Source organism: Carettochelys insculpta, chromosome 5 (assembly GCF_033958435.1).
Source record: "Carettochelys insculpta isolate YL-2023 chromosome 5, ASM3395843v1, whole genome shotgun sequence".
Classification (NCBI taxonomy): domain Eukaryota; kingdom Metazoa; phylum Chordata; order Testudines; family Carettochelyidae; genus Carettochelys; species Carettochelys insculpta.
The window spans coordinates 56,184,996-56,473,353 of record NC_134141.1 but is presented as its reverse complement, the minus strand read 5'-3'; the positions used below and the strand labels follow the sequence as shown (position 1 = coordinate 56,473,353).

At 45.0% G+C, this 288,358-nt stretch overlaps 1 protein-coding gene, 1 non-coding gene and 1 pseudogene across 10 annotated transcripts; 1 reads left to right on the top strand and 2 right to left on the bottom strand.

Moving 5' to 3' along the window:
- Positions 1 to 57,985: 57,985 nt before the first annotated feature.
- On the top strand, positions 57,986 to 285,833 carry ERCC6L2 (ERCC excision repair 6 like 2). Of its 9 annotated transcripts, none has more exons than XR_012645705.1 (25): positions 57,986 to 58,638; positions 69,308 to 69,732; positions 84,339 to 84,458; positions 85,272 to 85,465; positions 87,765 to 87,926; positions 90,431 to 90,638; positions 92,090 to 92,230; positions 102,429 to 102,542; positions 104,822 to 104,941; positions 134,985 to 135,056; positions 136,751 to 136,896; positions 153,277 to 153,372; positions 154,524 to 154,623; positions 157,182 to 157,334; positions 158,780 to 158,860; positions 164,576 to 165,746; positions 167,345 to 167,499; positions 189,263 to 189,444; positions 205,290 to 206,214; positions 225,026 to 225,075; positions 229,229 to 229,349; positions 265,379 to 265,593; positions 277,763 to 277,979; positions 279,755 to 279,828; positions 285,446 to 285,833. XR_012645705.1 is itself a non-coding variant. In XM_074995116.1 (20 exons), the coding sequence occupies exons 2-20, from the start codon at positions 69,376 to 69,378 to the stop codon at positions 216,615 to 216,617; spliced, it is 4,590 nt and encodes a 1,529-aa protein (XP_074851217.1). In that variant the 5' UTR covers positions 57,986 to 58,638; positions 69,308 to 69,375; the 3' UTR covers positions 216,618 to 218,964. The 9 variants fall into 9 exon arrangements, 5 of the variants coding, with proteins under 5 accessions (XP_074851217.1, XP_074851222.1, XP_074851220.1 ...); XR_012645706.1 differs by lacking the exon at positions 279,755 to 279,828 and adding an exon at positions 271,687 to 271,740; XR_012645704.1 differs by lacking the exon at positions 279,755 to 279,828.
- LOC142013974 (U5 spliceosomal RNA) lies at positions 136,032 to 136,146 on the bottom strand. The gene has a single exon (XR_012645846.1). It is a non-coding gene; the product is annotated as a U5 spliceosomal RNA (small nuclear RNA).
- Positions 197,657 to 197,796, bottom strand: LOC142013965 (U6atac minor spliceosomal RNA; annotated as a pseudogene).
- Positions 285,834 to 288,358: the final 2,525 nt, after the last annotated feature.

The window sequence follows — 288,358 nt, the reverse complement described above, 5'->3', positions numbered from 1 at the left end:
ACAATCCTATCATGGTAGCTAGGGCACTCTAGACCAGCTCTGTCCCAGCATAAGATCCACCTACACTATTTCATAGCTGGTTAAGATTCCTTAGGGCCCTATTGTGCCCGTGGTGGCACAAAATGTCACCCTTCAGGCAAAGACTGAAGCCACTGTTTTTAACTGTACAAAACATAGCTTCAAGCTTTCAATGCCTCCTGTATCTCAAGTCACTGGAACTCCAGCTTATTACAAAAAATCTCCCTGGTACTGTTCCTGTACTTTTACCCCTTGGTTACTACCTACCTACACATTGGGTTTGCCAGATGCATTACACATTATGGAAGTAGTCAAACTTGCTTCTAACGTATTCTGGGAGTTACTGACTGCACTGCCTACTTGTTCCCATTGTGTTATCCTCCAGTACTGAGAAGTACTGGAGCAGGAAGCATTGTTCAGTATGAACAGATTTTGAGAAGGCAGGAACATTGCTACTGAAGTTTTTGCCAAGTTATCCTGGTTCCATTCATGACACACACATCATTCAGATACATGCCTGCAACCTGATGTTTAAGTCATGGCCATCCAATTCTGATTTGCCCCTAGCTATATATGATGTAACTATTGGATTAATTTATAATGGTTTAATTATATTAACAGCATTTGTCAATAATTTGACTAAGCAATAAAATACACCACAAAAAGATCTCCTTAAAATCATGAACAACCATGTTCTTTGAATAAAAGGTATTTGGAATCCTTAAAATAACAGTGCGTTCCTGCAGAGCTCAGGAGGCATGATCCGGCACACCGCTTGGAAAGTCCTGCTACAAGCTGTTTGTACAAAATCTGGGATGTATTGTAGAACAGTGAAGTTTTGAAGATCCCATTTTTCATGAGCGACAAAACTTGCATAATGATCAGTTCTGGTAATTACAGGTCTCCTTGCACTTTGTGAAGGAGTTGGGCTAACCTCCTAGGCTTCCAGATAAAATCCAGTAAAAAGTATTTAATAATAATATATCTACTTACATTTCTGGCCTTGAAAAAGTGTTCTTTAGTTCCTGTCCTGAGGGAGTTCACCAGATACAGTTTAAGAGGAGAATGTGTAAAAGTGGCTTTGGGTCTCTGACGATCCAGGGCTGGTTCCCTGAAAAGAGCTGCAAGGAGCTGGTTGCAAGGGGCAGGTACAGCAGCTGTGAATCAGCAGAGAATGAGGAAGTCTGCCCCCTTTCTCCAGCCATTCGCCCATCCTGGAAATAGGGAAATGAATGACCTAAGTAGCTTGTGTACATTGTGGCAATCTTTCTGTGGCCAGCTATGCGCTGTTTATAGCCAAACTCTTGGGAGCAGTGCCTCACAAAGCAACTGCACTACACCCAGGGATCTGGATCCCTTCCTCTAAGATAATGAACTGGGTTAATCGTGAAATTAAAATATTTACCAAAGTAGTGGCTGGATTGCAGTGGTGGACAAAGTAGTTCTTGTATTGTTTTACTTCTATCAAGAACTTAGCAACTTGGACAAGGCAATATATGGATTAATAAAAGTATTAGTGCAGACCCCTCTTAAAAAAAAGCACATGTAAGGAAAAAATCAGAGAAGCAGTGGCTGAAATGGAAAGTCTGTAGAATAGCATAGGTAGATTTTTTTTCTCTGATTTTCAGAGGAAGCCAAAAGGGAATGTGGAATCTGAATAATGAGGTGGTTGAATTTTCTGCTTGTATTTCCTCTTCATATTCAAATGAGCCATATTTTAAAATATAAACAATGTGGGAGTTCCCTCATTTTTTAGAAAAAGAAATGTAAACCCATGACAATATATTCACAACCCAGGCACCTCTACATCATTTCCTCTACTGTGGTACACAGCTTCCTTTTCAGCTATTGCCTCTTTAGATTCATCCCTATTTTCATCATTCTTCTCTTGTGCTGTGCTCTTCTCATAATTTTATTATTTATATGGTACCTTTCTCAAGTTTCAGTGTTTTACAGAATGAAAGGACTATGCAATAGAGTGGATTGACTGAAGTTCCATTGGAGATTGACAGGATTTAGCTCTCTAATCATTTTATATTCCCATGCCAATTCACTGGGACTAGGATATTTCCTTTTTGATGCAAAGCTTGTGCTTGAGATGGCTCTTGCTCCAAAGGGGTGTAGGAAAACTGACTGCTGTCTAGAAGAAGCAGTCATCTCAAACTGAAGTTAAGCAGTTGCTCGACAAAAAAACAGAAAGGGACACAGAATCAGATGTGCACATTCTCTCTGGTGGTTCTAGCTAAATGGGGAGCTGCTGTTTCCTCTCACTCAGCACCTAAGTTGTCAGCCCAGTTATTGGTGTTACATGTTTGGCAAGTGCAGAGTGATTTGTTTTGGCTGCTGACTAGGATTCTTCCGGAGGCTGTGTAGTTTGGGATCTATAAGAGTCTTTCTTTGTAGAAATAAAACTGTCTGGTTGTAAAGTTCCAGATCTAAAAACATAGCAATAATTACCTGAAATCTGTCTGTTGTTTTACGTAATTGTCAGTTTATGTAGCCATACAGACTCTATCAGTTGGCTTTCCTTGGGAACCGCAGTTCTAGATCCTGATGAGATACTTGATGATGTGCTAAGAGATGTTAGGGCCTTGTCCAAAGTCCTTTGAAGTGAATGGGAATCTGCCCAATGATTACAATGGCCTGTGCATCAGAGCTTTAGAATCTGCTCTTTTGGGCTATTGCAGAAGTTAAGGGAGGATGAAGCAAATCTGACACCAGCTTGGCACTGAATCAGCTGGTTTCCAACAATTAGCAGCACTTCTCGAGCTAACTGTTATTAATGTTGTTCATGGGTTTTTTATACTCCAGTAGAACATGGGATCTTCAGCCCTATTGTGCTAGGTACTCTACACACACAACAAAAAAGACTGCCCAGCCCCAAACAGCCTACCGTCTGAATATGAGATACGGGAGTAGAGGCAGATACATCAAACAGACAGGGTGAGCCCAAAGTAACAACGAGACAGTTATCATTAACTGATTAAGCAAATCTCATAGAACAATGGCTGTCCAGACAGGTTCTGTGCTACTGGACAAGTATTTCGCAGGCATCACAGAAATGGTGAGTTTTATGGAGAGATTTGAGTGAGGACAATGTGGTGGCATTGCAGGCATTTGCAAGGCACTCCAGTGTAGAAGGGGTGACATGGAAGAGGCGACATTGGCGCTTGTCAGTGCTGTGGGTGATTGCAGAGTGTCTTCATGAAGACCGCTCTTGAAATTGCACAAGATGAGTGACTTTTAAAGGACATATCCCAAGTATAATTTGTACCTCTCAATTACGTTCAAACATTTTCTCAATAAACTGAGTTATACTGCAAAATAAAGACCATATTTCAACATTACTGTATTTGCATCCATTTAATTATCATCTATCATTCATCCTGTAGCAAGAGAGATTTCAAACATATACGTGCAGTACATGTGTCTAGATTTTTCCATCCTGCAGTTTGCTTTTGTGCTAATAGCTCCATTTAATGGTATGAGTAGCTAATGTTCCTGTGTACATTAAGGAACATGAAAACAACCATACTGGGTCAGACCAAAGGTTTAGCATGTGCAATCATCAAGTGATCCTTTTCCTGTTGCCCATTCCCAGCTTCTGGCCACCAGAGACTAGAGACATTCCCTTCTGGGGAGCACCTAACAGAAGATGGAATAAGATGCTGCTAAACCACATTCCTATCCGTCACCTCCTCCCTAGATTACTGCTGTTTTCCCAGCTGTAGTCTGCATGCTCAGGAAAAGATTCTTCAGGTGATATGAACATTCTTCTGCTCAGCTGCCTACCCTCAGGGAGGACTACAGACTCTGCACTTCAGGGCCTGCAGCCTGTCACCGCTAATCCCCATCTTTCATTGGCCTTTCTAAGAAATGCTTCTAGAAAGACACAAATTCTAGTCTAAATGGCCATTATGTGGCAAATTGTCAAGCAAATTATTTAGTTGCCAAGAGTGGCACTTTATAATGTGATGGGCATTTGGATGAAAACCTGCCTTATAATCTGGGAATTATACATCAGCAAGAACGGGCCAGATTCTACCCTTCCACTACAACAGTTTCAAACCCATGGACATCATTGCTGTTGCTTTGGGATAAAAGAGACGAGAATGTGAATGTTACACATTGCACAAGTCATCTTACTATATATTTTAGAAATGTGCATCTGTCCTCCACCTGTGAATCTGTTTGTTTGAGAACACCTCCCATACAGTAAGGGCTAGCACCACCCACTTCAGTACACAGCTTCCTCTTGTCATAACTTCAAGCAAGGTTAGGGTTAGGTTGTGTCAAGATAATGGGATGTGTGTGGAATGCAATTGTTTTGTATCAAACAGAAAGGAAGGGCTGTGAGAGCAGGGACAGTCATACTCAAGCATGACCGCAGGCAGGCATCAAGCGCTCCAGTGAGCAGATGCTAGCTGTCAGCAGGGCTCCTGCCACCCCAGTTTGCCACAAAGAGCATCTGCTGGTTGCCGTGTGGCCACCCTAGGCTGGCCCCAGGGGAGTGCCACTGAGTGGAAAGTGTGGCTTCACCCCCCTCTTGTCCCAGGGAGAAGCCACCGGGCAGGGTGCAATGCCCCACCCCCAGCCCTGGGGAGAAGCCACAGAGTGGAGTGTGCAGCCCCTCCCTGCCCCACGGAATAGCCAGATGCCACCCCTCCCTTGAGCTCCCCTGTCCCAGGGAGAAGCTGGCAGCCACCCCAGCCCCTACCCCAGCTTCTACACCTTCATCCCTGCCCCGTGCACCTCTTCACCCTCTGACTCCTGTACTCCCCACCTCCTGCCCTGAGCTCCTCTCAACCCCCACCCTTATTTTTGCACTCCCCACACATGCCCAGCAATGCCAGCCATGTCTTCTAGTAACATACATAATATATAAAGATTTGAAACAAAACCAAAGGTAGATAAGTAGAAAATCATTACACTCAGTGCAGAAATCACTGAAACTGCATTTGAATTATGCTGTGCTCTTGGGATAGCAAATGTATTCCAGGTCCATTCCATTTCTAAGTAGAAGTTCAAGAATTCAATCCCCCAAATTCCACACAAAACATGTTTGCATTTTGTTCTACTAGGGATCCAGAGAGAGGAAGCTGTACTTATTTATTTAGGTGTGGTCATGGCATGACACTGCAGAGAGATATAAGCCCACTTTAGTGTTCAAGAGGAGTATGAGCAAAAAGTAAAATTGGGCCATGTAAGGCAATGTCACTGACTTTTGTTTCAGTGCTTTGTGGTACACTCAGTCCAGAGGTACTGGAGCATTCATGATTTTGGGAACATGATTAGGAACCTTTAACCAGTCGGTGGTCAATTTGAGTCTCATGCAAATTGATAATCACAGAAGTTATTACCAGCTAATAGTTGATAAATATCCTATAGAAATGAGATGCCGACTTTGTATCACTTTCTAGAGAAGGAGCACAATGAACTAATTCACTTAAGCTAGGCAAGTTATTTAGGTCACCGCAGTTGTTCACCAGAATAAAATTTGGCAGGATCGGGCTCTTTATCTGTGTTTTTGTGAGGTCTCTGTCCATGGTGCCAACTGATTTATGCTCTTATCCACTGTCTGTGCATGTTGGATAGGTAACGCAAGCACAACACTGGAAATGTTGAATCATTCCAGAAAAGAGACTGACAATTACAATTAACTGATTTTTCTCAGAAAATGAAAGTGAATAATTTGATGTTTTCCACTTGACAGCTAATTGTTCATTCCGTGGAACACAGGTACCTTAAACTAATTTACTCTCTATTTGTCTAATGCTGCATGTGTGGAGAAGGGCCCTGGCCCCAAAATCATTTCATCTAAACACATGAGCTGCAGAGCAAAGATGGGGGAAGGGATGAAAAAAAAACAAAATGAATAAGTGGTGAAACAGGGCACGTGTCTTCTTCACCATATGAGTCTGACAGAGCTTTATTCCCTCCTTATAGATTAGTTGTCACACATTTGAGGGAAGGATTAGGCTCAGGGAGTTAGTGCTAAATCAGAAGAAAATGCAATTCAAACCCCGAAAGCCATTTTCCTGTGGTAAATAAAATGTGAACAGGCAGCAGTTGTACCTTTTTGTTTTAACACCTCCCTAGAATATATTTATTAAAATAAAACTAAACTAGACTAAAGAACATAAGACAAGGAATGTTATCACAAAATCCCTTTGGAAGGCTTCACTTCTCTTTGCTGTGAAAGATTCTGAAGTCAATCTGTACCAACTGCATTCTAGCTCCATCTATAGGAAGACACACAATTTCACAAGTCAGTGGATCTATATGAGGCTACATTCACATCTGCAATCTATTTTGCCTCCTCTTTTCTGGAAGTGTGAAGTCCATGCCTGAACTCTCCAGTTCCTCACTCACACTAAATCTTCTACCTCAAGCTAAAAAGAAGGAAAAGAGAGAGTCACAAGAAGGATGATATCTATGAATCTCTTCACTGTTTTCAGCTATGTTTTATGAAACAAAAAAGCAGTCCGGTAGTACCTTTAAGACTAGCAATATAATTTATAGGAGATGAGATTTCGTGGGACAGGCCCACTTCTTCAGATACGGAGAAGGTTTTGTGAAGGCACAGACTAACACAGCTACCTCTCTGAAGCCGTGTCTACACGTGCACGCTACTTCGAAGTAGCGGCACTAACTTCGAAATAGCGCCCGTCACGGCTACACGTGTCGGGCGCTATTTCAGTGTTAACATTGACGTTAGGCGGCGAGACATCGAAGCCGCTAACCCCATGAGGGGATGGGAATAGCGCCCTACTTCGACGTTGAACATCGAAGTAGGGACCGTGTAGTCGTTGCGCGTCCTGCAACATCGAAATTGTGGGGTCCTCCATGGCGGCCATCAGCTGAGAGGTTGAGAGACGCTCTCTCCAGCCCCTCAGCTCAATGGTGGACGCGTGGAGCGGCCCCTTAAAGGTCCCCACCCCCTCCCTTCCTGTGCAGGAAGCTGAGAGAACGTGCAGGAAGCAGCCCAGACACGCGGCCAGCCTGCACATTCCTCAGCCAGCACAGACAGCCACCCCAGCTGCGATGGCCGCCCGGCAGCCCCCCCAGCGCCCCCAGGGGACCCCCTCCAAGGGGAGTCAGGGCAGCCAGGGCTCTCAGGCTGGCAGCCAGGGCGGTAAGCGGCAGCGGGGCCCCTCCTGGACGGAGGCCGAGCTTCAGGACCTGCTGGGGCTCTGGAGCGAGGAGGAGGTGCTCCAGGTAATGGGGAGCAAGAGGCAGAATGCGGATGCGTTCGCTTGGCTGGCCGAGGGCCTGGCCGCCCGGGGTCACCCTGCCCGCACTCATGTCCGGAGTAAAGTCAAGGAGCTGCGGCAGGGTTATGCCCGGGCCCAGGATGTGGCCGGCCGATCTGGGGCTGCCCCCGTCACTTGCCCCTTTTACAGGGAGCTCAGGGACATCCTGGGCCCCCGGCATACCTCCTCCCCTCCGGCCACTCTTGATACCTCAGCTGAGGAGCCCCAGCAGGACCCAGAGCCAGAGTCTGCCCTGGAGGTAAGCCCCGCACCCCGGGGCGCCCCCCCTGGAGCCCTCCCCCGGGGCACTGGAGCAGGAGGAGGAGGAGGAGGAGGAGGGGGACTCCTCCTCCACCGACACCGGCCTGCACATCCTCCTGCCATCGAGGAGCAGCAGCCGGGCGTCGGCCCCCCGGGTGTCCCCCGACCATGGGAGTGGACCCACAGGTATGTACCCCCCCGGTGTACACCCCTGGGGTTGAGGGGCGGGGGTAATAGATATGTGGCCAGGGCCCTCCACATGCCCACATGGCCATGGCCCCAAGGACAGCAGTGTCATGTCCCTCACAGGAGTGCATCAGCCCCTGCCCCCACTCCCCCAGCACGACAGTGCCATGCCCATCCCCGGGGCTGGGGGGAGCGGAACCTCTAGGGTCCCCCGGGAGGAGGGGGTGGGACACCCCGCAGCAGCCGCAGCAGCAGCAGCATGTGATGGAGTGGGGGGAGTGCAAATGCGAGTCTCAGGCTAGATATGAGCAACCAGCTGAATAGCTCCCAGTGGCTAAGGATGATCCTGGGGCTACAACTGGCAGGTTACACCTCTGCCCTGAACAAAGAGGAGGGAGGAGCCGAGCTGGGTTTGAATCGGGGGCCGCAGTTAGAGGCTAGGGGAAGGGAGAGCTGGAAGGCAGCCAGCCTGAGGAGGGGGAAAGCTACACCCCAGAGGGGCACCCCTTGCGGTCTTCTCCCCAGGACGGGTTGGAAGGACTGTCTCTGACTGCTGTACTGTCACTTCTGGGAGAAACTGGACATCTGTTGCCTAAGAAACCTCTCCTGTCAGACCCTGCTGAGTGAAGTGAGTGTCACTCCCGCCAGGGGACGGGATGCAGTGCAGGGGGACCCTTGAACCCCATCACAGCAGCATTTCCTGGGGACGGGGATGGGGAACCCGCAGCACAGGGGTGGGGGGACAAGGGCCATGGCTCGGGGCCCACACTAACGCCTGTCTCCACTCTTTTTCCCCCCCTCCTGTGTTCCACAGCTGCACCATCAGAAGGACCGGAGAGCGCCGGCGAGGCGTCAGTGATCCCAGAACCCCCTCCGGGGCCATCGCTCCAGGCCAGCCCCTCAGCGGAGGACCGACCGGCCCCATGGCGGGCAAGACGGCGGACCCAGCACCACCACCCGACGGCGACGGACCTTTAACCGCATAGCAGACTACCTGGCCCCCCATGCCGCGCTGGCCGCTGCTGCGCCTGCCCTGACTGCTCTACCCGCCGCGCCACCCGCTGCTCCTCTTGTCGCCGCGCCGTCCGCCGTTGCCCTGCCACCCGCCACCGAGGGCTGTTCCGCCGAGGGAGACCTGGGGCCAACTGACACTCGCCAGCCATATCTGCCGGTCCGCCCGGCCCCCAGCCAGCCCTGGACAGGGCTGCGGCTGAGGCGGGGCTCCCGGCCGCCCACCCCCAGTGCTGGACTATAGGGGCGTGGGGCCCAGGACGTACCCCCCCCTTGTATATATTCCCCCCACTGTTTTGTTCTTTGCATTGTATATAGTTTGTATTTATTTATTTGTGCCCCCCGTTTGCCCAGTCTGATCCTTCCCCCCCCATGTAAATAGTTCTCCCCTTCCTTGTTATCCCTGTTTTTTTTGTTAATATATACATACACTTTTCATATTTAAGTTAGTTAGAAGTTCCTGTATATAGTTAGTATTAGTTAGAACAGAGTTCAAAGTAAACAAGTTTGATTTCACAAACAAGTGTCTGCTTTTATTTGTCCAGGAAAAGTGTGTGGGGGGTGTGCTGTTGGGTGCTCTGTGGTGTGGGCGTAGGGGCAGGGAGTGTTGTGGAGGATGTGGGGGCAGTGGGGGGCCTGCCAGCGTTCACCCCGTGGCCTCATCGAAGTGGGCCCACAGGGCCTCCCGGACCCGGGTCCCTTCAGGGTCCACCTGGCGACTGGGGGCAGCGGGTGGCTGCACATTGGCCCTGCCGGCCTCCACAGCCCAGCCCTGAAAGAAGGCCTCCCCCTTGCTCTCCACCAGATTGCGTAGGGCGCTGCACACACCCACAATCTGGGGGATGTTGGTGGGGCCCGCATCCAGGCGGGTGAGGAGACATCTCCAGTGCCCTTTGAGGCAGCCAAATGAGCGCTCCACCACCTGGCGCGCGTGGTTCAGGCGCTGGTTGAAACGCTCCTGGCTGGCAGAGAGATGGCCCGTGTACGGGTGCATGAGCCAGGGCCGGAGGGGGTATGCCGTATCTGTGATGACGCAGAGGGGCACGGTGGTGTCCCCCACAGGGCTCTCCTGCTGGGGGATGTAGGTCCCCACCTCCAGCTGGCGGCACAGGCCTGAGTTCCGGAAAACCTGGGGGTCGTGAGTGCTGCCAGGCCAGCCCACATAAATGTCCTGGAAATGGCCCCGGCTGTCCACCAAGGCCTGGAGGACCACTGAGTGGTAGCCCTTCTGGTTTATGTAGCGTCCTCCACTGTGCACCGGGGCGCGGATGGGGATGTGAGTCCCATCCAGAGCCCTGAAGCAATTTGGGAAGCCCAGGGTGGCAAAGCCCGCGATGGTGGCATCTGGGTCCCCCAGCCTCACGAGCCTGTGGAGGAGCATGGTGTTGATGGCGCGCACGACCCACAGGGGAAGCACATGGCAGAGCACCAATGAGGGGTGAGCCGGGTGCGTGTGGCCCTCCCCTGCCCTGCCCGGGCCCCCCTGCCCTCCCCTGCCCTGCCCTCCCCTCCCCTGCCAGGGCCCCCCTGCCCTGCCAGGGCTGCCTCCCTCCTCTCCCCCCATGGGTCCTCTTACCTCCATGAGGACAGCCCCAACGGTGGCCTTGCCGACGCCAAACTGCTGTCCCATGGATCGGTAGCTGTCTGGAGTGGCCAGCTTCCAGACAGCGATGCCGACCCGTTTCTCCACTGGGAGGGCACGCTGCATGGCGGTGTCCTGGTGCCTGAGTGCGGGGGTGAGCCACTGGCATAGCTCCAGAAATGTCTGCCGGCTCATCCTAAAGTTCCTGAGCTTGCGGTCGTCGTCCCACTCCCCAAGCACCAGCCACTCCCACCAGTCGGTGCTGGTGGGGTAGCTCTACAGCCGGTGGCGTGTGAGGCAGGGGGGCGGTCAGGGTGCTGCAGGGTTGGGGGTTGAGTCCTCCTCCCCTGCGGGCCGCTCCTTCTGTGTGGCAAGGAGGTGCTCAGCTGGTGCTGCTGCTGCTGCTGGGGGTCCATGACTGCCTGTGGCTCTGCAGACCGCATGCTGTGCAGGTTGAGTGTGTCTGGGAGGGGCCCTTTAAGGGAGCGGCTAGCTATTGTCCCGGAAGCGCTAGCCCGCCCTGTGACCCTGTCTGCAGCTGTGCCTGGCATCCCTATTTTGATGTGTGCTACTTTGGCGTGTAGACGTTCCCTCGCAGCGCCTATTTCGATGTGGTGCTGCGCCACGTCGATGTTGAACATCGACGTTGCCAGCCCTGGAGGACGTGTAGACGTTATTCATCGAAATAGCCTATTTCGATGTCTCCACATCGAAATAGGCTACTTCGAAGTAGGCTTCACGTGTAGACGTAGCTTGAGACTATTAACTGTGTTTTATGTTTAAAATGAGTAAAAATAAATTCTGCTCTAAATCAGCCTCCCCTGAGATTAATCTGATGTTTTCCATTTGTACCAGTGAGGCTGTAATAAAGGAGCTAAAAGATTCTCGACGTTAGAGACTGAACCCATACTCGCACCTCTTTCCCCCTCAGTTAATTTTCTCCTGATTTTTGAGGAAATGCACTCAAATGGTAGCCAGCAGAAACCAGGCTGGAACTCAGCTCTGTCACAATAGGCGCACTTGCTCAGAAATTGTCAGTTCTGAGAAACAAAATTATTAAAATGAGGTTTTCTGGAGGCCTCCCACACTTCCATATTTCTTTATTACAGCCTGAATGCCTCTGCTTTGATTGATTGATTGGGGCCATGCCAATGATGTGCAGAACATGTGAACATGCCCAGCAGGATCGCTTAACATAAAGACTAGTCTGGAAAGTGTGCAGGTATAACTAACTATAAAGGCAGACCCTCTGGGAGTTGGTGCAGTATGTACTGTCTGCTTCTCCCAACTTCTAAGAAGTTAAAAACAATAACCAAAACTCTTTTCTTTTTTACCTTTTAAACTAATTCTTGATAAAATGTCAAGAAAACCACACAATTTAAGCATATTTTTCTCTTTAGAATTCTTTTGTTATTTCCTGTAGAGATGCTTTTTTTTTTATTTTAGCTTTTGAGAAGGAATTCAAGGTAGTGAGATCTTTTGCTTTGCCAGTGCATTTGACACTACATTGTTGTGCACTCTGATCCTTCAGTATATTAACGTATCAGACCTAACATGCAGGAATTGCCCTCTGGTGAGTAAGGTGAAAGCATTTCATTTCATTTCTTAGGAACCTTAATTCTTGGACTTTTAAAAAGCCTACATAGGACCAATATGCCCAATATGATAACTGATACAGATTACAGTTCATGAGTGCGACTTGGCTGATTTATTTGCTTAGAACCTTTAAAAGACCTCTGATTACAATTAACTGTATTTGTGGTGGTGAGAGCCGAATGATGGTTCAGAGTTGAAAGACTAGTGACATTCATTGAACTGTGCTGACCTTTCCTTTATTTTATGTTGCCTGGATTATGGATTGAATATCCTTCCATGCAAGCAAAATTAGTCTTCCATGTTACCTTACAAATTGACCAATTACAAGTATCTTTGCATTAGTGATAAATTTCATACACTCACAAACTTAAATCAGGCTTGAGTTTGTAATTTTAGTTTACTCACTCAAGGAACAGAGTTTTATTAAACAAAGTGCAGCTTCAAGGACAAATACAATACAAGAAACATACACAAGCTAGCTCATACTGAAGAGTTTTAATAGTCTATCTCTATCAAATTAACCTGTAAATTACAGGATGAACCTCCCTAACCCAGCACTCTCTCATCTGATGTCTGTAATCTGGCATGAATTCAGTTAGCCAGATACCTGCTCAGCAAGGGTTTGGCCATCTTTCCCATGAGCCCATGAAGTTTGTTTACAGCCACTAGTCCTGGTTCTCAGTGTTCTGTGCTGTTATTTCGCTGTAATTTGCCCCTAAGTGTCTTCTAAGAGCTCAGTAAGCAGTGGATATGTTTGCAATGCTGCTAGACAATATTGACCTCTTGTGGTTTGGCAAATTCTCTTCTTCTGCCTGGTCAGGTCCCAAGGATGCCGGACTAGAGAGGTTCAACGTTTATTAAATTTTAGTTAAATTAAATTTCAGTTTATTTCTAAAGGCCAGTTTGTACCTCAGATATTCATGCATGCATTTTCGGTGAATTTGGGACCTGCTCTTGCAATACTAATTCATGTATGTAGCCCTTACATGAGGGACACATGATATGCTATAGAATGAACTGCCAACATTTGACTGGGGTATAGACTGCAGAGAACTGTCAGCAAAAGATACCTAAATCTTATGCATATCTTTTGCTGACAATTCTGTTAAGAGAAACTTCCCTGACGTTTGACCCATCCACAGTCTTTTGAGAGCTACAATATAGCTGAGGTCACACTTATATTCAAGGTCCATATATTCCATGCCAAAGTGATCCAAATTCTGTAGTAAGACTCTGTATTCCATAGCACATAAGCTTCATATTTTATTTTAAAAATTAAGATGTTTATTTAACTGAATATGAATACAATATCTTTCCTTAATTTAATTTAATATTTTATTCAGTTTTATACTGTTCTTACATCTTGAATTGTTCATGTCCTATGGTATTATGGCCTGTACAATGATACTATGGCCCCTTTTCATCTCAAGAGACGGTGGTTAGCAGCCAAAGTGAGGGTCTATGGGCAGTGTTTGGGTCTTAAGTTCTCTTGTGGCTTATCCGTCCAATATTGAATTTGCACAGTCGATTGCAATAACCGCATGTCAGTCTATTTCCGAATTCTTGAGTCTGAGCTTTTTCCCTTCTAAGCTGAAGTTCTTTTGCATGTGTTGTCCACATACTATCGAAGGATGTTGTGCCCTGCCATAGCAATCGCCGCCAGGTATTTCGATCTGATGACATAGATTCCCAGGATTTTGGATCAAAGTTGAATTTTCTTCATGGTGTTTTCACAGGTATCCTTGAATCTTAGCTTTGGTCTTCCTTGTTCTCAACCCACATGACAGTTTACTGAAGAGAATTTCTTTGGAAAGACGTTTGTCACCCATTCTTCTCACATGACCAAATATGGAAATGCATAACTGCATTATAGCATAGCCAGGGAGAAGCTGGAGTTATTGATAACTAGGGCTACAGTTGGGGCTTTTTGCACCTAGGAAGATGTGAAAAAAACACATTTTGACCCTGAAATTTACATAGCTAATTTTGAATTTAATTCTGCCTTCCACTGACACTTCTAAAAGGCAGAAAATTAATCTCTACTCTAGTCAATTTGAATAAAAATCGTATAATCCATTCTTATTACAGCTTAAAGGTTAGAAACTTGTGGACCTCTCTGAGGCTGCAACCTCAGTCCCCCAATGGACAGCACACCACAGCCCCGACACGTGGAGGGGCTACACAGGGAGACAGTCACAGGCTCACACCAAACCCCACCCCCACAGCAGGCCAGCCACAAGGCCATACCCTGACCCCAGGGGTCCCACTCAGCAGTGCCGCCCCAGCACATGACCCACCTGCACGCAACAGCCAGCAGCCCCATCTACAAACATGGCCAGAGGGAGTGTCTCGGGAATGGACCAGTCACACATGGCCCACACATCACCCACGTGAGGACCCTCGTGTCCAGGCAACCACCCCACCACCACTCATTTCCCCCACACCCAGCCATCCGAATATGTCGCCCTATGTGGCCAGCCATACAATCTGAGGACCAGGGAGGACCCACCCACCCCACTGCTGGAGGGACTGCTATCCCCTCAAACCCTACAGAAGCCCAGGGTGCACCCTGTGCAGGAACCCCCCACCCACAGAACTGTATCTCCATCCCTGTCCCATACCACCCCCAATGTAGACAGGGCACCCGTGTCCAAATATGGTGCACCTGCTTCAGCATGATCATTTATTTTATACAAAGAGGGCTCTAAGTCTGCTACAGAACTCTGAGACATGAAAGAGCCATAAGAGCAATATATGTAGATCCTGCTCAAGAAGCCAGCACCCTCGTATCGCTGGTGTGTAGGGACAGTGGGATAGGCAGAGGGGAGAATGGGCAGGTGGGTCTGGCGGGCCTGAGGTAGCGCAACACCCAGCGTCCATGAGGAACCAGCTCCAGCCACCTGCGGATTGCTCACGGGGCCTCGTGGATGAACTCCAGCCACTGGGCACCTGAATGCGGAGCACCACAAGGTCATCCTCAGGCCCAAAAGCCACCTCAGGCTCCTCATCGACAGGTACAGCGTCGTCCAGCCAGGCCTGGGGGAAGGAGCACCCCTGCGCGCAATGAGGTTCAAGGACACAGCAGGCCAATAGGACTTTCAGGATGTCCAGCACCCCACATTCATGAATGTTAGGTGGCTCTGAAAGCACACCCGCAAGCAGGCAAAGGCACACTCCATGGGGGCAAGTACTCTGGCCAGGTGCCCACTGAGGAACCCATGGGAGGGCTGAGGGAGCCCAGTGTAGGGCTGCATCAGCTCTGGCATATGGGGCAGGCTCACGCTCCCGACCAGGTGCTCACGCTGCAGGATGAAGGACCCAGCCTCCATCCTGTGGTACAGGCTGGAGGTCCAGAACATGCACCCCTCATGGGCCAGACTCAGGCTGCGCACACAGATGTCCACAAAGAGCCCATGCAGACGGTTCACCAGCACTTGCAGCATGACAGAGTGATAGCCCATGTGATTCACATAGAAGTCGGGGCCCCAGTCCAGGACAGGGATGGGGATGTGCATCGTGTGCCACACAACAAAGCAGTGCGGAAAGCCGAGGCCTGCAAACCCTGTGACCACTTCATCCAGGTCCCCAACGCACACCAGCCTCTGCAGCAGCAGATGGGTGATGGCTCCTGTCACCCGCCAGGGATGGAGTGCTGCCCCTGCCACCCATGGGCCCTGCAGGGAAACCCTCCCTCCCAGCAAGGAAGCTGCTCTGGCAGCTGGCCCGACTCTGGCTGGGACAGCAATGTGGTGCCTGGGGTCAGGCCTCCTCTCCCCCACCATTCTGGTGCCAGGGCTGCAAGCAGGGCAGGCCTTACCAGGTGGAAAGCAGTGCCTACGGTCGCCTTGCTCCCCCTGAGCAGCCACCACATGGCCCAGTAGCTGTGTGTGGTGGCAAGTCTCCAGATGGCGATGGCCATCCACTTCTGCGTGGTCACCACGGGCTGCACACAGGTGTCCCGGCAACTGAGGCTCAGGGTGAGACACCTGCAGAGTTCCATGAAGGTGTCCCTCCTCATGCAGAAAGCCCGTCGCCAGCACGCACCATCCCACTTGTGGAGGACCACCTGGTCCCACCAGGCAGGGCCAGCCATGGGGCCATGACTGTGGCTGTCAGGCCTGGAGGGGGCCCAGCAGGGGATGGGGTGCTGGCCTGAGGGGGAACCAGAACATTCACTGGCACCCAGAACACATACACGATGGTGGTCAGGAAGGAGGCCAGCAGACAGGTTGGAGTATACAGGTGGGCATGGGGAGGTCGGGGGTACATGCCTCTGAGTCACAGGGCTCAGCCTTGTGCAATACCTTTCTTTCCCTGCACCAGGCAGACAGCTTCATTGGCCTCCCTTGGAATGCACACATGAGCCCATGGGGTCCTTGGCATGCACAGAGGCTGATAACGCCAGGGGGCCCTGCATGGGTTCACATGGCATGTTCCCCCCCAGAAGGGCTTGCTGGCCACGTGACTCCAGGTGTGTGTACAGCTGCTGTGACCCCAGTTCCCTGGGGCGTGGGACTGAGAGCATGCAGATGGTCCAGGCCATGGGCTACTGTACACCACACCCTCACAGCCAGCTGCTCGCACCAAACATGGCCAGTGGTCAGGCAGCTGCCACCACAGCACCAGCCAGGCCAAGCACAGAAATGCTTTGGCTGGTACCTGCAGGGCCCTCTGGTCCCCGCATCCCACCACTTTAAATGCTGCAATGACCCAGAACCCCCATGGAAGGAAGCTGAGTTAATAAACATGCGGACAAGGGGCACCCAGTGGACATAATATACCTAGATTTCCAGAAAGCCTTTGACACGGTCTCACACCAAAGGCTTTTATGTAAATTAGGTGGTCATGGGGTAGGAGGAAAGATCCTTTCATGGATCGGGAATTGGTTAAAAGACAGAAAACAAAGGGTGGGAATAAATGGTAAATTTTCACAATGGAGGAGGGTAACTAGTGGTGTTCCCCGGGGTCAGTCCTGGGACCGATCCTGTTCAACTTGTTCATCAATGATCTAGAAAATGAGGTAAGCAGTGAGGTGGCAAAGTTTGCAGATGACACCAAGTTGTTCAGGACAGTCAAAACCAAAACAGATTGTGAAGAACTACAAAAAGATCTCAGCAAACTGAGTGATCGGGCAGCAAAATGGCAAATGAAATTTAATGTGGGTAAGTGTCAGGTAATGCACGTTGGAAAAAATAACCCAAATTACACGTACTACGTGATGGGGTCAAATTTAGCTATGACAGATCAGGAAAGGGATCTTGGAGTTATAGTGGATAGTTCTCTGAAGACATCCACGTAGTGTGCAGCGGCAGTTAGTAAAGCAAATAGGATGTTAGGAATTATTAAAAAAGGGATCGATAATAAGACAAAAGATATCATACTTCCCCTATATAAAACTATGGTACGCCCACATCTTGAGTACTGCGTGCAGATGTGGTCTCCTCACCTCAAAAAAGATATATTGGCATTAGAAAAGGTTCAGAAAAGGGCGACTAAGATGATTAGGGGCTTGGAACGGGTCCCATATGGGGAGAGGCTAGAGAGACTGGGACTTTTCAGTTTGGAAAAGAGGCGATTGAGGGGCGATATGATAGAGGTATATAAAATCATGAATGGTGTGGAGGAAGTGAATATAGAAAAATTATTTACCTTTTCCCATAATACAAGAACTAGGGGACACCAAATGAAATTGATGGGTAGTAGGTTCAAAACTAATAAAAGGAAATTTTTCTTCACACAGCGCACAGTCAACCTGTGGAACTTCTTGCCGGAGGAGGCTGTGAAGGCCAGGACTCTATTAGGGTTTAAAAAAGAGCTTGATAAATTTTTGCAGGTTAGGTCCATAAATGGCTATTAGCCAGGGGTAAAGTATGGTGCCCTAGCCTTCAGAACAAGGGCAGGAGATGGATGGCAGGAGATAAATCACTTGATCATTGTCTTCTGTTCTCCTTCTCTGGGGCACCTGGCATTGGCCACCGTCGGCAGATGGGATGCTGGGCTGGATGGACCTTTGGTCTGACCCAGTATGGCCATTCTTATGTTCTTATGTTATGTTCTTATGCTGAGAGAGTGGAGACTGTGAGCACATGCAGCCCTGCCAGATGCACCGCATAGGCACACAAGAGGCTCCATAGCCAGCAGCCAGCCACCCTGGGGCAAGAAAGGCCACCCCCGCAGGGAGCTGGCAGAGGGCAGGCAGGAGGCCAGATGGGGCACCAAGTGCAGGGCCCCCTGCGGCTCTGGAAGAAGGAGGAGAGCCTGCGGGACCCCACTGGCCACTGCCACAATGCCCCCGCGTTCACCCACCTGGCCACTGGACGCAGCCCTAGACCACCCTGACCAGACCGCTGAACAGGTCCACTGCACAGTAAGAGAACTGTGGCAGGGGTATGTGCCTGCCTGGGACAGCCAGCTGCCCCTATTACGGGGAGCTGCAGGAGCTCCTCGCAGCTAAGGACAGCTCCCCACACAGCAGCCCCATTGACATTGCAGCCCCAGCGCCCCTGTCTGCCACAGAAGGGGAGACAGGTGCCAGCAAGGAACAGGGTGGACTTTCTGGCCAGGACAGTGACCCGGAGCCACAGGTCCCATCCAAGGACAAATTGTCCAAGGGGTCCCTGGTGATTGAGGTCCCCTCCGCCTCCTCCAGCTGGGCCACCTCGGGCCAGACATGCCCCGACCTATTTGCACAGCACATCGTATCCCCTGGTGGGTGGGGGCACACTGGCACACAGATGATGGCCCACCCCAGGGCATGCCCTTGTCCAACAGGAGCGCCTGCAGGTGTCATCTATCACCCAACCCTCCTGGGCAGCACCCCTAGCTACTTGCATTCACTGGGGTGGACCCAGGGGCATGATCACACCCAGCCCTTCTGCCAGCTGGCAGAAGGGACCCCATATCTGCTCACCCCCCTTGCTAGCCATATCGCTAGGTGGGGCCTGATGGAACCCAACATAGCCACCACCATCCCCAGGGTGTGGCGTGGCCCATGCATGGCATGGGCCACAGGACAGAGACACCCTGCCCCCACCCCAAGGCCCTGCATATCCCTTTGGTCACAGGCAGGGCACATGGGCATGGTGGGCCTGGGGCACAGCCTCCTGGGCCACTACAGGGGACTGACCCCCTTTCACCCTCTTCTCTGTTATAGCTGTGGCATCTGAGGGTCGGGGGTTTGCCCTGGCACACCTCATGAGCCTGCTGACCCCATCCAGTCTAGAGGGGCTCCAGATCCCAGAGCAGTGGCTGGCCCTGCCCCACTTCCTGCACCCTGGTGAGCCCCTGCCCAGAGGCATTGATGCCACAGCTGGAACAAGGAGATTTTGGCCTCTACAGATGCTGTCTCCCACCAGAACACCCTGGCAGAGTGGTGGCTGGCCCTGGATGAGGCCGAGCTGGCCTGGCAGTGGGAGATATGGACAGAGCTGCTGGGCCTGCTGCACGCTGTGTGCATGTGCCTGCTTGAGCAGCCGGCCCAGCATATGGCTGCCCTGCATCAGCTCCCCCTGCCCCAGGTCCCCCACACCTGACGCCCTGCACTGTCCCCCCTGCCACGGCCTCCCCTGCTGCCTACACCCCCTGCCATTCTTGCTGCCTTAGGGGCCCTCACTGGTCAAGTCCTAGGTGACATGATGCCAGCCATATTCCAGGGCCTCACGGCATGGCTCCTGGCCATGGCAGGGCTGGTTGAGGCCGGCCACATGCTGAGGCTGGGCCAATGGTCCCCCACAGCCCTACTTCTCCATGCTCCCTGCCCCCTCCATGCCCCAATGGACACCGCAGGCATGGGGTGGAAGGGGCTTTTGTGGCCTCTGGGCCTTGTGGCCCTCCACCCCCTCCCTGTATTAGTGTCCCCCCTTTCCCAGCCCCTTTCCCCCATCCCAGTTTAAAGGCCCCCCGTGGTTATAGCCCCCCAGTGCCTAAGTACCCCCAGCACCTACAGAGAAAGAATCTGCTCTTTAATGTTGTTATTTTCAGATGTTTATTAACGCAGCTTTGGTTTTTTGGGAGCACCTCCATGTCCCCGGTGTAAAGGGGAAGATGCCTGCGTGGGGTGCCTGTCTGTTCTGGAAGGCCTCCTGAAGGGCTTCCTGGATGCATACTCTGTCACAGTTGAGCTGTTGGTCGGGGGCTGCAGCAGGCTGCTCGTAGGTAGTTCTGGCTTCAGCCATCCAGCCCTGGGAGATGGCCCCTCCCTAGCCTCAACCAGGTTGTGGAGGGTGCAGCAGGCCACCACAATTCAGGAAACATTCCCCACCCCAACACAGAGGCACATGAAGAGGCACCTGAACTTCAACTTCAGGCATCCGAATGCACACTCGACAGGGCAGCAGGCCTGTGCCAGGCATGCATTGAAAACCTCCTGGGAGGCGGTAAGGTGGCCTGTGTAGGGCTGCGTGAGTCAGAGGTGAAGTAGGTATTCTGGATCCCCTATCATGCAGGGGGCAATGCGATGTCCCTGATGGTGCACTCCCACTGGGTGTTGTAGGTACCAGCCTCCATCCTCAGGTCCAGGACAGAGTTTCTGAAAATGTACACTTTGTGCACCCACCCTGGCCAGTCCACAAAAATGTCCATGAAGTGTCCCCGGTGATCCACCAGGGCCTGGAACATTATGTTAACCCCTTCCTGTTAACAAATTGGCTGCCACTGTGTGCCTGGGCACAGATGGTGATACACATGCCATTAATTGCCCCAGAGCAGTGGGGAAGCTGAGGGTGGCTAACCCAGCGACAGCCGCATCCAGGTCCCTGATGCGCATCAGCCTACAGAGGATCATGCTGTCGATGGCTTGGATGATCTGCAGGGAATGGAGAGTGGGTGGGCTTGCGGGTGTGACTGAGGTCCCCTGTCCCCTCTCTATGCTCCCTCCAGAGCTCCCTCCTCCAGCCCCCTCCTCCAGCCCCTTCCAGGGTCCCCACCAATGGGCCCCCTCCCTAGGTCCCCTCCAGGGCCCATTTGCTTCCCCACTCCCTGGGCTCTCTGGGTACCCCTCTCCCCACATGGCATCCCCTCTGGCAGAGGTCCTGTGTGCGGGTGGGGCATCCTGGTTCTCCTGGCACTGGGCCTCCCCTCCTCCCAACCTACCTCCTCATACCCCTGGTCCCCAGGGCTCCTGCTGGCCTGGCAGCCCCCTTCCCACTCCCCATGCCATGCGGGGCCATGGAACATACCTTACCTGGAGGATGATGACTCTGATGGTTGCCTTGCCCACCTCGAAGTGATTCCCAATGGAGCAGTAGCCGTCTGGGGTGGATAACTTCCACAAGGCACTGGCCATGTGCTTCTCCACGGAGAGGGTGGGGTGCATGCAGGTGTCCTGGCATCGGAGGACAGGGGGAGAGCCAGGTGCAGAGCTCTGTGAAGGTGTCCCTCCTCACATGGAAGTTCTGCAACCAGCGTGTGTTGTCCTACTCGGTCAGGACCACCAGTCAGAGCTGACAGGGTCCAGACCTGCTGGATGGGCCTGGGAGGCCTCAGGAGGTGCAGTAGGGGTTCAGGGCCCCACAGGTGGAGGAGGTCTTCCAGGAAGGTGGCCAGTCTGTGCAGCTGGGTCATCCTGGGGGTCTGCAACTGCTGTGGGTTCATGTCTCTCGCAAGTGAAGGTGAGAACCAGGCACAGGCTCAACTTCACTCTAAACAACTCAGTAGTCTCAGCAGCATGTTCAGGGAGTGGGTGTTTGGGTGGGGCCCTTTAAGGTCCCGCATGGCCGTTGCTCCCAGTAGCGCTTTCCAGCCATGCAACCCCATCCAGGGCATTTTCTGGCCTGTTCTTTTGGAAGAGGGCACACAGAAGCACTCTTCCAAAGGGATGGGCAGCTCTTTCGGGCCACATTTTTGGTGTAGACACGAACTTCTGGAAGATGATCTTTTGGAAGACAGCTTCTGGAAGACAGACTTACAAAGGATTGCTGTAGTGTAAATGTGGCCTCTGAGTGTGGGAGACACATTTTGAGGAAGATGTGGATAAATGGAAGAGTCGAGAGGAGAGTAACAAAAAGGATGAAATGTGCAGAGAATCTGACCCTGAGGAAAGAATGAAAAAACTTGGCCTGTTTAATCTTGAGAAGACTAGTTAAATTCTGGAGCAGGCATCCAAAGAAGATTGTAGAATCCCTTGTCATTGCAGGTTTTTAAGAACAGACTGGATAAAATCCTGTCAGTGATAGTCTAGATTTACTGGGCCCTGTGTCAGTGAAGGGGATTGGACTTGACCTTTGTTGAGCCTTCAAGCCCTACATTTCTATGACTGATAAAATTCTTTGATATAGTGCAAATCATCAAGAGATGAAATCAGCGAATGTAGACTTCTGCTCACATGAGGTGCACTAATAGAGCTAAAACAAATGCTTGAGGACAAAGCAAGGGGATAAGATAATTGTTTCACAGCCTGATTTTAACCATTCTAAGACTGTGCACGTAAATGAAAAAAAGTCTACCATGCCACAAATACATCTGTTTGTACAATTAAAGGCTTAGATTTGAACCACTAGGCTAAATCAGTCAGACATCAGTGTGGTAACTCTGCTATCTGCATATCCATATGGGGTTCAGTAATACTGAACAATCCATCTTCAGTGTAAATTTTTGAGACAAAGGCTACGTCTACACGTGCAGCCAACATCGAAATAGTCTATTTCGATGAATAACGTCTACATGTCCTCCAGGGCCGGCAACGTCGATGTTCAACTTCGACGTTGCTCAGCCCAACATCGAAATAGGCGCAGCAAGGGAACGTCTACACGTCAAAGTAGCACACATCGAAATAGGGATGCCAGGCACAGCTGCAGACAGGGTCAACGGGCGGACTAGCGCTTCCGGGGCAACAGCTAGCCGCTCCCTTAAAGGGCCCCTCCCACATACACTCAGCCTGCACAGCACGCGGTCTGAGGAGCCATATAGACACACAGACCCCGGGCGCTGCAGTCATGGACCCCCAGCAGCAGCAGCAGCAGCTAGAGGTCCACCCAGCCCTTCCGGCAGGAGCAGGGCTTGCCCTGGCTCATGCCATGTGGGAGGCAGCTGACTACCTTCTTGCCCCAGGGGAGGAGATGCCCCCGGGGCAGCAGGGCTCAACCCCTACCCCTGCAGCACCCCGCTCCACCCCCCGCCTCACACGCCGGCGGCTGTGGAGCTACCCCACCAGCACCGACTGGTGGGAGCGGCTGGTGCTTGGGGAGTGGGACGATGACCACTGGCTCAGGAACTTCAGGATGACCCCCCAGACATTCTTGGGGCTGTGCCAGTGGCTCACCCCCGCACTCAGGCACCGGGACACTGCCATGCGGCGTGCCCTCCCTGTGGAGAAACGGGTCGGCATCGCTGTCTGGAAGCTGGCCACTCCGGACAGCTACCGATCCGTGGGCCAGCAGTTTGGTGTCGGAAAGGCCACCGTCGGGGCTGTCTTCATGGAGGTAAGAGAACCCACAGGGGGAGGCCAGGGCAGGGCAGGGGGGCCAGGGCAGGGCAGGGCAGGGCAGGGCAGGGCAGGGCAGAGCAGGGGGGCCAGGGCAGAGCAGGGGGGCCAGGGCAGGGCAGGGCAGGGCAGGGCAGGGCAAAGCAGGGGGGCCAGGGCAGGGCAGGGGAGGGCCAGGGGGGCCAGGGCAGGGCAGGGGGGCCAGGGCAGGGCAGGGCAGGGCAGGGCAGCCAGGGCAGGGCAGCCAGGGCAGGGCAGGGCCACGCACACCCTGCTCACCCCTCATTGGGGCTGTCCCATGTGCTTTCTCTGCAGGTCGTGCATGCCATCAACGCCATGCTCCTGCACAGGCTCGTGAGGCTGGGGGACCCACATGCCACTGTCGCCACCTTTGCCACCCTGGGCTTCCCCAACTGCTTCGGGGCTCTGGATGGGACTCACATCCCCATCCGCGCCCCGCACCACAGTGGAGGACAATACCTCAATCGGAAGGGCTACCATTCAGTCGTCCTGCAGGCCTTGGTGGACAGCCGGGGACGTTTCCAGGACATTTACGTGGGCTGGCCTGGCAGCACCCACGACGCCCGGGTTTTCCGGAACTCGGGCCTGTGCCGCCGTCTGGAGGCGGGGACCTACATCCCCCAGCGGGAGATCCCTCTGGGGGACACCACCATGCCCTTCTGCGTCATCGCAGATGCGACCTACCCCCTCCGGCCGTGGCTCATGCACCCCTACACGGGCCACCTCTCCGCTAGCCAGGAGCACTTCAACGAGCGCCTGAACCGTGCGCGCCAGGTGGTGGAGCGCTCATTTGGCCGCCTCAAGGGACGCTGGCGATGTCTCCTGACCCACCTGGATGCCAGCCCCAACAACATCCCCCAGATTGTGGGTGTCTGCTGCGCCCTGCACAACCTCGTGGAGAGCAAGGGGGAGACCTTTCTTCAGGGCTGGGCCGTGGAGGCCGGCAGGGCACACGTGCAGCCACCTGCTGCCCCCAGTCAGCAGGTGGACCCAGAGGGGACCCGGGTCCGGGAGGCCCTGCGGGCCCACTTCGACCAACAGGCCGCGGGGTGAACTCTGCCCAGGCCCCCTACTGCCCGCCCCTTCCTCCCCCACACTCCTGCCCCAACGCCCACAACATGGAGCACCCCACCGCACCCCCCCACTTGTCCTGGAGAAATGACATCACGAACTTGTGGGTGAACGTAAATGTTTTTTTTGTCTTAACGAATTTTTTTTTTTTTGGTAAATAAATAAATATGTGACACACAAACCAAAAAGGAGGGACAAACGTTCAACCAATTCAGGATGGGTACAAATAAAACAATACAACCAGAAAGCAAATCAGTGTGCGCCATCAACAAAAAAGAAAAGCAGGGAGGAGAACGGGGAGAATTATTTACAGGGGGGGACGGGGCAAACGGGGGCACCAAAATAAACCAGTCCAAACTATGTACAACAAGGGGGGGGGCCACGTCCCGGGCCCCTCGCCCCTACAGCCCAGCACTGGGCGTGCCCGGCCGGGAGCTCCGCCGTGCCTGCAGTCTGGTCCGCGGCTGGGTGGGAGCGGGCTGCACCAGAAGGTATCGGTGCCAGCGAGTTTCGGGTGGCTCCAGGGGTCCCTCGGCGCGGTGGCCCTCGCGGGGAGGTGGTGGGGCGACGGCGGACGGCCCGGAGACAGCTGGAGCAGCTGGTGGTGGGGCTGCAGTAGCGGGCATGGCGGGCGATGGCTCGGCCGGCGCAGCATGGGGGGCCAGGTAGTCAACCAGCCGGTTGAATGTCTGCCTATAGGCCCCCCATGCCTCCTTGCGCCAGGCCAGCGCCTGCTCCTGCAGCCGGAGGTGCTGCTCCGACACCTCCAGCTGCCGGCGGAGGATGGCCAGCAGCTGGGGGTCTGTTGCCGCCGCCGGTAGCAGGCGCGGGGTCCGCCATCTTGCCCTCCGCGGGGCCGGTCGTTCCTCCACCGAGGGGCTGCTCTGGAGCGAGGGTCCCGGAGGGCTCTCCGGGACAACCGAGGCCTCGCCGGCGCTGTCTTCCGGTTCTTCGGATGGTGCAGGTGCAGGTGCAGGACACAGGAGAGGAGGGGGGAAAGAAGAATGGAGACAGGCGTTAGTGTGGGCCCCGAGCCGTGGCCTTTGTCCCCCCCGCCCTGTGCTGCAGGTTCCCCATCCCCGTCCCTGGGAGATGCTGCTGTGATGGATGGGGTTCAGGGGTCCCCCTGCCCTGCACCCCGTCCCCTGGTGGGAGCGACTCTCACTTCACCCCACAGGGTCTGAGAGCAGGAGAGGTTTCTTAGGCCACAGATGCCCAGTTTCTCCCAGGAGTGACAGCACCAGCTGTCGGAAGAGACAGTCCTTCCAACCCGTCGTGGGGAGAAGACCCCAAGGGGGGCCCCTCTGGGATGCAGCTTTCCCCCTCCTCTGGCTGGCTGCCTACCAGCTCTCCCTTCCCCTAGCTTCTACCTGTGGCCCCCGCCCTCGCCCCCCAATTCCAAGCCAGCTCGGCTCCTCCCTCCTGTTTGCTCAGGGCAGAGGTGTCACCTGCCAGCTGTAGCGCCAGGATCCTCCTTTGGCCCTGGGAGCTCCTCGGCTCTGGTGGCTCATATGTAGCCTGAGTCTCCCTTTGGCACTCCCCCCACTCCATCACATGCTGCTGCTGCAGGGTGTCCCACCCCCTCCACCCGGGGGCCCCTCAAGGTTCCGCTCCCCCCTGGCCCGGGGATGGGGCATGGCACTGTCATGCAGGGTGGGAGGGGCAGGGGTTGATGGCTGCAGTGCTGTGAGGGCCATGGCCCTGGTGTCCTTGGGGCCATGGCCATGTGAGCGTGTGGGGGGCCCTGGACACATCTCTGTTACCCCCGCCCCTCAAGCCCCGGGGTGTCCACCAGAGAGGGGTACCTACCTGTGGGTCCGCTCCCACGGTCCAGAGATCCCCGGGGGTCGGAGGCCCTGCTGCTGCTCCGGGATGGCAGGAGGAGGATCTGCAGGCTGGATTCTGTGGAGGAGGAGCCCCCCTCCTCCTCCTCCTCCTCCTCCTGCCGCGATGTCCCGGGGATGGCCTCCGGGGGGGGCCCCCGGGGTGCGGGGCTTGCCTCCGGGTCGGACTCCGGCTGCAGGGCCTGCTGGGGCTCGTCAGCCGAGGTGTCAAGGGTGGCCGGAGGGGAGGAGGTGTGCCGGGAGCCCAGGATGTCCCTGAGCTCCCTGTAAAAGGGGCAAGTGACGGGGGTGGCCCCAGATCGGCTGGCCGCATCCCGGGCCCGGGCATAACCCTGCCGCCGCTCCTTCACCTTACTCCGGACATGGTCCGGAGTGCGGGCAGGGTGACCCCGGGCAGCCAGGCCGTCAGCCAGCCGAGCGAACGCATCCGTGCTCCGCCTCTTGCTCCCCATTACCTGGAGCACCTCCTCCTCGCTCCAGAGCCCCAGCAGGTCCCGCAGCTCGGCCTCCGTCCAAGAGGGGCCCCGCTGCTGCTTCCCAGACTGGCTGGTCCTCTGGCTGCCCTGGCTGCTCTGGCTCCCCTTGGGGGGGGTCCCCTGGGGGCGCTGGGGGGGCTGCTGGGCAGCCGTCGCCGCTGTCAGGGGCTGAGGGCTCGGCAGGCTGCCCGCGTGTGCAGGCTGCAGCCTGCAAGTTGCCTCAGCTTCCTGCAGTCAGGGCGGGGGAGGGGACCTTTAAGGGGCCGCTCCACGCGGCCACCAGTGAGCTGAGGGGCTGGAGAGAGCGTCTCTCAACCCCCCAGCTGATGGCCGCCATGGAGGACCCGGCAATTTCGACGTTGCGGGACGCGGATCGTCTACACTGTCCCTACTTCGACGTTGAACATCGAAGCAGGGCGCTATTCCTATCTCCTCATGAGGTTAGAGACTTCGACGTCTCGCCACCTAACGTCGAAGTTAACTTCGAAATAGCGCCCGACGCGTGTAGACGCAACGGGCGCTATTTCGAAGTTAGTGCCGCTACTTCGAAGTAGCGTGCACGTGTAGACGCAGCTAAAGTGTGACATCAAAGCTGGAACCTATTTCAAAGGTTCAATAATATGGACTGATTTCTTATTACTATTCAGATCTGGGAGTTTATTTACCTGACAAATTGGATTCTATTTCGCAGTTAACAATATCTTTCAAAGACTGATCACCATCCAACCTTCAAATAAATGTTACCTGATTAAAGTAGTAAAGGTTAAAACATTTAAAACACATGCTATACAACACAAAAATCAAGTCAAGATGTGTGAGGGTAAGAATTATTAGAGGATTTATGAAATCTGCCCTGAACAAATTAATTCATCAGTTTAGCAAAGGCCTGTCGATGAATTCAAGAACTTTTCAAAAAAGAAACATCTGTTGCATATTTAAAAGTTCTGTTTATATGTAAATGTAGTGGATTGTTCTTTCTGACAGAGGATACACAGTTTACATGAATGTATTTAGAAGTTAATTTGAAATTGCTCTTGTGTCTTGGAGGATCAGGGATAACCTATGAGGGATTCCAAACTTTCTCAGTAACTAAAGCGACTTAGATCTTGATTGAAAATGATAGCTACATTCATAACTAGGACAATAACATTGTACGACTAAGCCATTACTGAATGGCCGTGTCTACATCTGCCCCAAACTTCGAAATGGCCATGCAAATGGCCATTTCGAAGTTTACTAATGAAGTGCTGAAATGCATATTCAGCGCTTCATTAGCATGCGGGCGGCAGCAGCGCTTCGAAATTGACGCGCCTTGCCGCCGCGTGGCGCGTCCAGACGGGGCTCCTTTTCGAAAGGAAGCCACCTACTTCAAAGTCCCCTTATTCCCATGAGCTCATGGGAATAAGGGGACTTCGAAATAGGCGGGGCCCTTTCGAAAAGGAGCCCCATCTGGACGCGCCGCATGGCGGCAAGGCGCGTCAATTTCGAAGCGTTGCTGCCGCCCGAATGCTAATGAAGCGCTGAATATGCATTTCAGCGCTTCATTAGTAAACTTCGAAATGGCCATTTGCATGGCCATTTCGAAGTTTGGGGCACGTGTAGACGTAGCCAATAAGAGCCAATACTAGCCTTTAGTATTCCATTATTTTAATACAAAGAATTAAGAATATACAACATAATGGCTTTTTAGGAAGGAGAAGGTGGAATTTTCTCTGCCTTCCTTTGGGCTTTCTGGTATGGTTTAGTAATACAGTCTCTAATTCAGCAAAGCAGTGCTTATGTTCCATTGAAGCCAATAGAACTTAAACCAGTAGTTAAGTATCTTGATCTATAAGGATGGGATTACTCATGAACTTAAGCTTCTGCTAAGCACTGTGCTCTGCTAAACTGAGGCCTTAGTTTCAAAGAGACATATTTGTATGTTGAAGCATTTCACAACAAACACCCCAGTTTCAGAAGAAAATGGATGTTTTTGTGCATGCAGTCACAATATCTGGAGTGGGCCTTCACTCTAGAGTGAGGAGGATGGTCACTCTGTTTCACTACAGGCAGACAGCAAGTAACAGTCGACAGGGTAAAAGCTGGTCTCCTGGGTGGGGCAGAGCATGCTATATGACTCTGTAGCCTTAGAGATGGGGGTGAGCTCACAACACAGCCCAGTCCTTAGTGTGGGAGTTGGCTGGCCCTCAGGGGTGGAGTAAATGGGACCTGACCTGTCCCAGCCCAGACCCCATAAGGAGCTGGGCCTGCCACTAGATCAGAAGAGATCCTCCCAAAACAAGCCAACTCACTCTCTAGCAACAGAAGCAAACTAACGTCTAGTTCCCCTGAGCTACTTTCTACTACGGTTTGAACGTAGGGCTTCATAGTCCAAAGGTCTCTTTTTTTCTTAGGACACTTGGCCATTGGCTGTCCCCATAGCTCTTCAGGGCATTTATCTGATAGCAGTCTAGTCTGGTCCTCAGGATACTCATCCATTTACTCTGACCAAAGAGCATAGCTCCACTCTGGGGATAGTCCACCCCCCAAGGAAAGTATAATAGTCCCTAACTCGCCATTACAGAGGGAGTCCACTCCTCCTCACTGTAGTACTACATGTACATACTATAGGTCTAGATAAATCATTATAGAATTTCAACCATAAACATTGATCATGCCATATAAAGACATTAAAGACCAAGCTTATACTTTTCCTTCCTAAGCTCTTTCTAGTACCTCTGTTTTCCACTAAGGTTGACAATACCCATTTATTTGCATGGCCTCCATTATTGTTGCCCTGGTACTGAAATGCCTCATATACATAAAAGACTTTATCCTCACAACAACTTTGTAAGGCATGAAAGGGTTATCTTCCTTTTGAAGTTGGGGAACTGAATGTAAATGATCTGATGAAAAGTCCGTTAAAGTCAAGAGATCTTTTCCCATTGACTTCAAATGGTTTTGTATCATATTTGGAGAGGCAGAGGGCCTAATGTATCTGAGATGCTGAACACTCATTGTTCCCACTGATTTCAGTTGGTATAGCAGGTGCTCAGCACCTTTGAAAATCAAGTCTTAAGTTATTTGCCCAAGATCATTCAGAAATTCTCAGACAGAGCTCCTATTCAAGTACTATAATCACAACATCAGCCCTCCTGGACTATACCTGAGGATCATCTTTGATTCCTTTCCCTCCTCCCCAAATTCATGATTTAACAATGTGTGGTTGCTTCTTTGTCCACAACATTGCAAAAATATACACTTTCCTTTTTGACAGCCAAATTGTTCATCCGTTCCCTCATCTCATGATTCAGTTACTACAATCTCCTTGTGTCATGTCTTTATATACTACCCTCCCTCTGCACCACACTTTCCAATCTATCTCAAATATGAGTCACTTTAGTAGTTATTTTTTCTCCTCCTCATTTTTAAAGCCCTATAGCACACAGTTCCTGCCCACTGTACATCTCTGACCTGGTCTATTTTTAGTTCCCTTTGCCCTTTTCCACTCCACCAAGTATGATAACCTCAAATTCTGCCATCTCCTGTCACAGAGATCTCTCCCCTTTCTCCTTGCTGCCCTATAGGGCTTTAAACACCCTTCCAAATTTCTTTGCCAAGCCTTCAACTTAAGACCATTTTGCACAGTGCCAACAGAAACACAGGAGTTTTTACACTTAAAAATAATGGAGGCAACCTTTGAAGTTTGCTTCCCTATGCTGAATAGTCATTTGATCATATACATAGCCTGTGCCTTTGCTGGTGTATGTTACATCCTCACTTGTTTGTCATGTCCATCCGTTAGACTGCAAACTCTTCACAGTAAGGACCTGTCTCTTCTGCGCTTTTTTAAAGCACTTAACGTGTCTGTTGACTCTATGAAGCAATAAATAATAATAATACTTAGCAGTGAACAGCATTACTTTCTGTCTGTCAGTGGAGTTTCATCACTGTAACTGAGGGTAGAACTAGGTCCCATAAACATTATTTCAAGAATATAGCATTCTTTCTAATGGCTATTATTGGAAGCAGTTTGACTGTCTACGGCGCATAATTCTGAACTGGTTGAATCATAGAATCATAGAACAATAGAGCTAGAAGAGACATAAAAAAGCCATCAAGTCCAGCCCCCTGCTCTAAGCAGGACCAAACCCATCAGATCAGCCCTGCCAGGGCTTTGTCAAGCCAAGACTTAGACACCTCCAGGAATGGAGACACCAATACTTCCCTGGGTAGACAATTCCAATGCTTCACCACCCTCCTAGCGAAAATGTTTTTCCTAATGTTCAACCCGGACATTTCCAACTGCAACTTGAGACCATTGTTCCGTGTTCTGCCACCCGTGACCACTGTGAACAGCCTCTCTCCAACCTCTTTGCAGCCTCCCTTCAGTGAGTTGAAGGCTGTTATCAAGTACCCCCTCAGTCTTCTCTTTTGCAGACTAAACAGTCACAGTTCCCTCAACCTTTCTTCATAAGTCATATGCTCCAGCCCCCTAATTATTTTGGTCACCCTCCACTGGACCCTCTCCATTTTATCCACATCCTTCCTATAATAGGGGGCCCAGAACTGGACACAGTAGTCCAGATACGGCCTCACCAAAGCCGAATAAAGATGAATAATCACTTCTCTGGATCTTCTGGCAACTCTCCTCTTGATGCAACCTAATATGCCATTAGCCTTCTTGGCTACAATGGCACACTGTTGACTCATGTCCATCTTCTCGTCCACTACAACTCCCAGGTCCTTTTCTGCAAAACTACTACTGAGCCAGTCGGACCCCAGCCTGTAACAATGCTTGGGATTCTTCCGGCCCAAGTGCAGGATCCTGCACTTGTCCTTATTGATTCTCATCAGATTTCTTGCAGCCCAGTCTTCCAATTTATCTAAGTCACTCTGGACCCTGTCCCTACCCTCCAGCGTATCTACCTCTCCCCTAGCTTAGTGTCATCTGCAAAGTTGCTGAGGGTGCAATGCAACCCCTCATCCAGGTCATTGATAAATACGCTGAACAGAACAGGACCCAGAACTGAACCTTGGGGCACTCCACTAGAAACCGACCGCCATCCCAACATTGAGCCGTTGATCACTACCCTCTGGGCCCAACCTTCTAGCCAGCTTTCTATCCATCTATCCAATCCACATTCCTTTAACTTGCTGACAAGAATATTGTGGGAGACCATATCAAAAGCTTTGCTAAAGTCAAGATAAATCACATCCATTGATTTTCCCCTATCCACAGAGCCAGTTATCTCATCATAGAAACTAATCAGATTGGTCAGGCATGACTTGCCCTTTATGAATCCATGCTGACTATTCCTGATCACTCCCCCTTCCTCCAAGTGCCTCAAAATGACTTCCTTGAGGAGCCCCCACCATGATTTTTCCAGGGACTGATGTAAGACTGACCAGCCTATAGTTCCCTGGATCATACTTCTTCCCTTTTTTAAAGATGGGCACTACATTTGCCTTTTTCCAATCATCCGGGATCTCTCCCGATCTCCACGACTTTTCAAAGATAATGGTCAAGGGCTCGTCAACAACATATGCCAACTCCCTCAGAACCCTAAGATGAATTCGGTCCAGGCCCATCGATTTATGTATATTTAGCTTTTTTAGATAACTCCTAACCTGTTCTTTCCTCACCAAAGGCTATCCACCTTCATCCCACAATGCATCACTTATCGCATTAGTCTGGGAGCTGTCTTTGTCCGTGTAGACAGAGGCAAAGAAAGCATTAAGTACTTCATTTGTCACTGAGTTATCTCCCTCATCCAGTAGGGGCCCCACATGCTCTCTGTTCACCTTCTTCTTGGTAACGTGCCTGTAGAAACTTTTCTTGTTATCCTTCACATTCCTCGCGAGTTGCAATTCCAGTTGAGCTTTTGCCTTCCTGATTACTGCCCTACATTCTTGAGCTATATGTTTATGCCCCTCCGTAGACATCTGTCCCAGTTTCCACTTTTTGTAAGCTCCCTTTTTGTGCCTAAGTTTTACAAGGATTTCCCCATTAAGCCAGTCTGGTCTCCTACCATATTTACTTCTCTTGCTGTGCATCAGGACAGTTTCTTTCTGTGCCTTCAATAGGGCTTCCTTAAAATACTGCCAATGTTTCTGGACTCTTTTTCCCTTCATGGTAGCATCTCAGGGGATTCTGCCCATCAGGTTCCTGAAGGAGTCAAAGTCTGCTTTTCTGAAGTCTAAGGTGTGTAATTTGCTGCTCTCTTTCCTTCCTTTGGTCAGGATCCTGAAGTCTACCATCTCATGATCACTGCTTCCCAGGTTGTCCCCCACCTCTACCTTCCCTATTAGTTCCTCCCTGTTTGTAAGCAGCAGGTCGAGCTGTGCACAACCTCTGGTTGGGTCCTTCTGCACTTGTTCCAAGAAGTGATCCCCAGCATTCTCCAGAAATTTCCTGGACTGCTTGCGTACCGCCGTATTGGTCTCTCAACAGATGTCAGGGTAATTGAATTCCCCCACGATAACGAAAGCCCGCGATCTGGAAACTTCTCTTACTTGTCCAAAAAAAGCCTCATCCACCTCATCATCCTGATTTGGCGACTTGTAGCAGATACCAACCATCACATCTCCAGTGCTGCCTACACCACTAAGCTTGACCTAAGCTTGAAACAGTGCCCATCCCAGGATATTAGAAAGACAAGGTGGGAGAGCTACTATGTTGGATTGGATCTACTGCTATTGGTGATAAAAACTAGATTTTGAACCCCAAAGGCCTGGTAAAGTTACTTGTAGTGTTACAACAAAATTCAAGCTGTAACAAATTGTTTAGTAAAAGTAATTTGTGCATATTGGGATGCTTGGAGTACCTTTCCCAGACCTGGAGAAGAGGTGTGTATGGCTCAAAAGCTTGTTTTTCTCACCTACAGAAATTGGTCTAATAAAAGATATGACCTCACCCACCTTTACTTTCTAATTCAAAGTAAGTCTTGCCTCCTTTCATTTCCCTTTTAACACTATCGATGTTTTATATTTTTTTCTCCTTTTGATACCAATTATCCGTGAATGATTCTTGGAATTTTATAGAGCTTAACATTCTATAAAGTGATTACAGTGATTTCCAAAAGCTGCGGGCAGGCATACTGCAGCTGGAAACAATGTCATCTAAATTAAATAATTTCTTTCCATTGATGACTTTGTTTAATTTCTTAAAATTAAAACCATCCCTTCACAAGGTTAATAATGCCGTTACTAGCACTGAAGCTCATGGATTGCATCCATCAGCAAAAGACATTATCACAGCAAATATATTCAAAATCATAATCCTGGAATGTTTGGCATCTTAACAGACTTGGGATATTATAGACTGAAGTGTAATCTTTTGTGAAATGACTGTGGGGGACTTGGATGAACTTTCAGAGTAATATAATTGTTTAAATTTGAGATTTTGCATATGTATACATGCACATGAGTTAGCAAACTATACAAAATGTGCAACTATACTGTGCAAAAATACACGTTCTCTCTACACAGAAATTCATAAAACCATAGTATATGACATGGTGAAATGCTGTCTACAGTGCAGTGATACACCCAATGTTACAACAAAATGCAAGTTGGAACAGACTGTTTATCATAAGTACTCAGCACATACTGAAATGGAGAAACGGTACAAGCTGTGATTCTTCACTAAAAGCACCAAAACTACTGTATTAGAACATTGAAATTGGATTTGGGAAGAGATGGGATCATTGTTGAAAATAACTTTTACACCTTCAACCAAGATTTACCAGCACTGACAATTCCACTATAGTTAGGGTGACCATCCATCCCATTTTAGCTGGACAGTCCCTTTTTTAGCCTCCGAGAGAGCATCCTGACTTTTTTTTTTTTAAAGAATAGGCTGATTGTCCCATATATTGCAATGCAGGGACCTGAATCACAGAATCACAGAATCATAGGGCTGGAAGGGACCTCAGGGGGTCATCTAGTCCAGCCCCCTGCTTCAAGTAGGATCAACCCCCACTAAGTCATCCCAGCCAGGACCTTGTCCAGCTGGGACTTAAAAACCTCGAGGGTTGGAGAATCCACCACCTCTCTAGGCAACGCATTCCAATGCTTCACCACCCTCCCGGTGAAGTAGTTTTTCCTAATACATAACTTACACCTCTCCCTCTTCAACTTCGGACCATTACTCCTTGTTCTGCCATCTGACATCACTGAGAACAGTTTCTCACCCTCCTCTTTAGAGCTCCCCTTCTGTAAGCTGAAGGCTGCTATAAAATCACCCCAAAGTCTTCTCTTCTGTAAACTAAACAACCCCAAATCCCTCAGCCTATCCTCATAGGTCTTGTGCTCCAGACCCTTAATCATTTTTATTGCCCTTCGCTGAACCTGCTCCAGCAAATCCACATCCTTTTTATACTGGGGGGCCCAAACTGGACACAATATTCAAGATGTGGCCTCACCAGTACTGAATAGGAGGGAATAAGTACTTCTCTAGATCTGCTTGAAGTGCTCCTCCTAATGCACCCTAGTGTGTTGTTAGCCTTCTTAGCTACAAGGGCACACTGTTGACTCATATCCAGCCTTTCATCCACCATAACCCCTAGGTCCCTTTCCATCGTACTGCTGCTGAGCCAGTCGGTCCCCAGCCTGTAACAATGTTTGGGATTCTTCCACCCCAGGTGCAGGAGTCTACACTTCTCCTTGTTGAACCACATCAGATTTCTTTTGGCCCAGTCCTCCAATTTATCCAGGTCACTCTGGATTCTCTCTCTACCTTCCAACATATCTACCTCTCCCCCTAGTTTTGTGTCATCCTCAAACTTGCTGAGGGTGCAATCCAGTCCCTCATCCAGGTCATTAATAAAGATGTTGCATAACACCGGCCCCAGAACTAAACCTTGCGGCACTCCACTTGAAACCAACCACCATCCAGATATTGAGCAATTGACGACTACCTGTTGGGCCCGACCATCAAGCCAGCTTTCTATCCATCTTTTAGTCCAAGGATCCAATCTGTATTTCATTAACTTATGGACAAGAATGTTGTGGGAGACCATGTCAAAAGCTTCGCTGAAGTCAAGGTATATCACATCCACTGACTTCCCCACATCCACAGAACTTGTTACCTCGTCATAGAAGCTGATCAGATTGGTCAGGCAGGGGTTGCCCCTGGTGAATCCATGTTAGCTACTTTTGATCACTTTCATCTCTTCCAAGTGCTCCAAAATGGATTCATTGAGGATTCCCTCCATTATTTTCACAGGGATTGAGGTAAGGCTGACCAGTCTATAGTTCCCTGGATTGTCCTTTCCTTTTTTAAAGATGGGCACTACGTTTGTCTTTTTCCAGTCATCCAGTATCTCTCCCAGTCTCCAAGAGTCTTCAAGGATAATGGCCAAAGGTTCAGCAGTGATCTCTGACTATTCCTTTTGTACCCTCGGGTGCATTAAATCCAGACCCAGGGACTTGTTCACATCTAGTTTTTCTAGATAGCTCAGAACTTGTTCCTTCCCCACAGATGGCTGCCCTCCACCTTCCCATACTGCATTGTCTAGGACTGTCATGTGGAAGTTGACTTTGTCTGTGAAGACTGACACAAAAAAAGCATTGAGTACTTCATCTTTTCCTGCATCGTCTGTCACTAGGTTACCTCCCTCACCCAGTAATGGCCCCACACCTTCTCTGATAATCTGTTTATTGTTAACATGCCTATAGAAACCTTTCCTGTTACTCTTCACATCCCTTGTCAGCAGCAGTTCCAATTGTGCTTTTGCTTTCCTGATTACTCCCTGGCATTCTCCAGACATATGTTTATACTCCTCCTTAGTCAACTGTCCATGTTTCCATTTCTTGTATGCATCCTTTTTGAATTTAACTGACTAAGGATTTCCCCTTTAAGCCAAGCTGGTTGCCTACCATGTTTGCATTTCTTACTATGCAGTGGGATGATTTGTTCCTGTGCCTTCCATAAGACTTCTTTACAATACTGCCAGTTCTCTTGAACTCTTTTCCCCTTCATCTTCGTTTCCCAAGGGATCCTGCTCATCAGTTGTCTCAGGGAGTCAAAGTCTGCTCTCCTGAAATCAAGGGTCTGTATGTTACTGCTCACCTTTCTTCCTTTTGTCTAGATCCTGAAATCTACGATCTCATGGTCGCTGCAGCCCAGGTTTCCTCCCACTTCTGTTTCTCCATTTAGTTCTTCCCTGTTTGTGAGCAGCAAGTCAAGTTGTGCATGGCCCCGGTCGGTTCCTTCAGCACTTGTACCAAGAAGTTATTGTCTGTGTGCTGATGTATTGGTGTCCCAACAAATGCCTGGAAGAACCAGGGCCTGTGATTTAGAAGCTGCACTTAGCTGCCTGAAGAAAGCCTCATCTACCTCATCTCCCTGATCTGGCAGTCTATAGCAGACACCAACTACAACATCACCTCTGTTACTTCCGCCTCTAAGTTTATCCCAAAGACACTCAACTGGATTGTCTCCTTCCTCATACTGGAGCTTTGAGCTATCATACTGGTCCCTCACATAGAGCGCAATTCCTCCTCCTTTTCTCTCCTGTCTGTCCTTCCTAAACAGCTTTTTTTTAACAGACAGCTTTTCAAACAGTAGGGGCTGTCTGTTTAAATAGCCAACTGGAGGAGGTGGGCAGGCTCTTTAAACACATTGTTTAAACAGGCTGTTACCAGCAGCCCTTGGGGCGATGGGGGGTGGTGGGATGGAGGAGAGGCAAGGGGGGCAGCAGCCGCTGGCAGGCTGCGTGGCTGTTGTGTGCTCTTTGCTCATCCTGCCTGAGAAAGACAGAGGAGGCTGTGTCTCAGATAGTTCCCCCCCTCACACACACACTGCTGTCAGGTAATAGCACTGGGACAGGGACGGAAGGGCCCTATGGTGGAGAAGGGGGGGCAGCCACTTGGCAGAAAGATGGGACAGCTGCTGGGGATTTGCACTTAGCTCAGTAGCTCCCAGGCAGTGCAAAGAGGCAAATCTCTGGAGTAAAGGGAAGCTTGACCCAGGCAGGAGGTTTGGAGGAGTCCCATGAAGGATGGGGGACAGGAGAGACCAGAGACAGGAAGAAGGGTTTGGGGGGTGCAGCAGGAAGGGGCTCCAGGCTGGGGCCTAGGGGTTTGGAGTGTGGGAGGGAGCTCAGCCTAGCCCACTGACAGATGAGGGGCAAAGGGTGCAAGTGCCCAGGACCCACAGCAATTTAAAATACTTCATAGCCCCAGACCTTTTTAAATTGCTCAGGCACGTGTGGCAGGTAGAACCCCCCACCTTATGGGAGGCTAACCCCCTACTCCTTTCTGCCTGTGCCTTCTTGCAAGGGCAAAAGCCATAGCCCCTCTCCTCCCACTCCACCCCACCACCCTTCAAGAGGAGGTGGAAAAAGGTAAGGTGGTGGGAGAAATGGGGGGTTAGGGACTTTGGCTGCCCCACTTTACACAGGTATTAATGGTTTAGAAGAGAAAGAATTCTTTTTACAACATAATTCTTCTGCAGTTTTATAATTATCTGAAAACTAATCAGTATTTCTTTTTAAAAAATATCCTGTGTTACTTTACTGATCGATGGATTATTTAGTAAAACTGGTTATTTAGTAAAAATTGCGGAGTTATTAACAGTGGTTTGTAACCTATCCTTTAAATCCACTTTGGTACCAAATGACTGGAAGACGGCCAATATAACGCCAATATTTAAAAAAGGCTCTAGAGGAGACCCTGGCAATTATAGACCGATAAGTTTAACATCAGTACCAGGCAAATTAGTAGAAACACTAGTAAAGAATAAAATTGCAAGGCACGTAGAAGAGCACGAATTGTTGGGCAAAAGTCAGCATGGTTTCTGCAGAGGGAAGTCGTGTCTGTCTAATCTATTAGAATTCTTTGAAGGGGTTAATAAACATGTGGACAAGGGGCACCCAGTGGACATAATATACCTAGATTTCCAGAAAGCCTTTGACACGGTCTCACACCAAAGGCTTTTATGTAAATTAGGTGGTCATGGGGTAGGAGGAAAGATCCTTTCATGGATCGGGAATTGGTTAAAAGACAGAAAACAAAGGGTGGGAATAAATGGTAAATTTTCACAATGGAGGAGGGTAACTAGCGGTGTTCCCCAGGGGTCAGTCCTGGGACCGATCCTGTTCAACTTGTTCATCAATGATCTAGAAAATGAGGTAAGCAGTGAGGTGGCAAAGTTTGCAGATGACACCAAGTTGTTCAGGACAGTCAAAACCAAAAGGGATTGTGAAGAACTACAAAAAGATCTCAGCAAACTGAGTGATTGGGCAGCAAAATGGCAAATGAAATTTAATGTGGGTAAGTGTAAGGTAATGCATGTTGGAAAAAATAACCCAAATTACACGTACAACATGATGGGGTCAAATTTAGCTACGACAGATCAGGAAAGGGATCTTGGAGTTATAGTGAATAGTTCTCTGAAGACATCCACGCAGTGTGCAGCGGCAGTTAGTAAGGCAAATAGGATGTTAGGAATTATTAAAAAAGGGATAGATAATAAGACACAAGATATCATACTTCCCCTATATAAAACTATGGTATGCCCACATCTTGAGTACTGCGTGCAGATGTGGTCTCCTCACCTCAGAAAAGATATATTGGCATTAGAAAAGGTTCAGAAAAGGGCGACTAAGATGATTAGGGGCTTGGAACGGGTCCCATATGGGGAGAGGCTTGAAAGACTGGGACTTTTCAGTTTGGAAAAGAGGCTATTGAGGGGCGATATGATGGAGGTATATAAAATCATGAATGGTGTGGAGAAAGTGAATATAGAAAAATTATTTACCTTTTCCCATAATACAAGAACTAGGGGACACCAAATGAAATTGATGGGTAGGAGGTTCAAAACTAATAAAAGGAAATTTTTCTTCACACAGCGCACAGTCAACCTGTGGAACTCCTTGCCCGAGGAGGCTGTGAAGGCCAGGACTCTATTAGGGTTTAAAAAAGAGCTTGATAAATTTTTGCAGGTTAGGTCCATAAATGGCTATTAGCCAGGGATAAAGTATGGTGCCCTAGCCTTCAGAACAAGGGCAGGAGATGGATGGCAGGAGATAAATCACTTGATCATTGTCTTCTGTTCTCCTTCTCTGGGGCACCTGGCATTGGCCACCGTCGGCAGATGGGATGCTGGGCTGGATGGACCTTTGGTCTGACCCAGTATGGCCATTCTTATGTTCTTATGTTCTTATGAAAGAACTTTGCCATATATTCTCTTTATTTGACTTTTTAATTAGAATCGGATTTCCAGATAAGTGATTTCCATCAAGTTTTAAGCATTTATTTGGGAAGGGGTATTTCAACCATTAGGCTACAGCCTTTATATTAATCTGGCCCTGCCCTGGGGAATGCAGGAGCTAGCTAGGGCAGGATTGCAGAAGGGGAGAGGAAGGGGTGGCTCACAGGCCTCAACTAGAAAACAAACAGGCACCATGGGGCCTGGGCTTCTCTGGGGTGGAGAGAGACAGCTGGGCCCAGTGATTAGATGGGAGGTCAAGACACTGTTTGGGAGAGATAAACCCACGATCAGGGATTTCAGTGGGAGACTGCAAAGGGTGACGATTTCCAAGCCTGTCCATGCTGTAGCTCTCATGGGGGTTTATAAATTACAAGTTCTGAAAATCCTGTTTACAGAGTGGGGTTTTAGAATGTAGGTCTGTTGTATGCAGACCGGTGGCAGGTTGGAAGATTTGGCAATGAACTTGTATTGAATACAGTGGGGTATTGAAGGGTATCAGGTATGGAATAATATATTGTTTTACTTTGAAAGCTAGGGGTATAATTTATCTGTTTTAAATCCACTGACTTCAGTTAAATTAAATGAGGGGAAGGGGAAATTGGCCTAGTAGGTTTCATTCTCTTTATATACTGCTGCAAAAATATCAAATGGTTTGCATACTTCCAGAGCCCAGCGCCAGGGCTCCTCCTTGCTCCCAGCCTCCTGTTCTGATTCCTGCACAGCCCTGATTTCCAGCAGCTCACCCACATACCCCAGCCTTCCCCTGACCTCTTCTCTGGCTCCTGCACCTCTCTCCCTCTCACACTCTGGAGGACAGCAGGATGAGGACAAGGCAGGCGCTGCTATAGAGCAATAACCACTTAATTGTAAGCATATATTGTTAGTTTTTGCCTATTTTGTTATGATAAGGCAGTATATCTTTTAAATGAGTGCTCAGTCAACTTAATGTTATTTTGAATGTACTGCATAGTCCTGATGAATTACCACTGAACTCATTTAACGCCAAGCGTTTTTATCAGGTGTCTCATATTTCATGTAGGGAAATATGGTCACCCTATCTATAGTTCACTGTTATGTAGATTTGTTTTCTCTGTGAGGAAGGACAGCTTGGTGGTTTGAGTATCGGCTTGCTAAACCTGGGGTTGTGAGCTCAATCCTGGAGGAGGAGGCCATTTGGGGCAATTTTTTTTTCTTTTAAAAAAAAGAGAAACTGTCAGGGATGGTGCTTGGTCCTGCCAAGAAGAGAGTAGGGGACTGAATTCAATGACCTCCCAAAGTCCCTTCCAGCTCTGTGAGATGTGTAACTCCATATATTCATTGATGTGTAAGGGACCAAAGCAACCCTTACATTGTTGTGACCCAGGTAGAGCAGCCTATCTGCCCTGTGCATGTGAACAAGGCCTGATATGTAACTTATCTAATCATGACTCAACAACTTAGGAAACCTATGAAAACCACATTGCTGGGCAGCAAATTGGTCTTCTCCGTTGGACCAGCCACCAGTGCCATGTGACTTCCATCTGCATTTGTTCTGGGGTCCCCAACTGCAGAAAGGATATAAGATGAATGCTTCTTGCCACATAGGCTGTGGCCACACTAACCCCTCCTTTCAGAGGGGGCATGGTAATGAGGCACTTCAGCAGATGCTAATGAGGTTCTGCCATGAACATGCAGTGCCTCATTAGTATAATAGCAGCCATGTGCACTTCAAAAGTGCTGCTTTCAAAACGCACACTACCTGGCTGTTTCTACACAGCCCACTTTCTTCGTAAGTGGCATGGTAATACATGGCCCAAAATATGCTAATGAGGTGTAGATGCAAATTCCCCATGCCTCATTAGCATTTGGTCATGTGAGTTGGAGTACGGAAGACCGTTCTTCCAGACTCCAAAATGCCGTTTAGAAGCGCAGCCCCCGGGGGGTCTTCTGGAAGGAAGTCCTTCTTCCAGAGGCACCTTCTTCCCAGAAGGGGCCTCCGGAAGAAGGACTTCCTTGTGGAAGCTCCCCCAGGGCTGCGCTTCTACATGGCATTGTGGAATCCGGAAGAACAGTCTTCCCGACTCCAAATCATGTGACCATATGTTAATGAGGTGCGGGGAATTTGCATCCATGCCTCACTAGCATATTTTGGGCCGTGTATTACCATGCCACTTTCAAAGAAAGTGGCCTGTGTAGAAACGGCCCCTGTGTGGCCAGGGCCTATTTGAAATGACCTCCTGATTTTGAAAGCCCCTTCTTCCCATTTGGTTTTGGGAAAAAGGGGCTTTCAAAATCAGGGGGTCATTTCTAAAGGCTCCCAGCTACACAGGCGGTGTGCATTTCAAAAGTGGCACTTTCAAAGCACACACGGCCGCTGTTATGCTAATCAGGCACTGCATGTTCATGGCAGAGCCTCATTAGCATCTGCCGAAGTGCCTCCTTACCATGCCCCCTCCAAAAGGAGGGAGCTAGTGTGGCCACAGCCATAGAGTTGGGAAATTTACTTTGGGGTGCTGAATGCTGATTGCCTCAAATAAATGTTTTTCAACTAGCCTTGGTGTTGGGTGCTTTCTTTTCACTTGTGAATCTTCATCCTGTTTCCTGTCCTCCATGGATGTTACATTGTGTAAATATATACAATACATAGTCATACATAATTACTTCCATGCAATGGAAAATAAATATTTGGTAATTCTTTTCACAAAAGAGGAGTATAGAAAAAAATGAAATAAAATGTGCAAACTTAATCATGTTTTCTTAGTATTTAATATGCAGAAATAAATATAGAATATTGTGATACTTTAAAAATAGAAAATATATATTCAGACTCAGGTTTGAAGTTTGGAATAATTAAATCCTGGTTTTGGCTCATACTTGTCTCTTTTATGGATGCCGCCTAATTATTATACAGACAAAGTCAGACCAGAAAAGATGCACATTTTTTACATTAAGGGCAATTAAATGCTGAAATAAAGTACCTGTGGATATAGGGAATTTTCCATTACTTGAAGTATTTAAATCAAGATTAGACATTCTTACTGAATTTATACATATGCTGCAGCTCAAGCAGAAGGTCTAGACTGAATGCAGAGTGACATTATCTGGCCTATTATACTTGTCAAAATAGGTGATCATAATGATTGGTCTCTGCTGGTATTAAGAATTATGAATCTATGTGATTGCAGAAAGTATCATTAATAGTGAATTATTTTGGCACAGAAAATGTTTAAAATTGAAATAGTGAATGTGTGTACATGCATGTATGATTCTTATATACCACTGGCCTTGAGGAATCTGAAGGTGTATTTGGCTTGGGTGGTATACTTGGTAATTGAGGCATATGAATGAAGAGAGTATTACTTGATGATTTCCCTAACTGTTAGTGATTGTGTGATGTCATTTGCATGTGAACAGCCTTAAAATGTTAGCTAGCAAAGGGTATTTGTTTGAGAGCAGGCCCATTGGGCAGGGCGGGGATGTAACAAAGGGGCAGGTGCCCTGGCCCCCGGCCTTTCGAGGGAGCCTGGAGTTTGGGCAGTACCTGTGGCTGGAGTTCTCAGACCCTTTGAACTGTTAATAGCACTGCTCTGCCACTCCACATAGCTGTGGGGGGACCAGCATTGCAGGCCTGGCAGCACTAACGGGAATTGCACTTACTCCTGCCCCTTCTGCCCTTGGCCCTGCCCCTTCTGAGGCCTGCCCACTTTGCCCTGGGGCTCACTCTGAGCAAGCAAAATATACATGTTGATGTTGCTTGGTCTCTCTAGCCGTGTCTACACGTGCACGCTACTTCAAAGTAGTGGCACTAACTTCGAAATAGCACCCGTCACAGCTACACGTGTTGGGCGCTATTTTGATGTTAACATCGACGTTAGGCGGCGAGACGTCGAAGCCACTAACCCCATGAGGGGATGGGAATAGCGCCCTACTTCGAAGTTGAACGTCGAAGTAGGGCACGTGTAGACGATCCGCGTCCTGCAACATCGAAATAGAGGGGTCCGCCATGGTGGCCATCAGCTGAGGGGTTGAGAGACGCGCTCTCTCCAGCCCCTGCTGGGCTCTATGGTCACCGTGTGCAGCAGCCCTTAGCCCAGGGCTTCTGGCTGCTGCTGCAGCAGCTGGGGATCCATGCTGCATGCACAGGGTCTGCAACCAGTTGTCGGCTCTGTGGATCTTGTGTTGTTTAGTGCAACTGTGTCTGGGAGGGGCCCTTTAAGGGAGCGGCTTGCTGTTGAGTCCGCCCTGTGACCCTGTCTGCAGCTGTGCCTGGCACCCTTATTTCGATGTGTGCTACTTTGGCGTGTAGACATTCCCTCGCAGCGCCTATTTCGATGTGGTGCTGCGCAACGTTGATGTTGAACGTCAACGTTGCCAGCCCTGGAGGACGTGTAGACGTTATTCATCGAAAGAGCCTATTTCGATGTCGCTACATCGAAATAAGCTACTTCGATGTAGGCTTCACGTGTAGACGTAGCTTCTTTTTGGTGGCATATATCTTTGGCAAAAACCAAATGCCATCAGACATAAAAACAATGCAGCCTTCAGTAGAGTTATACAATTATAGTGATGCCTTTCTGGCTGCAGTTCTAGTTAAAATCTATTTGGATGTCTGGCTACAAAAATAAATAAATGCAAACTGATACAGCTACCAAATTTCTTGTCTGTTCAAGATTTTTTGATTTTGATTGAGGAAGATATACAGGAGAATCAAAACACATCTCTTTCTCCCATTTCAAACCATGTTTTCATCTCACCTGAGCATGGGATGGCTTTTGAACAGTGTTTTTTTCCAACTAATATAGACAACTTGCTATCAATTAATTAAAAGGGAAGAATTAATATAAAACTCCAAATTCTTCAGATAGCATTTCTTTTCCTTCTTTTTACATTGGATATTCTTTTTAAATTTCCCTTCACGTGTTCTGGTATAAAACTCAAACAAATGGCTAAATGGACACAAAAGAAGCAAAACTTTTAGTTTTTGGTTGTCCAAAACTCTTTCTTGCCCTTTAAAAAAACAAATATGGCTGTAATCTCCATGAACCATTTTTAAGATTACTATTCCTTCCTAGTGGAGAGCTCTGTTCCACTTCTGAAACCTTTTTGTTTTTGTAAGGTAAAGTGAGTAACACATAATAAAAGATTCTCTGAAGAATAATTATGCTGATTCAGTTTAATGAGAGCCAGAGTATGACTGCGACCGGTGAACCACTTTTCCAAGTGTACATGTGCCTTTTTGAAACATATAGAACCATTCTGCACAGTATCTGTTACAAGTCTAAAAGAATCAAAATACCTTGTCCCAACTCTGAGCAACCATGAAAGCTGAGTGTTGCTGACATGATCCATTTATGAACAATATTTATTTAAGGATGAAACTTCAGATTTTCCTCAAGTCCTTTCACCAGATACATTGGGGAAATGAATCTACTTCATAACACTTGTGGAATCAGTCTCTCAAGATTAGTCAGGCTGGGCAATATATCATTTGGTAGACTAGCTTTAAAGGACAGTTTAGCAACCTCTAATTATAATAATACCATCTTGGCTTCTGAGTGTTAGGAAGATTTGGACTCAAGGATTGGATTAGTTCCTTGTTGATACAGCCTAAGTTGATACAATATGATGGGTATAGCTGATTTATTAATATTTATTTAAACTCATGAATTTTTTTCTATATGGAAGTCTTCCCCAAACAGTTCTCCTGGGGGGCCTAGTTCATGGGTCCAGACTTGTATTTTCAGTGCTGTGTGCTGGAGGATTGTACAGAATAAGTTGGATTGTTAGGGCTATTTACTATAGGCTGTGTCTACACTAGCACTCCTCTTTTGAAAGAGATATGCAAATACGAGAAATTGAAAATGCAAATGAGGTGCAGATTTACATACCTGGCATCTCATTTACGTATTCTTCTTTCAAAAGAAAAAGAACTGTGTAGACACTGCTCTTTCGAAAGTAAACTCTATATCCAAAAGCACCCTTCTTCCCAATTTTGTTTAGGAAGAAGGGTGCTTTTGAAAATGAGGTTTACTTTCAAAAGAGCAGCGTCTACACTCCTTCTTTTCCTTCAGAAGAAGAATATACAAATAAGGTGCTAGATATGTAACTGCATCTTATTTGCATTTTTGATTTCCCTTATTTGCATGCCTCTTTCGAAAGAGCAATGCTCGTGTAGACACAGCCTATGTGGGTAAGGTTTGAAGTGTACACTTGACAAAGATATATGCTTATTGTGCATACCTTTTTTGTGCCGGGCCAAAGGCTGAACCAAGCCAAATTTGGATTTAGAAGCTCATATAACTGGTGTAGCCAGACCTCTGAATTTTTGAAGACTGGATAATAAATGGCTATGTTTATACATGGCTGAGGCCATGTCTACTCGGGCACTTAGCACAGCACAACTGTTGGCAGTGCTATGTTAATGAGGTTTCTAGAAATTGCAAATGGTTGCCCACTTGCAAACTCATGTAGCTAATTAGCATAGCCGTGGGAGATTTTGCTATAGAGGGGGCAGGGTGGTTAGCTGGCAGAGGCACATGTACACAGCCTCTGTACGGCCGGCACCCCGCTCTGCCAACAGCAAAATCTCATGTGGCTATGCTAATTAGCTGCATGAGTTTGCAAATGGGCAACTATCTGCAATTTCTAGAAATCTCATTAGCACAGTGCTGCTGGCAGTAGTGCTATCCTAAGTGCCTGTGTAGAAATGGACTGAGTGTCTACCACAGGCTTCCTGGGAGTTGACATAAATTGCCCGCTTATGAAAGTGTACGACAATATGCCCATGTGACAAATTGTATACTTAAGTGACACAGGGACATGCTGGCATGTGAGGAGTTTTTATATTTAATTTGGGTCCCATAACTAATATGTGAGCCCAGTTTGGTGACACTTTTCATGGTTCTATGCCTAAATTTCACTGCCGTTTGCAGTGCCTGCAGTAAGACTAGTGTTTAGTCAGCACTTCTGAAGAAGTCATGTACTTTCAAATAGAAATAGGTTGTCACACTCCTGGCCAGCTCCCCTTACTAAATATTTATCAGGTATTTCGACCCATGTGCTGAATCTGTATGATTTTTTTTAAGCTCCTCTGCATCTGGGCAGGCTTCTGTCACAGGCTTTGGCCTCTTTGACTCTTGTCCGCAAGCACAAACTCTGTGCGGCTCCATCCTGAGAGAATGCATACAGTCCTGATCCCCTGGGTAGCTAGATCAATGGCTAAATTGATGATATAAATCTTCTGTGACCTCCTCAGGAGTTAGGTTGGCTTAACAACAACTAATGGAGGCAGGGATATGTGATTTTTTTTTGTCTTTTTCCACCCTGAATCTCCAAGAGTCCACTTTTAAATGCCAGTTCTGACATCTTGTTTCTTTGTTCCTGCTTTTCTGCATTTTGACTCCTCCAACCCCTGCGCCACCAGACATCCTGAATAGAATTGTTTTTTCCCCATTCTGCCCGCAGCCATCCCATTGTTAAGGGATAAAAGACTGTTCAGCCACCAGAGCCACTGTTATAGCAATGATCTTCTCTCATGTTGATCTCCTCTCTCTGACTCAGAAGAACTGACCTGAAGTGCTAATGTGTAACATGTGAAATGATTTCTGTTGGTGTAGTGCATCTGTAAAAGAGTACTTATCCCTCCCCTCCCCCTGCCTTTATCTGCAACACATGCATTGTTTTCTTATACAAAACTTTAACCAAAATAGAGTTAAATATGAATAGAGTTCATATTTTGGTACAGAATTTGGGTAAATATTTGAATGTTGAAGAACAGTTAAATGAAAGGTGGAAATTATTTTACAAAATGTTCCACACAGCACATACTGTATGAGGTGTTTTAGGCAACATAGCAAATAACTTCAGGTTTGAGCTGGAAGGAGTAGATCTCCTGAAATAGGAGCTTATATATTGTGAAACCTGTGAAACCGTACAATGTATTGTTTTTGCAAAAAACAAAACAAAACAAAAACAGTATAAGCCTGATCCTAAAAGGGGTTTGCATGGCAAATTCCTGTTCTGAGTAGGCAGAGTCTCCATTGTCCTCCAGAACTTTTGCATCATTCTGGTGGTACAAGGTACAGGTCTCAGTTGTGCCCTCCACCCTACTGTAAGGGGACAGGATGTAAAAGAGAATTGAGTCCAATAATTTCAATTGGAGTTCAGTAGCTGGGGCACAATTCTGTCCCCCATTGAGAAAATGCCAATTTTCTTTTTTCCTTTTAAATATCAACTAACATGGAAGCAGGATCAGGGCTTTGGTGTAGTTACTGAATTGGCTCTCCCATTTGCGTATTACCAAGTTGGTGTCCTTAAATAGCTTTAGCACAATGGTCCTTATCTTACTTGATTCTGTAGTGAAGTCACCATGCTGAATTTGTGACATCCCAGAAATAGGATGTGGTCTCTGCAGAAAAATTAATTCAACACAATGTTAAGTAGAAGAGCAGTTATACTGAGCTAAAGAGAGTTCTTATTTAAACACAAGCATCTCCATAAAAATCAAACATTGAAATATCCTGGTTAAGTACATTTTGTATATAAAAGCTTCTTGTCTTCAAGTATAACCCAGTGTAAAAGCATCCTTGGAAGAAGCACTACCTTTATGGTAGCTGATTTTCTAAGAGACTATGACTACGTCTACACTTGGCCAAAACTTTAAAATGGCCATACTAATGGCCAAATCGGAGAATACTAATGAGGTACTGAAATGAATATTCAGCGCCTCATTAGCATGTTCCCAGCCGCAGCACTTTGAAAGTGCCGCATTTCACTCACGTGCATCCTGTCTACATGGGGTTCCTTTTCGAAAGGACCCTGCAAACATTGTTAGGAATAAGGGGATTTTGACATTTGCAGGGTCCTTTCAAAAAGGACCCCCGTGTGGAAGAGCCGCGGGTGAGCAAAATGCGGTACTTTCGAAGTGCTGTGGCCGGGAGCACACTAATGAGACATTGAATATTCATTTCAACACCTCATTAGCACGGCCATTTCAAAGTTTTGGCCATATATAGACACAGCCTATGTGGGGTGATGTATATTAATTATCTATCTAAGGCTAGGTTTGAGACACTGGAATATTTTATTTTGTCAGTTTTGTGTCGGAAATCTGTCTTAGTCTCATTTCAGGTTTTATAAGGGTAACTTTTTTGTTATGTTCCTTGTGAATGAATTTGTGTATTGTTAAAACAATGTAATTTGTATACTGTATTCCATTTAATTTTAAATAGTCACAGTCAACATTTTGACAAATGTGATTTAGTTTTAATTATTTATATTACTTTAACATACCACTGTAAAATATTCAGTCATAGTAACAAAGTCTAAGGAATGTGAGTCTTTGTTGAGACATGAGACAATGTGTCAAGTGTCTGAATGTTTTTGTTTTGTTTTTAAAACAAGCAAGTGTGCCAATTATTGAGGTGAGAAATAAGTGATGTGCAGTGTACACTAAAGCTCTTCTAATTAGAGATAAAGATAAGCTTTTTGGAAATTTCTTCCATATATTATTGGATGTGACTTAAGATAATGCCACCTTTCCTCTTCATAATACTACAATGATCCCATGAGGCCACTCTCTAGCCCAATGCAGTAGACTTACATTTCAAATTTTATGAAGTAATTATTGTAATTGCATGTTTAATTCCATAATGTTTTCTTTAAAATGCTTTTAAATCCCTCTTTCACTATTGATTCTTCAACAAATGGCAGCTGTATTTGGAGGAAGTGCAATTACTAAACCTTACCTGCTATATTTTGCCTCATTCCCAAAGACTGCTTTTATGTCATTTGCCCAAAGCTAGTTTGCCACCCATATTTTAGGCTGGAATACAAATTAGTGTAGGAGAACAAGAAAAATGAAGAATAATTGGGTACATTGGAAGCCTATCAAAGAACTCAGGCCAGAAGATCTGGCAAGCAACACTGTCCAATAAATTAAAAAGGAAGACACATTTTCTCAGTCAACTCTAACATATAAGTAGGTACTTATCACCTAGTATCCCTAAAAATATTTGGGAGAGAAGTGAGAAATCAGATCTTATTGTTAAATATAGAATCAATGTTAATTTATTTTGGGCCCATTGACATCATTCCAAGGGAATAATATTCATATATAGGAGAAAAGGGAAAGATATCAAGTCAGTAACAGTGTTAGTTATCAAACTGATTCTAAATTACAAAAATGTATTACCTGTAGAGATGTCAGTCAATGAGTTGCGGTCCATAGAAAGCAGTATATGACATTCTCTGTTATTCAGACACTGGAGCCAACAAGGTCATATTGGTTACTGACTAGATCAGGATGTGGCAGGAAGAAATGTACACAGTGTATTATATGTAATTGAATAATTTTAGCAGGTAAAGGGCATTCTCTTTTTCTGTTGCAGGGGTTCTCAAATTCCATTGCATTGCAACTCTCCTTCTGAGAACAAAAATCAGGAGGGAAGACCAAAGCCTGAGATCACCCAGACCCGGATGCCTGGGGTTGGAGCTGGGGGGCAAAGCCAAAAGGTTTCAGCCCTAGGCATGAAGCTTAACATGAGTCCTTGCAACTCCATTAAAAGAGGGTTGCAACCCACAGTTTAAGAACTGTTGATCTGTTGTCTTATCTTGTCATTATAAAATTTTCTTGAAACTTCAGATTACTTTAGTTAATAAACTAAACATTGTTTTGTGGCTGGACCAAAGGTGGCATTTTTCTTAATTCTTTATTCCTTGGACATGGAATTGAGATTTGTTTTTTGAGGATTTGGAGATTTTTGGGTGGTTAAAAGCTTCGTGTGATATCACTTTCATTTCTCACTGAAAAAACTGATAGACGAGCTATTGATTATTTTTTCAGAGTTGTCTTTTAGGATTGTATCGAAGATATTTTAAGACCAGATTCAGAGACGTGTGAATGATGTATATCAGCCCTTGCCACACTCAAATGTTTTTACATATTGTAGCTGTAGTAGGAGAGTCTAAAATGATGCAGTTTTCCTGTCCCCAAAGAGCTTACAGTCCAATACTAGGTGCTAATTGCAGGAAAAAGTAACAACTATTTGCTGAATGTTCCAGATGACCCTGGAAGTCATGAGACACACTTGTTTATCTCTCTTGCCAATCTGAATGTTGCTGTATCACAGCTCTTCAAACTTCCAGTTCCAAAGAACATTACCTGTATACAGCATTGCACTACTTACATGTAACATGTTGTGAAATCTAATTCTGTGCTTATACCACAATGACATCCTTCTTGACAGAAGTTTTGCTTATTTGGTGGGATAAGGAGGGTCCACAGTTCATAAAAAGCACTCTGACCCTAAAGTGCCTGTTATTTGGGACTAAATTTGGGTTCCACAGTAATCAATGGAAATCTTATCATTGACTTTACCAACTTGGCCTTTAGAAAGCTATTGAACAAGTTAATACAATAAAAGTTGGGTTATTTGGAATTTGGATAACCAGCAATTTCAATTAACTGGCACCTGCTCCTTGGCTGGAGCTCTGGGACCAGCTCTCCACTGATGGTTGAGGGGTTGGGACTGCTGCCCATCCAGATCCGGGACAGATGACCCTCAGGCCAGCTGTCTGGCCAGCAGCAGGGCAAATGCAGTGGGGACTTTTAATTATTCAGCCCCCCCACCCCGAAGTTTCCCAGGATGCTGGATAAGAGAGCTTGTACTATGTTTAAAATAGGCTGTCAAACAATTAAAAAATTGCAATTAAGTGTGGCTACGCCTACATTACAGCGCTCTTCCACAAGATCTTTTGGAGAATATCCTCTGGCAGATCATCTTTTGAATGAGTGCATCCACACACAAAAAGTGGATCGATCTTTCGATCTGTTCTTCTGAAAGATTGACCTGTTCTTTCAAAAGAGAGCGGCCACACAGCCCCTGCTGCTCTTTTGAAAGAATGGAACAGAAGATGGTGTGAACAGGGTGGAATGGCTACCAAGCCCTTCAGGGAGCCTCAGCCAGCCACTCCCTGAAAAAGCCCCTCCAAAACACCCCCTCACTGCATCTGCTGAGGTCTGCCTTTCCACAGACAGCACAGCAGACCTAGTGCAGGGACCAGACGCCCAGTCTAGAGTCCCATAGACCCCCAGCAGCTCCCCAGTGAGGACATCCTCAATACTGTGATCTGCCTGCTGGCCTTGGGGTCAGACACCCTTTATCTCCTCCAGCAGGCAACCCCCTCCCCCCCGTGGGGTCATACAGGTCTTCTCCCTAGGGCCCGGCCACACTCCCCCACTGGGTGCTCTGGCACTGAACCAGCTATCCCATGAGCTCTGAGTGGCGGGACTGGCTCATGATGGGTGAGTGGGATGATGCCTGCTGGTTCCAGAACTTCCGCATGACCAAATGGATGCTCCTGGAGCTGTGCCACTGACTCACCCCTGCCCTCCAACACCAGGACACCCACATGTGGTCCATTTTCCCCTTTGAGAAGCAGGTCACCATCACGGTATAGAAGCTGGCTAATCTGAACAGCTACCTGTCCATAGGGCACCTGTTTGGGGTGGGCAAGGTGACCATCAGGGCCAGCCTCATGGAGGTAAGGCATGCTCAGGTCAGACACCTGCCACAGGGAAGGGGGTTCCTGGGCAAGCGGGACCCTCAGGGACCGGGGGCAGTGAATGGGGGTCCTGGACATGGCCATCACTGGATTCACTGTGCTAGAATTCCCCAACTGCTTCGGCACCCTGGATGGGACCCATATTGCCATCCATGCCCTAGACCACAATGCTGGCTGGTTTAGTAATAGGTGGTGCTCCATGACCTGATGGACACAAAAGGATGCTTTATGGGCATCTGCATGGGATGGTCAGGCTGGGCCTGTGATGTGCGGGTGTTCCAGAACCCAGGGCTTGGCCAGCAGATGGAGTATGGCACTTACATCCCCCAGCAGGAGCTCTCAGGTGGGGACATCATCATGCCCCTGTGCAGAGTGGCTGACACCTCCTACCCACTGGAGTCCTGGCTCATGGGGCCCTATACTGGCCACCTGGACACCATATAGGATCTTTTTAACATGCAGCTCAACCAGGTCTGCTATCCTGGGCAGTGCACATTTGGGCACCTGAAGGGCCAATTTAGGTGCACCTGGAGGTTGGCCTGCATAATGTGCCTGACATCGTCTGGGCATGCTGTGCTCTCCACAGTGTGGTGGATAGACAGGATGAGGTCTTTGACCAGAGGTGGGCTGCCAAGGCCATCCCGCCTATGAACAGCCAGCCACTGCCCAATGTCACCAGGTGCACAGGGATGGCATGCACATCAGGGAGGCCCTTCATGAGGCCTCCACTTGTGGGTCCCAGTGACCATCCCCCACAACCCCTCCCACCTATCCACTTCTCACTGCTCCCCCACCATGACCCCTCCTGTCCATGCACCCTTCACCACTCCCCCCACCAAGAAAAAGGGACATGAGGGTGGTGGAAAAATAAACCGTTTTAACAAAAAATATGAACTGTGTGAAAAAATATGAAGAGTGCACATAAGTATTGTGATAGACTGCAACATGCAGCAGGCTACAGGAGGCTCATGGAGGGTAAATATGTGGGCAGTTGGGTTTGTGCATTTATGTTTCCTAGAGACTGAGGCTTATCAAGGATCAATCTGCAGCACCTGCTGCTAATTCAGCACGCGGCCAATTAAAACCGGTGGAACCCTCTAAAAGGGTTTTCCTCAGGCAAGCAGTAAGGAAAGAGATAGCAGATGGATGAGGAAGAAACAAGGAGTGCAAAAGGAGAGCTCCCAGGAGGAAAGGGTTGTTGCAATCACTTGAGGAAGGTCCCAGGGAAGCATCTGATAGAAGTAGCCAAGGGAAGCAGTTGCTGCAGCGGGGAGGACCAGGGAGCAAAGCCTCTCTAGAGGCTTCTGCATAGGGTCCCTGGGCTGGAACCTGGTGCAGATTGGAGGGGTCTGGGTTCTCCCAAGACCACCCCACACCTCAGGGCAGCCCTAGGGGGTAGGAGGAGATTTGGCACATCTAAGGGGTCTCCTCCACTAACGACTGTGACATGGACTGTGCCAATGATGAGAATGGCTCAATGATGCCATAATCCAGGCCTCTGTGAGAACTGCAGGCAGAGCAGGGACACAGCGAGCCTCTGAGGCAGCACCTAAACCGCCACAAAGTGCAGGACCCAAGAAAGACAAGCGTGGGGCTTTGTCACAGTAGCCGTGTCTACACGTGCCAGCTACTTCGAAGTAGCTGCGCCAACTTCGAAATAGCGCCCGCCACGTCTACACATGCGGAGCGCTATTTCGAAGTTGACGTCGACGTAAGGCGGCGAGACGTCAAAGTCGCTATCCCCATCAGGGGTGGGAATAGCGCCCTACTTCAACGTTGAACATCGAAGTAGGGCACGTGTAGATGATCTGCGTCCCGCAACATCGAAAGATCGGGGTCCGCCATGGCGGCCATCAGCTGAGGGGTTGAGAGACGCGCTCTCCAGCCCCTGAGCTCTATGGTCACCGCGTGCAGAGGCCCCTTAAAGCTCCCTGCCCCCTGCCTTCCTGTGCAGGTAGCTGAGAGCGCGTGCAGGCAGCAGCAGTAACACGCGGCCAGCCTGCACGCCTCCCTGCAGCCCCAAGACACCTCCCCGTTGCGATGGCCGCCCGCCAGCCCCCCAAGAGCCCCCAGGGCACCCCCCCAAGGGGAGCCAGGGCTCCCAGCCTGGCAGCCAGCCTGGGAAAAGGCAGCAGGGCCCCTCCTGGACAGAGGCCAAGATCTGGGACCTGCTGGGGCTCTGGAGTGAGGAGGAGGTGCTCCAGGTAATGGGGAGCAAGAGGCGGAATGCGGATGCGTTCGCTCAGCTGGCTGAGGGCCTGGCCACCCGGGGTCACCCTGCCTGCACTCCTGACCACGTCAGGAGTAAGGTTAAGGAGCTGCGGCAGGGTTACGCCTGGGCCCGGGATGCGGCCAGCCGACCTGGCCCGCCCCCGCCACTTGCCCCTTTTACAGGGAGCTCAGGGAAATCCTGGGCCCCTGGTACACCTCCTCCCCGCCGGCCACTCTTGACACCTCAGCTGATGAGCCCCAGCAGGCCCCGGAGCGGAGTCCGCTCCGGAGGCAAGCCCCACACCCCAGGGCCCCCCCCAGGAGCCCACCCCTGGGACACCGGAGGAGGAGGAGGGGGAATCCTCCTCCAGCGACGGGGGGCTACGGATTGTCCCCCCGTCCCATAGCTCCAGCAGGGCGTCCGCCCAGAGGGTGTCCCCCGACCATGGGAGCGGACCATCAGGTATGTACCCCCCTGGTTCACACCCCCGGGGTTGAGGGACAGGGACAAGAGACATGACCAGGGCCCTCCACATGCCCAGATGACCATGGCCCCAAGGACAGCAGTGGCATGTCCCTCAGAAGAGTGCATCAGCCCCTGCCCCCCACCAGGACAGTGCCATGCCCCATCCCTGGGGATGGGGGGAGTGGAACCTAGGGTCCCCCGGGGGCGGGTGGGACACCCATCAGCAGCAGCAGCATCTCCTGGGGACAGGGATGGGGAACCAGCAGCAGAGTGGTGGGGGGAACAAGGGCCACGGCTTGGGGGCCACACTAACGGCTGTCTACACTCTTCTTCCCCCCGTGTTCCGCAGCTGCACCATCGGAGGGCCCGGACAGTGCCGGCGAGGTGTCAGTGGTCCCGGAGAGTCCACCAGGGCCATTGCTGCAGGCCAGCCCCTCGGTGGAGCACCAACCAGCCCCAGGGCGGGGCCGATGGTGGAGCCACCACCATCCAAGGACGGCGACGGACCCCCAGCTGCTCACGACCCTCCAGCGGCAGCTGGAGGTGTTGGAGCGGTGCCTGCGGGTGGACGAGCGGCGCCTGTAATTGCAGGAGTGGGCACTGGCCTGGTGCCAGGAGGCATGGGGGGCCTTTATGCGCACTTTTGAGTGCATAGAGGACTACCTGGCCCCCCATGCCGTACTGCCCACCACTCTGCCCGCCCTGCCCGCCATTCTACCCGCTGCTCCGACCGCCATCCCACCGCCATCCGCCACCCCCGGGCCTTCCGCCGAGGGGGACCTGGGGCCTGCAGACACCCGCTGGCCATACCTGCTGGTTCGTCCGGCCCCCAGCCAGCGTTGGCCAGGGCTGAGGCCGAGGCGAGGGTCACGCCCACAAACCCCGGGCGCTGGACAGTAGGGGGTGCGGGGCTCAGGACGTGGCCCCCCCCCTTTGTACATATCCCCCATCATATAATATTTGTGTATATAATTTGTGTTAGACCCCTGTTCTTTCATGGTACCTGTCCCCCCATGTAAATAGTTCCCCCCTTTTGTTCTTACACTGTGTGTGTATATATATATATGTATATAGTTAGTATTTTAATATAAGAGAATGCACTATTTTGTTTTGGTTTCAAAAACAACAGGTTTATTCTTATTTGCAAGAAAAGTTGGGGGGTGCTCTTGGGTGCTCTGTGGTGTGGGCGTGGGGGCAGGGAGTGTTGTGGAGGATGGGGGGGTGCAGTGGGGGGCCTGCCAGTGTTCACCCCATGGCCTGGTCGAAATGGGCCCGCAGGGCCTTCCGGACCCGGATCTCCTCAGGGTCCACCTGGCGACTGGGGGCAGCGGGTGGCTGCATGTCAGCCCTGCCAGCCTCCACAGCCCAGCCCTGAAAGAATGCCTCCACCTTGCTCTCCACCAGGTTGTGGAGTGCGCTGTACGTGCCCACAATCTGGGGGATGTTGGTGGGGCCTGCATCCAGGCAGGTGAGGAGACACCTCTAGCGCCCTTTGAGGCGGCCAAAAGTGCGCTCAGCCACCTGGTGCGCGTGGTTCAGGCGCATGTTGAACTGCTCCTGGCTGGCTGACAGATGGCCCATGTAAGGGTGCATGAGCCAGGGCTGGAGGGGGTACGCCGCGTCTGCGATGACGCAGAGGGGCATGGTGGTGTCCCCCACAGGGCTCTCCCGCTGGGAGATGTAGGTCCCCGCCTCCAGCCGGCGGCACAGGCCCAAATTCCTGAACACCCGGGCGTCATGGGTGCTGCCAGGCCAGCCAACATAAATGTCCAGGAAGCGGCCCCGGCTGTCCACCAAGGCCTGGAGGACCACTGAATGGTAGCCCTTCCTGTTCAGGAAGCGTCCTCCACTGTGCTCCGGAGCTCGGATGGGGATATGGGTCCCATCCAGAGCCCCAAAGCAATTTGGGAAGCCCAGGCTGGCAAACCCCGTGATGGCAGCATCCGGGTCCCCAAGCCACACGAGCCTGTGGAGGAGCAGGGCGTTGATGGCGCGGACGACCTGCAGGGGAAGGACATGGGAGAGCACCAGTGAGGGGTGTGCAGGGTGTGTCTGGCCCTCCCCCCCAGGGCTCCCCTCCACCCCCAGGGCTGCCCTCCATCTCCAGGGTTCCCTCCACCCCCAGGGCTGCCCTCCACCCCCAGGGCTCCCTCCCCCTCCCTGTGGGTCCTCTTACCTCCATGAGGACAGCCCCGACGGTGGCCTTGCCCACACCAAACTGCTGCCCCACGGATCGGTAGCTGTCTGGAGTGGCCAGCTTCCAGACAGCGATGCCGACCCCTTTCTCAACGCTGAGGGCACGCCGCATGAAGGTGTCCTGGTGCCTCAGTGTGGGGGTGAGCCACTGGCAGAGCTCCAGGAATGTCTGCCTGCTCATGCGAAAGTTCTGGAGCCAGCACTCGTTGTCCCACTCGCTGAGCACCAGCCGTTCCCACCAGTCGGTGCTCGTGGGGTAGCTCCACAGCCGGCGGGCTTCTGGTTAGCTGTTTTGTCCAGAGAGCATCTGGATTGCAGTGTTGGCATATATTATATTGATAGATGTGCAGGTGAAAGAGCCCCTGAGGGTATGGTTGATGTTAGGTCCTGTGATGACAATGCTGGTGTAGATATCTGAGCTGAGTTGGCTGTGTCTACATTGGCACATTGAATATTCAGCGCCTCATTAGCATTAGGACGCTTCAGGCCGCGGCGCTTCGAAAGCGCGCCGCTCGGTGCGGCTACACGGGGGTCCTTTTCGAAAGCACCTGCACCTTTCGAAATCCCCTTATTCCGATCAGTGATCCGGATAAGGGGATTTCGAAAGGTGCGGGGTCCTTTCGGAAAGGAGCCCCATGTAGGCGCGCGCTTTCGAAGCTCCACGGCCAGAAGCGTCCTCATTAGTAATCTTCAAAGTGGCCATTAGCATGGCTATTTCGAAGATTTGTGCCCGTGTAGACACACCCATTTTGTCAGAAATTCTCTTCCAGCACAAACGGCTGTTGACAGATGCTTCTAGTGTGGTCACAGCCAACATGTAAAACTTGATTGGCTTTGACACAGGAAATCTTGTTTTTTGCTGAAGGCGCCCACTCACCTACCTGGGCTGCGGCGCCTTTAAAAGAGAATCCCGTCGATGGGCCTAATCTCGCGATATTTGGCAGGAGCGCCACAGGACGGAGTGGAACAGCGGACTGCCCGGTAAGGGGCATTGGGGGGCGCCGCATGCGAGCAGCTGGGAGGCGGGGCGCTGCCCGGGGCTTCACCCACTGACCATAGTAGGGAGCGGCCGTGCCCTGAGCCGGTGCACCCCTCCGCAGCCCGCTTGGGGGCAGGGCAGTGCGGGGCTTGCAACTGGGCAGCGCCAGCCGCACCCCGCTGCCCCTGGCTATTCCCTCCTCTTCAGCCCGCCCCAGGGCCGTAGGCGTCAGCGCCCTGCAATAGCCCAGTTCCAGAGAGGCGTCTTCCCCGGCATCTTCAGTCCGCGAAGGACGCTCGTGGCGGGGGTGGGTCCCGTGTCTTCTGCACCCCTTCTTGGCAGGGAAGTGGTCGTGGGTGGGTACGTGCAGCGACCTCTGCACCGCGTGGAGATCGGGCTGCCGAGTATGAAATCATGACGCACTCTGGAGGGTGGGGGTGAGGGGACCGGGAGGCGTTGGTGTTACTCTGTGCGTGAACATTTTGTTACTTTAAACACAGCGTCTGGTGTGACGGTAAAGAAGGGTCCTGTGAAAGAAGAGAATCTTCTTAACTGAAATAACTCAACAGAAAAAATGACGTAGAACGCCATGAAAGGTCCTGGTTGTGTGTGAGTTGTGCACTTGGACTTGTGAGTGCAGGGCCTGAACCAGCTGACAGAGTGACAGCGGGGGGGCAGTAGTTGGGGAGCTCAGTCTGATGGTCAGGGCCAGGGCTGGCATGGAGCCAATCTAGGGGCCAGGGAGTTGGCGCCCCAGAGCCTTGTGGGGGCTGGCAGTGGAGCTGGTCCCATGGCAGGGGCACTGGCAGCCTGGCTGGGGGTGGAGCCAGGGAGCCAAGAGGCCCATGTGTGGGACTGGAGTGTGACTGGGGGATGGGTCGCGAGCCAGGGGCTTCAGCATACCCTGATGGCCGGAGCCAGCATCGGGGTTGGAGATTGTGAGGTGAGTCCAGTGGAGAGGCTAGCTGTTCCAGGAAGAGCCCAGAGGCCATCAGGAGGAATGCCAGAAAGACTGCCCCTGATCTGGCAAACTCCTTCATTTGGGACCGGTGAGGGACTGGAGGTCCAGACCAGAGAGTTCCCACTTGTATATAATTTCTTAGAAGAATCGGATATGAATAAAAACATTTAATATATTTGTTTCTCAATTTAAATTGCTTGCTTGCACAGAAAAAGGCATGCGCGCTATCAAATACATCAATTATTTCCTCTGTTATTTATTTAAAAGTGGGAGCTTGGGTGTACAGTAAAAGCTTGATTGCCCAACATACTTGGGGAACAGGGATTGCCAGATAATCACATTAGATGGTTAGTTTAGCGGGGTCACTTGTCCCACTTGCCTAATTCTGCGAGGGGGAGAAGGGCTCACCCCACTGCTGCCAACCCCACAGCAGCCAGCTATAGCCAAGTGGGTACTTGGTGGCTGCTGGCCCAAGCTGGAAAACCAGCCCTGTAGTGGCTGATCCCATCTGGGTAGCCGGTCCCAGGGCAGCTTTCCAGAATGCCAGTTAATAGAATATGCCAGTTATCTGAGTTCTGGATAACATGGCTTTCACAATATATTAAAAGATGATAGAAATATTATGTTGTGTAAGAAAAAAGTTTGTGAAATACAACAGTATGGGTTTTGGTGGGGCTGTCCATCATAGTTAACTCAAGTGATTAATTAAAACCAAACTCTCTCCGATAATAAGGATTAATGGCAGTTTTAATCCATTAAATAGTAATAGAATACCAAATTAAATTTATTATAAATATTTTGAATTTTTTCTGCATTTCCAAATATATTGATTTCAGCTAAAGTGTACCCTTCTCTCTTTACATTATTTGTATTATAAAGATAAACAACATTTTTAATTTACTTCAGATAAGTATCACAGTGTAGATATGCTAGACTTTTGTCTGTTCTTTCATGCTTCAGCAACCATTCTAGATGACATTCTTCCATGCTGATGGCACTTTTTTTTTTTTTTTTAAAGCATTGGTTTGTGACTGAATGTCTTAGGGGATGTCTTCACTACACAGAAGTTTGACTCAGTGAGGGTTGATCTTCCAGGGTTCACATTCACAGCTCTAGTAGGGATGCTCCAAATCAAACCATCTGAGGTTGGCAGTAGATCCCTGTGCTCCTCAATATTGCAAGGAGTAAGGGGGGTTGACGGGGAGAATTTCTCCCATCAACCTTCCTCTGTGTGGATGGCCAGGTAAGTCAATTGTAGATAAGTCGATTCTAGCTACGCAGTTATGCTATGTGGTTTTACCTCATTCTGCTGTATATTTTGTATTATGGCAGTATGATGATGACTCAGAATGTTGTTTGATTTAAGACACTTTCACTGCAGATTTGACAAAAAAGCAAAGATGGTATCAATCTGAGACTTTTAAATCATGGCTTTAGTCATGTAGCTATCTTTAGAAATTGGAAATGTCTTCCGAAATTTGAGAGGGGTGAGCTGTTGCACATGCTCTCAGGAGTCTTTAAAGAGCAACACCTCCAATGCAGAAACTACAGAATCCACCCCCCCCCCGCCAAAAAAAAAAAAAAATCAGCCTTCTCTTGGTGGCATCTGACTCAGATGATGAAGATGAATATGCATCAGTCCACACACTACTTTGGCCTGTTATCGAACAGATCCTGCCATCAACATGGAAGCATGTCCTGTGGAATGGGGGTTGAAGCATGGAGGGGCATATGAATGTTTAGCAAATCTGGTACCTCGAAACACCAGCTATAACAGTGCCATATTAATACCTGCTCTCACTTTCTGGTGGACATCATAAATAAGAAATGGGCAGCACAATCTCCTAAAATTTTATGTTTTGTTTTTGAGTGAAGTTATGTACAAAAATTGCATTTATAAGTTACAGTTTCACAATAATGAGATTGTACAGTAGACCCTCGCTTTGCATGGACTCCACTTACATGTTTTTATATTAACACGACTTGAGTCCAGGGGGACCCTACTTTCTTGTACCCCACCTCTCGGCTTACCCCTGCACTGCCAGCCGGCTCAGGGGCTCCTTATGAGGCAGCTTCTGCCTTGTGGCTGCCCGGCATTGCAACGCCAAGGGCACAGAGGGGCTGGCGTGGCTGGAGCTGGCCAGGGCTCCAGTGCTGTGGCTGGAGCTGCCGCTACTCAAGCAGCCCTGGGGCCAAGCTGTGCCACGGTTGGAGCTTCCCAGGGGTCCAGCGCCATGGCTGGAGCTGCTGCTGCCCGAGCACCACTGGAGCCAAGTTGTGCCACGGCTGGGAGACGCAGGGGTGTCATGGCTGCTCGGCATGGCTGGCGGGTGGAGCAGGAGGCACCCCACCCCTAGTCCAACCCCCGCCTGCCGCCCGCTTTCCCCTGCCAGGGGAATTCCGGGGATGTCGCCAACTCTCTCCCCCATTTATGCAAAATTTGATTTACATGGCACTTACCCAGTACGCAACCTCAGCATAAATCGAGGGTTTACTGTACTACAATACAAATCTGAGTGGAACTGAAAAACTATGGCTTCTTTTTTTACAGTTCAGATATTTGTAATCAAAAATATAAAGTGAGCACTGTATTTTATATATTGTGTTGTAATCTAAATCAATTTGGAAATGTAGAAAACATTCAAATACTTAAATGGTATTCTATTGTTTAACTTAATCATGTTTTATGTTTTATTTTTTTAAATTATTTAACAACCCTAGTTTTCAGTAAATGATCACATACATAAGATGTGGTGGCATAACAGATAATTAGCATGAATACTGTTGATCACTGGGCAGGTGCTTTAACTTATTGATTAACTTATGCTTTAAAAATCCAGCCAGTTACTCAATGGCCATGTCTACACGAGCCAGAAACTTTGAAATGGCCATGTAAATGAAACGATGAAACAATGAAATACACGTTCAGTGCCTCATTAGCATGTGGGTGGCCGTGGCACTTCGAAATTGACATGGCTCATCCAGACGGGGTTCTTTTTTGAAGGGATCCCAGCTACTTTGAAGTCCCCTTATTCCTATGAGCAGATGGGAATAAGGGGACTTCGAAGTAGCTAGGGTCCTTTTGAAAAGGAGCCCTGTCTGGACGAGCCGTGTCAATTTCAACGTGCCGCGACCGCCCGCATACTAATGAGGCGCTGAATATGTATTTCAGTGCTTCGTTAGTAAACTTCAAAATGGCCATTTGCATGGCCATTTCGAAGTTTTTGGCTAGTGTAGACCTAGCCAATGTGTTCTAGTATGGTAAAAATGCTTGTCTGGTCAGTGGATGTCATTAGTCCATTATAGCCCATTCATTTTGTTCACTAGGGAGCAGCTTGCTAGGATCCAAAGCATAGCCCATCAAGTGGGTAGGAAATAAGAGCATCACAGTTGTCCAATTGGTGTTATACTTTCCAATTTGAGTGACCTCGCTCCTTTTCCTTCCAGCTGTTTTAGCATGTGGAATGGGCTCATTGACTTTTTATCATCATGGATGTCTGGATATTCTAATTCATGGATGTCATAAGTGCACATATGGGCCATGTCTACACGTGCCCCAAACTTTGAAATGGCCGTGCAAATGGCCATTTCGAAGTTTATTAATGAAGCGCTGAAATGCATATTCAGCGCTTCATTAGCATGCGGGCTGCCGCGGCGCTTCAAAATTGATGCGCCTTGCCGCCACGCGGTGCATCCAGACGGGGCTCCTTTTCGAAAGGACCCCGCCTACTTTGAAGTCCCCTTATTCCCATCAGCTCATGGGAATAAGGGGACTTCGAAGTAGGCGGGGTCCTTTCGAAAAGGAGCCCTGTCTGGACGCGGCGGCAAGGCGCGTCAATTTTGAAGCGCTGCGGCAGCCCACATGATAATGAAGCGCTGAATATGCATTTCAGCGCTTCATTAGTAAACTTCGAAAGGGCCATTTGCATGGCCATTTCGAAGTTTGGGGCACGTGTAGACGTAGCCATGGTTGTAAATAGAAATGTGTGACAATATCAGAGGTAAGTTCGTTTTTATGATTTGTCTTTTGGGATAATTTTGTATTCATAAATATATGTAGAGTACATTGAAGAGTGCTATGAAAGTGACTAGTTCTGTAAATCCTTGCTTAATCATACAGGTCCTACAGTTTTAACTATATAGTCTTCTCCTGCCTTAAGAGGGTAATTCGTTCCTGATAAACCCCTCGTAGGTGAATTCTTGTAAGTCGAAAATGTAATTACCATTAATTTCAATGGGAAAAAATTTTATGCGTTCCTGAGCCCCAAAATGTACATCCATTTATGCTAAAACAACACAAAATCCTGTTAAATCCGGTGCAAGGGGCAGGGCAGAGCAGGACACGGGGAGGTAGCTTGGCCTGAGTGTAGCTTAGGTTAAGTGGAGATGGGGCGCTTCCAGGGGCTGGCCACGTGGGGAGCTAGGCAGGCACAGGGGGCCTCTGGCTGGCGAGGGGCGATGCCTCTCGTGCGGGGCTGCACGGTGGAGAGGTCGTGCTGGCGGCAGCCGAGGCGGCAGTGGCGGGCAAGCCAGGCAATAAATGGGAGGGAGCACCACAGATGGCAAGCAGCGCCCGACGCACAGCTGTGCAGGGCAGGTGGCAGCAGCCCCCTAGCTGCCCGGGGGGGAGGTGAGTGGCAGCAGTGGGGCTGGGATGGGCTGCACGCCCAGCATCCCTGTCTCGCAGAGTGGTGTGATCTACTGCCGGGACTTGGACGAGTCTACCTTCCCGCACCAGACTGCCACCCTCTTGCAGGGCGCCGCCGCCCCACTGCACGACCTCTTCATCAAGACCAATGTAGCTGACTCCTTCCCCTCGGTGCTTGCCTACCAGAGCCACCAGCCTCCAAATCGGTCCTTGTAAATGTGAAGAAATGCCTCGTAAGCTGAAGTAGGGGTATTAAATGAAACTCCTCGTAAAGTCAAATATTCATAACTCGAATGGGTGTATCTCGGGGCATGACTGTAGTGAACTTCCAATATACACCCAACCGAGTTGCACGTGTCTCGAGTTAGCACGACTGCTGCCTCTGACAGGAGCAGGGAAATATCTCCTGTCGGGGCATCAGCATAGTTGACTTCCACCGCTGACAGGAGAGGATTCCCTGTTCCTGTCGGGGATTGCAGCCAGGAGCGACAGAAACTGCTCCTGTCAAGGGAGGCAGATGCTGCTGCTAGTGGCTGCAGCTAAGAGTCAGACTCTCAGCTGCCCCACCTGACAGGAGCGGGGAAACTGACGAGAATGCAACCCTGGTGTAAGTCGGGCATCTACTGTATAAGACATATAAAGCTGGTCAGAAATTTGCTGATAGAAAGTTACTTCAGTTGGAAAATGCTAGTTCTGTGAAAGGTGAATGTTTTGCAGAAACAAGATGATTAAAATAACCTTTTTTTTTTTTTTTTGAGGGGAAAAAAGTGCAAGGAAATATTCTTAAGGTCAAGATATTCTCAGAATAAAACATTCTGACTTTTTTTTCTTTTCAAATTCTTCATAAAATTAAATAAATGTAGAAATTGGAGCTAAATGCCTAGATTGTCATGAAACTAACATTTTTTCCTGGAAATTTCCAGTATTATTGCATTTTAATGCTCTACTGGTATAATTAAAGCAGTCAAACTACTCAACTATGGATGTAGTTAAATGGGTATGCAGGTGCTTATACTGGTATAGCTTATTCTCATGCTGGAAAGGGGAACATGTTCTACTGATGCAAGCATTTTGTTGTTATAGCTGTGCCCATGCTAGGGGAAGTATCAATATAACTTTTACTTTTAAAAAAAAATCAAAACCTTCACTTCTGACCCAAATAGTTATACTGGTATATGAACTGCATATGGACAAGATTTGAATGAATTTGCAGTTTTTACACTGCTGCCTGGGATTTGGTTTAGATTGTGGTTTTCTTGCCATTGCTCTTGATTTTCTATCCTTTTCTTTTTTTATAATGGTTATGCTCATTTACTTCATGTTAGAGTTAAGCTCCTTTGCAAGGAGATCTTGCTTCTGCCAGCATATTGCTTTTCACAAAAGAGTGTTGTTTCTAATTAGGAATTGGGGTGTTACCAGAATAAGTAAGTATTGTTAATTTAAAAAAAAATCTTATTCTATGCGTAGAATTTCTTCATTTACTCTTGACTACTGACATTCTTCTGGCTTTTTATTCTTTTCTTATAAAAAGGAAAAGTTGATTTGCTGCCTTAAAAGTGAAGGATGTGTCCTCTCAAATTACATCTTTTAAATACAACTTTTTAGATTTTTTTTTTTTTTTAAATTTTCAGTTACATTTATGATTACTTGCAACTGAAAGATTACAGGATTTCCCCCCCTTCTTCTGTTTTGTATGGCTTTCTGACAGCATGCTTTATATAGCCAGTTTCACTTCTTTGATGGTTTAGTTTTGCTTCTAATTTAGCACTCTTGGCCTGAAAAGTCATACCTGTACTTTCTCTCTCTTTTTTTACAGAGAAGTTTGTGGGTTCTTCCTTACAGTATGCAACAGTAATGATGAGAGAGATTCTAGTCTTGTCAGAGATTCATTATATTCTTTTATATTACTATTTTTCATTGATCAATTAAACTTACAATCTACTTTGAATTACTACATTTAAAATAACTGTCTTGAAAATAAATAGCTCTTGTAGGAGCTAGGGAAGAGAGCAAGGGAGTATGGCTAAGAGTATTACCTCTTCCAGTGGTTCTTCCATTCAGCCCTAAGAAGGAAGTGGACAGGTTTCTCTCCTCTCTCAGGGTCCCTTCAGGGAGCCTTTTCAGAGAGTGTAAAAGCTAGTGGATTGCCTCTTGTCCCCCCCACCCCACATTTCTCTGGAACCTTTGGAGTCAGGGTGGGAACATGTGCCCAGGAAGGTATCTTCCTACTCCTCATTTCTGTATTTCCCAGTGTCTCTACTTTCTGGGTACTGCTCCACCACAGATGTTTCAGGGGCTTGTCTGTGTTGCTCTTTATAGCAATAGTAGAATGAAATTTAACATTATTGTGTGCACCTGCATAACAGCAATGAAAGTCATCAGCCTTCATGTCGCTGCTATTGTTTAGGAGAATTATGAGCACCAGAGACAGTGAAATGGGCTGTCCACAAATTCAAGAAGGCAGCACTGTAGCAGTTAAGATTTGTAAGTCTTTCTTTACACTCATGACCACTAAATACATCTTTAAAAAAACCCTTGCATTCTATGAAGCTTGAGGGATTTAGGCTTTCTTATCAAATTTGGAAGCGGCTACTTCCCTGTTACACTGTTCCCTTGTGCTCATTCCACCCTCTTAACAATATAGACATTTTAAAAGTTCTCTGTATGTGACATCTAAAAATGAGTGTTGCGTGGCAGATACACACCATCACCCATTGAAGTCAAGGAGAGAGGTGTTGCAGCCTTGTGGCCCTGTAGCCTTAGACACCAACATGACCCTTGCTGTTGGGGCAGTACAGCCCAGCTACTGGCATCAATAGAGCTGGTGAGTTGGGCCACCAAACTGGAGTGGGTAGTGGCTAGGATGGGGACCCAAGTCCAACCTCTACCCCAGGTCCCAACCCACAGCCCTGTCGGTGGTGGGATTGGCTGTCACCAGCTTGAAACACTTCAAGCCTATCTATGATTCTGCAACTGCTTCTCTGCAAAGTTTTAGTGGGTTGCTTCCTACCTAGTTCTTTGTAGTTTGCTGTCTCTGGGTTTCTGTGGTCTGTTTCCTCTCTGCAACATCCTGAGCCTGTGTTCGGGGGTCTGTCTCTGGCTGGCTGGTCTCCATGTCCTAGAGTGCAGATGGGTCCCCACCAGGAGTCAGCAGTTTACCGCTTTCTGTGCTAGCCACCAGCCTAGATTGAGCTTCTCTGCTATCTTTTGTATCCTATCTCCAACTGGGGCATGCCCAGCAGAACTGAGGAGGCCAGGCCTCCATGGCCTAGAGAGAAGGATTAACACCTGCTGCACTAGTTGGGCTGATAGCTGAAAATGAGTTAAGTGAAACAGCTCTGTCAACATTTAGTATGTTGAACATAGGTAGTGGGATACGTGCAACTGTGTAAATGAGCCTTCTGTAGATTCATTGAAAATGTAACCAGTATGGTGATTAAGACTTGGTCTACACTAGGGAGGTGAGTTGAGTGTAGATATGCAATTCTAGCTACGGCAATTGCATAGCTAGAATTAACTTATCTGCAGTAGACTTACGTGGCTGCCTACGCAGAGGGAGGTCAATGTGCGAAACTCTCCCATTAACCTCCTTTACTCCTCACAGTGTTGAGGATTACAGAGGTCGACTGCTGACTCTAGATAATTCAATTTCATGTCTCCCCACCAGGCATGAAATCGAACTCTGGAAGATTGACCTGGTCAGGGTCAATCTTGGTCGATCTTCCCAATAGTGTAGACACACTCTAAGAAAAGCAAGGTGTGGGTAACACCAGTGTGGTCTTAAATTCATGCACTGAGGTATATCTGCTGGTCTTAAATAAGAACCTATTTTCTTCTTGACTTCATGTAAAAACAAAATGGGTGAGGTAATATCTGTTATTGGACCAATTTCTGTTGGCAAGAGGAAGCTTGCTTTCTCTCTTATTAAGAGAAGTTGGTCCAATAAGAGAGATTACTTCATCCATCTGGTGTCTCTGTCCTGTGACCAACCTGGCTGTATCTCCAGATCATTAATTATATCTGCTGTAGTAAGTGTAAATACCAGATCCCTTGTTATCAGTAGATCAGACTTAATTATATTGTGCACAATGTCATATGAAGCATGCCACCGTGTTTGATCCTCAGTCTGAAAGTTGTTATGCATCAGTAGCTGTACCTGCATGGAGCTCCACCGACGTTAGCACTGAGGCTTCAGTCCTTATGGTTTTTTATGTATTCCTCGTTATTATTTACATTTTCAGTGCTGAATTGCTAGTAAAAACTTACTGCTAGCATGACTTCTTTCATCCTAACCTCTCATGTTGTATGTCCTCCCTGAAAAAAATTCCATGTTTTTAAACAAACCCATTATGTAGGATTTTTTGAGGGTGTAGGGGGGAGTGTTCACCTTAATTTTGGCTTTTTTGGGTCTTGCTAATTTTTCACATGGGAAGTGTGTGGTGCTGCACTGAATGACAGAAGGGCTCAGGAGGGTGCTTTCTTTGGCAAGAGTGTTAGTATTCATGTGGTGAAGCCTTCTGCACCACTCCTGATCTGGTTCTTCAGCCTGGCACCATTCTGGTTCTTCTGTGCTGTGGGGAAGTAAGATAGACAGGGAGCTGGCTCATAGCAGCTGAGACTGTCTGACTACTGCAGTGGTAGATCTGAAGGGAACAGTACACTGCACCCTGTGAGGACTGGCCACTGTGAGACAGAACCCCCTCTTGTCCCCGCTCCTTCAGCGTGAGGGAGTCAGCAGGGGACTCTGTGCTGGTGGTTTTGGCTCTTGAGACCACACTTCCTGCCCTTCTTGCTCTCTCTGCAACGGTAGCAGTGGGCCCAGGGCACACAGTCCCGTTCACTTCCCTTGCCAAATAGTATGCACAAGGGAAGCAGATGGGCCATGCTAAAGAACCAGTGGGGTCAGGAGGACACTGTGGCTGAGAGGCCAGTATTCACAGAATGCAACTTTTTGCTCCCCTGCAGACTTCTTAAGTGCCCCATTGGCTGGTTTTGTGTTGGGGATACAGAGTGAGATGGGTAGGGAGCAAGTTACTGGCAGCCAAAAACTCCTGATTACTGCGGGGTAGGGAAGGTTTCTTCAAGTTCTACATGCTGAGTGCAGTCCCCCATAGGCATTTTCCCCCATCACTCACAGTTTTTGGTTTTTATAGATATTTCTCCCATTCATAAAATTTTTAAAGAAAATTAGATGCATTCCCAGGAAATATATAAATAAAAAAGAAGGGCTTTATTTTTAGTGTGTGTGTATAATCTCAGAAAAATGTCATGAAAAGACTTAGAACCGTGTTAACAAATGTGTAACAAGACCTAACACTTTTTCACAAACCTTGCCACATCATCTTTTTTGTGTATTTGTGTTTTTAGACAGAAGGCATACTGGAGAGAAGTGTCTTGTCACATCTCCTGAAAGTGGGGAACCTCGTGAAGCTACAATGAATTCAGTTGAAACAGATAAGAATGGAAAATCAGTTGTGGCTGTATCATTTTTGGGGTCTGAAGAGAAGACCATATTAACAACAAAACTCCGTAAAGCCAGAGCTGGTAAAGATCCCCAGAAAAGTATAATATTTGATGATGAAGATTTAGAAAAGCCATATTTTCCAGACCAAATGCTTCCATCTCCTGCAGTTGCTTTTGAGTTGTCTGCAGACGGTGACTGTATCCCTTATACAATTAATAGGTATCTTCGTGATTATCAAAGGGACGGGGTTCAGTTTCTCTATAGACACTATGCTCATAAAAGAGGATGTGTTCTTGGAGATGACATGGGACTTGGAAAAACCATACAGGTATTTTGTTATATTACTATTAGTTCAGCTACTGACTATCGGTATGAAATTGATTTTTAAAAGCACCTTTTTAGGAAGTTGTAACTGTATATTTAACAAGAGTCCTAATGTTTGTGTTTATATTTTAGGTATTTTGAAAATTACTTCCTCTGCAACATAACAAGTGATTATGAAACTCTTATTATGCACAGTGTCTAACATGGTTTTTCATTTATTGTCTAGACTATAAGAATTTTGTGTTGCTCTTGAAAAGTATTTCAAGTATACTCAAAGTTTTGAAGATCCCCTAGCCAGATTAATTCTTTAAGATCCAAGAAATTTCATTCCATTGTTTATCTCCCAGTCAGAATTTGAATTAGGCTACTATCCTTATAAGCAAAGATAACTGCTAATGTTAGAGTACATAGTAGAGCTTTTTTATTTGTTTTGGATCAGCAGAGTTGAATGTTTCAGTCCAACATGGGATATGTTTAGTCTGGCAGAAGGTTCTTACCCCTCCACTCCTTGTATTTAATTACTGGGTTGCATCCCAAAGTATTGATGACCTTCCCCTTTGCTCACTCCCCTGTTGCCTAATTCCTGTGAGAGATCCTCTGATCCATGTACTTTAGTGTAAAAGTTTCTGTACCCTCTCTCCTGGGAACCTTAATTGAAACTTTCCTTGCTCACTCTACCATTGTTGCATAGTGTAACATCATAAATCTTTCCTCCTTAAAAAGGGAGAATAAGTGTGCATTTGTTAAAGTCTGTTTCATGGGGGAGTATTTATAAGTGTCCCACACAATATGAGTCTTCCTCTTGGTACTGTAACATTCTCAGCTCAAATAAAACTGAGCTGCTTGTGTTCGCATAATGCTGCACCTGATGTTGCCCAGGTTCCTTAGCATGAGGTTGAGAGCAAAAGGAACTAATTACATGCATTCAAATGAAGTAAACTGTCCAGTTACATGGGGATTGCATTTCTGCACCCTCTGTGTAACTTGAATTTTCGTGCAAGTCGAGAGGAGACAGGAAACAGGCTGCCACCTGGTTCCCTGCTTACCTGGGCTTGCAGGAGCTGGCAAAATTGATCAGCCCAGCAGGACTAGTTTGTTTCCTGGCTTCCAGAGTGGCAGAGAGCCAGGAACCAGGGGGCAGCATGGTTCCCCCTCTCCCTGCCGCTTGCAGGACCCAGGACCCAGCTGGTCAGTTTCCTGGGTCCTGCAAGCGGCAGGGAGATGGGGAACCATACTGCCCCCTGGTTCCTGGCACTCTGCCACTCTGGGAGCCAGGAAACAGACTAGTCCTGCTGGGCTGGTCAATTTCCTGGGTCCCACAAGTGGCGAGGAACTGGGAATCAGTCTGGGCTGGTCAGTTTCCTGGGTGCCGCAAGTGATGGGAAGCTGGGAATCGGGCAGCAGCCTGACTCCCAGATTCCCTCTGCTTGCAGAGTGGGAAAACTGAGCGGGGCAGCAGCCTTGTTTAGTTTCCTGGCTCCAACCAGTGGAGAGGAACTGTGAAGGAGGGGCAGCCTGGCCCCAGGCTTTCCTGCTCCTTGGAGCCAGGAAACTAACCAGGGCTGCTGCCCTGCTCAGTTTCATGGCTCTGCAAGTGGAGGGGAGCCAGGAGCCAGGCTGCTGCCTGGTTCTCAGGTCCCGGCCACTCCAGAGACTGGGAAACCACTCCTGTTGGGATGGTAACCTGACTTATGGTTGCTGCCTCCGACAGAACAGGTTTCCTGTCGGGGGTGGCAGCCTCCCTGAGAGGAGCCCTTCATGCAGCAGCTGCTGCCCCGACAGGAGTGGCAGTGGCAGTTGCGTTAACCTGAAACACACACAACTTGATTGCATGTATTTCAAGTGTTTACTGTATAGTAAATGTAGAACTGTTCCTGTACTTTAAACTGCAAATATCTCCTACAACCCAATAAAAACAAGTATTCAAAGATATTTAGCAGTCAGTTTCAATACCATTAATATTTAAATAACCATTTTGGGTTTCTGCAATGTATCATATTTCAGCTGAATTATGTCAACATTTATGTTAGTATCATTCTTTTACATTCTGCTCACTCTCCACAGATCCTTCCCAAGGGAGAAAGAATACAAGTTGTAACACATGTTTAGGATATCATTTGTTTACTTTTAAAAATATAAACTAAAAACTTCTGAAACTTCTTAACCTAGCTAATGCTCTATAATGCCATCTAAGCAACGAAAAACTAATTCTGAAAGTGCAGTGTCATTGATAATTATAATGAAAAGTACTTGTTAATATAAATTGCTAGACTGTCCCTTCAGTTACACTGTATCAAGCATAGATTGCTTTTAAATAGCAAGATTTCTAGAAGTTTGAGTATCAGGCAGTTTTCCCACAAGATTGGAGTACTTGGATGAGATTGGATGATGGTGGCTGTGATAGCTGCTTGCTGTGCCACATAATTGTATGGAAGAGTTGTTTATCCTGAAGGGATAGGTGTTTTTAACATGCTGAGCTTGCTTGTCTCCCAACTGATTTTATGTAGTTGTTTGGAATTGCAGTGTTACAGACTGTGTAATTGCTATACCAACTATGAAACAGAATGCATTACTAAAAGTAAGCCTTCTGATAGCAGTTCTGTGCCCCAGGGCCGCACAGTCAGTGGGCCCCCCGCACACAAGCCATGCCCAAGTGAACACGATCCACCTGACATTTGGGAGATGCTGCACCTGTGCTGCCTGATGTCCAGCCAGTTGCTGGCATGGCCAAGACTTCCAAATGCCTGCCTGGTAAGACTGCCAACTGTTTAATTGGGCAAACCTGCCCATTGGTCTACCCCTTCCCTGAAGCCATGCATCTGTCCTGCCCTTCTCAGGCCCTGCTGTCGACTCACTCCATCCCCACTCCCTCCGTTGCACATTCTCTCTACCACCCTCATTCACTTTTAGCGGGTTAGGGGTGGTGCTGGAGGGGGTCACAGTGGTGGCTCTTGGCTGGGGCGAGGGGCGGGGGTCAGGGGTTTGGCGCTTATCTCTTGCGGCTGCTGAAAGTGATTGGCACACCTCTTTGGCAGCTGCTCTTAGGTGGGAGGGCCTGGAGGTCTCTGCGTGCTGCTGCCAGCAGGCACCAGGCCCACAGAACCCATTGGCCTCAGTTTCTGGCCAACGGGACTGCAATGTCAATGCTTGATGCAGGGGCAGCATGGGTGACTCTAGCCCTCCCCCATGGGGCTGCAGGGATGTGTTGGCTGCTCCTGTAGTGGCGTTCAGTGAGGGTTCACAGGAAGCCTGCCTTAGCTCGGCTGTGGACGTGGTCCCAGACCCCTTTAAATTGCTTGGTTCCCTGGGCAGTTGCCTGTACACTCCGCACCTGTCAGTGGGCCTGATTAAAAGAGATCTTTTTTTTTTTTAAATCAGCCTTTATACTCTGCAGCTGGAGTTGCAGGAAGGTCAGTGCAGCGCATATGAAAATACAAGAGACAAGGCTTGTTTATGTGTAGAAGATGTTACCATTTTGAAAGGAGTATTAGGGATATTCAGTTACTTCTAAGTAACTGCTGCGTAAAGTCTCCCTCTGAGCTCTTACTTTACTTTACACATGGATTTTCTGGAAATACACTGAATTGTAAGGCTCTCCAGCCTGTGACTTAAGAGACTGACAAAAGACCTCCTGCTGATTGCATTGCTCTGTGGGGGTGGGGCACTTGTCTTCTCTGAAGCTTTGTAATTGTTTTCTGCTGCATTGCCTTTTAAATTCTGCAACTTTGTATCTCTAAGCAATTTTGCTTTATAAGTTCAGAAACCTGTAAGCTTGGTGACTGAGCCTTGTAATCTTTTGTAACTTTCACCCACTCTGCTTGTGGGTTGCTGCAGACTGCATTTCTTGCCTCGGATGTGTGTGTGAGTGGAGACTTGAGTGTCTGGGTGGAACCTGCAAGGTTGTGCATATGGAGGCAAATCATCAACCCAATCAAGGCTGAACAGGGGTGTTCTCTCTGACTTCAGGGAAGTCTGGGCATGCTCCTTGATGAAGATTGTGGATGAGTCACAGGGGTGGTACAGAAGCAATAAAAGGAGAAAGCAAGTGGCAGTAGCTCTTTTCCGCTCCCTTCTTTCCTGACCAGCTCTCCAGCCATGATCAGCTGACAGACCCTCCAGGACCAGCATTCCTAGGCTCCTTCTGCAACTCATATGCCTGTGTAAAATGTGTGAGTGCCTGAGGGCAGAGAGAGAGCGAGCGAGGAGGGAGCGAGTGCAAGCTGGCTCCCTCTTTAGTTTAAACCTTTAGTTGGAAGTCTATCCTCTTTTGGTTTAACCGTACAGTGGAGTGTTTTGTTTTTCTGTTTAATTCCTTGATCAATAAGTCCATACTAGGGTAACCCTGGGTGGTCTCTCTAGTTCAGATTAAGGCAACAGTAATGATTTAACAAATATCAGAGAACCTAATTTACAGTGCTGTAAAAAAAAATCTGTTCCTCCTTATCTTACTGAATTTCCTATCCCTGTCTCAAACTACAGTGTGATTCTGAAAGATGGCTGTGATGCCCTTACTAATGCAAACAGTGGGTAAAATGGAAGTGGACTTTCTTCTTTCCACTTAAGAATTTTTAATCATAATAAGACGTCCAAAACACTAGTGCAAATATTATAAACAAGTCTGAATTCCCCCTACCCCTTCACATAAGCCAGACTCTGGTATATATTGTTAACTGACTGTGCAAAGAAAGCATGGGGAAGGATGCTTGTAAAAACAGTTTCCTAGAATGATAATTTGGTCTGTCCTTTTGGGGATTAAGTACCTTTTGTCCTATGACCAATCCAGAGATTATATTGCTGATTAGAACAAGCATTCTAGTTGATTTTTATTCTTTTAGCATTTCTTCGAGGCTTAATATAAACATAATGGTAGCTGGACCAGATGACCTCCTGAGATCCCTTCCAGGCTTAGAATTCTATTATCCTATGAAAGGATAACTTGGTATCTGTAATAGTAACAGAGAGGAAGCCGTGCTAGTCTACACTATCAAAACAAAAAGCAGTCAAGTAGCACTTTAAAGACTAGCAAAATGGTTTATTAGGTGAGCTTTCATGGGACAGACCCGCTTCTTCAGACCAAAGTGGGTCTGTCCCACGAAAGTTCACCTAATAAACCATTTTGCTAGTCTTTAAAGTGCTACTTGACTGCTTTTTGTTTTGGTTTCTGTAAATGATTTGTTAAGCTTCTATTCAATATGGTTTATTTTAGTAGGCTCCCCCCAGGGCTGATAGTTTTGAAATGCATGATGTTTTCTTCTAAACTGCACTCCTCAAACAGTCTGTAATTCAGCCTAAGATCTCATTTTCAGTTGTAATATTGCAAATTCTGAAGATGGCCAATTTCTCAACTAAATTTCATTCAGATGGACTCAGTTTTACTTTGAGTCGCAGTTCATGTTTGGAGTGTTTTATTAACTCTAGGAAAATACTTGTGGTTTTTGATTCCACAGGAACATGAAGGAGGCACTATATGAGGTTAAATTAGCACATTAAAGTGCCAGTCCGGCAAACAACACTGAATAGATGTACTTCTGATCTTACATAGCTTCTCATATGTCAATGGGTCTCTGTGGGTATGGAGATCTGCCCATTTGCAGTAGCAGGATTTAGTTTTAGGAGTGTACTGGTTAAACCTGGTGAAGGCTTGAGTTTAAACAGTATTTCAGAAGTTCTTCCTCCCTACTTCCAAAACCTATTATCTTAAAGAGTCCATGAGGCTGGTGTGTCTGATGTAAAATAGAAAAATTCACATATCCAGCAGCCACTTCCTCAATTCATATTGATATATAGAATTACCTTCTGCTATACCATAGCCACAGCAGGGTGGGTTATGGGCAAAGAGCAGCCTAAACTTTAAATTTCCTTATGTTTGTCTATTTAATGTTAAAATAACTTTCTTTTAAGTTATTTTAGTGCTGTACCCATATATGGAAAAAATAATTTTATTTACTGATGTTCTTTTATGGAGACCAGGGTGATGCTGGCAGGAGTAGAAAGATCTTGATTCCTCGGGAGTAGAAAGATCTCAATTCCTTTTTCACCTTGAAAAAAGGCTAAAAGCAAAATTAAAGAATTAGGGGTGAATAGTTTGAAGTTTTCATTTTTTCCCTAATTATTTCCTTCAACGTGTGACCTCCTAAGTTGTTGTTGTCTTCTTCTTTTCTTGGCAGTCATTCAATAACATAGAGGACCTCTTCACATCACCCTCCTATTTGTAAGTCTGATGATGGCTGTTCAGCCTAATCGTGGAGCTGCAGATCTTATCAAAGAAGAGGCAGGTGGTGTTAGCTCGTGGAGGAGCGCAAGGCAGTTTTCAATGTTCTTTTCTTCTTCTCCACCTCTCCTTGTCAGAACTGCAGTGACATCTCTCAAACTGTTCAACCCCCTCGCAGATTACTGTTCTCCACTGGGAGCAGTCTTGGGCAAGGTTCTCCCAAGTGTCAACATCAATGCTGCACTTTTTCATGTGTGCCTTCAGCATGTCCTTATATTGCTTCTGCTGGCTCCCAACATTCTTCTGTTCTTCCTCCAACTTGGAAAAACGAATCTGTTTTGTGAGGCACTGATCAGACACCCGAACCACATGACCAGTCCACCAAAGTTGTTGATTAATGCTAATGGCTTCAGTGCTGGTCAAGTGTGAGTCTTCAAGGATGCTAGTGTTCATATGCCTATCCTTCCAAGAGATATTAAGCATTCTTCTGAAGCAGCATAGATGATATTGTTCAAGTGTCTTCAGATGACGCTTGTATGTCGTCCACGTGCATATAGTAATGTTGGAACAGCCACTGCACAGTATACAAGGAGCTTTGCCTTGGGATAGATGTCCCGGTTCTCAAAGACCCTTTTTCTCAGGCGGGCGAAAGCTGAGCTTGCATGGCTCAGATGATGCTGGATTTCACCATCAATATCAACTTTTAGCGGAAAGATGACTTCCACAGCAGTTCTCAATTGAGTTCAATAGAAGGTGCATGAGATTGTCCCATTGGTGGAGCACCTTGGTCTTTTTGATGTTCAGTTTGTGGCTGAGAACTTGTATGCTTCAGCGAAGGCACTTAAGATGGTCTGAAGGGCTGTGGGAGAAAGAGCTGTAACCTATTGTCATCTGTGCACTGGAGCTCCATGATCGAGGTTGTTGAGGTCTTGCTTTTAGCCTTCAGTCTCCTGAGATTCAAAAGCTTCCCATTCATTCTATAGACCATCTTCGTACTATCTGGAAGCTTGCCATCAATGAGGTGAAGGGTCATGGCAATGAAGATGCAGAACAGTGATGGGGCAATAACGCAGCCTTGGTCGACTCCTGTTTTGACCTCAAAGGGGTAACTTTGCGATCTGTTGTTGCTCAATACTGTGACAGTCATGTTGTCATGAAGCAGTCTGAAAAAGCTAACGAATTTTTGGGGTGAGACAATCTTTGAGAGAATAGCCCAAAGGGTGCTATGATTGACTGACTGACTGACTGACTGAGTTGAATGGGTTGGTCAGATTTTTGAAACTCATATATAAGATTTGGTTGTGTTCACAACATTTTTCTTGCAGTTGCCAGGTAGTGAAGATCATGTCCGCTGTTCCTTGGAATGGTTGGAAGCCACACGGGGATTCTGGGAGAATTTCTTCTGAGAGTGGCAGGACTTGGTTTGCAAGGATTCAAGCTAAGATTTTCCCTGCTGTTGCTAGGAGGGAAATGCCACAATAGTTTTCACAGTCTGAATTGCTGCACTGCTTGAAAAGACTGATGATCGTTGTATGTGTCTGAAATCTTGTGGCATGTGCTCCCTATACCAGATCTTGAGAATCGGGAGGTGGGGCTGCTTGTGGAGCTCTGGCCCACCTTCTTTTGAAGACCTGAGTCTGGTCTAGTCTGGTCCATCTAGTCTGGTTGCATTGTTGCACTTCATCACTTTGATGGCCTCTTGGACCTCACTGGGGGGTAAAAAATGCTGCGCAATAGTCTCTAAATAGTTGCTGAGGAATTTGGTCAAGGGATTCTAGGACCACAGTGGAGGGGCCGTTCAAGAGCTCATTATAGTGCTCTCTCCAGGTTTTCCAGAGTCCTTGTTTTTATGTTGCACTTCTGATTTGGCCTTGTCGTGCACTTCTCTCTTAGTTGTGCAACTGATGTCACTTTGCTGGACCCCAAAAACGTTCCTTTTTGCCTCAATCAGATGTTCAATTTCCACATCATTCTCATCAAACCAGTTCTGATACTGCTTGGTTTAGTAGCCAGTGGTTTCTCCACAAGCTCCAATAATGGAGTTTTTTAGTTGACACAAGTGTTCTTCCACATCTTCAGGGTGTATGGTCAGTAGCTTCCTTTTAGAGCCTTATCTGGAAGTCACTTCATCTGATGTGGTCCTTCAAGTCTTGTACACTCTCTCTTTCATCAGATCTGTTTCCTTTGACTTCTCCAGTTGGTGGCAATCCTAATTGCCATTGTGGATCGAATAAGGTGGTGATTAGTCCAGCAGTAGTTATTGCACGTGTAAGATGGACATCACGCTTTCAGAGGAAGAGAAGGATGTTCATAATTATCTCAGGCAAGATACTTAACATTACCCGCCCCTCACCATCCTCCTTCAGTCCTGTGTATTTAATTTGTCAGTTTTTATTGCAATTTTTTTTTTTTTTTGGACCTCTGTGCTATATAACTGGGTCTGGACTGGAAATTCTGTAGGTCTGAAGAAGTGGGTCTGTCCCACGAAAGCTCATCACCTAATAAATCATTTTGTTAGCCTTCAAAGTGCTACATGATTGACTACTGTTTTTTGTTTTGTTAGAATACAGACTAATACAGTCATCTCTCTTTTTTTCGACCCTGGCATTGAAATCCCCTGAGAGAGTACTCTTCTTTGGGAATGTCTTTCAGGACTGTGTCCAATTGGGTATAGAACTTCTGCTTCACATCACTTTTGGCATCTAGAGTTGGTGCATAGGCACTGATGACAGTTGCCTTTTGTTTTTTTCCAAGCTTCAAGTGGAGAGTCTTGAGGTGCTCATTGATGCTGACAGGTGCTTCAGATAGGGTCTTTGTTAATTTGTTCTTGATGGCAAATCCTATTCCATGAATTCGTTCTTCTTCCTTTTGGGGTTCCTTTTCAGAAAAATGCGTACCCTCTGTCTTCTCTTTGCTGTCCTCCTTCTGGTCTATGTGTTTCTTCTAGGGCAGCAATATTGATGTTGATTCGTTGCAGCTTGCTGTGCATCTTTAGGGTTGGGATGGTCACTGTCTGGGATGTCCATTAGAGACTCAGTATTCCATATTCCAAAGTTTACTGTTCGATTTCGACCACATGGGGGTGAACCCACTGGATGTGGTTATCCAGTCAGAGGGATTGAGGTGGACTATGTTTAAGCACCTTTTCTAGCCTCCTCCCCATGTGGGGTGATCAGAGTGGATCCTGCATAGGGCTGCTTAGTCATGGATGCAGCAGCCAGACCATTCTACCATCTCAGTCCTCAGAACAGATGGCTGATACATACACCCACTGCTGACATGCTAGTTCATGACTAAAAACTTCCACTTGAAGTAGTTGTGCTATAAAATAGTTATTGCAGAACATTCTGAGGAATGGCTGCATCTGTTGTAGCAGGATGGATTAACAACATAAATTATGCATGTTTATTGTACAGGATTCAAACTACATTCTGTCTCCCATGTCAGTCTGTTATGAGGTGTCTCAGACAAAAGTTAAATGTTTTTGGCTTCAGTTCCCTTTCCTCTGCTGCTGATTCTCCAGTTTGCTTCCTGCTTCAGTTGAAGGAGTAGCAGATTTCTTTGGCAGATTGTCCTTTTTTGGGCCTTTGCCATAATTGCCAGCATATGGAAGTTTGATGGGGATTGTTCTTCACATATATGAAGGGTTTGGAAGACATGTGAGGTTTTTATTATTTTCTAGGAAATTTCAGTTTATTCTTGAAAGGGTTAAAAATGAATTTCTCACCACAACAGCCACCAAAAAACTATGATAAAAATACATTGTTACAGATATAAACTTCAGAATTGCTTTGTCCTCTCAGTTTGTATGAAAGAATTGTGCTTAAAATTCTGTCTTCTCTAGCCCACATGACAGTTTCCCATTCTCCTGCCCCATGTGGTGGCTTCTCCATATACTGACCACTTGTATCCTTTGCAGCAGGGGTGAGCAAACTTTTTACATCAGGCCCTGCTTTTTGTCCCCGCAATGAGCAGGGCTCCCAGTGTGTGTAATGTAATTTGTGTGTAATTTCCAACTGATGGAAATTTTAAGTTCAAGTGCTTGCTCATATTTGTTCGAGTTAGGTGTGAACATGAGTGTGCAGGCTGTTGGAAAGTTTTCCAAAGCAGCTACTAGCTGGGTTGCCTGGGGAGTCCCTTAGAGTGGTGCCTATGCAAAGCCTGTATATGACCCAGCACCCCCAGTTCTTTTCTTGCTGCCTGTGTGGTTGTTCCAGTCTGTGGTGAAGCACTTGTTGGTGTGCCATAGCTCCCTAAATCTTTGTGTGCAAATAGTTGTAAATAGGTGTCGTTAGCGTAGCCGTTGTTTTTGATTACAGAGAGGTAGCTGTGTTAGTCTGTATCTTGACAAAACAAAACAAGCAGTCATGTAGCACTTTAAAGACTAACAAAGTAATGCATTCCATGTCGAGCTATAATGAGGCAGACCCACTCTCCAGATCTGAGGAAGTGGGTCTGCCTCACAAAAGCTCATCACTTAGGCCGTGTCTACACGGGCACATATCTTTGAAACAGCCATATTTTGAAGATTACTAATGAGGCGCTGAATTGAATATTCAGTGCCTCATTACCATTACGACGCTTCCGGCCGTGGTGCTTGGAAAGTATGCGGCTTGGCGTGGCTACACGGGGGTCCTTTTCGAAATGACCTGCACCTTTCAAAATCCCCTTACTCCAGTCAGTGATCGGGATAAGGGGATTTCAAAAGGTGCGGGGTCCTTTAGAAAAGGACCCCCGTGTAGCCACGCGGAGCTGCACGCTTTCGAAAGTGGCGCTTTTGAAGTGCCACGGCCAGAAGCGTCCTAATGCTCATGAGGCTCGGAATATTCAATTCAGCGCCTCATTAGTAATCTTCGAAATGGCTATTACCATGGCCATTTCGAAGATTTGTGCCCGTGTAGACACACCCTTAATGAATTACTTTGTTTGACCACATCTGCATGGGCAGCCTTTGTCAACAGATAACATCTACACACAAAAGCAGATCAAAAAAGCAAGCCACTCTGACAGGGAAGAGCAGTCTGGCTGCTCTCTCTCTTGACAGAATCATCATCAATAACTGTGGGCTCAGCGCCTGTTTGGTGTCTGATGCGGAGCTAGTCTACAGAACCTAAGCCACTACACACTGGACAGGGAAAGATGGAAGGAAATAGTGAGAGAGGCATCAATCAACCTATATCATCTATCTATTCTCTGTGGGGTCTGCCTCTCCTATTCGAACCGTCCATTATGCCGAATACCAAGGTCTTGATTTTGCATTGGTCGTTCATTCTGCAAATATGCCCAGATAGTTGTAGCTTCTGCTTTATAGCCTTTGGCAGCAGGTTCTCTTTCAGCTGTATCTTTATATATAATTCCTCATTGGTGACCTCCTGCATCCATCCTATTCTCAGAATCTTTCTGTAACAACTCCTTTCGAATGCCAATATTCTTGTTTTCAAATCTTTTGTTATCACTCACGTCTCACATCAGTACAACAGTCTGCTGCATACATGCATTTTGAAGATGCTCAGATTCGTTCTTCAGCTAATTGCTTTGCTTTTCCAGATCTTATCCATCGCCTTCAAACTCGCTCTTGCTTTCGCTGTTCTAGTTATTTCCTTCTTACATTCTAGATCATACATTATGCCTCTCTCACTATTTCCTTCCATCTTTCCCTGTCCTGCACCATTTTTGCTAGCTTCTCCTCATCTTCCTCAATGATAGCTGTATCATACATGAACCTCAAGTTGTTAATTCTTTTCCCATGCACAGATATCCCTTCTACCTCTTCCTTGATCTTGTCCATCGCTCTCCCCAGATGTGCAATGAACATACTTGGCAATATTGGATGTCTCTGTCTTGTACCTCTACTTGTTTTAAACCAACTCCCCTCATGTTCTCACTGCTGCTTCTGCTTTATTATTGATATCCTTCAACAACCGTATCAGTCTGCTATCCAGTCTGTGTGACTCCAACACCACCCAAGTCACTTTCTGCTCTATACTGTCAATTACCTTTTGAAAATCGACCAAGTGCATTCATTTTTGTTCTTTCATCGAGCTTTCTCTGCTGTCAGTCCTAGTGCCAATATCTGCTGTATGGTAATATTATCTTTTCTGAACCCCGTTTGCTCATCTGCTATACGTTCTTCTATCTACAATCTTAATCTCTCAGTCAGTATCATCATGAGCACCTTACCTAAATGACTCGTTAGGGCAATCGTTCTGTAGTTCTTGCACTCCAATATACTTCCTTTCTTGTGTATTGTCACTAGCACAGATCTTGTCCATTCCTTAGGTGCCTTCCGTTCTTTCCATGTTATATTACATAGTCAGTGTATTTCCTGAGTCATGCTTTCTCCGCCAAATTTGGTCATCTCTCCCGTGATCTTATCATTTCCAGGGCTCTTGTTGTTCTTTAGTTGTTTCACCGCTTTTTCTACTTCCTCCTTTGAAATATTGGTCTCGCTGTCGTTGTTCAATCCGTCTCTGAGACAGTCGGGTCCAACTGTGCTTTGTATAGATCAGTGCAGTATCTTGTCCATCACTGCACAATCTTCTCCCTGTTCATGAGCGCTTCTTCGTTATCATCTTTGATCGCCATCTGCTTTGGTTGCCATTTTCTATTAATATTCCTAATTGTCTTATACACCTCCCTGGTTTTACATTCACTGTAATACCTCTCTAACCATTTCTCCTTATCCTTTCTGGCTGCTTTCCTTACCTCATTGCATTTCACCCTATTTTGCTGTTCTGCCATCTCAGAAACACCTCTTCTGATCTTCAACGTTCTCTTCTCTTGAATCAATTTCAGCATCTCCTGGGTAATCCACTTCTTATTGATCTTTTCTTCTGGAACAGTCTGCTCAATTGCCTCTTCTATAGTGATGGCTATCCCTGCGACTCCCTTATCTAGGTCTTTCTCTTTGGTGATATTCTTAATCTTCTCTTTGAGCGCTGCTCTGTATACATTCCCTGTTTCTTCCTCACATAGCCTCGCCACATCTCTTCTTTTCTTAAACCATGTCTTACATTTTGTTTTGAGTTTTATCTTGATGTTTGCGATTGCTAGACTGTGGTCTGAGTCCATATCTGCTCCTTAGAAAGTTTGGCACTGCTGTACTAATGTTATCCATCTTCTTTTTATCAAAATCATATCTATCATGTTCTCTGATAGTGCACATGTATCTGAACAACAGTTACAATGGGGAGTGACCTTTTGGCATATGTTAGAAAATAAGTGTGTAAAATGTAAAAACTTTATTAATTAATATATAAATGTGAATACACCTACGTAAAACAGTAACTTGTTCCAACATTTTAATGAGATGGATGAGCATGAGACCCAGCAGCCAATCAGGCTCTGCCCCCTTCTTATGAAGTTTTACACATCCCTGCTGTGCAGGTTTGTTTCTTGATACCTTAGCATTCTTTGCGGGCTGTCTCTCCCTCCACCCTTCCATGTTGGACAGTTCCTTCTCTCAGTGGTGCTGACCATTTTAGTTCTGTCATGCTTCGTGGTGATTAAGGTCTTTTGAGTCTGTTCAGCGTACAAGAGAAGATTTAAGGAGTGAAATGGTTACAGTTTAGAAGTACTTGTATGGGGCCACAAAGTTTGATAATGGGTCATCAGTCTAGCAGAGAATGATATAACAAGATCCCTTATCTGTGAGATGAAGCTAGACAAAGACAGGCTGGAAATAAGGTACAGATTTTTTTTTTTTTTTTTTTTTTTTAAACAGAAAGGGTGATTAGCAACTGGAACAGTTTAACAAGCTGTGATTTTTTTTTTTTTTTTTGTCACTGGCAGTTTTTTTTAAACGGGAATTAATTCAGGAACGTCCAATAGCCTGTGTATAAGGGAAGTCCAAACCAGCAGGTCATAGTGGTTCCTTCTGGCCTTATCTGTGAAGTACCGAAGAACACATTAATAGGATTGGGTATTAAAATACTTCCTCTCCCTTCTCCAGAGGAATTTTTGGACTGGAAATCTTGGAGAACTAACCATATCTATGCTGCTTCTGTTTTCCCATTCTTCTCTTTTGAAATCATCTCTACCTTGCCCTGTCCAACATTTCTCTCTAGCCTCCTGCACCAAATTTTCTTTTTTTCATGGAAGCATGAAACTGGAAGGGACCCCTGGAGGTCTTCAGGATCAGTCCCCTGCGCTCATGGAATCTTGTTTTTATTTTTTCCTCATTAGCAAATGTTGTAGCCCTTTTAAGCACTGTTTTTTCCATCTGATCAAGGGTAGATGAGTCTCCAGAAGGGAAGTTGAACTCATCTCAAGAATGAAGTCAACAAAAGCTGAGGAGGTTTTGTACCTTCCAGGATAGTCCCCTAAATGTCTTGCTGTCTGAAGGACATGTTTCTTTTTCACTTTCTGCATATGGGCTGTAAATTGCATTCTCTTTCTAGGTCATTTCTTTTCTGGCTGCAGTACTACATAAAAAAGGAACACGTGAAGATATTGAAAACAACATGCCAGAGTTTTTATTGAGGACAGTGAAAAAAGAACCAACATATATCCCCAAAAAGGTACAGATTTTAAGTGTTGTAGACTTGCAAGTATATTGTTAATATAAAAGGTGCTCTTTAATTTTTTTAAAGTATTCTTGCCCATGAGTTGGTCCCACAGTCCTTTGAATGAGAATTTGTAATGGGACCAAGATTATAAAAGATTATGGGATTATTAATAATTCTTAACATTTATATATTGATTTTATCTGTTTCTTAATGCACTTCTCAAATGTGGTTAATTGAGTATTTTTTCCATTGTACAGATGAGAAAACTGGAGTAAAAAAATTGACCTGTATTATAGTCTTGGCTCTGCCATTAATTAGCTTTGTGACACCTAATAAGTTACTATGCCTCTTTCCCCGGCTTTGAAACATTTTTGATCCATTGATACAAATTCTATGAAAGCAGATGCTAATGGTTGTTTTTTCTGTATGAACCTATGATCATTTTTCTTTAAATCTTGCATTTCGTTGGTTTTTCTCACTGTCCATAGAATTTTTTTGCGGGGGAGGGGTAAAACTTCACAATGTAACTTGAGTAACTACCGTTATTGCTTTAAAGAGTACTTTTTGAGGCTACACACACTATAAATAAACTCAGATTACTTTATTTTATTTTTAAGAGTTTGTCCTCTAATATTCTTTGCAAATAATCTGCTCAGCTTGTGTAACTCTAAACAAATAATAACGCTCATGGAAATGAGAGAAAATCCAAACTTTAAATACAAAAACAATGTTCATTATTTTGACTTTTACACAATAGTTCTTGATGCTTTTTTTTTTTTAAAACATGGATTCTTCACCGGTATAACAACAGCTGTTTGTTTTCAGACTTTCTTAATAGTGGCCCCTCTTTCTGTGCTTTATAACTGGAAAGATGAGTTGGACACTTGGGGCTATTTCCGAGTCAGTGTTTTACATGGCAGTAGAAAGGATAATGAACTGAGTCGCATCAAGCAGGGAAAGTTTGAGGTTGTTCTAACGACATATGAGACACTTCGCCTATGTTTGGATGAACTTAACAGGTAATGTAACATTCTAACTTTCATTTGTGCAAATGCTATTTTTTGTAATAGTCTCTGTTGGTTCTGATTTTTTGTCGCAGCTCTTTAAAACCTAACTTCTCATTGAGAGGTGGATGAGGAGATACACTGTATCTATGTTCAGTTAACGTACCAAACAGAATTTCCCTTTCTAAGGGGTAGCTTCAGTGGAGCTGATGGTCTGGCCAGGCCCTTGGGCAGATTGGGGAAGAACATACAAATGAATACAACTAGCCATCATTCACCAACTGTACAGCTGAATATAGTCACCCAATGCAAACCCTCCAGACACAACTCTGCTCGAATCTCCCCGACTATCGCTCGAATCTCCCCGTCTCTCTCTCCAAACACGACTCCCCACACTATCACTCCAAACACAAATAGCTTTTTGCCACAGCAAGTGCTCTTCGTTGTCCAGTTGCGCAAATCAACACAGGATATCCCAGTATGATGCACGTATTTGCACACCCTTGCCGTAAACTTGGCACATCAAAGTTTTAGGTCATCATTACTAATACATATCCCTGCTGCATGACAGAGGTCTGTTTCCGCTGTTGGTGTATCATGGACAAATTACTCTCCCATCTGTGATCCCACAGACAGCCTCATCGTCATGATCATCTAACATTTTTGTGACAGCTATGGCAGTTGCCTATAAGGGAAAGTAATGTTAGGAACTGATTTAATACGCATTTACTTCGAAGTCTTTCAATGCAGTTTTGTGTTCTAGACTAATAGTAACCAAAAGTTGTTACCGTCCAGTGGCTGCTGAAGTTGTTGTTCACATTCCTTTTGGAACAGTTGTCCACAGTTCCCTTGCTTCTACACATGCATTTTATCCCTTCCCTTCCCCATTCCTCCTACCCCTTAACCCCACAATAGCATGGGCAGTAGAAATACCAAAGAGACTGAACAAACCTGTCATCCATACAGTTGTTCCCTTCAAGTCATATTTCAATCTTATTGTTGAGGGTGTTTTCCATACTGCTGCTACCAATGTTGTACCTGTTACTTGGGGCAAATGGAAGATTTCTGTAAGCAGGGTTCTCAGTCTGCTATCTTTTTATAACTGTTAAATTAACTTCTTTTTAAAATGGAGTTGGAGGTGTTAAAAGTTGCTGGATTAATAGCGCTAGAGGTGGCCAGTCTTTCCCTTTCATAGAACAGGTGTAGCACGGTTGTTAACAAAGCCTTGTCAGTGTGCTAAATGAGTGTTTTTTTTTTTTTTTTATTTTTTTATTTTTTTTAAATATAGGTCTAATCTGACTGAGCTGGCTGCCTACTTGGAACTAGCCTTATTTCTTGTCCTAGCAAAATAAAACATAAACTACATGGCTGTGGCTACACTAACCCCCTGCCTTTTGGAAGGGGCATAGTAATGAGCCACTTTGGCAAATGTTAATGAGGCACCACCATGAATATGCAGTGCCTCGCTAGCATAATGGCAGGCGGGTGCATTTTGAAAGTGCTGCTTTTGAAACATAAGCTGCCCATGTAGACGGGCTTTCAAAAGGACCCCCGGACTTTGAAAGCCCCTTCTTCCTATTTGGTTTTGGGAAGAAAGGGCTTTCGAAGTCAGGGAGTGCTTTTGAAAGGCCCCTGTCCACACAGGCGGCGTGCATTTTGAAAGCAGCACTTTCGAAACACATGCAGCCACCATTATGCTGATGAGGTGCTGCATATTCATGGCAGCACCTCATTAGCATTTGCTGAAGTGGCTCATTACCATGCTCCTTCCAAAAGGTGGGGGTTAGTATATCCACGGCCCAAGTGAATAACAGATGTATGGATGTAGTGAAATTCTTATCAAATGTTTTTAGTACAGTTTTCTGATGCATATTTTCATTACATGGTTGCTTTTAATACTCAGGAAAAAGCGTGAGATTCCTCTTTAACTTCAGATTTCAAGATGGCAGTGTCCCTTATACTGTTCAAAATAAAGTTAAAAATCTCAGGTATTATACCAAATTACCGCACATTGCATGCACTAGTAAAAACCAATTTTTTGCGTCTCATGAAACATCATTTCTCTAGCATTTATCTGTATGAAGGATCTGAATAAATTGATTATAGTGTAACAAGTACACACAACAAGATGTAAAATATATAAAGTAAGCTGGAAAAAATAGCTGATTTTTTTTTCCGCCTCCCGTTACAAGTAACACCCATTGTAACATCTGGAGTTCAAATTTGTCTACACTTGTGAGGGACCACAGCTAATTCTAAGTACATGTTGCGAGCAAATGATAGCAACATGAAACTATTTCCTCTTGATCCACAGCCTAGAATGGTCAGCTGTCATTGTAGATGAAGCACACAGAATCAAGAATCCAAAGGCTCAAATAACTCAAACTATGAAGGCTTTAAAATGCTGTGTTCGTATAGGTCTTACTGGAACTATTCTTCAGAATAACATGAAGGAGCTATGGTGTGTCATGGACTGGTAAGTAAACAGTTACAGCAAAAGCTCAGTTATCTGGCACCTGGATAATTGGCACATTTGGTTAACAGGCAGGCTGCGGGCCGGCTCACTGCAGGGATGGATGCCTGGGGGTGGGCAGAGCAGAGCCAGATGCCTACACAGCTTGAATATCCAGCACATTTTATTACATTGCATCGTCTGTTTCCGTGGGCATGTTGGGTAATAAAGCTTTGACTGTAATTTGTTAACTCAGATTTTACCAGAACAGTTGCGGGGGGGATAGGGAGTGGTGGTGATGATATGAGACTCAGCATTGTCCAGAAACATGGCCACAATGGGAATTCCATCACCCTTTTACCTTCTGTCTGCTGGACATTTTATGTAGTTTCTTACCAGGGCCCTGCCCCCTAAATGGTTGGAATAATTAATTTTTTTTATATTAGTCTTGGGTAACTTCTATATCTGGTAAATTTTGGAGTCCTCATCCTCTCACTCTTTTTGGTACTGGTAAACAAGGGAAGACTTTTTTTCTCTCTCATTGTTACTGCTCCTAATTTCTTTCCATTGGTTCTTTCTTTTCCGTTTCTGTGATATAACCATTCCACCCCAGGTGCAAGAGGATAAGAGCAATTATTTAGCTCCCAATCTCAAGCGCTCTACTCCCTGCTCTGTCTAAAGCACATTACTCATATTCTCGTAGATAAGATTTGTGTGTGTTGTCATTCTGATTAGTTTTCTGTTAGTGCCCAAAATGTCCAAGGTTTTATCTACTACAGTCCGAATCTCTCTAATTTAGCACCCTTGGAACCTTCCTGGTGCTGCAGAATAGAATTCGCCAGACTATGGGAAGTCAGTGTTATCTGGCAGTATTACCAATGCTTCCATTGCTTCCTGGGCTCTTAGAAGACATTTAGGGATAAATTATAGCTAACTGCACGGAACGCTGAGAGCTGGGACTGGTGGCTGGAAACAAACTCTATGGGGGCATGGGAAACATGGCCACACCCACGATAAGTGGTCATCCGGCAAACTAAAACATGCTGGATTATGGAGTTTGCCAGACGAGAGAATTCCAGATTAGTGGGGTTCAAACTGAATAATATTTTAGACAGTTTGTCTGTTTGATCAAGAACTCCTCCTAAATGGTAAGAACTAGGACCACCAAATTTGATATGCAGCTCCTCTTTATCATAACTTAAAGCAAGGTAAGGATTTGGTTGTGCCATGAAAATGAGATGTGCCTGGAATGGAAATGCTTCGTATAAAACCAAACGGAAAAGAGACAATCACCAAATCAAGTATAGTCTTCAAAATTAAAGTAACTGAGTGACAGCACCGAGATGAGCCAGAAAAATAGGCTGAACCTAGAGTAAGATTGCTTCTCCACAAGTCTTACAGAAAAGAGGTGAAACAGAGAAATTTGGAGCAATGCTCTGTTTGGCACAGTTAGGATTTGCAAACGAGAGAATAGTTTATTGGAAACCAAATTGACCATAGCCGTCTTTTGTTAATACATAGCAAATGATAAGAGTTTTATGGAGCTGAAGAAAAAATACACTGGATGGAATGCTCATTAAAAATGGTGGGAAACAATGGATTTTAAAAAAAATCTTTTTTAAGAAATCTGAAATAAAAATAACTTTGTATTTTTAAAAATACAGTCATTTCAATAAAGCATGTACATTTTCATTTTATTTCCCCATTGCCTTCCCATCCAAAAAAACAAAAAGAAATTTAATTGAGTTAAGGACCTGAGGAATGCTGGGTAAATCTCCTAGTGCGAATAGAGAGGAAGTGACAGTTGCTGTCCCAAAGAACTTTAAAGAAAGTGAGGGAAACACCCCAGATGAGGGAACGAAAAGTGCAAGCAAAGTAATACTTTATTAATTGCAAATTTAAAAATCTTAAATTGGGAGCAATTGTGGGGTGAGATGAAATGTTTGGAAGGGAGTGAATTAGTAGCAAAGCTTCATGTAATGTGCAGGCAACTAAAATGCTAAGATAGTGTTAAAACGGATTACCCAGTGGGAAGTATTGCACAGCAAATACCTATGAGTTGCATCATTCTTGTTTTCTTTAGATTCAGATTCATGAAACTATTTGATATCTGTATAAACTGGTGAAATTAAAGCAGCAGGAATCAAAATCAGCATTTTTGGACCTGATGCCTAAACTTTAGGTACCTAAATCTTTATAAAGTCTCCTAACTATTAATGGCCTGATTCATAACACCTGTTTCCATTGGGCTTGCAGATGCTGAACTCTATTGAGTCATCACTACTGAAGAGCCTGTTTGGGCTTTTAGGGGCTTAAATGTAAGAAGAGAGTGAGTACATAGAAAGGCTGAAGTAGAATGATATATTTCTATTATATACATGAGTCGTATTTATTTATTTCACCACTGATGATTGATTTAAGAGCTGTTGCTGTTAGTCAGAAGCATTTCACAATACGCTTTTAGTCAGTGAAATAGGATAGTCTGCTTTGGTGTTCAGCAAATGACTGCTGTTTTCTATTTCTTTTAGGGCTATACCTGGACTTCTGGGTAGCAGAAAACATTTCAAGAGGGAATTTTCTGACCCAGTGGAGCATGGCCAGAGGCACACTGCAACTAGGAGAGAGCTAGCAACAGGCCGAAAGGCTATGCAGAAACTAGCAAGAAAAATGTCGGGCTGGTTTCTGAGACGTACTAAGGCTCTTATTAGTAATCAGTTGCCAAAGAAGGAAGACCGAGTAAGAGTGGCCATTTTAATGAAGTACTAATACATATATCATATCTTGGTCATAGTGTTGTTTTTTTGTATCTGGTATTTAATGGGGGTGTGGTTTAGATTTTTCAGTTCAGAGGTCCAGGACTGCATATGCAATAGTACACTTCATTTGTTCACATAATTACTATGTTTGCATGTTCTGACTGAGTTATTTGAGCATGGAAATAACCAGCAAGGCTTTTTACTGACCATTAAAAAGTCCAGATGTTTAATTTCTATGCACGGTTGTAATTAAGGGCCTAATACCAGCTTCTCATTTCTGTGTACAGCCTTGATCTCTTGAAAGCCTAGGCAGGACATGAAGTCTGGTAATACATACATTAAGACTTGCTAAAAGACAGTTACTCTAAATCTTACTTTTTTGTGTGTTCATTTTAATAGACTAATTTTTAAAAAAAATAAAATTAATTATGGCTGTTCCTCTAGTCCTGCCATAAACATCACTTAAGAACTCTTGCTTTTTTTTCAAACCATCATGACTAGGCTATTTTGTTGAATATGAGAATTTATCTAACTGACTAGCACAAATATATTTAATAAATTAAACACATTAGCTTGCAGCTGTTTTTCTAGATTTTCTTTTGTTCTTCATACTGAGCCTGTAATAATACCATCCTTCTAAAGGAAAGATTAACATGAATGTCAGTCAGATGCTTTTCTAAATCTAGGTTTTATTTCTCTTCATTCTCTTGTTAATGTGAGTATATGTTCAATTTACTGTTGTATTATTATCGCACAGCATGGTGCTGCTGCTATGTGGGTGGCCTAGGTTTAGCAGTGATCTTGGGATTTTCTGTCTCCTGCTGGTTAAGACCAGAGATGTCACAGAGATGCCACCCATGGTCTTTGGACAAACACCACTGTACCCTCTCTTTCTCTCTCTCATTCCTCTGATTCTGTGTCAATGGCTACCTTAGAAATGACTCTGTTTTATCTTCTCTGACTGTAATTCCACTATAGTGCCAAAGGGGAACAAAAAAAAAAAAAGGTAAATAAGCTATTCTGACTATACGTGGGCAAGAACCTTTTATAGCTAGACATTTTTAAATCACTGTTAGCCCCCACTCCCCACAACATGCCCCCGACAAAAATAAAGTGAAGAACATATAGTGGAAGTAAACTGCAAAATAGTTTGATGTAATTTGACTTTAATACTTGTAACAGAATTGGTAAAAATATGTTAAAATTACTACAGTTACCTACTGACCATGTTTTCTCATGCCTTTTTCAATACATTCAGCCCCCAGATCTTTACGGGGAGCAGAGAAATGCCCTTTAACTGTACATCTACCAGTTTATTTTCCATTTTCTTCAATTTTAGTACATTAGAATTCTTGCTTTATATTTTGATTGTGGTCTTTGTTTTTACCTGCATTCTTTGTACAGTAGTATTTCGGGATTCTATCTTGGCAGATGGTGTACTGTTCCTTGACAGAGTTCCAGAAACAACTATATCAGGCTGTACTAGCAACAGAAGACATAAGCTTAGTACTTCGAGCACGGGAACCCTGTAGTTGTAGCAGTGGCCGTAAAAGGAAGAATTGTTGTTACAAAGTAAGTATTTTCACAGTCTAGATCAGTGGTTCTCAACCAGTGGTGTATGTACCCCTGGGGATACTCAGAGCTCTTCCAGAGGGTACATTAACTCAGTGTTTCTCAACCTTTTTTATTAATAAAAAATTTGATTTATTTTATGTTCATCTAAATTTTGTGTGCCTGAAAATTGTAAGTACTGGGGGTACGTATCATATTTTTTAAAAGGGGCACTTAAAAAAAGATTGAGGAAAAACTGATCTAGATTTTAGGATATGCAGTTATCTACCCTGCATTTCTCTACCCTGCTAGTATGGACAATGTGAAGGAGCATGCTTAAGAGAATGACCATCTCTACATATTTTGCAGGTTTGGCTCCTAATACATCATGAGAAAAGGGGTTGCAGAGTGGAGTGCTATTACTCTGTGCCCTCAAAACCACTTTTCTCTTAGCGGCAAGGTCTGTTTCTCACCTTTGCTCATGCAACTTTTGTGGTAATTGAGGCCAGAATGGAAATTTTTAGGTCCCTTTTTATAGTTATTCAGTAACCTAAGGTGGAAAATGAAAGATAAATGGGTTACTTCGCAGTGGCCATTAAATAACCAATATTTGCTGATAGTTGTGACACATTGATGGGTGACATTCCCTCATTCTGTGTGTAATTAGGATAAGAGATCGTGTTAGTCGCTATTCGCATATGCTTATTTCTGTAGAGAGGCCTGTCTTAATCTTTATGTATCAATTCACAAAGAGAAGTGAAACAAAAGGCAAGTGTACATAAATACATAAATGTATTAAAATTTTTGTTCTGAAAAACAGGAACATCAGAGAATAAAACAAGGAAAAAATAGTATGCAGACAGGAAAGCTATTAAAATACTGAACTCCAGGAAAAGAAATGCTGTTAAGCTAAAGTTACAAGTACAAATATTGTGGCAGTTAATTGGAGATTATGGGTAAGAAGCTTTTCAAGTCAGTTATAGGTTAAAAAAGAAAACTTAACTGTGTAGTTTCAAGTTAACTCAAACTTTAACTGTACCCACTGACCCATTGTGATCTTCCACTCAATACTTCAGTTATACTTCGCATGCTATGAGAATAGGGATGTTAATGTTTAACTGGTACGCCTCATCCTAACTGGAGGAGGTTTACAGATTATGGTTAATAGGTAGGGGCTGGAGCAGCCCCCTGCCTGCTGCAGTCAGAGGGTTGCTCCAACCCCACAGGCTGCCATGGGCAGGGACACTGCAGTCCAGCTGAGCAGTCCTGGTTCGAGGCAGCCACGGAGTGAGGGGGCAGCTGGGGAGGCTGTTCCCCCAGTCTGACCACTCTCTGTCTCCCTCCACCCAGGCTGTGCTGCAGACTGGAGCTGCTCCAGCTGGGCTGGTGTACCCGCCATCCCTTGCGCACTGGGGACCAGAACTGCTCCAACTGGCTGGAGTAACCCTGGTCCCCAGCATGCTGTAGGCAGGCAGGCGAGGGAAATGGCTGGGGAGCAGCCTCCTCAGCTCTCCCTCTGTCATTTTGTTAACTGGTTACACTTACCTTTAAACCAATTAAACATGATTTTACATCCCTAAAGGGGAAGCTATTCAGAAGGAGGCTTTAGTAAGAATTCTTTTTGTCAGTTTAAACTCAGGAACTGCATTGTGGATGATTACCTCAGCAAACCCATAATGTTGTCCCTTTAAAATGTCCTGGGTGGGCTGATGCTGCTTATTCAGGGAGCTTGTGAACAACCTAGACAAAACAAATCAGACTAACAGAGACACAGATTGTCAGTGACCTATTGATGTAAACACTGTGATGGAAGTTGCCTCAAGCTCCACCAGTGTTGCTGTTCCCTGAGCAGAATGTATTTTTTTTCTAAATTCGTATTTATTTTATGTTTATGCTTAAGTACTCTGTCATATTGTCAGTCTACCTAATACTTTTATCTCATTGCATTTTCTCCATGTATTTTCTCCTTCCTCCCCACACACCTTTTTATTGTCTGGGCCGGGGTTGGCAACCCCTGGCATGTGTGCAAAGAGTGGCATATGAGCCGATTTTTTCAGCAGCACACAGCAGGAGCTGACTCCTGCTGCAGAGTACCTGCCGCAGCATGGGGCTGGGGCCATAGCCCCTGCCAGCTGCCCTACCACATTGGGAGAGAGCAGGAGCTCCAACGGTGTGCGGGGCTGGGTCCAGAGCCCCTGCCTCAGAGCCCCCACCTGCCAGAGCTTTGTGGCAGCCCCAGGAGTATGGGGCTGGAGCCCTATGGCAGCCCAGAGAGCTTGGAGTCCCAGAGGAGTGGGAGGCTGAGGCCACCGGGGCAGAAGGCCTGGACCTCCCCTGGTTTGGCAAGTCGTCTTCGAGTGTCCCCGTGGGTGCTCCACATTAGGTGTCGGGCTCGCCCGGCGCCGCAGATCGGATCTTCCAAGCAGTTTCTGCCAGACTGCGCATGCGCCGGTGCGCGCCGCTCCCTTGCGCGCTCCTGGCCACGTGCGCGATCCGGTCCCCGCCAGTTCCTCTTGACTGCCGTCGGCTGCAGATGGAATCCGACTAGGCTACGGCCAAGTTAGCGTATTCAATGGTTTTAACTGTTTTCTTTAAAGTTTTCAAGTTCTTAGTCTATTGTTAAGTTAGCCAGTTATTTTCAAAAAAAAAAAAAAAAAAAAATCAAGAAACAACAAGCGGGACGGAATTCAGTCCAGTCCTAGTAACAAGCGGAGCACTGGAGGCCAGGAGCCTAGGGCCATTAGCCCTCCTGCCGCGGCAGGCTATCCGAGAGGGGGAAAACAGCACAGAGAAGGTGCTAAGTACCCCATTAACAACTAAAAGACTTACCAACAATGTCCTCTTCAGGATTCAAGAAATGTGAGTCTTGCCGAGAGGCAGTGCCAGCGTATGATGGGCACAGTCACTGCATAAGGTGCCTTGGGGAGTCCCATGTCACGCAGAAATGCTCCTGTGCAAAATTAACAGCCAGAGCAAGGAAGGACAGGGAGATGCGGCTTAAAATGCTGCTATTCGACAAGGCCCTCCAGCCAGACGTGCCGGAGTGGCCGCAGCAGGAGGGACCCTCCGGGGCCCATAAAAGGAAAGCTGCCTCCCTCACCCCATCAGCGCAAAAATGGAGGAAAGTCTCCCCAACCCGATCCCTGCCGGCAGCAACAGCGAGCGGGACGGGAGGAGCGCACAGCCCCCAGCCACAGCAACAGCTGATTGGTGGTGACACGGAGAGCCATGTGGAGGCAGCTCAGCCTCCGATGATCAAACAGCCACCCCACACCGCAGGCAGGGCGGCGGCTAAACAAGCAGCGGCACCGACCCCCAGGGAACCGGCGGTGCAGAGCGCGCAGGCACGCAGCCTGCAGGCACCAGAGGACACCGCCCGTGCGGCACCGCCCATGAGCATGCTGAGTGCGGCGCGGACGGGGCCGAGATCCCCTGCATGTCAGGGGGCGGAGCCACCCCCTCAAGGGAGGGGGAAGGCTGCACAGAAAACAAGGCACTGCAGCCCCTCTCCAGACAGGGCTGCAGAATTGCTTTCTCTCAGCCCTCCGCTCATGCTGCAGACTCCAACTAGAAGGCAGGGGTCCCCACTAGCCTGCCCGGAGCCCCCGTCTCCATTTTTACAACCAGCCTCGCCCTGGCTGGGACCACCTTCACCCTTCTTGGGGTTTGAGCCGCTGGAGTACTATCGCAAATCGCTCTCTCCAGTGTCCCAGGTCTCTCGACGATCTCGCTCCCCCAGACGCAGAGGGTATGCACCAAGGGAGTGGTCCAGGTCACCTTCCCAAGAACAGTGCCCATGCTGCCATGGTGGTCCCTATCACGTGGGGCATAGACACCACCGGCAGTCTACCAGGGAAAGATCCCCACAGACGGTCCCGTATCCCCGAGGGCAATCGCGAACGGGGACAGAGACTCAAGTATCTCAGGGGGAACTGGTTATGGAACCCCGAGATTTTCCCTTGCAAGCTTCCAGCGAGCGGATGTACCATCACCAACAGGAACCGGAAGGGTCCAGAGAGGTGTATCCTAGTGGTTCCTCGCTCTCCTCCCCGGACGAGGCTATGGACCCGGGGGACATCCATCCTCCGGACGATCTCAAACAGTTTCAAGAGCTGTTTAAAAGGGTGGCCTTCACGCAAGGCATCCAGATGGCAGAGGTGCAAGAGAAACACCATCAGCTCCTCAAAAATCTGAGACCTCCGGCCTCCTCCAAAATAGCAATACCGCTTGACGAAGCAATCTTGGAGTCCTCCACTACGATATGGCAGACCCCTGTGACTATTCCGCCTGTCCACAAGAGAGCGGATAAGAAATACTTCGTGTCGGCGAAGGGCATGGAGTTCCTGTTCAGCCACCCACAACCAAATTCCTTGGTCGTCGAGTTGTCGCAACAAAGATCAAAGATATCTCAATTCAAGACAGGGGGAACAGACAAAGATGCCAAGAAGCTAGAGCTGTTCGGCAGAAAGGTCTACTCCTCCTCCTCCACTCTACTGTTGCGAATGGCAAATTACGCAACGCATCTAGCGAACCACAATTTCGACAACTACACTAGGTTAACCTCCCTCATGGACTCGCTTCCAGAGGACAAGAAACCAGTGCTCAAGGCCATCGTGCAAGAAGGCTACGCGGCCTCGAGGACGGGAGTTCAGATCGCCCTGGATGTTGCGGACACAGCAGCACGCTCCACAGCTACGGCAGTGGTGATGCGAAGGGAGTCCTGGCTCCAGACTTCGGGTATACCGAGGGATCTGCAGGCAAAGATCATCGATCTTCCCTTCGACTCGCAGAAGCTGTTTGCTGAATCAACTGACTCGGTCCTTCATTCCGGTAAAGATTCAAGAGCCACACTTAGGACGCTGGGGATTTACACCCCTCCATACAGAAAGAAAAAGTACTACCCTCAACAAAGACGGTACCGGTACCAGTACCAGCAACAGCATCCCCAGTACCATAGGGGTTACGAGCAAGGGCAACATCAACAGCACCAGCAGTACAGAACTCCCAGGCGACGTTCCCAACAGAGCCGTGCGTCCTCGGGGCAGGGCCAAAGGCCACAAGTTTGACACACAGATCCAGGGCTGCGCCATCCCTACCATCGCACAAGATCATCCGAAGCGGTTATTCCACCATCGCCTCCGTCCATTCTACGACCAGTGGCAAAGGATCACCACAGACAAATGTGTGCTGGAGATCATAGCCATGGGGTACGCCATCCCCTTCCAGTTGCTCCCGTCTCCAGGAGGCCTCGCACGTAGTGAGGCTCAAGCAGGAGGTAGACCATCTCATGCTCATAGGGGCAGTGGAAAGAGTGCCGGAGCAACTGCAAGGGAAAGGGTTCTACTCGAGGTACTTCCTCACGGAGAAAAAGACAGGAGACTGGAGGCCCATCTTAGATCTTCGAGGCCTCAACCGGTACCTGCGCAAGCAACGCTTTCGGATGATCACAATCGCCTCCATCCTTACGGCACTAGACGATGGAGATTGGTTCACAGCCCTCGACTTACAAGACGCGTATTTTCACATAACTATCCATCCGGCTCACCGACGATTCCTCCGGTTCATGGTAGGCAAAGAACATTTTTCAATACAAGGTCCTACCGTTTGGCCTCTCCTCGGCCCCCAGAGTCTTCACCAAGACCTTGGCAGTGGTGTCAGCCTACCTGCACAGACAGGGGGTATTTATATTCCCGTATCTGGACGACTGCCTACTCAAAGGGGCCTCGAAGGAAGAGGTACTACGCATGATACGCGTCGCAGCAGGCACGTTCTCTTCGCTCAGCCTGGTTATCAATCTGGCAAAAATCAAAGATAGACCCCACACAGGACATAGAGTTCATAGGGGGACGCATAAATTCTATTACAGCGAGAGTGTATCTACCAGAGACACGCTTTCGGGCCATCGGCTCCCTCGTGCAAGTCATCACCTTCAGCCCTACGGTGCTGGTTCTGACGTGCTTACAGCTGCTAGGCCACATGGCAGCAGCGACGTTCGTAGTACAGAACGCCAGGTTACACATGCGCAGCATGCAGCACTGGCTGGCGAGCGTATACAAATCGGCAGCACACACCGTTCACAGGGTGGTGTCGCCCACAGCGGGGGTGCCCAAACCCCTGCAATGGTGCGTAAACCCCAAGAACTTGCTAACAGGGGTACCCTTCCACCAACCACAAATATCGGTTTTTCTTACTGCAGATGCCTCCCTCATAGGGTGGGGAGCACACATGGGCGAAGAGGTGACGCAAGGGCTGTGGTCCTCCACGGTGCAGTCACTGCACATAAATATACTGGAGCTCAAAGCAGTGTTCAACGCCTGCAGACACTTTCGAGACCATATACAAGGCAAAGTAGTCGGGATCAGTACAGACAATACCTCCACCATGTTTTATATAAATCGGCAAGGAGGAGCCCCGTGCCTTATGTGCAGAAGCAGTCCGGTTATGGAACTGGTGCATCGCCAACAATATAATCTTGAAAGCCTCGTACTTACCAGGCGCTCACAATGTGAAGGCAGACCAGCTGAGCAGGCGTTTCGCACTCACGCACGAGTGGCAGATCCGTCCCGATCTGCTACGACCAATTTTTTCACACATGGGGTTTTCCCCAGATAGACCTGTTTGCCACTCAACACAACAAGAAGTGCCCACGATTCTGCTCCAGGGCAGGACTGGGGCGGGGGTCCCTGGGGGACGCATTCGCGATCTCCTGGAGGGGCCCCCTGCTTTACGCCTTTCCTCCCACAGTGCTGATCCACAAAGTCTTGCAGAAAGCCAGGAGGGAAGGAGCTCGAATGATCCTGATAGTCCCAACGTGGGATCGACAGCAATGGTTCCCCCTACTCCTGCGCATGTTGGACCGTCCACCGATGCCCCTTCCGGTGGCGCCGGATCTGCTCACGCAAGCCCAGGGGTCCATAGTGCATCCGCACCCCCAAGGCCTGCGACTACAAACGTGGTTAATCCATGGCTCAGCTCCCTAGAGAGCACATGTACGGAGGAAGTGCAACAAGTCCGAGAAAGTAGCAGGAGGACTTCCACCAGGAAGACCTACAAGCAGAAATGGACTCGCTTCACGGCATGGTGTTCTGCCAAACAGCTAGCCCCCCTTTTGGTGCCTATACCTGTAATATTAGAGTATCTACTGGACCTCAAGAGAGGAGGACTCTCCCTATCCTCGTTAAAGGTCCACCTTGCCGCCATTTCGGCGTTCAGACACGAAGAGGAAGGGCACACGGTGTCCGCCCATCCCATGGTTACCTGGTTCCTCAAAGGGTTGGTAAACCTATACCCCCCTCGGAAACCGCTTCCACCTTCATGGAACTTGGACCTGGTGCTTAATGCGGTAACGGGACCACCATTTGAGCCTTTAGCCACGTTTTCCCTCCGCCTCCTTACGATAAAGACGACCTTCCTTCTCGCAATCACGTCAGCTCGCAGGGTGAGTGAGCTTGCGGCAGTTATGGCAACGCCACCCTGCACTGTTTTTTCCAAGGAGGCGGTAACCATACGGCTGCATCCAGCCTTTGTTCCTAAAGTTTCTTCTGAGTTTCATATTAACAAACCTATTGTTTTACCCTCGTTTTATCCAAAGCCTTATAACTCTAACAAACAGGTGTGCCTACACCTCTTGGACGTGAGGAGGGCGCTAGCCTTCTATATAGACAGGACCAAGTCCTTCCGGAAAACGGATAGACTCCTAGTCTCTCTCGCTCCCAAATCGAAAGGAGAAGGTCTCTCTTCGCAGAGAATCTCGAAGCACATCGTATCCTGCATAAAAATGTGCTACGAACTCAAAAAGACTCCTTTACTGGCCCTGCCCAGGGCCCACTCCACTAGGGCGGTGGCGGCATCAACAGCCTTTTTCAAGGGCGTTGTGCTAAAAGACATTTGCAGAGCGGTGACCTGGTCATCCTATGACACCTTCGCCAAACATTACGCCCTTCACAGGGTATTCCAAGAGGATACCCGTCTCTCGACAGTGGTCCTCTCGGGGACAAGCTGCACATAATCCGATTACCCACCTCCTGTCTTGGGTTACTGCTGGGTAGTCACCTAATGTGGAGCACCCACGGGGACACTCGAAGAAGAAAGAAAGGTTACTCACCTTAGTAACGGTGGTTCTTCGAGATGTCCCCGTGGGTGCTCCACTACCCACCCATCCTCCCTGCTTCGGATCTCTGTTTCGTGTTTTGCAGGAGCATCCGAGGCGGTTGGTCAAGGAACTGGCGGGGACCGGATCGCGCACGTGGCCAGGAGCGCGCAAGGGCGCGGCGCGCACTGGCGCATGCGCGGTCCGGCAGAAACTACTTGGAAGATCCAATCTGCGGCGCCGGGCGAGCCCGACACCTAATGTGGAGCACCCACGGGGACACATCTCGAAGAACCACCGTTACTACGGTGAGTAACCTTTCTATTCTCTTCTTCGGGGCCTATCATGTTCCAACCAGGGAGGTGCAACCCACTGTGTTTGACTCCTGTTACATGTCTCAGAAAGAGAGAGGCAGAACCCTTTGCACATGTACAACTAACATCCTGGAGGGTGCCACGAAACATGCTGCCTTGTTTAAAAGAAAGAAAGAAAGAAAGAAGCAGATCTTTGGAGAGAGAAGCTTGTGACTGAAAGACGTTTCCCAATTGCCCTCACAGAGGGGACTACTAGTGACCTTTTAAAAGTATCGCTGAACTGCACATAGAGGCCAAAAGGTCAGTTCTTGGCACTCTGCCTTGGAAAGGTTGCTGACCCCTGATTGAGTCCTAGCTGTGTCTTCAGGTCACTCAGTTTGCTCTCCCCTTGACACTCATATTTTAAGAGCTGTCACGGTCTGTGCTGAGAGAGGTTTTCACAACCAACCGGTTCAAATTTTAAAAATGGAAACATTTAGGTTGCACATAAAAAACCTGCCTTACTTGGGACATATTTGGTTGTGGAATAGCCTCCTAAGGGCTGTAGTAAAACATTTAGAATGGGTACAGTAGGGAACAACCAGCATGGGACAGGGGAGGTGGACTGGATGACCTGTTAGCTCTCTCCCAGCTCTAACTTCTGTGATTGAATAGCAATAGTTTCAAAGCATATGCTTGTAATTACTCTGCAGAAGCTGTCCTTTTTTTATTAATTCTCATGCTGTTATACCTCATGTTTTGTAGAAAAAAATGACACTTCATTTTGTTTAGTTCACTAATAGCACCTGAAATCCTGGAAACCTTGGCTACATCCTGGCTTTTTAAGTGTAGAGTAGATTGCTATAGAATAACTTCCCGAAGTTACTCATGAAATCCAGCAAATTGAGAGGGAGAAGAGGAAGACATGACTGAGCACTAGTTAAAATTCTACAGTATGCAGTTTAGAATAATGTTGGAAATGGAGTGCAAATGCTAACACTGTCATGTTTATTATTTGTCAACTAATGAATTCAGTGATACTGACTGTTATTTTTGGCGTATTTGCATGTTTAAAGTTGCTCAGCCATAATCAGAAAAGCATAATGATCTGATGTCGTTGCTGATACAGTGGAAAACCTTGCAAAATATTTCAAGACATTTTAATGATATTATTTTAGATATTGGTAAAGTAGTATTGAGTTTCTTTTCAAAAAAGAAAACTGTTGTTGGGTAAGATGTCATTAAAAGAGCTGTGGTTTAAATTTGAATTTAAATAGTGTCATTTCCATATCTGTTTTTCATATTACCCTGTTAGATGGCCTCTTGATTGCCCTAGTTTTCTATAAATTACATGTTCTGTGAAATATCTGAGAACAAATATAACAACATAGCATCACCTCTGCTTATAAACGACTATCTGAAATATTTTGAGATCTCCCCATTATATTGTAATAATTAATAGGAGGTACCGTTGAGAGGCTCAGGGCCCATAGCAATTGTTTAGTTTGCTTATGCCTAGCGCCAGTTCTGAAGGAATATTTTCAGTTAATACTTTGTGAGGAATTGCAGGAAAATTGTAAGTATTCTGCACCATGCTGTATTAATAAAAATCAATAAGATTCCCTTATGAATCTGTGCAGAAGAGGTTTTTTATTAAAAAAATTGCAAATACATTTTCTGAGGAAAATGTTATTTCTCGTATTAGATATCTAAAATTCCAGTTTGTCAGTTGCCAGTAAATGTAGTTAAAATATCTATAATTTTAGGATGTTTACATTTTTCTACAATGTTTATACTTTTAGGGAACAATATTGCTTTTTTGTGTTTGTTTCTACAGACAAATGCCCATGGTGAAGCAATACAGGCACTGTATTTCAGTTACCTGACAATTCTTCGAAAGGTTGCTAATCATGCTGCTCTTCTACAGACAGAGAACACCAGCAAATCTCAGGTTGGAATTGATCTGCTTAAAAGCAAAGTTGTGAAACAAAGAGAAATTTTTAGTGACTAGATCTTATTGTAGCAGCTAGCTATAATTGTGATTGGCCACTTCTTTTCAACTTTATTTATCCTCATCTTTTTGTCTAGGTAGCTGTAATTTAACTAATTTGGTTAAGTGCTTGGTGTCTGATCCTGCTCCCATTAAAAATTGATTGTCAGCACTCCCATTGACTTCTTTACAAGTTGAACCTCTCTACTCCAGCACACTGTCATCCAGCAGCATCCTTAATCTGGCATGGTTTTAGTTAGCCAGATGACCATTTGTATGTGTGGTCAATTTTCTTGTGGTCCCATAAAGTTTGTTTACAGCCACCAGTCCTGGTTCTCAGTGTTCTGTGTTGTTTACCCCTAAGTGTCTTCTAAGAGTCCAGTAAGTCCTGGAAGTGTTGATAATATTGCTAGACAATATTGACCTCCCATGATCTGGCAAATTCTCTCGTTTGGCAAGTCATGTCCCAAGGGTGCCAGACTAGAGAGGTTTACCTGCAGTGCAGGTTTAACCCTTATTTGGTAGTTCAATGGCAGGAATATTTTTCACTTAGTCGTGAGTAATTTTTAAAAAAATTGGATTCTGTTGTTGTGGGAAGAGTAATTTATGGAGATAAGCAGGCATTTTACGATTACTTTAAATAAAGTCAGAGGCAACTACTTAATAGCTTTTATATCAAAATGTCTCAAGGTTGGGCTTCTTTGTAAAAATAGAAATATTTTAGGGCATTTGCTTTCCAAAAGAATTGTTTTTGACATAGCTGAGCTCTGTTCAAAAGCACAAGCAGAAATGTCATTGTCAAAGTAGGGGCGAGGAGAAAACAGTGTCGGCTGGAATTGTTAGAGTGGCAAGGGGGAATTTGTGAGATAAAACTTGTGTTACTACACAGATATTTTCTTGGAATTCACTTTACTACTTTTCTTAAGTGAAGACACTGGCAGAAGAAAAAAGTTTTCAAATGTTGCAATTCACCTTTAAGATCACAAATGAGGAAAAGAGAAGAACTTTATGCCCTTCATATAGTGGCCTTGAGGGTAAAAGCGCAAAATTTCTGGCTTTATCTAGTAATTTTGCCTTCACAAGAAGGAGATCCTCTTTGCAAAGTGTTAAACTTAGCTTTCCAGGACCTTATACTGGTACCTATCACCACTGTCAGTGCTTAAATGCCCCTTTTTATATGCTGTTTCTGTCTGATGTGCTTTGGAAGAATAGTGTTTATTATGACAAAAAAAATCTAATAGTCTGAAAATTACAGTGTGCTGCAGGTCTTGAAATAGTTTCTAGTTTGATATATTGGGCTAGAATTACGGTACTTAATGGTGAGGTCATTGCCCAATATTACTTACTCTCTGTGTACCAGTTGATGACTGTGTGGTTACATCTTTACACAGAAGGCTGATTTTTAAAATGTTGAGAGTTAGAGTTGGTAAGCAAAGTGGAAAATCTAAGAAGGTAGGAAGCTTGGGCTCTAATTCTATCAGTCAATATTTTTGAACTTGGGCCCTGTAAGGTACCTAGCACACTCACTCCCATTGATCTCAATAGGATCACTCTTACTGCTGGAGTGTCATTATCTCCCATTCCTGCTTATTGCCTTCTCCTCCTCCCACCATGGAATTGTGACCTCCAAATCTGTTTGCTCTCCTTACTGATATTGCTTCTGAAATATCAATTCTTTTTTTTGTAGCTAGCTAGAAGTGAGGCCAGTTGTCCTTGATTGTACTAATGCCTTTGAGAATGGGGAGAAATGTTGAAAGGCAGGCAGTTGCCATATTGTCCGTTGTGTCACTTGAGATCAGAAAATAAGTGATTCTTCTCATAAACTTGAAAGACTGGGAGGGTCTCTCTTCAGGAATGAAGAATTTGCAATGCTTTCTTTAGTACATGCCCAAATCCCCCATTGGTATTTTTCCAGGTGAGGCAATGCACTTTTATTTTATTTAATCTGGGAGTGAGAAATATCTTGTGTTTGGGCAGACTCTAGTTACTAGAATTCTCATATTTAAACATACAAGGGCTTACAATTTTTTTTTTTAAAGGGTTTTACCTTATTTTTGTGAGAGGCTTTTGTATTGAGCATTTTTATAAATTTTACTATGTACCAGTGTTCTCAAAAATTTCTCTTTTAGACCATTTTATTCTTTTGCAGATTAATGCTGGACCAAACCATCTCTAATATTGAACTTCATTTTTGTTTGTGGTGATCCAATTTTCTGGCTTTTTTTTTTTTTTTTTTACAGGAAGACCATATCAAAAGGGTGTGCAACCAGGTATTTTCCAAGTTTCCAGATTTTGTCCAGCTAAGTAAAGATGCAGCCTTTGAGACAATTTCTGATCCAAAGTACAGTGGGAAAATGAAGGTAAATACATTCAGAAAAACAGTGTTACTTAATTTTGAAGATTATAATTTTGATGTGTTAGCAAATCAGCAGCTATCATTTATCTAATCCCTTTTCAAATTAATCCTTGTACATTTCCTGGTTTATGAAAGTTGAAGATACAAAAAACCTAGATCACCCTTACCATTACCTGGCAGTGAGGAGTTGTTATTGATTAAAACATATTTTGGTGCAGGGGTGAGCATCCCCCAGCACACATGCCAAGAGTGGTATGTGAGCCTATTGTCATCAGCGTGTGAAGTGCGAGCTCAGCCCTGCCCCTCCTCCCCCATGCAGCTGGGAGCTTGCTGAAGGCCATGCCACTTGTGGATTAATAAATGACCAGCTAATGCTACTGATCACCACCTAAACGGCAAAACTCTGCATCTTTATTTATTAATGAAACTCTTGTAAGTAGGACTGTTAGTGATTTTAAAAAGTATCACTGGGGCTTGGACTGTACATAGAGGTCAAAAGATCAAATTTCAGTACTCTACCTCAGAAAGATTGCAGACCCCTATTCTAGTGCTTTGTCCATTCTTGTCTTTTGCAATGATGCATCCAATACTTCTTGGAAGATTGTCTGTCTGTCTGTAATTGGGAAGCATCCCTCTACCCCTGTAGCTCTCTAAATTTTTACTTTTCATCCCATTGCTCGTGAGAAGAGTCTCTAGTTGTATCTATAGACTTCATATCACCCCTGCTAGTCTTCAGTCTTAAAATATAATTTAAATATATTCCAGGAAGTTTTTGGAGACTCTTGGGGATAACTTTGTGGTACAAGTGCTGAAGGAACTGACCAGGGGCCATGCACAGCTTGACCTGCTGCTCACAAACAGGGAAGAACTAGTAGGAGAAATAGAAGGGGGTGGCAAGCTGGGCTGCAGTGATCATGGGATGGTAGATTTCAGGATCCTGACAAAAAGAAGAAAGGTGAGCAGTAATATAGAGACCCTTAATTTCAGAAGAGCAGACTTCAACTCCCTGAGAGAACTGATGGGCAGGATCCCCTGGGAAATTAATATCAAGGGGAAAGGAGTTCAGGAGAGCTGGTAGTATTTTAAAGAAATCTTCTTGAAGGCACAGGAACAAACCATCCTCATGCGCAATAAGCAAAGCAAATATTGTAGGCAACCAGCTTGGCTTAACAGAGAAATCCTTGGTAAGCTTAAACTCAAAAGGGATACATATAAAAAGTGGAAATTTGGACAGGTGACTAAAATGTATAAATAATGTATTGTCTGGAGAATGCCAGGGAGTAATCAGGAAAGTGAAAGCACAATTGGAACTGCTGCTAACAAAGGAGTATGAAGGGCAGAAAGAAGGGTTTCTACAGTCATGTTACCAATAAGAGTCCCTGAGTTACCACTGTCGGGGTGGGTGTGGGGCCGTTATTGGATGAGGGAGGTAACCCGGTGACAGATGATGTGGGAAAGAGTAAAGTACTCAAGGCCTTTTTTTGCGTTACTCTTCACAGACAAAGTCAGCTCCCAGACTGGCACTAGGGATTGCAGTATGGGACAGAGGTGGGCAGCACTTGGTGGGGAAAGAACAGATTAAGAGCTATTTAGAAAAGCTAGATTCACACAAATCCATGGGTCTGGATTTAATGCATCCAAGGGTCCTGAGGGAATTGGCAGATGTCATTGCAGAGCTTTTGGCCATTATCTTTGAAAACTCATGGAGATTGGGAGAGGTCCTGGATGATTGGGAAAAAGGCAAATATAGTGCCCATCTTTAAAAAAGGAAAGGAGGACAATCCAGGAAAATATAGACCTGTCAGCCTTACCTCAGTCCCTGGAAAAATGATGGAGCGGCTCCTCAAGGAGTCCGTTTTGGAGCATTTGGAAGAGGGGGAAAGTGATCAAGAGTAGGCAACATGGATTCACCAAGGGCAAGTCATGCTTGACCAACCTGATTAGCTTCTATGATGAGGTAACTGGCTCTGTGGGCATGGGGAAGTCAATGGATGTGATATTCCTTTACTTCAGTAAAGCTTTTGATACAGTCTTCCACAACATTCTTGCCCATAAATTAAGGAAATATGGATTAGATACATGGACTTTAAGCTGGATAGAAAGCTGGTTAGATGGTAAGTCCCAGGAGGTAGTGATCAGTGGCTCTGTCTGGTTGGTGGTCGGTTTCAAGTACAGTGCCCCATGCATTAGTTCTAGGATCGGTATTGTTCAGCATGTTTGTTAATGACCTGGATGATTGCACCATCAGTGAATTTGCAGATGGCCCTAAGTTAGGCAGAGAGGTAGGTACATTGGAGTGTAGGGATAGGGTCCAGAGTGACATAGCTAAATTGGAGAATTGGGCCAAAAAAAATCTGGTAAGGTTCAACAAGGAGAAGTGGAGTCCTGCACTTGGGATGGAAGAATCCCAAGTATTGTTATAGGCTGGGGATTGACTGGCTAAGTAGAAGTGCAGCAGAAAAGGACCCGGGGATTATGGTGGATGAAAGGCTGGATGTGAGTAAACAGTGTGCCCTTGTATCCAGGAAGGCTAACGGCATACTGGGGTGCATTAGGTAAGCATTTCCAGCAGATCTAGGAAAGTGTTATTCCCCTCTGTTCGGCACTAGTGAGGCCACATCTGGAGTATTGCATCCAATTCTGTCCCCTCGCCTCAGTATGGAAGTACATGCATGCATTGGAGCGGGTTCAGTAGAGGGCAATGAAAATGATTAGGGGGCTGGAGCACATGACCTATGAGGAGAGGCTGAGGGATCTGGGGTTATTTAGGGAAGATATGAAGATTTGATAGCAGCCTGCAACTTCCTGAAGGGGAGCTATAAAGAAGATGGTGAAGGCTGTTCTCAGTAGTGACGGATGGCAGAACAAGAGCCAATGATCTGAAGTTACATAGGAAGAGGTGTAGTCTGGATATTAGGAAAAACTGTTTCACCAGAAGGGTGGTGAAGCACTGGAATGCTCTGCCTAGAGCAGGGGTGGAATCTCCGTCCCTAGAGGTTTTTACATTCCTGCTTGACATAATCATCCTAGTCAGGACTAAGTTAGGGTTGATCCTGCTTTAGGCAGGGGGCTGGACAAGAAGTCTCATAAGGTCCCTTCCAGCCTTAGAATTCTGACTTCTATCCATTTGTGTCTCTTGTTTATTGCCTTCTCATATCCTAGCTAAGCATATTGGCTACATCTACACTACAGCAGTTTGTCAACAGAAGTCACTATCTGAAGAAATGTTCTGGCAAAACTTCTGTTGACAGATCACTTCCATGAACAGAAGCGGGTCAAAAGAGCAATCCACAGGGCAGCCAAGCTGCCTAGTTGCTTTCTTAACAGAACTGCCAACCAGAAGCTCAGCAAAAGGGGCTGCATGGTGAACTGGAGGTCCTGTCTGTGGACAGAGGCCCCCCCGGATTGTCCACATGGCTTTTTTGTTGACATAAACTGTGAACAAAAGCGTAAGAGAGAACCATTCAATATTTAACATCTTTCCTCATCAGTTTTTCTAGCTTCCTACTTGCTTGAGTTATGCTTTTTGGAATCTTTCTGAAAGTGTCTTGTCCTGAACTGAATTGATGGCTTATCAAACTGGAGTCATGTAGATAAGGAACACTACAGCCCTCCCACTGGATGCATTTGCATGTGCAATCCAGAAATGTATTGGTCTTTGTACAGATATTTATACTGTTTTAACTATCATTCTTCGTTCTTATCAGCATTACTGCTTCCCAGAGTTTTCATTTTGTTTGATCATCATTGTTTTAAGATTATATTTTTCCATATTGCTTATATTTTCCAAGTTGAATTTCATTTTGTTGTCCATATGTTTCTAATTTTCTAGATTTATGGGGGTTCATGTCTCTCTCCATTTTATTAGAATGCTGACTAATACCTCTTTCATATGATCAGATCAGTCTTAATACAGATCTTGAGGTTTCCCTTGTATATTTTTCTGACTTGATAGTTGTCATTTTTTACCTTTTTTGTTTTTGTTTTAAGTGGTATCATTATGCTTGCTCCATTTTTTGTGTGTGTGCTTTCTGGGCATTTGGAGATTTTAGGTGCCAGTGCCTATTTGACCTGCACATATGCTCTTCTACCCTTTACTGTGGGTGTATGCAACTGTGCAGGAGAACTGTCCTCTGTTCCTTCTCAACTACTTTGCATGAGAGGGAGCCTTAATAGTAGCTGAGTTAAGTAGTGTTAATTAGTAATAGTTAAAGGAAAGGACCATTTGTCTTCGGGTTCCCCCCCCCCCCATCTGGGGAACTTTTAGATTTCTACAAGGGTATATCTGTCTTTTACAGTTTTAAATGTTGCTTCTCTTGCGAGGAGTCTACCTTAGTGATCAATGAGGCCACTGCCAGTATATGCATGCCTTGGAGAGTTTCACTTTTGGGGGAAGTGTAATTTTTGTTAAAATTTGAAAACCAGAAAGAGGGAGGAGATTAAATTGCACCTCCTCAGGATGTAGAGCTTCCTCCATTTAGCTTTTCTGACCCAAGCCATGGGGATAACCTATGCCCTGTCATACACCTGTGTTGGAGCAAATAGAGCTCCTGGACCATTTCCACATAATTCTCCCATTAGAGTTTTTAAGAGGGAAAACTCAAATCCTCTAAAACAAGTCATTAGGGAAGAGACCTCAGGTTTCCCAGGTAGAGAATCTACCTCAAAGGAATCCTGATTGCAAATTAAGCCTGATACTTTGGCATCTCCCTGTGACACTATGCTCTGTATCTTTCCAAAAATTTGCTAATTATATGGATATGACATAACTGAGATGTATTTCTTTGAGATATCATCACAAAGAGTGATTTACTGAATATGATTACCCAATTTGTTTTTCTGTATCCTAAAGTTAGAAATATGGACTAGTTAAGAAATTACAACTGGACGTGTGTGGGAGATACCCACTAGACAGCAGGCCATCGGACTTGATGGGCCATTAGTGTGAAACAAGAAGATTTGAAAATACTAATCTGTCTCCTCCTTTTATGGAGTTCTGGGACATAGCCGTGACACCACTAAGTCAGGTGGTCTTGTCACTTGGTATTAAATACCATGTTGGAATTCTAGTAATTTTCCACTAAAAGAAGGGGACACCCAGAGTAGGAAACAAAAGGTTCGTGCTTAAGGTAAATCTTATTTAAGGTTAGGAAGTAAGTTGATCAGAATTCTCCTTGAACAACAAGAAGTCCTGTGGCACCTTATAGACTAACAGATATTTTGGAGCATAAGCTTTCGTACTGAAAAACACGTGGAAACAATAAGTAAACTGGGGGCTGAAGAGTTGAGCCCAAGCTGAAGGACACTCAGCTTGTGAAACAAAACAGCAGTCTTGTAGCACTTCAAAGACTAACAAAATGGTGTATTAGGTGGTGAGGTTTTGTGGGATCATTACGAACAGACATCAGGAATCTCTCAATACACAAGCTGGTCAGTGAGCATTTCAGTGGAATGGGCCATTCTGTTAAAGACCTGAGAATATGCATCCCACAACAAAGAGACATTAAAAGCAGATTACACAGGGAGATTTGTGAACTAGGCTTCATATTCAAATTCAACACATTAATACTTGGTCTAAACAAAGACAGCAATTACCTCACACATTACAAGGACTGCTTCCCTTCCTTTGATGTTGAATGATCTTAGGTAAGATACTTAACATCCCCCATCCCTTTCCTTCAGTTCATGTATTTGATTTGTCAGTTTTTATGGCAATTTTTTTTGGACCTCTGTGCTATATGTCCAGGCCTGGACTGGAAATTCTATAGATCTGAAGTGGGTCTGTCCCACGAAAGCTCATCATCTAATAAATCATTTTGTTAGTCTTTAAAGTATGACATGACTGCTGTTTGGTTTTGTTAGAATACAGACTAACAGCTACCTCTCTGTTACTATTCAGCTTGTGAGTAATAACTTCTGGTGTCTCAAGCTACAGTCCAGTGCAGCTGCTTTTCAAGACTTTCTATAATCTGCCTGTAACAGAGTGAGGAATTCTTTATGTAACCAGTTTCTTCAGTAAATCAAGCTTAGTTTGTATAATTTGCTTTATTTGTTCAGTAATCAGTGTCATAAACAGCTTTGTTTTGTTTGCTACCTCTTTAACAACTTAAAATCAACCTTGTATAATTAATAAACTTATTTCTTGTTTATAAAGTAGTCCCTTTTGTACACTTCATAGTGGAGGGGGGGAAGTAAGAGGTTGTGCATACCTTCTTCCACGTTTGAGGAGTCATATTGCATAATACACCTTTAGGTCTGCCCTCCAAGAGAGGTGGACACCTGGGTTCTGGGTCAAGTCTTTAAAGATGAGTCTTCCCAAAGCTGATGTCCATGTCTGTCATTCTGCAGTTGTGTTTGATCCTGTCTATATGTGTCCTGGAGGAGGCTTACTTGCTTGGCTTAGCAAGACAGGCAGAAATTGTTCCACCACTACCGCTGCAGTACTGCAGAAGATCAGACAATCATCTAGTGGATACACCTTGGAGCGTACAATACTGTTCACTCCTCCGCCACAAATCACTGCCGCTGAGGCTTCCATCTCGGTCAGTACTATATGAGTTAAATTTTCATGGATCTCACAGTGAGATGCTGGACACACTTTGCTCAAGGATTTGTATGTCTTCAGGTAGTCGCCTTGTACTGGGAGCATCACTCTTTTTTTTTTTTTTTTTTTTCTATGGGTGCTCCACTTCTACAAAGTCACACTAGAGATGGTGATGAGGATTTCTCACTGACTTCTCAAATGTTGCTTCAGAACTCCACTCCACAGTATTTTTCTGAAGACTCCTAGAAAGATGGAAACTATTTGAGAAAGACATTCTCAGGGTCCATCCTGATGATCTGAGCACTCATGGCTACCCCCATTATTTCATATGGGCCCCCTCAATAGGATCCATGAACAGCATACTAGCAACATTTCTCTAGGACCCTTATCACTCATTGCTCATAGAAATAGAAAATTCCTCCCCAGTCCTGCATTACTCTCTTGAAGGCCCAAACCGCTAAGAGACTTTGGAGGACCAGGATCTGAGACTATACAGCAATCATCTTGCTAACCAATATCTTTTCTTCATCCCCAGATGAAGCAGTCATGCCTTTACCTACCATCTCTGGCTGATAACTTCAAATAAGAACATAGGAATGGCTGTACTGGGTCAGACAAGGGTCAGTCTAGCCCACTGTTGTCTTCCAACAGTGGCTAATTCCTGGTACCCCAGAGAGAATGAAGAAAACCAATGATCGTCAAGTGATCCATCCCCTGTTGTCCTTTCTGACAAAGAGAAGCTAGGGACACCATCCTTGCCCATCCTGGCTAATGGCTACTGTTCGACTTATCCTCCCTTAGTCTCCTCCTGTCTAAGATGAAATGTCCCAGTGGTATTAATCTCTGTTCATATTGCAGCCATTCCATTTCTGAAGTTAAGGAACCATATCTGCGTGCAGTATTCAAGATATGGCCTTACAATTGAATTATATAGAAACTATAACATAGTCTCTGTTTTGTTCTCTATCAGTTTCTTAATGATTCTTAACATTAGGTTTGCTTTTTTGACTGTAGCTGTACATCAAGTGAATGTTTTCAGAGAACTATCCACAGTAACTATAAGATTTTTCTCAAGTGGCAACAGCTAACTTAATCCCCATCAGTTTATATGTACAGTTGGGATTATGTTTTCCAATATATATTACTTTGCATTCATCAATATTAAAATTCGGTTTCATAGTCACCTAGTCTTGTGAGATCCTTTTGAAGGTATTCACATTCTGCTTTGGACTTAACCATTTTGGGCAGTTTTGTATCCCATTCAGATTTTGCCACCTCATTGTTTAACCCTTTATCCAGATCATTTATGAATATGTTGAATATGATTGGTCCCAGTATGGAACCCTGAGGGAGACCTCTCTCCATTCTGAAAACTGACCATTTATTTCTACTTTGTTTCTTTTCTTTTAACCATTTTCAGTGTATGAGAGGACCTTCCCTCTGTCCCATGAAAACTTACTTTAAGAGCCTTTGCCAAGGTCCCTCACCAAAGGTTTTCTGGAAATCTAAGTACATCATATTCATTGGATCCTACTTGTCCACCTGCTTGTTGACTCAAAGAATTCTGGTAGATTCGTGAAGCATGATTTCCCTTTATGGAAACCATGTTGACTTTTTTCCTGAAAATTCTGTTCTTTGCTGTAGTTTCAACCTATTTACCTTGTAATGAAATTAGACTTACCAGCCTGTAATTGCTGGCATTACTACAGTAGCCTTTTTTAAAAATTGCTGTCAGATTAGCTATCTTCCAGTCATTCAAAGCATATTTAAAGAATGGGTTACAAACCACATTAGTAGCTCCACAATTTCACATTTGAGTTTTTTCAGAACTCTTAAGTGAATGCCACCTTTTGTCTTTAGTTTATCAATTTTGTTCCAAAACCACCTGTACAGCACCTCAATCTGGGACACCTCACCAAAAAAGAATGGTTCAAGTTCGAGAAGACTGACACACACAATTAATTTTGCTTCTCAGCAGTGACCTTATTATTCATGAGTGCTTCTTTTTGCATCTTGCTCGTCTGGTGACTCCATTGATTGTTCAACAGGCTTTCTGTTTCTGATAACTTTAAAAATTGCTGTTATGTTTTGGTTTTTGGATAGCTATTCTTCAGATGCCTCATTGGCCTTCCTTATTACATTTTTACACTCACTTGACAGAGTTTATGTGCCTTTCTGTTTTCCTCACTAGGATTTAACTTCCACTCTTCAGACAACACTATTTTTTTAAAATCTCTTGCTGCTTCTTTGTTGCTAAGCCCCAGTAGGACTTTTTTTTTTGGTTTTCTTACTGTTTTCTAATTTGGCATATACATCAAAGTTGAGCCTCTATTATGGTGTCTTTGCAAGTTGCATGGGAAATTTTCAGGGTTTTCAATTTTGGCTCTGTAACTTTTAATTTCTGTTTAACTATCCTCATTTTTGTGTATTTGCCATTTCTGAAATTAAATGCCACAGTGATGGGCTGTTGTGGTGTTTTTCCTGCCATAGAGATGTTAAATTATTTAATAGCCATTGTTTCCAAGTAGTCCAGATATATTCACTCTCGGACCCAGTCCTGTGCTCCACTTAGCACTAAATCAAGAATTCCCTCTTCTCTTATGGGCTTTAGAACCAGCTGCTTCAGGAAGCAGCAATTTAAGGTGTCCTGAGGTGACATTTACACAGTCAATATGGGGATAGTTGAAATCTCCCATTATTATTATTGAGTTTGTTTTATTTTTATAGTCTCGCTAATCTCTCTTAGTATTTCCCAGTGAATGTCCCCATCCTGGTCAACCCTACTGCTATATTTGTATTATTAGAGCATAGAATTATTATCCATAGAGATTATATGGAACAGTTTGGCTCATTGAAGAATTTTACTTCATTTGATTCCACTCTTTTTTTTCCATATATTTATTGTGTGAGTGATGAATATGAATGTTTGTTTGAAAAGAGATTAGCTTGAAGGCCAGCATGGCATCCAAAGAGTCAGAGGAGAGGCTGGAGAATTGCAGAAGCTAAGGAAATGTCAAATGTGCCTGTTGTATTGGTAACGAGCAGATGGATGACTCTGAAGTTAGAAGCAAGCACTCTCAATATGTGAAGGTAACAAATACCATCAAAATCAGGGTGGGACAACACCCAGAAAAGTAATCACCAGACTAATATTAAACAGTAAGAACAATATTCAAATAAACATATGCTGCAAACTTACTCAGTACATCATAAGGTAGCAAAATCCATAGACTTGCATGGGCAGGAATTCCTATAAAAGGTGAGATGTCTTGCATGGGGTTTTTGGGTTCTGTCTGCCCAGATCTGGAGCATTGGTCTGGATGGAAAGATCTCTCCCTCGCTCTCAGCTTCACTGGCCACTAGGTTTATGCAAGCCACAAAGTGGAAACTATAACAGTGTGTGAATGAATTCATAGGCTTTTTCTATATTCTCAGTAAAAATGGTACAATCACTTCCCTGCTAAAAAGATCCCATGTGCTGCTTCTGAGCATAATTATATACATAAAATTTGCATAGATGTGTTTGAGGTATTTGGTAAAGGTGCTGGACAAAAACTAATTCACTCCTTCACATTAATATTAAGGAGCTCTTTTCTTGTGGTGTTGGTTATGTGAGTGTTAATGGAAGAATAAATCCAGAATTCTGAATGCTGCCTAACCGACAAGGAAATCATAAGTTGTGGTTCTAATAAATACTGGACATTATATGGATGTTGATGTATGGGTGTAGCTACTTGTCTCAAGTATGGCTGTGAACCAATGCAATCTACTCTAAATGTTTGCTTTAAGGGATTGTTAAAATGAGACAAGGTAACTTTTTGCTGCTGAGCCAGCTAAATCTTTTTGCAATTTTAAAGCAGGTTTTTCTCTCCTAGTGGTTCCCAAACTTTTTGGCATCACACTCCCCCACTTTTGATTTTTTTGAGAAATGCTCACCCCCCCATCTTTTCTTTGCCATCATCCAACGCTTCTTTAACAAAAAAAAATCACTTAGAATTTAAAATAAACACAAAAGCTTGATTATAAAATGTTATTTAACATTAAAAATAAGCACAAATAGTTTTTCTTGGCCCCTTGCGGGTGCCTGGTGCAGCCCCGGCTGGCCAGCTGCCAGAGCTGCCTGCGCCAGCTGCCTGCCCACCTGACACCTGCACTGCCAGAGCTGCCCCCCTAGCCCTATGCTGCCAGGACCAGCCGCCCACCCAAGGCCCATGCTGCCAGGGTCAGCAACCCTCCTCCCATCCCAAGCTGCCTGAGCCCTGTGTTGCTGGGACCAGGTTCCTGCCTTCCAACCCAAGCCCTGCACTGCTGGGGCCAGCTGTCAGCTCAAGCCCCTCTCCTCCCACAAAGCAAGGCACCCCCAGACCTCTTGCTCTTACCCCATCCCCCTCACCTGATCCAGGCACCTCCAGACCCACATCTAACCTCATCCTCTTCTCTCTCACCCCAGTCCACATTTTCTCACCTTTGCAGAAGGCAGCTAGCTCCATGTCTGTCTGTGATGTCTGCCTGCTTTTTATAGTGGCTGTGCTGGGTTCCCCACGTAAAATAGCAGGGGCTGAGAGTCAGGAACCAAGGCCAGCTCTTTCTTTGGATGGAGGGAATCATGTGGGGGCTGGGTTGCCTCGCAGCCCTCCTGGAATTTCTTCACGCCCTCCCAGGGGAATATATCCCCCAGTTCTGGAAACCATGCGGTAGCCTTTCTAGAGTGTTAGTTTGTCATGGCTAAAGAGAAGTGCCTTGTCTTTATGCTTTAATAGCTGCGTCTACGTGTGCCGGCTACTTCGAAGTAGCCGCGCCAAGTTCGAAATAGCGCCCGCCATGTCTACACGTGGCAAGCGCTATTTCGAAGTTGACATCAACGTAAGGTGACAAGATGTCGAAATCGCTATCCCCATCATGGGATGGGAATAGCGCCCTACTTCGATGTTAAACGTCGAAGTAGGGCACGTGTAGCTGATCCACGTCCCGCAGCATCGAAAGAGCGGGGTCTACCATGGTGGCCATCAGCTGAGGGGTTGAGAGAGACTCTCTCCAGCCCCCAAGCTCTATGGTCGCCGCGTGCAGCGGCCCCTTAAAGCTCCCCGCCCCCTGCCTTCCTGTGCAGGAAACTGAGAGCGTGTGCAGGCAGCAGCAGTAACACGCGGCCAGCCTGCACGCCTTCCTGCAGTCCCAAGACACTCCCCCGCTGCGATGGCTGCCCGCCAGCCCCCCAAGCGTCCCCAGGGCTCCCAGCCTGGCAGCCAGCCCTGGAAGAGGCAGCGGGGTCCCTCCTGGACAGAGGCTGAGATCCGGGACCTGCTGGGCTCTGGAGCGAGGAGGAGGTGCTCCAGATAATGGGGAGCAAGAGGCGGAACATGGATGCGTTCGCTCGGCTGGCCGAGGGCCTGGCCGCCCGGGGTCACCCTGCCCGCACTCCTGACCACATCAGGAGTAAGGTTAAGGAGCTGCAGCAGGGTTACGCCCGGGCCCGGGATGCGGCCAGCCAATCTGGGGCCGCCCCTGCCACTTGCCCCTTTTACAGGGAGCTCAGGTCCATCCTGGGCCCCCGGCACACCTCCTCCCTGCCGGCCCCTCTTGACACATCAGCCGACGAGCCCAAGCAGGCCCCGGAGGCGGAGTCTGCCCTGGAGGCAAGCCCCGCATCCCAGGGGCCCCCCCAGGAGCCCACCCCGGGACACCGGAGGAGGAGGAGGGGGAGTCCTCCTCCAGCGACGGGGGGCTCCAAATAATCCTGCCGTCCCGGAGCTCCAGCAGGGCGTCCGCCCAGAGGGTTTCCCCCGACTGTGGGAGTGGACCGTCAGGTATGTACCACCCACCCCGTGCACACCCCTGGGGTTGAGGGGTGGGGACGAGAGACATGACCAGGGCCCTCCACATGCCCAGATGACCATAGCCCCAAGGACAGCAGTGGCACGTCCCTCAGAAGAGTGCATCAGCCCCTGCTCCCCGCAGCAGGACAGTGCCTGCCCCATCCCTGGGGATGGGGGCAGTGGAACCTAGGGTCCTGCGCGGGGGTGGGGTGGGACACCCATCAGCAGCAGCAGCAGCATCTCCAGGGGACGGGGATGGGGAACCAGCAGCAGAGGGGTGGGGGGACAAGGGCTACGGCTCGGGGGCCACACTAATGGCTGTTTCCACTCTTCCCCCCCCCCCCCGCCCCCCCGTGTTCCACAGCTGCACCATCGGAGGGCCCGGACAGCGCCGGTGAGGTGTCAGTGGTCCCGGACAGCCCACCGGGGCCATCACTGCAGGCCAGCCCCTCGGCGGAGCACCAACCAGCCCCAGGGCGGGGCTGACAGTGGACCCAGCACCACCAGAGGACAGCGATGGACCCCCAGCTGCTTGCGACCCTCTGGCGGCAGCTGGAGGTGTCGGAGCGGCGCCTGCGGGTGGACGAGCGGTGCCTGCAATTGCAGGAGCGGGCGCTGGCCTGGCGCCAGGAGGCATGGGGGGCCTTTTATGCGCACTTTTGAGTGCATAGCGGACTACCTGGCCCCCCATGACACTCTGCCCACTCCACCCCCCGCTCCACCCGCTGACCCACTGCCGTCCGCTGACCTGGGGCCTGCTGACCCCGCCGGCCGTATCTGCTGGTTCACCCGGCCCCCAGCCAGCCTCAGCCAGGGCTGAGGCTGAGGCGAGGGTCACGCCCGCCAACCCCGGGCGCTGGACAGTAGGGGGTGTGGGGCCCAGGACTTGCCCCCCCCCCCTTTGTACATATCCCCATTATTTTGTATATAGTTTGTGTTAGACCCCTGTTCTTTTATGATACCTGACCCCCATGTAAATAGTTCCCCCCTTTTGTTACACTATTTAGTGTGTGTGTGTGTGTGTGTGTGTACACACACTCTCTCTCTCTCTCTCTCTCTGCTGGATCAGTTCTCCAAAGCGTGCAAGGACTTTGGGCTTACCATCAGCCTAAAGAAGACAAACGTACTCTGTCGGGATGTTGCTGAATCCCCATCAATCAGCATTGACAACTATACGTTAGAGGTCATCCACGAGTTCATGTACCTCGGGTGCACCATCACTGATACCCTGTCGTTGGACACTGAGCTAAATAGGAGGATCGGAAAAGTGACCACAACTCTGTCCAGACTCAGCAAGAGAGTGTGGAATAACAACAAGCTGTACACTCACACCAAAATGCAAGTCTACAGAGCCTGCATCCTCAGCACCCTCCTTTATGGCAGCGAGACTTGGACCCGGTATGCCCGCCAGGAAAAGAGGCTGAACGCCTTCCACTTGCGCTGCCTCAGGCGCATCCTTGGAATATCATGGAAGGACAAAGTGACCAACACCGCCATCCTCAAGCAAGCTGGAATCCCAACCATGCACACCCTCCTCAGGCAGCGTCGGCTCCGCTGGCTTGGCAACGTCCACAGGATGAATGATGGAAGGATTCCAAAAGACATCCTGTATGATGAGCTAGCCTCTGGCAAAAGACCTCCCGGACGCCCCCAGTTGCGCTACAAAGATGTCTGCAAGAGAGACCTCAGAGAGGTAGGCATCAAGCTGGACAACTGGGAAGAACTAGCAGACGACCGCAGCAGATGGAGGCAGGGGTTGCACAAGTGCCTTCAGAAGGGCGAGATGAGGATCAGACAGCGAGCAGAGGAGAAGTGAGCGTACAGAAAGCACACTAAGGACTTGCCAGACACCCACCACATCTGCAAGAGATGCAGCAAGGACTGTCACTCTCGTGTGGGTCTTCATAGTCACAGTAGACGCTGTAAATGAAGTCCTCAATTGAAACTATAAAGGGCGTGATCCATAGTCTATGCAGACTGAAGGATGCCTACTACTACTATATATATTTGTATTAATATTAAGAGAATTCACTGTTTTGTGGTTTCAAAAACAACAGGTCTATTTTAATTTGCAAGAAAGTGGGGTGGGGATGTGCTCTTGGGTGCTCTGTGGTGTGGGTGTGGGGGCAGGGAGTGTTGTGGAGGATGGGGGGGTGTAGTGGGGGGCCTGCCAGTGTTCACCCCGTGGCCTGGTCAAAATGGGCCCGCAGGGCCTCCTGCACCCAGATCCCCTCGGGGTCCACCTGGCGACTGGGGGCAGCGGGTGGCTGCACATCAGCCCTGCCAGCCTCCACGGCCCAGCCCTGAAAGAATGCTTCCCCCTTGCTCTCGACCAGGTTGTGGAGTGCGCTGCACGCGCCCACAATCTGGGGGATATTGGTGGGGCCTGCATCCAGGTGGGTGAGGAGACACCTCCAGCGCCCTTTGAGGTGGCCAAAAGTGCGCTCAACCACCTGGCGCGCATGGTTCAGGCGTATGTTGAAGCGCTCCTGGCTGGCTGAGAGATGGCCCGTGTAAGGGTGCATGAGCCAGGGCTGGAGGGGGTGCGCCGCGTCTGCGATGACGCAGAGGGGCATGGTGGTGTCCCCAACAGGGATCTCCCGCTGGGGGATGTAGGTCCCTGTCTCCAGCTGGCGGCACAGGCCCAAATTCCTGAACACCCGATCTTCGTGGGTGCTGCCAGGCCAGCCAACATAAATGTCCAGGAAGTGGCCCCGGCTGTCCACCAAGGCCTGGAGGACCACCGAATGGTAGCCCTTCCTGTTCAGGAAGCGTTCTCCACTCTGCTCTGGAGCTTGGATGGGGATATGGGTCCCATGCAGAGCCCCGAAGCAATTTGGGAAGCCCAGGCTGGCAAATCCCGCGATGGTGGCATCCGGGTCCCCAAGCCGCACGAGCCTGTGGAGGAGCAGGGCGTTGATGGTGCAGACGACCTGCAGCGGAAGGACATGGGAGAGCACCAGTGAGGGGTGTGCAGGGTGTGTTTGGCCCTCCCCCCCAGTGCTGCCCTCCACCCCCCGGGCTCCCCCCCCCCGTGGGTCCTCTTACCTCCATGAGGACAGCCCTGACGGTGGCCTTGCCCACTCCAAACTGCTGCCCCACGGATCACATTAATGTGAAGTATTTCATAAAAGAGGAGAGAGGAATATATTTTATGGCTAATAACAAGAAGATACGTTCTGTCTGGCACCTAGTGAAACTTCCTTTTAAGTTGGAAAAAAAATGACACTTCTCTGAGAACTCTTGGTAAAGATAGTTCTTCTTTAGAATCGGACTGAAGACATTCTCGTTTTCCACAGATAAAAAGCTGTGAATTCATTATTTTAAGATGGCATTTAAAAGCTCTATTTGATTATTACATTTAAAGATTTCTTTTTTGTGGTTGTCCTTGGGAAAGAATTCCATTGGAAAATGGGAACCCCGCTCTCCATTCACTAGGTCAGAATGTTTAAAAGTCATATACATATTGGTAGTTTCCTTCCCCTCTGCTCATTGGAGGCAAAACAGGTGAAACAGTGATCTTCTATTAGTTTTCGCTTTGCTTGACACGCATAGAATTTTTCATTTATTTTGTTTGACTGCTACTGTAGGAGGCAGGTTTGTTTAAAATATGCTTTGAAGAGATCCCGGTAGATTACTGAAATTCAGTCCATCATGACTGATAGTTTCTGTTGCTAATGATCTGACATCACTGCGGAAACTTGCTTAATAACTGTGTTCTCTTAATCCACTTAAGTGAATGATTTGCAATACATACTCTTAAAAAGTATATTGAAGTGTCAGCGGAAAGAAACACCTGTTTAAATGGAAAATAACTACTTCCTGTCTTAAGGAGAGCTGTTTTTATCACTCCAGGAAAAGCACCTCAGTATAGAACGACATTTTCAAAAGTATGTAATGCCATTCTCCCCATGCAAGAGGGTAACAGGTCTCTCTCTCTCTCTCTCTCTCTCTCTGTGTGTGTGTGTGTGTGTGTGTGTGTGTGTGTGTGTGTGTGTGTGTGTGTATACACACAGAGTAATCCCTCAAAATGTGAGTTAAGTGCAACTAAAAATCTCGCTCCCCCCCAGCCCCAGTTCAAACACTCCCCACTGCACAGCCCCAGTTCAACCCCCTTCAGGGCCGCATGGCCCCAGCTCAAATCTACCCCCGTCCTGCGCTCCCTGCAGCCCTAACCCATGCTAGGCTTAATACCCCTGCCCCCCTCCCATAGCCTGTACATTCCGCCAGGCTTAGCTATCCCCAACTGCCCTCCTCCCCCACTCCCAACCCAGTATTTACCTTCCTAAATCAGCTGCAGAACATGCCTTATGCTGGGGAAAAAAGCCGCCCCTCCAACTCAGGTGAAATTCGAGTTATGCGAGGGTATGTGGGAAATACAAAACAGGCATAGTCTGGGATGGAGTGATTTTTAAAGGAAGCTGGGATTTTATTTCTGTCATGAATGCAGAGGACTGGACTAGATAACTAGTTGACAACCCTTCTAGCCTTACGTATCTGTGATTCTATCTTTAAGCACGAAAAGCAGGATTCACAGCTGTATCATAGAACTCTAGGGCTGGAAGGGACATCCGGAGGTCATCCAGTCCAGCCCCCAGCCTAAAGCAGGATCAACCACAATTAAATTATCCCAGCCATGACTATGTCAAGCAGGGACTTACAAACCAATAGGGATGGAGATTCCATCCCCTCTCTAGGTAATCTGTTCCAGTGCTTCACCACTCTCTTGGTGAAATAGTTTTTCCTAATATCCAACCTACATCTCTTCTTCTGTACCTTCAGACCATTGCTTATGGTTCTGCCATCTGCCACCATTGAGAACAATCTCTCTCCATCCTCTTTAGAGCCCCCTTTCAGGAAGTTGAAAGCTGATATCAAATTGCCCCTCAGTCTTCTCTTCTGCAAAGTAAACCCCAAATCTCTCAGCCTCTCTTTGTAGGTCATGTGCTTCAGCCCCTTAATAATATTCCTTGCCCTCTGCTGAACCTGCTCCAATGTGTCTGCATCCCTTCTGTAGTGGGGGGCCCAGAAATTGAATCGGTATTCCAGATGTGAACTTATCAGTTCCAAATATAGGGAAATAATCAATTCTCTAGATCTGCTGGAAATGCTTCTCCTAATGCACCCCAATGAGCTATTAGCCTTCTTGGCTACAAGGGTACACTTTTGACTCATATCTAACCTCTCATCTACAGTAAACCCTAGGACCTTTTCTGCTGCACTACTACTTAGCCAGTCAGTCCCTAGCCTATAACAGTGTTGGGAATTCTTCTGTCCCAAGTGCAGGAGTCTGCACTTCTTCATAGAATCATAGAACAAGAGAGCTGGAAGAGGCCTAAAAAAGCCATCGAGTCCAGCCCCCTGCTTTAAGCAGGATCAAACCCATCAGATCAGCCACGCCAGGGCTTTGTCGAGCCAAGACTTAAACACCTCCAGGGATGGAGGCTCCACTACTTCCCTGGGTAGACCATTCCAGTGCTTCACCACCCTCCTAGTGACAAAGTTTTTCCTAATGTTGAACCTGGACCTTTCCAACTGCAACTTGAGACCATTGTTCCGTGTTCTGCCATCCGTGACCACTGTGAACAGCCTCTCTCCAGCCTCTTTGCAACCTCCCTTCAGTAAGTTGAAGGCTGTTATCAAGTTTGCCCCTCAGTCTTCTGTTCTGCAGACTAAACAGTCCCAATTCCCTCAACCTTTCTTCATAAGTCATATGCTCCAGCCCCCTAAGTATTTTGGTTGCCTTCCACTGGACCCTCTCCAGTGTATCCACATCCTTCCTATAATAGGGGGCCCGGAACTGGACACAGTACTCCAGATGCGGCCTCACCAAAGCCAAATAAAGAGGAATAATCACTTCTCTGGATCTACTAGCAATACTCCTCTTGATGCAACCTAATATGCCATTAGCTTTCTTGGCTACAATGGCACACTGTTGACTCATGTCCATCTTCTCGTCCACTACAACTCCCAGGTCCTTTTCTGCAAAACTACTACTGAGCCAGTCGGACCCCCACCTGTAACCATCCTTGGGATTCTTCCAGCCCAAGTGCAGGACTCTGCACTTGTCCTTATTGAATCTCATCAGATTTCTTGCATCCCAGTCTTCCAATTTATCTAAGTCAGTCTGGACCCTGTCCCTACCCTCCAGCATATCTACCTCTCCCCCTAGCTTAGTGTCATCCGCAAACTTGCTGAGGGTGCAATCCAACCTCTCATCCAGGTCATTGATAAATATGTGGGACAGAACAGGACCCAGAACCGAGCCTTGGGGCACTCCACTAGAAACCGACCACCATCCTGACATCGAGCCATTGATCACTACCCGCCGGGCCCGACCTTCTAGCCAGCTTTCTATCCATCTTACTGTCCATTTATCCAATCCACATTCCTTTAACTTGCTGACAAGAATATTGTGAGAGACCATATCAAAAGCTTTGCTAAAGTCAAGATAAATTACATCCATTGATTTTTCCCCTATCCGCAGAGCCAGTTATCTCATCATAGAAACCAATCAGATTGGTCAGGCATGACTTGCCCTTCATGAATCCATGCTGACTATTCCTGATCAGTCTCCCTTCCTCCAAGTGCCTCAAAATGACTTCCTTGAGGAGCCCCTCCATGACTTTTACAGGGAGTGATGAAAAGACTGACCAGCCTATAGTTCCCTGGATCATCCTTCTTCCCTTTTTTAAAGATGGGCACTACATTTGCCATTTTCCAATCATCCGGGATCTCTCCCAATCTCCACGACTTTTCAAAGATAATGGCCAAGGGCTCATCAACAACATATGCCAACTCCCTCAGAACCCTCGGATGAATTAGGTCCGGGCCCATCAATTTATGTACATTTAGCTTTTTTAGATAGCTCCTAACCTGTTCCTTCCCCACCAAAGGCTGTCCACCTTCATCCCACAATGCATCACTTATCGCATGAGTCTGGGAGCTGTCTTTGTCCGTGAAGACAGAGGCAAAGAAAGCATTAAGTACTTCAGATTTCCCTACGTTATCTGTCACTGAGTTACCTCCCTCATCCAGCAGGGGCCCAACACCCTCTCTGATCACCTTCTTCTTGGTAACATGCCTGTAGAAACTTTTCTTGTTATCCTTCACATTCCTCGCGATTCGCAATTCTAGTTGCGCTTTCGTCGTCCTGATAACTGCCCTACATTCTCGAGCTATACGTTTATACCTCTCCGTAGACATCTGTCCAAGTTTCCACTTTTTGTAAGTTCCCTATTTGTTCCTAAATTTTCCAAGGATTTCCCAGTAAGCCAGTCTGCTCTCCTAACATATTTACTTCTTTTGCTGTGCATCGGGACAGTTTCTTTCTGCGCCTTCAATAGGGCTTCTTTAAAATATTGCCAGTTTTCCTGGACTCCTTTTCCCTTCATGGTAGTATCCCAGGGGATTCTCCCCATCAGGTTCCTGAAGGAGTCAAAGTCTGCTTTTCTGAAGTCCAAGGTGTGTAATTTACTGCTCTTTCCTTCCTTTGATCAGGATAAGTCGACCATCTCATGATCACTGCTTCCCAGGTTGTCCCCCCCTCTACCTTCCCTATTAGTTCCTCCCTGTTTGTAAGCAGCATGTCGAGCCGTGCACAACCTCTGGTCAGGTCCTTCAGCACTTGTGCCAAGAAGTGATCCCCAACATTCTCCAGAAATTTCCTGGACTGCTTGTGTACTGCCTTATTGGTCTCCCAACAGATGTCAGTGTAATTGAGTTCCCCCATGATAACGAAAGCCCGTGATCTGGAAACTTCTCTCAGTTGTCCAAAAAAAGCCTCATCTACCTCATCATCCTGATTTGGCGACCTGTAGTAGACACCAACCACCACATCTCCAGTGCTGCCTACACCACTAAGCTTGACCCAGAGATTCTCAACAGGCTTTTCTCCCTCTATGTACTGGAGTTCCAAGCAATCATAGTGCTCTCTTACATACAGTGCAACTCCTCCTCCTTTTCACCCTTGCCTGTTCTTCCTGAACAGTTTATACCCTTTCATGGCAGCGCTTCAGTCATGCGAGTCATCCCACCTAGTCTCTGTTGTTCCAATCAAGTCATAGTTCTTGGACTGAGCCAGGGCTTCTAATTCCTCCTGCTTATTACCCACGCTTCTGGCATTGGTGTACAAACACCTTAGATAACCAGTCAATCTCCCCGCCCTGACTACTCGAACCAAGGGTCCACTTTTGTTGTACGTTCCTCTTTGCATTTCTTCCTGGTCTCCAAGTTCCTTTCTATGCTCAGGGTTTTGGTAACCTTCCCCCAGCAATCCTAGTTTAAAGCTCTCCTCGCTAAGTTTGCAAGCCTACTTGTGAAAATGCTCCTTCCTCTCTTGGTTAGGTGGACCCCATCTCTTGCCAATAATCTTTGTGCCCGGAACAGCATCCCATGATCGAAGAATCCAAAGCCCTCTCTCCGACATCACCTGTGTAACCATAGATTTACTTCCTCAATTCGACAGTCCCTACCTAGCACTTTCCCTGCAACAGGAAGGATGGACGAGAACACCACTTGCGCTCCAAATTCTTTGACCCTTCTTCCCAGCGCCATGTAATCCGCAGTAGCCCACTCAAGGTCATTCTTGGCCATATCGTTAGTTCTCACATGCAAAAGTAAGAAGGGATAGTATTCCGAAGGCTTGAGCAGTTTTGTAAGGCTCTCAGTCACATCCTGAATTCGAGCTCCCGGTAAACAGCACACCTCACAAGATTGCAGTTCTGGTCAGCAGATGGATGGTTCAGTCCCTCTTAGGAGGGAGTCCCCTACCACCAGCACCCATCTTTTTCTTCTGGGGTGGTGGTCATTGAACCCTCACGCATAGGACTACACATCCCATGTCCTTCAGTAGAAGCAGTTCCCTTGCAATTTTTTCCCTGTGAGGCTCCTTCCAAAGCATTCACCACTGCAGAACCAGTGGAGAGAGCCTGAAAATGATTACTTATCTCTATATCAATGGGGGACTTGTGTACCAGCCTTCTTTTTCTTCTAGAAGACACATGCTGCCAGTTCTCCGCTTCATCCCTTACCGCCCTCCCCGGTTCTTCCGCCTGTCATGCTTGCAAGATTAAACGTTCCCTTCTGTCAAGGAAATCTTCATCTTCCCTGACTGAGCGTAGGGTCAACACTTGATCCTCCAGCCCTCTAATTTTTTCTTCTAAGATGGAGACCAGCTTACACTTAGTGCAGATGAAATCCCTTCTTTCCTCAGGGAGGAAGAAAAACATGGCACATTCCGAGCAGGTAACAGCAGCAGACCTGTCACTATCCATGCCTGCCATCCTAGAACAGTGATTTAAAAGAAAGGCAAGGGTCTTTGGCGCCTTTCATTCCCTTCCAAACTCCCTCTCTAAACTCCCTGTTCTTCTTCGAGTGTCCCCGTGGGTGCTCCACAATAGGTGACGGCTTGGCCGGCGCCGCAGATCGGATCTTCCAAGCAGTTTCTGCCGGACCGCGCATGCGCCGGCGCGCGCCGCTCCCTGGTGCGCTCCTGGCCATGTGCGCGATCCGGTCCCCGCCAGTTCCTCTCAACCGCCGTCGGCTGCAGACGGAATCCGACTAGGCTAAAGCCACATAGCGTATTCAACGACTTTAATTGTTTTCTCTTTAAAGTTTTCAGTTATTTAGGCTACCATAAGTAGCCGGTTGTTATTTTGTGGAAAAAAAAAACAAAAAAAACAAACAAGCTACGGAGGGACAGCTCAAGCCAGTCCCAGTAACAAGCGCCGGAGGCCGGGAGCTAGGGCCATCAGCCCTCCTGCTGAGGCAGGCCATCGGACGGGGAAACAGCACAAAGAGGGTGCTAAGTACCCATAAACAAACTCAAAGACTCACCAACAATGTCCTCCTCAGGCTTTAAAAAATGTGAGTCCTGCCGAGAGGCGATGCCAGTGTCCGATGGGCACAGTCTCTGCATAAGGTGCCTGGGGGAGTCCCATGTGGAACAAAAATGCGCCTTCTGTGCAAAATTAACGACAAGAGCACGGAGAGACAGGGAGATGAGGATTAAACTGCTGCTTCTTGACAAGGCCCTCCAGCCAGACGTGCCGGAGCGGCCGCAGCAGGAGGGACCCTCCGGGGCCCTTAGAAGAAAAGCTGCCTCCCTCACTCCATCAGCGCAAAAACGGAGGAGAGTTTCTCCAACCCGATCCCTGCCGGCAGCAACGGTGAGCGGGACGGGAGGAGCAAGCAGCCCCCAGCCGCAGCAACAGCTGATCGGCGGCGGCACGGAGAGCCACGTGGAAGCGGCTCAGCCTCCGATGATCAGCCAGCCGCCCCGCACCGCAGGCAGGGTGGCGGCTAAGCAAGCGCCGGTACCGGCGGCACCGCAGGCAGCGGCACCGACCCCCGGGGAACCGGCGGTGCAGAGCGCGCAGGCACGTAGCCTGCAGGCACAGAAGCACTCTGCGCGTGCGGCACCGCCTTCGAGCGTGCCTAGCACGGTGCCGACGGGGCCGGGATCCCCCGCCCATCAGGGGGCGGAGTTACCTCCCTTAGGGAGGGGGAAGGCTGCACACAAGAGGAGGCATTGCAGCCCCTCTCCAGACAGGGCTGTGGAGCTCTTTTCTCACAGCCCTCCGCTCATGTTGCAGACTCCAACCAGAAGGCAGGGGTCCCCCCTAGCCTACCCGGAGCCCCCTTCTCCTTTCCTGCAATCAGCCTCCCCATGGCTGGCACCACCCTCACCCTTCCTGGGATTTGAAACGCTGGACTATTATGCAAAATCGCTCTCTCCAGTGTCTCGACGATCCCCCTCTCCCAGACACAGAGGGTACGTGCAAAGGGAATGGTCAAGGTCACCTTCCCAGGAACAGTGCCTATACTGCCATGGTCGTCCCTACCACGCGGGGCATGGACACCATCGGCAATCTACCAGGGAAAGATCCCCACATACTACCTCGTACCCCCGAGGGCAATCGCGATCGGGGACAGAGACTCAAACGTCCCAGGGGGGACTGGCCGTAGACCCACGAGATTTTCCCTCGCATACCTCCAGCGAGAGGGTGCACCATCACCATCAAGAACCGGAAGGGTCCAAAGAAATGTACCCCAGCGGTTCCTCGTTTTCCTCCCCGGATGAGGCCACGGCCTTAGGGGACGTCCATCCTAAGGACGATCTCAAACAGTTTCAGGAGCTGTTTAAGAGGGTAGCTTTCATGCAAGGCATCCAGACAGCACAAGTGCAAGAGAAACATCATAAGCTCCTTAAAAATTTGAGCTCCCCGGCCTCCTCCAGAGTAGCAATACCGCTTGATGAAGCGATCTTGGAGTCCGCCACTACCATATGGCAGACCCCTGCAACTATTCCGCCTGTTCAAAAGAGAGCGGATAAGAAATACTTCGTGCCGGCGAAGGGCATGGAGTTCTTGTTTAGCCACCCCCAGCCAAACTCCTTGGTGGTGGAGTCCTCGCAACAAAGACTAAAAACATCTCAATTTAAAACAGGGGGAACGGACAGAGATGCCAAGAAGCTAGAGCTGTTCGGCAGAAAGGTCTACTCCTCCTCCACCTTAACGTTGCGCATGGCAAATTACGCAGCGCACTTGGCGAACCATAATTTCGACAACTATGCCAGATTAACTTCCCTCATGGACTCGCTTCCAGAGGACAAAAAGCCGGTCCTCAAGGCCATAGTGCAAGAGGGCTACGCGGCTGCGAGGATGGAAGTTCAGATTGCTTTGGACGTTGCGGACACGGCAGCACGTTCCACAGCAACTGCAGTGGTGATGCGACGGGAGTCCTGGCTCCAGACCTCGGGTATACCGAGAGATCTGCAAGCGAAGATAGTTGACCTTCCCTTCGACTTGCAGAAGCTGTTTGCTGAATCAACTGACTCGGTCTTTCATTCCAGTAAAGATTCAAGAGCCACACTCAGGACCCTGGGGATTTACACCCCTCCATACTCAAAGAAAAGGTACTACCCACAGCAAAGGCGGTACCAGTACCAGCAACAGCGCCCCCAGTATCACAGGGGTTACGAGCAAGGGCGGCATCAGCAGCACCAGCAGTACAGAACCCCCAGGCGACGCTCACAACAGGGCCGGCCGTCCTCGGGGCGGGGCCAAAGGCCACAAGTTTGACATACAGATCCAGGGCTGCGCCATCACCACCATTGCACAAGATCATCCGAAACGGCTTTTTCACCATCGCCTCCGACCATTCTACGACCAGTGGCAAAGGATCACCACAGACAAATGGGTGCTGGAGATCATAGCCACGGGGTACGCCATCGCCTTCCAGTTGCTCCCGCCGCCGCGACCCCCGCCCAAGCCCCACCCTCAGGAGGCCTCCCATGTAGCCAGGCTCAGGCAGGAGGTGGCCCACCTCGAGTTCTTAGGGGCAGTGGAGAAGGTGCCGGAGCAACTGCAAGGGAAAGGGTTCTACTCTCGGTATTTCCTGACGGAGAAAAAGACAGGAGGCTGGAGGCCCATCTTAGACCTTCGTGGCCTCAACAGGTATCTACGCAAGCAACGTTTTCGGATGATCACGATTGCCTCCATCCTTACAGCACTGGACGATGGAGACTGGTTCGCAGCCCTCGATCTACAAGACGCGTACTTCCACATAACCATCCATCCGGCTCACCGGCGTTTTCTCCGGTTCATGGTGGGCAACGAACACTTCCAATACAAGGTCCTACCGTTTGGCCTTTCCTCGGCCCCCAGAGTCTTCACCAAGACCTTGGCAGTGGTGTCAGCCTACCTGCACAGACAGGGGGTGTTTATCTTCCCGTATCTGGACGACTGCCTGCTCAAAGGGACCTCGAAAAGGGAGGTCCTCCGCATGATACGCGTCACAGCAAACACGTTCTCCTCACTTGGCCTGGTTATCAATCTGGCAAAATCAAAGATAGACCCCTCACAGGACATAGAGTTCATAGGGGCTCGCATAAACTCGGTCTCGGCGAGAGTATACCTACCAGAGGCTCGCTTTCGAGCCATCGGTTCCCTCGTGCAGGTCATCACCTTCAGCCCTACAGTGCCGGTCTTGACGTGCTTGCAGCTGCTGGGCCACATGGCAGCGGCGACGTTTGTGGTACAGAACGCCAGGTTGCACATGCGCAGCATGCAACACTGGCTGGCAAGTGTATACAAGCCGGCAGTACACACCGTTCACAGGGTGGTGTCGCCCTCACCTGGGGTGCGCGAATCCCTGCAATGGTGGGTAAACCCCGGGAACTTGCTAACAGGGGTACCCTTCCATCAGCCGCAAATATCGGTTTTCCTCACTACGGATGCCTCCCTCATAGGGTGGGGAGCGCACATGGGCGAAGAGGTGGCTCAAGGACTGTGGTCACCCACGGAACAGTCTCTACATATCAATGTTCTAGAGCTCAGAGCAGTGTTCAACGCCTGCAAACACTTTCGAGACCGTATACGAGGCAAAGTCGTCGGGATCAGTACGGACAATACCTCCACCATGTTTTACATAAACAGGCAAGGAGGAGCTCGATCCCGTACCTTATGCGCGGAAGCAATCCGCCTATGGAACTTGTGCATCGCCCACGATATAATCCTGAGAGCCTCATACTTGCCGGGCGCGCACAACGTGAAGGCAGACCAGTTGAGCAGGCGTTTTGCGCTCACCCACGAGTGGCAGATCCGTCCCGATCTACTACGGCCGATTTTCCACACATGGGGGTTTCCCCAAATAGATCTGTTTGCCACTCAGCACAACAAACAGTGCCCACGATTCTCCTCCAGAGCAGGGCTGGGCCGGGGGTCCCTGGGGGACGCGTTTGCGATCCCGTGGGGGGGGCCCCCTGCTTTACGCGTTTCTCCCCGCGGTGCTGATCCACAAGGTTCTGCAAAAAGCCAGGAGAGAAAAGGCTCGGATGATCCTGATAGTCCCAACGTGGGATCGCCAACAATGGTTCCCCCTACTCCTGCGCATGTCGGACCGCCCACCGATGCCTCTTCCGGTGGCGCCGGATCTGCTCACGCAAGCCCAGGGGTCCATAGTGCATCCGCACCCCCAAAGCCTGCGACTGCAAGCGTGGCTAATCCATGGCTCAGCTCCCTAGAGAGCACATGCACAGTGGAAGTACAGCAAGTCCTAGAAAGTAGCAGGAGGACTTCCACTAGGAAAACCTACAAACAAAAATGGACTCGCTTCATGGCTTGGTGTTCTACCAAGCAGCTGGCCCCCCTTTCAGTGCCTATACCTACAATTCTAGAGTATTTACTGGACCTCAAGAGAGCAGGACTCTCGCTATCCTCGTTAAAGGTCCACCTTGCAGCCATCTCGGCGTTCAGACATGAGGATGGGGGGCACACGGTGTTCGCCCACCCTATGGTTACCAGGTTCCTCAAAGGGTTGGTAAACCTCTACCCCCCTCGGAAACTGATTCCACCCTCGTGGAGCTTGGACCTGGTGCTTACCACACTCATGGGACGACCGTTCGAGCCCTTGGCCACGGTTCCCCTTCGCCTCCTTACAATAAAGACGACCTTTCTTCTTGCAATTACGTCGGCTCGTCGGGTGAGCGAGCTTGCGGCAGTCATGGCAACGCCACCCTGCACTGTCTTTTCCAAGGAGGCGGTAACCGTACGGCTGCATCCAGCCTTTGTTCCCAAAGTTTCTTCCGAGTTTCACATCAATGAACCTATTGTTCTACCCTCGTTTTATCCAAAGCCTCATACCTCCAGCGAAGAGGCGCGCCTACACCTCCTGGATGTGAGGAGGGCGCTAGCCTTCTACGTAGACAGGACCAAGTCCTTCCGGAAAACGGATAAACTCCTAGTCTCCCTCGCTCCCAAATCAAAAGGAGAAGGTCTCTCATCGCAGAGAATTTCAAAGCACATTGTATCCTGCATAAAAATGTGCTACGAGCTCAAAAAGACTCCTTTGTCGGCCACTCCCAGGGCTCATTCCACCAGGGCGGTGGCAGCATCAACAGCCTTTTTCAAGGGCGTTGCATTGAAAGACATTTGCAGAGCGGCGACCTGGTCATCCTACGACACCTTCGCCAAACATTACGCCCTTCACAGGGTATTCCAAGAGGATACCCGTCTCTCCGCAGCGGTCCTCTCGGGGACCAGCTGCACTTAATCCGATTACCCACCACCTATCTTGGGTTACTGCTGGGTAGTCACCTATTGTGGAGCACCCACGGGGACACTCGAAGAAGAAAGAGAAGTTACTCACCGTAGTAACGGTGGTTCTTCGAGATGTGTCCCCGTGGGTGCTCCACTTCCCGCCCATCCTCCCCGCTTCGGATCTCTTAGTGTTTTGCAGGGGCACCCGAGGCAGTTGGTCGAGGAACTGGCGGGGACCGGATCGCGCACATGGCCAGGAGCGCGTCAGGGAGCGGTGCGCGCCGGCGCATGCGCGGTCCGGCAGAAACTGCTTGGAAGATCCGATCTGCGGCACCGGCCAAGCCGTCACCTATTGTGGAGCACCCACGGGGACACATCTCGAAGAACTACCGTTACTACGGTGAGTAACTTCTCTTTTGCAGTCACCTGTTCACTTGGACACTGCTTTATAAAGCTCTGAACTGCCTCAAAGTCCCTCCCCTTACCTCCATAGGAATTGGAGATGCCTGAATTGGCTTTCTTCTCCTGCAACTTGTATGCTTACAGTTTTCTTCCTTGGTTTGTACTGCCCTGACAGGCTGCTCAGTCTGCTGTGCGTGCAGTATTAAATGCCTTCTGTCAAGGAAGTCTTTACCTCTGATGGACTGGTGGGTTGATATTTGGGCCTTAATTCCTCTAACTTTTTGTTCCATGATGGCACCCAGCTTGCACTTGGTACATACAAAATCCCTTCTGTCTTCTGGGAAGAAGACAAACATAATACATAAGGTGCAGTTCAGAACAGCTGACTTGTCAGTAGACTTGTCTGTATCCAATTTTCCCTTCTTCAGAGAATTCCCTCAGATGATATTAGAGCCACTTTGAAGGGCAGAAGAGAAACAAAACTATAAAAAAAGAAAACTAATAACAGTAGTAGTAGTAGTAGTAGTATGGGGCTACCCCCAAGGGAAACTCCCATGCAAACTCCCCTGTTAGCAGCCCCCTGTTTGCAGCTGCCAGCCGGTCATACTCCCACTGGTCTCTTGCCTCTGGCTATATAATTTCTTGCTTAAATCTTAAGAGATAAATATCAGCGTAGTATATTGTGTGTTCTAATAATCCTAATGGGAATTAAATCCATGTACACCATGCTGAAAAAAAATAGATTTTAATTCCAACATTGGTTTTCCTTGAGCGTGCTAACCCAGTTTGTTTTTTCCAAAGCACCTCTCTTTTAGAATGCTCTTCCATTGGGGGAACATATATTTTTGTTTCTCTTTAGTACAAAAAGATTCAGTCTTCTTGGTTTGTCCATCAGTGCTATTATATTATGGAATATCTAAAACTCACTTTATTTCAATACATTGGGAATTAATTGTGACCAAATATATCACTCTAATAATAGTATTACGGAGACAAACTCCTTTTATGGCTTATAAATGCTGCTAATTTTTCTGTCCTCTTTCTTAATGTGGTAACACAAAATGCAAATATAAAACACTTAACACAATACGTGTTGTTTTTTCCAGTAAAATAAAGACCATTTTGTCCATTTCACAACTTACGAATTATAGTTATACATGTAAAACATGCAACTTTATCTGACTTGTGCCTCTTGTTTACCCAGTGATTGAATGACACACTACAGAAAGTGTTATGAGTGTGATATTAGTATTTTTTGTTCAAGAGCTGTTACCCATTTAGTTATACAGAATTGTAAAATTAAAGTATTCCTCTATTATTTGAGTGGTTAAACTTCTAGTGAAATCATTGTAGAAATTTATAACTGTTTAAATAGTTCTTACTGAATAAATAAACGTATTTAAATATTTATTGCCCAGTGGGAGAGGGTTATAGCCATAGTGCAGAAAATTCCTTTTCCCCTTTGTGTATTGCTTCTGCCTGGTACTCTCGACCTGCCATTGCCAGATGTGGACATGCTTCTTTTGAAAATAACTATCACTATTATATGCAAGGCACTGGATTATTTGCTTCCCTACCAGAAGAACATTGTGTGTGGGCGGATTATTGGCATTTCAAGGTCTATGCAGAGTCTGGAAAACTAGTGTCTACAGTAAACAGAGCAAAAGAAAAGATGGGTGGCAGGGAGGGGCATACATCTGAATGGTTATTTTAAGAAGACAAGTTCCAAGAAATTTTGAACTCAGAGGTAGTGCAGCAAATTTATATAAAGTTAGCTTTGTTCACAGATTCATTCATTTAAAACAACTGACCAACCAACTAACCCAAGCTAGTGTAGTGGACAGATAGTGTTTGTTACAGTATTGTAGACTAACATCTGTTAAATGACAACTTGAAAGATACAAATAGCCCCTTTAGAACTTTAGCTTTTGTTAATATGATATGATAAAGCTGCCTTTTCATAATGCATTCAGAGAAATTTATTAAAATTGTGTGTGTGTGTGTGTGTGTGTGTGAGAGAGAGAGAGAGAGAGAGAGAAATCTCCTTTATTGTTTTAGTGACATTTATGATACTAGGAAACTGTATTAGGCTTGCAAAGCCTCCTAGTAGTTACAGCTTGCCTCAGAAAGTTAAGTATCGCTTCAAACTATAATTTACCTTTTTCAAGTTAGAAAATGTTAAGTGTATATGTCTATGGTGTTCTGAGGATGAAGTCAGTTCATTGCTGTTCTGTGGTTCATTTCCAGGTCCTTCAGCAGCTTTTAAATCACTTCAGAAAAAACAAAGATAAAGCTCTTCTCTTCTCCTTTTCCACCAAGGTGAGCTCCATATGACTTGCATCATGAATGACTTGGCAATAAGTCCTGAGGCAAAAAGCACAGGGAACATCATTAGCTGTCAACCACATTTTCTTTCTCACGTACACAATGGGAAATAGTGTTGATATGGACAGTGTGCAATACATGTTGAAACCTTATGTTCAAGGACAAATGAAATAATGTCCTTTCTTCCTTGGACTTGTCTTCCCTGGAGTGTTAGTTTGTCTTGGCTCATTAGTGGGGCCCTATCAAATTCACAGATCATTTTGGCCAGTTTCATGAGCATAAGAGTTTACAATTGTAAATTTCATGATTTCCACTATTTACAATGCTTTGAAATTTCAGATTTACTTGTAGGGGTCCTGACCCAAAAGGGACTTGTGGGGAGAGTTGCAAGATTATTATTGAAGGGAGTTGTGGTGCTGCCACTCTTACTTCTGCCTTGCTTAGGGTGGTAGCACTGTCTTCAGAGCTAGGCAGCTGGACAGCAGCAGTGCCTATGGCCAGGAGCCCAGCTCTGGAGGCAGAGCTGCCAGCAGCAGACACACAGAAGGATGCTAGGGTATGCATTATCATCCCTACTGCTGCCTGCAGAGCTGCTCCTTCAGTCCTCAGCTACCACTCTCTAGGCACTCAGATCTGAAGGCTTTGCCTCCCTTATTTCTGCTATGCTGCTGGCAGGGCCACCTTTAGAACTAGTCACCCAGCTGCCACTTTCTGGCCACCAAGCTCTGAAGGCAGTGCAGAAGTAAAGATAATGATTTGCATTCTCCCTAAAATAACTTTGCAGCCCCCTTGCAACTCCTTTTTGGGTCAGGATCCCAAATCTGAGATATGCTGGTGTGTCTCATGAATTTTGTATAGTGTCGGGTAAAAGCTGCACAAAAGACCAGATTTCAGAGTGTCCCAACTGCGTTGGCATTACACATCAGCAGCACTGATGTATGAACCCACAGCCATGAACACTGGCCTGATAAACCCAGGGTTGTGAGCTCAGTCCTTGAGGGAGGCCATTTAGGAATGTTTCCCTCCATGGAAATCTTTAGTAAAAGGCAAAAGATTTATATGCTCTGAAGAGAAACTTAGGACAAATAGATTTAAAAAAAAAATCTGTCAGGTCCTGCCAAGACGGCAGGGGGCTGGACTCGATGACCTCTGAAGGTCACTTCATTTCTATGAAATAGGTATATCTAATGGTCTGTGCTTGAGAGTAAAGCACACCTTAACTCGAGACAGACACTTGAGTGGGAGTTGTGTTAATAGCAACACTCAAGTTATACATCAAGCTAATAATGCAGCGAAGCCACAGCCCTGAATGTAGTAGTCTTGTTAGTGACTAATGTGCCTTCTAAAATGATGCAAACTGTAAAATGGAATTATCTAAGTAAATGCTTGGCATAACAACATAAAATATTGCCAATGATAGGTCAAGATCTCTGCTTTGATTTTTATGTCTTGTTGCTTTCAATTAAAAACAAGTGGAAAAATTAAGGCTTTAGATTTCACAGTAGAAAACCGGTTGTCACTGAAAATAACAGGAAAAAGATGTCAAATATCAATAGAGAGAAACATTTATGCTTTCAAGTGGTCTGTGCACTATTGGAAATGATATCCAGGATACCTGATTTATGTGGTTATGACAATTATTTTAAAAGGTACTAAGAAAGCTTGATGTCCTCTTCTTTTCTTGTCAGTTGCTAGATGTGCTGGAGCAATACTGTATGGCATCTGGGCTAGATTACCGAAGACTTGATGGAAATACAAAGTCAGAGGACAGGGTCAGGATAGTGAGAGAGTTCAACACCATGCAAGACATTAACATTTGCCTTGTTTCTACAATGTAAGAGAATTTAATTTGTATTGTGTGTCTGCCTTCATCTAGGCATTTAGAGGCTTTTAGTAAAGTTACTGTGCATTCACTTGATGGATGTTGGGTGATGTTACTTCCTTGAGGAGAACCAGTACCGTTACTATCAAACAGTTAGAAAATTGAAGTGTCAGCTATATACAGTGTGTGTTAAGATTCTTACAGTACAAGTGGGTTGTAATATTTAAGCTTGTTCTTCACACATTCCTTCACTCTTCTCCTTTCTTGGTTCTTTGCGATTTGAAACTAGTGCATGATGGTTTTTTATTATCCCTGTCTAGCCAAAGATGGTGGGAAACCATAAACAGTTCCTCAAGAGACAAACTTTCAAAACCTAGGCTCTTAAATTGTATGTGCAAAGCCAGCAATAGTGTGTGAGTTAATTTGCGTATGCATGATGAACCTGTGTGGAAAGCCATATTTTTTCACCTAATTTTTACGCTTATGAATGCTTTTTGTATCTTCAGTTTGAACCCAGTTTCTTTACACTTGTCTCTTACAACATTTATCTTGAACATGCTGTAAAATCTTACACGTTTTGCATGTCCGAGATTTTTTCCATCAACTTATGATGAATAATGAATTCTGTTGGAATAAGCTAATGGGATGTATGTATTCAGCCAAAAATGATGAAAATAGTACACTCATCCCTCACTATACGAGCACAGTTGGTTCCTAACTTTTCGCTCGTAGGCGAAAACTCGTAAGAGGGACACTAAATTCCTATTCAGATACGTGTAACAGTCTCTGACTGGTTCCAAGTGCTGGGAGTGGCAGCAGATGGTGCTGCTTTTGAAAGGTTAGTGAACCTGGGGTGGAGGGAGGGGTTAAAGGCTGGGGGCAGTTTGGGGACATGACTGGGAGGGAGGGTTTTAAAAAATGGTGGCGGGTAGGGTGGAGGAGCGGGGTTCAGCCTGCTGCAGGTTGGGTCTGTGGGAAGGGCGGGGGTTAAGTCTGCGACAGTTTTGGTATGAGGGGTCAGCGGGGTTAGGCTGCAGCAGTTTGGGTGGGGGGGGTGTCGGGGGATTTAAGTTTCAGCAGTTTGGGTGCGTAGGAGCTGGCGGGGAGGATAAGTTGTGGCAGTTCGGGTGTGAGGGGTTGGCAAAGGCGTTTAGGTTCAGGTGTGCGTGGGCTGGCTGGGGGTTTAGGTTTTGGCGGTTTGGGCATTGGGGGTGGTGGGGGGGTTAGGTTTCAGCTGTTCGGGGGTCGACAGGGGGTTTTAAGTTGTGGTGGTTTGGGTGTGCGGGAGTTTAAGTTGCGGCAGTTTGGGTCTGCGGTGCCAGCGGGAGGGTCAGGCTGTAGGAGGTTGGAACCGCGTGGAGGAGTAAGTCTCTCATGAGCGGGGGGAGTTCACTTGTCCATTGAACAAAAGGTCAGTAAATGTGTCCCTCGTTTAAGCGAGTACTTGAAAGTAAAGTACTTTTTTAACTTTTCTTGGCTTTCTAATTTATCTTACAGCTCAGCTAACTCCTACTTCTAGGCAGTGGTACAAAAGGACTGGATGCAGATTGTGGAGAGACTCCAGTGGGTGTAGAGCCAATATAACTTTCTCCTTTGCTGTTATTTCTAGTACAAGGTGCATGTTGGGAGCACAGAGGTAGAGAGGCCAGAGCACAATAAGTTCTGGATCTGCTGAGCCTCATAGTTCCTTTAAGACTACTATTAGGTGGCACACACTGGAACAGGCCTCCGGCTTCTGTAACATTCACAGTCTGGCATATAAGCAGAGAATGAAGGATCTAGTGAAGTATTATTGCTATGAATCAGAATATCTGGCTAGTCATTTCAGGGGACTTCTTGCATGACAATAGGTAAACAGTTTATGAACATTCTTGGTGAACAGAAAATGAAAATGTAAACAAAAACAGTCTATTATATGAGCTAACTCTTCTGGGAGTTACTCTGTCTGTACTGTCCTAATGTTGTATCTATGCTACAGTCCAGGTTGCTGTTCTTAGACAATCCACTAACAGATCACTGTCTCACTGACCCTGGTAATCTACTCCAGAGAAGGAGAGTAAAGGAAGTGGACAGGAGTGTTTCTTCTGTTGACCTCCTGTGATGCACAGCAGGAGTCAGCAATCTTTCACAGGCAGAGTGCAGAAATTTGACCTTTTGACCTCTCTCTATGGTCTGAGTGCCGGTGTTACTATTTAAGGTCCCTAATAGTCCTACTTACAACAGCTTAATTAATAAAGATGCAGGCTTTACCATTTGGGCGGTGTTTGGGAGCATTAGCTGGTCTTTCCTTAATCCACAGGTGACATGGCTTTGAGCAAACTCCCACTTGCATGCGGGGAGGAGAGCCAGGGCTGAGCTTCTGCTTTGTGTGCTGATGAAAGTTAACTCACATGCCACTCTTGGCACCCATGCCAGGGGTTGCGAAGCCCCTGATGTCTAGTCTCTCAGTACTTGGCTTAAGGTACACTGACGCCAACTATGTTATTCACATAGCTGGAACTGTACAGCTTAAATCGACTTCCTGCTGTAGGTGTAGTCTAAAGGGCTTTCTACTTACAGTGAATGTTCTATTAACTTTGTGTTTTAAACACTAAGATTAGCTTCATCCCCATAACCTCATGAATTCTGTATTATGAAGTAGAGAATTCGATTAAATGGAAATGGAGTCTTACTTACTAGTCAGTTTCCTCTCCCTTATGCTTTTGAATGGTAAGGCAGGCGATGATCTCCAGTGTTGCTCTGAGCCAGCTACTTTAGCTTATGATGATCTAGTCTATGCAGAGCAATATGTGATGTTTCACATTTCACTGAGTCCGTTAGAAAATAAGATGCCTGGGATAATGTGCAGCACAGTGTACCTTTCTAGGAGAAACAAAATAGTGCTCTCAATGGGCTTGTCTACACTTAGCCTAACTCAGAAGGAGGCATGCTAATCAGGGCGATGGGAGATTACTAACGAAGTGCTGTGGTGAATATGCAGCACGTCATTTGACTAATTCTCCCCTGTGGCCACTTTGAAGTGCTGGCATGCATGTAGCCATGAGCGCTTTGAAGTGCCCGCTTTACTCTGAAGTGCCTTTACTCCCCAAAATTTGAGGAGGGAAAGCACTTGGAAGTGCCCATGGCTACACTCATGCCAGCACTTCCAAGTTGGACACTTTGAAGTTGTTGCAGGGGAGAATTAGCCTAATGAAGTGCTGCATATTCACTGCAGCACTTCATTAGTAATCTCCCATCGCCCTGATTAACATGCCCCCTTCGAAATTGGGGGCAAGTGTAGACCCAGCCAATGATTCTTAAAGCACAGTTCAACCTACACAAATCATATAACAAAAACAAATGTTTCTGCTTTCCTGAGATTAAGTAATCAAAGAGACTACAGGAGTCTTTTGTAACTCTGGAAAACTAAAGGTGCTAGTGGCACTCTGCAGGGGTTTCTGGTCTCCTCTAAATCAAAGTCCAAGCTCATCATGCCAGGATCTTTTTGTGCAGACATCTGGTTGAGGGAACTGTTCAGTATCTTATTTATTTCCAAACATATAATAATGTAACAGAATTGGATCACACTTTTCTGTTCATAGTTTCTTGCAAAGTTTTTGGCTGACTGCTTCATGTAGTCAGCTTATGTATAGTCTGAAAGTTTCATCTTTCAAAGCATCAAATGTGGACTGCTGACAAATTCAGTTGCACTTTCTTTTGGCTGCAAAAATGCATTGAACAACAAAGGGTGACTTCTCATTAAAGCAACTTTTTTCTTTGTTGTTTTGTCCCAGTGGTACAGTCAACATACAAGTTCAAAAAGAAGTACCAGCTTACACAATTGGTGAATTATGAAGCAATAGTAATGACTTTATTGTTAAAACAGTGACAATTTCCAAATTTGTAATCTACCTTATGTTCTTGGGAAATAAATTCATTCTGCCTGAAATTTCTCCTTCATAATGTTTAGCCAAAAAAGATCTTTGGAAACCACATATTTAACGGAATAGTATGCTTTTGAGAAAGGGGGCTATTCAGTAAACACCTTCATTTGTAAAAGCATATTTCTGGAACAATTTGATTAAGTCCCCAAATTTGTTCAGGATTTTAGTTTTGAATGTAATCTTACGCATATCTGACTTTCAGAAAGCTGTTGGACAAATTATAAGTAATACAGATGGTTCCTTCCAAGTTTATAAATTTTTGGAGACCAGTAGCTATAGATTGTGTGGAAGAAGCTAGTATGGTTTATGACATGTCTCCCCATGTCCTACCTGTTGTCACTTTTGAAACTCCTTGACTGAAGTATTTCTTTCATTATACTTTAAGCCTGTGTTGGCAAAATAATCTGTCTTGGAGAGGAGTAAATAGAGTCCATCGTATGTAGAGTTATTGCTGATTCTGGCCACAAACAAGCTCAAGTTGTAAGTCTCATGTGTAGTAGTGCAGGAGATTACAAGCTCAACTAGTAGAGCTGTCAGAGCTTGTAATGCCTGCAACAACTTATTTTAAAGGGAGGGAACTACAAGTCTTGGACACAGGACAGCCCTGTTCCAAAGTTCCAATATATCATGCTGGAAGACATAATTAATATCTTCTCCTTCAAAGCCAAATATTAAATTCAGTGGTCTACCCCACCTTTCCCATGCTAATCTCCATGTGCTCAAAAGCCTTTCATTTAAATCTGCTTCTTGATGACAGCAGAGGAAGACAGAGAACATTACCATTTTTCAGTAATGTGAGGCCCTCAGATAATAGAGTAATGAGGACCATGTAAAATTCCTGTGTATGTGAACATGCCAGAAAGGGTATGTAATGTATTCTGTATTTTCATATAGAGATGCCCCATTACTTTAAACTTCTACAAGTCTTTATATAATTTAGAATCTTTGCAGCCAAGCTGGCTGAACTAAAATTTCCAGAGTCACTGTTTTCAGGACTCTCACCTCTTACAACTGTTGAAATAAAGTTGACATGATTATCTTTCGTCCTACCTTTTAGAGGTCACATGCTTAGCAAGCAGTGCTGTGAAAGAGAGACTGTCTTGTAATACACACACTATTTTTTCATCTCTGAATCCTTCACACATGATGTGTACGCCATCAGTTTTCCTTTAGAGCTTGTAAATTCCAAGGAGATAAATGTGAAGGATTTGTGTGTCAGTGGTTTTCATGGTGCTGCTTGCAAGTGCCATGAGGTTCAAAAGCGATGGCTCAAGAAGGTTGTAATTTCTATTTGTGACCCTACAAAGTTTGAAAAGTTTCAACAGAGCAACTGGAAATGCACAATGTGGAAATGTATGTGTTCCATTGCAGATGTTGGGCTTTTCTGTAGATTTTTGGTATTTTTAATATTTTTTCACATTTATTTAAAAAGGCATCTTTCTTATCCTCTTGTTAACAAAAAATAACCTTTTACAATGGATGCAATGATGTCTTCCCATGTCTGCATACAGACCTGAAGCAATAGCTATTGGTGCCATGAGCTGCTCTTTATTGAATTAGAATATTTAATCCATATACGAAGCCAGAAAAATAGGTAGCGATGAAATGAGATTATTTGCAGTGTAATAATAAGGGGATGTAGCTCAGTGGTAGAATGCATGCTTTGTTTGTATGAGCCCCTGGGTTCAAGTTCCAGCATCTTCATGCACTGGAAATAATTTTAGCCAGTGTCACATCTTAGTGGCTTCTAAATTGATGTATCGCCTCAAGAAAATATTGTAAAGTGTGTATTGGTAGGTCAAAAATAAAAGAAAATTAGGTTGTATACAGGAAGAGATGGCAAAGAATAGTGAAAATGTTACAATATATAGTGTTGGTTTGTCTGGTCACTCATCTCAAAAAAGAAGTGGCAAGATGGGAACAAACATGAGAGAGGCAATGAGAAGACTAATCCATGTAAACATGGAAATAGTTCTAATATTTTAAATCTCTCCTCATATTACACTTTTGATATTAGACAGATAAAAGCACATAAGAGAAGTGAGTAAAATTATAAGCTCAGTCAGGCATTCTCTTACAGTATTTGCCCTTTCTTGTAAAAGAAGTAAAAAGGAGCATGCAATTAAAAGATGGCAAATTTTAAAATTCTGAAAGATTATTTTATGTTCTTTGTAATCTTCCTTCAGTCACAGAGTGATATTGAGACAGAAGAAAGGATCAAACAGGTCTGTGAATAGAACTAATTACTAACTGCCTCCATCAAAACTTCCCTCTGTAAAATCGTTTTGTAACTTTTGAAGAATATGGCACAGAGGTAGGATGCAAAAGTAAATAGACCCATGTACGGGCTTTGGAGACCAGGGTGGCTGAACTGGAGGAGCCAAGGAAAGCAGAGAGGTACATAAAGCTTTCTAGGACACTTTAAAACTGTCCCATCTCTATTCAGACAGCCCCTGTGTTGTTAAGGAGGGTGACAGACTCAAGGAAGAAGAACATTCAATTGGAGCAGAGTGAAATCATCCCATAGTTGGAACAATCCTTCCAGATGATGTGGTGGTATCCTCTCATGCTGTGGATACCTTTCTGGAGGGGAGAACGCCAGTCATTAGGAAAAGGCAGCTGTCAGTAATGGGGATTCAATTGCTAAACAAAGGCATCTGGATTTTTGATGACCGAGAGAACCAAACGGTGACTTGCCTGGCTGGTGCAAAGGTTGCGGATCTCTTGAAACATCTAGATAGACTTATTTGTAATGTTGGGGAGGAGCTGGTGGTTGGGATACATGTAGGTACCAGGGGAGGAGAGAGGTTCTGGAAGCTAAATTGAGGCTCCTAGAAAAGAGAGCAAAATCCAGGAACTCTCTAGTAACATTCTAGAGCAAACTAGAGGGGGAGAGAGATACGTTGGAGGGTAGAGAGAGAATCCAGAGTGACCTGGATAAATTGGAGGATTGGGTCAAAAGAAATCTGATGCAGTTCAACAAGAAGTGTAGAGTCCTGCAGCTGGAGCGGAAGAATCCCAAGCATGGTTATAGGCTGGGGACTGATTTGGCTCAGCAGCAGTACAACGGAAAGGGACCTAGGGGTTATGGTGGATAAAAGGCTGGATATGAATGAACAGTGTGCCCTTGTAGCCAAGAAGGCTAACAGCATACTAGGGTGCATTAGGAGGATCATTGGGAACAAATCTAAAGAAGTGGTTGTTCCCCTCTATTTTGGCACTGGTGAGGCCACATCTGGAATATTTGTGTCCAGTTTTGGGCCCCCCAGTATAGAAAGGATGTGCATGTGCTGGAGTAGGTTCAGTGGAGGGCAACAAAAATGATCAAGGGGCTTGAGCAGAAGATCCATGAGGATAGGCTGAGGGATTTGGGCTTATTTAGTTTACAGAAGAGAAGACTGAGGGGTGATTTAATTGCAGCCTTCAACATACTGAAGGGGAGCTCTAAAGAGGAGAGTGAGGAACTGTTGTCAGTGGTGTCAGATGGCAGAACAAGGAGTCTGAAGTTGAAGAGGGAGAGGTAGAGGTTAGATATTAGGAAAAACTACTTCACCAGGAGGGTGGGATAGCATTGGAATGCTTTGCCTAGAGAGGTGGTGGATTCTCCATCCCTCGAGGTTTTTAAGTCCTGGCTTGACGAGGTCCTGGCTGGGATGACTTAGTTGGGGTTGATCCTGCTTGAAGCAGGGGGCTGGACGAGATGACCTCCTGAGGTCCCTTCCATCCCTATGATCCTATGATTCTCTGTAATGCTTCTAGTTCCATGTGCAGGGCTGGGTAGGCAGGCAGAACTTCACCGAGTCTCAGTATGTGGATGAGATGATGGTGTAGGGTGGAAGGGCTTAGATTCACTGGGAACTAAGGACATGTTTGGGAAAGGGGGAGCTTATATAGGAAGGATGGGCTCCACATAAACCAAAATGGAGCCAGAGTGCTGGGACTTAACATTAAAAAGGTCTTTTAAAGCTAAGTCTGGAGGGAAAGGTGATGGGTGCAGGGGAGCGCAGGGATCAGACAGACATCTCTTAGGAGAGGGTCTATTAATAGATATTCTCTATGCCCTAGTAAGGAGCAGAGGATCAAAGATGATGATATATAGGTAAGATCAATAAAAGAGTCTAACACATCAGGAAATGGCAGACAGATCACTAGGGACAAATGTTTCAAGTGCTTATGCACAAATGCTACAAATATAAACAATAAGATAGGTGAACTAGAGTGTCTCATGTTAGAGGATATTGATATAATAGGCATCACAGAAAGTTGGTGGAATGAGGATAATCAATAGGACACAGGCATACCAGGGTACAAGATATATCAGAAGGACAGAACAGGTCCTGCTGATGGGAGAGTGGCACTATACATGAAAGAAAAAATGTAGGATCGGATGAACCCAGATGTTCCACAGAATCCCTGTGGATAGTAATTCCATCCTCTAATCATAACAATGTAGCAGTAGGGATATATTATCGACCCCCTGACCAGGATAGCGGTAGTGACTATGAAATGCTGTGGGAGATTAAAGAATCTTATCAAAATTAAAAACTCAGAAATAATGGGGGATTTCACCTATCTCCATATTGACTGGATACACATCACCTTGGGGAAAAATGCAGAGAGAATTTTTTTTTAATATCTTCAATGTCTGCTTCTTGGATCAGCTGGTTCTGGACTCTGCTTGGAAATATTGGCCATAATATAATAAAAATTAACATCCTTGTGGTGGAGAAAACACCTCAGCAGCCCAGCACTGTGGCATTTAATTTCAGAAAGAGGAAATGCACAAAAATTGGGAGGCTGTTTAGACAGAGGTACATTGCTAAAAGTAAAATCCATGCAAGCTATGTGGAAACTTTTGAAAGACACCATAATAGAGGCCCAATTTAAATGCACACCCCAAATTAAAAACCACAGTAAGAGTACCAAAAAAGTGCCACCATGTCTTAATCACCAGGTAAAAAAAGCAGTGAGAGATAAAAAGCCATAATTTAAAAATTGAAAGTTAAATCCCAGTGAAGAAAATAGAAAGGAGCATAAGCTCTGTCAAGTTAAGTGTGAAAACATAATGAGAAAAGCCCAAAATTCAAAAAGTAGTCATATTTTTAAGTATATCAGAAACAGGAAGCCTACTAAACAACTCTTATGGCTACTGGATGGTCAAGATGCTAAGAGAGCAGTCAAAGATAAGGCCATTACAACTGAATGAATTCTTTCCTTTGATCTTCATGTCTGGGAATGTTGGGGAGATTCTTTTTAAGTGACAAATCTGATTAATTGTCCCAGGTTAAGATTCCAAAACATCATCTAATGATACAAATTGATAAACTTAATAGTAACAAATCACCAGGACCAGATGGCATTCACCCAAGAGTTCTGAAAAAACTCAAATGTGAAATTGGGGAACTGTTAACTGTGGTTTGTAACTTATCCTTTTAATCAGCATCTGTACCTAATACCTGGAAATAGCTAATATGATGCCAATATTTTAAAATGGCTCTAGAGGTGATCCTGGTAATTACAGACTGGTAAGTCAAACATCAGTACTGGGCAAATTAATTGAAACTATAGTAAAGAATACAATTATCATGTACACAGATGAACATAGTTTGTTGGGGAAAAGTCAACATGGTTTCTTGTGAAGGAAAATCATGCCTTACAAATCTACTAGAGCTCTTTGAAGAGGTCAGTATGCATGTGGACAAGGAGGATCCAGTGAATGTAGTGAACTTGGATTTCCAGAAAGCCTTCGACAATGTCCCTCACCAAAGGCTCTTAAGTAAAGTAATTGGTCGTGGGTTAGGAGGGAAGGCCCTTTCATGGGTTAATAACAGGTAAAGAGACAGGAAATAAATGATAACCTCTCAGAATGGAGAGTGGTAACTATTGGTGTCCTCCAAGGGTCCATACTGAGAGCAATCCTATTCAACCTATTTATAAAATGATCTGGAGAAAGTGGTAAACAGTGAGGTGGCAAAATTTGCTGATGATATGAAACCGTAAAAGATAATTAAGAACAAAGTAGACTCTGAAGAGCTTCAAAAAGATCTCACAAAACTAAGTGATTGGACAACGAAATGGCAAATGAAATTTAATGTTAACTAAAGTAATGCACTTTGGAGAAAATAATCCCAACTGTACATACAAAGTGACGGGGACTAACTTGGCTATAACTATCCAAGAGAGCTATCTTGAAGTCTTTTTGGATAGTTTTCTGAAAACATCCACTCAATGTGCAGCGGCAGACAAAAAAGCAGACAGAATGTTAGGGATCATTAAAAAGGGGATAGAGAATGAGAGAGAGTATCATATTGCCTCTATATAAATCCATGGTACAGGATGTCCTAGTTATAAGTTCCTTTGCTATTGGTCATTTTGTATATACATCATTAAGTAATTCAGGAAAGCAGATTCATTATACGTCACACTGATCAGCACTTACATGCAGGGTCCTTGGAAGTGAGCCCAGAAGTCATGGGGGACCAGTGGGGAGCCAGCAGTTAACTGTGGGAGCTGCAAGGAGCCTCAGGGACAGGCGGGAAGCTGAGGGGAGCTGGCTTATCTTTTTGTATTTATTAATTTATTATTTATCTATTTGTTTTTTGTAGGTAATAGGAACATTATATGTATCTTGTGTGTGTGAACTGTATGTGTTGGGAATGTATCTCCAATTAATTACATTATTTCTTATGGCTATTATTTCCCCTTTGTAAATCATTTCACTCTGTTACATTATTTAGGAACATAACCTGGACTTATAATAAGGACCCCCTCTAAACCCATATCTTGAATACCACCTAAAGTTGTGGTTGCCTCATCTCAAAAGAAATATATTATGTCAAGAGATCTATAGGCATGGGAAAAGATTCAGAAAAGGGCAACAAAATTATTAGGGTTTGGAATGGGTGCCATATGAACAGCGATTAAAAAACCTGTGACTTTCAACTTAGAAAAGAGGAGAGTAAGTGGGGATATGATAGAGGTGTATAAAATCATGACTGGTGTGGAAAAACAAAATAAGGAAAAGTTATTTGTATGTTTAAAACAAACAAAATGAAATTTTTGATCACACCATGTATGGTATGCCAGTGGAATGCTGGAGAATGTTGTGAAGACCAGGCCATTAACAAGATTAACCCCCACCCCAAAAAAAATCCTAGATAAATTAATGGATCAATGATTATTAGCCAGGACGGGTAGGAGTGGTGTTCCTAGCCTCTCTCAGAGGCTGGAAATGGATGGTGGGAGAGGGATTACTTGATGATTACCTGTTCTGTTCACTACCTCTGGAGCATCTGGCATTGGCCACTGTTAGAAGACAGGATACTGGACTAGATGTAACTTTGATCTGACGCAGTATGGCCATTCTTATGTTTGTTAGTCTGAGCCAGTATGCAATACTACAGTACCATGAACTCTAGAAAGGTAATGCTTTATTGTAAGACAGTGTAAGATCCTTGAAAGAAGTGAATGTATCAGGCTGAGCCATGTGAGCTATGGGTTTACTTGTAATTCCATGGGATTAAAGCATTATCTGCTTAAATGACACTTGGAATATTACCCAATTTAAATTATTTATTCAGTGTGTACCAACTGATTTCTTGGTCCTGTACATTCTGTTTATGAAGGAGCTGTGAGGCCTTGTTTCATGAAACATTGTAGCATAAGTAATAATTTTATAAACCTTTTATCCTTTTAGCTTTTAAAATATTCTGTTTGGACTAGTTTTTCCTCATAGTCAATTTCCACTAATGAAATCTAAAGTGTACTTTGTACTTCAGATTTCAAATATTTTGATTTTTTTTATTAGAAACCAATTGGAAAAATACGTTGACCCATATTTTGGTCTGACGACAGTTTTTGGAAGGAGAAACAGAGTTCCATCCTCTAGTAAGAAATGTACCAAAATTCCAAAATACAGTACAGGATTCTAAGAAACACACCATTTTTATTCAGTATTTCAAACTATTTTGAATGCTTATCCTCCAGAAACCTACATTAATGTTGGCAAGTTCCCACATCCTCTCCCTTTCCCATTTAATTAACCTAGCACTATACCACATTTGGAAGAAAAAGTCTCAACTTTATTTATTTTAACTAGGACTGTGCTAAGACTATAAGGCAGTGGATCCCACCAACTTCTTTTTTTCTTCTTTTCTTTTCTTTAAGAAAATGAGTTAATAGGGGTGGATAAATCAGCCCTTTCCAACCACCTCAAAGTAGTTTAAGAGAATCCAAACTAAACTATTAAAAATGCCCACCAGCCCATTCCCCAAAAATGCTGAGGACATAGCCCCCTGTACCCAGCCACCCAAATTACAGGCCATCTTTCCCTACCTGGCCAGCCATGCCACCCGTGGGCCAGGGAGGACCCACCTCACCACTGGAGGACTCGCTGTCCTCCCAACCCCCATGAGAGCCTGGGCTGCAGGATGCATCCATGTCCCCACCCCGTCCCACACCACACCCAACATAGATGGGGCACCCCTGTGCATATGTGGGAGAGAATGGCATGAGCCAACCATGGTGTGCCTGCTTCAGTGTCATTGTTTATTGCATACAAAGAGCTATCTAAGCTACAGTACCCAGTGTCCTGAAAGGGCCATCGCGGCAACATATGTAAACCCCGCTCAAGGAGCTAGCACCCCTGTGTCTCTGGTGCCTGGGGTGGGGCGGGAGCCCAGGCTGAGGGGAGAGCAGGTGGTGGGAGCCTGGTTGGGGCAAGGTAGCACAGCACCCAGCGTTCAAGAGGAACCAGCTTTGGCTGCCCAGGTATCGCTCATGGGGCCTCACAGATGAATTCAAGCCAGCTCCCAAATGTGGAGTGCCATGAGGTCGTCCTCCGGCCCAGGGGCTGCTTCAGGCTCCTTGTAGGCAGGTACAGCCTTGTCCAGCCAGGCCTAGGGGGAGGGGGCCCTCCCTGCCGTCAAGGAGGTTTTGCAGGAAGCAGCAGGCCAACACAACCTGCAGGACGTTCTCTACCCATATGTTCACGAATGGCAGCAGGCTGTGAATATGCACCCACAAGTGGGCAAAAGCACACACCATGGAGATGAGTGCCTGGGCCAGACGCCCATTGAAGAGCTCCCGGGAGAGTTCAGGGCACCTCGCATAGGGCCGTATCAGCCATGGCAGCTGGGGGCGGCCCATGTTGCCCACCACACAGGGGCATGCTCACGTCTCTGACCAGATGCTTATGCTGCAGTATGAAGTTCCTGGCCTCCATCGTGCAGTACAAACTGGAAGTCTGCAACATGCGTGACTCATGGGCCAGATCTGGGCTGCCCACACAGATGTCCATAAAGTGGCCCCAATAGTCCACCAGCGCTTGCAGCATGATGGAGTGACGGTCCATGCAGTTCACATAGTGGTTGGGGCCCCTGTCCGGGGCACAGATGGCGATGTGTGTCACGTGGAGCACACTGAAGCAGTGCGGGAAAGCAACACCCATGAACCCTGCAACCATCTCGTCCAGGTCCCCAATGCACATCAGCCTCCAGAGCAGCATGTGGATGATGGTTGCTGTCACCTGGCAGGAATGGAGTGTGGACATGCTCAGGGCTGGGCACATGGCTGCCCCTGCCCTAGTCCAGCCCCACCACACGTGGACCTTGTGGGGAAACCCAGCTTCCCAAGAGGGAAGCCCCTCTGGCAGCAGGCCTGACTTCCAAGGCTAACCGCTGTCCCATCCCAGTGCCAGGGCTGTGAGTGGCGTAGGACTTACTAGGCGAGGGCAGTGCCTACAGTTGCCTTGCTCACCACAAACTGCCATCCCATGGCCCAGTAGCTGTGTGTGGTGGCATGCCTCTAGATGGCGATGGCCACCCACTTCTGCAGAGTCACCACGGGCTCCTCTGTGGGTGTTCTGGTGACTGATGTTTGGGGCGAGGCACCTTCAGAGTTCCATGAAGGTGTCTCTCCTCCTGTAGAAACCCCACAGCGAGTATGCATTGTCCTGGTCGCACCAGGTGTGGCTGGCCATGGGGCCATGACCATGGTTGTCAGGCATGGGGGGGCCCAGTGGGTGCAGGGGTGCTGGCCGGGGGGTGGCGGAGGGAGCAGAACATTCACTGGCACCCAGAACACAGAACAGTGACAGCCAGGAGGGAGAACAGCAGGCAGGTCAGGGCATAGAGGTGGGGGATCCATGCATCTGGGTCCCAGGGCTCAGCTCCTCTGGCTTCCCTTGGAATGCAGAGGGAGTGCAACGTGCAGGTGGTCTTGAGGCCATGTGAGCCCGGGGGCTCCTTGGCATGCGCTGAGGTTGGTAACGCCAGGGGATCCTGTATGGGTGCACATGGCATGATTTCCCCGGAAGGGCTTGGCAGCCATGTGACCCCAGGTGTATGTACAGCTGTTGTGACCCCAGCTCACTGGGGCATGGGACTGAGAACATTGGATGGTCAAGGTGGTGGGCTACCAGCTCCACATCCTGGTGGCCAGTGATTGGGCAGCTGTCTTCATGGTGCTAGCCGGGCCAAGCACAGAGACACTCAGACTGGCACCTGCAGGGCTCTCTGGTCCCTGATCCCCACTGCTGTAAATGTTGAAATGACCCAGAACCCCTGTGACAGGAAGCTGAGAGGGTAGAGGCTGTGAGCACCTGCAGCCCTGCCAGATGCAATCCACAGACACCTCAGAGGCAGTGAGAGGCCCCATGGCCAGCAGCCAGCCACTCCGAGGCAAGAAGGCACCAACACCGCGGCTGGGATGAAGAGGCCATGGCCAATGCAGCTGTCCTCCGCCACCAGAACACCCTGGTGGAGCGGCGCCTGGCCATGGTTGAGGCAGAGCTGGCCTGGTGGTGGGACATGGATGGAGACACTGGACCTGCTGCACACAGTGCAAACAGTATGCATGTCCCTCCTTGATCAGATGGCCCAGCCTCTGGCTTCTCCTGCCCCAGCCTTCCCTGCTGCCCCCCACCATTTCCCTCACCCCTCCCCACTGCCCTAGGGGCCCTCACTGGCCAAGTCTTGGGTGACATGACACCAGCCACCTTCCAGGGCCTTGCAACTTGATTATTGTCCATGGCAGGGCTGGCTGAGGCTGCACCCTTGCCTGGAAGCTCCCTGCACCCTCCCCGTGCCAGGCTGACACATGGACTGTTCCTTAGCTAGAGCACAGCAACTCCAGTGATCACCTTGCCCACCCTGACCTGCTGCCCAATGGGGAGCTAGCTGTCTGGAGTGGTGAACTTCCACAAGGCAATGGCCATGCGCTTCTCCACGGAGAGGGCAGGCCACATACAGGTGTCCTGGTGTCAGAGGATTAGGGCAGGCTAGGTGCAGAGCTCTGTGAAAGTGTCCCTTGTCATGTGGAAGTTCTGCAACCAGTGCGCATCATCCCACTTGGTCAGGACCACTCAGTCCCACCAGTCGATGTTGACAGCGTGGGTACAGACCTGCTGGATGGGCCTGAGAGACCTCAGTAGGGACGGTGAGGGGTCAGGTCCCCAAGGGCGGGGTCTCCAGCCCCACATGTGGTGGAGAAAGACTTCCAGGATGGTAGCCAGTAGGCATACCTAGGCGATCCTGGGGGTCTGTGGCTGCTGTGGGTCCACATCTCTCGCAGACAAGGGTCAGAACCAGGCACAGGCTCAGCTTTGCCGTAAACAACTCAGCAGGCCTCAGTGGCATGTGCAAAGAGGGGGTGTTTGGGTGGGGCCCTTTAAGGTCCTCGGTGGCCAGTTCTTCCAGAAGTGTTTCCCGCCATGTGACCCCATCTTGGGTGTTTCCTGGCCTGTTCTTTTGGAAGAGGGTGTGGATGCACCCTTCCAAAGGACAGGTAGCTCTTTTGGGTTGTGTTTTAAGTGTAGACAGCTTCTGAAGACAGTCTTCGGATCACTGTAGCGTAGATGCTGCATGTCAATATTAAGGAGGAGAAGCATGTTGTTGGGCAGCACTTCTATTATATCAAAGTGGAACCAGCTGTTTGTAGTTGGGCAGGATATAGTCTGCCTGCAGTTGGAGGTATTAGTTGTAATTTGCTACAATAACCATGTTTTTTAGGTTGTTATGCTGTTGTGTTTTGTAAATAAAGTTTTCTATCTTGCTTTTGCTACATATATTAGTATAATGCTACTTCATTATGTTAAGTATCGGAGGGGTAGCCGTGTTAGTCTGGATCTGTAACAGCAATGAAAGGTCCTGTGGCACCTTATAGACTAACAGAAAAGTTTTGAGCATGAGCTTTCGTGAGCACAGACTCACTTCATCAGATGACGTGATGAAGTGAGTCTGTGCTCACGAAAGCTCATGCTCAAAACTTTTCTGTTAGTCTATAAGGTGCCACAGGACCTTTCATTGCTGTTCATTATGTTAGGCTCACATTTTTTTCATTCCTATCACTGGAAACCCTATTTTTGGTTAAATAGATCCAGAACTAGAAATCATTTTATTTGAGTTAAAAAGTGGTGCTACCCATCCCCTTTCCTTGCAGTCTAATAACATACTCACTTATTTTTTTTAAGGGCTGGTGGACTGGGTCTCAACTTTGTTGGAGCCAATGTCGTTATATTGTTTGATCCGACATGGAATCCAGCAAGTGATCTTCAAGCCGTTGACAGGTACGATGTCAATATTAAAACTTTTTGGAAATTGATTTTCTTATGCAAGTTTGCTTAGAGAGCAGGGTATTCTTAAACACGATCTGATCTTGGCTAGATCACATTTAGCTTTAGGAAAAAACTCTTAATTTATTATTAATGTACTCTGCATATTGCTTTTTTAAAAAGTGAGAACTTCCCTAGACCCTTTAATTCTAAATTTTAACTTTATTTTCTGCTTTTCAAGTTGTGACATCATTGGAAGAGAGAGGCATAAGGCAAAGCTGTGATTAGTGTTCCATTTAAACAAAATAAGTGGACATATAGCCTGATGGCAGTTTTCTGACCTTGGAATGATTACTGTTAGTCTCTTTAGCAGTAGAGAAATATACAAAACATGCAGTTTCTGAGCCAGCTCAGGAGTGATGTTGAGAAACAGAATCATTGAAGAAAAGGAGTTATATTCTTATTTTCAAGCCTTTGAAATATAGAGCTGATATCTTTCATGGACAGGTAATATGGGCAGGAATCTTATTTTATAATTTTTTTTTCTCCTAGGCGTTCTAAATCATAGGATAATATTTCACATGTCCCTCATGAAAATACTTATAGGTAACTCAGACAGAACCTCACAAAGCCTTTAAAATTATAAAGCAACTGGGTTTTGATTATTATACATACATGCTTTGTTCCATCTGTTTTATAATTTTAGCTTTTAAGCTCCTCTGCAATTTTGTCATTTTTAACAATGTAGAGAGGCTTTTTGTCTATTTTCGAAAACTTCCAAGGAGATCTCTCTTTCTTCCCTTCCTACACCGCAAATGGAAGAATGCTAGGATGTTGCAGAAATGTGTCCCCTTTCCAAAATGGACCTTCATGGTACTGCCTCACTGAGGTTCATGTTTCTCTGATGTCTTGACAATCAGTAAATCACTTCTGTGGTTTCTGAAAATAGTATGTTGGTAGTTGTAGAATTCTGGAGAAAAGAGGGTCCTAAAGAGAGAAAATGTGAGCTGGGTAAAAACTTGCTAGAAACTAAATCTTGTCATTTAGGGAAGTTCTATTTAAAGCTTACAGTACTTCTCTTTTATTGGAATTAGGATTTTACTTATCCCCACAGGAGCTCATATGTTGGCTAATAACCTAGTATTCTTCAAAATCTGTCTTTGTAGAGCCTATAGGATTGGCCAGTGCAGAGATGTGAAAGTGTTTAGACTGATTTCCTTGGGGACAGTGGAGGAGATGATGTACTTACGACAGGTTTACAAACAGGTAATATTCATGCAGTAATTGAACAATTACTATTTTCAGCTGGTTGGCTGAATGAGTGAAAGCTGACCTATAGCAATGTTGACTGTATAATTTATGACGTACAGTGTTAATTTATGCATGTAGCAAGGAAAAACTGCCCCATTTATTTCAGTGGGCTCAAAATCAGGCCAGTGTTAGTACTCGAAATGCCAGTGTTGTTGTTTATTTCGGCAATCAAAGCATACGAGAGAGGACATTAAATGCCTCTTATGAAGATCTGTAACATCTAATATTGAATGCCATTTCTTAAAAACATAAGAATAAGTTTTAAACTTTAATGGGTCTGTAATTGAAATATAAGTACATGATGGGATTGAAGATGAGGGTGATTGATTTTCATTTTTCTGAAGGGTGTGGCTTACTTTCCAAAAATTTGGGAAGGGCTGGGCTATATGGATTTTAAGCATCCATTAATCTGCACACTGCCCAGTCTCTTTTGTTAACTTCATGGTCATACAGCTCCTCATTTTGAAAGAAGGGGGAGAAGCAGAACTGAAGTGGGACAATCCCAATTACCAGTACAGTAACTTGAAGAGTAATGGCTGCTTGATGACATCTTACTTCTGAGGAGGCCCACTGACTCCTTTGCCCTCCTGTAGAGTATGATGACCAACAGGGTCGTGAGAATTCTTAAGAAGAACTTTTCTTTCTCCAAGTTCAACTTGTCCTAGGTTTCTTTCAGGACCATTTATTGATGTCATTGGGGCAAGAATAAGGGTTGTGCTTATCATGGGACACTTTCTGAACAGAAAGCATGAGAAATGAAATCACGTGTTGCTTGTAACCCTCCCTAGAACAGCAGAAAGTTACTAGTTCCTCACTTCGTTCCCCTTTTACTTTTACTTAACTGAATATTTTCTGGTAAAAGTACTGTGAATGAACTAGCAGAGTTCTGCTATATATTGCTAATTTCATTTTAAAAAGGAAATCACTTGTATTTTAGGGATCAGTTATGAATTAGCATTTATGTAAGGACTAACATCTCTTGCTTTTTGTATTCTATTCTGGAAGGTCTTACCATGGTGGGTGTTTCCCCCTCAAGTATATGCAATTTTCTGAAAATCTTTTATATTTCCTATTAATATCAGTATATGTGTATACTACTGTATTTTGTTGACTGTTACTTCACAGTGTCATGTTATTTATTGTGTGTAGAGGTTTTTTTTTGTTACTGGCAGCAGTGATCATTTTGAAAAATAAACAGATGGAACGATCTGAAAGCAAAGCCTTTCAGTGGGAAACACTGTCAAAATAGGTCAATTTTTAGACCTACCAATGGTGACAACCTTTTAAACAACAGCAAACCAGTTTTTAAACATCATATATTCATTTCTTTATGTCAGTGATGATCTGAAATCCTAATTAAATATGTGTTGGGAAACCTTAATTGTAAGTGTCATGAAGAATATAATGTTCTATTTACATACACCACTGGAGATTTTTAAGAGCAGGTTTGACAAACTTCTGTCAGGAATGTTAGTCCTGCCTTGAGTACAGGGGACTGATGACCTCATGAGGTCCCCTCCAGTCATATGATTTTATGCATAAGATTTTTAGGTGACTTAACAGTGTTGCTAGCGGAGTATAAGCTGTTTTTTCTCCCAGCTTTGTAAAGTTCTCACAAAACATTATGATTTAATTTTAGCAGAGATGTTTAGGGCCAGAATTGCACAGGTCTGTGCACAAAATTGTGTACATACACATGAATATTACTACTGTATGCATGCAAAAAACAGAGCTGATAGGGAGGGGCAGGCTGTGTTGTTGACACACACTTCTGACCATGTAGGTGGGCTCATATTTATGTATACAGTTGCATGCATATAACTCTGAACGTTGGTCTTTAACTATGAGGATGGTTAGTTAAGACTTTCAGATCTAACACTCAGATTTTCATTAGGTCTCTTAACATTACATTGATCTGCAAACACCTCTGTGTCTGTATGAACAGGTAAACCATTACCTAACAGAATTGCCTGATTTGTTTGTCCATGCACAGGCTTTTGCATGTGTTGGTGAGGAACCTATAAATCTTATGCCTTCATTGATGGAAATCTGCTCAAAATTTTGACCTGATTATATGGAATTTGCTTGAAAGTTTTCTGTCTGATTGGCCAAGTGTATTTGACATAGAATTAGCATACAGATAAACTCATTGGCTATCTGGGGTTGCTTTTTAAATCTAGGTTTGAGTTGCATTCCCCTCATTCAGAGTTGAGCACCAAATTGGGCACACGGTTTTCCTAATGTACAGAGAAATTTTCATCGTGTGGATGAAGAGCATAAAAACCTATTCTGACTATTAATGAGAATACAGAAACATGACGGCACCAGATCATGTGATTTTCTGTGCAAGTGCACATTCAAAAAGACATGTAAACTGATTTGTCTACCCTGTAGGAATCCTAGAATTTTTTGTTGTTTTTTGCTTTCCTGTTCAGTGCAAGAAGTCAGATTAATATTATACCCAATGTCAAAATCTGCCAAGTAAATAAATCACTTACATTATTCTATTTTAGCAACTTCACTGTGCGGTAGTTGGAAGTGAAAATGCCAAACGATATTTTGAGGCAGTGCAAGGATCAAAAGAACATCAAGGAGAGCTTTTTGGAATCCAGAACCTCTTCAAGTTTCGGACACAGGGGTCCTGCCTGACAAAGGACATCCTGGAGGTGTGCAGCTTTCCTTCTAACTTTTGGATCTTAGCTTTATATATGTTTTTCTTCTTGAAATATTTTACTGTAATTATGAATGGAGTGTCATGCAAAGCAGTAAGGTGAAACTTGAAACAACAAATGCCTACACTGTGCCTGCCTTAATCTGTCCAGGGCTGTTAGTTTCTCACTTTGAGGCACACCAAAATAATTCCTCTAAAATATACAAAAATATGGAAAATGCATTCTTACTGAAATTTGCCAAGAGCTCAATGAAATTAATTTCTGTTGCTAACAAAAATACCACAACTGATTTTGTGACACTTCCTTTTTATTCATCTGTATAGAGGTGGATTTTTTATCATATACAGTATTTGTCCTTTGGATCAAATTTGAAATATTTTTACTTTGAAGAACGTGTGCTGTTCTTGCTAATTTTCTTTATAATGGGTATTGATTAAGGTGGATAGACATTTTTCATATCATAGAACTATTGCATTTATATGTCATGAACATTTTAAAAATACAGCTTTGAAAAAGATGAGTGGGGCATTCCATTCTAAAATCCCTGTGTTTGGCTGCTCTCAGTGTGTTGGGTCAGATTCAGAGGGTGGTGTAGAGTCAGGTAAAGTATGCCTAACATGTACCTCTTTATGTCCCCAATATGTATGTTGGCCTGGAGCTGCGTGGCTCCTGTGGCCCTGGTGCGGGTTGCGCAGCTCTGGCTGCAGCACAACTTGCGTGGCCTGGTGGCAGCTGTGGTGAGTCGTTGGCAGTTTTGTGCGGGGAGGAGGGGTGCCTGGCTCTGGGGAGCAGGAGGGCTGTGGCAATCCTTGAATTTCTCTTGGACACCACTGGAGTAAATTTTGTAATATGGGATGCATTGCCTCTGAAGTTGGCCCATTGTGTTAAGAAATCTTTTAAGCTCACAATCATTCTTAGTAATTTAACTTTGGAAATAAAGCTTCTTATGCATTGTCTCAGCCAAAGGTGAACATTTCTAGAAAGTTTATAAATAAAATCTGCCTGGCCATATTTGAGGAAAGATGCCTATTTTGCACTTTGGGATACTTAAACTCAAATCTGTTTTGCTAGGAGAAAAATAATACTGTCTTGTTAAGTGCTTTAAATAGTCTTTAGTGGTGAAAATACTGTGTGTCTGGAAAAATGTTTTAAATCTAGTAAAAGTTTGGATGTGTGTAGAATCCACTCAGCATGTCGAATATGTCACGCTCTTACTCATCAGAGGCTTGATCCAATTGCCATTTGGCTCTTTCCATCAACTAAAGTGTGGCAGTTTGTTTGGGCCTTAAGTGTGAGTGACCATTTTATTCTTGAACGTGCACTTTGAGATAAAGAGAGGAAAAAATTAAGCTTTTCCTTGTCGGGCCGGGTTACTTTAAAGACCACACATGCTGCTGTATTGTGTTGGTAATTTTTGGCTTGCATCTTTCCCTCTTTAGCGGGAGGGTCAAGTGGAGGCAGGAGTCATGACAGTATCTACATGGCTAAAAGAGGAACCACCATCACGTGGGTTGGAGACGGTGAGTTATCTTTGTGCATGGCATGGCATGTGAGTGTTTTTCCCCGCACCCTTTGTTTCAGCTAGGAAGTTGAGCAAACGTTAAAAATGAGACCAAAAAAATTGAAGATATAGTTTTTAAGTGATAGTACCTGAAACAGGGAACGTTACTGTAGGAAAATAGTCTTTTGCTGCCTTAGGTTAGAATTTGCAAGGCTATATTGAGTATCAGGCAAAGTTGTTTTAATATAGTTAGTCTGTGGTAATATCCCATCATAATGCCCCTCTAGTACTTCTTAAATACCATCTGACTGCTTGTTCTCTCTCTCAGGTATGGTTTGTTTGTTTTTTAATTAATGGATATAGTTGAAGTACAAGTGATAGTTGCTCACTGAGCTCTTTTTGAATAGGTGTATTTGACAAATGATTTGTTGGACCCAAATCTCAATTGCTGTAAGCCAGCCTAGCCCCAGTGACTTTGTTGTCTGTTCACATTGAGCTGTCCTCTACTGTACATTGGACAGAGTATTTGAAGTACAGTTCACTCCTTTGTGCAAAATCCAAATGGTCTGTGTGCCAGAGACTGGTTGTGCTGTGCAGGTAGGTTATGTGTCAGGCCTCGTAATTAGAATAGGAGTCAAGACTGGGTTTCGTGGAAAGAGGCATGGCTGGGGCTGGGACTGAGGCTGGGGCAGAAGCAGGGCTGGAAGATGCTCTCTCACACCTGTGGGAAACTGCTTTGAGTAGCCTCTGCTTTGCTGCTGGGATTAAGAGCCGGTTTGGTGGATGGCCAATCAGACACTTAACTATTAATTTAGTCAGTATTCTGTATGGCTAGTAAGTGGTATAGTGGTCAGATCCCTTATGCATGAGGTTTTGACTGCTCGATCCATATAATTGCAAATCCAGTAACTTCTCCACCAGGCCATCCTAATAACTTGTTCCATGCTGGCTCTTTGGGAACTGGTTTGAAGCCCCAATTCTACAACATGCAGTGGTGCATTAGTTCAATTCCATTGTCTCTTGCCTAGCATTGATTCCTGTGGACAGTCTTATATCAGCCTTCCGCACTTGGGTGAAATTTGCTTTTTATAAATAAGTTAAGATCCTTATAACTTTTTTCAACTTTGCCAGTAAACCTGCACATGCATATTACTGTTGATTGTAGTTGATTCCATTTGGAGTGATACTGGATTTTAAATGGTAACAAAATAAACTACCTCTTTCAAAACATAGGATACTTAACTTTCATCCTTTTAATTCATGAATTTTGTATCTGGCTGTGAAGGATTATTTTTGTTTTATAATTGTGGTGAGCAGTTAGGGAGTGGGGTAAAGGAATTAAATATAGCTCTAACTAGTCAAATATATATAAAGCTTATTGCTTGCTTGTGCTTCATTGGGTGGAATTATACTGTAAATTGGCCGTAATTGCTTAAGCGTGGTCTTCATGGGAAAATGTGGTTTTGTCCCCTTTTTAATTTTTGTGTGTAATCAAGAGTGTAAATTTACAGTGGTAACAGAATATACCAGTGTAACCTCCCACATGGACTCTCTTATTCTGATGATTAGGTAACCTTTTTGTGTTGTGTCATTTTGGAAGGGATTTTAATGAAAATGAAAGGCTATTTTTATATCAGAATAAACTTGCTGAGACAGTTATTGTTGCCAGGATAATTATGCTGATAAAACTAGTAAAATTTTCCTATGTAGATAAGACATTAATTATTTACCCTTCTGTTGTAACTCCCTATAGATATATATATTTTAAATATTTTTTACTGAATATACACAGGTCTGTTGCTTTTTCTGACTTCTTCAATTTTTTTTACGTGGCTAGAGGATGTGTGCCTGGTTACAATACTCCTTAAGTGATTTTAGAGTAGAATGTTATGCACATAAAGCTCTTTAAACTTATTAGAAATAGGCACTTGGTCCCCAAATTCTAAAACCTTGGACATCCAGTTGTGTGTTTTCCCTATAAATGATTTGATTATGTAGTGTTTTGGTTTGTACCGAGTTGATTTTCAACCTAAACAACTTGAAAACAGCACCAGAAAGAGTTCAAACTGTAAGGCTGCATCTGCACTAGGAAGTTCTCTTGAAAGATTTTTCAAAAGAAGCGTCCTTTTTCGAAAGAGCCTATGGAGTATCTACACACACGAAGTGTTCTTTTGAAAGTAAATCAAAAGAATGTGGTGGTCCTTTCGAAATCACCCTTTCTTTCCTGTTTCAGGAAGAGCACTCCTTTTCAAAAATGCTTCACAGGCCCTTTTTTTTTGAAAGAGCAGTCTTCATGGGGCTTAATTTTTTTGATCTTGGACCTGTTCTTTTGAAAGAGTGGGGGTTGTGTGGACGCTCTTTTGGAAGAGCAGATCGCTCTTTTGATCAACTTTTTTGTGCGTGGATGCTCTCTTTTGAAAAAAGTTCTTTCAGAAGAGATTTTCTGGAAGCGCTTCTTTCGAAAGATCTCTGTAGTGTAGATGTATCCCAAATGTAATGGTATGTTGGCTGAACAAATGCAGGTTAAGAACATAAGAACATAAGAATGGCCATACTGGGTCAGACCAAAGGTCCATCAAGCCCAGCATCCCATCTGCCGACGGTGGCCAATGCCAGGTGCCCCAGAGAAGGAGAACAGAAGACAAGTGATTTATCTCCTGCCATCCATCTCCTGCCCTTGTTATGAAGGCTAGGGCACCATACTTTATCCCTGGCTAATAGCCATTTATGGACCTGACCTGCAAAAATTTATCAAGCTCTTTTTTAAACCCTAATAGAGTCCTGGCCTTCACAGCCTCCTCGGGCAAGGAGTTCCACAGGTTGACTGTGCGCTGTGTGAAGAAAAATTTCCTTTTATTAGTTTTGAACCTACTACCCATCAATTTCATTTGGTGTCCCCTAGTTCTTGTATTATGGGAAAAGGTAAATAATTTTTCTATATTCACTTTCTCCACACCATTCATGATTTTATATACCTCTATCATATCGCCCCTCAATCGCCTCTTTTCCAAACTGAAAAGTCCCAGTCTCTCTAGCCTCTCCCCATATGGGACCCTTTCCAAGCCCCTAATCATCTTAGTCGCCCTTTTCTGAACCTTTTCTAATGCCAATATATCTTTTTTGAGGTGAGGAGACCACATCTGCACGCAGTACTCGAGATGTGGGCGTACCATAGTTTTATATAGGGGAAGTATGATATCTTTTGTCTTATTATCGATCCCTTTTTTAATAATTCCTAACATCCTATTTGCCTTACTAACTGCCGCTGCACACTGCGTGGATGTCTTCAGAGAACTATCCACTATAACTCCAAGATCCCTTTCCTGATCTGTCGTAGCTAAATTTGACCCCATCATGTAGTACGTGTAATTTGGGTTATTTTTTCCAACATGCATTACCTTACACTTACCCACATTAAATTTCATTTGCCATTTTGCTGCCCAATCACTCAGTTTGCTGAGATCTTTTTGTAGTTCTTCACAATCCCTTTTGCTTTTGACTGTCCTGAACAACTTGGTGTCATCTGCAAACTTTGCCATCTCACTGCTTACCTCATTTTCTAGATCATTGATGAACAAGTTGAACAGGATCGGTCCCAGGACTGAGCCCTGGGGAACACCACTAGTTACCCCCCTCCATTGTGAAAATTTACCATTTATTCCAACCCTTTGTTTTCTGTCTTTTAACCAATTCCCGATCCATGAAAGGACCTTTCCTCCTATCCCATGACCACCTAATTTACATAAAAGCCTTTGGTGTGGGACCGTGTCAAAGGCTTTCTGGAAATCTAGGTATATTATGTCCACTGGGTGCCCCTTGTCCGCATGTTTATTAACCCCTTCAAAGAATTCTAATAGATTAGACAGACACGACTTCCCTCTGCAGAAACCATGCTGACTTTTGCCCAACAATTCGTGCTCTTCTATGTGCCTTGCAATTTTACTCTTTACTAGTGTTTCTACTAATTTACCTGGTACTGATGTTAAACTTATCGGTCTATAATTGCCAGGATCTCCTCTAGAGCCTTTTTTAAATATTGGTGTTATATTGGCCGTCTTCCAGTCATTTGGTACCAAAGTGGATTTAAAGGATAGGTTACAAACCACTGTTAATAACTCCGCAATTTCACATTTGAGTTCTTTCAGAACCCTTGGGTGAATGCCATCTGGTCCTGGAGACTTGTTACTATTCAGCTTATCAATTAATTCCAAAACCTCCTCTAATGTCACTTCAATCTGAGTGAGTTCCTCAGATTTGTCGCCTAAAAAGGCTGGCTCAGATTTAGGAACCTCTGTAACATCTTCAGCCGTGAAGACTGAAGCAAAGAAATCATTTAATCGCTCCGCAATGGCACTGTCTTCCTTGATCGCTCCTTTTATATCTTTATCATCCAAGGGCCCCACTGCTTTTTTAGCAGGCTTCCTGCTTCTAATGTATTTAAAAAACATTTTACTATCGTTTTTTGAATTTTTGGCTAGCTGTTCCTCAAACTCTTTTTTGGCTTTTCTTACTACATTATGACAGTTAATTTGGGAGTGTTTATGTTCCTTTCTATTTTCCTCACTAGGATTTGACTTCCACTTTTTAAAAGCTGCCCTTTTCTCTCTCACTGCCTTTTTAACATGGCTGTTTAGCCATGGTGGTTCTTTGTTAGGTCTCTTACTGTGTTTTTTTATTTGGGGTATACATTTAAGTTGGGCCTCTAGTATGGTGTCTTTAAACAGTTTCCATGCAGCTTCCAGGGATTTTAGTTTAATTACTCTACCTTTTAGTTTCTGTTTAACTAGCTTCCTCATTTTAGTGTAATTCCCCTTTTTGAAATTAAATGCCAGAGTGTTTGACCGCTGCGGTGTTCTTCCCAACACAGGAATATTAAAAGTTATTATATTGTGGTCACTATTTCCAAGCGGTCCAGTAACAGTTACCTCTTGGACCAGATCCTGCGTTCCAGTCAAGACTAGATCGAGAATCGACTCTCCCCTTGTGGGTTCCTGTACTAGCTGCTCCAAGAAGCAGTCATTTAAGGCATCAAGAAATTTAATCTCTGAATCCCGTCCTGAGGTGACATGCACCCAATCAATATGGGGATAATTGAAATCTCCTATTATTACTGTGTTTTTTATTTTGATAGCCTCTCTAATCTCCCTTAACATTTCAGCATCACTATCACTGTCCTGGTTAGGTGGTCGGTAATATATTCCTAATGCCATATTCATATTAGAGGAATGAATTGTTATCCATAATGACTCTATGGAACATTTTGATTCCTTTAGGATTTTTACTTCATTTGATTCTATATTATCCTTCACATATAGTACCACTCCGCCACCCGCACGACCTGTTCTGTCTTTCCGATATAATTTATATCCCGGTATGATAGTGTTTCTGAAGGTATGATAGTATATCCCGGTATGATAGGTTGTTTCCAAACAAGGAAACAGAAGATAGTATGTGTTACTCTCCTGAACATTTAACACAGTTTACTGGTACTTGTCATTTTTTCTTAAAATACATATGCTGTTATTGGTTAAATACAGTATGCACTACAAAGCTTTTTACTTGCTTAGTATCTGTATATTAAATATATACTTATTTTCAAATAAATTGAGTTTTATAATTTATTTAAAAATCCATTTTTTTAAGAAAGTGTTCCAAATGTGTGTGTGTTAATTTGCTGTTACGGTTTTTTGTAATGTGAACTTCTGTGGCAGTAATTTTCAGTATTTTTTTAAAGCATGCAGAGCCAGATAATGAAGAAGATAAAGCTCCTCTCAAATCTAGGGAACAATTGGAGCAAGAGGAATTTGACTTTTACAGTGACTTTAGTGATGATGAACTCGTGGGAAGTTCAAGAACAACAAGAAGCAGATATTGCAATGCAAATGACAGGATAGTTTCACAAAGACAGCTTACGTTAATGCAGTGTGGTTTTCCTAAACTGCTAGAGAGAGAGACTAAAGCTATTGAGGTCACTGTTAGTCCTGGTGCATCTGATCATGAATGCTCTGGTGCCACGTCTTTGGGCCAAAGATCAAATGTCGACGTCAAGTGCATTAGTCTTCAGAAAAGTAGAAGTTATACTAGTATTTTGAGACAATGGAGAACCAGTGTATCACCAAATACAATGGAAAAACAAGAAAAGTGTTGTGTGACTGCAGCCTCAGATTGGCCTGTTTCATCTGACTCGGAGGAAGAAAAAGACATTAAAAATAAATATAAAGATCAGTGCAGTTCAAAGGAAATTAGTGTAGTCATGGAGACTGAAGACAGCTCAGAAGAGAGTGATGATGTCATCTTTCCTTCCCAACTGTCAGCTCACCAAGGAACAGTTCCTGCTAAAAATGTACAAAGAGATGTGACGATAGCAGAAAATTCTAAAAGGTCACACATGGAAAAGACCACTAACTATACAGCTAAGGGAGACAATTTGGCCTGTAAACAATCTCTGTTTCATAATACCAGGTCCGTCTTCACCAAAACAGATGTCCAAAAGGCAGCATATGTGAAGGGCACTGGTGACATAAGCGATGAATCGGATGATCTTGAAGTATCCCAATGGTCCAAATCAAGAAACCAGAAAGTCTTCACTGCTCTTAGGTTGAAACAAAAATGTGACCAAAATAAACCAAACAATGGAGAGAAGGAAACCAATTCACAGAGTATAGGTGAATTTTCATCCTCTGAAGATGAATTACCAGTCAGAAAAAATCACTTAAGCAAGCAGAGCCACGGGCACAAAAATCAGAGACTCAAAATTCAGTTTGAGCCCAAATCACCCTGCCATATTAGAGGTGCCTCAGTTACGGTGTCAACATCCAATCACACTCATGTGCACAAAACCTCTACAACTAAGAGACCATATAGCAATAAAGAAGAATATGTGGGATCAATGGACAAATTTTTAGGTAATTGTAAAATTTATTATTATTTCTTGTTCAGTACAGTTTAGTGTACACATTTAATATGGAGAAGCTTTTTTCCGGTTACCTTAGTTTTAAAGGTGTCTCTCTGTCCTTTGTTTTTATCTGATTTATTAATAATTCTTTGATATCCGTCCCTTTTTATAGGACTTGTTGATTTTACTGATTGTTTTTGTCCTCTTGTCTCTTCTGATTTCTAAAATACAGTGGATGCTGCTCAGTAGCAACCTGGATATTAACAATTTTGGATTAATAGCATAATTTTGCTGGGAAGCAAACCTGTGTCATTGACTCTAATGTTAACAGCATTCAGATTGCTAATGGGATTGTCAAGGACATGTTGCTTTACTGAGTTATTTTTACAAGAACAAGTCGAACCGTAGATAGGCAGGTTAGCAGAGCTGCAGCCTGGGAAGAGAATGCAGGGGGATGCCTTTCCTCACTGTATCTCTGGCTAACAAGGGACTGCTGTTGGAATCCTGGCACTGCAGGCTGGGAGGGGAGACTCTTGGTGGGGCAGTGGTATGGAATGGGGGCTGCAACCTGGATGCCAAGGTTTACCACAAGGTGTGGGGGATGGTGAGGTCCTGCAGAGCAGCAAGGTACCTCTCACCACTGCTCCCCACCCAGCAGCCTCCCCTCCCAGCCCACAAAGAGAGATACTGTGCAGCTCTACCAGCTCTTCCGTTCTCCTGATGCTGCCCTATCCTTCAGAAAGCTGTTTCCTCTCCCTTTGGAAAGTCCCAGCATCCAAGCTGCAGCCACCCTCTCTGTTGCTGTTGCAGGCAGGTTTGTGGGGTACAGCAAGAGAAAGCTCATAACAACACTTCCTTTTCCGGACAGAGTATCACAGACTTTCCCTTCTGATTTATTGGCAACAACCAGATAATGGCAACTTTTTTCTTGTCAGTCCAGGCCTCCTTAATAAGCAGAAGGCTTTATAATTGCTAAATATTTGCAATTCTTGCAAAAAGGAGCCTTAATGTATGTTATGATTACTTTTTCTAACTTGCGAATGAATAAATCATTTCTTACCTTAATGTTACCTTTTTCTGTTATCAGTTAGTGGTAATTTTATCACTGAATACCATTTGAAATATATACTGTGGTACTGAAAGTGTGTATAATAGGGAACAGTTGGCGCAATTAGTCCTTAACTTTGAGCATTCATCTTTATGCAAACTTTGGGTGCCTTGGAGCAAAGTTTACCATTTTTTGGTATGAAAAAGTAATTTACTGTTATAGTTGCAGCATTTAAATAGCTATTAGCACAAATGAAGGATTCAAAGACAAAGTTGTAGTTTTTGGAAGACATTTAGGCTTCTAAATGTCTAAAACTCTTTAGAATATGAGTCCTAAGCTCTTAAAGCAGTTAGCCATTGCAATGCTGAATGCAGCAATGCCTAAATACATTTAAAATATAGGCCTAAGGGATGGCCGAACAAAACTTAGGATTTCCATGTTAACCTTATCTAACTTTTCTTTTGAAATTTCAGTGGATTTCTATAATAGATACAATATATCCATGCAATATCTGGGAATGGCTAAATATGTTTAATTCTACCTTTCTTCTCATGCATCAGATGGTGTTCAAGAAGTGGCTTATGTTCATTCAAACCAGAATGTAGTTGGATCAAGCAAGGCTGAGAATCAGATGAGTAACTGGGCAGTGCAAGATGTGTTTGAGTTGAAGCAATTTTCCCAGCTCCCTGCTAATATAGCAGTCTACAATGCCAAGGTAAAGAGGTGGATTTGAAAACAGTTGTTTTGTTCTATTATTATGCTCCTTATTCTCTTCCGTCTTCAACCTTGGTTTTCTGTTAATGGTCACCATGAATGATCAAAGCCACTGATGCCAGAAGGAGGAGGACTTTCAAATACTTCTACTGTTTTATGTATTGGTCAGGCTCAGTAAGTGTTGGGAACTGAGTAGAAGGGTACTCTCTGCTGGGTTCTGTAAGATTTTTTTCAGAAGTAACATGCTTACCTCTTTTCAAACAGAGAGGCTATGTCTATGCTACAGTGCTGTTTTGAAAGGGTATCTTTTGGAAGGTTTCAAAAGACTGGTCCATTCTCTCAAAAGAGAGCGTCCACACAGCTCCCAGCACTCTTTCAAAAGAATGGGCCAGGAAGCACCACAGACGGAGTCACATGGCTGACAAGCCCTTCCAGTGGCCCTTTCCCCACTCCCTAAGCATTCCTTTCCTTCATGTGTGGTGTGTGACCTAAGCATTCCTTTCCTCCGTGAAGATGGCCCTGACAGTGGCCTTGCCCACCCTGAACTGGTGGCTGACTGACCGGTGGCTCTCTGGGGTGGCCAGTTTCCAAATCGTGATGCAGGTCAGGGATGCTCTCCATGATGCCTTCACAAGGGGTTCCCCATGACCTTTCCCCAGATGCCCCCCACCACAACCCCCCATCTATCCATCCACCACAGCCCCCCCAACACACACACCTCTCACCACTCCGCCACCGTGCACAAGGGATACCCGGACGGTGAGCAATAAACACTTTAACTAAATATCTGAACTGTGTTGTAACAAAAAGATGAAAGAGGAACTATTTACAGGGGGGACCAGGAGGGAACTATACGCAAGGTGGGGTCCTGGGATGGGACTGGGGGCATCTGATCTTGGAGGGGGTCTGGGGTGGGGGTGGGGGGCTTTAGTCCTCAGTGGGGGTGAGGGGCTGTGAGCCATACCAGCCATGTGAGCCCCTACTGCCCTGGGTCTGGGGTTCCTGTTGGAGCTGGGATGGCACTATGGGGAGTAAGGGTATGGGGGGTACAGCATCCTCAAGGGGAGGCATGGTGGTGAGGGGTGGGTGGGGGGTGAGGGGAAGCTGGCTCACCAAGGCCCATACTGGCCATGAGCCACTGGCAAAGTTCCAGCCAGGTGGCTGAGGGAGGTTAGGAGCAGAGTGGCGAGGGCAGGGGCTGTGGGGGGAGGAGGGGCGGCTGCAGGAGTGGGTGGCAAGTGGGCAGTCATGGCCTGGGTGAGGGCATGAAGGGCACCCACCACCTCAGCCCAGGCCTCCCACTCCATTGCCAGCCACTTTCGCATGGTGGCATTTAACTCCTGACAGGCACCCATGGGGCAGTGTCAGGCCCCTTGTCATGGGGGGCAGCAGTGTGGCCTCCCCCCAGGAACCAGCATGGGTGGTGGGAGTGGGGGTGCAGCTGCCCAAGTCCACTCAACGGTCAGTGCAGGGCTCTCCTATTCCTGGATGGGGCTTGCCTGGCCCTCAGATGACAGAGCTTTGGAGACAGAATGAGAGAGGCAAACGACCCATCAGTACCGTGACCTGGCCTGAGGCCTCTATCCCCCAAACCCTATGGCCAGCCCTTGCCCCAGGGGCCCTGGGGGTTCCAGGCACCAGGCGGTCCATCCCCGCCCCTTCCCCAGGCATGCAGCTTGTGGTGCTGTCCACAGGAGTGGGTGCTGAGTGCGGGCAAGTGACCCTTTCCATGGGCCAGAAAACACTGGTCCTGCAGGAGGGTCCTGGCTGGTCCTCGGACTCTGGCTTAGTCTCGGGCCCTGGCTCTGGCCTGGCAGTGCACAGCACCTGTAGCAGGGCTGCTGCCTCCTTCAGCCCATGGAGGCAGTCCAGCTCCTTGTAGTGAGGACAGCCAGTGAGTGCTACCCCAATGCAGCAAGCAATATCCCAGGCCCGGCAGTATGCCTGCCCCAGCTCCTTGACCTTACTGAGTACCTGGTTGCCCATGCGGAGGAGGGAGGCCCTAGAAGGTCAGTCTGGTGGGCATCCGGGCAAATGCCGTGGGGTTCCAGCACCAACCACTGGTGTGGAGGAGGACCCTCTCATCCCCTCACAGTCCCAGCAGGTCTTTGAGCTCAGCCTTACTCCAGGATGAGGCCTTCTTCTTTGGCCCCTTGCTGGAGTCCTGAAGGTCATCTGCTGGCTTGGAGGGGGGAACTCGGGTATCATGGAGTTCCTGGGCTCTGGCCACAGCACTGGTGGGGTGCCTGGTACTGCTGTACCATCAGCTGGAGGGAGTGCTGGAGGGAGCTTGTGCTCTTCCTGACGCTAGCACACTCTCAACTTCCTGCCACTGGATTTCTGCATCCCTGTGTCTTCAAACGTGGCCAAACACAGAGACCATAGAGCCCTGAAGGTGCTGGCAGGGTCATCTCTGTGCACCAGCTGGCCACTGCCATGGAGGACTGCTTTTTATAAAGTCTACACACATTTTTCTTTCAAAAGATTCTTTTGAAAGGGGGTGCTCTTCCTGAAAAGGGAAAGGAAGAGCGATTTCAAAAGGAGCATCCTTCTTTTGAAAAATATTTTGAAAGAACATGCTAGTGTAGACGCAGCCAGAGTGGGCACCTGGAATCTTTTCCTATGCCACATTTTCTCTGGTAATAGGACTTGATTTGAGGCCTGAAATCTTCAGTTTGTTGTTAGTCTAATTAATAAAGTAACAAGTTACCAGAAGAGAAGGTGGACCCTTTATGGTATTGCAAAGAACACCTTCACTAGGGCTGAAAAGTGTTTTTGTTAGAATTACCTACAACGTCACAAAAAGTTTTCAGTAAGAACTTTTTTATATATTAAAAAGTCTGCTATGATTAATCCCACTTCTTTGGGTCAGTATCATTTTCATTAATGTAAATCTGAAGTTGTAAATTGAAGTCAAGCTTTGTGGTGCATTTCTAACATCTGCTTAATTTATAGTGGTGAGGGTGTTTTTGTTTTACAGCCATGATGTTTCAAGTTAAATTACATTAAGAATAGAGAAAAGCCTGGGTCTAAACTCTGGAAGATCTTCAAGTTTTTATTTCAGACCTATCGTTCATTAGTTTTAATGCACATTCCTGAATGACAGGAGCATTCCGATTTGATTCCAGATTTAAGACACTTCAGGTTGAGGGAAGTGGGACTGTTTAGTCTGCAGAACAGAAGACGGAGGGGGACTTGATAGCCTTCAGCTTACTGAAGGGAGGTTGCAAAGAGGCTGGAGAGAGGCTGGTCACAGTGGTCACAGATGGCAGAACATGGAACAATGGTCTCAAGCTGCAGTTGGGAAGGTCCAGGTTGAACATTAGGAAAAACTTTTTCACTAGGATGGTGGTGAAGCGTTGGAATGGTCTACTCAGGGAAGTCGTGGAAGCTCCATCCCTAGAGGTATTTAAGTCTTGCCTTGACAGAACCCCAGCTGGGCTGATCTGATGGTTTTGGTCCTGCGTAGGGCAAGGGGCTGGACTCGATGGCTTTTTTAGGTCTCTTCCAGCTCTATTATTCCATGATTCTATGAAGTGGGAATGTTCACATCCAGGCTTTTTGGTTTGTGGATTTATGTTTAATTTGGATTTACATGGACACTATCAGCTTATTTATTTGTAAATATTAATCTGACCATTCCCCAGTTATTTTATTCCATTTTACAAGAAACAGTCAAATTCCAGGCAAATCCCATTGTCCTGGCACAGTCAAACCCTTACCTTGTTTTAATTTTATAATAAGAGGAAGCTGCATATTAGATGTGTTCTTCCTAGCTCTTACCATTTAGGACGCTTTCTTAAACAGACACACAGATGGACAAATACACAAAGTTTCTAAAATATACAGTAGACTACACACATTGGGTCCAGCAGAGGGCAGTGAAAATGATTAGGGGGCTGGCCCACATGACCTACGAGGAGAGGCTGAGGGATTTGGGTTTATTTAGTGTGCAGAAGAGAAGAGTGAGGAGTGATTTGATAGCAGCCTTCATCTTCCTGAAGGAGATCTCTAAAGAGGATGGAGAGAAGCTGTTCTTAGTAGTGTCAGGTGGCAGAACAAGGAGCAATGGTCTCAAGTTACAGAGACAAAGATGTAGGTTAGCTATTAGGAAAAACTGTTTCACCAGGAGGGTGGTGAAGCAATGGAATGCATTGCCAAGAGAGGTGGTGGAATCTCCATCCCTAGAGGCTATTTAAGTCCCAGCTTGGCAAAGTCCTGTCTGGGATGATTTAGTTGGGGTTGATCCTGCTTTGGGCAGGGTGCTGGACATGATGACCACCTAATGTCCCTTCCAACCCTAGGATTCTATGATTTGTAGTTTAGTGTAGATTGATCCCCAGGGTCAGGGGTTTTTTTTGCTGCTGGAACACCTCAGAACAGCCTTCCAGCATCTTCTTTCTCGCACTGCCACCACCATTTTGGAAGGCATCTGGGCTGCGCTTCCTGTTGTCCACCTATGGTGGCAAACGGAGCAGCAACGGTTGGTGAAATGCAGCTCTTTAGAGCTGCACACTTGAAGTGCCCCTTCTCCTGCTCGTCACATGCATGGCTCCAGCTGAGAGCTGCGCAGCTCCTCCAGTCCTGGAGTGGCTTCTCCAGCTCCATGCTGGAAGCCACGTGGCTCCTGCTGCCCTGGTGCCTGTGGCCCGGTACAATTACAGAGGCCCAGCATGGGGCTTGCACGGCTCTGGCCTGCCTCTAGTTGGAGTGGCCCCTGTGGCGCCAGGTCAGTTACTCGCCAACATTCATTTGGGGAGAGGAGGGAGGGCTGGGGGTAGCTGGCTCTGTGGAAGTGGGGGCATTGATTTAGAGTGGGGAGAGGGCCTAGGGGTGCCTGGTTCTAGGGGAGGGCATTGATTTAGAGCTGGGATGGGGGCTGGGAGTGCCTGGTTCTGGGGGAGGGTGTTCATTTAGAGCAGGGGGGCTGAAGTGGGGGGTGAAGCCTGGGGGTGGCTTGGGCCCTGCTGTGGGGCAATTAAGCTGCCCAGGAGGGTGGTTCAGTCCCTGGTGGGGGGGCGTTGGTTAAGCTGTCGGGGGTGTTTAATCTGCCGCAATGTGGCTTGGGCCCCACACGGGGCGGGGGGAGCAGCTCAGGCCCTCAGTGGGGTGAGGTGGGGTTAAGCCTCCAGGGGAGTGGGTTGAGCCTTGGAGTGCAGGGATGGGGGCGCGGTTTGGGGCTTGAGTTCTGCCACCTTTTTTACCTAGAAAAAAGCACTGCCCAGGGTGAACCACAAATATTTGCAGCCTAAAACAAATGCTTGGGGTACATTCACTTTAGTCGTCACACATGTGGTTTAACTACCATGAATAAACTAATAGTCATTCAGCTCAAGATAAAAGCTTCAGTCTGGACCTATGCATATTAGGTCATTCCCATGCGTTTCCTCAGTAACAGGTGTGCTTCCAGGTGTGTGGTGTTAACAAGGGGCACTGATGCAGGATTATGCTGGAAGATCAAACTCCATCAACCTGCAAAAAGTGAGATATTTGAGAATACCACAAAAAGATCCAGCCCGTAATAGTCAGCACTGACAACATCACTTGAATGCAGGACAAAAGAAAGAAAAAATTGAGGCGAGTACTGAGGCTTAATGACTCATCTGCATCTCTCATATTAGGCTATCAGAGTGTAGAAGCTTTTCTGTGTTTATATGATTTGTTCCTCATTAACCTGAATTCAGATTTTTCAGGCCCTCACGTTGTTGCAAATTAATTTATTTCTGATTAGTTTGTCAATTGATGTATCTGGTTTCTTAAACCAGAAGCAACAGTAACATCAGTTAACTTGAAGGGCTGTAAATAGAAAGGAAAATATCAATAATGGTGGACAGATCTGCCCATTAACTTCATTTACTGTTTTTCTCTGGCATAAAGGCATTAATTTAGCAGTAATCGCTAGAGGTCTATCTCTTCTAAAATGTAGAGCTCTTGAGTTTCATGTGTTCTTCTTAAAGAGCTGCTGAGGCCTTAGTGAAAACTTTGCAAAATGGTTCAGTTTTTAGAAAGCTCTCTTCTACTATTTTTTCTGTTTTCCTTTCCTTATTTCTGTATATTTATTACAAAGCACATAGTATGAAAAAAAATATGATGGTCTGGTTTCTCTTTTCACTTATTGGCCATGTCTACACTAGCCCAGATCTTCGAAATAGCCATGCAAATGGTCATTTCAAAGATTACTAATGAGGTGCTGAAATGCATATTCAGCACCTCATTAGCATGCCACCAGCTGCGGCTCTTCGAAATTGCCACGTGTCATTGCCATGCAGCTCATCCAGGCAGAGCTCCTTTTCAAAAGGACCCCGCCAACTTCGAAATCACTTATTCCTATCTGCTGATAAGAATAAGGGGATTTCAAAGTTCCCAGGGTCCTTTCAAAAAGGAGCCCCATCTGGACGAGCCGCGTGGCAGCGAAACATGGCAATTTTGAAGAGCCGCGACTGGCAGCATGCCAATGAGGTGCTGAATATGCATTTCAGCACCTCATTAATAATCTCTGAAATGGCCATTTGCATGGCCATTTCAAAGGTTTTGGCTAGTGTAGACATAGCCATTCTGTCATTTGAGGACCCTGTAATATTACAGTTAGTGCCGGAGCAATGACTTCAAAGAAAATTATGTGAGCAATCAAATGGGAAGTGGTTGAGAAAAGAAACATGCATATTGTTCTTAAAAATATTTCAGTATTATTAACAGCCAAACAAAATTCTTAATGAAAATGTCTTGTGGTGTTTTGGGGAGTTTCAAGTATAATCCTGGTAGAATTTCTTGCTCATTTTATTCTTACAGTTCTCAAAGCAAGGTTTAACTTAAAAGTATAAGTAGTTAAAGGATAAAGTTGAAGGAAAAGGTGTTGCTCTGACAGTCACTTCAATGAGCCTTTCTTCTAGACACTGTCCACAGCTCCAGCTTGCTTGATGAAGTGAGTCATGCTTGCCCGTGTTACAGGCGAGCTTGGGTGTCCTGAAGGTCAAGGTGTGATATTGTGGGCTTTGCCGTAGATTGCTCTTCAGGGGGCTGTGGTTAAATTGTGTGGCTGTAGCCAGCATATTGGACTCACTGAACAAACAAACGGTTTCATGTCACATATATACTGATAACTACCCTTACATCTACAGTTGTCCATATCGAAACAACACAGTGTATTCTCTGTTTCTCTTTCATGTCCAGTAAGGTTGTCTTTTTATTGACCATATTAGCAAATAATAGTATCTGATACTCTGTCCATAGAAAATGTTACCCCTTAACTCTTTCAAAACCATAATTTTTATTGCCACCTACCACAGATGTCAACAGATTCTTATGCTGTGTACTTCCCAAAACTCCAGTATAGAAAGGATGTGGTTGTGCTGGAACAGGTTCAGTGGAGGGCAACGAAAATGATTAAGGGGCTGAAGCACATGACCTATGAGGAGAGGCTGAGGGATTTGGGCTTATTAAGTTTACAGAAGAGAAGACTCGGGTGATTTAAGAGCAGCCTTCAACTTCCTGAAGGGGGCTCTAAAGAGGATAGAGAGAAACTGTTCTCAGTGGTGACAGACGGCAGAACAAGGAGCAATGGTCTGAAGTTACAGAATGAGAGGTGTAGATTGGATATTAGGAAAAACTACTTCACCAGGAGGGTGGTGAAGCACTGGAATTCATTGCATAGAGAGGTGCTAGATTCTCCTTCCTTAGAGGTTTTTAAGTCCCGGCTGGACAAACTCCTGCCTGGGATAACTTAGTTGGAGCTGCTTGAAGCAGGGGGCTAGTATCAATGACCTCCTGAGATCCCTTCCAGCCCTATGATTCTGATTCTATTCCATACCACCAAGCAAAGAGCTTTAAAAATATAGAGAACCCACTAAGGTTTATGAAGAACTTTCACTTTGCCCTTGGCCCCTCACCTCCACCCCCAGTAGCGCAGACAAAAAGTTACTCAACTTTGTAATATTACAACGATGCAACACGTAGATGGGAGTATGTCACCGGGCTTCGAACCACATGATCCACAAGTGGATCAAGAAAAATCCACAGCTGCTCCTTTCTCCAGTGTTCACATCTTTACAAAATAAGCTGTTGTTTGTTTAACAATAAATGTAATTTAGGGCAGGAGGGTGTCCCTTCCGTAGAACTGATTTGAGTGAAGAAAATTCCTCTTGAAGTAAATCATTTCTGGGTTAATTTTTCCACATCTCATCGTGCCCACCCTTAACTAATTTAATAGGATCCAGGGGGCCCATCCTTTACAGCATTTGTTTTCGTAAAAAGATTTATACTTCTGATGTCAGTGCATGAACAACCACAAACTTGCTTAAAATATTGGCATTATTACAAGAGGATTTTACCTCCATTGACAGTGTGTCATCATGTTACACAGAAAACCTGTTTGTATTCTCCACCAGGGGTTGTAATCAGATGAAAAGGAAGTATATTCAAGTGGAAAAAGTTTCTGAAGAGAGTAAAATATTCAGTGCAAGTGAGGCAATGGATTGAATAGTGTGGTCTTTGTAGCCCTCATTTTAGAAAAGATGAAGAACCCATATCACACAGTTATTAACTCTCACTGATTTCAGCATTACAAAAGAAAAGGGCCAACAGTTGTGGCAACTATGCAAATAACAAAGTCAAGTCACATTCCTCCTGGGTGAGGTAAATAGTATGAAGAAAATATAGGTGTTTGCATATTTCTTCAGAGCTGACATGCCCACTAAATATTTCAACAGTTTGCATTTCCATTTCTCTTGTGCCCGGAGTGACTGAAGACTGTAGCAGCCTGGCTGATTTTCAGGACTAGCTGTTCATGATTTATTTCCCTTGATGATATTTTGCTTTTTTGGATAGCTTGCAGTCTTATTAGCAGGGAAGGGTTGTTAAACATAAAAGAAATAAAAGCCTTCCAGAGCCAAGGTGAAACATCCTCGTCTACTGTTTCCAATCTACTCTGAATTGAATGTCTGGATTCCATAATTAATCCCTTAATTAATTTCTGTGTTAATTGGCAAAAACAACCCCTTGAAACAGTCTACATGAAAATTCAAAAGTACAGGGGTCTAAGATGTCCTCTACTTAATTCCTTCGAAGCTGATTTTTGTCATATTTTTTTCTGAAGAGATTTTTTTCCAAAGGAAAGGAAGAAGAATTTTTAGAAAGGGGAAAATTTACTTTATAAAAACAATTATAAAAACAAGGACAGGGCATATATAAGCATTTTGAAAAACCGATAATACCCTACATTAGAGGTAATTTGCTTTCAGTGGCTGTAAATACTGTAGTCACAAAACTGGTACTGTACCTGTGGGTTATGTGGAGCCTTGGTTTGTATTTTTTTTTTCTTCAGTCAACTGCATGTTTTCAACTTAAGTTTACTGAAAGTTTTACTGAAAAGAAATGTACAAAGACAGCCATTCAATTGAGGATTAATTACTATGGCAACTGAAATGTGGTGACTGAAAAGGGGGAGGATGTATTCTCCCCTCAGCTTCCTGCCAGCTGTCATATTCAACCTCTGCAGCATGAATCCTGGCCAAAATATAGACTGTGACCAACTCTAAGAAACTATATCTGTATTTTTATAAATTGGTACAAGTATCATGCTATAAAAGAAGACTTAATCCCCTGAATTGGATGACAGACACTTGGCACTCTTACCGGAGTTTGACAGAGAAATAACGGGATGCTTTGTAGTAAAACCTGGATTAATGGTAAACCCCTCTTTATGTTGTTGCAGTGTGGTGTAAATGAGAGAACTAAACATGCTGTCAGTCTAAAAAAAAGTGCCCTTTGTATACCCAATGCAGGTTTAAGTGCTGCTCAGAATACTGTAAATACAAAAGTTGTGTTATTAAGAACTCCTCTTTATCGTATTTGTATTATATTGGCATTTTTTAGATTGCTTTAACAAAGGATTTCTACCAGCTATAGTAGATTTGATTAGTGTGTGTTTATACAGCTTTTGCATTCAGCCAGGAAAGATAGGTTGTTTACAATGTGTGTAGGCTATGGAGAGAGAACATTCCTTATTCTGCTCTTTCAGGATAGGAAAGTCTAAACTGCTTTCAAGTAATTGTTCCCAAATGATTGGCCTGTATAGTTATTTCATAAAGGTTACCATTTCAGCATATTATAGAATTAACCCTTTGAATGCAATTTTTTAAATATACTATACTCACAGTTTTCTCAAATGTATAGCTGTTGGTGAACTGTTGTTCTGGACTATCTGCAATAATGGGAATCTGGAGAAGTTCTTCCAAGGTCTTCTGACTTCTAATGGAATAAGTGATGGCCAACCAGGCCCACTGATGGGATGTGGGAGGAGGGAGGGGGAGGCAAATGGGGCAAAGCCCAGCATTTCAAAGGGGCCTAGAGATCTGGCTGCCGCTGTTGCTACTTTGGCAGCAGCAGCAGCCAAAACTCTGGACCCCTTTGAACTGCCACGGCAGTGCTGTGCCAGCTGCACAGGGCAGTTGGGACATTTGGGAGGGGTTAGCACCATGGTCTGGGTAGCACTGAGAGATGACTGTTCTTGGTCCCACCCCCTTCTGGCATGTGGAGCTGGGCTCCCCTTCAACTTTGCCCTGGGACCCACGGCAGCTGTTGGCCCTGTTGTCTTGAGTACTGAGATGGACTAGCAGTTCTCTTTCCCGTTTTCAACTATAGTGATGACGATTGATTGGTGGTTAGAATTCCCAATGCTCTAAGGCAATATGTCACTTGAATTAATTAATCCTGTTGACCAGTTATAAAGGAAGACAGAGATTGCTGTTGACCCTGGAAATATCTTCTCTCCATCTCAGTGGAGAAGAGCTATTGGCAGACTATTGTACAGAGTAGAGATGTGTCTGCCTTTGGTTGACCCGGTAATCTATTATCAGCATTTTCAAGTTCCAAGTTTGAGATTACAATTTCAGGAATGGTGTGCCTCAGTCTTTGGCTGATCTGAAGTTGAATATGTTAAAAAAGCACAGTGTTGAGTGTTGCATGGAAGAGGAAGGGAGAGGGAAACTGTTTATTACTCTAAGAACTTCTGCCTCATCAGGCCTATTTTGGGCTGTTTCCTGTCCTGTCTAAGGAAGGATTCATCTCTGCAGTTGATGGGAGCATTCTTGTTGGACAGTTACAGGTAAGTCTATGTGAGGAGAAGTGGTTTTTTTAACAGAAGAAAATCAAAAAGTAATTGAATTATGTCCCCTGTATAAACTGGCCTGGTGAAAATCAAGAGCATAGCTGAATTCAGACTGATACCGTCATGGATGCCTTGGATGTTGGTGGAATTTGCTGATAAGTTAACTGTGGCCATATGAAAGGAGATGAGGCTAATGTTGTGGGAAATGGAATCAGTCCCTTCACAGAAAGGCACTTGCTCTGATTGGTTTTTTACCAGCACTGTTGCCAAACAAAACCTTTCTTAGAGTTACCTTTGAAAGTTTCAGTGGATTTCAGTTTAAGAGCACAGTTTTCTTCTTGGCTATCTCCCCACAAAATTAGAAGGGGGCAAAGGGGACTATTTATCACCTTTGTGCCCACTAGTTTCTGCCGCAATGAGCGATTGGCTCAAAATCCAGCAGAAGGTAGAGTAGCCTTAGTAATGCTGTAATATAGAATCACAGGAGCCTTTAGAGGTCAGCTAGTCCAGGCCCAGGTACTCTTGGCAAATTAAGTAGTGTTTTTGTATTATATGAACCATTTGCAAATTGCTCCCAAGGGACTGTTAAGCTCACCAAGGGATTGCTTGAGCAATAAAGTAATCAAGCATTCAAGCCATGTTACCACCTTTACCATTTTCCTGTAATGCCTTGTACACTGAGGAGCAAGTGGTAGGGACATAAACCTGGACTAGCTCTTTGACATCTAAGGAGTCCTTATCAGCTCAGTAAGGGCAGCTTTTACCATGTAGGCTTTTGTTTGAAAATATATTGTCAGTCTTCAATGATTCAATTTAGACTACACTTCACAGATTTTAATCTGACAAAAGGGTGAAAAACTGTGATGGACTAGGCTTAATCTAGTAATATGCAAATAAATAATTTCTTGCCTTCAGTGCTACAGAGACAATGTTGCTTTGCCATTGCACTGGACCTTTCCTCTTTTATATTGGTTTGAGAGGAAGGAAAATGTGAGAAATGTAGTTTAGAAAGATGGTGTTTCAAATCTTTTAGCCATGCATTTGTTGGTGAATGAATAAGCCTGTGATCAAAGGCTTTAACCCCTTAGACAGTATGAATCGAGGTTTCCTGGAACAGTTAAATGCTCTGCAAGTACATGTTATAGCCCCACAGAACTTACTGACTTCATCAGAATGGTGTCAATTTACTATTCTGCTGGCTGCCTACTTTTTTCAAAAATATATATTGGATTGAGAGCCAGAGACAAATTATTATAGATTCAAGCAAGATAATTGGAAAATGTGTCAAAGTATCGTATCTCTGATTGACCAAAATCCTCCTATGTTTCCACACTGTGGATTAAAAATATTTTGCACATCATCATGTATTTGTCGTTTTTAAACATGTGCAGATGACCCTTCTCTCATCCAGGACAAGCACCCAGTTTGGTATGTGGAACATTCAGAACATGTATCAAGCGAAGAAACAGAATGCAGTGGAGATGAAACAGTACAAACTTGCAGTTTTAGGATTCTGTGGGACAAGATGGACACAATCTGGGCAGCTACACCTGGCAACAGGTGAAACCCTCATCTACTCAGGACATGAAGAAGAGAGCACACCACACACAGAAGGTGGGGGCTCGATGCTCTCAAAAGAGGCATCTGGTGCTTTAATGGAGTAGGCAGCAGTATCTTCACTCATCATCACAGCCAGCTTCTACACCAAAGTGCAGAAGGTACTGAGTGAGCAATATTATGTACCAACCAACGAAGCAGCTGAGGAATGTAAAACAGACTTCTATGAGAAACTAAAAAGTATGGTGAACCGGAAAGCAAAGAAGAATATCTTGATTTTGATGGGCAACTTCAATGCAAAAATTGGAAACATAAATACAGGCAGAGAACAAATCATGGGAAAAGAAGGCCTAGGCCTATGAATGAAGGACTCTCCATTTTCAGTTATTTTTGTTGCTTCAATGGTTTGGTGAAAGGTGGTAGTGTTTTTCCACACAACAGGATCCATAAGGTCACTTAGGTTTCACCAGCCCATCATTCAGATCACATCTGTATCAGCAGTTCTTTCAGGAGATCGATGCAGATGTAGGTTCAGATCACCATCTGGTCATGATAAAACTCAAGTTTAAGCTCAAGAGGTATACCGCAAACCAGAATTGAGATTCAACACGGAGCAGCTGAAGAATTTAGAGACAAGTGCTAGTTTCCAGGTGGAGCTTTCCAACAGATACGCACTTCTGACAAACATTATCCTGGAAGATGCTACTGTGGAACAAATTTGGGAAGACACCAAAAACAGTCTGGAAAGAGACCTGTTTTGAAACATTGGGAAAGAGGACAAGGCCTCACAAAGAATGGATCAAAATAGAAACTCTGAGAAAAGTGAAGGAACAAAAGGACAGAAAAGCAGCAATCAACAATAGCAAAACAAGAGCAGCCAAAGTAGAGGCTCAGAGACAGTATTCAGAAGCCAATAAAGAAGTTAAGAAGTCTGCAAAATGGGACAAGAAAAACTTTGTGGGAAACAAGCGGAACAAACTGGAGAAACTAGAAAGAGCTGTATGACATCACACAGAAAATAGCTGGGCCACAACATACAGTGTCTCAACCAGTACAGGATAAGGAGGGGCATGTGCTAACATACCCAAGTGAGCAGTTCAGTAGGTGGAAGGAACACTTTGAAGAGCTACTGAACCACCCTACCCACATGGAATCGCCAGAGTTACCGACTGCAAATATATCACTGCAAATTAAAAGCAGCAGACCTACAAAAGAAGAAATCAGAAAACCCATTGCCCATCTGAAAAGTGGAAAAGCGCCTGGTCCAGAAAACATCCCCACAGAAGCAATCAAGGCAGGTAGTGAGAATGAGGAGCGATGGCTTAGTGGTTTGAGCAGTGTCTTTGTAAACCCAGGGTTGTGAGTTGAATCCTTGAAGAGGCTATTTAGGAGTCTGGGCAAATAGATTAAAAAAATCTGTCCAAAATGGTGCTTGGTCCTGCTGGGAGGGCAGGCAACTGGACTCAATGACCTCGACGTCCCTTCCTGCTCTATGAAATATGTATATCTATTTGAGAAAATCTGGGATGTTGAGGAGATCTCACCAGACTGGAAACATGGCTACCTTTCACAGAAAGGCAACCTGAAGGAACTCAAGAACTGGAGAGGGGCATCGCATTAGTGTCTATTCTGGGAAGACGTCCAGTAGGATTCTCTTGTAGAGAACAAAGACAGAAATGATCTGATAGACAGCTCAGGGAAGAACAGACTTGCTTCCGAAGCAAGAGATCTTGTACTGACAAAACAGCACCTGTCAGAGTGATCATAGAACAGAGTGGAACTCCCCCTGTATATAACTTTCATAGACTGAAAAAGCCTTGAGTAGCATTGATAGAGAGACTCTGTGGAAACTGCTGCAACACCATGGCATCCCATCCAAAATTATTAACCTGATCTGTTCAACATACAAACCCATGAGATGCCAAGTTGTTCTCAATGGTGTCTTCACAGAATCCTTCAGAATACTGTTAGGAGTACAACAAGGATGCCTATTGTCACCTGTCATGTTCTTGATCATGAATGGACTGAATTATGAATGGGACGACAGAGGACCATCAATGGAGCATTCAGTGAACACTTTTCAAACAGCTGGAGGATTTCTGGTTTAATTCCATAGAATGCTACTTCACATTTCATTACGCTACGCGACCCAAAATTCACAAGCACAAGTCACGAGTGCTCATCCTACTTTTTAGCCAGTATTTGAAAGATTGGCCGTGTCTACACTAGCCAAAAACTAGTGTATTTAGGAATAAGGGGACTTCGAAGTAGCTGGCCATTTTGAAGTTTTTGGCTAGTGTAGACGTAGCCATTGTGAAGTAAGGATTTATCAATACAATTTGGTTATGGTTTAAAAATACTCAGCAACATATTTACTATTTTTATTATATAATAATAAAACTACATGCACAATGTATGACTTCTGATATAATATTCTGGGGCTTTTATTGCCCATTTCTTCACTTAATCACAGAATTCATTAATTCATAATGGGCTTCCCATTCACATCTGAATTGGTAAGATTTTCATAAGGTTTTAATATAGTGATGAAAAGAGTGCTGGATTATATAAGAATCTGCCAGACCATTTAAAAGATTTTTCTTCTACACAAGAATGATTGTATTGGAACAAAAATCAATGGTCATCTAGCCCTATATCCTGTCTTCTGGCTGTGGCCAGTGTCATATGCTTCAGCAGGAATGAACAGAACAAAGACAATTTGTCAGATATCATCTTGGCACCCCCCCCCCACATAGCTTCTAGCACTCAGAGATATTAGGGGTATCCGGACCATTGGTTTGCATCCCTGAGTATCTTAGCTATTAGGAACATAACCTAATTCTATTTTGAACCCAGTTATAGTTTTTAATTTCACAGCATTGCCTGGCAGTTTGAACTTACATTGTGTGGAAGAAGGACTTCCTTATATTTGTTTTAAACCTACTAACCCAGGTTCATAGGTGACCTATGGTTCTTGTGTTATGGGAAACAAAAACACTTCCCTGTTCACTTTCTCCATGCCATTCATGATTTTATAGACCTCCATAACATCCCTCCTTTGTTGCCTGTTTTTCAAACAGAACCGTCCCAGTCGTCTTAATCTCTCCTTATGTGGAAACTTGCTTAATCATTTTTCTTGCCTTTCTCTGAACTTTTTCAACTCCGACATCTCTTCTTTTGAGGTGGGGCATGCAATATTCAAAATATGGGTGTACCATGGATTTATATGAGGTAATATGATATTTTCTGTCTAATTATATGTCACTTTCCCATGGGTTCTTAGCATTGTTAGCTTTTTTGACTATCATGTATTTTTGGAAAACTGTCCACAGTGAATCCAAGATCTCATTCTTGAATGGTGACAGCTAATTTTGACAATATAATTTTGTATATATGGTTGGAATTATGTTTTCCAATGTGCATTATTTTGCATATATCATATCCTTGAATTTCATCTGGCATTTTGTGGCCTATTTTTGTGAGATATGCTTTGTAATTCTTCCCATTCTACTTTGGGCTTAACTATCTTGAATAATTTTGTACTGTGTGAAAACTTCACCACCCGCTTTTCTAGATAATTTATGAATGTGCTGAACACCAATATTACCAATACAGATCCTTGGAGGATGACGCTATTTACCTTTCTCCATTGTGGGAAAAAAAAAGGCCATTTATTTTTACGTTTTGTTTCCTGTCTTTCAACCATTTACTAATCCATGACTGCTTCCTTTACACATAAGACCCTTTGGCTCTGTCTACACTATGCACTAAAACAGATTTTTCTTAACGTGGATTTATTAATGCTGGGTTTTATCAATTCCATTTTGAGCATCCTCTCATTCCCACATGCTCCCCACAAAATCTACTTATTGCTGCCATGCACAAGTAGCTTAAATCGATTGCTGCAGCAGTGTGTTGTGGGAATCTATCCCACAGTTCCCTGAACCCTGTAGTATTCGTGACTGGCGAGTAAGACTTCCCCCGGGCAGCTAAAAGACCGCCAGCTACAGCCAGCACTTGAAAATCATGACCACTGAGGGAGGCATCCCCCAGGCGGCGAAGAGACCCCCAACTACAGCATCACCTGAAAATTGTGACCACCAAGGAGACTTCCCCATGGCAGCTAAAAGACCCACGATTATGTCCAGACCCTGGCTAAAGTCCATCCAGAAATTTCCTCCAAGAGCACAGTCATGCTAGTGACAAAGTGTTTTCTTCTGTTTCCCAAAAATCATGACTGAACAGGGAGACTTCCCTTGGCTGGCTACAGGATCCTCGCCACACGCAAGCTGCCTGTCATCTTTCACAGCACATCTTTTTATTGATTCAGGATGAAGCCATGTGATGTGGCTGGGCGTGGAACAGTTCCAGACTGCATGGTGCCTTGTGGGGGGAGAGAAGGGAGGGGATGTGGGGGTCAGGACAAAATGTAAGCAGCTGAAAAGAAGTTTCTCGTCCAAGCACGACCCCCACCACAGACTAAGTGCCATGTGGTGCGTGTAAGGAAAGTTCCAGAATGTGTGGTAACTCACAGGGAAGGGAGGGGATGTGTGGAGCAGGAGACACCATGTAAATGGCTGAAAAGAAGTTTCTCATCCTATCAGACACTCACGACCCCCACCCACAACCTAGCTGCCACATGGTGCGGGGGAAGCGCAGCTGGCACCAGACAGTATAGGAAAAAAAAAAGCAGCTAGCAGGGGTATACACAGAACCACAAATCCCACAGCCATGCTACTAGCAAACAAAAAGATATTTCAGCCTCATGTGACTGTACAGCCACGGGCTTCCAGTTGCTGAATTGAAACGGTCTTCCTGTTGCCTAATTCCCCCACACCTGAGAGCAGCAGAGATGGAAGAGACCAGAGCAAAGAACTGTGGAGCATTGTGGCACACACAGCCTACAAACATGTACCGTAGTTGATTTGATGGACCTTGCTAAGGTTTTCTGAAATTCTAAATAGACTATATCAACTGTATCATCTTGGTCCCCATGCTTGTTGACTCCCTCAAAGAATACTGATAAATTTGGTGAGGCATGATTTCCCTTTACAAAAGCCATGTTGCCACTTACCCGACATTTCTTGTTCATCTAAGCATCTGATAATTCTGGTCTTTACTATAGGTTGTTTTTTTTTTTTTTATAAATCACTACATTAGCTCTCCTCCATCCTTTGGTACAGAGACTGATTTCAGTGATAGATTATAGATTCTCATTTGAGTTCCTTCTGGCCATTTGATTCTGAGGACTTGTTACTGTTTAATCTATAAATTGTTCCAGAATCACCTCTATTGACACCTCAATCTGGGACAATTCCTCCATTCTGTCTCCTAAAAAGAATGGTGTAGGTGTGGAAATCTCCCTTTCATCTGCTTCAGTGAAAACACATTGAAGAAATTCATTTACTTTATCTGCAACTGTTTTTGTCTTCCCTGAGGGCTGTGCTCCTCTGACATTTTGATCATCCAGCAGCTTCTAACTTCTGATGTATTTTTGGATGGAAAAAAAGTACTGTTTTTTCTTTTGCTGCTTGCTCTTCAAATGTTTTGGTCTGCCTGTTTTAGACTATGACGCTATTTTCCTCACTAGGCTTTGACTTCCAGTTTTTAAAGCATGCCTTTTGTCTCTAATTACTGCTTTTGTTCTGTTCAGCCAGGTAAAGTGTTTTGGGGTTTGCATACTGGTTTTCACTTTTTTTTTTTTTTTTAAAGACATAAAGCTTACTTACTTTCTAAGTGAGCATTCCAGTTAACAAACTCTCTGTACAAAGTCCAGTCCTATAAAGAGACACAACTCTATCAAGTCCCATGCAGTTCAATTAATCTTTGCAGGAGTGGTACCTAATTTGGTTGTATACAGTATATTAGATAATGCCAAAGAAAGAGGCCAGTGGTGTGAGGTCAGCATGGAATTTGATGTAGGAGTGTTTATAAGAAATTATGTGGATTTGAAGGTGAAGCGGAAAGGCCCTTGAGAGACAAGGAAAAGGGCAGCTGTTGAAAGAAAGTTGCTCGCATGAAATAGGCTTGAAACAGAGGGTTAGAGAAGAAGCCAAATGGCCATGAAAAGAGGGGCCTGGAACAAACATCAGCAATGCAAGAGTGAAAAGGAGGAAATGAGACTAGGCTTGAAGAGAGTAATAACTAGAAATCCATCCCAAGTGCAAACAAAACAGGAAATAAGCAACCAAAATAGTACCATGCTGTTTTTGTTCATTTTAACAGTAATTATTATATCAAAAATTGATATTTGAAACTAAACAATCAGGAAAGGAATTTCTCAAATTGTGTCAAATGACTCATGTAATATTTTCACGTACCTGTGTACAAAACATACTGCTTCATTTAAACTTTATTGAAATCAATGGTCTTTTGACTAAGTCCCTGAGAGAGACTGAAGTTTTCGTGAGAAGAGTTATGCTAATTGTCTGTTCTTGCCCAAAAGTTCATGTTTTGTCATTTTTGAAAAGTGTGTGGCTGCTTGAGTTTAGACTTGTATTTGAACTGGATAAAATCATGAACATTTTTGCACAAATTCACATGATGCTAGTAATTCTGCTTCAGCATAAGTTGGTGGTAGGTCCATTTCACTAGTTGGCTTTTGTCCAGAAGACTGAAATAAGACTTTCAAAGGTAATTCATAGTTGCTTTAGGCTGCCACCAGCATTAGCTCTTGGGAAACAGTGTTTACAGTAACTTTTTCTACCTCTATCAGAAACCGTGACCAGCTAATTTGGTCAGGATAAGAGTTTCGCCAGCTTTTGTAAACACACTTAAAAGTTTTTGTTCTTTTAGAATTACAGATGCCATTTGTGATAGTTTATTTACAGTAAGCAGTATGTTTTTACAGTGATTCTGGTTCTTTGCAAAGACTAGCAATTTTATGACTCTTAGTGTGTTTACAAGATTTGGCTTTTTCCCAAAGAGAGAGATTTTTAATCTTTTGTGTTTGAACAGATGTGTAAACCAAAACATTGCAGTCTCATCTATTTTGTGTTCTCTGTTGAAAGAGATGTATGGATGAAAATTTAGGGAGTTATAAAGTATTTCTAAGGCAGACACTGGCATGACTAGACTAGTACTGTACACCGGGTATGTTTGCTTTCTTTAATTAAATTATATAATTTTAATATAGCACCTGATTCCTTGAAGGAGAGCATTTATTCTACCATAAATATTTTTCGTGTAAATATCTGACCTACCAGAATAAATTATTTTGAACCCATCCTTTAGGCTTTCTATTAAAATGCATCACAATTTTCAGATGAAAATTCTATAAACACGTATGTATTCAAACAAGAATTATACAACATCTCTGTGTTTTGAAAATATACACATACTGAGATTTTTAAATGGAGATACACCTATATCATAGACTTGGAAGAGACCTTGAGAGGTCCCCAAGTCCAGTCCCCTGCACTCACAGCAGGACCTATCAGCATCCCCGATAGAATTTTTTTTAACCTGTTTGCTCCAGATCTCTAAATGGCCCCCTCCAGGGTTGTGAGCTCAGTCCTTCGTTTAGCAGGCCAATGCTCAAACCACTGAGCTATCCCCATCTGCTTCCTGAGTAGTATCATTATAATATTCCTTGTGAGAAGAGAAGACTGTTGTTTTTTTGTTTTTGTTTTTTAAAAAAACCAAAAAAACAAAAAAAACTCAGGCTATGTCTACACTATACTGGAAGATTGACCCACTCTTTCAGGGTTTGATTTTGCACATCTAGTATGGGTCACAGTCGAAATGCGAGGAGTAAGGGAGCTTGACAGGAGCAACTCTCCCGTTGACCTTCCCTGATAGGGGCGGCCAAGTAAGCCGAGTGCAGATATGTCAATTCTAGCTACGCAGTTGCCATAGCTAGAATTGCATATTTGTGATCAACTTACTTTGCCTAATATAGACATATAGCCTCAGAGTCATGACATCAGTGTTTGGCAGTCTGTATAAGAGCTCACAGCAGCTTTGATGATGATTGGAGTTGTGCACTTATCTTGTCAAAGTAAAAGTTTAAATCTTTGGTGTCCTTTATGTACTTATCTTCATTGTTTGTTAGAGCCTCCCTCACCATGCAAATTGGATATGTTTTTTGCCATGGTAATATAATGAGAACAGATGTGAGATCCTAGGACATAAGAACATTGCAAACAGTCCACTGGAAATTAGAAAATGGGCATGCATCAAATAAGAATGGATTGAAGAAAATATTGAGAAGCAGATTTGGGTATTAAGTAACTGAAAATTCTGCACAGGACAAGTATACATGTAACAAAAACATTAATAAACAGGAACTAATGTGGAAATTTAGATTGCCTGTATAATCTTGCTAAATGAAGCAAGGAAAGAATGAGGATCTATTTGGTCAATATAATAATTTTAATGTCCTAATTTTATTTAATGTCCTAATTTGTATTATGATCCAACTGAAATTGGTGCCCATTGTAATAGCATTTGGTGAAAGATTAAGGCTATGTCTACACTGGAAGCATCTGTCGACAGAAGTTACAACAGGGAAATCTTGACAGAACCTCTGTCAACAGGTTGCATCTGCACACAACTTGCTCTGTTGACAGAAAACTGCGAGACTGCACTGCCCCCTGGTGCCAGAAAGCAGAATGGCAGCTCTGCAAAGAGAGCTGCCTGGCAACCGGAAGCCCTCTCTGTCGACAGAAGTGTCTACGCTACAGACTGTTGTGCCTTAAATTTTTGAGGGATAATCCTGCCAAAGCAAATTCAGAGTTCTGTCGAGAATCTGTTGAAAGAATGTTTTACAAGTGTAGATGCCCCTTCTGTCGACGAAACTCTCTAGTGTAGACCTAGCCTAAGTCTATTATCCTTTCTATACTGTTGTAAGGCAGGGAAATAGTATTATCCCGGTTTTATAGGTGGAGAACTGAGATACAAAGAGACAAAACTTGCTCAACTTTGTGGTGCATAAAGTAATTGATATTGGGTCTTTTGAGTCCCAGGCTAGTATGGTAACTGCTGGACCATGGCTAATTATGAAACTGGAGTGATAGAACAGAATTGCTACATAATGCAAAAAAAAAAAAAGTATTCTGTAAAATACAGACAAATAATGTTTTCTATTTCTCTTCTTTGTTAGAGAGAGAAGGAAACTCAAGAAGATGTATTAGAAAAGAACATTACGAGAGAACAGCAGATGAGTAAAAACTATAAGCACTTTCACCTTTGCATTGCACATCATGTAATCCAAAAGCAGAAGAAGGTTCACAGAGTCGGTCCAACCACCTTCTTGATTGGAGAGACGCCCAAAAGCATTCGCAGGTGAGACTCTTGGGGCAGGAGGGTGAGGAAGAACTAGAGTTTACAAAGAATTCTTACTTTAGGAATTTGTGTTGTTTTCTTTTGTCAAGTAAACTTTAGTCACACGGGGAGTGGGGAGAAGGCAAAACTGGGTTATAGAGGACTTTCTGTGACAAGAGCTGACGTAACTGGAAACTTTACTTTTATATTGTTACTTATACCACACAACACTTTTGCCATATATGCAGAACTGAAATGTAGAGGTGAACTGCTTGAAACATGACATGTGTTTTTGTGTTTTCATTAAAATTATGAAAGTTTGACAATGTTGATAATTTTCAAATTGCAGTAATTTGAGGACATTGAGCTGGATTTGTAGGACCAAAATAATTCCAGTTGAACTTGTTTAAAGTCAATAGATTAATACCAGGAAAGGATATTGGCCCATTTTACATTGGTTTACAGCAGTGGTTTTCACTGTGTGACTAGTTAACCACATGCAGTCCAATCAGCACACAATGCCATCCGTGTGACAGTCTCAGGGCCATGCAGGTATTAAAGATGTTGCCTCTCAAGTGTGTCTGCGTTGCCCAACTCTGTTATTTTCCTTAATCTAAAAAAGTAGATTGATATCTTCCTACCATTTTCACAATGTGGTTGAGATTCAGGGATTATTCAATTGAGGATGAAAGTGCTTATCAGAATTTCAGTTATTCCGAAATAAACTTAAAATGTTTAAGGATTTTACTTAATATATTGCCTTAGCCAGGACTATAACTCTGCTATGAGCATTTCATTATTAAAAATAGAAGTTCTCATTTTTGGATGTTACAGTATTACCCGTTTTAGATAAGAGAATATTTAAAACCACTCAAGAACGTGCATGGTGTGATTTGCTGTCTGCCAGGTGTATTTATGATTTGGCTATGAAAACATGCTTCAGGGAAAATTCATTCAGGTTTTTTAATCAGGTGCTGGGAGCTCTTCTTCAATTTTTATTTAAATCTGATCAGTGTTTATTTTACAAATGGAATTTTGGAAAGTGATAAATCTGTAATGTATTCAACAGCAAGTGCCAGTGTGTGGGAGGGAAGGAAGGTGTAGTCTTTTCCTTGAGGCGTTAGGCTTTGAAAGATTTCTCTCTTCCTGCTAATTTGAAAATGTACCCAGACAGTAATCTGATATTTCACTGCCAATCAGGGTGGATAAAATAAATGACTTGTTGAAAATCAACGTTTTGGAATTTTAAACTGATCTGATATTCCAATTCTTGTTAAAACTTAAATGGGAATTTACAGCCATCTTTCTTGAGGCTGAACTCAAATGAAACCATCCACAAACCATTTCAACATGTTGTATCAACATGTCATGTGTTACATGTCTGCAGATGTCTTCATAACAGGATTAATAGTATGTGCACTGCACAATACTTCAACTTAATTTACTAAACTGCATAATATAAAATTTTTATAGCTTGAATTGGAAACTGGCTACTGCCAGACCTGGGCTCTTTCAGCAAGAAGGACTGTACAAGGAATAAACAGATTTAAAAACAAAAAAAGAAGATTCAGGTTTTCCCCCTTTCTGCTGCTGCTTCCTCATCTCCCACAACTCCCTCTCCCTGCAAACTCCCGGTTTGAGAAAAGACTCCTTGTTCATTCTCTCTCCCCCATTCCACTGCACCCTGTGTCTCCTCACTCTTTAATACTAATTAGCAACATTTAAATTATAATAGTGCAGAGAAAAGGGAACATGACAGCAGATGACAAGAACTACAGAGGAAAAATTCTCATAGTAACAATGGTCAAAGAGAATACAGGTGTAGAAAGAGGCCAATGCCAAATAAACGAGTTGAGAGAGAAAATTTATGAAAGCCTAAGCAAGACCATGTGTACCTCTTACAAATGAGGAAGCCAATATCAGATTGGATCCTGAAATAAGTGAGGAACTAGTAAAATGGTTTGGGGATATAATTGTAGTCAAGCTGCTTTCTCCATTGAAGAAGGTATGGAGCATCTGTAAGTGGTCTGGACAGCTGCTACAGTGGTTAAAACAAAACCACCCTCTCTTCTGAAACTGGAAGTTTGGCCTAAATTATTTAAAGGTCTTTCCCAAAAATTTGAAAATGAGGGTGCATGGATTGACATTTTGAACATCTATTTCATAACTTTATAGTGAATTTTTAAACATATTGTTCCCATTAAATTCTTTACAGTTACATGCAAAATGTGCAATGTACTGTTAATTCAATTTGAAGCCCAGTGTGTGGGAACAAGGAAAGGAAAGCAAGAGTGTTGCATTTAGCACTCAACTAACGTTAGGTCTACACTACCATGGAAGATCAACCTGTTCAGGGTCAATCTTCCATGGTTTTGTTTTATACATGTGTGAAACAATGCTTTCCAGGGTCACAGTCTATCCCAGAACACCATGTGAGCAGCAAGGTTGAAGGAAGGTCAATGGGAAAAACACTCCCATCAACTTTCTTCTGTATAGACAACCGTTATAGTTGACCACTCATAAGTCGATTTTAGTGACGCAGTTGGAATAGCTAAAATTGTATATCAGCAGTTGACTGCTGTGCCTAGTATAGACATAGCCTAAGAGAAAAGATCATCTCCATTTTACAAACCCGCATTTTGCAGAAAGCATCTAATTAAAAAGAACCAAACAGCAACAGGTTTGAGACCCAAGGTCTTGTCTGGTACACTCATGTTCTTGAAGGTTCTTTACAGTTTTAACATCTGTAGATTTCAACTTTCTAAAGGGCTACCAAAGTGGCTGACTTATCAATGAGTTTGATATAGGTAATTCAGTGGCCATATGCTCATTTATGACTCCCTCACAGTCTAGCACATTAGAACCTATTTAGTGTGATTTTTTTTTTTCTTTTAAGATAAATTTGGCTGAGAAGCCAGGATTCAATACCACCTTTCTTTTTTAAATTGTCACAGGACCCCTAACTTCAACATAAATATACAGCAAACACTAGAAGAAGGGAGATTAGTTTTAGTATATATTCTGAAAGGTGGCACCTTGCTAGAATCACACTGTAGCTGGGGTATTAAGCAGGCTCATGTAAGATTTAACACTCCCATTTTCTGGTCCTCATTTTAGAAAATTAAGATGAGAACATGAGGGAATTCCCAAAGCAACATAGTTTATATGTTGGGGGGATGGGAGGGGAGGAAAAAAAAATGGTTGGATTCTGTAGGCTTTTAAGTATATTGGCAAGAGTGGCTATCAGAATTTAAAAGCCTTACAGTATCCAGACATTGTCTAAAATACAAGTATATAAGTGAATAAAAATATTCCATGTGTCTGATGTTTTGGATTTCTGAATAAACTGAATGTCTCAGGATTGGAAGTAGAATAATGGAGGTTTTCACCTGAGGCCTTTTTCTTCAAGTTCAGTCTAGAGTGGTTCTAACAGAAAGTTACAGTCTACAGTTCTAGCTACACCAGGGATCTCAAACTCACGGCCTGTGGGCAGTTCCACAATCCAGCCTGTGAAATATGTTTCAAAAGTTATTTAATCAGGTCCACTCAGCTGTCAGCACCTGGCTCCCTGCAGTTCATGGAGGCTGTCTGTATGCTGCTCCAGCTGCTGGGAGTAGCACATGCAGACACACACCTCTCCTGGGCCACAGGGATGTGCCAACAGCAGCACAGAGCTAGCTGCCAGGAGCCACTCTAGCCCTGCTGTGCTGCTGGTGTTAGCAGCAGGGGCTGCCGTGGCCTTTTTAAATTGCCTGAGGACAGCAGGCAGTGCTAGGGGATGCGTGGAGGATGAGGACCCATGAAGCCACCGCCAGAAGGTGGTACCCTAGGTAAGGGCAGCACCCGTAACCCCCTCACAATCCCACTCTGACCCCACCGAATCTACACGCTCTCCGCCCTTGCTTCCTCCAGCCTCAAACTCCTTCCCAGAGTCTGCACCCCAGATTCCCTCCCTACCCCCGTCAGTGAACTCATGAGTATGTTACCACTCAAACCATTTTAATTATTTCCACTACTGAAATATGAGCTTTCTCATCCTTTAACAATAGAGAGATGTAGGGAAGGAGGAGAAGGAGCATGGCATCTTTATGCCTGTGAATCTTTCACAGATGCCAGCAACAAGGACTTTTCTAGGTTTATCTAGTAATCTTTGTTCCTACTTTGCACTAGTGTACATCAGGCAAACTATTTTATTAGCAAGTGCTTCCTACTTCAGAGTAAGAGCAATAACTCATGTCAGATAGAACTTCCTTGATGGAATGCAGCCAGCTTTTTGTCATGCCTTTCAAATTATGTGAGGCATGTTGACACCTGCTCTCCTGAATTTTTTTGTTGATTTAATAACATGTTTTAACTTTACTGCAGGACATTTTAGCTAAAAATATTTTATATGTAGCTTTTCTTTCAAGATAGTTTGTTGTATTTTAAAACATTGTTTCGGCTGCATTCAGCTTCAACATCAGCAGCCATTTAGATTGCAGAGGAGATTAAATCTATGACTTTTCCTTTTCTGTAAATAAGATTTTTAAATAGTTTTAAAAGATTTAAAAATAATCTTTTAAAGATTTTAAATCATATTTGTCCACTAAGTTGGTAACACTGCATGAATGAAAGTATAGGCAAGTGTTAATGAGAATAGAATTTTCTTACAAAAATTGCTACTTATTTACAAGCCATTAATTGTCATAGTTGTTGCTGCAGACATAGTTTAGGGTTTCCATAGCATTTGGTACTTATGGGTTCATTGAAATCAAGTTGTTCAAGGTAGCATACCCAAAAACACATAGGCTGACCTTAGAGGTTAACAGTGTTCTAAGATTTTGTTTATAACATCCGAGTTTTAAGTCTTAAAATTAATCTAAAGATTTTTTTTATTTTCAGTACACATTGTATTTTAATAATATGTGTGTTTTTGTTCTGATTTGGTAAGATCTTTCATCTAAGCACCTCCTCCATCACACCAGATAGAATTTCAATATATTTTTGAGTGGATGAATGGGTTTATTTCTTTCTACCATTCTTAATATGAATAAAAATCTATTTCCAGTTTAGGATACTTTGCACTGTAAGGGCTCTGTTAATTAAATGCCCAGATATTGGACATTGTGATGTGTTTTCAAAACTTTGTCTAGACCAAAGGTCTCGCCATACTTGGCCCTTGTGGCTAAGGTCAAGTTTTTTATCAAATTATAATTTAGTTTTCCTTGTCTCTCCCTCCCTCTCATCAGAGGAGAATTTAAGTAATGTGTAAGTATCAAACCAAAAACTATTTAGACCTTCACCAGTAGCCAGCATAATTTTATCCCACTTCACCTCCCAAATTACCTGTGAGTGTTAAAAACCAAAATACTTGCATTGCAAGGAACTCAAGGCTAAAGGAACATTTCAGTAAGTGCTGGGTAGGCCAGTAGTTCTCAGTGAGAACTATTCAGCCCATCATTGAAGAGTTGTTAACAATGCCTAATGAGGGCTCTGTGTCGGAGCTTTTTGTCTGTTCCCAGAACTGAGCTCTCTCAGAAGCCTGGAGAAATGGTTGCTTCCTATCTGCACCCAAAGAAGCTGAGTTAAATTCAAGCTTTAGTTCTAAGGCTCAGATCTATGTGTCCAGTTGAGTCAGAGACCTTTTTAGTACTCAATATGTTAAATTGCTCCATGTTCCAGAATTGGGAGGAAGATGATAGCAGTATGTTAGGTTATGTGTATATTATGAGATAAATGCGAATTTATAACACTGGGTTTTATAAATTCCCCACAAATTCGAGTTAGTGCTGCCACACTCAATCTTAAACATCGACTGTTGCAGCAGTGCGTTGTGAGAACCTATCCCACAGTTCCGTCAGCCCCATAGCATTCTGATTTCTTTCGCTGGTGCGATATGAGAAATAATACCCTACAAGTGGTTGTGGGTATGTGATATCATCTTCCCACATTGCATTGTCCTCATTCCCTTCCCGTGGAAAGCAAACGGACATTTTTTCCAGAAGGAAAGAAGTAAAAGTAGGGAATCCCAGGTGAAAGAAAACCAAGTAGGCTGGCTACAGAAGGTGACTGAACCATGTAAACTGGTTGCTCAGCTGCTTTTCCTTCTGTTGAAAGAACACTGTTAGGTATAACTTTTGCCTGATCAGCCAACTGTCATGCCAGGCAGGGGACTGTCATATCCACATCCCAGAATGACTCTGTCCCCTAGGATTCCCCAGGTGACTGTGCCATATCAACTGGTCCCCCAGCCACTTTCTTTCCCCCTTTCCTACGATAACACCTGAAAATATTACAGGAACAGAGTAGAACTTGTGATATCTCCCCCCACCACCGGCCTCACACACGCATTCTGTGAGGGATGGCATGGCGAACTGGGTAAAGGGCCAGTTGACAGGGTCCCTTCAGTGGCTTTCTCTGGTGGGGGGCAGCCCTGAATGCCTATGACTGTGGGGGCTAGCCCCCCCACCCACACATTCTAGGGGGGATGTCATGCATGGGAGAAGGGTTGAATGACTATTTGAGATGTTTCCTTCAGGGACTTTGTTCTGCAGGGGGGCCAGTCCTGAATGCCACTGACTGTGCCCCCCCCAACTGATTCTAGGAGGGATTTCATGGGGGAAACCATTGAATGTATGGGTTCCAGACAGCACAAGCTGTAATCTATCTGTTCCCTGTTGTCAACACCCAGCCCCTGGAAATCTTAGCCACAGGGGGTGGACTCCCCTCCCCCCTGCGACATGCAGCCCCCAACCCCGAAAGTCTTTCCTGCGTTTGCAGCCTTCACCATGTGCAAGGTAGCTCATGCTACTTTCTGGCAGCATGGTCTGCACTGCACTGCGCTGCACGCACATGTTTTTTCTGAGTTGGCTGAGGGATAGCCATATGATGTGCTTGGGACAGACCGTGACTGCATGGTGCCTGTGTGGAAGGGGTCCCTTGGTTCATGCTGTTACGAAGTGCCATCTTGGATACAGAACAGCTCATAGTGATAATACAGTGTGTAATGTTCAATACCTGATCTGTCATGCAGCATTTTATTGTTGGAAGAGAATGGGACCACACAATAGATGAAGATGCATTGGATGATGATACAGAGGAACTGAAAAACAGGAATGCAGAGTTGCTGGATGCCTTGGATGCATTGATTACAGTGGCGTGCCATTTCTGGAGAGATGAAACCAGCACACATTGATGGGCCCATACAGTTTTAGATCAGCAGTGGCTGCAGTACTTCTGCATGTGCAAAGCCACTTTCATGGCACTTTGAGACTTGCTGGCCCCTGCCCTGCAGCACAGTGATACAAAAATGAGACCTGCTTATAACACTTTGCAAGCAAGTTGCCATTCCTCTTTGGCAGTTTTCAATGCCTGATAGTGACCAGTCAGGGGGAAGTCAATTCAGGGTGTCTAGATCCACTTAGGGAGTCATGGTGATGCAGGTAGCCACTGCAATCTGTGACCGCCTGATGAAGAAGACTGTGACTCTGAGAAATGTGCAGGAGATAGTGGTCGGTTTTGCTGCCATGGGGTTTCCGAACTGCCATGGGGCAGTAGATGAGACTTACATCCACACCCTGGCCCTGGACCACCTGGCCTCTGAGTACATAAACCCCAAGGGGTACTTTTCAGTGGTGTGGCAGGCTATGTTAGAATACAAAGGTCGTTTCACCAAGATCTATGTAGGATGGTCGGGAAAGGTTCATGATGCGTGCATCTTTAGAAACTCTGGTGTGTACAGAAAGCTACAGAATGGGACTTTCTTCCCCAACCAGAAAATCGAGATTGACGACATGGAGATGCCCCTTGTGATATGGATGTTCCTGCCTATCCTCTGCTCCCTTGGCTCATGAAGGCAGATGCTGGCAACCTGGATTGCAGCCAGGAGCACTTCAACTATAGATTGAGCAAGTGCAGAAAGGAGGGAGAATGTGGCTTTGGCCATTTGAAAGTGAGGTTTTTGTTGTTTATTTAGACCTTTCGCAAATCAATATTCCCGCCCTCCCCATGGTTGCAACTTGTTGTATTCCACATAACCATCTGCAAATCGAAGGCTGAAAATGTAACGCTAGCCTGAGTTGCTGAGGCAGTTGTCATAATATGGAGATACACACATCTCATAGAACAGGAAGGAACCTTGAGAAGTCATCAAGTCCAGTCGCCTGCCCTCTTGGCAGGACCAAGCACCATCCCTGACAGATTTTTTTAACTTATTTGCCCCAGGATCCAAAATGGCCTCCTCAACAATTGAGCTTACAGTCCTGGGTTTACCAGGCTCATGCTCTAACCACTGATCTATCCTTCCTCCTAACCATTTGCATGTTGTAAAGGCCATGGCAACCTCTTCCATCCTTATCAAAGGGCATGCTAACCTTCTCTCCTTTCATATAACACACCTCTCCTTTCATACAACATGGGTTTATGCATGCACAGCTGGACTTACGGGTATTTGCAAATGCACATACAGAAGCAACAGCAATCAGGGAGGCTTTGAAAAACAGATTTGAGTGAACACACATCCGCAACAATCTGCTGCCCATATTCACACAATTATTTCTGATTAACCTTTTTGAAAGCAACCTCTAAATGCACCACACAACATGTGACCCAATAAATGAGACTTTTTTTTTTTCAAATGTTTCTTTTTATTTACGGAGGAGAAGGGTAAAGGGTATTTAGGAAAAGAAAAAAAAAAAAGCAAAAGGCATCACAATTGGTGGTATGTAAGTCTTTTGCATCACTTTGCAAGAGTCATTTGCACTGTGTTTGTCCTTCTCCCCTCACCTTCCCTCCCCCTGCATTCAGGGACTCTGATGACAAAGGAGTGAAGCATATTGAGGGGAGGGTGGGTAAGAGGGAGCTGAGTCCAAGTCCACATAATTAGTCCTGCTTTGGTGGGCATCTGTCTGCATCCCTCTGTAGGTCCAGCAAGGAACAAAGGATCTCTGTTTGCTCCCTAAGTGCTGTAAGGAGGTCTTGGACTGGAGCATGCTTTGGTGCCACTGCTGTGTCCACCTTTGGTTATCAGTGGCTCTGGCTCACTTCCTGTCTTCCTCTTCTAGTTGTTGCAAGATGAGGTCTGGCTTGGGGATCTCTTCTTCCTCCTTATCATAGCAGCCCTGTCTCCCCCAGCATAAGCTGCCTGTGGAAGACAGTGAAGGTCAAAATGTAGACACATATATAAAATATGACATAAAGCGATTACCCATGGAGTAAATGTGGCTCTCTCTTTTACAGCCTGGGAGCTGCGTGGCAGGGGGTAGTGGGTGTTCAATCCCACTGGCCTCATGGCTGACTGGGTGCGGGGGCACTCCTGAAACATGAAAAGATCCCCAAAAAAGTTTTTCAGGGGCTGGCTCCACATCAGTCCTACACAGGGGAAAGCAGCAAAGCCAATCTGGTGGGAGCGGAGAAGACCAGGACAGCCTGCCAGCCACATGGTGTGGAAAGGCGGTCCTTAGAAAGTGGAAAGGTGAGGGAGCAGTGCAAAAACCTGTAGTGATGCCAGATAACTTACTGGTTGCCTGGCACGGGAACGTACTTAGTGGTTGTCTGGCATGGGAAGATGTGCTACTGTGTAAACCTCAGTAAGTCAGGCCTCACCAAATACTCACCAGAAGAGCCCCACTCAGCACCATTGCTGGACACCATGGACATGATAGCTTCACATGTCAAAGAGGAGGGTACTGGCTCAGGCTCCAGTGTGAACAGCTATGGACTTCCAGGATCAGCTTCCACAGGCGCCAGCTGAACATCAGCAGCTTCCACTTCATTGCCCTCCTTCTGCTCCTGCTCCACCTTTCAGCTCATACCGCAGTCCTCCGAATGATCTCCTGAAGAGTCCCTATTAGCTTTAGGGGCCATGGTTGTACCACTCCCAAGAATTCTGGCCAGGTGCTCATAGTATCAGCATGTCTTGGGAGATCACCCATTGACTTCTTTGACTTATGGTAGCTCTGCCAGAGCGCCTTTATTTCACCTGGCATTGCTCAGTGTCCCAGCTGTACCCTTTTGCAATCATACCATCCGAAATCTTATAAATGGTGGCATTTCGCTTGCAGACACACAGCCAGCTCATGACTGATTCTTCTTCCCACACAGAAAAGAGATCCAAGATCTTGTGAGTCCATGCTGAAGCTTTTTTGTGCCCCTGAGAACTCACATCCAGCAGAGAACCCTGAGTACTCATGATGGATGAATGGATGCCATGGATGAATGGCTGAGGTGTGCTATCCACACTGGTCAGAAGGAAAATGGATTTGCATTCCTGGTACCATTCAAATTCTCAGGCTTCCTGTTACCTAATTTTCTGCGCATCTGGAGAGCATCAGAGATGCAACTGGCCAGCACAGACAACTGTGGGGCTTTGTGGTATATGTGTGGGACTCCTCGGGAGGCCAATGAATCTGGTTTAATCAGGAGCTGTTTCCACATTACCAATAATCCAAATGCTTACATTCAACTTTCCTGTTAATCCCACTCAGGTTGTCAAAGTAAGAAGATCAGGCCATAGCACCCCCTAAATTTGAAATGATGGTATTTGTTGTGTGAAGTCACACTTTTAAATTGAGCTAAGTGCCTTAGGCTATGTCTACACTAACCCCCCGCTTAAAAGGGAGATGCTGATGACCCGCATGGCTCGTCTACACAGGGTCATTTTCAAAAGGACCCCACACACTTCCAAATCTCCTCATTCCTATTTGGCTGATAAGAATAAGGGGATTTCGATGTTTGCAGAGTCCTTTCGAAAAGCACCCCCGTGTAGATGAGCTGTGTACGAGCAAAACGCAGCACTTTTGAAGTGCCGCGGCTGGCATCATGCTAATGAGGCACTGAATATTCAGTTTAGTAGTAGGCATCCTTCAGTCTACGTAGACTATGGATCACGCCCTTCGTAGTTCCATTTGGTATCATCATTTGCAGCGTCGACTGTGACGGTGAAGGCCCACACGAGAGTGACAGTCCTTGCTGCATCTGTTGCATGTGTAATGGGTGTCTGGCCTGTCCTTACTGTGCTTTCTGTGGGCTCGCTTCTCCTCTTCTAGCTGTCTGATCCTCATCTCACTCTTCTGAAGGCCCTTGTGTAGTTCCTGCCTCCATCTGCTGCGATCGTCTGCCAGCTCCTCCCAGCTGTCTGGCTCGATGTCTACTTCCCTGAGGTCCCTCTTGCAAACATCTTTGTAGCGCAACTGGGGGGGTCTGGGAGGTCTTTTACCAGAGGCTAGCTCGCCATACAGGATGTCTTTTGGGATCCTTCCGTCATTCATCCTGTGGACGTGGCCAAGCCAGCAGAGCCGCTGCTGCCTGAGGAGGGTGTGCATGGTTGGGATTCCAGCTTGCTCAAGAACGGCGGTGTTGGACACTCTGTCCTTCCACGATATTCCAAGGATGCGCCTGAGGCAGCGCAAGTGGAAGACGTTCAGCCTCTTTTCCTGGTGGGCGTACAGGGTCCAAGACTCTCTGCCTTAAAGGAGGGTGCTGAGGATGCAGGCTCTGTAGACTTGCATTTTGGTGTGGGTGTACAACTTGATGTTATTCCAAATTCTCTTGCTGAGTCTGGACAGAGTTGTGGCTGCTTTTCCCATCTTCCTATTTAGCTCAGTCTCCAGTGACAGGGTGTCAGTGATGGTGGACCCAAGGTAAACGAACTTGTGGACGACCTCTAACATATATTTGTCAGTGCTGATCGATGGAGGTTCAGCAACGTCCTGACCAAGTTCGTTTGTCTTCTTTAGGCTAATGGAAAGCCCGAAGTCCTTGCATGCTTTGGAGAACTGATCCAGCAGTTTCTGAAGCTGGTCTTCTGTGTATGACACTACTGCAGCATCATCTGCGAACAGCATATCTCTGATGAGGATTTCCCACACATTAGATTTAACTTTCAGCCTTGCAAGATTAAACAGTTTCCCATCAGATCTTGTGTGCAAAAAGATGCCCTCTGTTGAAGATCCAAAGGCGTGCTTCAGGAGGAGTGCGAAGAAGATCCCGAACAATGTCAGAGCAAGGAGACATCCTTGTTTGAAGCTGCTTCTGATGCTGAAAACATCTGATGATGTGCCATCATATTGGATGGTTCCTCTCATGTCTTCGTGGAAAGACTGGATCATCTTGAGTAACCGTGGTGGACAGCCTATCTTGTGGAGCAGTTTGAACAGTCCATCTCTGCTGACCAAGTTGAAGGCCTTGGTCAGGTCAATGAAGGCAATATAGAGCGGCTTCCTCTGCTCCCTGCATTTCTCCTGCAGCTGCCTCAGAGAGAAGACCATGTCAATAGTAGATCTCTCTGCACGGAATCCGCACTGTGGTTCGGGATACACCCTCTCAGCAATTTTCTGGAGTCTGCCGAGGATGACATGAGCGAACAGTTTACCAGTGATGCTTAGGAGAGAGATTCCACGGTAATTGTTGCAGTTGCTTCTGTCTCCTTTGTTGTTATACAAGGTTACAATGTTAACGTCGCACACATCCTGTGGAACCTCTCCTTCTCTCCAGCACAGGCACAGCAGCTGATGTAGGGGTTCCAGGAGGGTGTCCATGGCACATTTGATTACCTCTGGCAGTATGCCATCCTGGCCTGGGGCCTTTCCTACCACAGTGCTGTCGATGGCTTTCTTCAGTTCGTCCACAGTTGGTTCCTGATCCAGTTTGTCCATTACTGGTAGGAGCTCGACGGCATCGAGGGCTGTATCAACCACAGTGTTCTCGTGTGAGTACAGCTCGGAGTAGTGCTCGACCCAGCGCTCCATCTGTTTGGCTTTGTCAGTGATGACTTCACCAGATTTGGATTTCAGGGGTGCCATCTTGTTCTAATGCCTTCTTGATGCCCTCGTACATTCCCCTGAGATTACCAGAGTCAGCACTGGTCTGGATGCTGCTGCGTAGCTTGAGCCAGTAGTTGTTGACACAGCGCCTGGCTGTCTGCTGTACTGTTTTTCTGGCTGCGCTGAGTGCTTGCAGGGTACTCTGGCTCAGTGAGCATTTGTACTCCAAGAGTGCAGCGCGCTTCTTTTCGATGGCTGGAATCATCTCATTGGAGTTAGCTTCGAACCAGTCATTTGTGTTTCTAGCTCTTCTTCCAAACACCGACAAGGCCATGTTGTAAATTGTATCTCTCAGATGCTGCCATCTGGTTGTCACATCGGCACCCCCAGGGCTGCTGTGCAGATTCTCCTGAAGGGTCACTCTGAACTTTTCGGCTCTCTCTGAGTTTGCTGTCTTTCTGGCATCAATGCGGGGCCTTCCAGTTGGTTTAGAGCGGTACAGCTTCTTGGGTCTCACCTTGAGTTTGGAGCAAACTAGCGAGTGATCCGTATCGCAGTTGGCACTATGATAACTGCGTGTCAGAAGGATGTTTTTGAGGTTATCACGTCTAGTGATGACCATGTTTTGTTGATGCTGGTGTTTCAAGCGTGGGTGTCTCCATGACACTCTGTGCTGTGGCTTGGTTTGGAAAAATGTGTTTGTGATGCACAGATTCTGGCACGTGCAAAGTTCAAGAAGACGCTGTCCGTTTTCATTAATTTTTCCCACACCGAGGTGGCCTAAGCAGGAAGGCCATGAGTCATGATCGGCTCCAACTCTTGCAATGAAGTCACCTAAATGTACAGTTGTTCGCGAGCAGGTATTTGCACTATGGCAGCACTAAGCACGTCATAAAACTTGTCTTTTACTTCTGGTGTGGCGTACAGTGTTGGGGCATAAGCACTGATCAGGTGGACAGAACCAGCGCAAGTTTGAAGTATGACCTGAAGGAGTCTTTCTGATCCACCCATGACTAATTCCACCATTTGTAGAAGGGTGTTTCTGATGGCAAAGCCAACACCATGCTCCCTGGGTTCATCTTGGGCTTTACCCTGCCAGAAAAAGGTGTAGTCCTTGTCCTTTAGTCTTTTCCCTTTCCTTCAGTTCAGTGCCTCATTAGTATTCTCCGGTTTGGCCATGAGCATGGCCATTTCGAAGTTTTTCCCAAGTGTAGACGTAGCCATAGTGGGATGACATAAATTATGCCTACAAATTTTCAAATGGAACTAACCTTTAAAAATTATTTTCATCCAGTGGGTGTTAGGCATTTTTGAAAATCCCACTTGGCGCCTCCCTGAATCTTAGATACCTTTTAAAAGCTGGCCTTTAGGGACTTAAGAACATAAAAGTAAGTATATAATACAAGCACTGCTGCAGTGTAGCTACACTACTATGGTGTATTGCGGCACTTGCTCTAGTGATAGGAATTTTTGCAGCACTGTAATAAATCCACCCACTTGAGAGGCAGTAGCTAGGTTGGCAGAGAAATTCTGTTGCCCTTATGGGCTACGTCTACACGTGCAGCCAACATCGAAATAGCTTATTTCGATGTGGCGACATCGAAATAGTCTATTTCGATGAATAACGTCTACACGTCCTCCAGGGCCGGCAACGTCGATGTTCAACTTCGACGTTGCTCAGCCCAACATCGAAATAGGCACAGCGAGGGAATGTCTACACGTCAAAGTAGCACACATCGAAATAGGGATGCCAGGCACAGCTGCAGACAGGGTCACAGGGCGGACTCAACAGCCAGCCGCTCCCTTAAAGGGCCCCTCCCAGACACAGTTGCACTAAACAACACAAGATACACAGAGCTGACAACTGGTTGCAGACCCTGTGCCTGCAGCATAGATCCCCAGCTGCCGCAGAAGCAGCCAGAAGCCCTGGGCTAAGGGCTGCTGCCCACGGTGACCATAGAGCCCCGCAGGGGCTGGAGAGAGAGCATCTCTCAACCCCCCAGCTGATGGCCGCCATGGAGGACCCAGCAATTTCGATGTTGCGGGACGCGGATCGTCGAAGTAGGGCGCTATTCCTATCTCCTCATGAGGTTAGCGACTTCGACGTCTCGCCGCCTAACTTCGAAGTTAACTTCGAAATAGCGCCCGACGCGTGTAGACGCGACGGGCGCTATTTCGAAGTTGGTGCCGCTACTTCGAAGTAGCGTGCACGTGTAGACGCAGCTATGATGTCCACACCAGGTATTAGGTTTGTATTCATTTTTCTCACCCTGAATGATCTAGCTAAGCCTACATATATTTTAGATGTTGGATCAAAAAAGTTTAGGCTCCTGACTGCCTGGCAGAAAATGGAACTACTAAGGGTTTGTCTGCATATTGGGAAAATACGCTCTCCAGCCATATTGTGTTTTGCCTTAATTGGCCCATTTAGACCAGGGGTCTCAAACTCACAGCTGGTGGACCATTTACGAACCAGAGCATATTCACAATCTGGCACAGGAGACCCAGCAGCCCAGGATTGGGGTGTGTTTGTGTCTGAATCCATCCCCTTCCCCTTCTCTCTGTCACTCCACCCTTCCCCCATCCCCCCCCATGGTACCCAATGTGCCTAGGGAAGGATTACCAGGTGGGCCTGGTGTGGGATAGCAGCAGTGGTCTGGCTCCCCCACACTCTCCAAAGCAAATATGCTCTGGTCATTGACGGCCTGCAGGTGGCAAGTTTGACACCCCTGCTGTAGATCATGCTGGTGCAGACTAACATTTCCATAGTGCAGTTCCACATAGAGCTATTTCAAAGAGCACTGTGTTAAAGCACACCAGCAGGATCTATGGGTACCAATTTATCAGCAACAGGTTAGTGCACTTTGGAAAGCACATCCATGTAGAGCACATCACCTCACCATGATGTAGACAAGCCCTGTGTCTCTTTGGCAACTTTGAATATTTTTTCCCTGCAATTGAAATCAGAACTAGTACTATCATCAGTAAGGTTATGACTTTCAGTTCTCTTCTAGCTTTGTATCATATAAGCTAACAAAACTGAATGGATTGATTGTATCTTTATTTTATACTCTGTGTTTTTAAAAAAATTGAGATAATCATGTTTTTCTTCATTGCTGGCCATAGGAAACAATTTGAAGAAATGGTATCCCACTTTAACATGGCATCAATAGAAGAATTTGCAGAATATATTGCAAAAGCCACATCAGAAGTACGACAAAAAATGTTGAGAGATTTTTATGCTGGAAAATATCCAGAATTAGAAAACTTATTTCCAGTAGAAGTTCCAGTACATGTTTCAGAGGGGTGTGATGAGGAAGAGATGAATGCAAGCTATCGTAGAAAGAGAAAGTCCATGGTAAAATGTAGAAAATCAAGATCTGATCCTTCAGCTAAAGATCCTCTCTGTGTGACGGCAGGAACACGTAGCCAAAAAAGACACAAAAGAGAAGCCAGAAAGTTTCACAATGATGATTTCTGCATACAAGATCCTGTGTGTCTTAATTCAAAAGATAAACAATTGTCCACTGTCAATATCCAGAATCCCATCAGTGTGAAAAACAGTCAAGCATTCAAAGATTTTATGGTGACTGACTCAGTAAGCAGTAAATCGAAAATAATTGAAGTGCTCTTTGTAAAAGGCATTAAAGGACAGCAAAACTCAGAGGAGACAGAACCTCCAAGAAAAAGATCCCTGTCTCAATCAGAAAACAGAGAGAGGGAAACTCAGACTTGTAAGAAAAATTCTTTTGTAGACTTACTAGGAGACACCTCTGTTCTCAGTGACCTCTTCAAATGTAATGGAAACAGGCCTACAGAGCTGCCAAGAAGATCTCTTTCAGGACCTGCAGGAAAAGCAAAAGAACGTCCAAAAGACTTCTGGGATGTGCTGAATGAGCAGAATGATGAGAGTCTCCAAAAACTCACAGACATGGCAGTCATAGAGGAGTTGTGTGAGCGAGCACCTCCTGTTGCTTCGGCAAAAAAGAAAGAAGTTCATGAAAGTTCTCTTTGGAAACAAAATGAGAACTTTTTATGGAAAAAATATAATGTAAGTGATGCGGATGAGTCAACATCTGGCACATACACACCTTTTAATGTCTCAATATGACTGACTGATTTTAAAGTGTAGATAATTAATCCATCAATCTCACAAATACCACTTAAAAAAACTTAACTTATGTTAGTAGCATACATTATATCTTACTGTTGTTGTTGACCTTGGGGCATACTGGAAGATATTCAGCCCTTCACACCTATTTGATAAGCAATGTGGAAATAGTGGTGATGTAGGCCTTAGTGTATTTTAAAACCTGACTTAGTTTGTTGTTATAAGGGGGCCCAAATTGGTGTGACTTCAGGAGAGTCTTACTAAAGATTCTGCTGTGATCATAGAGGCATAAAACGCAACCAAGTATTTATTACTTCAGCAGTACAACACTGGATGGGCATGAATTATGGATTACTAATTCACATCTAAATGAAACCATGCACAATGTTGTCTTTGCAGCTGCTTCAGCGTTAACTCGTCACGTCCCACTGTGATTTAAGTCCTGTTTATTTTAAACTTGCACTGTTTTAATCACTTATTTTCCTGTTGTGCCTAAAGTTAATTGTAGCTCTGGGTATTTTCCCCTCTTGTGGGCATATGGTTTCCCAGGATATCACTTTGCCAGCTGTCCTGCTGATGCTGCATGGGAAGATACTAGCAATTTCAAATAAGACTTTTCTATTAAGCAAAGTTTGTTTGTTTTTTAAATCAGAGAATATGTATCTATCTAATCAGAGCTTCACAAATATCGTTTTAAACTATATTTACAGACTGGACTGGATGACTCAGATAATGAAATTTAGAAGCTTTCAGTCCCATGTTTTATTTATTGAAACTAGTCATTGGCCTGTACAAAGTAAGTTAGAGGCCTCTTTTACTCAGGTTTTTTTTGCATACTGAAGTTCAAGACAAATCCAGTTATAAGAACCCACGTTTAGTGTTGTTTCTTAGTTTATTCCAACATTTAAGAGTCTAACTAAAAAATAAATTGATGGAACAATAAATTAGATCACATATAGGTACTTTTATAATGGGGGGGGGGGAGTTTTTCTTTCCATCTGAAAAATTATTTGGTTTACATTTTTGTTATAATTGTACTCTGAGAAGAATAAATGTTTTATATACAGCGCTAAGTTGTACACTTTATGTATAATATGAAGAAGATATTTGAAAAGGGAGCATGCACTTATCTATGCAGATTGTTGTAGATACATACTTTTGTTTCTTGCATATGCAGTTATTGTGACTGCACTCGTGATCACTGTATTTTTGTATGTGTATTGCAGCATGGTCATTTGCCTATACCTATTTATAAAAATGTGGCCGTAAATTTTAGTAGTTTAAAACACAGTGGAATTTACTTTTACTGTAGAAATATTACATTTCTGTTAAAGTAATTCTGCTGCTGAAGTGAAATTTCAGTATTGCATTTAAAACACGCGCACACACACACACACATTTGATTTCAGTCCCAAACTTCACAGTCAACAGGTGTGTCAGTCACAACTTACATATTCATCTTCGCTGTCTACTGAAAAATAGCTTGATCCAAAATGGCTGTTAATGCAGCAGTTAATTGCACTCAAGCCTAACTAGATGACCTGAAGAATTGCGTAGTCCAGAGGCTTCTGGAAAGAAATGTTGTTTGGGATACAGGAGTGGGGTTCAGATGCAATACCTGTTTCCAAGTGTACCCTGCCTTCTTTGACAACTTAGGCAAGGCACTTAATCTATGCACTTCAGTTCTCCCATCTCTGAAACAAAGATCTACCTGGATAATAGGTTGTTACATGGACATGCAGGCCTTTGTTTCCTGGCTTAACTGTCTCACTCATGTAACAGCAATCTCTTACGATCTCTGTCTTGTAGATCAGTAATATGGACAGGATTTGCTGCTATTATAACTTCCCTTATTTTGAAAATCAAATACTAACAAAACATGATACTTACAAGAAGAAAATGTAAACTACAGGTTGAAACTGTCTAGTCCAGCACCCTTGGGACCTGACTGGTGCCAAACCAGAGAATTTGCCAGACCATGGGAGGTCAGTATTGTCTAGCTGCATTACTAAAACTTCTACAGCTTACTGGGCTTTTAAAAGGCATTTAGAGGCAAATTACAGCTAAATAACAGCACAGAATGCTGAGCCAGGACAGGTGACTGTAAACAAACTTAATGGGATAACAGGAAACTTGTCCACACCCAAGATAAGTGATTGTCTGGCTAACTAAAATCATGCCAGATGGGAGAGTCCCAAACTAGAACATTTCAACCTGTGCTATGACAGAATCACATAGAATCACAGAATCATAGGGCTGGAAGGGACCTCAGGAGGTCATCTAGTCCAGCCCCCTGCTTCAAGCAAGATCAACCCCTACTAAGTCATCCCAGCCAGGACCTTGTCCAGCCGGGACTTAAAAACCTCAAGGGATGGAGAATCCACCACCTTTCTAAGCAACACCTTCCAATGCTTCACCACCCGCCTGGTGAAGTTTTTCCTAATATCTAACCTACACCTCTCTCTCTTCAACTTCTGACCATTACTCCTTGTTCTGCCATCTGACACCACTGAGAACAATTTCTCACCCTCCTCTTTAGAGCTCCCCTTCAGGAAGTTGAAGGCTGCTATTAAATCACCTCTAAGTCTTCTCTTCTGTAAACTAAACAACCCCAAATCCCTCAGCCTATCCTCATAGGTCGTGTGCTCCAGACCCTTAATCATTTTTGTTGCCCTTTGCTGAACCTTCTCTAGCAAATCCACATCCTTTTTATACTGGGGGACCCAAAACTGGACACAAGATTCCACATGTGGCCTCACCAGTGCTGAATAAAGAGGAATAACTACATTCCTTTATGCCTTATTATACTTTTAATAATAACCAATTATTAGAAACAAAACCAGTGTCTTATATGCAGATCAAGATTGAATAAAGTTGAAATTATTTTGCCTTTTAGTGGTATCTATCAGTAGCCATTATTTTTGAACCATTGTGACTTTTTGATTGTACAGCCACTACTTCTCCTGAAAATAATTACTTATACAGTGGCATATTTGTGGCTCTTCATAATTGTCATTATTGCTCACAAAACAGCTGTCTTATCTGTTCACAAGCACTCTCAACAGCATTCTGGGTGTTTCCAAAAAATGGAGTCAGTATCCTCCTTTGTGATATACTTATGAAAAATGCTGTGTGTGAGCTGTAGGATACTAATTTGTTTGGCTGTTTCTGTTCTTTGGGTTGGATTAAACCCCAACCCCCAAGATGAACAGACAGGGCAATTTCCTCCAACATTTTTGGTAGATCATCCTATGTTAAATATATGTATTATGGACTAGCAGTGACATGTGATTCCATGGGCAGAGGGTGATAACTCCTCCAGGAACTAAGAACAGTGTTGGATAAATTGGGTAAATTCACATCCGAAGGTCTACCACCTGAAGAGGCCCCATGTGCTGATTCACACTTGGTTCTCCAGAGACCAACAGACAAAGGATTTATGGATAGATCAAGTATGTTTAAGGACTCAAGTTTGTCTGTCTGATCCAGTAAATGGCCAGGACAATCTGTCCAATCTTACCTGAGAAGAGTTGGAAGGCCTTTGGCTCACTGTGTCTCCCTATGACTGTTGAGTGACTTCTGGTAATCTTTTAGCACGTGTATAGACACCTTTCTGTTCATGTTTTCTCTGTAATGCTTTCTTCTTCAGAATAAATGCTCTTGCTTATGCAGACCTGTGAGGTAGCTCATGACTGCTGACAATAATATTGTTCATAGCCTTCACAGAGAAAGCAAAGAGCACACTCTGGCCTGTTTAAGCAGCTTGGCTTGCTGGGGCTAATACAGAGTAGGCAGGGAACTGTACAGCCTGGGAAATCTCTAGACAGAAGGGAGAGACATGGATCTGCCCCTCAGAAGAGGTGATGGCTGGGGACCAAGGAACTGAGTGTTTATCCTTGAGAGACCGAGGAGGGGGAATGCAAGTGTGGTTGCCCTGAACTGTGACCGTAATGTCGCATGACTTTGGTGAGGATGGTACAGCTGTTACTGTAATATATTACCAGCCCTTTTCTGTTTGGAATTTAATATTCTCTTCCCTTTGCAATGGGGATAGTTGCGTTGTAGTGCCAGTTGGGATTTGGCTTAGGTTTTGGATGCTGCTGTTCTATTTTCCTGGCACTTAGCTCTGTTGTAACTACTTCAGAATTGTGTTTTGCTTCAGAAGTTTGTGAAATGTTAGCGGTGTTTTTTGTACTTCACCTCAAGACCTTCTCAACTGGTGATTCCCATACCACATTGTGAGGTGGTGTTATATGCTACTAATACTAAGTATGGCATAAAATCGCAGGATCAAGCTGTGGCAGTGGAAAATCTGTTCAGTGAGAAAGTACAGTGCATAAACCATGTAGAACTCCAGCTCTGTTAGATAGGCTGTAGCCAGCTGGTGCTGTGCAGAAAGTGGTGTGGGGTCAAGAAGTTGTGAAACAAACTTATTCAACACATACCACATTTCGGTCTCCTTCAGTTGGGTTTCTGTGAAGCTCTCGATAAAGTTCAATAGCTGAGGGGAGAGAAGTATAGCAGTGACACCTGCTACCCAAGAATAAATCCTCTGTGTGCGGGGCAGGTGCCTGCATTGGTGCAGGGTATGCAGTATGCCTCTTGGAGTCAAAACCTGTCAAGATTCCCATTTATGTTCATACATACCCTCATGCCTGCCTGATATGCCACAGGGCAAATATTATTCACAGTTCAGATCCAGCTTAGAAGGCTCTGTGTTTAAATAGATCTAGTCAAAACAAAGCCCCACTCATTTCCTGACAACTTTTTTATAAAATCATTGCATCCAGTTTCTGTGACTTCTCTTTTACTTGCAAAATAGCTTCAAATCTCTAAAGCTCCAAATTCTCTATTTAATGTTCTGCTCTCAAATGACAGAAGGTAATTTATAATTAAATGTCAGAATGTGATGCTTCACAGTCTAAAGACAGAAGCATCTGACCAACTTTCATGTATGTTGTATCACAGTAGGGAGATAGTGGTACCCCAAATATTATTTTTATTTAGAGTAAATAGTGAAAATGTAGGCTTTTAATATCTTCTGAATATTAATAATACAGTTCTTGAAATAAATGAGATGTAAAGGGAAGACATGATTGTAGATAAACTTTTTGATCAACCAGTAGTGTTTCTATAAAAACATTTTAGATAAGTTACTAATAAAAATGTATTCCAGGCGTACACTTAAGATTATGAGAAGCAGAAAATGAAAAAAAAAATGTTCCTTTCATTTGTATTCCTGTTATTTGCCAGAGAAGCTATGTGAATCTTTACACTACTGGTTCCATTCATTGGCTGTGTATGCACTAGCACAAATCTTTGAAATGGCCATGCAAATGGCCATTTCAAAGATTACTAATGAGGCGCTGAAATGCACATTCAGCACCTCATGAGCATGCCGCCAGCTGCGGCTCTTCAAAATTGCCGCATTTCGCTCCCGCATGGCTCATCCAGATGGGGGTCCTTTCAAAAAGGACCCCCGTCTGGACAAGCCACCTGGGAGTGAAACGTGGCATGCTAATGAGGTAGTGAATATGCATATCAGCACCTCATTAGTAATCTTCAAAATGGCCATTTGCATGGCCATTTTGAAGATTTGTTTCAGTGTAGACATAACCATTAGGTTCTAGGTCAAACGTAAAGGTATCGATCATGCCTATTCTACACGGGTCTGCATTGAGCTGGGGCAGGACCACCCTGGAGGAACTCAGACAAGCATTTTGCTTTCATAATGCTGAATAGCTTCTAGTATAGGTATTTATAACATCTTCTGGAGCTCTCAAATGCACATCGACGCCATACTTGTAGTACAACGCAAGTCCTCTTGTTTTTTGTCCCACTGTATGGGCCAGTAAGGAGGGAGTTTGGAGCCAGGTGGACTGCCGGGGGTGCATTGAGACAAGTCCTGGAGCCCCTAGGCTGTGTTTTTGGCATTCTGTAGGGGGATGGAGGATCCAACTTTATGCCAGTATACATCGCTGTATGTTTGTGAGAATCTGCTCATAGTTGCTTCAGTCAAAAGAAGTAACAAATACAAGATCTGAATATAAATGCCCCACAACAAATTGCTATTGCCTTCTACATTAATGCCATGCTAAGGCTCCAAAACCAAGCTCTCTGAACCAGGGGTCAGCAATCTTTCCGAGGCAGAGTGCCAAAATTTGACCTTTTGACCTGTATGTACAGTCTGAGTGCCAGTGATACTTTTTATTGTCACTAACAGTCATATTTGCAACAGCTTCATTAATAAATAAATTAAGATGCAGAGCTTTACCGTTTAGGTGGGGGTTGGTAGCACTAGCTGGTCTTTTGTTAATCCACAGGTGGAATGGGTACGAGCCAGCTCCCAGCTGCATGGGGGTGGGTGAGGAGGAGCCCTTGCCTCTCATGCCAATGAAAATCGGTTTGTGTGCCACTCTTGGTTGCTGACTCCTGCCGTCTAAATCAATGAATGTATAATTAAGGTAGTGTTTAACCATAACTCTGCACCTTTGTGCATCTGTCCTAAATACAGTCAATGTGCGTGTCACTTATATTATTAAATACCAGGAGAGGCCATATAAACCTATAATTTCTTGCTTAGTCGTATCTGAAATACATATTACAAGTACCCTGCCATACTGCTCTGTAATAGAGCTTCTGCAACCAAGCTAATATAACCTAATGGCTACGTCTACACGTGCAGCCAACATCGAAATAGCTTATTTCGATGTTGCGACATCGAAATAGTCTATTTCGATGAATAACGTCTACACGTCCTCCAGGGCCGGCAACGTCGATGTTCAACTTCGACGTTGCTCAGCCCAACATCGAAATAGGCGCAGCGAGGGAACGTCTACACGTCAAAGTAGCACACATCGAAATAGGGATGCCAGGCACAGCTGCAGACAGGGTCACAGGGCGGACTCAACAGCCAGCCGCTCCCTTAAAGGGCCCCTCCCAGACACAGTTGCACTAAACAACACAAGATACACAGAGCTGACAACTGGTTGCAGACCCTGTGCCTGCAGCATAGATCCCCAGCTGCCGCAGAAGCAGCCAGAAGCCCTGGGCTAAGGGCTGCTGCCCACGGTGACCATAGAGCCCCGCAGGGGCTGGAGAGAGAGCATCTGTCAACCCCCCAGCTGATGGCCGCCATGGAGGACCCAGCAATTTCGACGTTGCGGGACGCGGATCGTCTACACGGTCCCTACTTCAACGTTGAACGTCGAAGTAGGGCGCTATTCCTATCTCCTCATGAGGTTAGCGACTTCGACGTCTCACCGCCTAACGTCGAAGTTAACTTCGAAATAGCGCCCGACGCGTGTAGATGCGACGGACGCTATTTCGAAGTTGGTGCCGCTACTTCGAAGTAGCGTGCACGTGTAGACGCAGCTAATAGGACCAAAGGATTTGGAGATGGAAAATATGGTATAAGATTTCTTGCTCTTTTTTTGCATATAAAACAAATAAGCATGCATGGCTGTGTATGCATGCAAGGCATGTCTTTCTGTGTGTAATAAATCCTGCATCTGATTGTTGGTCCTTGCATAGTTCCCTATCAATGTTGCAGAAAAGGAAAAGAAAGAAACCAATTCAGTTTGTCAGTATGTTGTGCATGGGGGAAGGGAATTCTTTTTTACTCATATGTAAGCATCTTACAGACTGAAACATTGTGATGGAACTTAAATCTCCTAAAGAAAATTTATTTCTCAAGGAGCTGAAAAATTGCTGAATGATAGGCAATATAATGCCTTAAATGTTGAAGTATGTGTCACATTGCCCAGCGCTATGGGATCACGTAATGGAAGGTTTTAGCATAATGTATTGCTAAAAGAGGCCAGGGTAAACAGGGGCCAAGGGAACCTTAACCCTGTATTTCTGATGCTTGTAGTCTTTACAGTCTCAAAATTTATAGTCTTAATAATGCCAGGAGTTTGGTTTGCATATAGTATATTAATTGTGTTATGTGAAGGGTACATGCTAAAAAGTTTTAGAACCTTGGATGGACACTGAAGCTGCACAGCAGCAGTCTGTGAACTGCGGTGGTTTTTGTGGTCTGGATGGGTGCCCACTGGAAAATAAGCTTAAATTTGATCTGGAGTAGATTCTGCTTTATGTCATGGGAAGCTGTTTTAAGCTTCATTTTGTCTCTGTTAGCCATTATGCATTTATTGTAACTGGATGTCATCTGAAAGCTAAATAGGGACACCTGAATAAAGTACCCAGAGCAAGCCAGTTGCAGCACTTAACAAATACGATGAAATAGTAACATGTAGCATGACAAGATATCAGAATAGGCATAAATGTCTGATGTATTTCCATCAGCTTTCCTGAAACTGTGTATTGCATATTTATTCCATTCCCTAGTGTTTTAGATGCAATCTTGAAGGCTTTGAGTCACTTAGAATTATGATAGCCAATTGGGATACTTGGGCAGGCTACATCTAGATTGTTGGCTTCTGTTGGGAGCCCCGAAGTCCACTTGTCCATGAGCCTTCTGCCAACATCCCAGTCTTCCTCATTCCATGAGGAAGAAGGGATGTGTTGCCAGAGGGGGTTTTCCCAACATTTGGCCTGATTGTGGATTGGCCAAATGTCAGGAAAGCCTATCCTGACAGAACTGTCGGCAGGACAATTTGTGTGTCTCTTGCCAGCAATTCTCGGCAATCTAGATATAGCTTTAAAGAAGGGGGTTTCCCTTACACAGAAAAACAGAAGTAGCCTCAACAAAGTAGGAAGAAAACTTTGTGTCTATCCTATTATTTTGGCTTGTGCAGGCTTTAAGTGAGCAATGTTCATCTGTGAGATGAATGTGTGGCACCCATTTCTGCCATCATAGTCATAGATTACATGGTCAGAACGGACCATTGTGATCATCTCGTTTGACACCCTGTAGAACACAGGCCATAGAACTTCCTCTAAACCATTCCTAGATGTTATCTTTGTAGGAAAATATCCAATCTTGGTTTTTAAATTATCAGTGATGGAAAATCCTCTATGACCTTTGATAAATCGCTCTGAAAGCAAATTATTCTCATAATTAAAAAGTTATTCCTTATTTCCAGTCTGAATTTGCCTACAGTGAACAGCCAGCCATTGGATTGTGTTTAATCTTTTTCTACTTGAATTGTAGAGCCTGCTATTAAGTATACACTCTAATCAAGTCACCCTTAACTTTCTCTTTGTTCGACAAGGAGGTCACACTGTTTAGCTTATCACTATGAGCATGGTCCATGAGTGACCTCTGGTCTTGGGGAGGCAAGCACCCCCAGCCCTTTCCCTTCTGCCTAATGCTCCTCCCCCTTGTGGCCACTGACTTCTGCTCAGCCCATCCTCCCCACACACACAATGGGGCCACTATCCCCCAGCCCAGGATAGCGTGACCCCAGAGCTCTGGGAAGCTGGCAGGCAGTATGGTAATAGCATCTCCTGTACCCAGACCTCCAGGGAGCTGTTGGGCGGCACAGCACAGCCCCCAGTCTGCCTGCCCCAGTCTCTGCCACCACAAGTGTAGGCAGAGGGAGGGATCATAGGGTCCTCTAGGGGACTGGCATCAGGTGAGGCAGTTTTGGAATGCATTGCCTTCCTCTGCCTACAATACCTTGAGCCCATGATTATAAGGCATGTTTTCTAATCTTTTAATCATTCTTATGGCTCTTCTCTGAACAACATTGCAGTTTATCAACATCCTTCTTGGACTGTGGGTACCGAAGCTGGACACAGCAGGCCAATAGTATTCACACCAGTGCCAGATACAGAATAACATCCCTACTCTAACTTGAGAATACTATATTTATGGGTCCCAGGATCACATACGCTCCTTTGGCTACAGAACCACACTGCAGTGATGATGGCGTTGTGTGCTCAGCTAATTAACCGCTATGATTTAGAGTTACCCTTTCCCAGGGCAGAGTCAGCATCTTGTAGTTGTGGTCTACATTCTTTGTTTCTAGATGAATACATTTACTTTTAAACAAACTTACTGTTCACTTACACACAGCTTACCAAGGCTGGGTCTACACTTGCCCCCAACTTCGAAGGGGGCATGGTAATCAGGGTGATGGAAGATTACTAATGAAGTGCTACGGTGAATATGCAGCACTTCATTAGGTTAATTCTCCCCTGCGGCAACTTAGAAGCGTCAAACTTCGAAGTGCCGGCATGTTTATAGCCATGGGCACTTTGAAGTGCCTGTTCTACTATGAAGTGCCTTTACTCCCCAAAATTTAGTCTAAAAGGTGCCACAGGACCCTTTGTTTGTGTTACAGATCCAGACTAACACGGCTACCCCTCCGATATCTAAAACCATAGGCGCTACGACCACAAAATTTGGTGTACAGCTTCCTATTACCCTAACATAAACCAAGGTCGGGGTTTGGTTGCGCCTGGATAGTGGGAAATATCTGAAATCCCAGGATTTCCCAGACATGGAAAGGGACACCAAAAGGAGAGACATCGTTCAGACTCACCACCAAGGGATGTGAGCACAGGGAACAGCAATACGGCAGAGTGATCACTGCAGAAAGCCAGAGCAGGAAACTGTGGTGATGTGGAGACGGGGATATCCACCCTTCTGGAAGAGGTAAGTGCCTCTTTACCCCAACCCCCACCTCTGTCGCTCAGTCATAGTGCTGTGCAAGGGGAGCCCTGCAGCCTGCCCAGAACTCCTCCACGCCATAAGCCCCCCATCATTTGCATTCTTACCCAACAATTCATATTTATTTGTAAAAGCACATTAGTTGTCTGTTAGCCTGCACCAGATGAAAATGCCTTCAAATAGGATTTATCCTTGTATGTATTTTCCTGTTAGAATATTGATATATTATACCTAGGAGGACTATATAAGGCTGCAGATGATATTAGTCCCAATGCACTGCGGGATATATACACGTTTTTTTTCCTCACAAGTAAGATTTGTATATATAAAAGCTGCAATCTGAACTGAATGAAAAGGAAGTTCTTGCCCTTCACAGAAACTACTACATTATATACCCTTTAAATATTACAAAGAGTTGTTTCGCCCCTTGGAAGTCTGTGATTATCATCTGAGTAGGTTTGGAAGTTAAGAACAATTGGGGGATTTAACATTTACAGGATTATGACAGAGAGGAATGAGGACAGCTTCCACTGGTACGTTCCTATTTCATTGCAATTGAGGTATTTGTTATGGGGAAACCTCATGTCCATAATATAAATCAATTGCAAGGACAAGGATGGCTCTTTTCATCATTGCTTTGAGATGGAAAGCTTTGCTGATTTCTCAGCTAATTCTCTTTGGTTGCCAGGGATGTGCAGATTCTCTCCCCTCTCCTTTTTAAAGATACCAATAATCCCCACTGATTTCAATGACAGTCATTCTTCCCAATCAGGTTATGAGTAGAACTCTGGTGAACTAATAAGAAATTTGATCCTGCCAACACTAAAAATAACAGCTGTGCAGGGAACTTGTTTACAACCAATTGTCACTGATCCCTATTACAAATATAACGTGTGAACATGATAATCAAAGCTTGTGTTTAGTATGGAAGAGATCTTAACGTATTTTGCAAAATAACTGTATTCTTGGAAAGAGGTTTGGGAGCAACTATGTTGTAAGCAAGTCCTTTGAGTATTGATACATGTGTTTAAAAGAAAGGGGATAAAAAACACTAGGGAAGCCTTTTTGCAGAGGGTATTTGTGCTTTCTGTTATTACTGATGGGTGGAAATGATAGAATTGTCAATAATAATGCAGAAAAGACAAACACGTTCTAAAAACAGTTGTTCTGTGCAGATGAGATGGTGAAATTATGTTCCATCAATCACCTAAGAAGATGTTAAACAGCAGCGATCAAAATTTTTAAATCAGATCTGGATACCTTGTAGCCAGGAGTTTTAAAAGAACAGGCCAATGAGCTCTTTGTACCGTTAATACTGATAAATTTTGGAATGCTGAGCAAGTTCCCAAGGACTGCAAGAAAGTGAATGTTGTGTTAATATTTTAAAAGGGTAGATGTAATGACTTGGCTAGTTATAGGGTTATCCTTTTACTGATCCTAGGCAAACAGTAGAAGAGCTGATGTAGTACTCAAAAAAATTAAAGGAGGGTAATTGGATTAATGCCGGTTGGTATGGGTTTATAAAAAAAAAAAAATAGGTCCTGTAAAACTAACTTTATATGTTCTTGATGAGAATAAAAATTTGATAAAGACAGTAAGGCATTTGGCTTTGTACCACATGGTATCTTGATTGAGCTACTACATTGATACAAAAATGGATTAAAAACTGTGTAATAACAGGTTCTGAAGTATAATTATAAACAATCATTAAGGGGTGGAGGACTATAGGAATCAGCTCTTGACCCTGCAACATTTAACATTTTTATCAATATCTTGGAAGAAACCCAGAATCATTAATGACAAAAGCTCTAAATAACTAGGAAGCTGGGGAAGGAAATGGTTAATCTTGTCTGCCAACAGGAGAAGTCCTGCACAGCCCCTGGGTGGAAGGAGCATGCTCATTTTCACAGAAATTTCCCAGAAAAATTTGATACTGCAAATTTACACTGTACACTGCAAATTTATACTGTTTGCTGTATTTATTTATACTTACTTTCACTATACTGTATGTATTGAAAATGTATCTAAAATTTATTTATGGTTAAAATGCAGGTTATTTGAGAGTTCTGGATGATAGAATGCCAGCTGTGAAAAAGTTTACTGTATCAACTTTTAATAAAGGCTATATTACCTCTGGATTGGTACTGGTGCAACTACTACTGTGGAAAACTGTAACCAGTTGTGGTGTACTGATGTATACAAATCAACCAGGTCATCCAGAAATTTGAGAGGCTGCAGAGAAGGCACATGAGAATGACAGGTTGGCTTGGAAACATGCTTTATGATGAAAGAGTCAAGGCACTGACTCTGTGTAGCTTATAAACAAGAAGTCTAATGGATGACTTATGTTTATAAAACATAACTGAATCCATACTGAAACCTGATAATAGAGGTTTTGTCAGTCTGGCAAATGGTGGTATACCAATCCAATGCCTGAAAGCAGAAAGCAGGCAAGAAATAAGCACAATTTTAACTGTGAGGGTAATTACCCATTGGACCAATATACTGTTGCAGATTCTCCATCACATGATATTTTTAAATTAAGGTTGCAAGAACATCTGGGATCCTGAAATTTGAGAGGCAGGCATCCTGCGTTCTAGTCCAAGTTCTAGAAGCATGTGCTCGAGTGGCTACAGACCCTTCTGCCTTGTTTCTGCCACACTTCTTTTCCCCCGTCTGTTCCTATCCCCCCACCTTGGCCCATTCACCTTTTTCTCTTCTTGACCTCAGACTGTACCTTCTGTCCTACCTCTGTGTCACTTTTTTGTATTCAAACTAGTTAGGTGACCTCCATTTCTTCTGCCTTTGTTCTGTGTTGCGCAGAGACTTCAATGGAAGCGCCAGGAAGGTATCACAGCTTTCAATTCTGACATCACAGCAATCTTGTCTGCCAACAGGAGAAGTCCTGCATGGCCCCTGCATTGAAGAAACATGCTCATTTTCACAGAAATTTCACAGAAAATTTCAGACTGAGGCGTGCACACACCTGGAAAATAGCAGTGTTAATCTTCAGAGTCTGGAAAAATTTTATAAGCAACAGAAAGCAGGGTGTTATCATGGACAGCGTTAAGCAACTGAGGCTGTGTTTACACTAGCACCCCCCTTTCGAATGAGATGCTGCGGGATATGCTAATGAGACACTGCAATGAATATGCAGTGCCTCATTAGCATAATGGTAGCCAAGTGCCGCTTTCTATCGCACATGGCTCATCTACATGGGGTCCTTTTCAAAATGACCCTGCACACTTCGAAATCGCCTTATTTCTATTTGGTCATTGCAGCAACTCATTAGCATATCCCAAAGCGTCTCATTAGCATCCCCCTTTCAAAGGGGTGGGCTAGTGTAGACATAGCCCCTAGCTATAAGTGGAGCACCAGGCACTTACTATTGCTTTTTGTGTGTATGTATTTATATGCACTTACATATGTAAGCATAATTATATATGGTACCACATGGTAGCACAGGGTATGATTTGCTGAGTTTGGCATAGTCTTGTTTCTGATATGTGACAAAACAATCTTCTGTTACATTCCTTGCCTGCTGAACGTGTGTGTGTGTGTGTGTGAAATCTCTATCTTCACCAAGCGCACCAGGCTTTGGAGAGGAAGGGATAAGAATTTTGTGTGTAATATGCTTACAGTCATTCTGTTTTACTTCACTCTATTACTCTGGGAAATAATTTTTGAAGTATTCATTGATTTTATTTTTAACAAAACAAGTTGCAACAGAGTCAACATTATTGTCAGATGGGGAAAAAATGTCTCCCCTCATCGACCCATGCACTAAAGTTAACTTTACCAGTAGCATTAGAACTTGCAGTTTCTCCTCTTAAAAGCTGTGTTTTAGATAGTGAAGGCCTTTTGTGATTTCTCTTCAGCATGGTATGTACATACTGTAGTAATCCATTTTTTCATCGGCTTGTTGCTAACAATGAGCCACCTAAGCTCTGGAAACCTCCCTCTGCTGTTAGTTATAGAAGAATGCTTAAAGGATTTAAAGATGTCAGTCTTCATCTTGTTTTTTAGGAGGGGGCATGCGAGAGAGAGCGAGAGAGCGAGCACTGGAGTTCAGCAATTACGCTGTGTGTGGTCTGAGGTTATTTCTCATTTCATGAAATGCACGCTTCATTCCTGGCTCAAGCAAAACTTGTGCGTCACTGAATAAGTCCCTTATCCACTTTCCAAAACACTGAAGAGATTTGAAAGGGCTCTGTGGGTGGACTGCTACTATCAGCAAAAGCAAATAAGCCAACTTATTTAGCTAGGCATTTTTTAATACTTAAACATAATAACCTTCACTGACACTGGAACAGTTGTGGCCAGCTGGGAAAGAAGAAGGGAAAAACCCTAATGTTAATTAAGGTAGGACTGCTTAAACTTTAAAGGCCACATTATAGTTCGTGCTATATAAAAGTGCTGTCTGATCATTGCTTAGGGATAAAAACTGGGGAAATGATTGAATGAACTGACTGTACTGGTTGGAGTATCCCTGTGGTGCTCTAGCTGTAGTTTATTCAGAAATTTGCTTTTCCTTTAATCAGATGTGGTGGAAAGAAATTACAGTCCAAAAAAAGATACATCCAAGCACTCCTTGTATCATAAATATTTTGATGTTCAATATAGTTCAACGGTGCTGTCCTGAAGAACAGTGGGTGTCCAGTGGCAAAGAGCAGGTCTGGTATAAATACTGGCTGTGTGCTAAAAAAACAGAATTCAGTCAGGATCCTAACAGAAGAAACCAACTGCTGTGTGAGTGTAGAAACCTCAGTGGAATGGATGGCACAAGAAAGCTTTGAACAAGGTTTGCATGAAACCAAGTGGAAATGGTTTAGGCCAGAATAAAGTCATGTGGATCAGCTTTTGCTTTCAATATCATGAGTGTAAGTCCAAATGTCACTGACCTCAGTAGAGTAGGGTTTAAGGTGGTTTAACTGGACAGGCTTTGGTCCATATGATATGAGCCAAAAATACTTATAAGTGAAGCAGACTAGCTCCGTTATCTCCCTGAGATTAACAAACTTGCAAAAAGCTCATTCAAGCTGAACTTGAGGAGTACACCTCAAAACTTGACAGATCAGAACGAAATTTCCTTTTGCAAGATAGTCCAGTAGAATGTTTAACATACATGTGAACAAGGCATTCTGTATCTGTATCTAGGCACCTGGTGAGTTTCTCCTTGGGCTGGCTAGTATAAGATAGCCAAAATGTAATAATCTCAAAGATCACCTTAGGTCAGTCCTGATGGACTTGATCAGATGAAAGGCTTCTTTTAGACCTGATGGCTGTAGACCACAAAAGCTTTTGTTTGACTCTGGGATGTGGCCCCATAAAGGTACATAGGAGGAAAAAGTTGTGTTTCACAGGAGGAATATGTTCAACTTCCACCCTAACCCTTCACAGTAAACTCGGACCCTGCCCAACTCCCATATGGATATATTTTTACCATTATTATTTGTACTACTGTAGCTGCTAAGGCCCAACTATAAAATCAGAGCCCCGATATTCTGGATGCTGACCCAACTTATAGCCCAAAAGATCACACAGTTTATGTTGAGCAGATTGATAAAACTGGGAGAAAGGGGGTAGTCTTTCCATCACCTCAGGCTGTGTCTACACTAGGAAATAAAGTTGACTTTATACCATTAGATTTTATAAAGTCAATGTTGAATGTCCACACATGTTTAGAAAGTTGACATAGTGTCCCCATTACCTTTGCTAAGTTCGACTGTGCCAGCAATGCATTGTGGGTACCTATCCCACAGTTCCTGAACCCCCATTGCATTCTGGGTTTCTGTGCCAGGGTGTTATGTGGAAAAATGAAGCACAGGTGGTTGTGGGTGTCTGATGTCATCATCCCAGAGGGTATTGCCCTCACTCCCTGCTTCAGTTGAAAACAAACTTCCAAGTGCATTTTCACACCACTTTTCTATAGCCTGCCCCAGCACATGCCGTTACAAGGCTAGCGGGCCAGTCCTGAGAAAAGTAAAATGCAGACATAAAAATCTGAAAAGTTTCAATTTGGAACTATTGAAAAACTGTTTTTTGGTATTGCTGAAATGCTTCATTTTGATAGCTATTTTGAGTCATTTCATTTTGACACAACAGCCATGGGGTTGGGGGAGAGGGGGACAGCTGGAGATTCCGGCAGCCATACGGGGCGGGGCAGCCAGAGAGTCCGGCAGCCAAGTGGTGCAGAGGGCAGCTGGAGAGCACAGGTTGATTCCTGCTTCCTGTTTCCTACTTCCTGCTCACCTGGAGAGCAGCAGAGGTGAAAGTGATGGTCAGAACGGACACATGGGGGCATTGTGGGATATTCTGGAGGCCAATAAAATTAAATTAAATAACACCATGTCTGTACTAGCATTACGTTGACCTTGTAAATTTGAATTTGGGTTACAAGACAAAGCTGGAATAGAAAAATCAGCCTTAGGATCCCTTAAAATTGACAATGATATTTGTAGTGAAGACAGGTATGTTATGAAATCAACCTAACACCCTTAAAATTAGCTTTTTGCTCTAGTGTAGACATAGCCTTATAGATGGGGGACTGAGCTTGAGAGATTAAATGGCATGTCCCATATCACACAGGAAGCTCTTGGTGCAGCCTCATCAGGAACTCCACTCTCCTGAATCCTAGTCATGTACTGTAGCCACAAGGTAAGACTTCCTTTTTGTGGGAGTTCTGGCCTCTTGGTATGGATCCTAACAATCTGCTTCCTCTCTCACTTTTGGGCCTGTCTGATGGATTTGTTCAAATGGTAAGAACTCATGGGCTTCTGTAACCAGGAATGTCTTGCACGCAGGGTGTGGTAGGGAAGCACAGAAAGCGGAGCTTAGCCAGATCAATCAGCTCAGGCCTAGGAAGGATTAAGACATACTGGGTTGTGCCATTTAGTCATGTTAAATGTAAAGGACTCTCTGGAAAGGGGAAGTGAATTGCAGAGTTGGGGGACTAGTAGGTTCTTGTGGGGCTTACATTTGGGTTCTGATTATTTTGCCTGCCCCTGTATCTGACAGTGATGCACCAGAACAGACTCCAATTAGCAGGCTGTCCATGCAAGGCATTCCTCATTATCTGGTTCCCCTTCACATGGGCCAGCAGAGTTAATTGCGGAGTGCTCTACACTTTCACTAGGTGTGAGGTTGTATGAGACTTTTTGCAGTGTCACAGGCTCTGCATGAGGTGTTTTCTCCAGGTTCAGTTGGGTACATACTCGATATACAGCAAGTTCTGGAGGCCAAGTATGGGACTTCATTCTTTGGGTGTCTGCTTTAATGTCTGGCCACTAGGAGCCAGACCTCCATGACTCTCCAGACAAGGGTTTCCCAGGGTTGGATGGCCCCAAATAAATTCTCTTAATAAAATCCAAGCCACTTTCAAATACCACAATATAAAATGGTTCACCTTCTGAAACTAGCAATTTATAAAATCTTTGCCTGGAAAAGGTCTCTCAAGCAATTCCTATTATAATAGCTGCAGCTTGCCAAAGGGTGGTAAATGACCACTGTATTCCTTGGAGGCTGTAGCTATCAGAGGAAAGATGCATGTGAGAAAAATGCATTGGCTGAAGGTAACACATGTTTTCAAACGTTAGTGGTAGTTTAGTAACTCCAGCATGTTTCTGATTAACATCAGAGTTCTTGAGATGAATGGAATGTAAACCACATACCAATTATTGGAAGCCCATGAAGTAAACTCCCTTTTCCGTCTGTCTATCCATCTATCTGCCCAGGCACATGATTACTGTGTCTCAGAAACATTCTTCCTTAGAAACTGTGGAAAATTCTACTTCTGTGTTTGTTCACTTGATTCTGTGGTACTGTACTAAATTTGAATGAATGAAATTACAATGGCAGCAGTTAGACTCTTACCAAATAAATAGACCTGTTAATTGAAAGGATAATATTTCCTAGCACCAAACCAAAACTGCACAGGGCCAAGTCCTCAAGATCTTTATACAGGCAAACATCTGCAGATTTGACCCATAAAATAAAACCTATTTTAAAAAGTCCAGTGTGTTAGAAGGTAGAAAGGAAGACAAAACGTATCTTCCTAAAAATTAATTGGTTAGTTGTATACACTGTATGCCAAATCAGTAATTTTCTACTTTTATAGTATGTTTTATTTAGCCTTTCCATCCCTTTTGTGAAGCATCTATTTCTCTTTTGCAGATGGGGAAACTGAGGCACGGCAGTTTAGTGACAACCTATTAATACCACAGGTAAACAACCTATGAATTTCGCATCTCCTGCTGTAGCCACTAAACAAAACTCTCTTTCCTAAATATAGACTAATCTTAACCATAAACAGCAAATCCTTCAGAAGTGAAAAAAGTGACACGTCTGATCTAATGAATACTTTCTACACTTAACATCTATGACCCTATCTGCTCAAGTAATAGAGCTCTGTGACATGGGGAAGGTTGTGGCATGGTTTCGTTTATTTGGTTAGTTTCCACTCTCACTGCTATACAAGTCAGCCTAAATACAATAGTGTGGCAGTGGTTGGAAAGTTGGAAGAAAACTTTAATCATAATAGTTCTGTATGAGTTGGCCCTCGGGCAGTATAATGTCCCATTTCATTGTAGCTGTTTTCTGATGCTTTGCTGGCCTCTAGAGGGACAAGCTATAAATACTCTGGAATACAAGCTGGAAGGAAAACTTCAAGCACCGCATTCAGTTCTTATGTGTACATTTCCCCAGGCATCTCTCTTCTATCTACAATGCTAGCGAAGTTTGTGACAGAGCTTTATAGATGCTTGAGAATACCATTCTTTATTACTTTAACTCCCTTTCTGTACTGAGGCCACACTCCGTTTGGTGGAGGAGGACTCGATGGGAGTTCCATGGGATTCCATCAGTGCCACCCCTGCATCAGAAAAGGGGAGAAGTGCTGCTGACAGAGCAGAGGCAAGGAAGCATGTGTGAGACATGAGAGAGATTCTCTAGGCTCCTACCGAGGCTGAAGAATGAGGAATAGAAGGCCAGGAAAGAGAACAATGTATTTTTATGTCTGTTTATTCGGATCATTTTTCATTCTTAATGCTGAGAACATGGCTATTGAAGCCTCTCATTCTTAGTAAAAAGCGTTACTGCTTTGTGGAAAGGAGCAGTGGTTTTAAATCTCTCAGCACGCAATATGCCTCCCCCTTCTCTTCCTGCTCTCTGCCTCGCTACATTGCCTCACCTCACTCTCTGGCCCCCACTCTCTGCTTTTTTTTCCAGAAACCCCATAACTAAATGTTTTAAATTAGCTGTACATAGCAGAGAATAAAGCGCTGAGTAGCAGGCCCCAGGGAATTTTATGCATTTGTTGAATATTGAGTGTACATATTCCTAAAAGTCAATATACCGGTCTGAAATTTTGTGACATGGCCATGTGTGTTGGCACATTTTTTAGGCCCTGGTTATTCTTTTTCCAAAACCAATAGTACACATCCTCCAGTTCCCCAGCTCCCTTCCTTCCCCCTTGTCTTCATTCCCTGCTGCCAGTTGTATCCCAAATGAAATGTCCCTATCTCCTGATGATATCTTCATTCCCACTATGTTCTGACTTGCCAGTTTCCTTCCACTTCAGTCGAGGTCCCCTGTTTCCATGTGTTTGGCCCCAAATCAAACTAATTAGTAATTCCTTGCCTACTGATAGGATAAACACCGGGTATGCTTGTATTGGCCTCTCTTTTCCTTTGAAGTCAAGGGATTGTTAAAAGCTTTCATTATGTTAGAGAGGCCCTGCTAGGACCTCTCCCATCTCAAAGGGCAATAATCACCAAAGTGCAAAAGACTCATACAAGGAGCTTGTACTTTTACAGCAAGGGTTACATTGTGCAAGGACGCTTTGCAAAGGCCTGTCTTCTGGAGTAATTATCACTCAACTATCCCAATCCTGCAACTCTTCCTCAACCAGAACTCCAAGGTAAATCAGTCACTATAACTACAAATAGAACCCTAGATTATTAATGTCAGAACTCATGTTGACTTCAACAGGACTGGGATTAGGAGCCCCCTGGAAAACCAGATTAACCCATGTGATTCCCTCCTCTGTTTCTTAGGAAGGATTTTCCTTTGTCTGGTTTTGTTTTGTAATTCTGCCATCCCACCCCTCTGTCCTAGGCTTCATAGCACTGCCCTGCCTTGCCCAAATAATCTCTTACTCCAAAGGGAGAACAGTTTGATCTGGGTCCCCAGTTTAAGACCTCCAAACTAAGGTTTGTTTTAACATGGGTCACAGCACTGTGCTGATTTGACTCATCTGCCTCTCAGTTTCTGCCTACAAGCCAATCCAATCCTGAGTCTGTATCTATGGAAAGGTGGACAGGCCAAACCTGGGAGGTGCTGTATCCTGCTTTAGCCAATTTAATGTAATGATACACGCTGTAAGCATGAGAGAGCTTACTGGTACTCCACAGTACACAGAAGACATTCCAGGTCTGTATATGGTAGAGGGAGATGAAACAAGCATAATACTGTAGTATAAAGAGATTGGGTAGTAGCCTTCAAATAGTTTGTGAGCCCACTAATTGTTCTTAATGTGTTTCGCAGTTTAGAATTCACTCAAAGCAGCATATGCACAGATCGCTAGCAAAGCTCCCCTAATTTTTTGTAGCCCTGAGCAGAACAAATTTTATGTACCCCAAGACATGTGCAGAAGTGCACCACCAGCAAAAACACTTGCTGCCAGCTGGGGTGCTTGTGAGCATTCTGTTAACCAGCTGGGCAGCACTTGAATCTCTCCTGGGTGGCTGCCCAAGGGCTCAGCCCCTAGGGAACATGGCTAGCTAGGTTTGTATGTGTACAACATTATTTTGTTGTACTGAGAGAAGAGACAACAGTTGGTCACAAGGATGGGATCCTAATCCAGGAATAAAATGAAGCAGAGAATGACTGTGGTTAAACTACTCACTTAAGGAGAAAGAGGTTAAAAATGTCTCTGTGGGAAAATGAACTTGTCTGATAGCTCAGTAGAGGACTGGCCTACCTATATCAACAGACAGGAACATTTTAGAATTGCTGCTAGTATAACTGGTGAGGAAAGGGTGATGGTTTTACTCTGTGTAGTGGGAGCTAAAATTTATTGCCTGCTTCATAGTCTAACAGCTCCTATTTAACCAGTGGACAAAATGTGCAGATTGTGGTAATCCTGCAAAATTGCCTAGCCCCAAAGCTACCAGAGACTGCAAGGTATTTGTGCTTCTACAGGTATAAATAGAATTGAAAAAACAGACAAAGTTTTAAATATGTGGCTGAATTAAGAAAATTTACAGAGCATTGCCAATTTGGGGAGTTTTAAATTGTGTGTTAAGGTACTGGTAAGTGGTATGTGGTATGCAAAATGAAGCAATTCAAAACCCTCTACTGGGCATGGGTTAGTCTTAAGATGGGGCACTAGAACTTGCTCTGTTAATAAAAGTAAAGATGCAAGGGAGCTGCAAATGAATCATGTAATCCATACAACAGCTACACTGTTGGGGTCAAACAGAAAGCACAAGAGCAACATGCAAAGTCTAAATTTATTTTGGTTGTGGGTTAAAGCATCATAATGCATATGATTATTGGTTCAAAGACGAATCCTGTAGAAACTGCAAGCAATTGGGGCACCCGCTAAAAATGTCTATGTCAGTATAGCCACTGCATGAGGGAAACACCAGGAAATTTGATTCAGCAGCTGGCATGTGACAGCATGGCATCCATGGAGTAAATTACAGCATCTCTACCCCTGTGTAGTTTAAAAGCAGGAATTAGAGTGTTGTTTAGATTTCTTTAAACTGTACAACTTAAAACTTAAATGACACTTGACATAGTGCAGTGGTTTCTGCATTTTTAACTGGAGGAATATTAGAGATCACTTAAAGAGGTGAACTTGCAGCAAACCTCAGCACTGCTAAAATATCCTTGCTCTTCTGGGTGCTGTTAGAATAGAAGCGATATACAAAACTTAAAACTGCTTATGTAAAATCTCTGTGGCTATGGCTACATTACAGGGTTATTTTGAAATAACTTTGCTTGCATCTACACTACGCACACGCTATTTTGAAATAAATTCACAAAAGCAGTTGAATTATTTCAAAATTGGTAAACCTCATTGCAGGAGGAATAAAGCCTATTTTGAAATAATTATTTTGGAACAGGCACTGTTAAGACAAAATCTGGGTGCATCTACACTGCATTCCCCTTTTGGAGGAAGAATGAAAATGAGGGACATTGAAAATGCAAATGAAATGCTGATTTACAATCTCACACTTAATTTGCATAATCTCATGTGATTATATATCTGGAAGAGACTTTTCCAAAAGCAAAAACAATATAGGTGGGGTATTGTCAGAAAAAAAAAACCCACACATTTTCAAAAGAAGCCTCCTTCCTATTTTGTTTCAGGAAGTTTTTGGAGAATGCTGGGGATAACTTCCTGGTACAAGTGTTAAAGGAACCAACCAGAGGCCATCTGCAGCTTGACCTGCTGCTCGCAAACTGGGAAGAACCAGGAGGTGAAATAGAAGTGAGTGGTAACTTGGGCTGCAGTGACCATGAGATGGTAGATTTCAGGATTCTCAGAACAGGAAGAAAGGTGATCAGTAAAATGCAAACCACTGATTTCAGAAAAACAGACTTTGACTCCCTGAGAGAACTGATGGGCAGGATCCCCTGGGAACCTAATATGAAGGAGAAAGGAGTTCAGGAGTCTTTTAAAGAAGTGTTACTGAAGCCACAAGAACAAACCACCCCTATGCACAGTAAGAAGGGCAAATATGGTAGGCAACCAGCTTGGTTTGCCACAGAAATCCTTGGAGAGTTTAAACTCAAAAGGGATGTGTATAAAAAGCGGAAACTTGGACAGAGGAGGAGTATAAATATATGGCCAGAGAATGCGGGGAGCGGGGTGCTAATCAGGACAGCGAAAATACAATTGGAACTGCAGCTAGCAAGGAATGTGAAGGGCAACAAGAAGGGTTTTTACAGACATGTTAAATATAAGAAGATTATCAGGGAGGGTGTGCAGCCGCTACTGGATGAGGGACATAACCTGGTGATAGAGGCTATTGGAAAGGCTGAAGTGTTCAATGCTTTTTTTGCCTCAGTCTTCATGGACAAGGTCAGCTAACAGACTATGGCACTAGGCAATGAAGTATGGGAAGGAGATGGGCAGCCCTTCATGGGAAAAGAACAAGTTAAGAGCTATTTAGAAAAGAAGATGCACACTAATCCATGGGTCTTCATTTAATGCATCCCAGGGTACTGAGGGAATTGGCAGATGTCACTGCAGAGCCTTTAGCTATTATCTTTGAAAACTCATGGAGATTGGGAGAGGTTGATTGGAAAAACGTAAATGTGGTGCCCACCTTTAAAAAAGGAAAGAAGGACAATCCAGGGAACTATAGACCAGTCAGCCTTACCTCAGTCCCCAGAAAAATCATGGAGGGAATCCTCGAGGAATCCATTTTGAAGCACTTGGAAGACAGGAAGGTGATCAAGAATAGTCAACACAGATTTACCAAGGGCAAGTCACACCTGACCAATCTGATTAGCCTCTATGATGAGGTAACTGATTCTGTGGACGTGGGGAAGTCAATGGATGTGATATATCTTGACTTTAGCAAAGCTTTTGATACAGTCTCCCACAACATTCTTGCCAATAAGTTAAGGAAATATGGATTGGATACAGGGACTGTAAGATTGATAGAAAGCTGGCTAGACAGTAGCGATCAATGGCTGTATTTCTGGTTGCTGATTGGTTTCAAGTGGAGTCCCCAGGGATCAGTTCTAGGGCTGGTATTGTTCAGCATTTTTATTAACGACCTGGATGAGGGGATAGAGTGCACCCTCAGCAAATTTGCAGATGACACTAAGCTAGGGGGAGAGGTAGATACATTGGAGGGTGGGTATAGAGTCTAGAGTGACCTAGATAAAATGGAGCATTGGACCAAAAGAAATCTGATGAGGTTCAACAAGGAGAAGTGCAGAATCCTGCACTTGGGACAGAAGAATCCCTAGCATTGTTTTAGGCTGGGACTGATTGCCTAAGTATCATTGCAGCAGAAAAGGACCTTGGGATTACAGTGGATGAGAGTCTGGATATGAGTCAACAGTGTGCCCTTGTAGCCAAGAAGGATAACAGCATATTTAGGTGCGTTAGGAGAAGCATTTCCAGCAGATTTAGAGAAGTTATTATTCCCCTCAATTTGACACTGGTGAAGCCATGTCAAGAGTATTGCATCCAGTTCTGGGCCCCCCAGTATAGAAAGGATGTGGATACATTAGAGAGGGTTCAGCGGAGGACATCAAAAACGATAAGGGGGCTGGAGTACGTGATCTTTGAGGAGAGGCTGAGGGGTTTGGAGTTATTTAGTTTGTGGAAGAGAAGAGTGAGGGGTGATTTGATAGCAGCCTTCAACTTCCTGAAGGGGTGGCTCTAAAGAGGATGGAGAGAGGCTGTTCTCAGTAGTGACGGATGGCAGAACAAGAAGCAATGATCTGAAGATATGGAGGAAGAGCTGGAGGTTGAATATTAGGAAAAATTATTTCACCAGGAGGGTGGTGAGGCACTGGAACATGTTACCTAGAGAGGCGGTGGAATCTCCATCCCTAGAGTTTTTTAAAGTCCCGGCTTGACAAAGTCCTGGCTGGAATGATTTAGTTACGGTTAATCCTGCTTTAGGCAGGAGGTTGGACTGGATAACCTCTTAAGGTCCCTACCAGCACTAAGATTCTATGATTCTATGTGAAGCAAGAGGGTCCTGCATTATTTGCTACAGAATGGGTAAGAGAGATTCCTAAATGTAAAATGCCTGCAGATTTTTGACAATTATGAACTCTGGCCAAAATAAAAAATGAGCAGGTCTTTTGGACATGACAGTGTATCATCTTATCAAACTGATACCTAATAGATAAGACTTTTGGCGAGATCAAGAAGTATATAGCACCTGAACAGGTTCTTACACACTGCAATGCATCTCTGCCTGAAAAGTTAGCTGGTGACATTTGCATATATGGAATGGGAGCAATATGTCACATGTGACAGAAGGTAATTCTGAAAGGCCTATGGCTTTTGCTTCTAGATCTCTGTAGCCCCGGGGTTTTTTTTGTCTGTCTGGTTGGTTGGTTGGGGTTTTGGTTTGGGTTTTTTTTGTTTTTGCTTTTGTTTTTGTTTTTGTTTGTTTGTTTTCTAGTTATTACCAATATTTTGACAGAAGAGTTTACAGACGTTACAAAACTCTCCTGTTCTCAACCAATTGACACATTTTGAAAGTGCTGGAACTCCCTGGACCTGGTTTCCCACCCCAGAAGGGAAACAGTCCAGTTGTTATGGGCAGCATCCAGTTACCCTAAGCAGAAAACCATTCTTTTCCTACCTGCAATCCCTTGTCTTCTTCATTACTCACCTTCCAACTACTGCAACAAATGAGGCGGGGGTCCTTCCGACAGCAGCCTCCTTCATTTTGCAGCACAGATTCTTTTGCAGAACAGGGCCTGTTGCGCTGGCTGAGGCAGTCCTCTCTTACTTTTTGAACAGTTCTTCGCCCTCCCATGGTGTCAGAGTTCTTTCTTTTTGTGAATTCTTTCTAAAGTAATTTTTAAAGACCAGTCTGAGCATACAAACATTAAAGGGTGAAATCCTGGCTCTGCTGACTGCAGTGAGGCAGGGTTTCACCCCAGCTTGCAAACCTACAGCATTAGAAAGTACAAAACTAGACAAAATGACTATATGTATGCCTGCTCCAATGAACAGTTTTGCTATTGATCCACTGGAGACCATTTTTACCCATTCAAGGGGTTGTTGACTAGTAATTGGCCATGCTGTACCAGAAGTGCTTTTGTGTGCCAGTGCTTGCTGGTACTGAGTACATGCACCTCAGCAGCCCCAGCCAATCCAGGAGCAGGGGAGCTGGCTGAGTATTGGCTCCTTTTTTTTTTTTTTTTCCAGAAAAGGTAATATGATGTGTGTTCCATGCAAAAAAAATAGGTAAATATGTAGAAATCACACTAGCATGGTGAGGTGCCAAAAAATTGTGTTCATGGATTATAAACAAACAGTTGACATATGGTGGTATACATATTTGCTGTGACTGGTTTCTAAAACACAGTAAACAACACTAATGGTCTCTGAAACTGTTTAAAGTGATATTACCCAATTCTTACATGCCGCATATTTACACCCTTCTAATGTAAAAGGAAATATGGGGTAACTGATGAAATTCTATGGCCTGTGTCACACGAGATCAGACCATTTGATGTGATAGTCCCTTCTGGTCTTGGAAATCTATGGATTGATGAAAAGGACATTTCAAAAAAGCTACAAGTGCAAATCATTTGAACCAAACTTTTCACCAGTGATCACTAATTATATGTTTCTAGATATCTGACTAAGACCCTGGGGTCCAAATTACAGAAGAGCATAGCCCTTATACTTATAGCTGAATCAGTGGGAGCAGTACTGAGAACATATTAAGAGCTATACTATGAAAAATCAAGTCCTAGTTGCTTCAAACTGGTGCCCAGAATTAGTGGCTGCTTTTATTGACATTATCTAGCTATGGCTCAGTGTCTGATACATAGACCAGGGATAATTCCATCCCCTCAACTCACAAGAGAGAATGTTGCCAAAATAAATTAATGGATGTGTATGAAGTGCTCAGACACTACAGTGATGAGAGCCACAGAAAAGATCCACAATGAAATTAATAATCCTGTAGCAAGGTTTGAATAGGGTACAGTAAAAAAAAAAAAAAAAAAAAGCCGAACGTTTGAACAATGAGAAAAAACAAAATATTGTTCTGTTAGCTGAGTACCAACCATTTTGTGTACTGAATAAGGCACTATTGAAAAAAGAGTTGGATCATGTCTTTAAAGACTACGCAAAGAGCCTGAATTAGGTTGGACGGGCAGCCTTAATTCTGGAACTTCCTATCTTTTGACTGCTTGACTTTGCAACTTTAATAATTTCTTTTTACATGGATGGTTGGTTGGTTTGTAAAAGTGTGGACAATTTGCCATTTCCAGAGCCCAGCTTTTGTGGAAGCCCTTTGCTCCTACTAGCACAGGCTTCTTTTTAACTAGAACAAAAGAAGTGATATTTTCTTTATTGATTTTTAAAATGGCATCACTCAAATCTTTAAGTAACTGGCAAAGATCTTGATCAATTTATATGTGTTTTAAGAGCAATTCAAGGATTTTATAGACCCTCAAGTGCTAAAAGCTTTTCCCATCCACAATAGACTGGGCTCTTCATCAAAACTGTTGTTATGCATCATCACTTGAAGCGCAGTTTTAGATGGTACATCACAAAAAAGGGCCCTTTAGTAGTCTCTTTAACTTGATATTTATTTTTAATAATCCTGATATCTAATAATATCTACTGTTTATATGCACTGCTTCATCTTCAAAGTGCTTTGCAAACATGCATTAGCTTAATATCTTTAGATCTTTGTGCCCATCCACCTACCAGAGTCAGGTAAGCTGTAACAAAATCATATATTTTTGTGTGTGACATGATAAAGAAATGTGAGTCAATCATAAAACTGGAGTTCTGAGTATATATTGTTTTTGTAGCTCCATTTCAAAACAATTTACAGGGCATGTGTATATATACGGAGTTTCAATCCCAATCAGACAAATTCATTTTCCCTCCTGCCTAATCTGAGTCTGGGTCTGCACTTGCTGTGGAAGATCAAATACTTAGGTTCAATCTTCTGGAGCACCATTTTGCACATGTGCAAAAAGGTGCATTCTGGGATTAATGTTGACCCGGGAACCCTTGCAAGCAGTGAGGACAGGGATGAATATCAACTGCTGAAAAATCGATTTTTGGTACGCAATTGGTGTACCTAAACTTGCATAGCAGCTGTTGATATTCGAGGTAAGTGTAGACCCAGCCTGAGAGTCTCTGAACCATCTCTCTCTGCTTTTCATGATGGTTTACTTGCATAGTATGTAATATAACTAATTTAATAATGTAACCACAATCAAGTTACATTACCAGAGCTGAAAACACCTCTTTACACCCCGCTCCACTTCCCCAGTAGAAACAAAAAGCAGTCAAGTAGCACTTTAAAGAGTAGCAAAATAGTTTATTAGGTGAGCTTTCGTGGGACAGACCCACTGAAGAAGTGGGTCTGTCCCACAAAAGCTCACCTAATAAACTATTTTGCTAGTCTTTAAAGTGCTACTTGACTGCTTTTTGTTTTGATAGTGTATAGGCTAGCACTGCTTACTCTCTGTTACTACCGAGTAGAAACAGTTTAATATCTTTTGAGCATTTGAACTTGGGTTGTAGCCCTAGCCGCACATCTCAAAGATGATAAATCATGTCTATGCTGGTGTTCAAGATGGTTTTCAGTCAATTTAATTTGGTGGTGCTAAGTCAATTGCAAAATGCACTATATACTCAGGACCTATAGTAAACGTCTCACTTCTGGTTGGTGTAATGATTATATCATCTAAGTCATTAGAATTAAGTCCCTGAAAAACAGGTGAAAATGTGATGGGGATGAGGTCCAGAGTTTGATTTTTTGATTACACATAAATGTTAAATTTAAGAGGTGAATCATGTGATGTGAAATTTTGACTGAAATGAGAACAAATTATTTGCACAAATTCTAGCCAAGCAAAAGTGTTGAGTTTCAGTAAATTCTAACTTAGAGCTGGACTTTACTAAACAGCATTTTAAAAAATAATCCCTGCCTGAGTTGGACATAATGGAGGTTGTTGACATGGATCAGTTTCAGACAGATATCAAGAAGAGGGAAAAGAATGCATTTTATAGAAAAGTTTGAAGGAGAAGTTCATGGCAGGCAATATGTTATCAATTACACTCTGTAAATACCATTGCTGCATTTACACTGGATCACATGAAAAACCAAATGTTATGTGGCATACCTGCCATCATAAACTGCAAATAACCTTCTTATTTTTAACATAGCTATCCATCTCTGAAACTGGAGGTTTGCTGTCAGTGTTGATAGCAGCAGCTCTCTGATCTTAAGAACCTGGAGCAAAGGGTACAAATGCCACTGTCAGAGTATCAGAGGGGTAGCCGTGTTAGTCTGGATCTGTAGCAGCAACGAAGGGTCCTGTGGCACCTTATAGACTAACAGAAAAGTTTAGAGCATGAGTTTTCGTGAGTTAACTCACTTCTTCAGATGTCAGAGGTGTACCTACTGTAATGAAGAACCAGTGATTCAATGTCACCTTCTCCAGTTATAGCTGCATAGTTTGAATAGTAACAGAGAGGAAGCCGTGCTAGTCTATACACTATCAAACAAAAAGCAGTCAAGTAGCACTAGTCTTTAAAGTGCTACTTTCTCAGCCTCTCATAGAAGCATGAACCCACAGACATGGACTTCCTGGTCCCAAATTGAAATTCATGGTCTTCCTGTTACCTAATTCCTGCACACCTGGAGAGCAGCGGAGATGGAACAGACCAGAGCAGAGGAAAACGTGTGGGGCAATGTGTGGTACATGCGGGACACCTCTGGAGGTGAATAAATTTGATTTAAAGACACGACACTTCCACACTGGCTTTCATTCCAACTTTTAGAGTCAAACTTTAAAGTGCTTTACTTTCACTTTACTTTACTTTACTTTAAAGTGCTACTTGACTGCTTTTTGTTCTCCATAGTTTGGTGCTTCTCTAACTGTGCTGTTGTGAGGTCACTAAGGCAGCATCTACATTACAAACTTACTTCAAAGTTAACTTTGAAGTAAGCTGCTACTTGGAAGTCGCATGCCAAGTGTCTACACGCGCTTTCCCTTATTTGGAAGTTAAAAATTTTGAGGAGTAAAGGCACTTTGAAGTGCCGACGGCTACACACATGCCGGCGCTTCAAAGTTGCCGTGGGGTAGAATTAGCCAAATGAAGTGCTGCATATTCACCTCAGTATTTTATTAGTAATCTCCTGCTGCCCTGATTTGAAGATGGGGGCAAGTGTAGACCCTTCCTGTGTTTCACAAATACAATTTCACACAGACTAAGTGTAAGTTTTGAAGCATCAAAATTCAGTCTTTACATCCCTTCTCATTAGATGCAGATTTTTCCAGAATGTCTTACAATCTTACTAGTCGAGTGCTGACTTCAGTATTGGATCTTAGATCTTCTCTAATGGTGCTTCCAAAGTAGCAATAATTTCTCACATGCTATACAACTATGTCAATCAGTGGAATCTTGCATATTTTTCCAGGGATCTTGCCTCACACAATATTGTTTGTCTTGTCCTCATTCCACTCTTGACCTTATTCTTTGCCATATGCATATATAATCATGACTAACTTCATAAATAGTAGTAGGTGGCATGTATAATGTTCTAAGGCAGATTCTGCAATATCCAGGCACAATAAATCTAGAGCAGTGCATTTCTGCCATGCATGGAAATCAGGCTTTTATTCTTCTGAGACCTTATCTACACTACCATGGAATATCCACCTGCTCAGGATCGATCTTCCTGTGTTCAATTTCAAAGGTCTCATCTGGACACACAAAATTGAACTCTCAGGGGTTGCAGTTGATCTCTGGACTCCTCACGAGACAAGAGGAGTAAGGGGGAGTGAAGGGAGAAACTCTCGTGTCAACCTTCCCGTGTACAGATAAACAAGTTAGACGAGCAGAGATATGTCGATTTTAGCTATGCAATTGGAGTAGCTAGAATTGCATATTTGCAGTCAACTTTCTTGGGCTACATCTACACTACAAGATAAATTTGAATTTAAGGCAGTTAGCTCAATATTACAAACATGATTGTCTTCACTGTAAATACTGTTAGTTTGATTTAGGGAGCACTAATATCGATATCATAACATTGCTGAAACCAGCTGGGTGGAGCTTCAAGTTTGACTCTAAAAGTTGGAATGAAAGCCAGTGTGGAAGTGTCGTGTCTTTAAATCAAATTTATTCACCTCCAGAGGTGTCCCGCATGTACCACACATTGCCCCACACGTTTCCCTCTGCTCTGGTCTGTTCCATCTCCGCTGCTCTCCAGGTGTGCAGGAATTAGGTAACAGGAAGACCATGAATTTCAATTTGGGACCAGGAAGTCCATGTCTGTGGGTTCATGCTTCTATGAGAGGCTGAGAAAGTCTTTCTGTCTATGCTGTTAGCACTGTGAGTGCATCTACCCATTACAAATAACCCCTGCAGGGAATTTGTGGTTCTGTCTCTACCTCTGCTAGCTGAGCTGTTGGAATTTTTTTTTGTCCTGCCTGGTACCAGCCGCTGCCCCGCTGCATCGCATGGCAGCTAGTTTGTTGGGGGGATTGTGCTGGTATGAGAGTCTGAGAAACTTCTCAGCAGTTTACATTTGTGCAGGCCCCCCCTTCCCTCCCCCACAAGCGCCATGCCATTGAGGTCTTTCCCATGGTCAACCACATCATGTGGCTAGCGCCCAACCCAATAAAAGGATGTGCCTGCCAGTCAGTGCTGACCCTGCTGACAGGCAGCACCATGTCCTGGCTTGAGCAGAGTGAGGGCTCCAATGGTGGGAAAGATTTCTGGGGCTTGCAGCTGCCTGGGAAAGGTCTCCCCACTGGCAGCTAAGACTTGTGGGGCCTGGCTGCCACCCAGGGGGAACACCTCAACTGACCTTCCACCCAACCCCCTTCATGCCCCTGCCATGACAAGTAAACTGGGGGCTAGGTGTCACCGGGGGGAAGTCTCCCCCAATGGCTACCAATTGCAGGGCCTGGCTGCCACCCAGGGAAAATGGTTCCAGTGGACCTCAAACCACAGACCCCACACCCACCACCCAGAAAAGATTTGCGGGGACCATGTCAACTGGCCATTCAACCTCCCAAATACCAAACCAGCCCTCAATGGCGATGAAATTTGGCTACCCCCATCCCCCACTTTGGCAATGTCTGTGCAGTGAAGATGGAAGCCAAAAATCTTTTTTACTTGCCTTTTCTATTGTCTTTCTTAGAATCATAGGGCTAGAAGGGATCTCTAGGGATGGTGATTCTGCCACCTTTCTATGTAACACATTCCAGTGCTTCACCAATCTCCTGGTGAACTAGTTTTTCTTAATATCCAACCTACACCTCTCCCACTGCAACTTGAGACCATTGCTTCTTGTTCTGCCATCTGTCACTACTGAGATCAGCCTCTCTCCATCCTCTTTAGAGCCCCCTTTCAGGAAGTTGAAAGCTGCTATTGAATTGCCCCTCACTCTTCTTTTCTTCAAACTAAATAAGCCTAGATCGCTCAGCCTCATGTAGTCCAGCCCCCTAATCATTTTCGTTGGACCTCCTCCAATGCATCCACATCCTTTCTGTACTGGGGGGGCCCAGAACTGGATGCAATATACCAAATGAGGCCTCACTAGTGCCAAATAGAGGGGAATAATAACTTCTCTAGATCTGTTGAAATTGCTTCTCCTAATGCACCCCAATATGCCGTTAGTCTTCTTGGCTACAAGGGCACAGCCTTTCATCCACTGTAATCCAAAGTCCTTTTTAGTTCTACTACTACTTAACCAGTCAGTCCCCAGCTTGTAACAATACTTAGGATTCTGCATTTATCCTTGCTGAACTTCATCAGATTACTTTTGACCCAGTCCTCCAGTTTAGCTAGGTCACTCTGGACCCTATCCTTACCCTCCAATGTATCTACCTGCCCCCCATCTTAGTGTCATCCACAAATTTGCTGAGGGTGCAATCCATCCTCTCATCCAGGTCATTAATAAAAGATGTTGAACAGTACCAGCCCTGGACCTGACCCCTGGGACACTCCACTTGACACCAACCACTGACCAGACATAAAGCCATTGATTGCTACCCATTGGGCCCTACCATCTAGCTAGCTTGCTATCCATCTTATAGTCCATGTATCCAATTCATACTTCCTTAATTTATGGGCAAGAATGTTGTGGGAGACTGTATCAAAAGCTTTGCTAAAGTCAAGATATATCGCATCCATTGACTTCCCCATGTCCACAGAGCTAGATACCTTATCATAGAAGCTAATCAGATTGGTCAGGCATGACTTGCCCTTGATGAATCTGTGTTGACTACCTTTGATCACTTTCCTCTCTTCCAAGTGCTTCAAAATGGATTCCTTGAGGATCCCTTCCATGATTTTTTCTGGGGACTTAAGTAAGGCTGAGTGATCTATAGTTCCCTGGATTGTCCTTCTTTCCTTCTTTAAAGATGGGCACTACATTTGCCTTTTTCCAATCATCCGGGACCTCTCCCAATCTCCACAAGTTTTCAAAGATAATGGCCAAAGGTTCTGCAGTGACATTGACCCATTTCTTCAGTTATCTTGGATGCGTTAAATCTGGACTCATGGATTTGTGTGAGTCTAGCTTTTCTAAAAAGTCTTTAGCCCGTTCTTTCCCCACCAAGGGCTATGCACCTCCTTCCCATTCTGCATTGCCTAATGCAGTAGTCTGTTAGCTGACCTTGTCCATGAAGACGGAGGTAAAAAAAAAGTACTGGATACTTCAGCCTTTCCCACATCATCTGTCACCAGGTTACCTCCCTCATCTGGTAATAGCCCCACACTCTCCCTGATAATCCTCTTATTGTTAACATGTCTGTAAAAACCCTTCTTGTTACCCTTCACATCCCTTGCTAGCTGCAGCTCCAGTTGTGCTTTTGCCTTCTTGATTACTTCTCCTGCATTCTCTAACAATATATTCATACTCCTCCTTAGTCATCTGTCCAAGTTTGCACTCCTTATATGCATCCCTTTCAAGTTTAAGCTTGCCAAGGATTTCCCTGGTAAGCCAAGCCTGTCTTTCTTCTAACTGTGGACCTCTTCATGCAGGAAGTGTGGTTGGAGGGCCAGTTGAGAACCTGTTCGTTTTCACAAAAAACAAGAGATTTCAGCCCCATCCCCTGTGTTGGCAATGTTTGTGTAGAGATGAGGGAAGCCAAAAATCTTTTTTTTCCCCTAGCCTTGTCTAACATTTTTCTTCTAACTTTGGACCCTTTCACACAGGGAAGAGTGGGTGGAGGGCCAGTGGAGAAGATACAGACTGCTGGGAGATCCCAGAGCACAGAAGCTGTATAATGAACTGGGAAGCCAAAAACACTTCCTCACCAAATCTCTTTTTTCAAAATCCTTACTGTCTGTTTCTTCAAGCTTTGCATTATCTCTGTAATCAAGAGAGGGGGGACAGTTGTTGGAGGGCCAGTTGAGAAGACACACCTGCAGCTTTTAATTAAAGCATTGATTATTCAGTTACAGCTACAGTTTTAGAAAGCAGTTCAGTTATAGAAGCAAGAGATTTCAGTTAATTTGGCAATTGTTGTTGATGCCCTTCTTTTCCTTCCTTTTGCCTGGAAAAATGGATATTGATTTACCACGGGAGAGGAATGAGGGCAATGCAATGTGGGAAGATGATGTCAGACACCCACAACCACTTGTGGGGCATTTTTTCCCATGCTGCACCAGTGAAAATACCCAGAACACTATGAGGCTGAGGGGACTGTGGGATAGGTTCCCACAAAGCACTGCTGCAATAGTCGATGTTTGCTGATTGAGTGTCACAGCAATAAGTCAACTTTGTGGGGAGTACGTGGGGAGATGAGGCTACTCAAATCCAGTGGTACAAAATCGATTTTAATAAATTCAAATTTATCTTGTACTGTAGACATAGTCTTGGTTTAATGTAGACGTAGCTTGAGCGCGACCTGCTGCTCTACAAAAGCTTCCTATGCAAACCCACACAGAAGAGTTCATAGAGGTGGAGCACAGACACGGAATGATACAGGAGGTTGCATGGCACGTTATCCTGCATCCCTGGAGATATGGTACAGGAACAAAGATGATAGGGTGGGTCAGGAACAGAATTTCCAGTCCACAGATATTTCCAACATTTAAGTTTGAATTGGAACCAAAAGACAGTTTCAAAATTTCCGAGAAAACAACAATTCAGAAAAACATGTTGAATTGGAGCCATTGTTGATAGTGCTGAAATAATTAGTTTCAGTTTTTGTATTGCTTTATTTCCATTTTATATAACATATATATTAATATGTTTCATGTAATAGACCGGTTCCCACTGGGAATTATGGCAATGTTCTTGTTACAGTCTTGTCCCCCAGCTGCAAACAGTCAACTCATTTTAGAGCCTTGGAATTCTTTGGAAACTGTATTTCTTGATAGCTAAATAGCCAGTCACTGAAAGGAAAAAAATACTGTCTATCGTTTGGCTGGAAATAAATCTTTGCCAAACCTCTCTTGCTTCTGGATGAACTCCAGCCGCAGTGATTTTATTAATTTATTGATTCCTAGTCCGCATTGCTATGCTCCAGGTACTTAAGAAGACTGTTCCAAAAATCTCTATCTGGTTCAATGGGCAGCAGCCTGCCTCAGAAACAACATCAGCTTCTTGACAGCCTCAACTTCCCAGTGCTTCACATGCTATGCTGGGTCCCTGGGAGAGAAAAAAAAAAAGGGAGGGGGGGTTAAGTTTTCAAGGTACTCATCCTTATCTTCAAAGCCATCCAGGGTCACTGGATTAAGACTCTTTCCATCAAACCACTCTCGACAGTGACATTCCACAAGAACAATGATATTGTCATACACAAAGATCCTAGGGTCAAGCTTGTCAGAGCTGGGGACAGAATTTCCGTGGCAACTAGCCCAAGATTCTGTACCATGAGAGGTCAGGTCTCATGGTACAGAAGGTCTCACCACCTTTCAGAACACAGTGTAAAACTCAGTCCTCAGCCTTGCTACAACAAATGGAATTTCAAGTAAGGAAAGGAAGCTAAATGGAGGAAGAGAAGCTCTCTCACAAACATTCCAGCCACTTACTTGGTACAACGGGAATATTTAGCAAAGTTCTTTCTTTGTTTATGTAGTTTTGGTAGGTGTCTGGAGATGTATGTCTATTAACAGAATTATCTACTGTGCAAACAGACAGAATAGAAATTTGAAGAGATATGGGCAATTCTTCATCAGTGGTCAGTAACAATCATTGTCCTGTATTTGATATGCTCCCCACAGTTCTCCACATAATGCTAGTGAAATTTTTTTTTCAACAAAAATTGGATTTTCAGTTAAATGACATTTATAGTATAATAATCTATTAACAATCAAAATATAAACAAGTTCCACAAGAAGCAGTAATATTCAGCAGGTAGAATTATGGGTAAGCAATAGTATAGTTCATGTAACTGAAGCTGGCCAGATCTGGATTTTTGCCTTCTTCTCTACAGATAGATGGAATTCTTTGCTCAATCTAAGTCTGCTGGCTTTGAGGCATAGCTCTGGAATGATCTTCCTCTCTTCACCTACAAAGAACCGTTTTCCTTCCCCTTTGCACCCCCTTTTAAATCCATCCTCCTCACGTAATGCCCACTCCCTTTTGGTTTTTTTTAGCATTAATAATCATTCCAGTTTGTACCCTTGCTCTTCTGAACTGTTGTCCCACATGAGATCTGCTGTTTAGTATGCCTTTAGACTTCAGGGTAGGGAACAATATTGCTATATAAATGCCTTGTCAGCTTATGGTGCTATATAATTTGATTGTGCAAGACTCTGATGGGGCATCTAACCCACACAGGTCTGGAAGGGGCAATGGAGCCTTTGGCAGGCTGTGTGAATAGGAAGGGGACTGTGAGGAGCAGCCAATCAGGGCCTGACAGGCCCATATAAGAAGAGCTGCAGGGTGGAGCAGGGGAAGTTCCTCCCTGGAACGCAAAGAGGGAAGAATGATTGATTGTGTTTTGTGTAGAAGAAAGCTAGCATCCTGGGCACAGCAGTGGTAGACAGGAACTGGGAAGTGAGAGAAAAATCTCCTGGCTGTTTTTTTGAGATTGGTTTGCTGAAGATCTGAGGTAAGAGTTAAAAAAGGCCAGTGAGCCAGGGAAATGTACTCAGATGTTGAAGGGGATGCAGCATGTAGCTGCTACCTACAGGCTCACTGGGCCAGGACCCAAAACACTAGGACAAGCTAGAGTTCTCTCCCACCACTCACCAGAGAGGAGGTTGCTGGACAGTTGGGCTGAGGTGCTAACTCCTGGACGTGAGGAGTGCAGCATAGCTTGTAGTTTGTGTCAAAAAGAGGATGCTGTGGTCCGGGAACAGAATTGGCAGCAGGCAAAATGCCATTTGGAGAAGGTATACTGGACCTGCAGAGTTGATTCCTCAAGATGACCAGTGGGAGGTGCTACTACGGTGAGTGAAGCCCACATATTTCAAATTCTCTCTCACTCAGATTTATATCTTTCAACTCATAAATATGCTACTTATGATCTTGTGTTTGAACATATCATTTTTAACATATTTTTCTCAAATATTTCTTATTTCCAAGATGGAGAAGTATATTGGAACAATTCTGGGAAAACCCAGATTCTTGCTTTCTGTGTCTTTAGGAGGTATTGAGAGACCAATGTACACTCTACTGGCCAAAAAGATACATTTTATCATACTCAATGGAATACACTGTATGGTGTGTCACCATGGCAGAGCAAAAAAGGCATTTGAAGGTGAAACTTCAAGCAGTTTCCATGTGTAACAATTCTTCAGCAGAATCCTCTTTTCAGTAATAATACTCACATGTATATTTTTGCTTCTGATATTTTTCTGATTAATTAATTCTCGAAACGTAGTTCCCTTGTCCCCTTGTTTTGTTTAAATACATTTTGTACTCCACAGCTCTGAAAATCTCACAACTGGCACAGGAGTGTGGAAAGATCAGGTTTCCTAGTTTTGTTCCAGAGGTTGTTAATTTACATAATGGTGACAGTGTGTAATGTGTCGCATGCCAGATGTGCTGTTTCTTCATTACATACTCAGACAGAACCCTATATTTTTAATGTACTCACTGAAAGAGTGTCCTACTATGCTTGTCCCTAATAGGCTGTTCTAAACTCAGGCATCAACATGGCCAAATGATTAGTTAATGTATCACTTACACACGGGAAAAAAAAAAGAAAAAGAAAATATCCTATGATCCATGAGAGCATGTTTAAGTGGTAACATTCTTATTTCTGGGATACCTCATGATTGGTTTCAAATTCTACACTAGGATTTGGGATCCACCTATAATGGCACTGAAGTGCAGTTGCACACAGGTACTTTTTCTTACAAGGTGACATCCCAGGATGGTACATGAAACAAATATTCTTTCCAACAACTGTTCAGATAGAAGTCAAAATTGCATTGTGCCTGGGCATCCTTTACAGATCTTCTGTAGAAATACAATACACCCAAGTTACAGCAGTAACACTGCTAACAGCTGCACCTAATCTGTAGATATCCCATACTCCCAGATTCTGAAAACACACAGACACTTAAAATAACTTTTGTCATTTACAAATCAAAAGCATTAAAAAAAATTTCAGCTTTAAGGCAGCTACTGGAGTTTTACATTTCTGGATTGTTTCAAGTTTTCTTTTCTGTTCACACTGTGTTATCTATATCATTTTGAAATCAGATACCGAAACAGATGCAAAAAAGCAGTCCTGTAGCACTTTAAAGACTAACAGAATAATTTATTAGGTGATGAGCTTCCATGGAACAAACCCACTTCTTCAGATCATAGCCATTCCAGAACAGACTCAATATTTAAAGCACAGAGAACCAGAAATAGTAATCAAGGTTGACAAATCAGAAAACTATTACCAACGTGGACAAATCAGAGAGTAGAGGGACGGAAGGTGGTGGTGGGGGGTCAAGAATTAAATTAAACCAAGTATGCAAAAGAGCCCCTATAATGACCTAAAAAATTCTCATCCCAGTTCAAACCACGCGTTAATGTGTCGAATTTGAATATAAAAGAGAGTTCAGCAGCCTCTCTTTCTGATCTGTTGTGAAAATTCCTCTTCAGTGAGATGCAAACCTTCAGGTCGTTAACAGAACGGCCCACTCCATTAAAATGCTGGCTGACCAGTTTGTGGATCAGAAGTGTTTTTATGTCTGTTTTGTGCCCATTATTTCTTTGTCTAAGAGAGTTTGAAGTCTGTCCAATATACAAAGCATCTGGGCAATGTTGGCACATGATGGCATATATGATGTTAGCTGAGGAACAAGGGAAAGTGCCCATGATACTGTGAATAACCTGGTTAGGTCCAGTGATGGTATCTCCAGAATAGATATGTGGACAAAGCTGGCAATGGGCTTTGTTGCAAGGAAAAGTTCCAGGACTGGTTTTCCTGTGGTATAGACTGTGATTGTTGATGAGAATCCTCATAAGGTTGGGAGGTTGTCTGTAGGAGAGAACAGGCCTGTCACCTAGGGCCTTCTGGAGTGTGGCATCCTGATTAAGGATAGGTTGTAGGTCTTTAATAATGCGTTGCAGTGGTTTGAGTTGGGGCTGTAAGTAATGATCAGTGGTGTTCTGTTCTTGGCTTTTTTGGGCCTGTCTTGGAGTAGCTGGTCCCTGGGTATTCATCTGGCCCTGGTGATTTGTTTTTTTATTTCTCCTGGCGGGTAGTTCAGGTTTATGAATATTTGGTAAAGATCTTGTCGTTTTTGGGCTCTGTCAGTAGGATCAGAGCAAATGCGATTGTACCTAAGGGCTTGACTGTAAACAATGGATCTAGTTATGTGTGCAGGGTGGAAGCTAGAAGTGTGTAGGTAAGTATAGCAATCAGTGGGTTTCCAGCAGAGTGTGGTACCAATCAGGCCATCCTTGATTTGTACTGTAGTGTCCAGGAAATGTATCTCTCGCATGGAGCAGTCAAGGCATAAGTTGATGGTGGGGTGCAGATTGTTAAAGTCTCTGTGGAATTCTTCCAGAGTCTCTATACCATGGGTCCAAATCATAGAACACTAGGACCGGAAGGGGCCTTGAGAGGCCATCGAGTCCAGTCCCCTGCCCCGACGGCAGGACCGACCACTATCTACACCATCCCTGATAGACATCTATCTAACCTGTTCTTAAATATCTCCAGCGAGGGAGATTCCACAACCTCCCTTGGCAACTTATTCCAGTACTTAACCACCCTGACAGTTAGGAACTTTTTCCTAATGTCCAACCTAAACTTCCCTTGTTGCAGTTTAAGTCCATTGCCTCTTGTTCTCTCCTCAGAGGCCAAGAAGAACAAGTTTTCTCCCTCCTCCTTATGACACCCTTTAAGATATCTGAAAACCGCTATCATGTCCCCCCTCAATCTTCTTTTTTCCAAGCTAAACAAGCCCAATTCTTTCAGCCTTTCTTCATAAGTCATGTTCTCCAGACCTTTTATCATTCTAGTTGCTCTTCTCTGGACCTTCTCTAATTTCTCCACATCTTTCTTGAATTGGGGTGCCCAGAACTGGACACAATATTCCAGCTGAGGTCTAACCAGCGCGGAGTAGAACGGTAGAATGATTTCTCGTGTCTTGTTCACCACACACCTGCTAATGCATCCCAGAATCATGTTTGCTTTTTTTGCAACAGCATCACACTGTTGACTCATATTTAACTTGTGATCTACTAGAACCCCTAGGTCCCTTTCTGCTGTACTCCTTCCTAGACAGTCTTTTCCCATTCTGTATGTGTGAAACAGATTATTCCTTCCTAAGTGCAGCACCTTACATTTCTCTTTATTAAACTTCGTCCTGTTTACTTCAGACCATTTCTCTAACTTATCTAGATCATTCTGAATTATGACCCTATCCTCCAAGGTAGTTGCAACCCCTCCCAGCTTGGTATCATCTGCAAACTTAATAAGCGTACTTTCTATGCCAATGTCCAAATCATTAATGAAGATATTGAACAGAACTGGTCCCAAAACAGACCCCTGCGGAACCCCACTTGTTATGCTTTTCCAGCTGGATTGAGCACCATTAACAACTACTCTCTGGGTGCGATTAGCCAGCCAGTTATGCACCCACCTTATTGCAGCACGATTTAAGTTGGACTTGCCTAGTTTGTCGATAAGAATATTATGTGAGACCGTATCAAATGCTTTACTAAAGTCCAGGTATACCACATCCACTGCTTCTCCCTTATCTACGAGTCTCGTTATCGTGTCAAAAAAAGCTATCAGGTTGGTTTGACATGATTTGATTTTTACAAAACCATGCTGGCTGTTCCCTATCACTTTACTACCTTCCAAGTGCTTGCAGATGACTTCCTTAACTACCTGCTCCATTACCTTTCCTGGCACAGAAGTTAAGCTGACTGGCCTGTAATTTCCTGGGTTGTTCTTATTCCCCTTTTTGTAGATGGGCACTATATTTTCCCTCTTCCAGTCTTCTGGAATCTCTCCTGTCTCCCATGACTTTCCAAAAATGAGAGCTAACGGCTCAGCTACCTCTTCTATCAGCTCCTTGAGGATTCTAGGATGCATTTCATCAGGCCCTGGTGACTTGCAGACATCTAATTTTTCCAAATGGTTTTTAACTTGTTCTTTTTTTATTTCAAAAACTAACTCTACCCCTTTTCCACCAGCATTCACTATGTCAGGCATTCCTTCAGACTTCTCTGTGAAGACCGAAACAAAGAAGTCATTAAGCATCTCTGCCATTTCCAAGTTCCCCATTACTGTTTCTCCCTCCTCACTGAGCAATGGCCCTACCCTGTCCTTGGTCTTCCTCTTGTTTCTAATATATTTGTAAAAGGCCTTCTTGTTACCCTTTATGCCTGTAGCTAGTTGGAGCTCATTTTGTGCCTTAGCCCTTCTAATTTTACTCCTGCATTCCTGTGTTATTTGCCTGTGTTCATTCTTTGTAATTTGTCCCAGTTTCCATTTTTTATAGGATTCCTTTTTTAGTTTGAGATCATGCAGGATCTCCTTGTTAAGCCAAGGCGGTCTTTGCCCATATTTACTATCTTTCCTACATAGGGGAATAGCTTGTTTTTGGGCCCTTAATAATGTCTCTTTGAAAAACTGCCAACTCTCCTCAGTTGTTTTTCCCCTCAGTTTTTCCTCCCATGGGATCTTACCTACCAGCTCTCTGAGTTTACCAAAATCTGCCTTCCTGAAATCCATTATCTCTATTTTGCTATTTTCTCTCCTACCAGTCCTCAATGTATCTTAAGTAGAGGAGGAGTAATAGGGGATGAGAGCTGAGGAATCGTTGTTCCAGGTCACCCATAAATATATTAGCAAATTTTGAGGCCATGCGGGTGCCCATAGCAGTTTCACTAATCTGGAGGTATAAATTGTTCCCAAATTGGAAATAATTGTGGGAGAGAAAAAAGTTACAGAGGTCAGACACCAGATTGGCTGTGGTGACATTAGGGATGGTATTCCTGACTACCTGTAATCCAGCTTCATGTGGAATATTTGGAATATTGCCTCTACATCCATGGTGGCAAGGATGATGTTGTCAGGAACTTTTCCGATGTTTTGTAATTTCCTCAGGATGTCATTGGTATCTTGGAGGTAGCTGGGAATGTTGGTGGCATATGGTTTGAGAAAGGAGTCCACGTAACTGGTGGATAGTCTGGTGGAAAGGGTGCCAATACCTGAAATGATAGGGCGTCCGAGGTTTCCACGTTTGTGTATTTTGGGAAATAAACAGAATAATCCAGGTTGGGGCTCAGATGGTGTGTCTGAGTGAATAAGGTCCCGAGTAGCAGCAGGGAGTTCCTTAAGTAGTCGTAATTTCTTTTGGAATTCTGAAGTGGGATCAGCAGAGAGAGGTCTGTAAAATTTGGTGTTGGAGAGTTGTCTGGCTGCCTCTTGTTCATAGTCTGATTTATTCATGATGACAACAGCATCCCTTTGTCAACTGGTTTGATTATCACGTGTAGGTTATTTTTGAGACTCCATTGGCGGAGTTCACATAGAGTTGTTCTTTTGGTGTTGGTGTGGGGGTGGGAGTCAAGAGAGTTAGACTGTTGTTCATAGGTCTGTTGGAAGAATTCCTTTAGACAGAGGTGGCAAAAGAAGGCATCAAGGTCACCACAGAATTGTATTAAGTTTGTGGAGGAAGTGGGGCATAAGGAAAGACCCCAGGGTAAGAGAGACTCTTCTGTTGGGCTGAGTTGGTAGCTGGAAAGGTTAACAATATTGTCAGTTGAGCTGTCATGGTTGTAGTTGTTGTATCCTAAGGTATCAAGTAATTTGGAAAATTTATTCTCTTTTCTTTTTTGTAGGAAGTGGAAGTGTGTTTTATAAATGTCTTGTCTAGTACAAGTAAAGCCTTGTTCTGTGGGGTCTTGCCTGGATGGCTATGGTCTGTCCCAAGAAAGCTCATCACCTAATAAATTATTCTGTTAGTCTTTAAAGTGCTACGGGACTGCTTTTTTGTTTTGATAGTATATAGACTAGCACAGCTTTCTCTCTGTTACTATGAAACAGAGGCATTTTGCCATACCATTTTCACACCTATTTAACTCCTGTGCATTGTGTCATCAGCAAATACAGGTCACAGTAACGGGCCCTCGAATGACAAGTGCTTCCTGGGAGATTCTGAGCAGATTTAACCTTGAGAAAACACCAAGAAGAGTTGAGGGTGCACAGCTTGTCACAGATGGAAATAAAAATCATCCAAGATTAGGCCCAAATACCCACAACATTTAATAAAAATCTGAAGTAATTGTTACTAGTATTATAGAGCATGTAAATTAAAGGAGGAAATAATTAGTGCTGCCAACCACAGGCCTTAAGAAATCATGGGTCACGCTTCAAAAAAAGTATGAGACTGCTGTAAAACAATGAAATAAAAAAAAAAAAGCCATGAATGTTAGCTGGTTCTTGTTTGACTTCTGGTGTCACTATATGGTCACTTTTCTCCACAATCATGTGGAGCTTTTAAATGAAAGCTGAGATGCTCACAAAATGTTGTGATTCTGGGAACTGAGGTCTTAAGAAAGACACCAAATATTATGAGACTCACAATAGAAACATGAGACTGCCACCAGACTCCCAGCCACCAGGACGCACTGTTCCAGATACATCCATGGTCCAGCAGCTGGACCAGAGAGTCCTGATTTAGAGCTGTTCAACCTGTATTGATTTTTATAATATATACCATTGCCTATTTAAAAAAAATATGTGCTGAAGACACATAAGACCTTCCAAGTCTGGTTTCTGAGCTCTCAAATTAAAAAAAAAAAAAAAAAGAGGTTCCTCTCTTGCCACTCTGTAGTATTTTGGTATACATCACAAATACTACCACACAACTAGGCATACTAGCAGTTGCTGGCCAGGAAGAACAAAATGCCTACAACCCCCGTTACTATGCTATTTTCTTTCTCCTCATTGGTTGGGGAAACCTGTGGTCAAGCTCAGCTAGAGTGGTTTATTCAATGTTTCAATATTACTGGGGGCGGGGGGGAAGCAGTTTGTAAAATTTTCATTTTAAAGTTCACACTCACCAGGACTGCATGAATTACAAATTGTATATTTGAATTCTTGGTTACACTAAGCTCTCCTTTTGGAGAAGCACTGTATGCCAGAGTTACAGCCTGAGTATCCTGGCTCACTGAAGGATTTAGCAAGAGCCTCCTCATGCTGTGGACAGATTTGGCAAACAGCGGGCATGCTACCTCAGAAAGGGTTAGAATCACCCGTTCTTCCAGGTGCTCTCCTAAACAATCAATATCATAGTAACAGAGAGGTGTCAGTATCATGTCAGTCTTGACTGAAATGGGCCTCAATCAGTTGGTCAACACTGAAGACCCAGTTGCATGCAGGATCTCAGCTGCAGCGGCAAGTCACGTGAGGAGACGACAGAGAAGATGATCTGACTACTGAAGGCACCATAACCCATGTCTCCTCACAAAACATCCTAACAGGTTTGGATATGTGTGACACAGAGTTCCATGGCTACCCCACTATCCTGTCAGCATCTCTTGTCAGGCTAACATACTCATTACATCAAACATACTCTTTTCATGATATATAAAGGTGGTACATAATATATCATTGGAAAGCTAACAGCTCACTAATGCATGTATGAGGTGAGTGCAAAGTGTTAATAGAAATGCTAGAATTATGCTCTGAGGCAATGGAACATGCACTTGCTTGGCTGACCATCCTGATGCTCAGGAGAGAGGCAATAAAGGTACATTCACATGTGCTTAGTAACAGAGAGGTAGCCGTGTGTCATGGCTTCTTCCCCACTCTAGCAAGATAAATGCAGAAGTGGGGGCCAGCAAAAGTACCTCCAAAACCTTATTTACCAGGTTTTGGTATAAACTTCCCCCCTAAAAACCTTAGATTTTGGGGATAAAATTCGCTGCCACCACCCAAGTAATAATAAGGAAACCTAACCCTTTTACTCCCAGGCTTCTGGCTAACCCTCATGATCATGACACCATGTTCGTCTGTATCCTAACAAAACAAACCAGAAGTCACGTAGCACTTTAAAGACTAACAAAATAATTTATTAGGTGATGAGCTTTTGTGGGACAGACCCACTTCTAGTCTTTAAAGTGCTATCTAACTGCTTTAGATATGTGAAGTAAACAAAGCCATCAGTCAAACACAGGAAGAAGGTAATGACTCAGCTATGGCTAGTCAAAGCCACCAGTGAAATTTTTAAGCAAGGTGTGACCCAAAACCATGGAAATTCCATTTACATATCTATCAGCAGAGGGGTGAGATGCCCACAGGCAGGGAAGAATGTCATGAATAGTGAGTTTCGGAAGAGAGAAGCCATCATGGCATCTATCACTGACCAGACACAAGGAGGTAGACATTTTGCAAATCTGAAAAAAAATTTCTTTGGCCAAGGGGTCTGACGTCTCTGGGAACTGAATATAGGTGGGAAACCTGCTTAGGCAAGGATCTTTCACTGAGGAAGACAAGGGAAGCTAGTACTTTCACCTTCTGACTTCTTGACCGAAAGAAGGTCAGCTGTGGTATAAAGAAAGAAGATTGGTAAGAAATCTATCTTGAACAAAGGCAGTAGATTGTCAAGTCTAAGCCACTAAAAGGCATATTTTACTTTTATTTGCTTGTAACTGCTTCTGTATTTATCCTTTGTACCTGAAATCACTTTTAACCTGACTTTCTTTTGAATACATTAAAAAGTTTTTACTTTTTCCATGTAAACCAACCCAGTGGTAGATTAACGTGATGAACTCTAGTTAAAGTAATAATTTTGTTTTTAATCTCTTCAAAGGCACAGCAAACCTTATTTACTTCTCTGAGTGTGCTGGAGGAGAGCTGGATACTTCATGGCCCTCTGGTAGGGAAATTTGGGATTGGGCATGTGGTAGGGTCACCCTGCAAATAGTAACCCAGGCTGATAGAGACCAAGGTGGGGTTGTTGTATTGTAGGCAAGCTGCTGGGGACAGAGCGCTAAACCCAGACTTCACAGCACACAGATACTTGAGGAAATGCATGCTTCTCCTATGAGTGTTGGTGGCCAGTCTGTGAGCCATAGCCGCAGAGAATTTAAGGCTCACAGGATTAGAGGGCAGGGAGTGACATATCCTCTCACTGGTCTGCATTCCAGTCCACATTGTCTAAAGGTTTTTGGAAAAGAGGAGTGAAAGCACAGAACATCCTGGTATCCTAAAAGCCCTTGGGGGGGTAGACAAGTATGTGCTGGGACTTCTCACAAAGAAAGGAGAGGGGCCACTTAAGAGCAAAGCTATTGAGAGGCATGTGATACCTCTAAAACAATGCCTTCCTTCCCAGCCAGTGGTACTGGAATAATTTTTATAGTAGGGATGCTGAGAGCCACTGAACCAAACTGTAAAACTGCATATGATGGAAGCCACTGCAAGCCAGCAGATACTGCAGTATACACTCTCACACCCCTAGTTGAAGCACCTACATCCCCAATAAGGAGATCAGCAACCCATGCCACCAGAGCCACATCCAGACCTTGGCACCAGATTGTTTTGGAGTAGGAAAAAAAATCTGTCAGGTTCAGATATCATCAGAATTCTATTGCAAGATTGTTGGGTCAAGAGACACAGTGAGATGGGATGATTGCAATACCTTTTGTTCTGCTTTTCAGATGATAATATTTTGTTTGGAGGAATGTGCCGTATCAGTTTTTACTTCTGCCACACCAGTAAAGGCTAAACCACATCTGGTACTGAAATGATGTAATGCAAAGTTGGTGTAGGGCCTGGCTTTTATTTTGATTTTGATTTTGATTTTTTTCCCACTAGCTAAACTAGGGAACGAATTGTTCCCTCCTGCTCTGTAGAAGCTATTTTTCACAGTAACTATGCAACTGAAGAAGAAAGCAGTTCTTCAGGCTCATTCAGAAGGTCAAACCTGATGTTCTTCATCATTCTTACAATTTCTCAGCCAATAATCAATGAGAGTATAAGTATTGACCAGCTCCAGGACCCTCATCTTTTCATTCATCACAAGCATGATAAAATCTGTCTTATTCCTGGGCCTCTGGCCTCTACTCAGTCCACTGGACCCACTTAAGGGCCCAGTTGCCCTTGCTGGGGTGAGGGGCGGTTGGGAGGGGGGGAACCTGGCCCCTGCCTACTTGTGCCAGGTTTCGGTCCAGGGACCCTATGCAACTGCTAGTGGGAAGGGCTGACTCCCTTAGCCCTTGGTGCAGCAGCTCTTCTCCCTGGGCCACTTCCCCAGACAATTCCCCCTGGTACATTCTCTAGGCTGCAGCTGTAACGAGTCCCTCTCTTACTCTGCTGCAGCTCCCCACTCTCCCTCTGCCGTTCCTGGTGTTCCTGTTCCTTTCTTCTGCTGCTTTCCAACCTGCTTTCTCTCATTGCTTCTAGTCTCCTCACCTCTCTCCACTCACCTCTCACACTCTCTCCCTGCCCTTCCCACTCCCAATTAGCCTGAGCCATCTCCTGCCCAGCTACCTGTGATTGTCCTGCTGGTGCTCCACAGGCCCGTCTGCTTTTTTGGGCTCCCTCTGAGGGGTCCCTCCGCCCTGGCCCTGCCACACAAGCTTCATTATTATTTCAAGCAATACATTAGCTATATATTTTATTCTATTTACATATTTATTTTTATTTTTGTTCTTCTGGTACCTTCCTATAAAGTATCGCTTACAGGGTAGTAGCTTACACCCTATGGGCACGTCTACATGGCCCTGGAGCTTAGTGCTGCTGCTGGCTGCGCTATGCTAATGAGGTTTCTACTGCCAGCAGTAAAGAGGCCATGTGGATGTGCCTCTGCTGACTAAACTCTTATTTGCCAGCAGTCCCCTCTGCTGAGAGCGAAATCTCGCTCAGCTATGCTAATTAGCTGTGTGAGTATGCAAATGGAGAACCCTTTGCAATTTCTGGAAATCTCACTGTCATTGTGCTGCTATGCTCCCTAGCCGTGTAGAAATGCCCCATGACTCCCTTCCTTGGGTCTCTGGGAATACTGCACAATGAAAAGCTAGAGGTATGTGGCTAACCTCAATTCTAGAGTGCAGGAGACCATCGACAGCTGTGTCCAAAAGAGAAATGCACTAAAAATGAGCATGTACTACCTTAGGAATTGCATAAGCAAGTTGCTAAATATGACTGTCTCCTGAACACTCGGTCTTCGGTTACTCATGCAACCCTATCCTTCACCCTCCAGCACACTCTGTTTTCCTGGAGACACTGGTTGAGATTCAACATGTCTCTAATGCCTCAGTGACTGCTTTGGAGCTATTAATAAACTGTTTATACTTGGATCCAAGTTACTTTTCCCTCGCCACACGGTTTTGCAGGGCCTTTTTCCTTCTCGTCTCCTTACACACATGGTTCTGAAGTGCTGCAGCAAAAGAGTGAGAGTTCTCTGTTTCCAAGTGCAACCTTGGTTCATCTCATGAACATTTTCAACATTTATCCTTTCTGTTTGTAACTCTAATTTCTACTCTTCGAAGTTGAGGAAGATTCCCTTGCTAAGATCCTCTGTCCTTACTCAGTCTCTTATTACAGTCAATGAAAGCTCCATGACTTGACCTAAATTTGTTTAAAAGTAATATTCAGACAACATTTTATATTGCTTTTAGTTGAATACTTTCTGGTCATTATGTATTAAATGTTGTTTATTTATCTGTTCTCCTTATAGTACATATGAATGTCCACACCTCATCAGTCTATTGGTTCACTTTGTCCTGGTAGTGTCTCAGACAGCAACAGTTATGTCAGAGGAAAGTGCAAGAAACACTAGTGGGCAGACTGTCAAACAGCAGAGAAGAAACCCCAGCCTGATTGTATGTTCTATAATTAGATTTGACAAAACCAGTAGCGACTGTGAATACCTAATGCACTCTCATCGTCTTACCGCAGAGTCACAGACAGTCCCCTGGGGCAGTCCAGTGTATCTTTACTGCCCAGCCAAGATGGACTATGTGATAGATGGTCACTTTACACCAAGAATCACAATATTTAAGTTACTCCCTGTCTCAAAGGACCAGTCACTTTCCCCGGATCATTTGTACTCTGATCTCAAACCAAAGACAAAGCCTGCTGCTCATCCTGTAGTAAACTAACTAAAGATGTATTAACTAAGGAAAGAAATGAGTTATTTACATGATTAAAACAGGAAACATATACTTACACAAATGAGTTACAGTCATTAATTTAAGAAGATAATATAAGCTTCTGTAATAGGCAGCTCTATGTGTCTTTTAAGGCTGAATCACGCCAAGAGGCCTGGGGATCTCTTATGTTTAGGAATCTTTTCCCATCAAAATCCCAACAGCATTAAGAGACCTCATTTCATTCCAGTCAGGCATTTTTAATCCCCTTCACTGCAGAATCCAAGCTAATTGGATGAGTTCATGGACCAGCCTCCTCTTCCTGGCAGGAGAAAGGAACACAGTCAACGAGATCTTTGTCCTTTTGATGCTGCACAATGCCTCGTTTGATTTCAGTGGGCCATCTTGGCTATGTCTACACGTGAACGCTACATCGAAATAGCCTATTTCGATGTAGCAACATCGAAATAGCCTATGTCAATGAATAACATCTACACGTCCTCCAGGGCTGGTGCCGTCGATGTTCAACGTAGACGTTGGGCAGCACCACATCGAAGTAGGCACTGCGAGGGAACGTCTAAACACCAAAGTAGCACACATCGAAATAAGGGTGCCAGGAACAGCTGCAGACAGGGTCACAGGGCGGACTAGCGCTTCCGGGGCAACAGCTAGCTGCTCTCTTAAAGGGCCCCTCCCAGACACACGCAGCCTGCACAGCACGCAGCCTGCAGAGCCATAGGCATGCACACCTCAAGTGACGCAGTCATGGACCCCCAGCAGCAGCAGCAGCAGCAGCAGCCAGAGGTCCACCCAGCCACCCCCGTAGGAGCAGTGCTCGCCCTGCTCCATGCCATGCAGGAGGCAGCTGATCACATCCTAGCCACAGAGGAGGAGCTGCCCACAGGGGAGGAGGAAGCAACCCCCAACCCTGCAGCACCCCGCCCCCCACACCTCACATGCCGCCAGCTGTGGAGCTACCCCACGAGCACCGACTGGTGGGAGCGGCTGGTGCTCGGAGAGTGGGACGACGACTGCTGGCTCCAGAACTTTCGCATGAGCCAGCAGACATTTCTGGAGCTATGTCAGTGGCTCACCCCCACACTGAGGCACCAGGACACCTTCATGCGGCGTGCCCTCAGTGTGGAGAAATGGGTCGGCTTCGCTGTCTGGAAGCTGGCCACTCCAGACAGCTACCGATCCATGGGGCAGCAGTTTGGCGTCAGCAAGGCCACCGTCGGGGCTGTCCTCATGGAGGTAAGAGGACCCACGGGGGGAGGGGGAGGCAGCCCTGGCAGGGGAGGAGAGGGGAGGGGAGGGGAGCCCTGGCAGGGGAGGGCCACGCACACCCTGCACACCCCTCATTGGTGCTCTCCCATGTGCTTCCCCTGCAGATCGTCCGCACCATCAACGCCCTGCTCCTCCACAGGCTTGTGAGGCTTGGGGACACGGATGCCGCCATCGTGGGCTTTGCCACCCTGGGCTTCCCCAATTGCTTCGGGGCTCTGGATGGGACCCACATCCCCATCCGTGCCCCGGAGCACAGTGGAGGATGCTACCTAAACCAGAAGGGCTACCACTCAGTAGTCCTCCAGGCCTTGGTGGACAGCCGGGGCCGCTTCCTGGACATATATGTGGGCTGGCCTGGCAGCACCCACGACACCCGGGTATTCCAGAACTCGGGCCTGTGCCGCCAGCTGGAGGCGGGGACCTACATCCCCCAGTGGGAGATCCCTGTGGGGGACACCACCCTGCCCCTCTGCGTCATCGCAGACGTGGCATACCCCCTCCGCCCCTGGCTCATGCACCCTTACACGGGCCACCTGTCAGCCAGCCAGGAGCGCTTCAACATACGCCTGAACCACGCGCGCCAGGTGGTGGAGCGCACATTTGGCCGCCTCAAGGGGCACTGGAGGTGTCTCCTCACCCGCCTTGATGCGGGCCCCACCAACATCCCCCAGATTGTGGGCACGTGCAGCACCCTCCACAACCTCGTCGAGAGCAAGGGGGAGGCCTTCTTTCAGGGCTGGGCTGTGGAGGCTGGCAGGGCTGATGTGCAGCCACCCGCTGCCCCCAGTCGCCAGGTGGACCCCGAAGGGACCCGGGTCCGGGAGGCCCTGCGGGCCCAGTTCGACGAGGCCACGGGATGAACGCTGGCAGGCCCCCCACTGCACCCCCCGCATCCTCCACAGCACTCCCTGCCCCTACGCCCACACCACAGAGCACCCAAGAGCACACCCCCCCCACGCTTTTCTTGTAAATAAAAACAGACATGTTTTTCGTGAAACCAGAATATATATGTTGAACTCTTATTATTATATCATAACTACGTACAGCCAAAATAAATATTATATATATACATATTATAAGATGAAAGGGAAAAAAAAGGGGAAGACAAGGAAGGGGAGAACTATTTACATGGGGGGGGCAGGTATCATCATAACATAACAGAACAGGGGTCTAATACAAACTATTTACGAAAGATAGGTGAAGGGGATATATAAAAAGGGGGGGGCACGTCCTGGGCCCCACACCCCCTAATGTCCAGCGCTGGGTGTGGGCGGCCGTGACCCACGCCTCGGCCGCAGCCCACACGGGGACTGGCTGGGGGCCGGGAGGACCGGGAGATAAGGCCGGCGGGTGTCAGCAGGCCCCAGGTCCCCCTCACCGGAAGGGCCCTCGGTGGTGGACGGCAGTGCGACGGTGGGTGGAACAGCGTGTGGAGCGGTGGGTGGAGCAGGCAGGGCGGGCAGCGCAGTGGCCGGCACGGCATGGGGGGCCAGGTAGTCTGCGATGCACTCAAATGTGCTCATAAAGGCCCCGCATGCTTCCTGGTGCCAGGCCAGCGCCCGCTCCTGTAGTTGGAGGCGCCGCTCCTCCACCTGCAGGCGCTGCTCAGAGACCTCCAGCTGCCGACGGAGGATGGCCAGCAGCTGGGGGTCCGTCGCCGTCCTCGGATGGTGCTGGCTCCGCCGTCGTCCCCGCCCTGGGGCCGGTCGGTGCTCCGCTGAGGGGCTGGCCTGGAGTGATGGCCCCGGTGGGCTCTCCGGGACCACTGACACCTCGCTGGCGCTCTCCGGTCCTGCCGATGGTGCAGCTGCGGAACACGGGGGCAGGGGGGAAGAAGAGTGGAGACAGCCGTTAGTGTGGGCCCTGAGCCGTGGCCCTTGTCCCCACACCCCTCTGCTGCTGGTTCCCCATCCCCAGGAGATGCTGATGATGATGATGGGTGTCCCACCCCCTCCCCCCAGGGGACCCTAGGTTCTGCTCCCACCATTCCCAGGGATGGGGCATGGCACTGTCATGCTGGGGGGGGCAGGGGCTGATGCACTCTTCTGAGGGACATGCCACTGCTGTCCTTGGGACCATGGTCATCTGGGCATGTGGAGGGCCCTGGTCATGTCTGTTACCCCCGCCCCTCAACCCCGGGGGTGTGCGCCAGAGGGGGGTACATACCTGATGGTCCACTCCCACGGTCGGGGGACACCCGGTGGGCGGACGCCCTGCGGGAGCTCTGGGATGGGATGTGGATCCGGAGCCCCGTGTCGCTGGAGGAGGACTCTCCCTCCTCCGGTGCCCCCCTAGGGGTGGGCCTAGGGGGGGCCCCTGGGGTGCGGGGCTTACCTCCGGGGCCTGCTGGGGCTCGTTGGCCGATGTATCAAGTGTGGTCGGAGGGGAGGAGGTGTGCCGGGGGCCCAGGATGGCCCTGAGCTCCCTGTAAAAGGGGCAAGTGACGGGGGCAGCCCCAGATCGGCCAGCCACATCCTGGGCCTGGGCGTAACCCTGCCGCAGCTCCTTCACCTTACTGCTGATGTGGTCAGGAGTGCGGGCAGGGTGACCCCGGGCAGCCAGGCCCTCGGCCAGCAGAGCGAACGCATCCGCGTTCCGCCTCTTGCTCCCCTTTACCTGGAGCACCTCCTCCTCGCTCCAGAGCCCCAGCAGGTCCCGAAGCTCAGCCTCCGTCCAGGAGGGGCCTCACTGCCGCTTCCCATCCTGGCTGCCAGTCTGGAAGCCCTGGCTCCCCTGGGGGGGGTGCCCTGGGGGGCGCTTAGGGGGCTGGGGGGCAGCCATCGCAGTGGTGGGGGGGTTGATGTGGCTGCTCAGAGACGTGCAGGCTGGCCGCATGGCTGTGCTGCCGCCTGCACACTCTCTCAGCTTCCTGCACAGGAAGGCAGGGGGTGGGGACCTTTAAGGGGCCACTGCACGTGGCGACCATCGAGCTCAGGGGCTGGAGAGAGCGTCTCTCAACCACTCAGCTGATGGCCGCCATGGCAGACCCCACTATTTCGATGGTGCGGGACGCGCAATGACTACACGTTCCCTACTTCGACGTTGAACGTCAAAGTAGGGCGCTATTCCCATCTCCTGATGGGGATAGCGACTTCGACATCTCGCCGTCTTACGTCGATGTCAACTTCGAAATAGCGCCCGACGCGTGTAGCCATGACGGGCGCTATTTCGAAGTTGGCGCCGCTACTTCGAAGTAGCTGGCATGTGTAGATGCGGGTCTTGTGTTCAGGGACAAGCACTTTCCCTCTGTTAATGGTTCCTTGCCTGTTTGGGCAAAGTATGACTGGCATCCCCCAGCCCATTCAGTACATTAGGGGAAGCAGCGAGGAAGCTGGTGCTAAAGCCTCTGCATGGCAGCTAGGGGAACAATGGTGCAGGGAAGTGTTCACCTGCAGGCTTTTCCTTGCCACTCCTGGGTTTTTGTCACCCTTTAAACCTGGTGCACTAGGTGACTGCCTAGTTCACCTGCATGGTCAGGCCAGTTACAGACATTTACAATTCAAACATTCAAGCTACCTTTGTACCACGAGCTACAAGTGTGATAATTGAGATTAATACACAGAGGCCTAAAAATCTGCTATTTTAACAGTACAAGCACACAGGTGTGACAGACTGGCTCCCATGTGGGCATTAGCCACTATTCAGTGAGATCCTGAGCCCTGGCATGACCTGGGACCTGGTCTGCCAGAGTCACTGTGGACATTTGTGGAACTTAATTTCTATAGCAGATGTAGTCTTCCTAGCCCTAGGAAATTAAAGGATGGCTTTTTCCTGAAGAGCGAGCATTTATATATAACTCTGTGGTCTTTGCCTGGTGAGCCACTTATTCCCCAGAGGCACTGAGAGCCTTCTAGACACAGTGAAGTCCAAAAAGCCATTCATTATCTAGGTTTGTGAGGAGTGGTAAATATACGAAGCTGCTGGAAGTCAATTGGCTCTTTGTGAATGTCTTATGATCACACTAAACCTGATTTCCTTGGAAGGGGATGGGGAAGAGGACACTGTGTGTGTGTGTGTGTGTGTGTGTGTGTGTGTGTGTGTGTGTGTGTGTGTGTGTGTGTGTGTGTGTGTGTGTGTGTGACAGAGAGAGAGAGTGTCAGTCTTTATGGAAAAAAGAAATCTTTTTAGAATCAAGAAAAGCTCACAAAGTCACTTGTGCTCTCTCTCCCTTTCGTAACCCTTTCTGGTGTCTCTTTGCATCTCCTCTCAGACAGTCCAAGTATGATGACAGCCACAAAAAATTGGGCTTGTTAAGTGACAGGAAAGATCACAGAATTTCATTCTTATTGAACTCCAACAACAGTTGCCATCTGACTCATCATCACCATCTAATGTGGAATCTGATTTTTGAAGTTGCTCAGATCAGAATGCATGCTACATGTACCATCTTTTCCCAGAAATAAGGCAGTGGGAAGGGATGCTTAAAGGGCTATTCTGGGCCATCATTAAATCCTAAAACTGAAACTACGGAAAGGTTATTAAAACTCGCTTTAGATAAATATATCCAGTAATTCACAGGAACAGTTGTAATCTTATGCATTGTTCAAAGAAGCAGGAACATGAGTGCACTTCAACAGCTAATAAAAAGTTGTATGGAATAATTTTTATTTGAAATCCACAGTGCTTGTGCATTACAGCTGTTTGAAAGCATGTTGTGTAACATGGAGTGTTTGCTCATGAAAACAAATAATCCATAATCATTTATAGCTTAATATAGACTTTTTTAATCTGTAGTTCTCTAAGAGCTTTACAAAGGAGGTCAGTGTTGTTATCTTCATTTTGCAGATGGGGAAACTGAGGCAAAGGCAGCAAAGTGACTTGCTTATGGCCCACACAGCCACCAGGGACAGAGCTGGGACTATAAGTCAGGTCTCCTGAGTCCTGTTTGGGTATAGGAATAAGGGGATTTTGAAGTGTGCAGGCTCCTTTCAAAAATGACCCTATGTAGAAGAGCTGCACGTGGTTGAAAGCGGCACTTTCGAAGTGCCACAGCTGCCATTATACTAATAAGGCACTGCATATTCATTGCAGCACCTTATTAGCATATTCTGGTGTCTCATTAACATCCCCCTTTCGAAAGGGGGGTACTGGTGTAGACATAGCCATGGATTCCCATACTGATGTGATAAGCCACTAATTTAAATAAAACAGGTATTAGATTTAAAAAAAAACAGGGGAAGTGATGGGAATAAGGGGACTTCGAAGTAGGCGGGGTCCTTTCGAAAAGGAGCCCCGTCGGGACGAGCCACGCGGCGGCGAGGCGCGTCAATTTCGAAGTGCCGCAGCCGCCCGCATGCTAATGAAGCGCTGAATATGCATTTCAGTGCTTCATTAGTAAACTTCGAAATGGCCATTTGCGTGGCCATTTTGAAGTTTGGGGCTCGTGTAGACGTAGCCTATGGGTGCATACGTGTGTGTGTGTTTGGATGTTTCTATTATTTTTGTCACTTAAATAATTTTAATAGTATGTTATCTCAGGTTTTCTCCATAGGGTGTAAATTATTTTTGGTGACATTTTTTGCATGTAACTCTTTCCAGATATAGGGTCTTGTTTGCCAGGTGATTGCTCTGATTATGTAATTGTAACTCCATTGTTATCAATGGACCTGAGCTGCTGTAAAAATGGTGTAGCAGTGAGGAATCAGGCCCAACATTTTATTATTTGCTGTTATAAAACCAAGCCTTGTAAGAAAGGGAAAAGCATTTGTAGGCATTTTTTCTTGACACATCAGATGACATAAATTATCAGTAAATACTTATAAAATGTAAGTTTGTAGCAAATTATGTCAAATTCGGGTATTGAGTCTCTAAAAGCATCATTGCTGAGGTAACAGTAAGTTTTATAGTGAGTGTTGAAAGACTGATTGTAGTAGTATTGCTCTTTGTCATTTTTTTTTAAGCACAGATTATTAACTGGACTTTTCCATTTTCATTCAATATGTTTTGCAGCAACTGTTTGTGTCCCTGGATGAACAATGGCATTGTGGAGAACTGCAATTTGAGGAGAAATTGAATTCAAAATAATTTTCAAATTAATATTAATCTTCCCATTCTCACTCCCTTTTGAGGGTTTGCTACTTTGCTTTGACTGGGAACCAAAAGTTGATGAAAAAATCTTCACTTCTCATGTTTGCATCCTGCAAATGTTATGTCTTAAATACGTCTTTTTTCCACATGACTTCATGTGCTAGCAATTTGACTTAATGAGTAGCTGCAATAAATGTACAGCATGGAAATATTCTTACAAGTCTGCTAGAGTGTTCCCATGCTTAAGCAAAGCCTTGCATTGAAAGAGATGTAAAATATATAATTACTCTGAGGCCTTGAACAAAATCCTGGTTCTTAGTTTCACTCTGACTCTTTTTTGGACAGTGTGAGTAACCCTTAATTATGCCCTGTTTTTAAGGAGAATTACTGAGAGCCTGTACATCTGACCTTTGCATTCCCTATCATCATCTATGGATACGTTCAAGCGATTAAAATGAACACAATTCCCTGAACATTGTTTATTTTAGTTGAAACTCTGCCAACTTCCTTACCTAATGATGTCTTTAAAATATCTCACATAAGCATATTGGTAATTTTATTTGGAAATTCAATTTAGCAGATGCAGCAAACAAGCTGAACCCAGAATTTAATGTGATTAAATTTCCCCTCCTGAGTATTTACAAGTATGAGATGTTAAAGGGCTTCCAAAGCCCTTCAGTGCCAGCCAGTTGCCAGTTTGCTTCTCGTTTTCTAAAAGAGCAGAAAAACATGGGTGCAAGTTAAATGTGGATTTTGCCGCTATTATTGCGTTGCTCAGACCTGAAGCATTCGTTTAAAAAAATTATTAAGCAATAAATTTGGTGCTGACTTATAACCTTTATGGTTTCAGTTAGTTTCTCAGTTCTGTTGAGTGTCTCACACAGTCTTTATCAGTGCATCAGTTTATGCTATGGTCAATATCCCTTATTGAAAAGAATCCATAGTGTCGAGTGATGTATGGAAATAAAGTTAGTGGCCATTGAACCCTAAATGGTTTTCGCTTTAAAGGCCCAATCCTCCAACTCTATCAGGCCTACAGAAGAGGGCCAGTAAAGAAGAAAATGCATACATCACCTTTCAAAGAATTTGAAGGGGCCACTGTGCCTGGTACACCCAGAGCACTGTGAAGTCTGCTGCAGTCAGTTACCACCAGGTTTGGTATGACATAAATGCTTCAGTAGATGAATGGATAGACACAAGGGCTACATCTGCTCTCACTAGGGTAGTGAGACTCTGCATTACCATCACTGAGAGCTATGTGTTACTTATTTTAAGATCTCAGCCCAGGAGGGCTGAGTTTTAGTTAGGTGATAGGATAGTAAATGGGATCTGTCCCTACAAATTAAATGGTAATGATAAATGGGGCCCCAAAACTGAGCTGAGTGGAAAGGTTTTTTTTTCCCCAACACAATCATTATATTTCTGATTTTTTAGAAGTGTGCATTTTTTCCCACAGTCTTTAGGTTAAAAACTGCAAATTTCAATTTGGAAACGCCTCACTGATGTTAAAATAACGAACACTTTAAAGACTAACACATTTATTTGGGGATAAGCTTTCAGGGGGTGGAACCCACTTTATCAGATACATCCTTATGCCCAGATATATTAGTTGGTATTTAAGGTGCCACGGGACTCTTCATTGTTTTTGCTGAACCAGACTAACACAGCTTCCCCTCTGAAACCTCTCACTAAAGTTGGGGTTCAAGTTCCTCATGCTCCCATTCTCCGCTAGGAGCCAGGCTTCCTGGAGGAGCTGTATCTCCCACAATGCACTATAGTTTTTCCTCTAGCTGAGCACTGAATAGTTCATCATGAGAATTGCTGGCTGCAGGTCATCATGAGAGAAGTATCTTGGCTGGGGAGCCAAGACCGGAGAGGAGAATGGAGACAAGAGGCAGCTAAGGAAGAGCTCTGATGTAGCAGCACAGCAGCACTTGCAAATTGAAGTATTTTAGTTTTTGACTGAAATATTTTGTTTTTTTTTTAGCTGTTCTCTGTTTTGATGAAAAATGGAAGTTTTCTGTGGAAAGCAGACACACTCTGTGGAAAATGGTTGTTTAGTCAAAAACTCAGTTTCCCATCCACAAACAGTTTGAACAGACTTTTTCGATCAGCCCTACCCAGAAACAGCATGCATCTCTCTCCTACTTAGCATTAAAGCCATGACTAACAGCATTTGATCTCACCAAAGATGAACTTTGGGTAAGTTCAGGTCTAAGCTCTACAATTCAAATCCTTGTTGTTATCATAATGAATTTCAATTTTTTTTTAAAACCTTCTCCTCATATGTGTTGTCTGAATTTGAGCAGACTACCAGAAGTTGGGTACATAGTACACTTTTTAGTTTGAAGCATGACTTGAAGTTGCCTATTTAAGCCTTCCCTGATATATCCATTCCATTTTATCCTTCAAAACAGGATACTAAAACATTATAGCTATGTCTACTCTATGACAGACCACTTGGTGGTGGGATCGGGCTCCAGCTGCAAGGGGTGAAACTCAGGTCCCGGCTCCTTGTCATATGCATGGTGTCGTACATCCACCACAGTGTCCAAGACAGTGGACAGCAAGGAGCTGTCGTGGGGACCCATTAGGCTTCAGAGCTCCCTGTAGTAGGGGCAGGTTGTGGGACATGCCCCTGAGTGGCCGGCTTCATCCTGGGCCTGGGCACACCCCTGCCTGTGCTCATTAACTTTGATCCTCACCTGTTTGGTGGTACAGACAGGGTGTCCCCAGGTGGCCAGTCCTTTGGATAGGTGGGCGAAGACAGCCACATTCTGCTGCTTGCAACCCATCTCCCAGAGCACCTCCTCCTCCTTCCAGAGGCCCAGCAGATCCCTGAGCTCCAGTTCAGTCCATGAGGGAGTCTTTTTTTGGGAGTGCTGGCTGGACTCCTACAAGCCCTGTGAAGGCTCTGAGGGGTGGCCCTGAGGCTTCTGTGGTGCCTGGCTTCTGGCTATTGCTACAGGTTGCTGCCCTGGGGGTGGCCATGAGGTGTGCTGGAGGAGCTCATGCCTGTGGTGCTGCTAGCATGCTCTCAGCTTCCTGCCAAGGGGTTTCTGACTCTGTGTGGCTTTAAACATGGCTGGACACAGCTACCTTAGAGCCCAGCTGCCAGCTGGCTGGTGCCAGGGAGGACTTTTACCTTAGAGCCCAGCTGCCAGCTGGCTGGTGCCAGGGAGGACTCCTCTTTCGAAAAAGAAGCCCATGGAGCATCTACACGTGTTTTCTTTAGAAAAACTCTTTCAAAAGGGGGCGCTTCTCCTACTAGGGACCAGAAGAGAGCTTTTGAAAGCTGCACCATGTTCCTCTGATTTCCTTTCAAAAGAGTGTGTTTTGTGTGTGGATGCTCTGTGTGTGCTTTCGAATGCGGGCCAGGTTTTCTGAGTACACTCACAAGTGTAGACACAGCTTATGACCTGAAGTTAAAACATTTGTGTACCCTCTTCGGGACTTCAGCCTTATTGGCCTATGCCTGCTCCTAGTCCAGCCCCAGTGCTTGTCTCCTGGTTTTTAGTAATTTATTTTCTGCCGTGTCCCCCTTGAAATCCTTTCACATACCACCAGTGATACATGTACCACACTTTGGGAAACTCTGGTTTAGAGGCCTCCTTCACTTGACAAATTGCTGAGAATTTTTAAAATCATTTACAATTCTGTTTTTTAAACAGTTATAGCAGAAGAGCAGCAATAGCACTGTCCTACCGTTTTACAAGGGTCATAATCCAGTTCCCTTGTTGGCGAAGCCCACGAGCCCTTTGGTCTCAGAGTTCCTCCATTTGGTGACTGGATTATTACCTTGTAAAACAGCATGACAGTACCCTTGTTATTAATAGAAGGGACAGCCATTCAGAGAGCCGATTGGCTGACACCTTTTTTTTCTCCTGGCAATAATATTTTTATTCTTGGAAGTGGCATATAAAACAAAATATCTGCAACTCTAGCACCTAATATTTATTTTCCCCTGTAATATGAGGTTTATTTTATATTGTTTGTTTAATTGATTACCAACTTTCTAGCAGCATTATTTATATAGCACTGTAAGTGTATGAGGCATGTCACTATAAATGAAATGGCTAAGTATGTGGCTCCCTCACAAATATTAATAATTCATATGAATTTATTATTAATTTATTCTCCTATGCAGTAGGAGCAATCAAGGCTTCGAAAGATTAGACAAGATTGCACATCATTTTCTCACGTCGGTGAGCATTTCCATATAGTTTGGTAACAAAGTCCTAATGTGAAGCAGAGGTGCATATTCTCATCTTTTGTGACTTGCAAAACAAGCCAGTAGTCTGCACCACAAAATCGTTCTTCCATTCCTGTAAGAAGTAAAAGGCACAAGGCCTGCCCAAAGAGGTTACATGAAGGCATGAATGGGACCAGTGAACATAACAGTATGGACGGGCATCACACCAACAAACAGTAGCTGCAGTGTTTCCACAATTTAGGTGTAATTGCAGAGACTTGTGAAGGAGGACAGAACAGGAATTTAGAACAACCTTCTAAGTTTTTTGCTTGTTCATGAGAGACACAGAGGGAGCAGTGGATAAAAGTCCTCAGAAAAATTTTTCTTCCTGCTAGAGCAAAGCAGAGGACCATAGCCAGCTGGCATATAATAGAAAATTCCTCAGGCTGTTCTATTCTGAGTCAGATCTAAGGAAGGGAATGAGGGAGCCAGCTATCACCCTCTTGGCTATATCCAGGATCTGGCTTTCTGCTTCTGATAAATACACTACTGCTAATTATCCAGCTAGCTCAACAATATTTTTTTTGCTTTTCAAACACATAATTGTTTGTCTGAATTCAAAATTGCAACATTTCATCTGCATCCGCATTTTTATTCAAATTCACTCTTAATCACTACCAGAAAGTTGCTTCCTGATTATCTTAGGGCTCATCTTCATTGCAGAGTGGAGTTATAACTCAAGTGGAGCTCATAACTGAAGCCCTGTCTTACCTTAACTTTGAGCATGGTGGGGCTTTTAAGTCAAGTTGGCGGTGCCATCGGGGTGTTATAAACTCCACAGTTGGCACAAGTGATCAGCTGCTACCATGATCATTCCATGTAGTAATCTAATCATGCTGTACAGCCTCATGGTATGTCAACATTGAAAATACTCCAGTAGCACAGTTGTGCTACTGTAGCTTTTTGGTTTAGTGCCAGCCTACACCAATGGGACAGGTTCTCTCATCATTGTAAGTAATCCAGCTCCTCAAGGGATGGTACTCAGTTGATGGAAGAATTTATCCACCAAGCTACCATTTCTACCTGAGCACTTGGGTCAGGTTACTTACACTGTTCAGGTGTGTGGATCACTCCCCCCCGCTGACATTGTTGGAAAATTAGTTTGGTTTGATGTAGATCAGTGTTATTTGCAGTGTGACTGTTCTCACTCATTAATTAAAGAGGAGTTAATTCAAGTATGGACGACTTGAACTAACTCTCCAATGAATACATAGCCTAAGAGAACAGAGTGCTGGTACACTTCAGCCAGACAGAAACCAGCATGTTGGTGAAAGCCACTTTAAACATAATAATTCACTCATAAATATCATTGTTGTGACACAAAACAGGCTTAAATTCTTTACAGGCTTCATCAGCAAGCTTTCCTGTAACAATTACATGAAGCACAGGTAAACCTGGATTATCCAAACATGTATTCATTGAGAACTTACATAAAATATGAATGGCACGATTTTAAAAATGTTGGGAGCAAACCAGGATTACAAAGACAATTGTTTCCCAGAAGCACTAAACATCCTGCAGTTCATTGCCTTTCATAAATATATAACTAGCTTGTGTACTGAGATCCATGTGAGCAGTGGTGCTGAGACATTCCATGGGCCCTGGGTCAAGGTGGGAGGAGGTCTGGCTCTGTGCCCTGGAAGGGGTGGGACCAAAAATGGAATGGTGGGCATTTGGCCCTCAGTGCTGCCTGGATCATGGTGCTAGGGTCCCTTCTCCACAGCCCCATGCAGTAGCGGTGCCACAGCAATTCAAAGGGGTCCAGGGACAATTGCCCCCTACCCACCCATCAACAGGCCTGCATGTGAGTTCCCCATTTCACTTCCTCTGAAAGACAAGCTACTATGGCCAACATTTAGAATGATGTTGGCAGATACCGGAGGGCTGTATGTAGCCCAGCCTCCAACTGGTTGTTGTGACACAGAGCATTTAGGGTAAATGGGAGGATTCTGGGATATGCTGTCAATGTAAACGTTTTAGCAAGTATGTGGAACTTTGTTATTTAAATTGTGGGATCAGTTGCTCCAAGGGAAGGTATGGGGAAGGGGAATGATAAAGCCCATAGATCAAAATCTAACAAGTTTATGCACATACCAGATAGTTTTATTTTTAATTGGAAAAAACATTCTGTACTAAAAATACATCCTAGTTCCCATTTGGTAGCATACTCTGCCTGCCTCCTGGCTGCCTCTCAGACAGCCCTTTTCACAGGTCTGCTGACAGAATTAAGTGCTAGCAAAGGGTGCTAGTCTAAAGCCCAAAACCAACAGCTGGAGGGGCCTGTCTGTGTTTGCCTTGCATAGTAAATGAGACCTCAATTATCACCTTCAGGGCAGCAAATCCTTGGGGACCACCATATGATGAATACTGCCTAAATTCTAGAGGAATTGTATATATAGCTCATCCAAATGATCTCAAGGAAAATTAACCCTAGATTATAACATGGGAACATTTCCAGTCAAGTTGTCAACACTTCAGAGTTTCTTGCTTTTATCTAAATGCTTGAAGGTGGGTCTTTCTGGTGACCAGAAGTCTCATTTATGTTCATTCATTGCCATCTTTTAGCATTTTTAAAGCTACAAAATTGACCTTTAAATCACCACCATTCATTTTTGTAGTGCACTGTATTTGCTCTTAGAGATTTTACACTCTGAGATTTTTATAGGATTTCAGTTTTAGTTTTGTTCCAAAGGTTTTTTTTGCCCATTTCTATATCAATAATCAAAATGACTTATATTTTTATGCCGTATCTTTCTTCCAAAGGATCCTAAACCACTTACATTCTATAAAAACTGCCTTTTCTGTATACAGAAATCACTTTACCCATCAGGAAAGTGCCACCACCTGTGTGGTGGAGCCCAGCAGTCATTTAAAACTGTAAAACATTGTTATATTTTAAATTGGAAAATGAAGAATACTGTATCCAATTGAAACTACAGAGGAACTTTAATTAGGCAGAAGTGATTATTCAGACAGCAATTTGATCTGGGCAACATTGCAACACTTGCAAAATGTGCCAAAGGCTCTTTAATTTCAGCATGCTGTCTAAACATCCATTTTATGATTTCTTCAGAACAACCAAAACTTCTGGCATGGTGGCCCCTAATTCTCTGCAGAACAAAAGGGAGAAACCTAGTGAATAATCTACTTCCAAGCTGCACAGTATATTTTTCTAAAAGGTCTCTCATGTAAGTGCTGAGCAGGTTTCACTCTGCTTTGTTTATGAGATTTGGGGAAGTTATAGCCCAAGGTGGTACAGCTGCTGCAAATCTCTTGATTTTGCTCACAGAAATCATGTTCTTTATAATAAAATAAAAATAATAATTGTTGGTGATGATGGAAGTTAAACTAAGCTTTCATGAACACACTGGGGGCTGTTTTTGTTTATTTTCAAACAGATTTCTTTATGATGACTCAGTATGAACAATAAGCTCTGTTAGAACAAGTTGTATACTTGGCAAACTTTAAGTACTCTAAAAGTACCTACAGCACATTAAGCTTGTGCTTAGCATTAGAACATCCGTGCCCTTTCTGAAAAGAGGTGCTGATTGATTCAGGTCCTGTATGTTAAAATACTCTGGCTCTGTGAAGATTTGGAAGTAATAACTACTGGAATATCTGAGGCAGAAACCCCAGAAATAACCCCCAGAATTATATCTAGTGCGGCTGTTGCTTTTTGTGTTCATGATAATAATAGTAATTGGTGCTTTTATAACAGTTTTCATTTGAAGATCACAAAGCACTTTCTGAAGAAATTGTAATTTTTAAGTACCCCTATGTCACTGAAGGAGAAACTGAGTTACCAAGACAGAACTTGCTCAAACTAATATTATAATGAATTTTTATCCACTATTTAATACCAGATTTTAACAGCCAGAAGGGGTGTTTAGGTCCTAGTATTTGCAGATTAACACAAGCCAGAGAATTTCATCCCCTTACTCCAGTACTAAGCCTAATAAGGAGCATTTAACTAAAGAGAGCTTTTCTTTCCTCTTTTCCCTTTTTTCTTTTCTTTTTTAAAACTTTCCTCTCCCCAAAATCAGGAAAGAACATAAAACTAAATCAAAAGACTGGAAAGAAAGAAAACAAAAGGAAAGGTAAGGAAGACCAGGAAGGGTAAAGAGAGACACATTTTTATTCATTCCTAGGGGATGGGAACAAAGATTTCTAAAAAGTCAGACCAAATCTTTTTGAAATTGCCTGTTTCCTCTTCTCCAAAGTGTTACCCACTCTCTAGCTGCTTTATCAGCAAAGACTGTGCTAATTTCTGTCCTCCAAGGCAAGTGCTCTTCCCTCTATGCAATATGAGTCATTTGGTTACAAGTAAGTTTTCAGACAATACTAAACTGCTCAGGATAGTTAAGACCAAAGCAGACTGTGAAGAACTTCCTAAGGATCTCACAAAACTGAGTGATCGGGTAACAAAATGGCAATTGAAATGTAATGTGGATAAATGTAAAATAATGCACAATGGAGAAAACAGCCCCACTTATACATACAATATAATGAGGGCTAATTTAGCTTTAAGTGAAAAAGAAAGAAAGAAAAAGGGAAGACATCTTGGAGTTCTCTGAAAACATCCACACGGTGTGCAGCAGCAGTCAAAAAAAAAAAAAAAAAAAGCAAACAAGATGTTAGGAATCATTAAAAATGGGAAAGAGAGTAAGACGAAAAATATCTTATTGCCCTTATGTAAAACCAAGGTAAGTCTACATAGAATCAGAGACTCTCAGGGCTGGAAGGGACCTCAGGAGGTCATCTAGTCTAGCCCACTGCTTCAAACAGGATGAACCTCAACTAAGTCTTCCCAGACAGGACCTTGTCAAGCGGGGACTTAAAAACCTGGAGGGATGGAGAATCCAGCACCTCTCTAGGCAATGCATTCCAATGCTTCACCACCCTCCTGGTTAAGTAGTTTTTCCTAATGTCTAACCTACACCTCTCCCTCTTTAACTTCAGACCATTGCTCCTTGTTCTGCCATCTGTCACCACTGAGAACAGTTTCTCTCCATCCTCTTTAGAGCTCACCTTCAGGAAGTTGAAGACTGTTATTAAATCACCCCTCAGCCTTCTCTTCTGTAAACTAAATAAGCCCAAATCCCTCAGCCTGTCCTCAGAAGTCATGTGCTCCAGCTCCTTAATCATTTTTGTTGCCCTCAGCTGAACCTTCTCCAGCAAATCCACATCCTTTCCATACTGGGGAGCCCAAAACTGGACACAATATTCCAGATGTGACCTCACCAGTGCCGCTTAGAGGGGAACAACCACTTCTCTCAGTCTGCTCCCAGTGCTCCTCCTAATGCACACTAATATGCCATTAGCCTTCTTGGCTAAAAGGACACCCTGTTTACTCATATCCAGCCTTTCATCTACCATAACCCCTAGGTCCCTTTCCACCGTACAGTGGCTTAGCCAGTTGGTCCCCAGCCTGTAACAATGCATAGGATTCTTTCATCCCACGTGCAGGACTCTACACTTCTCCTAGCTCAACTGTGTCAGATTTCTTTTGGCCCACTCTACCAATTGATCCAGGTCACTCTGCATCCTATCTCTACTCTCCAACATATCTACTTCTCCTCCTAGCTTAGTGTTGTCTGCAAACTTGCTGAGGGTGCAGTCTGGTCCCTCATGCAGGTCATTAATAAAGATGTTGAAAAACACTGGCCCCAGAACTGACCCTTGGGGCACTCTGCTTGAAACCGACTCCCATCCAGATATTGAGCCATTGATTACTACCCGTTGGGCCTGACTGTCAAGCCAGCTTTCTGTCCATCTTACAGTCCATGAATCTAATCTACACTTCCTCAACTTATGGGCAAGAGTGTTGTGGGAGACTATACCAAAATCTTTGCTGAAGTCCAGGTTTATCACATCCACTGACTTCCCCATGTCCACAGAGCCTGTTACCTCATCATAGAAGGTAATCGAATTGGTCAGGCATGACTTGCCCTTGGTGAATCTATGTTGACTCCTCTTGATCACTTTCCCCTCTTCCAAGTGCTTCAAAATGAATTCCTAGAGGATCCCCTCCATTATTTTCCCAGGGATTGAGGTAAAATCTATAGTCTGTAATTCCCTTGATTGTCCTTCTTTCCTTTTTTAAAGGTGGGCACTACATTTGCCTTTCTCTAGTCATCTGGGATCTCTCCTGATCTCAAAGAGTCTTCAAAGATAATGGCCAAAGGCTTGGCAATGACGTCTGCCAGTTCCCTTGGATGCATTACATCCAGACCCATGCATTTGTGTACATCTAGTTTTTCTAGGTAGCTCTTAACTCATTTCTCCCCCCCAACCCCAGTGGCTGCCTTCCACCTTCCCATATTGCATTGTCTAGCCCCACTGTGTGGGAGCTGTCCTTGTCTGTGAAATCTGAGGCAAAAAAAGCATTGAGTACTTCAGCTTTTCTTACCTCATCTGTCATTAGGTTACCTCTCTCATCCAGTAAAGGCCCCCCACCTTCTCTGATAACCCTCTTACTGTTAACATGCCTGTAGACACCCTTCTTGTTACTCTTCACATCCCTCACCAGCTGCAGTTCCAACTGTGCTTTTGCTTTCCTGAATACTTCCTGGCATCCTCCAGCCATATATTTATCCTGCTTTTTAGTCATCTGTCCACATTTCCATTTCTTATATGCATCCTTTCTGAATTTAAGCTGACCAAGGATTCCCCTGTTAAGCCAAGCTGATTGCCTACCATGTTTGCATTTTTTACTATGCAGCAGGATGGTTTGTTCCCGTGCCTTCAGTAAGATGTTTTGAAAACGCTGCCAGGTCTCTCGAACTCTTTTCCCCTTCATCTTCATTTCCCAAGTGATCCTGCCCATCAGTTCTCTCAGGCAGTCCAAGTCTGCTCTTTTGAAATGGAGGGTCTGTATATCACTGCTCACCTTTTTTCTTTTTGTCAGGATCCTCAAAGCTACCATCTCATGGTCACTGCAGCCCAGGTTGCCAACCACTTCTATTTCACCTACTAGTTCTTCCCTGTTTGTGAGCAGCAGGTCAGGTTGTGCACAGCCCTGGTTGGTTCCTTCAGCACTTGTACCAAGAAGTTATCCCCAACATTCTCCAAAAACTTCCTGGATTGTCTGTGTGCTGCTGTATTGGTCTCCCAACAAAAGGCTGGATGATTAAAGTCTTCCATGAGAACCAGGGCCTGTTATTGTTCTTTGTTGTCTGAAGAAGTCCTCAGCTACCTCATTTCCATGATCCGGTGATCTATAGCAGACACCAACTACAACACCACCTCTCTTGTTTCCTCCTCTAAGATTAACCCAAAGACAATCAGCTGGTTTTTTCTCCTTCCTTATACTGGAGCTCTGAGCTATCATACTGCTCCCTCACCTAGAGCGCAACTCCTCCTTCTCTCCCCTGTCTGTTCTTCCTAAACAGTTTATACCCTTCCATGAATACTGTGTACAGATGTGATCACCTCATCTCAAAAAAGATAGAATGGTATTAGAAAAGGTTCAGAAAAGGGAACCAAAATGATTAGGAGGTTTGTAATGGGTTCCCTATGAAGAGAGATTAAAGAGCCTGGCTGTGTCTACACTAGCCAAAATCTTCAAAATGGCCATGCAAATGGCCATTTCGAAGTTTACTAATGAAGCGTTGAAATACATATTCAGTGCCTCATTAGCATGCGGGTGGCCATGGTGCTTCGAAATTGACGCGGCTCGCCGCCGCGCAGCTCGTCGCCGCGCAGCTCGTCCAGACGGGGCTCCTTTTCAAAAGGACCCCGCCTACTTCGAAGTCCCCTTATTCCTATGAGCAGATGGGAATAAAGGGACTTCGAAGTAGGCGGGGTCCTTTCGAATAGGAGCCCCGTCTGGACGAGCCACGCGGCGGCAAGCTGCATCAATTTCAAAGTGCTGCAGCCACCCGCATGCTAATGAGGCACTGAATATGTATTTCAGTGCTTCATTAGTAAACTTCAAAATGGCCATTTACATGGCCATTTTGAAGTTTTCAGCTAGGGTAGATGGAGCCACTAAGACTTTTTAGCTGAGAGACTGAGGAGGATATGATAGAGGTATATTAAATTGTGAGTGGTGTGGAAAAAGTGAACAAGGACAAATTATTTACTCGTTCCCATAATATAAGAACTAGAGGACACCAAATGAAATTAATGGGCAGCAGGTTTAAAACAAATAAAAGGAAATTCTTCTTCACACTGCACACCATCAAAATGTGGAACCCCTTGCCAGAGCAGGCTGTGAAGGCCAGGACTATAACAGGGTTTAAAAAAGAGTTAGATAAATTCATGGAGGTTAGGTCCAGTATTAGCCAGCATGGTTAAAGAAAGGTGTTCCTGGACTCTGTTAGAGGATAGAGAGAGATTGTTACCTGTTTGTTTCACTTCCTGTGGGATACCTGGTATTGGCCACTGTTGGCAGATAGCATACTGAGCTAGATGGACCTCTGGTCTGATCCTGTATGGCCATTCTTATGTTCTTATGTTCTTAAGCATTGCTCTAGAACCAAGGGTTCCATGAGTTTCCAAGCTGATGAGCTAGAGCGCAAAACACAATTCTTGGAAATCACTTTTAGGGCTGTAGCCATTAACAGACTAACTCTACCATCCACTTCTAGCCAAAAGGGTTATATCCTGGGACAATCCCAGAACATAAGATGAGATGGCAGTGGACGATCCTTGTCTGCAGCAGCAAATCTTTGGCAAGTCTGATGGACTGTAATCTACACAAGGACCATGGTGAATAAAATAGATTTTTCTGTTGGATCAGCCTGAATCATAGATCTATATTAGAGTTTTTAATATTTTTGAAAGCACTTTCCATTTGGCTGTGGTTAAAGGGTACAGAAAAGTATTTGTTCAGGCCTGATGAAAGCAAGCTAAACTAGGGAGAGTCATGAGCAAGGAAGTTGTAACAGGTTACAGTTGATTGGGCACCCTAGAGAGCACCTTCTACATCAATGACAGTTCTTGGTGCTCCCAGGACGTCGGATTAAATATGTAGCTTAAGCAGTTCTTGAAGGACAACTATCATCATGCTGTAGGACTATGTAGGTAGTATTTCTGCTAGAGTGCTTGATCAAAACTTCTCTCTGAGAGGCATGACATCTCAGAATGAAGCCTTCAGGAGATGGCAAATTCACTACTTCCCTTGCATGAACTTCTTTTATATTTTCCTATGACAAGATAGGATCAAAACACAGCTATCCAGTGGAATCTCTTCACAATGATACAAAAAGAAGGGAGTAAGGCCCAGATTCTCATAGATTACTAACGCCCTAAATATCTTTGAGGTTGTGGGTCTAAGAGCCCACTTTAAAGCCAATTTAAATCAGTGAAAAGATTCCCGTTGACTTTATTAGATTGTATGCTTCATTTTGCAATCACAATCGATGCTCAAGGCATTCTAGGATGGCTGTCTATTACACAACAGTTTATAGTTAAAGGGGGCCTAAGCCCTAAATCAGACCGCCTGTACCTGGTTCAAGGAAGCACCTCATGTGATTTTGAGCTGGATGCTTATTACTGTTGTGTCGGAACTGCAGTATGCTTGATACTTTAGTAATCAAGTGATATTGCAAAAGGAACAAGAGAATTTTCATTAAAGGGAAAATGAATGTCAATATAGAAATCCATATGCAGACTGTAAAAATGAGTTGAATTTTAAAAAATTAAATTTACTATTCACTTTGTTCATGTATTTAATCATTTCATTGCTTTGATAAACTAAATAGTTACATCGGCTTCAGTTTTCACTAGTGAGCTTTATTCTGTACTTGAACAGTGATACTATGAAAATATTTAAATCCAGATCCGATGTGAGAAATGTTTCAATTATTTGATTTATTTTAAGATTAACCTAAAGTTTGAGACTATTTTGAAAACTCTGGAGAGTTTCTTTTTTGAGTTATTTGGAGAAAGATGGCTTAGCTCCAAGGGGGACCGTCCAACCCGTATCATGTCCAGTGACAGTGAGCATGATCATTATGTGAATCTCATGAAGGGGGAAGGGTAGATAGTTTGGATACGAAAAAGTAGCAAAAGGAGAGAGAGAGACAATGCATGAGGGAAAGGACCTCATGGAATGGTGGTTTTCAAATCCCTCCTTGGTGGCAGTGTCAATGACTACGCTTCTGTCTTTTCAAGTCCCAGAGAGACCTCCTTCCTTGAGCCAGAGAGTCTGCTCAATCCAGAGAGTTCGCTCAGTCAGTAGAGTGTCTGGCTCAATCCAGAGAGACGGCTCAATCCAGAGATATGCTCAGTCCCATCCCTTACTTGATACAGTGACTGCTACCTCCAGATTTGGAATCGTGTTGGCGTAGGTGGTTGCTTATTGAGAATCCTCATCATTCTCAATGCAAAGGTGGGTAAATTTTTCTGCAAGCCCAAAGCTTTGGCTGTACATTGTTTTTTCCAACATCAAAGAGGTGGCAACACTGTCCCTAGGAATTCAGAGTGAATTTAGAATTATGACGCATTCTTCAGAAACACTGTACTAACCAGTAAAAGTAAGGGTTAAAATTCTCATTCTTGTCTAGAATAGTGGATTTCTAAAAATAAACCCCCAACACACTGATGGCTATATTTAATGCTACCTTGATTTTAGTTTTATCAGCATGAACAGAAGATAATCTATTTAATTCTATTTGTTCACCACAGTCTATTTCCATGTTAGAAAAAAATTCATAAAAAAGAAGTCATGGCTAGGTTCCCTCTTTAAGAAAAGACAGAGCATGTAATTCTTGCCGAAAGATAAATGGATATTTCATCTTGCAACAATAAGAGTCCATACCAAAATGAAGATAACATCAGGGTCACTGAGGAAAATGGTAATCATACCTGAAAAATAAATTATGATCAAACCTGTAAGGTATGCAGGAAACCTTAGAGGTCCTTGATGTCTTTATCATCTCTATCTTTTTTAAAGTACTAAATTGATATAAAAGCAGGGGGGGTTATTATAGAATTTCAGTGCATTATATTATGATCTACAAAGCTGTGGGTCAACAGGGGATACAGTATACAGATGATTTTGACCCATGAGGTTTTAAAATGGTAAATGCACCCAAAGCCTATGTGAGGAGCACGTGTTTTAAAAGATCAAAGTATAAGGACCCAACCCTACAAAGAGATATATACATTCTTAACTTCACACTCTGTGGCTAGTCCCACTGAATTCAATAGGATTCTTCCTGGTGTATAAAATTAATCATAAGTCTAAGTAGGTAGGGGTGGACTTGAGAGATGAACTACAGATTTTGATTAGGTTTAGAATTGTGTTCAAGGCAAAATCAGGGCCTAGCATAGGTGCTGGAACTAAGGGTATGGAGGGGAGATGACAATGCTGTAGTATCCCCTGACTTGAAGGTGTTTCCATTATATACAAAATTTACAGTTTGGTTCATTTGTTTCCAGCACCCCCTCTCTACAAAAATTGTTCTAGCCCCTCTAGAGCCTGGATTCACATCCAGGTTCAAAGTCACAATGAAATTGCCTTCACTGCTCAGTTATGTAGAAACCTCGAGATTGCTGATTTTTGAAAGATTTCTGCAACTTTTAATAGTGGAAATATTATGCAAATTAACAGTTGCTCTTGTGAGATTTTCCTTTGCCTTGGGCCAGGCTATAACTAGACTGTTCCATCCTCATGGAATGTTCTCTATTTCCTAACCCCAAAGGAAAAACCAGGCCCTGTCAGGTTTCAGATGTGGCCCAGAAATTTGAGTCAGATTCAGATCTGGGGATTCATCCCTTTCTCTCTACCCCTCAAGCCAATCCAGTGCTTACGGGAAAATCCTACAGAATTCATTAGGAGTGGAGGCAATATTGGTCTGTCTCAATTTGATATAATCCTATGGGAAAGTTTGATCTCCTTTCATGGTGTTTGAAGCATCCTATTCTGTAGCAGAGATGCAATTCTCTATTACATTTTATCAGGAAGTAGGTCACAGGAAGCCTGTGCATTTGAATTCCTCACCAGCAAGCCCAGGAAATATGAGGCACCCAGAAGCTAAACTTTCTTTTTGCTCATTGCATCACAATACATCAGCAGATATCTCACTAAGCTGGTAGTCACCGCATCGATAGCCATCTCTTGCAATCATGAGCACTCAGGGTAGTAGTCTGCTTACTTCTCAGGGTCACAAGAGAGCTCCATCATGGAGCCATCAGGAGGTTCTGGATCTCCTTGCAGTTTGGAGAGATGAATCGGGGTGAGTGGACTTTGAGTCTCCAAGAGAAATGTGTAATTATTTGAGAAGATGTCGCACATGATGATCACCAGAGGTCACTCCTGGAACTCTCAGCAATGCCAGGTGAAGGTGAAAGAATTCCGTCAGGTCTGTCACAAAGTCCAGGAAGCCAACTGGAGGTACAGGTCATCCCCAAAGACTTGTCACTATTACGAACAGCTGCATGTGCTTTTTGGGGGGGACCCAACTATGTTGCCCACTCTGAATTTTAACACTTCTGGAGGTCCTGTTCTGGAGTCCAGGGTGAGCCAAGAGGAGCTGGGGGGGCCAGGATGAAGAGCCCAATGGAGAGGAGGAAGGGGGCAACCAGCGGTGGCCTGAGAAAGCTCTTTCCAACAGCCCAGCACTCTTCGCAATAGACCTGGAGCCAGTCCCCTCTATGTTGCTCCCCCCCTACACAGGTCCCCTCTACACCAGTCCCCAGGCTGCCAGGGGTCATCTGGTCTGGTATTTTTTTCTGAATGCTAGAAGCAGGTTGTGGCTGGCTATAGGTATAGGTATAGGTATAGGTATGGGTATGGGCTTTCTATGGATCAGCCTTCAGAACAGCATGTTAATATTTCTGGAGATGGAGTGCTTATCCTTTCTGGAAATCACCAGGAAGGTACTCATATATTTCGCACAAGGTTTTTGGGCAGGTCAGACTAATTGTGGCTTCCACGGTAGCACACCTTGCCATACCAGGCAACCAGATAGTGATCTGGTATCACAGCACCACACAGCATTTTGGCAAATTTCCCATCTGCTTACACAAGATGAGCAGCTCTTGTTTTTTGCTGTCTGTTATTCTTAGGAGGGGGAATTCTTCTTTGGTGACTTAAAGAAGCAGGGGAATTTAGATTCCCGCCCTTTTACATTTCCCTGGAGCACATTGCCACACCACATGGCTGGTGGGCGCTCTGTCTTCCCCCATCCATGCAGCTGGCTCGCGTTCCATCTTTCCCTCTCTGTGTGTCTGGCGGGCACTCTGTCTTCTCCCCTCCACATGGCTGGCAGGCTCTCCAGGCCTTCTCCCCTCCCATTTCCTTTTCCCATGCTTTTCTTTTCACTTTGCAGGGATCCCTCCTCACCCAGCCATCCATGCAGCTGGACTCAAACCCTTCTCCCCTTGCAAAGTGGCTGCTTGGTTCTGCAGATCCTGGAAACGCACACCAGCATGTCCAGCACTGGTTTTCCCTGCTTTACACAGCCTTTTCCCTGATGAGGGCTGTTCCAGGGAATACTGAGAAGCTTTTTTCCTCTGCCACGCAGCTGGAAATCTCCCCTCCCCTCACTCCACATTTCTTTTCATTTTACAGGAATCCCATGCCACCCAGCTGTCCATGTGGCTGGAATTGAATCCCTCCCCCTCACAACACATCTGCTGGGCTCTGCAGACCCTGATCATGCACACTGGCATGTCCAGCACAGATGAGTTTTCCTTGCAGAGGATTGCCCCAGGGAGCAGCCAAAAAAACTTTTCTCCCTGCGCCAGGACACCAGCTTCTTCCCCTACTTTGCCTACCGAACCTTGTAAAAAAGGACAATACTGTGCCCTGTTCATGATCAAATGGTGTGGTTAAGTGATGGCTTGTGCAATACATAGTTTGAATCCTTGTCATCCGTAAGAAGGCTTAAGTGGCCTGATTGTAAAGACGGACACCCATTCATTCCATGGGTAAGCATTTTGTGTGAATTGTGACTCAGTTTTGACCTTCACTTTCTGTCAGGCATCCCCAGTGTGGGAGACAGGGTGAGGAAGCAACCTTATCCTGTAGCATGTGGAGTGGGCTCCTGCAGAAACTGCAGCGAGCAAAAGGAACACAGCACAGTGTCAGCAGACTGTGCTTGAGTTCCAGAGAGAGTAAACCTGAGGGAAGACACAGCAAAGCTCATTACAGCAATGGGCACACAAACTGATGTCCTGTGCTTCATGCTGGAGCTGCAGACGGACTTCCTATGGACCAAGGTGGGCTCCGCTCCCTGCTGCCTGGACTCCCCTGAATGCAGGTCACTCACCCCCCTGTCATCATGGTCCCTGAGTGCAGTGATGGAGGGCAAAGTCAGTCTGCCACTCTACCACCCAAGAGCCACTGCTAAAGGCTTTTCCACCAACCTTGACACCCCTTCTTTCCCCTTCTGTTTAACCTTCTCTCCCCCAACAAAATAATTTATTCTTTTGATGAAAACCATGGTGGATTTTTTTGCTACTGATGTGTGGTGGGAGTGGGGAGCACAAATCATTGCAGGGACTCACAGGGGACAGCTGCCCACTGCTATGCCAAGGTCCACAGAGAACTCACAGTAGAGGGACTTGGTGAGGGGCTTGGAGATGGCTGATGGCACAGCTGCCCACTGCTACACCAAGGTCTGCAGAGGACTCGTGGCAGAAGACTTGTGGGAGGGGGAGGGTCGATAACATAGCTGCCCATGTTTTAGTGAAAGTAGCCCTCCTTTTACATCCATTCTTCCCATAACTTAACACCCTCCCCCACAAGTAACAGCAGTCTTTCTGTGAAAGCCATGGTCTGATTTATTGGTTCACATTTGGTAGACAGCAGAAATTATTTTGGGTATTAGGTGGTGGTATTACAACAGTGAAATACAGCGTAATCATGGGTCTGGCAGCTCATTCATGAAGCTATGTTTCAAAGCCTCCCTGATTGCCACATGGTTATTGGAGAATGGTCTTGTAGGCAGCTGTGAATAAGCCCTGCTTATGGCATCAGTCTTTGGATTCCAGGCACTCATGAAATTCTTCCACCTAGATTCACAAATATTATGAAAAATACAGCACGCTGTTATCACACGGGAGAGAATAATTTCACAAAGGTCCAAATGGGTCAATAAACACCTGAGCCTCACTTTTAAATGGCAAAAGCTGCATTCCACCACTATTCTGCACTTGCTGAGTCATTGATTTAAGTTATCCTTGCTGCAGTCCAGGGCTCCTGTGTATGCCTTCCTGAGGAAAGGAATCAGAAGGTAAGCAGGGTTACCCACTATTGCTATAGGCATCTCCACATCACCATTCTTGATTTTCCAGTCTGGGGGAAAAAGTCATATCCAAGTCCTTTGTGCACAGACCAGAATTTCTGAAGATGTGTGCATTGTGAACCTCTCCCAACCATCCCACATTGATGTCAGCGAAACACCCTTTGTGATCCACCAATGCCTGCGACACCATTGACAAGTATCCCTTTTTGTTTATGTACTCACAGGCCAGGTGGTCTAAGACCATGATGAGGATGTGCATGACATCTATTGCACCACTGCAGTTAGAAACTCCATAGCACCAAAGCCATTCAATATGGCCTGTACATCTCTCAGGGTCACAATCTTCCTCAGGAGATGCCAACAGATTGAATTGGCCACCTACATCACCACTGTCCCCACTGTAAGTCTGCCCACCCCAAATTGATTTGCCACTGACCGGTAACTGTCAGGCATTGAAAACTTCCATAGAATGATTGCTGTTCACTTGTATACTGCTGCAACTGGTCTCATTCTTATTTTGCTGTGCTTCAGGGCAGGGGGTCAGCAAAACATAAAGTTCCATAACAGTGGACTTGCAAAAGTTCTACAGCCACTTCTGGTCATCCCAGGACTCCTAATGAGATGGCTCCACCAGAGTGTGCTGGTTTCACGAGCCCAAAACTGCCGCTCCACTCTCAGCAATGCACTCAGGGCAGCCAACATTTCTGAGTTCTTGCACTGCGGTTGTCCTCTTCAAAATCTTCTTCTTCATTATCATCCTCGACCATCATCTCCCTTTGTAGTAGAATGAAAAAGTACATGACAAAGCAGGAAGTTGCCATAACAGTCTGTGCAATGACTTGAAGCATTTGAGGATCTATGCTTGCACTAGCACTGTGCTGGAGAAAATGTCATGATCTCCCATTTGTTTTCACACAGTGAGTGTTTTGCATTCTGGACTAGTGACATCAAACACCCACAAGCAACTGCAGCAATTTTTCCCCCACAACTCTGCAGTGCAAAACTCCCAGAATGCAACAGGGCTAGGGCACTGTGGGATAGGTACCCACAATGCATTGTGCAGTCAAACATGAATAAGACAATGGAGATGTGGTAACTTGACACGGAGAAATGCTGGGTCAAAATTCAGGAAGGTTTGAGGCCATATATGGGAATTCATAAGAACTAGGTTAAAAAAATCAAATTCATTAAAAGTCAGTTTTATCTTGTAGAGTAGACGTAGCCTTAGATAATATTTTCCTTGCAGTCTACAAAGCATGGAAAAGTTTGCAGAGCAAGAAGAAAGAGGGCTAGTGCGAGATACCCCCATCTAATGCTGATCCCTAGCGGCAATTTTAATCATTTGGGGGTGTTAGCAGCAGCAGGTCCAGCTTTTTTTGCTCACAACCATAGTGGGGGCTTAGAGCAGCTTAGCCATAGCTGAGGATCTGGCCAGATGTGATTTTTGCTCTTTTGCCATGAATTTTTTTTTTAACTGTGTAATACATATGATGGTAGCAACTATCTAAACTAAGCTGTTCATGCTATCCTAGGAGGTGAAGTCACCCTACAACTGAAAGGGAAACACTGCTGTTTCTCAGGATGTTTACAAATGGGTAACCCCAGCAACATTTGTGCTTTCAGGGAGGTCTTTCTCTTGTTATTCAGTGTGTGTACTTTAGCCTTGTGTGGTTCAGAATATTGGGCACAACACTGAGAGTCACAGTTCTCTCAAGCTTCCCTTGAACTTTGCCGTCCTACATAGTAAAGCTATGTGTGGTGCTGGGCAGCCCACCCAGAGAGATGGATTCTTCTTGAATGCTATCCTGCACTTCTCTGTAGTACGTTGCTGATATGCTATGGGAGTTCCCATCTTTGTGTTAATACTGTTTTTGTCCCAATCCACCCCCACTCCCACTCTATAGGAGGTGGACTATGAACATCATAGTCTCATATGCCATAAATAAATGCACTTCTAACTGCATGCTGTGTGTAAGTTGTGATCATTGAAAAATGATCACATGCAGTAGATTCATTGGCCATTACTTTTAATCATTATTTTAGCACAGAAATTAGAGATGGAGGAGGCTTGTTAGGTCAAATGGACAATTCCAAGGGATCAGTGCGGGATTGTTCACTAAGCTGTAATATCTACTGTTTCATCTGGAGTCAGAAATTGAGAGGAGTTCTACCCTAAGAAGGAGGGAGTAGGATAATCAATTGTCCTGTGCAAGAGCTTTGTCACCCCAGGTGATCAATGTGGGAGCCCCTAACCAAACACTGGTAGGCTTTCAGAGTCAGTCTGAGTATCACAAGGTGATTCTAGGCAGCCCTGACTTCACACTGAATGGTTTGCTCCTCTGTGAGGTGTTCACCCCTCACTGAGATTAAAGAGGTGAGGGAGAAGCATGGCCAAGAAGTTCATCCCTTAGCAGCTGTAGAGCATGCTCCAAGTAGAGGATGTGCTTAAGACAGGCAATCGAGCGAAGGAGTGACTATCTACAGGAAGGAAGCCAGTTAGTACCTTTAGGGATAAAGGCATCCACAGGGAAAGGATGTAGACTGTGGATAAGGTCCAGCAGTGCAGCCAAATGCCTGATCCCTGTTCCTCTTACCTTTTCAGCAAGGGAGAAATCACTGTGAAGGGAGCTGCAAAGACCTGAGAGACCATCTGAATCCCTCGAACAGCTTGAGCAACACTTCTGTGACCATTCCCCAATGGAAGAGAACATAGAGAGGGAGGAACCCCAGGGAGGCTGGTCTGTTGTGTCAACTAAAGGGAACAGAAGCATTTCCCACACATTTTCCCTTTGACTGCTTTATCATCTCAAAATACTAGCAACATGAGTCTTAGTATTGTTCATTTTGCACTTCTGTTTGCATGACATGTTCCACAGATAACATAGTGGGTGTACATTTTTCCTTGATAATTTTGAAAGAAATGTACAATAAAAACAATACTTTAACAGTATAGATAGCAAAATATCCTCTTCACTGCTATCTGAGATCTAATGGGTCTGTTGGTTGAATATGTTTGAATATACATTGATTTATTGGTAGAAAGAAGTGGATGCTACAGAAAGGGAAAAAAAACCTAGAGTTTGTGACTTTTTAAAAATGATAGTTAAATCTACCCTCTTTACACAGACAAACATGATCATTAAGGGTAAATATTTGGGTGGGTGGGAGACATTCAAGCTAGACACAAAAAGATTCAATTTAACAAGTCCAAGTACAATGTATGAATGGAAGGGTAAGGCAACTAGCTGCATGTTTAAAATTTTCCTGGAGCACTTGACTTCTTTCTAATTAGGAGGGCATGTTTATCCAAGCTCTTTTTCTATCATAAGAGGTCACTAAACTGATATACTGCTGTAAAATGGCACAGACACTGTTTCCATGTTATGCATCAGCACTTCTTGCTGCTACCAGCAAATTAGTCATGTATTTCGTTTCTTCCAATTATAATACTTTACATATATATTAGCTTCTATCTGGGGAGTCTCAAAGCATTTAACACAGTGAACTCTCAACACCCATGGGAGACACCACCAACTTCCTGTGGAAACTACACTACATTGGTGACCTTCCTGAAAAGACCATCCTGGCCAACACGGATGTAGAGGCCCTTTACAGTGATATCCCACATGAAGATGGACTTCAAGCTGTTAGGAACAGTATCCCTGATGAGGCCAAGACACAACTGGTGGCAGAGCTTTGTGACTTTGTCCTCACCCACAACTACTTTAAATTTGAGGACAATTTATATCTTCAAATCAGTGGCACCGCTTTGGGCACTCATGGTGCCACAGTATGCCAACAATTTTATGGCTGATCTGGAACAACGCTTCCTCAGCTCTCTTACCCTAGTGTCTCGCCTCTACTTGCACTGCATTGATGACATCTTCATTGTCTGGACCCATGGGAAGGAGGATTTTGAAGAGTTCCACTGTGATTCCAGCAGTTTCCACCCCACCATCAACCTCAGCTTGGACCAGCCCACACCAGAGATCCACTTCTAGACATTACTGTGCAAATAAATGATGGTCAAAAAAAGACCACCCTATACCAGAAACCCATGAACCAATATGCTCACCAACATGCCTCCAGCTTCTATCCAGGGCACACCACACAATCCATGGTCTACAGCCAAGCACTAAGGTATAACTGCATTTGCTCCAATTCCTGAGACAGAGACCAACATCTAAAAGACCTTTACCAAGTTTTCCTGAAACTACAATACCCACCTAAGGAAGTGAAGAAACAGATTGACAGAGCCAGACGTGTGCCCAGAAGTCACCTGCTACAAGACAGGCCCACCAAGGAAAATGACAGAACAGCACTGACTATCATATACAGCCCCCAATTAAAACCTCTCCAGTGCATCATCAGTGATTTACAACCCATCCTGGACAACAATCCCTCATTCTCACAGACCTTGGGAGGCAATCCAGTCCTCTCCTACAGACAGCCTGCCAATCTGAAACAAATTCTCACCAGCAACTATAGACCGCACAACAGTAACTCAGGAACCAAACCCTGCAACAAACTTTGGTGGCAACCCTGCCCACATATCTACACCAGCAACACCATCACAGGACCTAACCCCATCAACCCTACCACTGGGGGCTCATTCACCTGCACATCTACTAATGTAGTATATGCCATCATGTGCCAGCAATGCCCCTCTTCCATATACATTGGCCAAACTGGACAGTCTCTAGGTAAAAGAATAAATGGACACAAATTAGATTTCAGGACTGGTAACATACAAAAACCTGTAGGAGAACACTTCAATCTCCCTGGACACTCAGTAGCAGATTTAAAAGTAACCATCCTGCAACAAAAGAACTTCAAAACAGACTCCAAATAGAAACTGCAAAGCTACAATTCATTTGCAAATTTGATACCAATCAAGCATTGAACAAAGACTGGGAATGGCTGGCCAAATACAAAAGCAGTTTCTCTTCTCTTGGGCTACGTCTACACGTGCCCCAAACTTCGAAATGACCATGCAAATGGACATTTCGAAGTTTACTAATGAAGCGCTGAAATGCATATTCAGCGCTTCATTAGCATGCGGGCTGCCACTGTGCTTCGAAATTGACGTGCCTTGCCGCCGCGCGGCGCGTCCAGACGGGGCTCCTTTTCAAAAGGACGCCGCCTACTTGAGCTCATGGGAATAAGGGGGCTTCGAAGTAGGCGGGGTCCTTTCGAAAAAGAGCCCCGTCTGGACACGCCACACGGCGGCAAGGTGAGTCAATTTTGAAGCTCCGCGGCAGCCCGCATGCTAATGAAGCGCTGAATATGCATTTCAGCGCTTCATTAGTAAACTTCGAAATGGCCATTTGCATGGCCATTTCGAAGTTTGGGGCACATGTAGACATGGCCTTGGTGTTCACGTCTCCACATTAGCTTCTGGAAGTGAACCACATTCTCCATGACTGAATTGACCTCATCAACTCTGGCCTTCCTCTTAGAGGGCACTCCCTCCTTTTCATGAGCCTGGAATTACTTACATCTGACATAGTGGGTC

Bases quoted from the DNA above. Each gene is read 5' to 3' on its own strand.
- ERCC6L2 (XM_074995116.1), top strand. From the start codon at position 69,376: ATGAATTCAGTTGAAACAGATAAGAATGGAAAATCAGTTGTGGCTGTA. The intron at 136,897-153,276 runs GTAAGAGAATTT...ATTTTTTTTAAG, and splicing joins ATTTGCCTTGTTTCTACAAT to GGCTGGTGGACTGGGTCTCA. The intron at 189,445-205,289 runs GTGAGACTCTTG...TGCTGGCCATAG, and splicing joins ACGCCCAAAAGCATTCGCAG to GAAACAATTTGAAGAAATGG.